The sequence below is a fragment of the Conger conger genome, chromosome 2, assembly GCF_963514075.1.
Source record: "Conger conger chromosome 2, fConCon1.1, whole genome shotgun sequence".
Lineage (NCBI taxonomy): Eukaryota > Metazoa > Chordata > Actinopteri > Anguilliformes > Congridae > Conger > Conger conger.
The window spans coordinates 50,174,466-50,397,469 of NC_083761.1; the positions used below are offsets into that span (position 1 = coordinate 50,174,466).

A 223,004-nucleotide genomic window follows, 5' to 3' on the forward strand; every position below is an offset into this window, starting at 1 on the left:
AAACTTGTTATGTCATGATTTACGTTGTTTCATGTTATGTTGTTCCGTTCATTGTTTAGCATACACTTTTTTGTGTCTTTCTGCAAACCTTGCATTCCTGCTTTCTCTCTCTCTCCCTTTCTGTCACTCACACCCTAATTGTTTCAATTTCCCTTGTCTTCTTACTTATCTACTAACTTTAGATCAGGATTGGGTAATACTAACATTCTAACCATGTGTTCATGTTACCGTACGTTTCTTGTGCATGTCATTTACTAATTTACTAACGCTAGGGCAGGATAAGTTTATTACTAATGATTACTAATTACCTCATTAACTTGTAAATCCTCCACACCTGATTTCCATTCTCATGCTAATTGTCTACACCTGTCTACACCTGCATATAAAGCTCAGTTTCATGTCTTGTCTTGGTGAAATTGTTTCCACCTGGTTGTCAGTGCACCTCTTTAGCGGGTTTTGTCAAGCCATTGTCTACCCGTTATGATCCAAGCCTGTTTATTGACCAAAGATTATTGAGTTCTGTTTTATTGTCCATTGCCTGCCTGTACCACGACTTTGCCTGCTGTCTTTGTGCTTTTGCCCCACGGAGCAGACTTCGGTCTTGACTTTTGTGCCGTCATCGACCCTGAGCCTGCCTACCATCTGCCTGTACTTCTGCCCCGCTGACAGCTTTCCTGGCTACTGGACCTTTTGCATGGTGTACCGATTACGAGACTGCCTTCTCCCTCGGTACTGTACTTTGGTTTTGGCTGGACGTGTATGAACATTGCTTGGTTTTTTGACTACGCTCACTGGACGTTCCCTGAATAAAGCCCTGATGGGACTTTATTACACCCCTGTTTCTGAGTCGTGCATTTTGGGTCCAACCCCCCACGCACCCGTCTCACCATCCCCTTTGGTGTGAGTGTGTGTATGAATGGGCAAATGAGAAGCATCAATTGTACAGCGCTTTGGATAAAGGACCAATATAGGACTATATAAATGCAGACCATTTACCATTTCCGAAAGTGTGTGGGATGTTTTGTGAACAAATATGCGCATACTTCTGCATCCTACACCCTGTGGTAAGGAAGGAAGCGGTAAGAGACCATGCGCATTAAGAAAAGCAACACAATGCTGCAGGCACTGCACAGAACTGCAGAACACAGAACAAACCACACAAACACAGTCACTTACATTTTATACAAGCTCTGTCTCTCTCCATATTCACAATATTGCAACATATACCATGTTCTTTTACCTGTGTGCAAAAGAATAATCCGCATATCATATATGACATATTGTCACTCTTATAAAACACACCAGCCATTGACAACAGAATAACAAAACAAAACTGTATGTAAAATGTAATGGCTTTAATGTGGAAGAAGTTTTGAAAAAAAAAAATATATATATATGCCGTTGAGTATGATACATGTATGTGTAAAAAAAGCTAGAAATATAATTCCAGAATTACAACTTTATTGCATCTTCATCTTTGTCTTAAGATTTATTTTTCTGGAAAATAAGAATATTGATAAATAAATAAATACATGTCTACAAATGTGTAGCCATCTTCAAGTTGAAATTATAATTTGATCATGACCAAGTGAACAGCAGGGGGTGCTGTAATGGTGATGAGATTTTCCATTATTCGCCTATATTCAAAAAGTACTTGCTGGTGTAAAATCATGACTCTTCCTGAGGTTCTGAAAGTATGAAAGTGAAAATATGTCTGGGTCAGAGATATGCATATATAGACATAAAACAGGGATACATTCACAACTCAGTTCTAGAAACAAGTTGAAACACACGTTTTAGTATTGCTTTACAGTGGTGCTCTGGAACATGCAAAAGAATGATATCAAACAATGTTATTACCTGTCCATGTTCGATATATAGGCAGAGCAAGGGCTGGGTGAGTGATTTCCACACTCACTCTTAAAGATTCATTTCCTCCTTTATCCTCCCTTCTGACATTCACTGTGTTTGTCATGGGAATATCGCTCTCTTTTCCTCTTTTTTTTTCATCCTCACTCTCTTCATCCTCCCCTTCTCTCCTCCTTTTTACTGCTGGTGTTCCAGGGCGTTTCTGCTCCATCTTAATCTCTCCATCATCTTTTTCATCAACAATTTCAATGCCATCTATCCCACAATTTGTTACTGCTTCTTCTGTCACTACAGAGGAATAAACAAATCATTCTTAGTACAATGATAAAAAAGAATACAACACGGCTATAAAGAAATAAAATGAATGAAGAAAAAAATCAAGAAATACATAAATGCTAACCACAATATTCTACTCATGGTACTTGCTATGTTTGTATCAGTTGCTTTGTATTGGTTTGCTGAAAACACTTTTTGTTCAGCAGAATGGAGTAAAAATATGATATAATAAACTTTGTAACTGAAAGGCTCTGGGGATTATTACATATTACTTTCATAATGTAAGGCCAGCCAGCTAATCCTACTTGCTACCAGCAGTGAGAAGTACACCTGCTCGTCCATTTTCAGCATACTGTTGATCAGCAGAACCCCCACACACAAGCGTGCTCCTCTACACACTTCCTAGCGAGTAAATTAAAACTCCAAAGCTCATGGCACATTTGCCTGTGCTTCACTATAATGAGCAGTAGAACAGACGTGGCAGACATCAGTACACCCAATAGAAGCCCTCACAGTGTGTATGCCTGTTCCGTTGGCTGTTGATGTATCTGTCAGTCTGTCCCCCTCTTCCTGAGGACCTCTGTATGGTGCACACACTCTTCAGCTCCCGGGTCCCATCTTCCCCTTCAACCTGACTCTCCGTGGAGACAAGGGGGGAAAGAGTGGCCCCTCCTGCTGCCCACAACAGTTTGGCTTTGGGATGACCCCCCAACAAAGTCAGAGAAAACACTCCAATCCCCCCTTTCTTCCACTGTACAGACAGAGAAGAGGGGATGGAGGGAGCATCTAAGAAAGTAGACAGAGATAAAGAGACAGAATGGAGTGTCAAAGGGGAGTGTGGTTATGGAATCAGATAGCCATGGACTCATCATAAATGGTATATTGAAATTATTACATTACATTACATTATTGGCATTTGGCAGACACTCTTATCCAGAGCAAGGCACATCTGAGTGCAAAGTGCATGCCCATAACCAGGGATAAGTGCGCTGAAAGACCCTAGAGGGAAGTACAATTTCAAGTGCTAACAGTACAACAAAGATAAGAACTAGGGGCTATTAATGAATTATATTTATATCTAAAAACTGTTTTTATACAGCACAATGCAATAGGTTACCTGAGTGGCTGTTTTGCCACTGTCTCTCAATCGGTTCCTGCAGGGAACAGTGCATCACTCTACAGGCAATTCTGGTCTTTTCCCTTTCCCTTTTCTCACTGCTTTCCACCCTCAGTGTGGCAGTTGCACGGTAAGTGCTGGGATGAGTCAGCAGGGGCCCCCAAATATCTCCACATTCCTCAATCTCCTCTTCATCCTGTTCCTCTATTATTCTCCACCAAGAAACTGAGATGTCAGGTGGGTAGAATCCTGTGACTTCACAGCCAAAGATCAATGGATCTTTAGGGGAGTGGCTGGATGCAGCAGGGTACGATATGATGTCAGACACATGAGGCCTCTTTATGAATCCTGTGGAGAACAAGTGTAAACACTTGACAATAAAGCATTTTCCTTCAGCTCTTCATTCCTGTACCCTTCGTGGTTTCTCTTTCTTCCTTACCTCTGGTCTCTCGTGTGATTGGTTGTTTGAGGGCCATGTGATGCACTGTTACCCACACTTTGGTCTCCCCTCTCTCGAGCTCGGTGCGGGGAAGTTTGCACTGGCTGATGGCTGAGAAGAAGCCCTGGGCATCAGGGCGGGGGGCAGAGAGGGGTGCTGGAGGTGCCACAGGGCTGAGTTCTCCACCCTGACAGAACCAGCGGAAGGTGATGATGTCAGGGTGGAAGCCAGAAGCTTGGGCTGTGAGAGTGACGATGCCTGGAGACGGCAGGGAGGTCAGAGGTCATATATATGCAGACACACTGCACTGCAGTAGGCGGTAATTGTGCTTTGTTCACGATATCCTTTGCTACATAAACACCATTCAATTTCACTGCTAAACTACTCTGAGCCTCAGCTCTGTGCAAATGCTTTAACGGACATAATCATATACTGTGAGTGGAGAAAATCGGTTGTTAAATACCGAGATAAACAAGATAATAATACCTGAGCTATCAGCTGGGTCTGTGAGTTGAATATCAGATACTTTGGGAGCAGCTGCAAAAGGAGAGTTCAGAAAACACGAGAAAATAAAATGAGCCAAAAGAATGATGGTAGACAGCAGATGCTGACAAATCATTTTCCCTGGATAGAGATTTTTTTAAAGACAAGATTCAATGTATGAAAATTATCAAAACAAAATATAATTAAAGTAAAATACATTATTTATGTAGTCTTCCTTTACCCAACAGTGTGAACTTGTCTGACACTCTCTCCACCACCACTTTGTCTTTGCCCATATATGAGACCTGGCATTTGAACACTGCTCCCTTGTGAATGGAAAGGTGAGGGATGAAAGAGAGAGAGGAAAGTAGCTGTTGAGTGCTGCCATTTCCTGAGAGAAGGGGGCGTTGCGTGTGAAGCTTGTAATATCCAACTTCTCCACCTGGTGGCAGCAGAGGACCTTTCTCTGTAACTAATGGAGGAAAAAAATGATGTTTACAGCAGGATATGGAACAGAAACAGACCCAACTATGAGTAATTATACTGATGAGGAGTTTGCAATAACATGGCAATAACGAACTATAATACGGTATATGCTATAATGTGAATGAACATGTGAATATTGCTATAGAACTATACCTGTTTGGGAAGTGTCTGAGATGAGCTTGTCATTGAGGAACCAAGTTGTCTGCACTCTGTCTACTCTCCTGCCCTCCACACTCACAGTAACTCTGCCTTTCTGACCAACAATTACCCGAGGGGGCAGGATTATTCCAGACACACTCAGGGACTTTTGCTTTTCTGGGTGAAGAGAAAGAGAGAGGGGGAGAGAGAGAAAGGTACAATAGGTCATTGCGGACTTCTAACAGTCAACAGAGGAATTGTAGCAACAAATACCCTCAAACCACAACACTGTTTGTCCCTCCCCATTCTCTGTGAACGCACTGACGTTGAAACCCCCCCCCCACGCCATTGGCTCTGGCAATTAGAACCAATTTTCAACCAATTCACTTGAATTATTGTGCAGCTATACAATGTTTTGTTATGGAGTGTCGGTCCTTCAACTGTGTATTTTCAAACCTGAAATTAAGGACTATAAACACAGGCAGAGTGTGAGTCAACATGTCAGTGGGCCTTTTTCAATGAAAGGAAGGGATTTACAATGGTCTTGAAACAATGTTTTAACACAAATATCTAACCAATTGTACCTTTAAGGTTAAACACTGCAACCCTGAGCTGTGACAGGCCCAGCTTAAATGATTAAATCTTGTTCTTCAAGCTGGCTGCTTTCCTGATATCTGGAATCAGGATCTTATTTCCCCAATTTACAAGAGAGGAGACAAATTTGACCCCAATAACTACCGAGGCATCTGTGTGAGCAGCAATCTGGGGAAGGTTTCTGCAGCATCATCAATACCAGAATGCTGACCTTCCTTATCAAACACTTCAGCAAAGGACAAATTGGCTTTCTACCAAAAAATCTAAATTTTGAATGCTTTATTGATTTAAAGGCTTTTGATTCTATTTGGCAAAAGGGATTATTTCACAAGATTTACCAAACTGGTGTTGGGGGGTAAAGCTTGTAACATAATCAAATTTATGTCAATAATATGTTTGGAGTAAAAACTGGCAATAACAGAACAGATTTCTTCAGTCAAGAACAGGGTGTTTTTCAGAGATGCAACTTTTCACCAACTCTCTTTAATATCTCTATTAATGAATTAGCGGTGCTGTTGGAACAATCTGTAATCCCTGGGCTCAACCTAAACAACAAGGAAGTTACATTCATTCTTGCTCTATGCAGATGACCTGGTGTTGCTGTCACCCACAGAACAATGGGTACAACATCTGGACCTGCTAGAGCAATACTGTCAAACCTGGGCACTGACAATAGACTTGAAAAAAATCTAAAATAATGATATTCCAAAAGAAACCGAGATTTCAGGAAACCAGGCACGTGTTCACTCTCAGAAACAGGATTTTAACTATTAAATAGGCATTGTGGTAGTTTTGTTTCAGGAATGATTACTAAAGTTAGTTTTATGGAAGTAGTAAAAAATAGAGAAAATAAATATCTGTTGTGTGTGTGTTGGGGGGGTGGGGGGTGGGCAACACTCACCATCCCTCTTCCTCCAGGAGAACCCAAAACACAGCAACAAAACCAAAACCAGAGAGATGATCATAAGAGCAACCGAGGCCTTGGCTGACTTGGTCAGTACTATGCCCTCCTCTGAAAGAGAAAGGTGGAGGAGAGGTGTTAGTATCTTTTTTCGACATCATGCTCTTCTATTGGGAGCAGGGGAGAAATTCATATACAATTGTTACAATGTGGTAAGAGACAAAAACATAATGAAAAAGTTCATAAAAAAATGAGCAATCAAAAATATTAACTAAGTCTACCTTAGCCTTCAGACAGCTCATACCATTGGTATCAGTAATGAAGAGATCCACAGTTGCAGAGATCGGCTCAGGAACAGAAGGCTGCCAGACGACACACTGGACCTCCCCAGACCTTTCCCTCTCCTCCTTGTTCAGAGTGCGAAAATGTCTGGTTCTGAAGGTGCCTCCTGGGCTGGGCAGGACTAAAGGAGGGTCAGGCAAAATGGAGCCATTCTGGACCCATTGAACAGTGATTTCCTTTGGGTAAAATTCTTCAATGTCACAGGAGAGGGTGAGAGGGGAGGAGGGTGAGTCAGCGGGGATTGTGGAGAGTGTGACAGTAGGGAGTTCTGAGAGGGAGAAAGATAAAAAGAGAGGCAACATTGAATCTCATCCTGCATGTTTCTTTGGAGGAAGACAATACACCTCTTAATGTTGTTGGCAGACATAAATGACAATTTAAAATGACAATTATTTATTATCATTGAGAAACATCAAAAAACATCAAAAATGTGAAACTGTTTCAACATACAAATTTAAGTTTAAACTTAAACTTACTAAATAGTTTCATAGGTCACGCTGTCTTACTATAAATCGGTATTGTAATCAACTGAAAAATGTTAACACAATGAAGGTGGAATTTATCAAAGAGGTATTGACAAAGCATTAAATTATATTGAATTGACAAGGAATTTATTTGAAATATCAAAGTGAGCTACTCATATTTCAAATCAAAGGTTTGAGCATCTGTCTTAAGACAACAAAACTTGAGTCTAGGCCTAAATCAGGGTTAAGGTCAAATATTAATCACATATTAATATCAAGTGAATATGTGAAGTGTTTGCATTTGCTGAAAGCCTAAAAAGACAGGAAATTAAATTGATCAGCCCTAATGGTAACATCAGCCTGCTCTCCATCAAGGTATCAGCACAGATATCAGACAACATACTACAGCCATGTACAATGTATACTGTACGTCAAGCAACATGTACTCACCACTGGGAAGATTGTTTAAGATTCAAACCAAAATGAATGATCTTACAGTGGTGCACTGTAACATTATTGGCAATTTTGCATATTATAGTCAGAGACAATATACTTATTTTGCACTTTTCTAAAGCATGCTTTATTTCCAACATGTCCAATGTGTCCTATTTGGGACCATATATCGTGTGTCGCTCTGTCAACATAGCTTGCTGACATACCGTGTCGGTACGTAGCATAACATTTTTAAACGAGTGATTGATCCTGCATTAAAGTGTATATTGTAAAGTATGGAGTGTATATTTCTATGATCTCGCTCATATACAGTAGGCCTACTTCTACTGGATAAAAGTGCAGAAGCAGATATATAGCATACAGTATAATTATTGGGCCTATATATAATGATTAATATTTGTCCAAAAGTCAGTTAATGATAGTGTCACTAGTCTGAGAAAATGCTTCTATTTTGCATTCTTTTTCATGACTAATTATATTATCAGCATAATAATTTGAGTGAAAAATTGAATCTACATCAATTTGTAGTATTTGGAATGTCTAACTTTTGCTTTAATGGCAACGTGCACTCAAACTGGCTCCACAAATTTGTGCAACACCTGATGATTCATGTTATCTCAGCATTATTTGTTATATTATACATGTTCCAAAGAGCATCTTTTGATGTTACTGAATGCTTGGCTTTTGTCAGTCTTCAAGTGCTCCCATAAATGTTCAATTGGGTTGAGGTCATGTGATTGTGGATTGTCCAGCACTCCTTGCTCTTCTTTGGTCTTCAAGCAAAGCTTTGAAGTAACTTTAATTTGTTTTTATTTATTTTTAAATCCTAAAACTTTCAGTTTATTTCCAGGATTACATGAAATGACATTGATTAAATTGAAAATCCCCAGATTTTCAATGTGGTCTCAGACTTTTGGATCCCAATGTATATTTCTGAATTACCCACAGAATGAGTGGTCTTGTGTCTGGATTTGTTGGATTTAAATGGAGTTATTCATGCACAAAAGTAAAAAAAAGTATTAATGTTTTAAGGGTATCCATAACACGGAAAAGGGCGCACCATAGCAATACCAAAATAGTAGTTGCCGAACAAGTTGCCATTGTAGTAGACCTGTGAAATGGCATTGAGATTGGTTTTGAAACGGGTAAGATATTAAGATTCAAAATGTGCTATTTTGAATGGACATGCAAACCAACGCAAACGTATAGTGTGCTCACTATAATCAATCATGCAGCATCCATAATAAAGAGAACCCAGGCATACGTTCATCAAACCTGCATGTGTGGATCACCTGATGTGGATACGGATGTAAATAACCTTAAATTAAAGGTGACATTCTGCACCTTATTTATTCAAATCCAATGTGCTGGATTACAGAGCCAAAAGAACAGAAACTGTAATTTAGAGAATCATTTTGGATTATGTTCTCATTAATGAGAATTCCCCAAAAGATCAAAAATATTGAATAAAATGATTATAACAAGTATGTTTTACTCTATGGGCAAACTGCAATAGTGTAATAGTAGCAGATATTCCATTCTGTATACGAGTCAAGATTTAGTGATGATGTTCTGTCTAGTTATTGTGTATTTTACAGCAATGATTTTAGCAGCTGCTGTACTTTCATTACTGTGAGGCAGGCAATAAGGAAGATAGGGAAAATCGTAAAAATAAATAAATAAAAAAAAGATGAGAGGAAAAAAAGGCAAGAAAAGAGGAAGAATGGATGATTAAAGACTCTCACGGGTAAAGTTGAGTGGAAGCTCTATGGCTAGAGGCTTCTGCAGGGCAGCATGGTTGACCACGCAGCTGAAGTTGATATATTTATCCTCGGCAGTGGGAGTGAGAGCCAGACTGCTCACAGCCCAGAAGTAGCCATCGCTGGTGTGGTTGACTGCTGTGAATGGACGGGGCGGGCGCACCTCTTCTCCTCCTTTCATCCAGGAGAAATAGATCAGAGGCGGAGTGAAGCCCTGAGCCAAACATTTGATCTCATTTTCTCTGTGGAGAACCACCATTGTCGATAGGCTTGTTAGGGAGGGTGGGGCTGGCAGAGACAGAGAACGAGATAAATCAATTATTGGTAATAATAATAATGATAACAATAATAATAGAAATCGTGATTATTTATTATTATTATGTTAGGAGGAATTGTGGACGTAGAGCTTGCCGCTGAAATGACATAATCAGTGAATGATGAATGGTTTCTGTATAGTATTTAAACAACGTTGTCGTAAATGGGTCAACATTCTGATAACGTTTCAGTCATCATTCACAAAGCTCCTAGTCTTTATCCATCACTGTTTATCTTACTCAATGTAAACACTACTCTCTGGGTCAAGATCAGAGGGTCTCCATTGTCTGAGAGTTCTGTGGCATGGTGGCTGTAAAAGACCAGCTTGTTTGAATAACAAAATCAGATGCATTTATCTGGGACCTGAATCCCAAAGCAAGATTAGCAAGTTAGCTGGATGACTGCACCGAGTAAAACCTGGAAGCCTCACAGATCCCGAAAATGGACTGAAGTAAAAAGAGCTGTTCAGTAAGTGCAGTTATCCAGCTAACTCAGTAATCCTGTTTCATGACACAAGCCAATCTCTCCCGCTCCAATCTATGATGCAATCTCCCCTGCACACAGAAAGAGTGCCCCTGCGGTGGGAAACAATCTTTTAGTTTTCAAGTCTGAAAGTAGACAATAACCATTTCTATCGACCATAACAATACCTACCTAAAATAATTACTGTTATGTTGCTGGAGTACAGCTCACTGTTGTTGTAGGCGATGCTGCATGTGTACTCCCCCTGTTGGCTGAGTGTGGTATTATGCACTGTCAGTGAGAAGGTCCCATTTGAAAATGCACTTTGATCCACACTGAAACCTTCTTTGATGTGGATAACATTGGTCCCAGCTATAACAGCGATACCTAATCCTTTGTGGAACCAGTTGACCTCTAAAAAGGAAGAGTTTATCTCCTCCTCAGAAAGAGAGCAGGGTAGAAGTGTTGAGAAGTAGGGCTTGGTCCAGATTTCTATTGGGGAGACTGACAGTGAGAGAGGCAAGATTAATAACTGCAATGGGAGTAAAATACAAATGCCATCTGTTCCAAGGTACAGCAAATACTTTTATTTTGGAGGAAGATAAAATTCCTTTGATATAGTCTTTAATAGATAATCCATGTATGTGTTTCACAATCTACACAATCATCTGCTGGTTGAATCATCTTACATTGAAATCAAAAGCAAATTCCCTGAATGTTCTAAATAATATTGCAACCACATTCTGGACGTCCAACCTCACCTGCTATACCCAGACCCTGCCACCCGTCACCTAAAACAAGTAATGTAATATTTTCTATAACACCCCGCCCCCTTCGTAAAGTCAGCCAATCACACTTAACCCATATTGAAAACAATTACTGCTTCTGAGAAATAGTTGGATGGTTTCTGAATGAACAAGAGATGGGGATATGAGTAAGAATGAACGCAGAACAGAAAGATAAAGGAGGTGAAGTTTCACTACTGCTTATAATGCGAGGTGTCCTCATGCCTTCAAATCAGTCTTACATATGTCAGGGAAATATTTTCAACAATGTACTGTGTAAATATTTGGATCTGAAGAGAATGTACAACTATAAGGTAAACTTGTCTGGCTGGCTTAATCTTATTTGGCTGGCTTAATCAATAACTAGCACAATAAATATTTGCCGCTTGGTATAAAGGCACTGATTACAAAGTGTTTATATTACTGCTATTAATCACCGTTATAGATGAAGCAATATGGTTGGAAGGAATAAGAGGGAAAGAAGTAAGGAGGGAGGAATGGGTGAGAAAGGGGTCACTATGAACAAGTGAGAGAGAGTGAGTGTGTGAGTGAATGAGAGAGAGAGAGAGAGAGTGAGAGAGAGAATACTGTCTATACATTGAGGAAACACAAATAATACAATAACCCTGGAATCCTGACCGAAATTCTGTACCTCTAAACCCGGAAACATTACCTGTAAATACTAAGTGGCTCTCCAATATCAAATCCAGGCATTCAACTTGAGCCCGTCCCTTACAAACACTATCTACATTTTTCACATAGCATTTATAAACCCAGAAACATTACCTTTAAATACTAAGTGGCTCACCAATATCAAATGCAGGTGTCCAAATCAAGCCTGTCCCTTACAGGTAAAATACTATTTTCACCTATTGTAAATACAATGCAGTTTTTACTATACATGCTATATACCACATATTAACAAGCCACATGTTTCTTCTGGGCAGATGCAAAGCAAAACATAATATATTATAGATTACCAAATAGTATCTCATACACATACAAAACTAGACAATGGTGAATGTCACTGTAATTCTCCAATATAATGACCATGATTAAATCAGTCCATAATTAAATCACAATTCGGACACAATAAATACCTCGTTATTATGTCATATGCCAGACATTTCCTCATTCAATAAGTTGAGCTCTCAAACTACACTTACAAAGTTAATTTAATTAATTTGTGATCTTATGGCATTTTGCAATCAATGTCTCATACATGAAGTGATTATTTCAGTTGTCAGTTATTTGCTGTCTGCCAATGAAGTTTGGTTTGTGATCATTGCTAAAAGAACAATAACACAATACTCACCATGTTTTATTACAATCAGGAGGCTGAAACAGAAAGGGACTTTAAACTTCATGGCAACTGACTTGTTCAGCACTAAGTTCTTATCTTCCCCCTGTCTTGCACTGGTATATATGGGGTATGGTGAGAGGGAGGGGTTAAGACGCAGAGACTCGCAGTGATTAAGAAACACTGGAAACAACAAAAAGGGTTGAGCAGGGTTCCAAGCAATATGTACAGCCTACAAACGGACCATCTCCTAGAGTGCACGTCACCATTACACGGGGGGGGAGAAACACGGGGATACAGACGGTGAATGTCAATTGAGATTTAACTTAGTCTTCTGAACCTTCCAAATATTTCTGTGTTGTATTATAACAGGCCCTGGATTGTAGACCAGTTCAATTTGTTAGACTACACTTTGTGGGGAGGAAGGGGGTGTTCTCCACCTTTCCTTGCTTTGTTCATGTTCTATCACTCTCCAGACATAAATGATAAGCCTTGCTTATTTAGTTTAAATAGTTAAATAGTAACTAGGCAATGTAATTGTAGTTTGAACTATAAAGTATTTACAACCCAAATGTTCATTATTCATTGGCAAGCTGCTTGAAAACAGTCAAAACTGCTGTAACACATTTCACACCATTTTTATCCATGGTATATCCTCTGTAATGAATTTATACCATACATCTGTATTCTTCTTGATGTGTGTTAATATGCTGTAGTGGCTATTCAGTACATATATACGAAAATAACTCTACCCACTGCCCTCTTTCACTCTGCCCTTTCTTTCAACTATGCATTCTTTTCTTTTTCCTTTGTGTTTTTGCCTTTCAATTACAACAAAATGAAAGAGTCACAGCTCTCTAAATTAAACAAATTAAATAAACACTCTCCATTGATTTTCTGTGTTTGTTATTTGAGGTTCACATTCTGCCCTTTTGAATGCACTCTCTCATTTCCTTTCTTTGCCTTCCCAGCCAGAATTGTACCTTTCATCATTGGAAGATTGAGTGTGTCTCTGTCAAGTGACCAGAACATGGAGATTGAGAAGGAGTGGTCAGACAAACGAGGTCAAACGAATCAGACTAGCACACATACTGTGTACATAATTCCCTATTGAAAGCTATGCACACAAATTCAATGTTTGTCTATAGTGGTCTTACAATACTGATGTAGCTTAGTCAGTTTCCATTTAATTACATCTTTAATATAAATGAAACAGAAAAAAAAACAGTAAGTATGGGATGAGGGGTTCAGAAACAGAATTTCAACTGTTGATCAAAACCAAAGCCTACCAAAGCTAGACTGTTCCTTTTCTCTCTTTTCTTGCAGAAGAAAACATAATGTACCCACACACTGTTAAAAGGCTGCAAGTAATTTAATACAGTTAAACATCATGTAGGTATGTTCAGACCATGTTTGCCAAAACTATGAACAGTCCGGTGGGCATTTTCCTAAACACCAGTACACTAAACACATGCATATAGGCTTATTTAGATGTCATTTCAGATTTGAGCATCCACACACCAGTCACATGCAAGTTGTATGTCTACCTAGCTGATGTATATCTACATACCGATCTAACACAAATGGAACAGCAAAGATGACTCCATTTTTCTTCTCTTTTTTTGTTCAAACTTGGCAAAAGCAACTGACCTGTGTCAAATATGTGGGAAAATGGAATTGGGATACTTTTAGCTGCAGTCTGAACATAGCCTTCAAGTGATTTGCTTTTCATCAGGATTAGGGGTTTCCCCTTTATTTTGCCCACTTTCTTTTATGATTCTTTTGTGACATTTTCCACTAGGAATTAGAGGCATTGGAATGAACGAGACCAAATGTCCAGGAATTATTGCCAGGAAGCTCATACTTGGGTAGCCAGTGTTTTTCCACTGAATTTTTCCACAGAATTAACAAAATACCATTTGGTCAATTCTATTTTGCCAATTTCAAGATGAGTTTGCAGTTTGTACTAGGACTTCCAGAGTGGAAATTCCAGGCATATGAATACCATTTGAGTCACAGGTTCATACACAGAAACAATCCATATACAAACAAAATAAGGATTTTACACAACCATTGGCATGCTGATGTGTCAATTGCCCAAGTAGCTGACTAATTACACCTTTATGAAACCACCTGCTCAATTTTGTATCCTAAATTCATGCAAGCGTTTCCTTTATTCTGGTAGTTACCTGTATACACAATGTTTAAATGTACTAGTTGGCCCATGAAGATCTGATACCAGATCGTTCAGATGTTTACATTCAGATCTGTGACTCCCTCCACATGATAAAATATTTTTTATGAATCCAATCCATATCTGATTTCTTGTAATTAGAGTACAATAATCAAATGGGAGATGTATCAAATTTGTCAAGATATTGGATATATCCCACAAAAATAGACGCATTGTGTATGGGGCCTTTATCAGTTGAAAGTAATCAGTAAAACTACGGGATCAAAGCCTCAGTCTGACAAATTCTTGGCATGAAAAATACCTTGCCGCACATAGATTCCAACAGAAACCTGTACTAAACAAAGATTAGAGCAGTGTTGCATGTATTTCCAGGCCTTGTTGCAAAAGTGATACCTCTATGGGACATTAAAATAGAAGGTTAAAAAGGTGGTTCTGTTTATTCTTGCACAATATTAAAAGGTGTATTGGGATCTTGTTTCTTGGCTCCCCTACTGAAAGTGTCTATTGGTTTTCCCTTTCCCAATATTTACAGATTTTAACATCACTTCATGAATACCATGAATTAGAACACACTTCACTAGGGCTCTCTGTATTTACTCTAGAGAAGGTAAAAGTAATCCATATCTCTGATGCCATATAGAAGGGTGATGACTTGTTTCTTTAAAGAGGGAATTTGCTGATACAATATGTACACTGTAAAAATCAACAGTCCTCTTTAGCCATGTCCACTCATTTATTATCTACAGTTAAACGTACAGACGGGTGACAAATTAAAGGGAAAACCTAAATAAATGAGTACCGAAACATAACAAAAGCAGATCCTTCCGTATCGGTGGACTTCATATAATTAAGCAGTTAATATCCTATCATGCTCTATGGTATATACAGCAATGCTGAGCAGGCCCAGTTGACCTTGATTTTGGATCAAGATGGCAAGAGGAAAATATCTAAGTGACTTTGAAAGAGTATTCATTATTGGGACATATTATTATTATTATTATTATTATTATTATTATTATTAGTCAGTTACAAAGACTGCTCAACTGGTTAGTGTTTCAATAGGAACAGTGACTACAGTAACATATGCCTTTACCGGAGATCTATAGGAAAGACATCACTAAATAGGGTCAGACATGTAACTCACCGTGTTCTGAACACCAAGTTGAGCTAACTAAATTTTTTCACATGGGTTGCAGTTTGCCATCACTGATTACACAAATGTATCCTATTTGTAACTCAAGTTTATAAATTAGAATCATGCCAGTCAGATTTTAACATTTCGAGACGATAAATGAATACAGACACACTGTTTTAGCCTATCCCGGCAATCTAAAAACCCAGAACATTACTTTTTACGCAAAGAAATCCCATCGTATTCAGTATATAAACCACGAAAAACATACTTTGAATCCAGACTTCAAGGTTATGTAGTTTTCTCAAATTCAGCTTTCACTGCTCTTGAATATTGAATCAGTATAGAGCTTTATATCGATTCCCGATACATCCGAAGTATCGTTCCGGATACACCCACTTTACCTCCCTATTAGAGAGACTTGAGTCTCAGATCTCGCGGCTTTCATCCGCCATTACGTGACAACTTTCTTGTCTTGACAGTTCGGAATTAATTCTGGGATATTTGTATATATAAGTCAGAGCCGTCAGAGCATGCAACACATCTTGAACAAACAGAGTTAAAATGCTGTAATTCGTTGCAGTGCAAGGTTAAAAATATGGTAATTCATGCAAGGTTAAAAGGTTATTGTAATTCATTGCTTTGTAAAAAGGATTGAGTTAAAAAATGCATTCTGATCTGCAGATCAGGTTATTGTAATCCATTGCTCTGGCCTTCGCCTACCAAGTAAAAGAGGTTAAAAATATGGAGGCTGACAAAAATATAGCCTATGTGTTTATAATGTACAGTCTAATTCGAATTTTCATTCCATAATGTTTTGGGAAAATGCACTTGAAGTTACGTTCCCTATTTCGTATAGTTTAGTTATCACTCTGTAATCTACTGATCTGTTGTGGATCGCTAATGCCTCGTTCAGACCTTGTAGGAAAACAACGTGTTGCTTGCGTTCGGTCATTACAACATTGGACTTGATCGCAGCAACATCGTGTCCGTGTTTTTATTCTTTCTATTTCCCCTTACAGGGGCGTAACATGTGCGCATCCTTTACTTCCACTTCCAGACTTTCGTTTGGACTCCAAGATGGATGCGTGCTCACTATGTGCACTCGGAGCAATTTGACACACAGCTAGTGAGTCAATGTTAGCTCGTTTGTTTAACTGCCAACTTGGAATTCTGAAGTGCGCTCAGAAATGGTGTTCTTTTATCGCCTTTTACCAGTATGTCCTCTTTACACAAGGATGTTTTCACCTTCACTCACAGATATCATTTTCTTCCTATTCCAGAATCCAAATTAAATAAATGCAGCTTTTAGCTAATCGGCTAACATTGATGTTACTGAAGACTTTCTCTAATTCGAATGGTTTTCGAATTAAAAAATGCTAGTCTAACCTGCGCACAATGACAAGCCAAACCTTTTTTATTGGTGCTAAATTCACACAGCCAAAAATGAATTATCAGTAGTTCATTAGCCAAGAGGGATTTATTTTATGAACTAGATGTTCATGTCAAATTATCAGGCCTTCCACTGGAAGCATGTACTGCAGTAAATTATCAGACCTTCCCCTGGAAGCATGTACTGCAGTAATTTATCAGGCCTTAAACTAGAACCATGTACTGCAGTAATTTATCAGGCCTTCCCCTGGAACCATGTTCTGCAGTAATTTATTAGGCCTTCCCCTGGAAGCACGTACTGCAGTAAATTATCAGGCCTTCCACTAGACACATGTACTGCAGTAAATTCTTAAGCCCCACCTGGGCTCTGGCTCCAGACACCAGACTTCCCAAAGGCAAACAAAGTCCAAGATTTATTCAGTATGCATGCTATTAGATTTGATAATTTACTTTTTTATATTTTACTATATGCATTAATGATGTTCAGTCAGATGTCAAATTATGTACAGTACTGTGCAAAGGTTTTAGGCAGGTGTTTAGGCAGAATGTTAATAGTTTATTTTGATCAATGAACAAAATGCATGAACAGAAGAAGTGAATGAACAGAAGAAAAATCGAAATCAAATCAATATTTGGTGTGACCACCCTTTGCCTTCAAAACAGCATCAATTCTTCTAGGTATACTTGCACACAGTTTTTGAAGGAATCTAGCAGGTAATTGTTCCACACATCTTGAAGAACTAGTCACAGGATTTAGGCAGCCTCAAATGCTTCTGATCAGGGCTCTGCTCATACCATCACTTCCAGGTTTCTTGTTCTTCTTTACGCTGAACATCTTCCGATTGTGAAGGGAAGTAAGCATGATGTGTCTTTCATCTACTGCACTAAGCACAGAGCTTGGACAGCACATCTGGAAACCCCTGTCTGCCTTGAAATTTCTGCCTGGGACAAACCTTGCTGATGCAGTATAACTACCTTGTGTCTTGTTGCTGTGCTCAGACTTGCCATGGTGTATGACTTCTGACATTATACTGTCTTCAGCAACCTCATCTTGGAAGCAGAGATTGGCTGTTCCTCACACAGTTTTAACCCTCCTACACAGCTGTTTTTGTTTCAGTTAATGATTGTGTTTCAACCAACATATTAAATTGATGATCATTAGCTCCTGATTGGTATAATTGGTTAATCACACACCTGACTATATGCCTACAAAATCCCTGACTTTGTGCAAGTGTACCTAGAAGAATTGATGCTGGTTTGAAGGCAAAGGGTGGTCACACCAAATATTGATTTGATTTAGATTTTTCTTCTGTTCACTCACTTTGCATTCTGTTAATTGATAAAAATAAATTATTAACATTTCTATGTTTGAAAGCATTCTTACTTTACAGCATTCTTCCACACCTGCCTAAAGCCTTTGCGCAGCACTGTAACACTTTTCACTCTCACCCTACTATCTTCAGCTCAGGCTTGTGTGCACGTGCTGCACTCTTTCTGCAGAAATAAATCATATTTCCTTTTGGATGCCTTGTCATGCCTGGTTATTATATGGAAATAATTTTCTCAACTCGACGATGACTGTAGATGAGAATTGTGCTTTATTGTGTTTTGTTGTTGTTCCCAGGACCTTCAGTGTGCATTTGGATAAAAGTATGATGGATCATGTCAGGCTCTGAGGCTAGACCTGAGAGTGAGGTTTGAAGAGATTAAATTTCAGTTGGCAACTTTGCTTCACGTAATTGCTTGGTGCATTCCTTGTATATGTGACTAGTAATGTGACCAAGGACATATCTTAGCATGACTATTGACTGTATCAGTTACACTTTCTGGATTGAGACATAATCACCATAGGTTTCTATTGGTGTCACTGTCTCCGGTTACAAATGAAATGCTGGCCCTGTGTCTTTTGTAAATTTCCATCTGTGGAGTATAAATCCTCTAGTTTTTTATGCTTGGTTTTTATGCATGAGAGATATTTTGTTGATTATATTTATATAAAAGCTCATTTTTAAATACTTGTTCATAAGCTTGACTCTACTAATCATGTTTAAAGTGTCATTAGTTATAAGAAATTTCAAATAAAGCAAGGCTGCCAGCCACAGTGGTGATTAAGAGGGTTCCATAACTAAAATATTACTGTTTCCTTAATGTGCAATGAACGTACAGTAATACATGTGTGTTCCAAGAGTGCATGTGTTCCTTGTAGCCCAGATGTAGGTCTGTTCATTTAGTTATGTTTTATTTTCATCCAAGCCGGTGGGAGATCCACCAAAATACGTTAGAATGTTGCACTTTACCTATGGTTCATGTTCTTTGTGTTCACACAGCGTTATTTAACTGCGGACCATAACTTGTAAGCAAATGGCATGTGCAAGCAAACTGTTCTCATTGGTCAGAATTTTGGTTCGGGAAATGCATCATCTTCCTTTGGGGAAAAAAAGCTAAGTACTTTCTGACCACATTCAGGATAAATTTACTATGTGCGATCTGCCTCCGGATCTGGACAAGCTAGTGGATCTACCTATCCATATCAACACTCGCCTACAAGAACATTGCGCTGACCGACGTCCTCCGCACCACCCTGTGTACCCCGCTCCTGTGCCCAGACGCCCCAGTGCTCCTGCTTTTACCACAGTTTCCACACCTTAACCCATGCAATAGACCAAACCCGCCTCAGTCCCCAAGAAGGACAACAACTCTTCACTGAACATCTCTGCCTGTACTGCTGGGGCCCAGGACATTTTGTGCCCAGCATAAGACAAAGCCTGTCTGTGAAAGAGGAGCTTCTGGCGAGCATTTCATTGACACCAGCCTCCTCCATTTCCCGCTCCATGTTGCATGTCCTGCTCTCTGTCCTGCTCCATTGTGGATTCTGGGGCTGACGCTAACTTCAACTGTCCATCCCTGGCTCAATGCATGGGAGTTCTGACCTCTCAGCTGGCTGTACTTCTGCAGACCAACGTGCTCACTGGTGCCCCCTTGGTCGAGATACAAAGAGTTACCTGCCCGATTGAAGTCTTGGTATCCGGCAATCCGGAACCACGGAGCCCCACTCCCCTTTTTCCCGCCCCTGGCCTTCCTTTTCCTTTCCCCCAGTTTTTTGTTTTAACCCTGCCCCAACCCCTGGCCCCCATTTTTCTAAAGGCCCTCCCTGTCCCACCAGACCCGTAGCCCATTAGACTCATTAGAGTGGAACACAAAAGGATCTCACTTTGTATTAGTCATAGTAGACTATGCCACTCAATATCCAGAGGCGATTCCCGTCCGCAATATACCTGCTAAGACTAATACAGAGGTGCTGTTTAATTTTTTCTCCCATGTGGGAATCCTGAAAGAGATTTTCACAGATCAAGGCACCTCTTTTATGTCACTGACACTGAAAGAGCTAAACAAATTGCTGGACCTCAGGTCTATTAGAACCAGCGTCTACCACGCTCAAACTGAGCATGGAGCGGTTCATTCTAATAGCGGAGGGGCACGTCATCATAACATTACATTATTGGCATTTAGCAGACGCTCTTATCCAGAGCCACGTACAGTTGATTAGACTAAGCAGGAGACAGTCCTCCCCTGGAGCAATGCAGGGTTAAGGGCCTTGCTCAAGGGCCTGACCTTGCTTATGACAACCATGTCTTGTCTGATCAGCTGGCATTGGAAATTCCCTGACTAAAACTCATCCAGTCCCACTTGACAGATTTTGCTGACATATTCTCACCCTGACCAAGAAGAAAAAACCTTATAGAACCCCAACTACACACCCATCAGGGCACTGTACAAGAAAAAACAGGTAAACACACGAAATTTGATGCATACTCTATGCCTTGGGTGGACGGGCTGCTGGATCGGTTTGGTACTACTCATGAGAGTCAGTGAGGATGTGTGTGGCAAGTGTGGCTCGGTTTGCGGGAAGGAGGCAGGGCAATACGATACACCAGCTTGTTAAGTAGGCACGCACCTTGACTACATTACGAATCAGCCCAGGACCTTCTTTCCACAGTAGGCGTTTGCGACTGGAGAACCACATCTGCGAGTGCTTGAGCCAAACCAGAGCTGACAAGCCACAGAGACCAAGCCTGCTGAAAAGCTCCCTGAGTCGGGTTAATTTTCTTTGCATTCCTTTTTATTTTATTTTATTGTTTTGGCCCGGATCCTGTGAGGATGATGGGTAAAGATTTTGGTTTATTTTACTTACGGGTGTGGGCTCCAGGTCCCATGAATTAATGAAATGCCAGTGAAAACCGGCAATCTTCCTCCCACCTTTTGGCTCTGTACTCCAGCACCTGATTAGCCAACTGTCCATTACTTTTGGTCCCCTAAAATGGAGGGATTATGTATGAAAAGACATTTAATTACTACATGGATCACCCAGTATAGCTATACATACCCTGAAATTACAGGTGACAGTCTGTACTTTAATCTCATATTCATTGTTTCATTTCTATGTGCTGGAGTACAGAGCCATATTAACAGATATTGTACCACTGTCCAAATACTTAACAGACTGCACTGAATGTTTTACATGACGATCCTGTTCTGAGTCTAAATTACATCTCAATTTCTTCACTGGTGAAAAGCACTCAACTGCTTCAGTTATATGGAGAGCAAATTTGTGACAGGTTCAAATTTAAATTCAACCATGTTAAGCTCCAGGAATGTATGCTTGGTCTTCTCATCTTTCACTAGGGAGAACCGGCTGTGTTGCATAACAGGACAGAGAATGAGGGAAGACACTACAAGCTTTTGGCTACTCCTGGATACTTGGGTCTTGGGTGACTCTGTAAGCTTTTTTGAACATACTCATACTCATACATTGAACATACTCATACTCATACATTTATGAGCAGTACATGGATGTGTTAAGAAAACTGATGGAGGCACACACCCCTGCTACTTGTGAAATCTTACAAACTGAACTGAAGGCAGAGGCTGCACTCTTGTTCCTTTTTAATTTCTATGTTGAAATAACACAAACATTGACTTGCAAAAGTTGGAGAAATACTTTATTTGCTTCCAGAATATTTGCTCCAAGTGTGGTAATACACACTTCTGTGATGTAAGTGGATCAGTGATGGCCCGTGTTGAAAACATGAAGTGATATCATAAAGGAAGACGTCTATGCATCTCAGAAAGGAATGGAGGCGGATTATTTATAATTTTCTTTTTGGCTGGAGGATGTTAAAAGGTGACATGAAATTCTCTCTCGCCGGAGTGATATCACAAATGGAACAAAAGGAAGGAAAGGAAAAGGAACACTGCAGGGGCTGTGGTCACCATTTCTGTGAGGAGGAGCAATAACAAGACTGTGGACATGCCCGTGTTTAAAAGGCATAGATAGCCTCAAAAAGAGATTCATCAGAAGCAGTGCCATGGTCTTCAGAGGAAACATATTTTCCAATGGAAGCCTCGCTATTGCTCTGTTGGAGAAAAGGAAGAGAAGGGAAGGGAGAGGGTTGATAAGTATTGATTTGTCTATGCAGTTGCATGAACAAGTAACAGTAACACGCAAATGCCCATGATGAACATGCATATATTTTTTATGTGTACTTCACTTATGGCAATCACAGTTACGCATATACATACCATTGCTGTCCTAATGTACTCTTCTTGGCAAGCCTTGCCGTTCTCCTTCCTGCCTCCCCAGGCCTTGAGTGCGGAGTCCTGCATGGCGCGACCATAGGAGAAGGTGAGCACCCAGGGCTTGTACAGGGGGAACCTATTCATGGCATTAAGATTAATAGTGGCATCCTCTTCACTCTGGGCTCCAGACAGGAAGGCAATACCTGAGTAGATACAAGAGCAGGGAGGAGTGTGAGCTCAACAAATCTGAAGAACACTGCATATTCTTGGTGTGTGGACAGGTGGAAAATGGGCTGGATTACGCTCATTATGTTATCAGTGGGTGTGGTGCATCTGGATTCATTCATATCCAATCAAATGAACTCTAATTACCATTAAGAGCCATGCCTATTACACAGATTGGATTGGCAATTTCTGTAGTCTCGCTGCAAAACACGTTATTCTATGAGTAAGAAATACTGATACGTTTTTCTCTTTTAGTTTTACTAGACAAAATCAAACCAGAGAAGATCATAACACAGGTTATCAAACTGTTCGCAGCAGTGAATGACTTGAACTGTTGCTCAAACGAAAGAAGACAATTGTAATGTACAATTAAATCATTAATTCACGCTCAGTAAACTGAAATGAGTGATTTAAGTTCAGAGTGGTAAATGGGCATTAGGTACATTAGTAGGTGTAATAATCATTGCTTTTTTTAAACAAACGGTAGGGGAGACCGGGGAACAATGAAACACCTTAATTAAAACATATATATACATATTACAGCAAATATTTGTCATTCAGAAAGAGGATACGATATGTCTTTGCTATGACTATAGACCACTGGTACAGTTCTATGACAGTTACAGTTCATAATTAAAATGAAAAAAATCTGCCATTCTTCTAGTTACAGAGGTGTAAGTAAAATAATGAAATACCATACCCGAGGGATCACAGTCTACAATGAGAATACCCAACAAATAATTAAAAACAGAAATAAATACAGGAATTTAAATTATAAAGAAAAAGAAAAGGTGAACAATAAATATCCATAAATAAACGTAACCGATGCATTTTCCTGCTTTTATATCAAAGACAAACAGCATACAGTATATCCACGAAAAATGTTAATTGGATTTTGAGTAGGCTGATCATACGGGCATTACATGACAATTGTGAAAGCCCAGAAATTAGAAAGAACAGAACAGACTGGGCTGTGACTTGGTGGGGAAAGGGTGAAACGCGGACCTGTCTGACTGGAAAATTGCAGTAAGCTAAACCAAAATGGCAATGATCTGATCTGCTTGAACTTGACTGACACACCATAAGCAGCAGCTCTCCCCCCAGCACGCAAGTCCCGAAATTAGGCATCTGTATCGTCCAGAAAATTTTCAATCAACAGCACGCCAACTCGCACCTCACCAGACGCCGGCCGGAAAATATGGCCCAATATGTCCCTCTCTCCCATACTGTGTATCTCAGTGTCTGTGTTAATTTCGGTGGCTCACCAGGAACTGCAGGGGGCACAGTGCGACGCAGTGCGCAGACAGTAGCCACAGCGATCTCCTGAGGAGAGTACTTGTGTGGGCAGGAGTGTCCAGCTGTCACCATGGTAGGTTTCAGCAGGGTGCCCTCCAGGTAGACATGGTGGTCGGACAGGGCCTTGTAGACAGCAGCCAGGACCTTCTCAGTGACATACTGGCAGTGTTTCAGATCATGATCTCCATCAGGCAGAATCTCAGGCTCAATGATGGGGACGAGGCCATTCTGAGGATTTTGGTTTATACATTTTTCAGTTATTAATTTTGTGTCAATTAATTTTTGTCCTACTTTTCAGGTTCTGATTTTTGTTAACAATTAAGCTTATATATGGTAATGATAACACACCATTTTCAATGAACTATTAAGCTGTGTGTAACGACAGAGTAAAATTATTCAAACCAAACAGGTAACTCCTGATTGCGCAGATGAAATTAGTCAATAAAATTGGATACAATATATATTTAAATCCTGTTTCACCCCTTTCTTACCATCTGGCAGACGCTGGCATATCTGGCCAAGACATTGGCATTCTCCATGATGGCCAGACGGGATGGAGTAGTGGGAGTAATCTTAATGACACAACGCCACTTGGCAAAGTCAGCCCCGTCCTTCTTGTACTGAGCACAGCGCTCATACAGCCCATCCAGACCTTGAAGGAGAACAACAGAATAATCCAATTAAGAGGAACAAGATGGGAGGACAAGAGTGAAAAAGAACAAATGAGAAGATAGCATGGTTAAACTTCAAACCCTGGGTAGTTGTCTCTCCATTTGTGCCAGCCAGGGGGACCACACCCTTGTCCACCTTGATTCCCACCACCATGCCTCTCTCCTTGATGAGATGGGGAAATGGTTTGCCATCATCAGTCTTCTGGTAGAGGGTCTCATGGTTGAAAATCACACCACCAATGCAAGAGTTGATATGCTCGTCAGCAGTGAACAGTAGCTGTCTGTACAACCTCCTGTTCTCCTCTGTGTTCTCAGCATCGATGCTCTGGAAGTGCTTTGCAACACTGTCTATAGATTGATAAAAGAAACAGCACTATTCATTTTGATTTCTACAATAATGATGGAAATGTCTCCAATGATGTGGCTGAATGACATCAATTTACTCTCCATATTGTAATACTGTGATCGCTATACTATCTAAAATATATTTAATGAATGGCCAGAGATGTTGCACATTGTAACAGCCATGCAGTTTGTGTTTTTTCTGACTGGTATTGGAACACCAGATGGATATATACTCACTGAACATGTAATTAGGTAGACCTGTACACCAGCTTATTAATACAAATTTAATCAGCCCATCATGTGGCAGCACTAAATGCATAAAAGCATGCATAGATGGTCAAGACCAAATGTCAGAATGCGGAAGAAATGTGATCTAAGTGACTTTGACCGTAGATTGATTGTTGGTGCCAGAAAGGGTGGTTTGCTGCTGACAAAGCTGACAGGAAGGTGACAGTAATGCAAATGACCACACATTACAACAGTGGTATGCAGAAGAACATCTCTGAAACACAATCCATCAAACCTCTTAGGTGGATAGGCTACCGCAGCGGAAGACCAAAAGTAAAGTGAGTATTTGTTGTGGATGCACAATTTTGTAAATATTTCAAATGTTACAATGTGATTTAGTTTCATCATCTCGTGTTCAAGATCCACCTATGGGGAATGACACCCGTCATGACCTCCACAGAAGCATCCAATTGCACCAAGTCTGTCTTAGACAAACAGAACAGTATCGCATCCAGTGGTACAGGAGGCACCTGCCCTCCTGTAAGAGCATATAGGACACTGCAGCGCTACTACTCCTAGTTGATATTCGCTTCTCGTGACCATTCAATGCTCACAGCCTCAACTTTGTATCACACAAGAGCATTTTCACTAACTGCACACAGGAGGATATATCCTCAAATCAGCCTCTGCTGGGTGTGAAAGCTTTGTGAACTCAAGTGCTGAGAAGTTATCAGGGCTCCTAGCCTTCAATAAAAACCTTTCCTGCTCAACCACCCATGGTAGCTACAGTGGGGCAAAAAAGTATTTAGTCAGCCACCATCAGCCACCAAGTATTTAGTCAGCCACCAAAAAAAGATGAGGCCTGTAATTTTCATCATAGGTACACTTCAACTATGAGAGACAGAATGGGGGGAAAGAATCCAGGAAATCACATTGTAGGATTTTTAATGAATTAATTGGTAAATTCCTTGGTAAAATAAGTATTTGGTCACCTACAAACAAGCAAGATTTCTTGCTCTCACAGACCTGTAACTTCTTCTTGAAGAGGCTCCTCTGTCCTCCACTCGTTACCTGTATTAATGGCACCCGTTTGAACTCGTTATCAGTATAAAAGACACCTGTCCACAACCTCAGTCACACTCCAAACTCCACTATGGCCAAGACCAAAGAGCTGTCAAAGGACACCAGAAACAAAATTGTAGACCTGCACCAGGCTGGGAAGCCTGAATCTGCAATAGGTAAGCAGCTTAGTGTGAAGAAATCAACTGTGGGCCAATTATTAGAAAATGGAAGACATACAAGATCACTGATAATCTCCCTCGATCTGGGGCTCCACGCAAGATCTCACCCCGTGGGGTCAAAATGATCACAAGAACGGTGAGGAAAAATCCCAGAACCACACGGGGGGAACCTAGTGAATGACCTGCAGAGAGCTGGGACCAAAGTAACAAAGGCTACCATCAGTAACACACTATGCCGCCAGGGACTCAAATCCTGCAGTGCCAGACGTGTCCAGGCCCGTCTGAAGTTTGCTAGAGAGCATTTGGATGATCCAGAAGAGGATTGGGAGAATGTCATATGGGCAGATGAAACCAAAATATAACTTTTTGGTAAAAACTCAACTTGTCGTGTTTGGAGGAGAAAGAATGCTGAGTTGCATCCAAAGAACACCATACCTACTGTGAAGCATGGGGGTGGAAACATCATGCTTTGGGGCTGTTTTTCTGCAAAGGGACCAGGACGACCGATCCGTGTAAAGGAAAGAATGAATGGGGCCATGTATTGTGAGATTTTGAGTGAAAACCTCCTTCCATCAGCAAGGGCATTGAAGATGAAACGTGGCTGGGTCTTTCAGCATGACAATGATCCCAAACACACCGCCCGGGCAACGAAGGAGTGGCTTCGTAAGAAGCATTTCAAGGTCCTGGAGTGGCCTAGCCAGTCTCCAGATCTCAACCCCATAGAAAATCTTTGGAGGGAGTTGAAAGTCCGTGTTGCCCAGCGACAGCCCCAAAACATCACTGCTCTAGAGGAGATCTGCATGGAGGAATGGGCCAAAATACCAGCAACAGTGTGTGAAAACCTTGTGAAGACTTACAGAAAACGTTTGACCTCTGTCATTGCCAACAAAGGGTATATAACAAAGTATTGACATGAACTTTTGTTATTGACCAAATACTTATTTTCCACCATAATTTGCAAATAAATTCTTTAAAAATCAGACAATGTGGATTTTTTTTTTTCTCATTTTGTCTCTCATAGTTGAGGTATACCTATGATGAAAATTACAGGCCTCTCATCTTTTTAAGTGGGAGAACTTGCACAATTGGTGGCTGACTAAATACTTTTTTGCCCCACTGTAGATGCCAATTTAGCCAGCCACCGATGCTGCTAAATTTCTTAGCTTAGTTGGCCTACGTTAGCTATCAGCTACATGGCTCTTCCTAAGCCTGTTTCCATGGACTTATCTGAGGAGCTACGCTCACAAGCCTGCCCTGCCACATGGTGTGCTCTCATCGTGGCCAGGGATAACCACCGTCTCTGTGTCATGTGTTTGTGTTTAAAACATGACCAGGGCCATTAACACTCCTGAGGGCTTCAGCCATTGCTTGGTGCTGCCCAGGAGTCTGTGGCAGCATAGACTGTGAGTTGCTGCTAAGCATGGTGCTCACATTGTTCCCAGACCCTGGCTGGGCAGTGGACTGCGTTTAGTTCTTCCTCACCAGGCAGCACCCTCCCTCCAGGGCGGAGGTATCCCGTGCTGGCCTGACAGCGTGTCACCTGTGAGCATAGGGCAATCTGGGAGTTGTCCATATCTCCTCACAGGTGGATCTCGAACACAAGATGATGAAAGGGAACATTTCGGTTACTGTCGTAACCCTGGTTCTCTGAAACATCGAGTGGAGAGATACACCAAGACTTCCCTGCTGTGAATATGTTCATTGAGGAGGAATAGCTTTGCAGTGTTCTATACAGTGGGGTACACAAATGTTGGCACCCCTGGTTTAAATGTCTGTTACAATGAATCTGTATGTGATCTAAAGCAAAACTCTAAATGGTACAGTTAAACATGATACCTTTCTGTAAATGTTAACCCTTTTGGATTAGTCTTTGTTACTTAAAATAAAAAGATTACCAAGGTCCAGACCCTTGGTAGGGCTTCATTGAGTCAGGTGAGTATAATTCCAGGGTTGAACCTTTTATTCTGAAGTAACTCCATGCCTACAAAATTATCCAACTGCAGTGGCTATTCTGTCTGGTGATAACTATGGGTTCATCTAAACAGTTGTCCAAGAATTTCAGAATGAAGATGGTTCAGTTCTGCCAAGGTGGCAAATACTGCCTATTTCCATTGTGTAATGTTCCTGTAAATCCGTCTGTTAGTTATATTCATTATTCTTGTAATTTATTATTTTTTAATTATTTCATATCTGGTCATTCATTCATAGTATTGCATCCATCTCCCCTGTGATGTCTGTGTCTGTATGTTTCTGAGCCCGAGTCACTCCCCTGTCTACGTGCTGCACTATTCAGGTGGTTTCAGAATTTTCCGGGTTTCAACGATTCCTTCTGAGCCTTGCGTTTTCTTACTTCCTGCTTTTTTGCTAGTTCATGTTGTATAGCTAACTTACTAACCTACTAATAACTTACTAATAACAACTAACATAGATATTGTACAGTACTAATTATATTAACTGTCTGTCTAACTAATTAACAGTCATTAGTTTTTGGTAATTTTGATTTAATCACTTAACTAACTTACTAATGTTATCTCCAGTTTCGATTCTGCTCTGTAACTCCGCCTCTCTATTCTGTCACTGATGTCTCGTTTTGTATCATAACCAAATTATGTTCTCACCTGTTGTTTATTTGTTAAGCCCTCCTCACTCCCGTGCCCCGCCTAGTATGTCATTTCCCCTCATGTATTTAAACCCCAGTCTCTGCTAGTAACTTTGTCAGAATGTTGATCATCATTTCAGTGCCGATTCTGTGTAAGCCTGTTATTCATTGAGATTCCTGAGACACACCTTTGCCCGAATCCGAGTTTACCCTTTTGATTTGTCGTTTCTCTGTGTTTTTGGTTTTGATCTTCGCTTTATGTTTTCGACTTCCCGCTTTCCTTACCCCTTTGTACTTTTGCATTTCTGCCTTCTGTTTTTTTTTTTTTTTTACTTTGGACTGTTTATTTACCATTCTTTTTGCAACTCGATTTGGCACTGTGTTTTTAGGATTACCTGGGATTTGACACTTAAATAAATATGATTCTTGATTATCCCTTGGTCTGCGCTTAGGTCTCTGAACATAACTCATTGTCAGAAACATTATTAGAAAATGGAAGATAAATGGTACAGTTCAAGTCAAGGCAATAACTGGAAGACCAAGAAAGGTTTCAGATAGAATAGCCTGAGACCTGGTGAGAAATGCTCAGAAGAACCCACATATTACTGCAAAAGAGCTGTAAAAAAGAGTAGCAAACAAAACAATACAACATACTTTAAACAACAGAGACCTACATGGCAGAGTTGCCAGAAAGAATGACCGCAACATAAAATTAAGCGTCTGAAGCATGCAAAAGAAAACAGTGAGAAGTGTGGAACAATCTGCTATGGACTGATGAAACCAAAATTTAACTTTTTGATGATCAATAGATTCTAGAGGCTAATGCTCAAGGTCAGTCCAGACATTGAAGTTGAGTTTGGGTTATCCAGCAAGACCATGATCCAAACCTTGATATCAACCATGAAGTAACTTGAAGTAACACAGTCCCCAGACTTGAATACTATTGAAAATAAAGATGCAAGGAGGCCATAGAATATTTCTGAGCAAGAGGTGTTCTGCCAGGAAGAATGGGGAAAAATTCCTTTAAAAAAGACTTAGCTGGCTACAGGAAATGTTTACATGCTGTTATAGTTGCCCGAGGAGGAGTTACAAAGTACTATCTGACAGGGTTCCCAAACTTTTGCACAGGGCCTTTTTTTCCCCCTTTTTTATTATTTTGAAATTATAGAAATAAAATCAAAGGTGATCTTGCTTTAAAATCTCTCCACTCTATGTTTCAGAAAACCATGGTTGCAACAGTTTTGTGTTACTTACCAGTTGACTCATCTGCAGCAAGGATTCCCTTGCCAGGAGCAATAATCAAATGAGCGATCTCACTGAGCTCCCTCTTCTGATCAGGAGTGAGGAAAGGGTAAGAGTGAGGCATTGTGACTCTGGAAAAAGGGAGACAAAGTTGTACCTTAAAGACAGCAACAGAGAAGAAATACAGATGTTATACCTTGTATGCTGTGTTCAAGTAATAGCTGGACAGGGCTGAGAAATAGCCTGGTTTTCAGTTGTCTTTGAATGTGATGGTGCATAAAGCACCAAGACAAATCCATTTTAATGATGATGCACAGCATGAGCAGCAACACAGTCATACTCCGGATGAAGAGAGCAGGCACATTCATTCATTCATTCATTCATTCATTCATTATCCTAACCCGCTTATCCTGAACAGGGTCGCAGGGTCGCAGGGTCGCAGCCCTTTCGCCCAGCATACATTGGGCGAAAGGCAGGAATACACCCTGGACAGGCCGCCAGTCCATCGCAGGGCACACACACCATTCACACACACTCATACCTATGGGCAATTTAGACTCTCCAATCAGCCTAACTTGCATGTCTTTGGACTGTGGGAGGAAACCTGAGTACCTGAGTGAAACCCACGCAAACACGGGGAGAACATGCAAACTCCGCACAGAGGAGCCCGGCCGACGGGGATTCGAACCCAGGACCTCCTTGCTGTGAGGCAGCAGTGCTACCCACTGCACCATCCGTGCCGCCAGAGCAGGCACAGCCAAAACAAATTCTAGAATGTTTGTGGAAATATATTGGCTGCCAAAAGGAAAGTTTTTAATCAGTAATCAGGCTATTCAATTACCTCCTTCAGCTATTTTAGGCTTAAGGCTTAATTCCCAATTTTTCATGTTACTTCTGTCCATGGACTTAACATGTATGACTTATTATTTGGATATGCATGCATTTTCTTCCTTTTTGCTTATACTTGTTACCATGCTATCACTTCAATTTGTTGAGTTTTGTGCATTGACAATGCCTCTAAGTAGAATTGATGGTGAGAGGCACTAGGGGCCTGTTTCGCAGACACAGATTAAGCCTAGATTTAGACTAGATTTAATTGTAATGGAGATTCTCCATACAAAACTCAAAAGGACTAAGCTTAATCTGTGCATGTGAAACTGGTCCTATATGTTTCAGAGTTAGGATAGTTTTCATCAGTTAGGGCAGTTAATGCATGTAGCTGTCACTTAAAGGAAACCAGAAACCCAGGTCAACTGCTTGGAAGGCAGGTGTGCTAAGCTGTACATTTTTGTATTCTTATCATATATTTATGATGGGCTTGTACGATGTGCCATGTCAGATTAAACAAACGCTCATTAATTCAGAAAACTGTTTGTAAATGATCGTGCTTTCATGGCAATTGTGAATTAACATAATTGACACCACAAAAATGCTATATATGGCAAGGTGTGATTTCAAATTTCAAAATAATAAGAAAATAAGAAGAATGACTTTGAGTTCCTGCTTTCTGAGACTGATAATGAAAGCATATAATTTTAGCAGTGTCATCAGTGGAAATGATGTGCCACTTTGCATAGATTGTAATTGTACCCAGATGCACTTTATAAGAAATTAGATTTAGATCTTATGATGGAAACTATTATTGTTACTTTAGCACTATTATTTGAAGCATAAAACAGATTAATTTACAACAGTGGGCAAAGTGTTACTCTGACTGAATTTTACTATCATATTACTATATATAATTTCTAATGGCAGTTTTATTTATGAATTCCATTCCTTCTGTAAAGCAAGTATCTTTCAAAATGTGTCTGTTGAACGTATACATGCATTCCTCCTCTTCAGTGGTCCGTATTTGAATGTGTGACTGCCGTTACATCTTTTTCAGACATGAGATACAGGCATTTGGCCTTCCCACTTTCTTATCTTTGACCTTTTCTGAACAACTGTCATACCTTCTAGCACGCTAACACTTTTCTGTCACTTCTCAAAAGGTCAGTCTAAATATAGACAACGTTTGTCACAGCTGTTTGCAATGCATACTATCCATCGTTATGTTGTGTTTGTTACAAATACAAGGGAGAATTAGTGTAAGCAGTGAAATGCTCATCGCTATTTGTAGTGAATCAGCAAGGTTAATCAGAAAATTGGGTCACATCTACTGTAAAGTCAAACAGCTGTGACTGTATCAAGCAGCCTCTGCCCTGTTTCTAACACTTTGCATCCAGCGTGTACATCAATAAAGTCCTCATGAATGCTCAGAAAAGCTCAATGTACTGTCATGGTCATTTTGGGTTTTTGAAATTCTATCAAAAATACTTTTGTTAAGATATATGCCAGTAACGCAACATGTGTCAGATTTTGCAATAATCTATTCAAAGAGTCTTGTGGTTGTACTCCTGCTTCTTCATGAATTGAAACTCATTCATCAGTACACAACCAATGTTGTTAAATTGACTTTCATAAAGAATACAATCTGAAGGATATACTGTACTGTTATTATAATTATATGCAAAAGTACTTAACACAAGCTCTGCAGGGTACAAACTAAGCATGACACATTTCTCCAATATCATCCACATTTTAATTTACGATTTATTTTCACAGAAAGAAACAGAAGTAATGTGGCATGTGCAAAGGATGTAAATGGAAGGCACCCTTCCATTTGATCTATTGGTACTTTTATACATGTGACTGACTTGTTGGGCTTTAAATGTTGCCATGTCAATTCCAGTGCTCAATAAATACCCTCCACTAAGCAACTGTTACAAAACCGGGTATTGGTATAAGAAGATATCTAAACATTTCTAGTTTGGAATTACATCTGTCAGAGACATCATTAAGAAAAGGAAGTTAAGGTGAACTGCTGAAAAATCTCTGATTTGAAGAACTGCTCATAGACTGGTCTGGTATGCAAAGCAAAGAGTTCTCTGCAGATATTGTTAACTTCTTTTCATTATTTGAAAAAGATTGGCCAAACTTTTGTATACCGCTGCAATAATAATGGCAACAACAACAATATACAGACAAATGCCCACTGTGCATACATACATGTGTATGTGTGTATGTGTGTATGCGTGTATGTGTGTGTGTGTGTGTGTGGGTGTGTGTGACTGTGTGTCTACCTTTGTTGAGGAAAGTAGAAACAGATGGGTGCACTGACTTCGGGAGAGAGAGGAGAAGATCCGGCCAAAGTCCGCGACACAAACCTTTCCACGGAGGCTAGTTTTTATCAGCTTGAAATGACCCTTCACATTTCATTGGCTTGGCTAAACATAGTGTTGTACGGCAACCGGAGAAGGGTGGTGACATTCACAAAAACCTATATGGGGTATGCATGTGATTTATGTTTGAGAGTTATGAAAGACAGAGGGTAGTTTGCATGAAAGAGAGGTTTGGTAGAAGACACACCAAGTGTGAAAGAATGAGAAGGAATATACAGTAAGAAACTAGGAATATGTGAGCTGAAAAGAAAGAATATGTGAGCTGAAAAGAATAAAATTCACAGAGGATGTAGGAACAACAGCAATGGCGACCAATTACAAACTGGATATGGGATGAAAACCAGAAAGACAGCCTCATATGAACAATAGAGCACAGACCTTGGTTCAATATACTCTTTATGTTTGTGCATTTGGGAGAAAATAGAGTTCCCCAGGTAATGACTTGAACAACAAACAAACAAATTGAACCTGGTTAAACAAAGTTGAAATAAAAAGACATTAACCTTGATTCATCTTTTGCTATCACTTTGTTGAAACTTTCGCTTTAATGAAAATAAATTAATGGGTTTACATTTAACATGACACAAATTCTCACAAAGCAGCTTTACAAAGTACCTAGGCATTTACTTTTAGTCATATTGAAAGGATATTATGTACTGTTACTCCCGCTGGAAACTCCATCAATGTACTTCAATGTCTTCTATAAGCCTCTGACCTTTTTCTTAACTCTATGGCCTTTAATACATGGGGGAAGGTTGAATTACAGTCTGAAATGTATACATGCTCAAATCCATAAGATCAATTCCTCCTGCCTTAACCACACATTTTATTTCAGTCATTCTCATCATTTCATCATCTTCCTTAGACTGACTTCAGCAACAACCAACCCTGGCCTTACAGGAAAAGACATGTATACATATTAGAACAGCAGAGGTCAGAACATAAATCGCACGATCTGAGATGGCCAAAAAGAGAGGCAAAAAGAGACCTTTCATTTCTGAATTTAAGTCGCCACCTTTTGGCCAACAATGGGTGATGCGATGGACTTTTGTTGCACATGGTTGAATAGACAAATTGGAACAGAGAAGTGAAACCAAGTCAGACATGAGATTTTAAGTTATTAAAATGGGTGTTTAGCGACAGGTGTTTGCTGCCCCACATCTACTTCCTGGTGGTATGTGAGTTTGTTTTCTATGGAAGATAGCTATGCATTATATTTTTTGCACCGGCATTTTAATTAAAGTCCATGTAGAATTTCAGCTTTTTATTTACAATTAGATGTGTTAAAGATGTGTTAACCTTTGGTATCAGACCACCCAATTTTTAGGTGAGCAAAAGTATTGGACCAGATAGTATTTAAGTTAATGAAAGTAAATAACACTTTTTTTATAGCCTCCAAGTTGTTGTTTCTTCTGGGGTTTTTTTCCATTGAACCCTCCTGTAGTGTTAAGGTCGAATTTGACCGATTTACAAGTTCTCTCTGTGAATAATGTACGTAATTTAATCTGATTGTCATAGAGTCCATAAAATTTGGGCGTTTTATTTAACTTTTGTACACCTTTGGTTTTCCCAGTCAAAAATGACTGGACATTTGAAATGAAAGGGTGAGACTATATTAATGTATAATATTGATTGAATTCAGGCACATGCCCATTCATCAAATGGACACACTTCCTCTCCCAGACCCCCACATGTGTGTGTTTAAGCACACACACACACACACACACACACACACACACACCTCACTCCCCTTTTTGGCTTCCATGGCAACCCCCAATGGGAACCTTTCCCCAATAGAATCTTTCCCTCACGGGAACCATACCTTTTGGCATTCTCACAATTCTCAACAATTGCAATTTAATAATATATAGATCTTTTCTTGCAGCTCTGGTATATAAAGCTTTTCTGAGGTCTTGCTCACAATTCATTCTGCGGCAACACAATGGCCACGTAATTAATTGAAATGATACACTGTATGTGAGGCTTTGATCATATTTTTGATCATGCCACTGATGAGAAGGAGCGAGGCCAGGAAACTGACAGTGAAGATACATTAGAGGAGGAAGTGTCAGAAGTTGAAGACAACACAGAATATGATCTAGACCAAGAGACAACCGATGTGGAACAATTCAGTGATGAAGCAGAGGGTCCAGCTGAGGTTGTTGTCACATTCTGGTCAAAGAATGGGCATTTGTCCTGGTCTTCATCCCCACCTGAGCGGAGAGGTTGGCTGTCGGCTGAAAATGATCAGGATGATCCCAGGGCCAATAAGACATGCCATATCCCAGGTTGATGACATAAAATCCTGCTTCGAACTGTTCCTGACAGAGTCAATTGAAACTATAGTGATAAACATGACCAACTTGGAACAAAAGGAAGCGGTGCACCAAGATGTAGGAACTACAACTTCCACATTCCCACAGGACAATTCCGCGACGTCCACCCCGCATGACGTCTAGCTTGGTTCAGCCAATCCCGTAGTGGCGGGAGCAATAAACTTTCCCGTATAAGAGCAAGACACGTAATTGGGATCTCTTCTGCTTCTTCTCTTCGACGCACCCTTTTTGGCCATTCGCTTCAGCTCATCAGCTCCGAGACTCGGACAGAGGCTGAATGCTGCACAGCGCACTACCAGGCCTACGGACACACCCAGTTACCTCGCAGTAACTTCGTGGCCTATAGCGAGTGGAAACTGGTGTACGCGGTACGCTACATCAGTTTAGCCCTGCAAAGCTCACCAAAGAACAACTGCAACGAACATCCTTCCAGCAACCGTGTGGACCAGACGACAACGCGCGGCTAAGACGCCCCAACCTGCGCATCTCTCCAAGACACGCATTCACAGCACCATCACGGCTCCTATAAGGACAGCACGTCTTTCCCAATGCGTATGGACTGTGTTTCAATATTTACCATCCTACCATTGTAATGTGTTTGGTTAGCTACATATATATGTACGTGAATTGATTCGCCGTCTTTTGCGCATATATAGAGTAAAACTACGCAAGTAGTCCCTTCTCACAGCTAACTTTAACTCATTACCACACCCAGAACTCTAGCTTACTCAAGCTAGCTACTCCCACCTTTCCTTTGTTGAAGCGACGCGCGCGCCCACACACACATACACGCCCCTACTAAATTTCCTTACTAACTTCCCGTTATTTTATCTGTTCTGTGTTTTACGTTTGTTTAATAAATATATTTTCTTAAACCCCGGTGTCCGTTTTGGAATCGCATAGACATGAGAGCCGAGTTAAAGCAGTCTTTCGAAGAACTTCCAACCTTCAAGTTATCGGTATGTTTAATAATTAATATTGGTTATTTTAATTATTCATTAAAATACTAAATTTGTGGTTAGATATTTCTGATAACAGTAATTTTATGAGTCTGATTACTTTTTGCAGTTATATTGCTACATAACATTAACTGGCGCCCGGGTTTCGTAGAGAGTAAAATCCCTACGTTATTTGGCGCCCCGTGCGAGGACCCCACATAATTTGGAGCCCCGTGCGAGGACCCTACATAATCTGGAGCCCCGTGCGAGGACCCCGACAAAGATATGTAAAAAACTAGCATTATGTGCCATAAATGCAGTGCATATATTTGCAAGGCACATGCAACAACCACCACGTATTGTCCAACATGTACTTGAGAACACACAAAATGTAACCACCATTGATTGACAGATTGTGAACATTTTTATGTTTTTGTTATTGTTAGTAATACTGTTATTGTTACTGTTGTTCTTCAATGTGTTCAGACATTAATTTGGTAATTTGGTAAAGTGTCCATTTGTAGTTTCTTTCATTTGTAGACTCATGTCCTTTCTTTAATGCTAAAATCATACCGTCAGTTTTGAAACTTTAACTCAATGTAGTCAGTTTGCTTTGTAACCACATGCATCCAACAGAAGGGAAGTGAGTGACAGGATCTAATATTAGGCAAGTATGAGAGCTGTGGTTTCTGCTAGCACAATGTCAACGTATGCAGAAACTGCAGTGTTGGTGTTTAAAATATAACTGTCTATGTTTCCTGGCTTGTTGTATTAACCATCATCTTTTTATTACACAAACTAACTTCTTAGACTGGATTACCCTTGTTGGTCCTGTAAAGTGTACAGTATAGTATAACAATCTAATGGTGTACATATAGGGATATGTTCCCTCTTTAAAGTATTAACATGGTGGTTGAATATGACACTTGCCAGTTGTCTTTAGGCAACAAAACAAAAAAAAATGTGTTCAGTAATTTCAATGTATTTGAAAAGATATAATATAAAAATATCAATATGAATTTACTCATGATCTCACAAACATTTTGACACACAAACACTAACATACAAATGTGGTTCCTGTCAATTCACATGCATTGAAGGAAAATCAGACTTTTCTAAAACTCTAAAATGCCTTAACCAATAACAGCTCATCAAAATGATGGTGATGCTATTTCTTCCAGTCAGCTAAGAATCTTTGTGAGACTCTAGATGACCATCTGAGCTCCTCTGAAACACCCCAGCCCTGTAAATTCTCTCTGCATAACACAAGCAGAGTTCACCTTTTCTCACCCAAGAGGCTACACAGCTAATTTTACAAGCCCTTTTAATATTTCTTCAGGACTACTGCAATGCCTTTCTGTCTGGCCTACTATCCTGGGCCATAAGACTTGTTCAGAATGCTGCTGCCTGCATGGTTTGCAGCCTGTGCAAATTCACACCTACTAGTAATGTGTGACTGGCTTCTGTTGGCTGCCCACATTCAATTCAAATCACTCGCACTACATTACATTACATTATTGGCATTTGGCAGATGCTCTTTTCCAGAGTGATGTACCGTTGATTAGAATAAGCAGGAGACAATCCTTCCCTGGAGCAATGCAGGGTTAAGGGCCTTGCTCAAGGGCCCAACGGCTGTGCGGATTTTATTGTGGCTACACCGGGATTAGAACCACCGACCTTGTGTGTCCCAGTCATTTGCCTTAACCACTACGCTACAGGCCGCCCTAGAATATTGTAGCAGGCTGCCTAATTGAGGGCACACTCTGTGGAGGGTGGGGAGTAGTGTAGTGATACATTCCTGAGGCTACATAACTGCTACCCTAACAGTTAATTAATCTTTAGTGCAGTGGTTTAATGCAGATAAAAAGATGAACATGAGACAAGAGTTCAGAATTTCAGCTTTTATTTCCTGGTATTGTGGTTTGTGCACAAATATAAAGTAGTTCTTGGTTGGTCCTTGATTTAGACATTTTGATATTCAGTGCTAAAGTATAGAAATGTAAGGCGTTTTGTAATTTTTGTTGCACTTTTGTGCACACTATGTGCATGCTGTGACATGAATTTGTTCAATGGTACAAGCCTCTTCTTTAATTAAAATCTTCAACCATGAAGTCCATCCATCCATCCATTATCTGAACCCACTTATCCTGAACAGGGTCGCAGGGGGGCTGGAGCCTATCCCAGCATACATTGGGCGAAAGGCAGGAATACACCCTGGACAGGTCGCCAGTCCATCGCAGGGCACACACACCATTCACTCACACACTCATACCTATGGGCAATTTAGACTCTCCAATCAGCCTAACCTGCATGTCTTTGGACTGTGGGAGGAAACCGGAGTACCCGGAGGAAACCCACGCAGACACGGGGAGAACATGCAAACTCCACACAGAGAGGCCTCGGCCGACGGGGATTCGAACCCAGGACCTCCTTGCTGTGAGGCGGCAGTGCTACCCACTGCACCATCCGTGCCGCCTCAACCATGAAGTGTGCAGCAAATAGTTTGAGATATTGACACTTTAATAGGACTAGTACCAAAAATAGGTGGAAATTTCGCTCTTGGGGGGCAGAGGGGAAAGGGTTAAAATTGAACCCCTGAAATAGATTTTTGATCTCAACCTGATTTTGTTAATTTTTCTTGATTATCAACATAGTGTGTAATTAAATGAATTAATTACAAAAACTGTTAATTAAAAACAACATTAATTAATTGCATTACACTATTCCATTAATTCATTGTCCCGCTCTTGTTTGCACTGTGAAATAATGAAATCTGTCAACATCACCAATCAAATCCAGTGGGCAGACCTAACATTTTGTTTGGTTGATCGATATGAGTCGATTGTGTTTGCCCTTTTGCCTATAGCCTTATTTGTGTTTGTATGACAGTCTGAACAGGATGTCCTGATGTGTTTTTTGTGATTATTGTGGCCCAAAATGATTGAAAGGAATGAGACTTCACACACGCACAAAAACCAAAGCTTATCTGGAACTAATTCTGATATCCTTTATATAGGTCTTTCGTTAGGCCACACCATGTGGTCACTAGATACAAATCTAGTAATAATGCACTGTTGGGGATGGTTGTCAAATTTTTTACTGAAAACTCTTTTTGTGACAACCAGCCCAAATATTGTGTGACAGCTCGTTTTCAAAAAGTGATAGGTTGTCTTTGTGAGTTTCTAACTTTTTCTTATATTAATGTAAGAAGATAAAAAGGTAACAGGTAACATACTATTACATAAGGTTGCACTTACTGAAATTACTCTTATATGACATGCTGAAATTGAATGAGTCACAAGTGAATAAAAAGTGTGACAACCATCCCTGGTCTCCCCTATATAGCAAAATAACATATCACTCTAACTTTACCTTACTTTAGGAGGGCACTGTATATATCAGAATACATTATTTTAAACAACCTTTACATTAATTACAGTAGTATTTCACTGCTCCAGTATTACATGTAAGCTTGTCCACACCCATTTGTGTATTTATGGAAGCAGAACTTGCATAATTCAAAGGAATTAAAAAGAATTGTGAGTCAGGGGAACTAAAATAATAAAATAATTTTTTTCTATTTCCCCATTTACTGTACTGCAATACATGTCCTTTTAAGCTAAAAGGAAGATGAAATCATTTCACTCAGTATTTTGAGACTGACTATGATGTCTATATCAGGAACCAACTGTACCATCTAACTGTTGTAGTGAACAGAAGACAATAGTATTTTGTGATTGAGATGTTATAATGGAATATATCCATATAATAAAAATGGATTTTCTATTACTATACCACCAGGCATTTTCTATTAATCCTAAATAATGTTTATCCCATTCTGGATATTGTTCAACTTTTATTTCTTGAACTGCATGAGGTTGGCTGCATAGGAATTGAAGTTATAATGCTTCAACAAATGTCTTGTTGATAAACTATTATCATAAGTATTTTTAATTCTAGATTTTGTTTGCCATTACATTTTGTCTGGGTGTCTTCCTTTGTCCCCTTACCAATAAATCCATGTTTAAAACTGTTTCCCTCTGGCGAGTATATTGGTACTGTTGGTTACTTCTGGAACCAGAAGTAGATCTTTCATGATAATGAATGCTTCTCGTGATGAAAAAGAGCACGGCAAGTACGTCAGTCCGCTGTGGATTAGTGTGCTGACATATGCCACCTGGTAGTGGTTGTTCTAACAACAAGTAACTACTGTGGAGAAAGCAAAAAATCTACCTGAAGCAGAAGCGCCAAATGAAACACGAAACCACTCTGACAGAAGTGATTACACTGCTTTCCCAAACTGAATTTTCTTACTGTTATTTAGTGAGAAGACCTCACGCCAGTTACAATGAAGAGGTCATGGAAGGTGCTGAAGGCAGGTGACTCTGAAGACGGTTACCTTATTCTATTATGATTGGTTTGTGGAGTGAGGATGACTATGCCTTTGCCGTGCAATAAATTAACAGGGCAGTAGGTCATCAATATATTTGTTAAGTACAGTAAAGAGGCCATATTTTTTATTTAATTCCTTTGCCCTGCTGCTTTATTTGTGCCCTTCAGTTCCTTCCTCCCTCTATTGCTCTGTCTCTGACTTTAAGTTCCTCCCTCTATCATTTCCTGTCCAGACTCAAATGCAATATCAGACAAAGCTGTGCACATTTTCTTTCATTCTTACACACCTCCCTCCATTTCTAACTGCAGCGCAATGGATTGGATGGTCATCATTCCTTTGTATCTATGTACAGGTAAGATGTGTTATAAGTCATGTTTTATAGTTAATGCCTTTACTATTTTTTTTACTTTACATATTATTACTACTTATTACAGATACTTGTGCTTTTCAGAACATCTGCAAGCCTAATACGTTAATTTTTTAAAAATTGCCTGAAATTTTAATCTATACATTTGAATATCACTGACTATAAAATACCAAAGGAATGCTGATATGCATTAGTATAAGAACAAAGTTGTAATAAGAGCTGTTGCTGAGGTTGTCTCCAGTGCTTTAAAAATAAACATAGAACAGGAAATGCTATGATAAGTATCTGTTCATCTGGTAGGTTGTGTGTGTATGTGTACATATTGAATATTGCAGTAAAAGAATAAATGTACACCTTTAACCAACTTCAGTAAGGCATGGGGCTTCTTGCATTGGAATGTATGTCCTTAGGTAGATGAAAACTGTCAGGGCTACTGAGAGATTTAAACCTGTTACACAAGGCATTTTCATTTCCTTTTTCTAACATGAATTTGTTGAGCAATTTTCAATGCATAGAAACAGAGTGGTTGCGAAATGTGTGTCTAACAGGACACCCTAAGTGACAGCTACACTCACTGAGCACTTTATTAGGTATTTATTACACTTATTTCGTTGTACAGGTCTACCTACTAAAGTGCTCACTGAGTGTATATTCTTTATAATATCAATATACCGTCTTAGAAGGGTTGCAGAGAACACACCCATAATAGAGTGTGAGGCTCAGTCAAAAGGGGGAAGTTCTTTCAAGTTTAGTGTAGATGTGTGCATGATGGTGACTGTTCCGAGCATGTTAATATGTTAGTCAGACAATATGGGTAGAGTGTTATGTGTCATAGATGAGGACCACTGTTAATGACAAAATGGAAAGTTTAACTGCTCATGATCCAAAGCACCTCCTCAGCATTGAAACTTGGTGGAGGTAGCGAGAACTGGCTCATTTGTCTTTTTTGATTATCGACTCTTGATGGCAGCAGGGTGAATTCTGAAGCAAAAAAATCTGTTCAGATTCAAAGTGCCCTTGAATGTTATGTGTAAAGGAATATGTAGCTAATATGATGGCTAAATTATTTTCTCTCAACGGCTGTCCAGAGCCTGTACTACCTATTCTAGCTGGTGATTCATTATTGGCTTTTAGTGGATGTATTTTGTCTGCCTTAACTGTGTTTTAACTCGTGGAATTTGAATGCCTGTTTTTATCTTTACCAAAATTTTACCGCTAGTTGACATCAAGTTTGTGCACAAATATAAAGTAGTTCTTGGTTGGTCCTTGATTTAGAAATAGATATTCAGTGCTAAACTATAGAAACATAAGGCGTTTTGTAATTTTAGTGTAACCTTTGTGTACACTAGAAATAGATATTCAGTGCTAAACTATAGAAACATAAGGCGTTTTGTAATTTTAGTGTAACCTTTGTGTACACTGTATGTGCATGCTCTGACATTAATTTTTTCTGAATGGTACAAGCCTCTTCTTTAATTAAAATCTTCAACCATGTGTGTGCAGCAAATAGTTTGAGATATTGACACTTATATATACTTAGATATACGACTAGTACAAAAATAGGTGGAAATTTCCCTCTTGTGGGGCAAAGGGGAAAGGGTTAAACTTGAACACCTTAAACAGATTTTTGGTCTCAACCTGTTTTCATAAATTTTCCTGGATTATCAACACAGTGTGTAATTAACAAATTAAAATGACAATTAATTAATTACAAAAACAGTTCATTAAAAACAACATTAATTAATTGCATTACAGTATTTCATTAATTAATTGTCCCGCTCTTGTTTGCTCTGTGAAATAATGAAATCTGTCAACAACACCCATCAAATCCAGTGGGCAGACCTAATGTTTTGATTGATTGATCGGTATGAGTCAATTGCTTTTGCCCTTTTGCCTACAGCCATATTTGTGTTTGTACAACAGTCCCAACAGGATATCCTGACATGTTTTTAGTGATTATTGTGGCCCAAAATGATTGAAAGGAATGAGATTTTACACACGCACAAAAACCAAAGCTGATCTGGAACTAATTCTATATTTTTTCGTCATGAAAGTTGCACTGTTCTGAACATTATGAGCTAAGTTGGCGTGAGTCAACATTACTAAGAAGGTGGTTACAAACTTGCAAATTGAAGATTGGCTTTGTTAACAAAGGTCTGTGCACATTCCCGTGAAAGTGGTAGCGTAGGCTATGCAGAAATGCCTATAGCAGTGCAGCTTGGGCTGTAGGCTACTCAAGCAGTATAGCCTACTTCTCATCTGAAGAAAGAACCCCACTGAATAATGGACAGATACGAAAAAGTTAGAGCATGAAACACACATAGGCGGACAGCAAAAAGTAACACCGACTCCAACAACAATGCCAGGGACAAGGTTTGGCGAAACCATTAGAATCATTAGTATTAGAATGACTGTCATTATTAGGCTTATGTTAGACCTATTTCTTGTATAGGCTGTGTCACTATGCGAATGTCATTAAATGTGCAGTTCCACAGTAGCTGCAACGTATACAATCTCCTGGAATGCATGCTATCAATGTTCCATTAACAAAGCCTATGGTTAAAAGAAGGGACCAATGTTTAAAATGTAACTAAAAAATTTATCCGGAAATATATTTTTATAATCAGTTTTTTTTTTAATGAAAATGAGCCTTAAATAGGGGAGACCAGGGCTGGTTGTTATATCTAGCTCCCTAGAAGGCGCTGTTCACAGATTTTGATATCAAAATGTTCAGTTTTGGGGTCAGAGTTCAGGAGGTCATTTCATGAATAAGCCACGTATCATTTAAGTGAGGGGGGTTTAATGTTTTTATGTCAAGTAAAATTTAAATTCATTGTTGTTTATCTTCTATACTTCTATGCTACTAACTCACCTTCAAACAATCAACATTGAAAACTGTGAAGGGAGGGCTATCATTTATATAGGTCTTTCGTTAGGCTACAACAAACTAGATACAATTCTAGTAACAATGCACTCTTGGGGATGGTTGTCACATTTACTTTGGTGTTGGTTGTCTAATTTTTTACTGAAACCTGTGTTTGTGACAACCAGCCCAAATATCTTGTGAGAGCTCATTGTCACAAAGTGACAGGTTGTCTTTGTGAGTTTCTAACTTTTTCTTATATTAACGCAAGAAGATAAAAGGTATACATACTATTACATAAGGTTGCACTTGAAATGACTCTTATATGACACCCTGAAATTGAATGAGTCGCAAGTGAATAAAAAGTGTGACAACCATCCCTGGTCTCCCCTATATAGCAAAATAACAGATAGGACTCTACCTTTACCATACAGGGCACTGTATATATCAGAATACATTATTCTAAACAACCGGTACAGTAATTATGGTAGTATTTCACTGCTCCAGTATTGCATGTATGCTTGTCCACACTTATTTGTGTATTTATGGAAGCAGAACTTGCATAATCGAAAGAAATTCAAAATAATTGTGAGTCAGGGGAACTAAAATAATCATTTCTATTTCCGCATTTACTGTACTGCAATACATGTCCTTTTAAGGTAAAAGGAAGATGCAATCATTCCACTCAGTATTTTGAGACTGACTAATCAACCAGAATTTCTATATTTTACTTTAAAATGTCACCAAAGCTACCATCTAACTGAACAGAAGACAATAGTATTTTGTGGTTGAGATGTTATAATGGAATATATCCATATAATACCATATGGATTTTCTATTACTATACCACCAGGTATTTTCTGTTAAATAATAATTTTCCTAAATAATGTTTATTCCATTGTGGATATTGTTCAACAGCTTTTTTTGAGTTGCATGAGATTGGCTTCATAGGAATTGTAGTTTTAATTCTTAAATTAAATTTCTTATTGATAAACTATTATTATAAGTATTTTTGATTCTAGTTTTTGTTTGCCATTGCATTTTGTCTCGGTCTCATCCTTTGTCAGTCTGTTCATGTATTTGCATAATACTAATCTTTTCCATATATTTCTGTCTCAGTTTTTCAGACAGCATATACTTTCAATGTGGACCCAACTGCTTGGAAGTCCTTCAGCAATGATGCCACTGCTTTTGGGTACAGGGTGATACAGGCAAACACAGAGAGGTGAGAGTGGCGAGAAACAAGAGGCCAGTAGGGAAGGCATGACAGACATCTAGCTGATACTCTTATCCAGAACAACTTACACATTTTCTCATTTTTGTTTAATATCCATTTATACAGATGAAAATACAGTATAACGGAAGCAATTTGGGTTAATGGGTAATGGGTAGGGTTAATGGGTTAAGAGTACAATGGTAGTGCCCTACTTTGAAACCTTTAGGTTCGCTAAACTTTACACCATGCTGCTACCCTGGAATAGAATGCTGGAGGGGCAAAAATTGTGGCTAGGAAACAGGAAGTAGGAAAGGAGGGAGGGGAAATGTAGTAATGTGCTGACAGATCAGGGGAGTTAGCTCAAAGTCAATGACACAGGCTGTGGGAGGGACAGAAGGTAACCTAAATGTGAAACTATGCAATGGAGATGGAAAGAGATGGGTGAAAATGTCAAAGCAAAATGGTAAAAACAGCATAAGTAATCCAAGAAAGAAAAGGATGGAGCTATCTTGTGTGTACTGTATGTATGTATGTATCAATGCCTGAACCAGACAGACAAATTGTTTTCTTTCCTCCCAACATAATCTCTCCTAGCTTGCTGATTAGTGCTCCTTTATACCGCAAACAAGACAGGAAAGGAATTGTTTACAATTGTAAGGTTGGGACATCAACATGCTCTGAAATATCAATACGAGGTGAGAAGCATCTTAGCCATGTTGCTTTCAGTTATACAGGCCATTGGTGCAATAGTAATACATTACTACACTGAGCACATCATTATAGTGGTGATCATTATCTATAACATACAGTACACCTTTATTCTTGCAACATTTTCTTTTTTCATTGTAACATTTTCTTTTGTATACTGTATATGCACTGTACATAGTGTATGGTTGCATATTTGTCATGATTGCTTTTGTATTTTATACAGTTCCCAGCCATGGAATAAATATGTCTCTTGGACTGTCAATGTCTAAAGACCATAAGTCACAAAACACAATGGTAAGTCTTTGCATGTGTATTCAATTTTACCTCTATTACATACATTCAGTAACCACTTTATTAGGTATTTATTAGACATTTTTTTGGACTTCTCCTGTTGTAGCCTATCCACTTCAAGGTTCAACATGCTGTGTTCTTAGATGCTCTTCTGCATACCACTGTCGCAACATGTGGTTATTTGAGTTACTGTCACCTTCTTGTCAGCCTGAGCCATTCTCCTCTGACCTTGCTCATTAACAAGCTGACAAGCCCACAGAAGTGCTGCTCACTGGATGTTTTTCGTTTTTTGCACCTTTCTCTGTAAAGTATAGGGACTGCTGTGTGTGAAAATCCCAGGAGATCAGCAGTTGAGATACTTATGCCAGCCTGTCTGGCACCATCAATTATTCCACAGTCGAAGTCACTTATATCACATTTCTTCTATATACACAGCATGGAATCAACCAAAGTCTTCCATTTTTCAAAGAAAAAATATATAATAAAAAACAGTTCTACAATTATTGACACCCCTTTGGGCAAACACCCCTGGCAAAGAGGACAGCCATGAGTCTTTTCCGATAATTTGTAATAAGGTTGGAGAACAGATTGTGGATTTTTTCACCATTCATTCATGCTTTCAGAATCAGTGATATCTTTGGGTTTGTGGTTATGAACCCCAACTTTTCAATCAATCAATTCAATCAATTTCTATTTGCATATATCAATTCAATACATTTTTATTCGCACAGCACTTTTGGCAATTGGGCTTTGTCGCAAAGCAACTTTACAGAGAACTGGCCCCCAAGAGTACACCTAGGGCAACAGTGGCAAGGAAAAGCTCCCTGGCTAACAGGGAGACACCTTGAGCAGAACCTGACTCAGAGGGGGAACCCATCTGCCACTGGTTGGCACCAGTGTGTTGCAAAAAATGGTATTACATATAAACAGATGTAAATGTCCAATCCAAATGAATTAAGTCCACACAAAGATAACTCCGGTCATGTCGTGTGATGGCAGGAACACAAATGGGTGGCACTGTCAGGCAAGGGGACAGGCTTGGTGCTACAGCTGGTCCTCTGGGCCAGGAGAGGGTGCTTAGGAAACTTGGGCTAGAGCTCTGGGCAGGTGCCCAGAGCAGGGAGAAGAGGAAATAAACATTTTTAGGAGGTTTGGATGGTAGTTTGTCCAGCAGAGTAGGAAACGAGATGTGCCTGCATGCAATAAGCACAACGCCAGCAGAATAAGGCTATGGCAGCAAAGCTAAGGGAAACAGAGGCAGGGGCCAACACAGCCATGAGGGCAGGCTTGAGACCATCAGACCATGACTGGTTCAGCTTAACACAGCACTACCAATAATGATCCAGTGACAGCACTGACCGATAAGTCCACCAGAGACTCTATTGCTCATGCCCCAGCCACCCAGCCCCTCAACTATAGGACAGACAGATAAGGTTAAAGCCTAGCTGTAAATAAGGTGATAGTGTCTGCACCCCAAACATAGCAAACAATTTGTTCCACAGGAGAGGAGCACCTTGTGGTCCATATCTAACCCTAGATTGATAAGATGAGTCATTGTTAAAATGTAGAAATTTATATCGGTCTGATAGGTCTGATCTAAACCAGGAGAGAACCTGTCCACAGAGGCCTACAAGATTTTCAAGTTTATCCAGAACGATGAGGTGATCAACTGTGTCAAATGCTGCACTTAAATCTAGAAGCAAGAGTACAGAGTATGTAGCCACTGTTGAAAGCGCGGAGTGTTGTGGGTTCCCAGGCCAACAAATTATCAGTCCAATTACAAATAACAATCCAATTTATAAAGTCAGGAGTCTTGTAGTAAAGTGTTGAATAATAGGCCTTTATTCCATCAGATGGAATCCAAGTACAAAAAAGCAGTGATCATCAGTAGGGCACAGAACAGCAAGCACACACACACACAGCGTGAGCAGAGCTGAACAAGCCAAGCAATCTGAGCGCACACACTTTGCAAAACAGTTTCTTATATCTAATTTTCATTGCCTTGGTCTCTCCCTCTGTCTGGGTACGGCTACATCTTCTCCAGTCACGCCATAGTTGTTTTCTTGGTTCTGATTGGCATTACATACAGCGCGATTGACACCTTCTCAACCATATCTCAGAAACTTAACACTTTACTTCAAGAAAACATTTTGTTTGACCCCCTTATACCTTTGACATACAGAAAACATTCCTTCCAGTGTTTTAAGGAGAAACATAAATAATACAATTCAGTGCAGTGTACTTCAGTGCTGGGAATATATAAAAAAATACAATACCGTGCAAATATCATAATTCAGTGTACTTCTTCAGTGTTGTGTTAGTGCAAATTAGTACAGATACTGATACATAGAATAACATAAGATAATCATACTGCTTCATAAGATAAACATAGAATAACTAGGAATAACAAGAGCTACGTACAGTTGATTAGACTAAGCAGGAGACAATCCTCCCCAGGAGCAATGCAGGGTTAAGGGCCTTGCTCAAGGGCCCAACCGCTGTTCGGATCTGATTGTGGCTACACAGGGGATTGAACCACTGACCTTGCAGGTCCCAGTCCTGTACCTTAACCACTACGCTACAGGCCGTCCCCTTATAAGGAGGGGAACAGCCTGGGTGGAAACCCATGAGCCACACGACAGGAAACTAAAAGCAGGTTTAATAAAGACAACAATAACAAAGGGACAAAATAAAAAGAGAGTAAACCTCTCGGCAGCGCCAACAGAAAACAACCCGCTGGAACTGGGTGAACTTGTGAGAATGAGGAAGAGAGAATAATCTCTCGGCAGTGCCAACTGAAAACAACCCAAAATAACTGGGCAAACTCGTAATGAACAAGGGAGAAAAGGAGAAAGAAAAGGACCAAGCTAAATTCCTAAGTTCCCTCAACCTATTGTGGAAACTAAGGGAGCTAAGCTGATGAAAGCCTCTAGTACTCACACTGAAGAGCTCAAAGGAAGCGAAAAACAATAAACAGAAAGAAATGACAACGAACCGCAGAGTTCCTGTCTGTTCTTGGTCACAGTAGGTAGCTAGGAGTAGGGATGTGTACCGAGAGCCGGTATTTTTTGGTACTGGTTCCTAATTGGTCGGTACCAGAGTACTGCTAAAGATTCTGGACAAACGATACTGTTTACGGTATTTTTTTAAGAGTCTACCTAACCGTCGCGTAATTATGACACTGGCGCCGTCGACAGGTTATGACGTAGCGCCCCGTTGTTTTCTCTAGTAGTCAATATGTCGGCCGTAAGACCTAAGCGCTCCAAGGTATGGGCTCACTTCATCAAACTCAATGAATCCTCAATGCCATATATGCAAGAAAGTAGTTGCGTCAAAGGGGGGTAACACCAGCAACATTGTGAAACACTTGCAGTCTACCCATAGCATAAAGCTGTGCAGGAGTGCGGCGTGTTTTACTGCCTAAACAACGCATCTAAAGTTAGCAACCCGGCAGACGCTAACAACAGCGTGCCCTCCGTGCAGGCAGACTCCGACAATGCTTCTTCATCAAGTCACGGTGAGTGTATGAATCATTAAAGGGGAAGTGAAATACTAGATTAAGTGAATAATTTACAAGATTGATTCCAAACACATACATCCTTAAAGGTTTTAGTAAAGCTGGATTAAAAATAATAAGTAATTAAATTACCCTTTTTTAAAACATGCGCAGCGCCATTTTATATGAGAGTATAGCGTGACGTCACTCTGTCCAGAGCGATCTCGGCTGCTGCCAGAGAAAGTAAATATGTTGCTTTTCCTGAACAAAAACGGTTAGGGCTAAATGCATCAGGAGAAGGGCCTCCCCTACACTGTTTTGTTTACATGTATGTGTCTGTTGGGTTGAACATGTAGGCAAGGGCTTTGGTCATCTCCCTAGGTTTTTTTTAAATTTCATCTATTCTGAGAAGCATTTGTAATTTTAAGTTAAGCTTCTGTTCTGTTGAAGCATTATCACATTGACAGTTACCTTTAAGGCTGTATGGAGCTGCCTGCTCGTTTTTTTGACATACCTCGCACTGCACATGTTGACTTGCCAAGGGCTTAAAAGGAAGGTGCTGTAAGTTGTTTAATGATGTTGCTGGTGTTACCCCCCTTGTGGTAATAAAAAAACGATTGAATCTTTTACCATCTTGTAACGTCTTTATTTTATACACTAAATTACACGCCATGGTATCGATAAATACCGGCACCGATAAGGAGTATCGGTATTGGTATCGGTTTCAATAAAATCCTAACGATACACATCCCTAGCTAGCAGTCTAACCAACTTCAGGTAGTGGCGGTGAAGACACTATAGCGCCGAGCTATGACTCGGAAGCGTATAAGTAGACCTCCCACAGCCAAAACAAATTACGGTAATCAGTGAGAGTTCGAGGTGAGAAATCTTCTTAGTCACTATTTTCCATCAGAGTCTTTTACGCAGTTTGCACTGGAAAGCTCAAAAGACTTGCTACTGCTGGCACAGGTGCAACAGGGAGAGATCAGGGAAGATTGCACATTAAAAATAAAAGAACCCAACAGTTTCAAGTAGCGGCATTGCAATTCTGCTACCCTTCTATACAATGTATTTGTGCGAACTGAACTTTTTGAGTCTAACTTACATCAAAAACAAGTACAGGGAGCGACTGAGGGCTGTGGACCAGGAGCTCTGTGTCAGCCTCTCATCCATCCCTGCCAGAATAGGGCGGTTGTGTGCATCGTCCCAGGCTGAGGTTTCCCATTATTGGATAAGCCAGTTGGTGTGGCTCAACCACTGTGGTAGGGTGGACCTCCAGCTGTTGCTCCTTTATCCAGTCCTGTTAAAGCATTGTTACAAGACAATTGTAAATCGCTTCCAATCATTGAAAAAGGTTCACTGACATGTTGACTCACCCTCTGCCTGTGTTTATAGTGCTTACATTCAAAATACGCAGTTGACAGGCCGAATGCAACAGTTTGGTGATGTCAATTGGATGCAAGCTTGATGCAGTTATTGCAATCAAGGAATATTCATTCATTCATTCATTCATTATCCTACCCCGCTTATCCTAAACAGGGTCGCAGGGGAGCTGGAGCCTATTCCAGCATACATTGGGCGAAAGGCAGGAATACACTCTGGACAGGTCGCCAGTCCATCGCAGGTCACACACACCATTCACTCACACACTCATACCTACTGTGAGGATGGGGTTGGGCGGAGAGCCAGTAGCGACTAAAGGGGAAACCCTTTTAAAGCGAGCACGCAAACGTGTTCGCCACTAACACTCAATATTAGGCGATAACCCCTACTCCCAGAACAGAGGGAGGAACAAAAACTAACCCGAAGGCGAATTAGAAGGATAACAGAAATTAAGCCAAAAGCGGCTGGGAAAATAAAACAACCCTCCAAAACAGGGCGAAACTCAAAACCCAAAATATGCTTGACACACAGCACTGACGGTATCAGACCGGGACCACCGAAAAGAAAATACAACCTAGCGTAAAAAACTAGGCACGAGAAAATAAAACCCTCGAGGCGCAGCTCGGGAAGAAAACACAAACCAAAAATACATACCAGGGGACAACGTCCCCCAACCACTGACTCACACGAGTCAAAAGAAAGAAAAACCAAAACCAAAAACCTTAGAGGAAGGCGCCAGCGAACACAATACCAGCGAAACGCCTTCCTTACCTTTTTTAAGCTTTTCTTTTTTGTTAGCAACCACCAGCACAGTACCTGACTCTACCTTGTGCTTACCGGCTTGGCGCAAGAGCGAACAGTTGACACACAAGCACTGAAGGAGAGTCAGTACTGAGCTTAAATATGCTTCCCGGGAGGTAATTCCCCTAACGCCAATGAGGAACAGGTGCGACCAATGATCCTCGGCCCTCTGCTGGTAACAGCGGGTATTACCTCCCACATGACAGGACCCCCCTGCTAAGGAGCGGCCCCAGACGCTCCTTCTGCCCTCTGCCTGCGAAACTCCCGGATCAGATCAGGGTCCAGAACGTCCCTCGAGGGGACCCAACAACGTTCCTCAGGACCAAACCCCTCCCAGTCAATGAGGTACTGTTTACCCCTGCCCACGCGACGTTCAGCCAGGATGCGGCGCACGGTGTAGACCGGACCCCCGTTAATTAGCCGTGGAGGTGGTGGCGGGACCTCCGCGGGCGCCAATACACTAGTTAACACTGGTTTAAGGCGGGATACGTGAAATGTGGGGTGTATCCTCATAGAACGGGGTAGTCGCAGGCGCACCGTAACGGGATTGATTTTTTAAATAATTTTGAACGGCCCTACGAATCGCGGTGCGAGCTTACACCACTCAACCCGCAAAGGGAGATCCCGCGCAGATAACCACACTCGTTGCCCCACCCTATAGCAGGGCGCCGACTGGCGATGCCTGTCGGCCCACCTTTTTTGGTTGGCAGCAGCCCTTACGAGGGCAGCCCGCACCTTGCTCCATGTAGTCTGGCACCGCCGCACAAAGGCCTCCGCAGAGGGCACTTCGCCCCCTCTCTCTAATTCCGGGAACAGTGGCGGGGGATACCCGGACTGCACCTCGAAAGGCGAGAGCCCTGTGGACGCATTCTGAAGCGAATTGTGGGCGTCTTCTGCCCACGTGAGTTGACGACTCCACGAAGTGGGGTTGTCAACCGCCAGACACCGTAGCGTGTTCTCGAGGGTCTGATTGGTGCGTTCCGTCTGCCCGTTGGTCTCAGGGTGAAAACCAGAGGACAGGCTAGCCGAAGCACCCAGTAGAGAACAGAACGCCGGCCAGAACCGGGAGGTGAACTGGGGTCCACGATCTGATACTACGTCTTGAGGCAGCCCGTGCAACCGGAACACGTGGTCAACCACCAACCGTGCGGTTTCCACTGCCGATGGTAATTTGGGCAGTGCCACGAAGTGGGCCGCCTTGGAAAACCGATCCACCACCAATAAAATGACCGTGTTCCCCTCGGATGGTGGCAACCCCGTGATAAAGTCCAGCACAATGTGACTCCAGGGGCGCCTCGGGACTGGTAGCGGACGTAGCCGCCCTGCTGGGGGACGGTGGGAGCTCTTACTGCGCGCACAGACTGGACATGCGCCCACAAACTCGTGGACGTCCTTTTCCTACCCCGGGATGCCCCGCCAGGCGTGAGGCGTGGCCCCACTGTAGCACCCGGGACCGGACCCCAGCGGGCACAAAAAGGCAGTGCGGCGGACCCCCTCCAGGATCCGGGTCACGGCGTAATGCTCTCCGCACCGCTGACTCAATCTCCCAAATGATAGACGCTACAATCCGAACCCCAGAGAGAACGGGTTCCGGATTGTGTTCCCGGTCCATTTTGTCGCAAACCTGAGAGAGAGCGTCTGGCTTAATGTTTTTAGATCCTGGACGATACGTTACAGTAAATGAAAAACGCGCAAAAAATAGCGCCCAGCGCGCCTGACGTGAGTTGCGCGTTTTAGCGGTCTGGATGTATTCCAGGTTCTTATGATCTGTCCACACAGTGAACGGATGTTCCACCCCCTCAAGCCAGTGCCGCCACTCTTCCAAGGCCAGTTTGACCGCAAGCAGTTCTTGATCCCCCACGTCATAGTTTCTCTCGGCCTGAGACAGTGACCGTGAGAAAAACGCGCAGGGATGCACCTTTTGATCTTGGGGAGACCGTTGCGAAAGAATAGCCCCCACCCCCAGCTCGGAGGCATCAACCTCCACAATAAACGGCAGGGACGGGTTAGGGGTTATCAAAATGGGTTCCGAACAGAACCTTTCTTTTAAACCCACGAATGCCGCCTCTGCCCGAGGTGTCTAAACAAAACGCGCCGGGGCACTCTTTCTAGTGAGTGCTGTGATGGGCGCGACTACCGTGCTAAAATTGCGGATGAACCGCCGATAAAAGTTGGCGAACCCTAGGAATCTCTGCACCTGTTTTACCGATTCCGGGGTTGGCCAATCCCTCACGGCAGCAATCTTTCTCGGGTCTATTTCGGTTTTGCCGGCGGAAACGATAAACCCGAGGAAAGACACTGAACTCGTGTGAAACACGCACTTCTCTGCCTTAACAAAAAGGCGAGCTTCTAATAAGCGTGTCAGTACTATTTTTACGTGCCGGATGTGCTCTGAGAGGGTGGCGGAGAAGATCAAAATATCGTCCAGGTAGACGAAAACGAACTTCTCCAGCATCTCTCGAAGCACATCATTGACGAACGCCTGGAACACCGCGGGGGCGTTGGTGAGGCCAAACGGCATAACCAGATATTCGTAATGACCAGTGTGTATTGAAGGCTGTTTTCCATTCGTCGCCTTCCCGTATGCGTACCAAATTGTACGCATTGCGGAGGTCTAATTTGGTGAATATTGATGCCGTTTGCAGGCGCTCAAATGCAGAGTTCATCAATGGAAGGGGGTACCTATTTTTTATGGTGATAGCATTCAAGCCTCTGTAATCGATACAGGGTCTTAGGCTCCCGTCCTTTTTTTTAACAAAAAAGAACCCCGCCCCCGCCGGTGATGAGGACGGTCTGATGAACCCATTGGCTAGGGTGTCCCGAATATACTCTTTCATGGCCCTGCTCTCCGGCACCGACAATGAATAGAGTGCACCCCTGGGAGGGATTGTACCCGGATGCAACTCTATTGCACAGTCGTACGAGCGGTGTGGAGGTAACGTGGTCGCCTGTTGCTTGCTAAACGCCTCAGCCAATTCACGATACGCCCTCGGGACATTTGATGGCAGCGAGAACCCAATAGCCCCCATTATCCGGTTCTCACTCCCACTGATAGAGGTTTGCAATAGGCTCTCGGCGTCCCAGTCTGTGACGTCACTACCCTCTCCCTCGTCAATAGGGAGATTCCAGTCACAGACTGGGTCCCACTCCAGGCTCCCTTCCTGCTCCTCCTCCTCCGGTATCCTAACCCCAGGACTTAGGAACTCCTTAGCCTCCTCCTCGTCCAATTCGGACCCTATGTCAGTATCAGTAGGAGGAGACGTGGAGGTATTCCCGCGATCTGAGTGGGCTGCGCATTGTGGACCCCACCGAGACACCGGGTGACTTCGGCTACCCCAGTTTATGTGAGGCTGGTGCTTGACTAGCCAGACATGCCCTAAAACTATCGGATATGCCGGGGACTCGACCAAATAAAAATATATGCGTTCCCAGTGCCCCCCAAACGGGCTTCGCATGACAACCCGCTCTGTCCGTTGGCGTACCACTCCAGACCCCAAAGGACGCCCGTCTAGCGCTGTAATCGACTGAGGCTGAGGCATAGATCGAACCGGCAGTCTCTTCTCTTTAGCCCACTGCCTGTCAATAAAATTGTCCACCGCCCCGGAATCAATAAAGGCTTCTGCCCCAACGACAACCCCTTTCCATGTCAGTTCGATCGGTAGGATGGTGCGAAAGCTAATACCCTCGAGCTGTCCCACTAGTGACTTTCGCTCCACTAGTGGGACTGCTCTTTTGCTTTCTTTAGGTCGGGGCAGTTTTTCTTTTGATGCCCTGGCTGATTACAAAGAAAACATAGCCCTCCTCTCCAGGGTTGTCTCCTCGAGTGTGCCATAGTAGTAACCCCCAGTTGCATCGGCTCTTCCCCTCTGTGTGCCTCCTGGTTCCCCTCGGTTCTTAGAACCCTACCTAGGGGGGACGGGACAGACCACTTAACCCCGCCCGTGCGGACCACCTTTTCTCTTTCTCGTTCCCGAATCCGGTTGTCAATACGGATGGCTATGGAAATTAGTGACCCTAAATTCTCCGGGGGGTCCACGGTAGCGAGGACGTCCCTAACAGGGTCTGATAGCGCACCCGTAAACAGAGTCATCAGTGGTTCGTCAGGCCACCCCGTCTCCCCGGCCAGAGCCTGAAACGCCACAGAGAATTCTGCTGCACTTTGGGTTCCCTGCCTCATCCACGTTAAGCGGGCCGCGGCCTCTTTGCCCGTAACATTGTGATCGAATACCCGTGTCATTTCTTGCATGAGGGGCTGAGAGGCACTCATTAGGGGCGACTGTGCTCGGATCAGCGGTTCCGCCCAGGCCAGAGCGGTTCCGGTCAGTAATGACAGGATAAAGGCTACCCGCGAATCCTCAGTCGAGAACCGGGAAGGCTGGGCTTAAAAAAAAAAAATCAGGCACTGGGAGAGGAACCCTCTACACTTGCCCGCCTCTCCCCCATACCGCAGCGGCAGCTGTAACTTGGGCTCCCTGACCATAGGTGTGGTAAATGAGTAAGAGGGAACCGCAAGTTGGGGAGGCGTGGGTGGTGGGGGATTGTCTGGGGATGATGCTTGTACCTGAGCTGAGCGAAACTCGCTCGCTAGTTGCCGAAAACTGTCGGCGAGACCCAGCAGCACGTCCTGCTGACTGCCTAGCCTGGCCAGGATCTCGTCCTGGCGTTGGAACACTAGGGTCTGCTGCTCAGTGGTGGCAGCTTGCTGTGCCTGTAGCGCATGCAGCGCCTGTTCCTGCCTATTTAGAGCAGCCTGCTGGGCAGCTACCACCGCTTCTAATGGGGAATCTCCCACCTCCATTCCCAAACTAGTCGCTGGTCTCTCCAAGGTGGCTTGTGTGTACTGTGAGGATGGGGTTGGGCGGAGAGCTAGTAGCGACTAAAGGGGAAACCCTTTTAAAGCGAGCACGCAAACGTGTTCGCCACTAACACTCAATATTAGGCGATAACCCCTACTCCCAGAACAGAGGGAGGAACAAAAACTAACCCGAAGGCGAATTAGAAGGATAACAGAAATTAAGCCAAAAGCGGCTGGGAAAATAAAACAACCCTCCAAAACAGGGCGAAACTCAAAACCCAAAATGTGCTTGACACACAGCACTGACGGTATCAGACCGGGACCGCCGAAAAGAAAATGCAACCTAGCGTAAAAAACTAGGCACGAGAAAATAAAACCCTTGAGGCGCAGCTCGGGAAGAAAACACAAACCAAAAATACATACCAGGGGACAACGTCCCCCAACCACTGACTCACACGAGTCAAAAGAAAGAAAAACCAAAACCAAAAACCTTAGAGGAAGGCGCCAGCGAACACAATACCAGCGAAACGCCTTCCTTACCTTTTTTAAGCTTTTCTTTTTTGTTAGCAACCACCAGCACAGTACCTGACTCCCAAAACTACTGATAGAGTCTACCTTGTGCTTACCGGCTTGGCGCAAGAGCGAACAGTTGACACACAAGCACTGAAGGAGAGTCAGTACTGAGCTTAAATATGCTTCTCGGGAGGTAATTCCCCTAACGCCAATGAGGAACAGGTGCGACCAATGATCCTCGGCCCTCTGCTGGTAACAGCGGGTATTACCTCCCACATGACACCTACGGGGAATTTCAACTCTCCAATCAGCCTAACCTGCATGTCTTTGGACTGTGGGAGGAAACCGGAGTACCCGGAGGAAACCCACGCAGACACGGGGAGAACATGCAAACTCCACACAGAGAGGCCCCGGCCGACGGGGATTCAAACCCAGGACCTGCTGTGAGGCAGCAGTGCTACCCACTGCACCATCCGTGCCGCCCAATCAAGGAATATGCTACCATATATTAATTGTTATTTACTTTTATTTACTTAAATACTCTCTGTTCCAATATGTCGCTCACCTAAAAATTGGGTGGTCTGATACCAAAGGTTTGAAGTAGTTTAACACATCTAGGTGTAAATACCAGAAATAAAAGCTCTCATGTTCATCTTTTTATCTCAACCCCAAATGTATTCAGTGTATTGCAAAAACAAAGGGATGGGCCTTGCTATTCCAATACTTTTGGAGGGGAATGTATTGTATGGGTTCTCTGGAACAAGAACAGCCCACATACAAACTTCTCTGACCAGTATTGGTAATCCCATTGTAAAAGTAAAAGCGTGATCCCTATCTGTGAGCAAAAAATACAGTATAACTTCAGCTGAACTTGGCTTGTGGTATGGTATCGAAGTAATGACTGAGAAGCATTTTAGCTAATGACATTACATTTCCAACAGTGTATAGTTTGTTAGGCTTTCATAAAACAACACAGAATTTTTTTTGCCTGCATAACGAAACTTTGGCTCCACAATAGAGGGTATTTTCATCATTGTGACCCGATTTTATATCAGTGTATCTTTGATTTAGTAATACTTAGAGCAATTTTGACTCTTGGAAACAAACTCTAAAGGATTACCTTTCAGAGATTATTCCTGTATTCAAAACAATACTAGACATTTCATTTTGGATATGTCCTTTTCAAGCTTGTGTTAAGAAAAGGGGTGATATTAAGTGGTTAATGATTGCTGAACTGATGCTTGATAAGGTGGCAATATTGGCATCTCGCTGTTGAAGGGCTGAAGTACAGGCAACTAAGCAAAATGTATTTCTTTTTTACCCTCAGGTTTGTGGACCCACTATATCCAGGCAGTGCGACTCTATTACCACTTACAATGGCATGTGCTTCAAGCTGAATACACGCCTTGAAGAGATGGATGGATTTGGACAACCTAAATTACTCAGAGGTTAGAGGAAACAGAGGGGATAGTCTCACATGCAGTGATATATGGCTTTTAAAAAGTCATTACAGTTACTTTTTAGTTTAGTTTATTCAGACCTATTGCTGTTACACTCGGCAATAGCTACACTTCCTGGGGTCCCCGTAGAACAGAAAATGCATACAAAACAAGCAATGAGGATAAAAATAAGATAAATTAACAAATTTAAAATCATCAGAGATAGGAGCTATGTAGCCTCTGTAGTACACAGTACACTTTGAGTGTACTTTTCTGTTATATAATGAAATTGAGCATACAATAAAAATCCGTAAATTTTAAGATACATAGTGGCTTCAGAAAGTTTTCAGACTCCTTCACTTTTTGCACACTTTATTGTGTTGTAGATTTAATTTTAAATTGACCATTGATGCAAAAATCTTTATTTATGAAAAAAAGGTTAAATATAAAATGCTATAAAACCATTTCTAAAGTTTTGAGTGTTCCCAGGAGCACAGTGGCCTCAATAATTGTGAAATGCAAGAAGTTTAGAACCACCAGGACTCTTCTTAGAGTTGGCTGTCCAGCCAAACTGAGTAACCGGGCAAGAAGGGCCTTGGTCAGAAAGGTGTACAAGAACCCAATGTTCCAGAAGGACAACCATCTCAGCAGCAGTCCATCAAACAGGTCTTTATGGTACAGTGGCTAGCTGGAAGCCACTCTTGAGTAAAAGGCATATGACAGCCCACAAAAAACATTTAAAGGATTCTGAGAGAAAAAAGATTCTGTGGTGTATAGTGGACTAAATGGAGGAGGCTGGAATCGCCGGTCAGAACCTCCTCTTTAAATGGTAAATGGCAGGCATTTATATAGCGCCTTTATCCAAAGCGCTGTACAATTGATGCTTCTCCATTCACCCATTCATACACACACTCAGACACTGACGGCGATTGGCTGCCATGCAAGGCCCCGACCAGCTCATCAGGAGCATGTGGGGGTTAGGTGTCTTGCTCAGGGACACTTCGACACAGCCCGGGTGGGGGATCGAACTGGCAACCCTCCAACTGCCAGACGACTGCTCTTACTGCCTGAGCCATGTCACCCTTTAATGGACAGGTGGGATCTTTGAACAGGCACTTAAAAATGCAATGCATCATAAAGTTCTTCTCCATTCCAGCTGGATGAAGCCACCAAAGGTCCAAAATGCAATGGAGTATTCAATGGAGAAACAGTGCTCTGTCCCATTCACATCCGGAGAATCCCTCAAGCAGCAGAGTGGCCCATGAAGGAGTGATTAAAGACCCTCCTCATCTCCTCAGTGAAGGACTAGAAAGACTGAGTGACCGGGTTCCCTGACTCCCAGACGGCAGTTCCCCAGGCGTGTGCCTGTCTTACTAGGAGGGTGATGATGTAAGACACCTTGGTTCTCTCAGTCGGGAAGGACAAAGGTTGCAACACTAATACCAGCAAGCACTGGGCCAAGACCGGATTATGTTTTTGGTGAGGGCAGATGGGGCTCCAGAATTCCCAGAGCACCAGACATGGATGCCATCTGGGCTATAGCAGTGCTGGCGGCTTGAGCATGACAGGACAGGAGGAGTCTCAGGCCAGGGTGGTCAGGGAAGCCATCTGGTCTGTCAGGTTAGTGCACCAGGCAGTCCAGGTTCAGAAGCCAGCAAACAGTAATAACACAGGATAAGTAGTCCGTAGTAAAGGCCTAGGCGAGGGTCGGAATCCAGGCAGATAGGGTAATGGAGAGTAGATGGAGAGAAGGGAGAAGGAGAAGGACCAAGGACCAAGGGCTGGGCAGAGGAACAGGGCGATGGAGCCAGGAGTGAGTAGGGAAGCAGGCAGGCAATGGGAACAGGAGTGGGCAGGTAACAGGAAAAGGGAAGTAAACGTGAGAGAGCAAGACACAAGCAGAAAGGCAAGGCACAAGACAATCTGGCAACGAACACAGAAAACAGGCAGGTATAGTTACATGACAATCAGCATTTGAAGTCTGTTGTTGTTGTCTCTCATCATGATGACCAAAGAAGTGTCAATGTCAGTAAAACAGACCATCATTAGGCTGAAAAATATGAATAAATCAGAGACATAGCCAACAAATGAGGTGTCAAAATCAACTCTTTGGTACATTTTTAAGAATCAAGAATGGTATGGTGGCAATGGTGAGTTCAGAAATAGCAAACAACCAGGTAGACCATGGAAGACCAGTGTAGTGGAAGACATCAAATTCTTCAAATGGTGAAGAAAAACCATTTAAAAGCCAATACCTTTGTAACTGTTCAACAGATCAAGAAAACTCTTCAGGATGTAGGCATAGATGTGCCAAAAAAGACCATCACAAGAAGACCATGCCAGCAAAACCTCAGAAGGTTCATCACAAGATGCAAACTCCTGGCAAGCCTCAAGAATGGAATGGCTAGGTTACAGTTTGCAAAAATGTACAGCACATTAAAAAACACATAGTGTTATAGGCAGATTATATGAAGATGAACCTGTGCCTGAGTGATGGAAAGATCAAAGTGTGGAGGCTAAAAGGTTCTGCCAAAGAACCAAAGTACCCCATCAAAGTACCCCCATCATCCTGCAATGTGGTCATTGCAGGATGAATGACGAAGTATACGGAAACATCTTGTCTGCTTGGATTCAAGCAAATCCATCAAAACTGATTGAAGAACACTTCATCATGCATCAAAATGTTCTTGACTGGCCAATTCAATCACTTGACTACAAGCCAACTGAGCATGCATTTCACTTGCTGAAGTGAAAGCAAATAGCCCCCGAATCAAAAATGAACCAAAGAGGGCAGTGGTACAGGCCTGGTAGAGATGCTGAATAAAAATCCTCTTATTAAAGCTGAAAGTCTGAACTTTGCATAAGCATAGAGTGATTTATTTCAACTGTTCAACTGCTTGCTGGAGTATAGAGTAAAAACAACAAAAAATGTGTCACTGTCCAAATATCTATGGACTGCACTGTTTGTATCAATATTATTCTCAAAACCACACTTTGCTTGATTAAAAAAAACTGTTGCAACAAGGATTTGCAATCAGGAGTGGTTAGGTATGGACCTTTTACAGGTGAAAGGTGAAAAGGAGACAAGACAATAGCATTCAAAACCACTTACATGTCTTTACTCTACTGTGTTCTTTGTTTCTTACAGATTGCCCAGTGCAGGGTGTAGATGTAGTATTTTTAATGGATGGTTCAGGCAGTGTAGGTTCTTCGGATTTTGGAAAAATGAAAACATTTGTGACAAAATTGATTGAAGGGCTTCTTGGACGCAACAGTAAGGTAAGCATGAGCTTTGTTTACATAGGTTCTGTTTGGATATTTTTCCTTTCTCCGTGGAATCAAATGCAGGACGAATGAAGAACATGCTGACAACTTCTCTTTGAATACAATGCACAACACAGAGACAAACACAGAGCATTTGGGCAGTCTGTTCTTAGAATATCTCTAAAGACTGCAGTGTATGGAGTGCTTAAGTACAGTCGGGTCATAACAAAGAGTTGGGAAGTGGTCTGATAGGAGCCGAATCAAGGGATAACAGTACATCTGAGCTTTCATTAATCTAATAATGAAAAATAATTAGCAATCAATACATATATTCTATAAAAGTATCTTTCATTTATCCTATTTATCTGTTTCTAATAACTTCAGTTTGAAAAACTATGTGATGTTACTATCACACAATATTTCTGGTGATCCCAACAGATTTGCATACAATGTGCACATTCTCTCAACACTTTCCTATGTCTACCTGACTCATGCTGCGAAGGCAGTGGCGTACCATGCGATGAAGAACATGGTATTCAGTAACCTTTCCATTTAATGTATGATGACTCTAAACCTGTTTCCATTTACTTTGCCTGATTAACAATCAAACAATTGATTCACTCAAGAACAAAGACCAATAGGCAAAATGATTACCAGTTTATTTTGAGATAAGCACATGCCACATTTTCCTATCCACATTTATAATTACATAAAATGTGAATATTAAATCAGATTCTGTCATTTAAATGCTCACCAAACAGCAGATTTTCCTAAATTTGTTTGCTAGCCTGAATTAAAGCAGTTTTGCACCAGTGTGAAACAGCTTTTATACATTGCACTGAACAGTAGTTCAATACACTTAATTCTGTTTATCCTTTCTCATGCTTAGTACATACTTCTGACTAAATTGAGTGCTGGCCTGAATCTAATTACATTCTGTAAGGTTGTGAGAAGAAAATGCTCCAATGGAAGATTTGCCACCATTGGTAATTTCCTAATCGTTGCAGGCTACACATTGGTATTGATTATTCAGAATATTAACTGTTAATATGGAAACAGATTGAGTAGCATACAGGGGTGAGTTTCCCAAAGCAATATTTGTGCTGCTCCCTACCCTTGCTTCAATGGGAGAATCCCAAAAATGGCAGGATGAAATATCGAGGACCAACCAAGTGGGGTTCCTCCCTCCTGCCAAGGGTATCAAATGTAAACTTTCAGCAAGAAGGGAAATCCAATAATGCAATCTTCAATGCATGAATCCATTTTTGTTCCATATTTGTAGGAGTGGGTGGTTTGGGAATAATCCATGAGTGCATGTTGAAGAATGGGAGGATGGGGGTTTAAGAACAGAGAATTTTGTCAGACTTTAGCCTACTTTAGCCAGACTTTAGACTTTTTTTTTGTGTGTTTTCAGTGAGGTTTAAGAAATCGTCACGACTGTCTGGTGTTTTTATTAGCATTAAAAATGATGCTGGTTGTTATGAATTATTAATGAACAAGTCATCCAACAGAAAAATAAAATACTTGCAAGGTTACTTCCTGTAGAGCCGTTCAGTTCTGTTGTGATTGTTCATTATCTGTCTTCCCTTGCAGAGCACCTGTTTGATTGTTGCACATCACAAATATAGTCAGGAAATTCATCCCTCAAGGGAAGACAGCAAGGGAAGGGAATGTTTAAAGTGTAATCAAACCCAGCCCCAATCTTGCCTTTGTGCAAGGAACTTTTGTGGAAATATGTGGAAGGCATAATGTATAAATGATCAACCTGTGGATCCACCTCGCATCATCTGGCACACATCTACCACACCTGTGACTTCCCTTCTTCACTTTTTTTTCTCTAGCCTCTCCTGATGGATGGGCCTAGGGCAGAGTTGCACAACAAGGGCCAATCTGTTTCAGGATTTTGTGCCAACTTCTGTTGTTAATGACTCTGACATTTGTATGAGCACCAGCTATAGCTGCAGAATGCAAGTGTATCCTAAAGCTTGTACTTGTGCTCAAGCACAAGAGTGAACCAGCATAGTTTATAGAATTGTCAGAAAACTAAAACTAAGGTGATTGGTTGGAATGAAAACCTGCATGCAGATTGGCCCTTCAGGACTGGCGTTGTGTACCCCTGACCTTGTCAGAGACCGGGACAGAGGAACCATCCGTGTCAAGGGATGACGAGAACAAGGCAGGCTTTATTAACAGAAAGCAGATCCAAAAGAAACAGGCAACGGTCGCAATCCAAGCAGACAGGTACAAGGGCAAGCAGAAGAGTAGTCAGATAACAGGCAGAGTTCAAGAACAGGAAGGCAGTCCACACAAGCAAAAGTACAAATACGAAATCCAAAAAACACACGGAGTCCAAAACCAGGCAGAGACAATAAATAAAAAAAAGGCGAAAGGGCACAGATGTGATAGACCTAGACAATAAAGGACAATAAAAATAAAAAAAGCGATTGGAATAAGCCCGGGGAAATTGAGAAAACATGAATTGGCGAATAGAATGTCCATGCGCTTTCAAATTTCAGTTCAAAGCTATATCAGTTATAGATACGGCAGATGCGTGGCAAATAGGGAGAGGTGGATCCACAGATCGATCATTTATATGCCAGGCGTTCCGAGAAAATACTGATACACCAAGGAAAGATGGAGAGTTCTTATCTTCTACTTCTATGGGTTGGAATGTCCTTAAAGATGGTGGTGTACTCTTGCACTTTGCAGGTTGAAGTGCTGACTGTCAGCTTTCATTTGAGGGTATCTTCATCCATATCAGATGAACCATTTAGAAATGACAGCATCTTTTGTACATGGCCCCCCATTTACTACAAGTATTTGTTGAAATGGCTTCACATATGTGTTTCATTAGGCAAGTGTATTTGTGTCCTTAGTGAATGTAGAAGAGTGCTGTTAATGTCTAGTCTTGATTCTAGACTTTGCAATTGCCTTTGGAGATTGTTGTTAGGGTATGACATCATGAGGAAGACAGCAGTGCCATCATAAGGCTCAGAAATCAATCAATCTGGAACATTGCAAAAACCCTGGGCATGCCCACGTCAACAGTTCGGTTCATTATTAACAAGAAAAGAACAGGCATCCTACTTTCATCTGACCCCAGTCCTAATCTCAAACTGGTTAGTAAATTGTCCTTTATGTATCACTCTGCAAGTAATTCCATCATAGCTATTCTTGATTAGGTTCACCAGCTTAGTGGGCACTCTGTGATGTCTGAAAAGCTTCCAAAGGGGGTCTCCCTGTTCACAGTGTCGAACACTTTTTCATAATTTTACAAAGTTTACATACAGTGAGGAATTCCACTCTAATGATTGTGCAATGATAATACGAAGGGTGGTAATCTCGTCAACACAAGATTGATTTTTTCTGAATCCCGCTTGCTAGTCTCTTAGCTGGGGGTCGAGTGCATCTTTCAAGATTACTCTATTGAACACTTTTCCTGGCACAGAGAGTAGGTTAATCCCCCTATAGTTGGAACGATTGCCAATATCTCCTTTCCTAGGGAGCTTGATGATAAAGAATGGGGATGTAACAGAATTAATTTTGGGGTTTAGGGGTCTGGTGGGACGGGATTCTCTGCTACTTCAATGTAATTAGCATTCACTTATTTCAAAGTGGTTCTATAAAAAATTCTCAGAAACCCATGGTAGTCTTCCCAAGTGAAAAACTCACCCGCTGCCTGTGTGTTAACTGAAGTGAAGGCTGTTATTCTTGGAGTAACACTTGAAACAATCTCTTCATGTCATCTTCACGAGTTGTCTTGAAATTGTGTGTGAAGTGTGTCATGCATTTCAAGACTATCGGGAAACTCACCCCTGCTCGGTTTTTAAAGTTAACACTTTACGCCCCCTTTTGCAGCTACCACTACATATCCTATATTTAAATGTTTTTGATTGATAATAAAATACTATCATTGATAATAAAAAAACTGGTAATAAAAAAATATGCTTGATTGATAATAAAAGGTAATGGAAGCCTGAGTGTAGCCCAAGGGTTACACTCAGGTACGGTTACTGAATACCTTGTTCCACATTGCATGGTACGCCACCGTGTGAAAGGGCATGTCTAGGAATTATGAATTTGTGATTACTAGATTATAGAAGTCTATCTTATGGGTATCACATTATTACATTATCTGTGGCTTTGAACTTTTTTTTTCATTCTCTTTCAGTTTTCAATCATGCAATATTCCAGCAGATTTGAAACAGTTTTTAACTTCAATAGTTTCAATTGGAATTGGAGAAAACAGGTAAATGATATTCGCCAACTAGGAGGAGGTACCCACACTCCAACAGCCATCTCCAAGGTTGTGTAAGTGTAAATTTCTGAAATCTTGAAGTAGCATCAAGGGCAAAGAAAAAAACTGTCTGTATACTACTTAAATAAGAGCTATTGCATATGAATTAACATGCAATTAATTAACAGCAGCCTGTGGCACCAGTATAATGTAAGTTTGATCGCAAGCTAGGGTGTAAAGTCTACATTAACTGTTATGTTGTAGCTAGGTAATTTAAAACTAAAGTTGTGTCTTTGTTTAGTTACACAATTCATACTTAGGCTACAGACCACAAGCCAAAACGTTGTTGCATATAGTGACTAGACAGGAGAGAGGCGAAGGTTGAAAACAGTTTGCGGGGATTAGAGGTGGCCGCGTTAATTTTAGAGTGAAAGAAGGAAGATTTAGCTAGAAAGACAGAGGAATAGAAAGATAATAGGAAGGCATGGAAGGAAGCCTTATCACTGGGGAGACAGGACCTTTTCCATTTTCTCTCCGCTGCCTGCAGTTCAGTTTGGACAGCTCGTAGAGCATCAGAAAGCCAAGGACTGGGGGGGAGGCCCGGGCTAATTTGGTGGTGAGGGGACACAGAGAGTCAAAGGAAGATGAGAGGGAGGACATGAGGGTTGTAGCAGCATCGTTGGGAGGCAGTCGAGAGAAAGACTCCGCAGATAGTAGGGAGGAGAGGATTGCAGACGAGAGGGTGGAGGTAGACAGGTGGCGTAGGATACGCCGACAGGTGACAGTGGATGGTGGGAGAGATGGATGGGTGTTAGAGGAGAGTGGAAGAGAAAAAGAGATGAAGGAGTGGTCAGATATATGGAGTGGTGTTACAGAGAGGTTGGTTGTCATGCAGCTCCTTGTGAAGACCAGGTCAACAAGGTTGCCTGCTTTGTGGGCGGGAGGGGAAAGTGTGAGGGTAAGGTCAAAGTGTGAGGGTAAGGTCAAAAGAAGAAAGGGGGGAGAGAAAGGTAGACTGGGTGCACTCTGAGTTCAGGTTGAAGTCACCCAGGAGGATCAACGGAGTGCCATTGTCTGGTGAGGAGCAACGGAGGATGTCTATCTCATCCAAGAAGCTCCCCAGAGAACCCAGGGGGCGATAAACAACAATAATAAAGAATTTGCATGGGAAAGTAACAGAAACCGCATGAAATTCAAAAGAGGAGAAGGAGAAGGATGAGGAGAAGACACTAGATCTCAGGGGTGGCTGTATTCTCTTGTGAGAGCCACATTCCTGTTAAGGCAAGAAAGTCAAGGTTGAGGTGGGAGGCATAGGCTGTTATGAAGTCTGCTTTCTGGACGGAGAACTGGCAGTTCCAGAGGCCACCAGCCACACTGAGATAAACACCAGCGGATCTGGGAGGGAAGATCAGGTTAGAGGTTGAGACGGGTGCGTGGGGGTTGGACCCAAAATGCACGACTCAGAAACAATAGTAAAATAAAGTCCCGTTAGGGCTTTATTCGGGACGAGTCCCAGGAGCGTAGTCAACACAAGCAAAGTCCATACATGAAGATCCAGCCAAACAAATACAAAACAAACAAAAAGCACGGTGCCGAGGGAAGAGGCAATCTCGTAGTCGGTAGGCGTGCAGGGAGGTCCGGTAGCAGGAGAGCTGTCAGCGGGGCAGATGAACAGGCGGACGGAAGGCAGAGGCGTAGTCGTGGGCGAAGCGGGAGTCGAAACCATGAAACAATCAGCGGGGCAAAAGTACAAAAACGGTAGGCGAGGACGTAGTCAAAAAACAAACGATGGTCACAAAACAGAAATCAATAAACTATGGTCGGTAAACAGGCTTGGATCGTAACGTGTAATCAAAACAGTAAATGCTCAAGAGTTGCGTGGAAAACAGAGGCAGACAATTTCGCAGTGAACAGTTGCGCGACTGGGCTATAAATGCAGGTGTAGACAGGTGTAGACAATTAGTTAGAGCGTAGCAAGGAAATGGAAAACAGGTGCGATGGATGACAAGTTTAACAAGGAGATTAGTAATCGTTAGTAATAAACCTATCCTGCCCTAGCATTAGTAAATTAGTAAATGACATGCACGAGAAACGTAAGGTAACATGAACACGATTAGTTTGTTAGTTTCTATCCAATCCTGATCTAGCGTTAGTAGTTTTAGTAAATAGACAAATAGAAACAATAGAGAGTGAATGACAGAAGGAGAGAGAGAGAAAAGGCGGAACGCAAGGTTTGCGGAAAAACATGTAAACGTGTATGCATAAACCGTGACCAGTTAACGTAACAATAAACATAAATCAAAACATGACACAAAGCGAAACTAAGACGATAATAACTCAACATAACCAGGTAATAAAATCGTACGAAAACATAACTAGACATGACAAGAAAATAAATCGTAACGAAACATAACTAAACAACATGACGAACCTAGACAACATAATACATGATAAGAAAATACAAGACTAATACAAAATGAATACACCTAAAACATGGTGAGACAGACCTGAAACGTGACAGAGGTATTCCGGCCATGTTGGCAAACCTCCTACCTGACTGGGACCTGGGGAGAGGAGAGAGGACAGGAATGGGAAGGAAACACATGGAGAGGAAACTAGGGTGGACAAGAGGAATCCTACACAGTGAAGTGAGAGCAGGCAGCAAAAACAATCATCAGGCGCTCAGACAGCCTCGATGGACACCCGTAGATAGACAACCTCAACTTTGTACGCCTGCGACTTCGTACACTGAGGCAAGTAGACGAGGCTGCCGCACCCAGCTGCCGCTGGTGCGCTACACAAATGCTTAAATAACTAGCCGACACTGAATCACAGAAAATGCTACAAACTCACTGGAGAACACTAATGCACACTGAAGTGTGCTCAGCTGTGCCAGTAATTATACCATCAACAGGGTGCAAACTATTGGCTCCTCCTACAATAAAAGCTGCGGCCTGCCAGCCAGTGGAGACTCAATAGCCTAGCTCACCGGAGAGAAATAAGCACACAACCCAGTTTCACTGCAATCGAAATAAACACCACTTGTACTAACTAACTAACTAACAAACAAACAAATAAATAAACAGCAGAATCACACTACAGGGAAAAATGCCCTTTATAACATTTCACAGGTGAGCATCTGATGAAACAGACCCTAGTAAGAACAACGATAGCTATACTTGAGTTAACTTAATTATAGTATTAATTATTAGTATTAGTATTAATTTGCAAAGAAATAACAGAAAGTAAGAAACATTCTCTTTATGTTAACAATTAAGAATCAATTAAGAAAATTACCCTTACACGGTTCACCTTTCAGCACGACAATGACCCAAAGCATACAGCCAAGACAATGCTGGAGTGGCTTCTGGACAAGTCTCTAACTGTCCTTGAGTGGCCCAACCAAAGCCAAATACTTACCTATGAAGACTCAAAGCTGTAATTGCTGCCACAGGGGATTCTACAAAGTATTGAATTAAGGGTCTGAATACTTATATAAATTAGAGTTTTAGATTTTTAATACATTTACAAAAATTTCCTAAAACACGTTTTCACTACTGATTATTGGGTATTGAGTTTAGATTGATGGGCAATTTTATTAATTTAAAATTAAATCTATAACACAATAAAGTGTACAAAATGTAAATAGTTTCTGAAGCCACTATATCTCGCTACTCTGCTTCTGTTTCCAGTGATTTATTTTTAAGGTTCTTTTCCTGCGTTGCAACTCTTCTGACAAAAAAAATACCTTTTATATTGTAATTACTATTGTTTGTTCATTTACATGCATTGTGAAATCTATTTTGTCTTAAAAAAAGATGAACATTTTTTTTTACCGAGCATGCTCATGCAGCTCTGTGTTTATTTTCATATTTTATGAAGGAAATAGCATCTATTAATAGTGGTAAAAAGTGTTGGGTAATTTTTTCATACACTAGATAAGTTTCTTATTGGTTGGATGAAACCCGTTTGGCTGGATACATCAATCAGCTGTTTCATTGAATATGAACATTAATCTGACGCTGTCATCCACAAAGCTATCTAAATCCCACAAACGCATTGAAACCATTACAAAAGATTACAAGAGCAATTGATTGATTGAGGTGAAATATGAGAAAGAAAAAAACCATGGTGATGTAAACATTCTCTAGATCATCACAATAATATAAAACGTGTTCATGAAGATTGATAACATGTTTATTAATAATGTAAATGCATGTTTATCTCTTTTTTTTCACTGCTTGCATAATTTTATTGGGGTTCCAAATTAAAATCTGTCCAACCCTTCTTCTTGATCGCTCCCTTCATTTGGAAAGAGCTCCCTTCATGTGTAGAGCTCCCTTCATTTGGAAAGAGCTCCCTTCATGTGTAGAGCTCCCTTAATTTGGAAAGAGCTCCCATCATTTGGAAAGAGCTCCATTCATGTGGAAAGAGCTCCCTTCATTTGGAAAGAGCTCCCTTCATTTGGAAAGAGCTCCCTTCACGTGGAAAGAGCTCCCTTCACGTGGAAAGAGCTCCCTTGCATAAACGTCATCTAATATGTTAATGGGGCACTCACTCCAAGCGAGGGGAGCATTTTCATTTCTATTGGACTCATATAGGTGCACATCTGAAGGCAGTACTGTGTATGCATATCATTGAAGTGATTATGTGACTGATAAAACAGACATTTGAATAACTTGTGAAAACAAGATTAATTTAAAGGCATACTATGCAGTATTTTCACCTCAAAAATAGCCATACTCAGTTATTACTATGATGCATTGGCAATCTGTGCATGTTTTCGTTTCTGGCCAATACCTTGTCTACCTTTATTTGTTATTCTACAAAGTGGGCAGGATGTTTCTGGGCAATAGAAGGATCACAGACTGTAGAATAAGTGCAGATTTTGGACACTGCCATGTTGGAGGCAGAAACTGAGCAGTTGTGAAATGGGGAGCCCTTATATAGGCATGTCCAGTAATTCTCACAATAAGGCACAATGTTATCAACCGTAAACATTGTACACTTATTTGATTGTGCATGACAAAATATATATTGAAACATATACATATATTGGGCTCCAGACTTATTGGCACCCTTAATAAAAATGATGAAAAAAGGCTGCATCTAATAAACAAAATGGATAATATATTTTATGTTCAAACATATGGGAAAACTATATACTTTCATTTAAATACATTTACTCTCATGTTTCTGTGGTTTTTATATAGTGATCAATTTTTTTCTGGAAAACACAGGTGCTAAAATTATTGGCACCTGTGAACATCAAACAAAGTGAAATTGACAATATACAGTGGTGTGAAAAAGTGTTTGCCCCCTTCCTGATTTCTTATTTTTTTGCATGTTTGTCACACTTAAATGTTTCAGATCATCAAACAAATTTAAATATTAGTCAAAGACAACACAAGTAAACACAAAATGCAGTTTTTAAATGAAGGTTTTTATTATTAAGGGAGAAAAAAAATCCAAACCTACATGGCCCTGTGTGAAAAAGTGATTGCCCCCCCTGTTAAAACATAACTTAACCGTGGTTTATCAAACCTGAGTTCAATTTCTCTAGCCACACCCAGGCCTGATTACTGCCATACCTGTTCTCAATCAAGAAATCACTTAAATAGGACCTGCCTGACAAAGTGAAGTAAACCAAATGATCCTCAAAAGCAAGACATCATGCCAAGATCTAAAGAAATTCAGGAACAAATGAGAAAGAAAGTAATTGAGATCTATCAGTCTGGAAAAGGTTATAAAGCCATTTCTAAAGCTTTGGGACTCCAGCGAACCACAGTGAGAGCCATTATCCACAAATGGCGAAAACATGGAACAGTGGTGAACCTTCCCAGGAGTGGCCGGCCGACCAAAATTACCCCAAGAGCGCAGCGACGACTCATCCAAGAGGTCACAAAAGACCCCACAACAATATCCAAAGAACTGCAGGCCTCACTTGCCTCAGTTAAGGTCAGTGTTCATGACTCCACCATAAGAAAGAGACTGGGCAAAAATGGCCAAGACAAAAAAGTTCCAAGACAAAACCACTGCTGAGCAAAAAGAACATTAAGGCTTGTCTCAATTTTGCCAGAAAACATCTTGATGATCCCCAAGACTTTTGGGAAAATACTCTGTGGTCTGACGGGACAAAAGTTGAACTTTTTGGAAGGTGTGTGTCCCATTACATCTGGCGGAAAAGTAACACCGTATTTCAGAAAAAGAACATCATACCAACAGTAAAATATGGTGGTGGTAGTGTGATGGTCTGGGGCTGTTTTGCTGCTTCAGGACCTGGAAGACTTGCTGTGATAAATGGAACCATGAATTCTGCTGTCTACCAAAAAATCCAGAAGGAGAATGTCTGGCCATCTGTTCGTGACCTCAAGCTGAAACGAACTTGGGTTCTGCAGCAGGACAATGATCCAAAACACACCAGCAAGTCCACCTCTGAATGGCTGAAGAAAAACAAAATGAAGACTTTGGAGTGGCCTAGTCAAATTCCTGACCTGAATCCAATTGAGATGCTGTGGCATGACCTTGAAAAGGCGGTTCATGCTCGAAAACCCTCCAATGTGGCTGAATTACAACAATTCTGCAAAGATGAGTGGGCCAAAATTCCTCCACAGCGCTGTAAGAGACTCATTGCAAGTTATCGCAAACGCTTGATTGCAGTTGTTGCTGCTAAGGGTGGCCCAACCAGTTATTAGGTTTAGGGGGCAATCACTTTTTCACACAGGGCCATGTAGGTTTGGATTTTTTTTTCTCCCTTAATAATAAAAACCTTCATTTAAAAACTGCATTTTGTGTTTACTTGTGTTGTCTTTGACTAATATTTAAATTTGTTTGATCTGAAACATTTAAGTGTGACAAACATGCAAAAAAATAAGAAATCAGGAAGGGGGCAAACACTTTTTCACACCACTGTAATTTGACTTAATTTAATTTTCATCAGAGTATAAAAATGACATAGCAAGCTTGCAAAATCCCTTTGTCAATTATCAGCATAGGAAAATCCAAAGAACTGTCAATTCAGAAGACACAGATGGTAATTAACAATGGGTACAAAAGACATACATAAATGGAATGGTTCCAAACTTGGCAGGAAGATGGTACAATTGTATATTACCCCCATGGCCAGGAAGATGGTGAGGGAGGCCATAAGTAACCCTAAAAGCAGAAGCACCTCATACATACCAGGGGTGCCAATAATTGTGGAACCTGTTTTTGGGGAAATGTATATACTTTTTTGTGAATAATTTGTTTGATTCCATTGAATCATTAAGAAAGAATACAGCTTTACTGGCATTGGAAAATAAAACCTATGTCAATAACTATTATTTTTAGTTTACAGCATTTTTAGTGCATATTGATCAAGGGTGCCAATAATTCTGGAACATATTGAAATATATGAACAACAAATTATGTTTTAAAAACCAAAAGAAGTTTTGACTCTTTGATTTTAGTGAGTGCAATGTTCCTCATTACATTGATGCATTCTTAATTTTTTGCATTCTCACAGCCATGAGCTGTTTAGCTCTGCAAGTGGATCTCGGCCAAAAGCTCCTAAAATCTTATTGGTGATCACGGATGGGGAGACTTCTGGAGACTATACATCGCTGAGCACTGTCATTTCTGATGCTGAGAGCAGAGGAATCATTCGATATGCTATTGGGGTATGTCACCTATCTGCATTCCAGGCTTTTTTTTTTTTTGGATTTAATATCATGAAGAGTAAAATAATGAAATAAAATGAAAAAAAAAGATCTATAGTTTCTAAATATTTATTGTGGTTGAATCTAGGCTCCAATCACAACTGGCTACTCTGTTTCTCTAGGCCAAGTAGCTTGCTTTTCACATATATCATTGTTTTGTGCTGATACTGTTCCCAAAGTTATCTAATGCAAACAATATGTTTTCGGTCTTTGTTAATGTGAATCCCTTAGGTGGGAAATGCTTTTAATCCCAGTTCACGAGGACTAAGCGAGCTGCAGACTATCGCCTCAAAACCTACTAGGGACCACCTGTTTAAAGTAGACAACTTTAATGCACTGGACAAACTCAGGGATACACTGCAAAAAAATATTTTTGCGATTGAAGGTATAGTTGTTTTTTATCTACTTTTGCCAATGTACTTATATTTCAGTTTCTTCTGGTGCTTTTTCCCTCAACATTTACTGCATGTCTGCCTCATGTATGTCTCAGATTTGTACGAGTGAACTAGTGTACTAGTTTACGAGTGTACTAGTGTACTAGTGTATGAGTGTACAAGTGTACGGGTGTACTGGTGTACGGGTGTACTGGTGTACGAGTGTACGGGTGTACTGGTGTACGAGTGTACGAGTGTACTAGTGTACTAGTCAGTCCAGTTAATTTTGCCCTGTATCCCCCCCACCATTCCCAGTGATTATGTGATCTGTTTTCCATACATTTCACCGCCTTATTTTTACTGTCAAAGTAAAAAAGTGAGTCGGGTGTCTCGGTGGCATAGCCTGTAGAGCACTGACCGCATGCTCATTGCGAGCCGCGACGTCGGCGGTTCGAATCGGACCGTCCGACATTTGTTGCATGTCTTCCCCTCTCTCTCGCTCCCATTCTTCCTGTCTCTCTATACTATATACTGTCCAATAAAGCTGAAAAAGGCCTAAAAAATATCTTAAAAAAAAAAAAAAAGTTAAAAAGTGAGATAGATCTGTAATGGCTCATCATTCATTTTCTCATAGGCACCACTGGTGAATCATTTCAGATGGAACTGGCTCAGGAAGGCTTCAGTTCAGCTTTGTTGCCCTCGGTATGCAAAAAGGACATTACTCCTGTCACATCACTTCTGCCCTTTTAACAATACAACTGATACTATTGGGCAACACCCACCAAAAATCTAACTGCAACTAATTTCTCAGATACATTTTTGTTCGATGTATTTCTGACACTCATTCCGTTACTGTGCACAGGGTGAGATGGTGATGGGTGCAGTGGGAGCATTGGACTGGAAAGGAGGTTACCAGAAATTCCAACCAGCAAATCAGAGCCCTGATATTCTCGGCAGCAAATATATATCATCGGACAGTTATCTTGGTATGACAGCACCCCTCCCTCCCCCCTCCCCGCGTTTACATTTTGCCGTATTTAGTTTGATTTAATCATTAATCAGATTAATCTGCAGCCAGGGATGGGTCAGGCAAATTTTGTCTAATTGATTAGATAGATGTATGTGATATCGTATTCATGTGCTGCCCTTGTTACGCATCACATACTTCATCTTGACCTTTGCACTGATAAGGCTTCCAACACACAATTAATTAATACCTGCTATGGGTACTGTAACTATAGTGGTCTACTTCAAACAACATGTACAACTGGGCAGGCTGCTCAGGATTCAATCAAATATTCTGTTTGAATCAACAACCAAACAGATTATTTTCAGAGGAACGCATATTTGGGTCATGCAAATAACCATGGAGAAAGTGCCTGTTGCATAGTGGTCAAGGTACATGACTGGGACATGTAAGGTCAGTGGTTTGATCCCTGGTGTAGCCATAATAAGATCTGCAAGGCCCTTAACCCTGCAATGCTCCAGGGGGGGATTGTCCTTGCTTAGTCTAATCAACTGAACGTTGCTCTTGATAAGAGTGTCTGCCAAATGCCATTAATGTTGTAATGTTTCTGTATCTGTCCTGTCTGTATTAGTGTTTATTCTTGTTATTTATTAATAATATATCCCTGGTTATTGTTTCTCATTACATTTCTCATTCGTGATCCCCTGTTATGTCTGAGTCTGAATGTTTACCAGCCAAGTCAGTCCCCTGTCTGCGTGTCATATTATCAGGGTGTTTTTACGGTAGTTTTTCGGAATTTCAACATTCCTTCCAATCTCGCAGTTCTTACTTCCTGCTTCTCTCGGTAGTTAAATGTTGTAAATCACTATTCTTACTAACTAATACTAATCCAGATATTGTACAGTACTAATCCGATTATTACACTTACTGTCTGTCTAACTACCTAACAGTCACTTTTATTGGGTAGTTTAGAATTATTCACGTAACTAATTCACTAACGCAATCTCTTAGTTTTTTCGCACTGTTCTATAACTCCGCCTCCCTATGCTATCCCTGATTACTTGCTTAGTTTCAGTGAAGTGTTCGCACCTGTCCCTGACTATCACTTCGTCTTCAATTTATGCAAATGTCTACTCCTTAATCCGGAGCCGTATGTTTTACATGTTTCTTAACATGCATCCAGTCCACGTTTTCATCTCCCCCCTGTTATGGTGTTATTACCCTATCATGTTTCCCCACCTGTTGTCTATTTCTTTAGCCCACCTTCTCCCCAGCCCTGCCTAGATTGTCATCTTCCCTCATGTATTTAAACCTCAGTCTCCGTTTCATCCTTTGTCAGAACGTTGATCATTGATAGTGATGAGGGGAGCCTTGCTCAAGGCCCGATGGCTGTGTGTGTGAATGACAGCATATATACAGTGCAGTCTGTATGTATTTGGACAGTTGATACAATTTCAATACAATTTGGCTCTATTGTCCAACACAATGGATTTGCAATGAAACAATAATTATGAGATTAAAGTGCAGATTGTCCCCTTTAATCCATACCAGGCGATGTGTGTAGGAATCCCTTTTTATACATAGCCCCCCCCATTTTAGAGGATTATTCTTTCTGATTAGTCAGGTGTATTAAATAGCTTCCATTGTGCAGGTACTGTGTAAAAAAAACTTTCAGTATTTAGACTTGATTCTAGGCTTTTGTTTGCCCTTGGAGTCTGTTATTGGCATTTGTCAGCATGAGGACCACTGTTATACCAATGACAATAAGGAAGCCATTATGAGAATGAGAAATAACATAGACATACACAATATGTCTTACCAAAATAAACTGTTTGGAACATTGTTAAGAATAAAGAGAGCACTGTTGTTTGGGATCATTGCCTTGCTGTGGGATGAAGCACCGTCCAATGAGTTAGAGGCATTTGATTTTACTTGAGCAGATAAGATGCTTCTGTACATTTCAGAATTAATTCTGCTGCTATTATCAGCAGTTAATTTATCAATGAAGGCTAGTAAGCCAGCCATACATGCCCACACTATAACACCCCCCAACCCCATGTTTCACAGATTAATGCTACCATAAGAAGTCCACTTCACAGAGGCTGCTATTTCAGTGGAGTGGACGTAATCAGGTTGTTTCAGTTATTTTTCTTCTCTGTAGTAGGCTATGCAACATTCAGAATTTAAATAAACAAAGTAATGTAGGCTAGAAGACTTTACACTTTAATCTGGCAAAAGTGTTTATTGTCAAAACCGTGTTTCAGCCCATGGGCGCCTTAATTGACAGGGATTTTACATTTTCAGCCATTGGATGACTACAATTTGGTGAGTCAACATTTTAATTTGACTATTAAGGCCTACCATTGGCTACTTTGATAGCCTATCTGCCTCGCTGCATTATTGCTTGCAGTAGCTAGGTTTCTCCAACAAAGTGTAATATGCAGACGTGCAAAAATACAAAAGTACAGGGTAATAGGGACCCCCCTAAACTGACTCTGCACCCCCTGTCCTTATACCCAAACTCCAGTACTGTGTGAAGGGTTTGGAGGAGAACTCCAGAGTGCAACAAATGGTCTTTGCAACTATTCTTCTAGGGGATGCAAGTAAAAACAAAAGGTTGCACTGGTGCAACCACAAAGTTAATGACTCGCTCTTTCATTGTCTATTCCCTTTGCAAATTACTTGGCAGAATGTGAATTTCAAAAACTTAACTTTCCAAACTTAACTTCCACTTGTGGTGCAGATTGCTGACCACTCACGGATATCAGGGAGTAGGAGAAAAATTCTGGGTGAGGATGTGTGTCTATTAATTTATATTGGCATCAAAATGCATTAAAAACTTCAGTACCCAGTAGCCTAGCTTAAATGATGCAACAGATGCAGACAGTTCTCATCTGAAGACTGCATGATACAAAAACAATGGATGAATAAATGAATCAATCAATCAATCAGTATGCAAGTTTTTGAACTGCATATAGCTTTGATAGCCTATTACCGTATGCTATATATAGTAAATTACAATGAATTTATCTGTATGATGTAGAATTATTTATTAGCCGTATTATGGGTTCCATCTGTAATCAAATGACTAAGAGAATCAACAAAGTCAATGAATACAAATAAAGAGGCCAAAAGGAATAAAACCACTACTGCTACTACTACCTATAATAATTAAAGAATAAAACCACAACTGCTACTACTACCTATAATAAATAAAGAATAAAGCCACTACTGCTACTACTACCTATAATAATTAAAGAATAAAACCACTACTGCTACTACTACCTATAATAATTAAAGAATAAAACCACTACTGCTACTACTACCTATAATAATTAAAGGAATAAAACCACTACTGCTACTACTACCTATAATAATTAAAGGAATAAAACCACTACTGCTACTACTACCTATAATAATGAAAGAATAAAACCACTACTGCTACTACTACCTATAAGAATTAAAGGAGAGGGAGAAAAGGGGGCAGTTGAATGCTGTAGTTTTTAAAATTATTTATTTTTCTTTGTTAGGATGCAATATGATGTTCTATTTTTCAATGTGATTTGTTTTGAATAGTTCAGTATACTTTTTGTGCCTATTGTGCAATTTATAAAAATGCCCTATTTTCAATGCACAATAGTGTAATGTAATAGTATCTATAGTAATAGTAATAGTAATAGTATCATTGTTATTAATTACTATATTTAGCTAAATAAATAACAAAGGAAGCAATTCATAGTATATGAGTAATTTAGTATATACAATTTAAACATTTTATTTTCTGTAGATGTTTTTAAAATCACCTTTATGCTTTATGGGGTTAAATGGTTTTATGCTTTTTTGGAGTTGAAAAAGTTAGAGGCACCAGTGCCACCAGTTGAAAAGGTTAGTGTGGAGTTTGGAGGAAGGAATATTTTATTGTGATTTCAAGAGTGAAACTTAATTAGTTTGAGTTATATATTAAAAGCAGGGCTTGAAATGAAGCACCCGAGGCAAGTGGTTTCGACAAAGGGCAAGTACCATAAAACAGAGCGCTAGCCCATTGGGCGAGTAGCAGTTAAAAAGTGCATTATGGATTACAAAACAAAAATCGTGTTAAATTGTGTATTAATTTTTCATGTTTCTATAAACCCATTTCTGCCTGTGGTGACACCTTAAATTCAGTGTGATGATGATGACCTGTCAGTCTCTCCCTGACCATATTCTGCCTGGGGATTGTCAGTCAGCCAATCAATTTGAATTTGGTAGTGTGAATGTTTTAACAGACTCACACAAAGTTTCATCTATTAGGTTCATACAATTCTATTTGTATAGCGCTTTTTCAGTACAAGATTGTCACAAAGCAGCTTTACAAAGAACCCAGGCCTGATACCTCCTCAGAGCAAGCCTAGGGTGACAGTGGCAAGGAAAATCTCCCTGACTAACAGGAAGAAACCTTGAGCAGAACCCAGCTCATCTGCTTCTGGCCAGCACTGAAATTGAGGAGATATATTTAGTAACAAGAATTATTTACACCTAATCTAAAGATGTGGTTCATCTACCTTAAAACAAGGTTACAGACTGGAACTGATAGGAAGGACAAGAGGCAGGGGACTGGCACGGACATGATGGGGCGACCCAAAGGTGATCAACACCAGACCACGGCTAGATACAAACAAAGAGGGTCCATGCCATGATATAGTGACAGCAATGACCACTTACTCCTCCAGAGACTCTATGATCCATGGCAACGCCAAACTGTGTCGCTCAACTAAAGGATTTGCTATATAGGTAAGATTTGAGCCTAGACTTAAATGTGGAAGAGAGTCGCTCAGTGAATTTCAGTGGGTAAATCGTTCCACAGTAAACACGCTCAATAGGAAAAGGCTCTACCGCCTACAGTACATCTAGCCACTCTCGGAATGAGAAGTCCTGCATTTTGGAAACAAAAGGTCCTTAAGATAGGGAGGGGCAAGCCCATTTAAGGCCTTAAATGTGAGTCGGAGTACTTTGAAATCAATGCGAATGGGTAGCCAATGGAGAGATGCTAATACTGGGGTAATGTGCTCTAATGTGCGTTTTGTTCTAATACGAGCAGCTGTAGGGGCTTAAAGTATCCTGACAAGAGGGTATTACAATAATCCGGCCTGTAGCGTAGTGGTTAAGGTAAATGACACGCAAGGTCGGTGGTTCTAATCCTGGTGTAGCCCTTGAGCAAGGCCCTTAACCCTGCATTGCTCCAGGGGAGGATTGTCTCCTGCTTAGTCTAATCAACTGTACGTTGCTCTGGATAAGAGCGTCTGCCAAATGACAATAATGTAAAAATCTGGATGTAACAAAAGCATGGTCTAACTTTTCGGCATCGAGTACTAACAGTATTTTCCGAATTTTGGCTATATTCCTCAAGTGAAAGAAAGCAATCCTATAAGTGTTTTTTAATATGTTTTTCAAAACAGAGCTTCGGGATCTAATGGACACATTAGATAGTTCATTTGGATCTAGATTGGGCTTGAGGATAGACTTGAAAACTGCTACTTTGAAGGACATGTCCAGATATTAGGAAGGCATTGATAAGATTAAGGTGTAGCAATTTCAGGAAGCAGCTGTTTTAAGAATCATGTCGGTAAAGACAGTAGCAGACAGTAGACAGGAGTTTTTAAATAATTAAGGAAGAGAATTCGATGGGAGTGAAAGAATCTTGGTATAAGCCTGGCCTAAAAGACAAATCCACTTTATCAAAGACTGGAAAGGCCATGCTGGGGGCAGAGGCAGAGGAAAGATTTTGTATTGTCTCTCTTGACTTTATGATTTTGGTGTCAAAAAGTTCATAAAGTCATCACTCCTGTAAATAGTCAGCAGATGCATGGCTCTTTGTTACTCTGGTGACAGTGTGGTACAGGTATCTGGGATTGTTTTTATGTTCCTCTATTAGGATAGACAACTATGAAGATCTAGCAGCTGTGAGGGCATGCTTATAGTTTGATCCATGATCCCTGAGTATATAGGCCAAATTTCGAGAAATAAGAGCCGCGCCCTCCCATGTGGGGTGGATGCCATCCCTTTTAATTAAGAAGGCCAGGCCTCTGTCAGTTGCCTATATAGCCCACACTGTTGGAGGGGCACCATGCCACAACCAACAATTAAGCGACCTTAACCTGCTGTAGATCTCGTCAACTCGCCACATGGATAGGATCAGAGAATGTTACAGACTGCCAGATCTGCTTTGCAAGCTTACTCACCGATTTAATAGTTAGCTTGGTTATATCTGATTATCTGAACCTGAAATAAATAAACATCATATAAATTAAAAAAATATTAAAAAATTTGTTATCAAAAATACAGTACTGTGCAGAAGTCTTTGGCACCCTAGACTTTATTATATATATGTTTATTTTTTGGAGTGTGTTAGTATAAAAGAACACATTTGAGATTTCCAAATATTAATTTTCCAAAAGATTTCATTTTACAGGGACATTTTTGTATTTAATTTTAAAAAAGTAACATATTGCTGTTAGGGCGGCACGGATGGTGCAGTGGGTAACACTGCCGCCTCACAGCAAGGAGGTCCTGGGTTCGAATCTCCGTCGGCCGGGGCCTCTCTGTGTGGAGTTTGCATGTTCTCCCCATGTCTGCGTGGGTTTCCTCCGGATACTCCGGTTTCCTCCCACAGTCCAAAGACATGCAGGTTAGGCTGATTGGAGAGTCTAAATTGCCAGTAGGTATGAGTGTGTGAGTGAATGGTATGTGTGCCCTGCGATGGACTGGCGACCTGTCCAGGGTGTATTCCTACCTTACATAAAAACTTGATCAAGGCTGTCTGAGATCAGAAGCAAGGAGCCAACCAAAGTCTGTGGCAAGTTCTCCAACATGCTTGGAACAACCTCCCTGCTGATTGTCTTAGCCAACGCTGTCCTGCAGTTCTATATTTCAGAGAAGTGATGCAGTTTTGACACCAAAGGGTGGTCACAAATTGATAGGATTAAATTTTTAACTATTCTGTCAAATTACTAAAAGTCTTTTGTACAGTACTGTATATTATACAAAAAAAATATTTTCAATAATCTTTTTATTTTGACAATTATATTGAGGTGAATTTCTGTACTGTTTGTTCTTTATGCTTTAAAATTAATTTGCGTATTGTGGGCTAGTGAAAATGTATCTTGGCTAGAAACATTTTACTGAACTAGCCCAGTTGGCTTAAGTTCCACCCCTGACTAGAAGCAAGGTAAGATGGATTAGCCCCTAAGGTTAAAATCTTTGTTGCCGTTAGGGAACATTTGTATTAGACGGAATACAAATGTTTAGTGGTGAAAAGTTCAAATGTATCCTTGACTTCATGCTCCGAGATAGTTGCAGATGAGACTGGGCATGGGGGTGCATGTTAACTGACTAGGGAACATATAGGCAATCAAAAGTCTAGAATCAAAACCAGGGCCATGTCCCAAACAGCTTACTTGATACCATTGTATACATAAATTGAGTATACTGGATGAGAAAGTTGTGAAGTAGGTGAAAAGTTTCTTGGCAGCTTTTGTTGCACCCACTGACGATGACAGTGCCTCTGTCCAAATTTGTGCTAAATTTTCACTCTTGCTTCTCGCTAACAAGTTTGAGAATAAATGTATCACAACAAGCCTGATAGCTACTTTCTACAAGATGTATGCTAGAATGTACTTCACTGTAAATTTAAAGGTTCAGAGTGCTTTGCACTCCTCATTGGTTGATTAAATTGAATGCCTTACTGTTTGACTAACATTTTACTGTGCACTTCATGATTTCAGGACAACATAACTGCAAGAATGTTTTAGTCAGTTTAGTAGATGCAGTGAATGTGTTTTGGATGTTTGGTGTTTGATGTGTTATACAGTGCATCCGGAAAGTATTCACAGTGCCTCACTTTTCCCACATTTTGTTATGTTACAGCCTTATTCCAAAATGGAATAAATTCCTTTTTTTCCTCAAAATTTATTCCAAATAAAAAACTAAGAAATCACATGTACATACGTATTCACAGCCTTTGCTCAATACTTTGTTGATGCACCTTTGGCAGCAATTACAGCCTCAAGTCTTTTTGAATATGATGCCACAAGCTTGGCACACCTATCTTTGGGCAGTTTCACCCATTCCTCTTTGCAGCACCTCTCAAGCTCCATCAGGTTGGATGGGGAGCGTCAGTGCACAGCCATTTTCAGATCTCTCCAGAGATGTTCAATCGGATTCAAGTCTGGGCTCTGGCTGGGCCACTCAAGGACATTCACAGAGCTGTCCTGAAGCCACTTCTTTGATATCTTGGCTGTGTGCTTAGGGTCGTTGTCCTGCTGAAAGATGAACCATCGCCCCAGTCTGAGGTCAAGAGCGCTCTGGAGCAGGTTTTCATCCAGGATGTCTCTGTACATTGCTGCATTCATCTTTCCCTCAATCCTGACTAGTCTCCCAGTTCCTGCCGCTGAAAAACATCCCCACAGCATGATGCTGCCACCACCATGCTTCACTGTAGGGATGGTATTGGCCAGGTGATGAGCGGTGCCTGGTTTCCTCCAAACATGACGCCTGACATTCACGTTCAATCTTCAATCTCATCAGACCAGAGAATTTTGTTTCTCATGGTCTGAGACTCCTTCAGGTGCCTTTTTGGCAAACTCCAGGCGGGCTGCCATGTGCCTTTTACTAAGGAGTGGCTTCCGTCTGGCCACTCTACCATACAGGCCTGATTGGTGGATTGCTGCAGAGATGGTTGTCCTTCTGGAAGGTTCTCCTCTCTCCACAGAGGAACGCTGGAGCTCTGACAGAGTGACCATCGGGTTCTTGGTCACCTCCCTGACTAAGGACCTTCTCCCCCGATTGCTCAGTTTAGACGGGCGGCCAACTCTAGGAAGAGCCCTGGTGGTTACGAACTTCTTCCATTTACGGATGATGGAGGCCACTGTGCTCATTGGGACCTTCAAAGCAGCAGAAATGTTTCTGAACCCTTCCCCAGATTTGTGCCTCGAGACAATCCTGTCTCGGAGGTCTACAGACAATTCCTTTGACTTCATGCTTGGCTTGTGCTCCGACATGCACTGTCAATTGTGGGACCTTATATAGACCGGTGTGTGCCTTTCCAAATCATGTCCAATCAACTGAATTTACCACAGGTGGACTCCAATTAAGCTGTAGAAACATCTGGTTGATCAGTGGAAACAGGATGCATCTGAGCTCAATTTTGAGCTTCATGGCAAAGGCTGTGAATACTTATGTACATGTGATTTCTTAGTTTTTTATTTTTAATAAATTTGCAAAAATCTCCAAAAAACTTTTTTCATGTTGTCATTATGGGGTATTGTGTGTAGAATTTGGAGGAAAAAAATGAATTTAATCAATTATGGATTAAGGCTGTAACATAACAAAATGTGGAAAAAATGAAGCGCTGTGAATACTTAACGGATGCACTGTACATCAGTGTTTGTCTGGATCCCTGACTGAGCTTTTGTTCCATTAGGCTATTCTATGGCTGTTGCTGAGATGAAAAATAAAGAGACATATATAATTTTGGGAGCCCCTAGGTATCAGCATGCTGGGCAAGTCATTGTTTTCTTCCCAGGTACTACCCAGAAAATAGAGAGCGAACAGGTAATGTTAATTTATCTACATTAGTTTCACTGTGAATAGAATTAATATTTTTTTGTAAGAAAATGTAATGCACTACAACATTGGCAATTCATTGGTATACCATAACGTTTTTATGGCATACATAATATGCATTGACAGTCTTCTTCAGTTTCCATAAGACTCAACTTATCTCTCATCCTCTCAGATTGGCTCATACTTTGGGGCCGAGGTGTGCACGGTAGATTTGAATTCAGACTCCATAACTGATCTGCTACTCATATCTGCCCCAACGTATTTGGACAAACAGAGAGACAGCGAGGGCAAGGTCTATATATGTACCTTCACAAAGGTAATGACCACTGCATTCAAATTGCATTTTATACCTTGATGCAAGAGTGCTACATGCCTATAATTAATTTCTCCATTCCAGAACACTGTATCATGCAGAAATATGGCCCTGGTGGGGGAGCAAGGGGTAAAGGGTAAATTTGGCACATCACTGGCTGCCATCTCTGATCTAAACGGGGATAAACTTTCTGAGGTAGCAGTGGGGGCGCCCCAGGAAGACAATGGTCAGGGCACTGTGTACATCTTCAGTGGTGCGAAAGGAGGGATCAAGACACCATACTCCCAGGTAAGAAAATGAGAATTGAATTGAAAGCAAAACAAAAGGAAAACCTGGGGTCTGAGTTAATCGTAATCAACTTCTGCATATTTCATGTTTATATCCAACAATTCGAGGGGTTCAAACCCAACGCCACCTATATACACACCCTTGGTTACATCCTTCTACTTTCTAGTGTGTAGTCAAACAAGTATAATGTCTGCTATAAAATATGCCCACATACTTTTAGCCAGTGACATTTATAAAACAAAAAGGGCTACATATTCCACTTTGAGGGTATGCTTTGTTTTAAAGGCATATGATTACTTTGAAAAATAAAACGAATTGATTTTAACTGAGTTTGGTTTTGTCAATTGATCTAGGTGAATTATTTTATTTTATAATGTGTAATTCTTCCAATATGAGCTGTAAATAGAATAATAGCAGGAATAGGGTTGTGAGGGCAGAGACATATACATGTTGGTTACCACTGAAATACAACTGCTATAGAGTATGTCTATAATTCCATAGCAAGAAGATTTGCAGGTGTTTGGTGGTTTATGTGGATGTACAAAAGCAAACATTCCTCTTTGTGTATGGTATACGGGGTGACATGGCTCAGGCAGTAAGAGCAGTCGTCTGGCAGTCGGAGGGTTGCCGGTTCGAGGTGTCCTTGAGCAAGACACCTAACCCCCAAATGCTCCTGACGAGCTGGTTGGGGCCTTGCATGGCAGCCAATCGCTGTCGGTGTGTGAGTGTGTGTATGAATGGGTGAATGGAGAAGCATCAATTGTACAGCGCTTTGGATAAAGGCGCTATATAAATGCCTGCCATTTGCCATTTTGCCATTTGGTATGTAAGCAGAGCTTGCATATGTCCCAAATCTGCATTGACATTTGTATCCTTGCAAATATTATGCAAAATACCTAACATAAACTGGGCTGTATAACCATGCAGTCATTTGCCTGGAGGACAAACACGTGGATCCATGATTGATAATGTGAGGTCGGGGCTGGGTGGAGAGCCAGAAGCGACTAAGGGTAAAACCCTTCTAAGCAAATACGCAAACGTGTTCACCATAAAATTCCGGGAGATAAAGGACAGGGATACACAGAAACAGAAAATAAGGCCTTCTCCCAAAACAGGGGGAGGAACAGAAACTAATCCGAAGGTGATTTTGAATGAAAACAGAAATAAAGCCCAAATGGCTGTTGAACATAAAACAACCCTTAGAAAACAGGGCGAAACACCAAACCAAACTTAGTGCTTAAAAGGAGAGCACTGACCAAATACATTACCGGGGACAACGTCCCTCTACCACCGACTCACACGAGCCCAAAATAAAAAGAAAGACACCAAGACCCTTTAGGAAGGCTTCAGTGTACAACCCTTAATACTGAACGCCTTCCTTACCTGTTTTGTTTTGTTTAGTAAAGTCACACACACCAGCACAGTACCTGACTCGTAACTGACAGAGTCTACCTTGTGCTTATACCGGCTTTGCACAAGAGCGAACAGTTGGACACAAAAGCGTTGAAAGACTGTCAGTACCGGCCTTAAATACTCTTCCGTGCGAGAATTCCCCTGGCACTAATGAAGCCCAGGTGAAAACAATGAGCCCCAGCCCTCTGGTGGTCACACTGGGTCATTACCTCCCACCATGACAGATATGTCCCTATCATGGCTCAGTTTTTTTTTTTTATCTCTATGAGTTGATTTGACAAAGCTAGTTCCTGTGGTGCTTCAAAACACAGCTTGAGCCAGTCAAACCATGTTTAGTATGGAGCTGGACTGCACTGGTTAAACAGCTACCAGCTCTTCCAAAACCATAATGTAGGTTACTTACCTACTTGTCGCAGGGGAGGGGACCTAAATGCAGACATGGCACAACAATCAGTCATAAACACCAGAAAATACAAGAACCTAAGAATAAAACAACAAACAGGAACAAACATTGAAGGAAACAACAAATTGGAGAACCAGAGAACATGAGAGGCTTGCAAACTAAGCTGCAGTGACTCAAACCAAGGGAAGACACAAGGGAAAGAAACTTACTGTAAATACACAAGGCAACCGATTCAATGGGCATCATGGAAGAACCACTTGTGCAAAAAGACTTGTTCTTAAATTGCATAGGTATCTTAACCCCTTAAGTATCGGCCCTTTTCTTGAGACAAGCTTGAAAATGACATACCAGAAATAAAATGGTTACTATTCTTGAACCCTTCTGACTACAAGCATGATCCTGGTCTCTTCTGAACCCCCAAAACATAGTAAAAGTGGATTATTTTTTTCCTCACTGAAAATATTTTCTGTTTTTTAGTGGATACTTGTGGATGGCTAGTGCACCACAGCCACAACACTGACAACATATCCCTTTTTAAGTTTGATGACAATATCACCAAAAATGAGCATGACATTTGGAGACACATAGAAACTAAATGATATTATGGGTCTTATGAGGTGTGAAATAATGTATTTTGCTTACTAAACAATATAACACTTTTTTATCCTGTTTTCATTGAGGACCATTGATGTAAGTTTTTGTCAAATAATGCAGAAAAGGCAAGGTCCCCCCATGCTTGTTTTGACACCCACGTTACTGCTGTCGCTAAAGCAATGGCATCTTAAAATAGATTATACAGAACCGTAAGTTTGTATATCCTGTTACAATAGTGATTAAAAGTTGCACCCTGAAAGAAGGAATGAATGCAAGAATTAAACCCCTCACAGGCCCAGTGAGACTTAAGGGGTTAAAACAAGTAATTTAAGAGACAATGGCATTGTTTTTAGATGTCTATAATGTATCCGGTTTTTCTTTATCTTTTATTTAATTTATTTAAATTATCATTGCCTTGTTAATTGTCTATTGTATGTTGCTTTGTAATCTTTTTCTGTCTGTATGAATCACATTGTGTGGCTTTCTGTAAAAGTATGGTATTATTATTATTATTATTATTATTATTATTATTATTATTATTGCCTGAACACTCTGTACAGATGCCAAAATTGATGGTTTCTAGGCCACCATAAAAATATGCAGTTTTGTTTGTCAGTATATGTCATATATCTCCTGCTGCTGTCCTTCTGTTTTTGCAGAGAATTCAGAGTGCATCTGTGCAGTCAGGGCTTCACTACTTCGGTCAGTCTATCAGTGGATCAATGGATCAGACTGCAGATGGACTGATAGACATAGCTGTGGGGTCCAAAGGGAAAGTCCTGCTTCTCAGGTATTGTCATACAAGTACATTTAATTGAGTACAAATGAATGTTTGAGAAGATGAATAGTGGTATGGTAGTCTGAAAACATATTTTAATGACCCCATGCAATCAATGTTAATATTGCAGTTATACATAAAGAATCATATAATGTCAAGCTTATTTTATTCAGTTAGGATTTTATATTCCTTTCATTTAATCAGAAAGCAAACATGGTTATTATTCTGTCCCTTACAAGATGACTTCATATTTTCATGAGCAAATTTATTCTCAGATCTCATATAAACCATATAATTCATATACAAGCACAAGCTTCAGACAAGCCACATAATAAAACCCCAAACTTGTAGTACATATGGAGTGTATCTACTTTTCTTCTTCTTCTTGTTATTATTATTATTATTTTTATTATTATTATTATTATTATTGCCTCTTCATTGTCTTCCTACCACCAGTACCGTTATTATTAATTCTCCCGATTGGTAACACTTCACCCATTCACATACACTCACCCAGCATTCACACAGCAACTTGGGACACAGCAAGACCAGTATATATGGAACTGATAACAAGCAAAAACAAGAATCAGGTGTGTGAACTGGGGAACAGATAAGGAACAGGTGAAATGACAAGAGACTTCCTGTAAGCACAGGAAGGGATGCAGAGACAACAAACTGAGCACAGGCAAAACAAATATAAACGAGAGGGAATGAAACCGAAAACAGACCACGATGGCCACCGAGGGAAACAAGAGGCGAGAATGCCTAGGACCCAGACTGAAACCAGGAAACAGAGAAACAGAAATAGCCAAAAGGGCCCAGACCTGACAAAATAAATTAATGCCCTGGGCTGTTGAGACTTGAGGGGTTAACCCTTTCAAGCGTAGCATCACAAATATGTGATCACTCCAGAACAGGCCCAAACGCATACAATCACAAATATGTGATGAGAATGTGTCCTTAAAACGCTCACTTCATAATGTTGTCACAATGGGTTTCTGCCATCTAACATGGCTTCTGAACACAGAGCTGTGCATTAAACCCTGTCAGCATATTCATCATGGCTAAAAAATTTCAGAAGTTGAAATGGCTGATAAATGACAATTGTTCTTACTGACAGCAACACTAGCAAAGCAATTTAGTAGTTCATGAACTTTTAAACATGGTCTACCAATGGGATCTTAACCCTCGTAATGTGTTAGAGAGCTGCACGCACCTTTTGTGTTAGCAGGTCAAATTTGGCACAAAACACAACAAAAAGATCTTCACCCAATATTGTTTTTTTACCTGTAAATAGCCATACTTATTATCCACTCATAATCATACTGTCACTTTTTCATGGTTCCCTAAACATTTACCTTACAATATATCACTCATTTTTAGTTATGTTAGCTGACTATTAAGGGCTAATATTAGAACACACTTTCCTAGAATAATTTTTTTTTTTTACTTTACATTATTAACCAGAGTGACATCTGCGGTGTTATGGGTCCAAATTGATCCATATAGATCTGTTAGAAAAAAGTTTAAAAGATAAAAGTTTTTTTTCCTGAAACGAAACTTTGTTTTGTTGAAAATAACACAACCAACAAGAGGGTTTCTCAAATCATATGGAGTCAAGGCAGTTCATAGGTACTACCATGAGTATCCATTTGTAATGCGAGCAATGTCCTGTTATTTGTTGGAATAATAATCCATACTCAAAGCTCAATTGAAGACTTAACCAAATATTTGACAACATCTTTTTGCCAAAGGTTGCACAAAGTTTGATTAAAGGCTCAAAATTATGAACTTCCTTACCAAAATCCAAAAAATTACCAAAAAATTACCTTATCAATATCAAAGCCAAATTGAAAAGCATACGATCCACAAAAACTGTTCATTGGATTTTGAGTGGGCTGATCATGCACTCATTGCATGTGAAAGCCCAGGGATTAGAAATATGCCATAAACTGGGCTGCAATTTGTACCTTAGACCTGGGTTGAGCAGGCAGGTGGCGATAAGGTTAAATGAGGATAAGGTCTGACTGGAAGATTGCAATAAAAAAGCTTAACCAAAATGGAAATGAGCTGCTCGCACTTGACTGACACACCCCTGGCAACGGCTCTCTTCCCACTTCCATGCTAGGCAAGTCTCGAAATTACCAAAGGCAGCTGGATTGTTGGGAAAATTAGAAATCGACAGCCCACCAGCTCACAGCAGGCCAGACGCCGACTTGAAAATAGGGCCCGAAGTGAGTTGAGTTTGACAAATGATATTGCCAGTTTTCTCAAGACAAATTGCTACAGACCTCACCATCAAAACAACCTCAAACAAATGGATACGGTTTTGTGCTTGAGTTGAATACCTAAATCAATTGTAAAATTAAATGCACGTTTTTTAACAATAGTAGGCCAGCATAAATGTAGAAAAACATGTTGCTTGTTACATTTCCATCCAAGTGACCAGATTGCTTAAGACCAGCCGAAAACTGCAAACATGTGACTTCCCTTTCTTTACTTTGGAAAAAACAAGCAAAGTCCCATAGCCCATTAGCGGGCAACTCTGTCTATCCTGTCTCTGCTCAGGTCAAGAGCCTTGGTGTCGTTCTAGATTCCATACTTTCCTTTGAACCGCACATAAAAACTTTGCCCAAAATTCTGCTGCTAGATTAACCCACACACATGACTACATTACTGCAGTTTTCCATAAGCTCCACTGGCTCCCTGTTGAATTCAGAATTCAATATAAAATCCTCCATATTACTTACAAAGCTCTCCACAACCAGGCCCCTACCTATCTCTCTGACCTCCTGCTGTCCTACTCACCCTCCTGCTCACTGTGCTCCTCCTCTTCTGGCCTACTCAGAGTCCCCACCTCACGCCTTTCCTCACTGGGTGATCGGGCATTCAGCTATGAATCTAAAACTCTGGAACTCCCTTCCACCTCATATTTGCACCTTCGACTCACTCTCTTCCTTCAAGAAACAGCTTATTCAGAATAGCCTACATATAAGCTAGAAATAATTCCCCCCCCCCCTGTGTGCTGTGTATCTCTGTATTTGGCTCTGATTCCCAGTACAGTGACCTTGGGTGTCTTGAAAGACGCTTTATAAATAAAATGTATTATTATTATTATTATTATTATTATTATTATCTGTGCCCTGCGATAGACTGGCGACCTGTCCAGGGTGTATTCCTGCCTTTCGCCCAATGTATGCTGGGATAGGCTCCAGCCCCCCTGCGACCCTGATCAGGATAAGCGGGTTCAGATAATGGATGGATGGATTATTATTATCTGTTGTTCAGTGCTGCTCATTACACTTTGAACCTTTAAACTCTGTTAATTTTTAACTGGTTTAATTGATTACATTTCACCAGCTAACCGAGACATGAAAATACTGAAAATGCCCATCCCTAGAAATTAACCCACCTGTGGAGACTCTTGTGACTCAGGTGACAGAGACAGCAGTGACACTCTGGCTTCTGCTTTTCTCTGGTATGGGGGCTGACCCAGAATCTCCAAAATAGTGCCTGTAGGTGAATGAACCAATTTTAAGCTTTGGAATCTTAATAGTATGACGTATGCCAACGTGAAGTTTGCTGGGTCACTCCCATTGACACACACACGAGGCATTTGCCAAGACAGGACCAAGAAAATGTCCCCTCTTGGTATCTATGTCCCCTCTTCATGGATGTCTAATGTCACCACAGTCCCCTGTTAGATAGGTAGACAAGTACACGCATGCACGCACGCACACACACAAATTTACTCCTCAAATGACTGAATCCCCAGTTTTTCCGCCTGCTCCTTATCTTACCTGCAGACCATTTTTAAGTTACCTATGGCCAAATGGTGAATTAGGAATTTGTTCTGTAACACAATATAATGTACAAAGCAGTACAAAAGATGATGATTAAATACAGAAGATCATTACTAGCTGGCAATAGCATCAAATGTGGATAAAGCAGGTTGACATTTTTAAATAATTTAATGTGACGACATACTTGACTACGGCTAATATGGCAAGGTTTTATTTGTGAAGGAATTGAACACCTCTTAGTCCAGACATTAGCAAATGCCACTGTCCAGTTTCTCAATTATTTCTCCAGACATGAAAGTATTATTATACATTATATGTATGTTCATCAATTGTGATAATGTAAAAACATAATTGATTTCAAGACTGATTGCTTGAATACTTTTAAGTTTAATTTAAGTTTTAATTTAAAAATACAATAATGCATTCTTAAGAATGTTCTTTATTTGAAATGTTTAATTTTTATAAAACATATTACTTCCTAAACTTATATTTCCTATTGCATATGTTATTGTGTATAGGTCCCGACCAGTGGTGTCAGTGGGCGTTACAATTTCCTACACGCCATCCGTAATCCCTGTTACTGACTGCACCGGAACCACACCCATCACTGCAAAAGTCTGCTTCTCAATGCAGAGAGGCACTCAGGACAAAATAGGTTTGCTGTATATTAAATTAATTTTGATTTTCACACCATATTTCATGTATTTCATTTTATTTGAAAATGTACTTTCACTGTGGTGCATGGATGTTCTTTTTTGTTTTTTAATAGAATTAATAGAATAGAATCTTTTGTTATAGAAATTAATCATTTTGAACATTGCTCTTCATAGAACATCATTATTAATTACTTACTAATATGTATTAACACATATATTGTGTTGTCTACAGCAAAGCTGGAAGCACAAGTTGCTTACACATTCAAACTGGATTCAACTCGACCTCGCTTTCGTGCCTATTTTACCTCTACCAATCAGACTCAGGAGAAAGTCTTCACCCTTACATTGGGTAGCCAATGTCATGATACTAAATTTCAAATTGCTGTAAGTTTAGCACCACCCCACAATCATGACAAACATTTAATTACTGTATATAAGAGAATGTTGGAATTGAAACCAGCCTTGAAATGTGTCTCTTGTTGTACTGTATCACCCAGGAGTGCCCAGAGGATGCCCTGAATCCCCTGCTCAATGAATTAGCGTTCAGGTTTGTCGAGCCATCTAAGCAGCCCCATAGTCAAAACCTTTCCCCAATCCTTGCTTCACCGTCTCAAACCGCAATATACCCAGTAAGTCTGTTTCTTTATCTCTCTCCTTTGAGTGTTTGCTTTAATCATTCTGATTAAAACATTTTTGTCAGTAAAAGTAGATTTTAATTTTTTTTAAACATATTTTTCCATTTATTATACAAATTTAATTCCCTAAAGGCACCTAAAGGATTTAATAAATGCAGAAATATGTAGTGCTTTTATACAATCCCCAAGCCTGGTAAAGAGCTTCAAGGTTCAAAGTGCAAATTAACTTTCCACTTTTTCCTGTAGTTAGACTTTGAAAGAAACTGCGGGCCAGATAACAAGTGCATTGATGACCTCAAAGTGGGTTTCAATTTCTCTGGGTAAGTCTGTTGACATAAATGCTGTCCTTAAATGCATGCCCTCAACCATCACTGAGATGAAGCAGTTTTGTAAGGAGAAGTAGGACAGAATTCCTCCAGTGCGATGTAAGAGACTGATAAACTAACACAGAAAAGCATTACTTTAGGTTATTGCTGCTAAAGGTGGTTCTACTACTTTGTGAATGATGGGTGCACATTGTTTCCCAGAATGAATCTGCATGGTGGCTTATTTTTGAAGGAATAAAGTATCACATGTTACATGAGGTTAGATTCATTGATCATTAGGAATTGGTAAGATGAAGGTTAGATGTAAAATAATAAAATGGAAAGAGGGTATGTTTTCTTTTTCACAGCACTGTACTGTATATCTGGATTAACTGCCCTCCACCACCACTCTCTCCTTTTCCCAGAGCATCAGTAATTGAAGTTGGCATTGCTTCTGGACTGGAAGTGACTGTATCAGTTGAGAACAGGGGGGAAGATTCCTACAACTCGCATGTGATTTTCACCTACCCGCCAGGGTTGTCATTCAGGAAGGTTACTGTGGTACAGGTAAGTGAGGAGGAGACAAAATTATTGTACAATGTAGAGAGAGAAACAGTGAGATAAAGACACAAAGTAGATGTAATTGCATAGACAGTGCTTCATACCATTAATATCATGGTTACATACATGCATTCTTGCAAAATGACATCTTTTGGCATTATATCCCAGCATTCATTGTGTGATGGTAGATGAGATGAGCCAAGCTCAAGTTTCATCATTTAGTCATCTCATTTCATCACATTTTTCTTTTCCCAATAAATCTTACTAAAATCTTTCTAAGAATTAAAAGGAGGTGAGAAATATGTGTTATAATTGCTGAATTTTATCTTGTTTTAAATATAGCTACAGTACATTGGCTCGGCTAACTCAATCATTGTCAGTTATTAGCCTGTGCTGTAATGGGGTGCCAATTCAAGTGCCCTTGTGGTCTGATCTGGTCGGTAATACGAAGAGGTCCAGTTCATTGGTTCCAAAAGTTTTGGAAGTTAAAATAAGCCTACAGACTTATTTACCATGAGGTAAGCTATGTCTGTGGTGCCTAGTTGCTGTGGGGAGCTTGGGCTCTGTCTGAGCAATAGGAGCAGGAGGGCAAGACATACTTGGAGAAGATAGTGAGAATTAAAATGGCATACTAGGTTTTATTCCATAGGTAGGTTTTATTGCTTCCACCAGATACAGTATTGAGTTACAGTCATGCTGGGGTCGGTGTAAAGTTACCTGTCGTGTGGTCAAAAGTATAATTCAAAAAATTAAGAAAAAAATTAAAATTCATTATTAATAATAATAATAATAATAATAATAATAATAATAATTCAAATACATTTGAAGAATGATTTTCAAAGATTATAATAATTATTAAGAAAATGGAAGAATAATTTAAAAAAAACATTTTTCCTTTAAATTATACTTTTTTCTTTTGAGTCTGTTTTGACTTTATATCTTTAGGAGGGTGAGTGCAATTTGTATATGCTGGGATTTTTGTTGATCCAAGATTGTTTGTAGGGATGGGTATTATTTAGATTTTAATGATACCTGCTAAAATTATTTTAAAATTATACCAGTGCCTTGCATTCCCAATTAAAAGAAAGAGCAAACAATGCCAGTAAAGAATGTATTTTGTATTGCAAATGCAAATACATTTAAAATGTCATTGTTTTATTTATTTGTTTAAATTATACATTATACTTATAATTTATAGCTACCTGCTGTCACTGACTTAGTCAACAAGTGCAACGTTAGCTATTGAAGGTGTGTGGCACCGGAATGAGGCACCAAAATCTGCGGTGCAATTTGGCCTGGTAGGTACTGGTCATATGGGAATCAGTGCCAAAGTGGTACCGAGTCTCAAACCGAGTTTTTGCCATAGTTTTCCTGCCCTCTTTCACAAACGTCCATCTTGTAATGAATGTGATGGTATTTCATTCTCTTGCCATTTACTGACAGGACCCATCCAAGAGAGACAGAGTGCAGTGCAGTGCCGTAGATAGTGAGGATGCAACAACTGCGGGAAAGAGTGTCTGCTTCGTGAACAAGCCAGTGTTCAAGACAAAAGCTCGGGTGAGTTTCCCTATCATTATGCCAGCAAGACTTGTCTAGTTCTATGAGTTCTCAAGTGCAGTATCTCACAAGGCATCTATTCTCATAGTCAAGGCCCAACTGTGAAACAGTGAAAATCTGGTCATTTTGGATGAGCAGCACAGTTATAAAAGAGGTTGGCTTCAGAGAAATAAATTACCTGTGGGTGTGGTATGGTGTTTTGGTTTTATTATGGCCAATTAGCTCAGCCTCTTTCTTGCCCCTTAATGCCATTGTATCAAGGCCAAGTGAACAAGCAGGTTGGGAGATGGAGAATAGTCACATGTTCAATTATGGTATCTCAAAAAGCCTCCTCAGGCAATTGATATAATTAAAGTAGCCTGCTATATAGATGCGGACAGCACCTGTTAGTGTGCATGTTCATATTTAGTGTTTACATAATATTTATGCTTAACACTATTTGCTTAAATTGTGACAGTAAGCAACTTGCTATAACACAGAAGAGAGAACCTCATTTTGGTGCAAACAGGTTTACTGCAGACCACAATATTGCCAAATACTGTAAAAATATTCAATTTGTTCATTAGCAATTCCTCTAGTGCCCAGTTATGTTTGTGCTCATATCACCAAAATATGTATTGTGTTTTAATATTTTGGTAGATATAATGTGCCTTCCATAATGTTTGGGACGAAGACCCATCATTTATTTATTTGCCTCTGTACAATTTGAGATTTGTAATAAAAAATGCATGCAAATTGTACATTGCCAGATCATAATAAAGGGATTTTTTCTACATTTCACCATGTAGAAATGACAGCAGTGTTTATACATTTCAGGGCACCATAATGTGGGGACACAGCAATGTTATGTAATTACGAAATTCATTCAATTACATGATGGGTCTTTGACCCAAACATTATAGAGAGCACTGTATTTGGTAGAATTGTATACCTCCAATCACCCCACAGACCCTCTCTTTATCTCGTGTCTAACTTTCTTCTGATATTTCTCTTTCACATTCTTTCAGGTTGTTTTCATAATTTTGCTTGGAATAGATGGCAGCAGTCAATTTGACCAAACGGTGACATTTACTGCCAATGCCACAAGGTAATTTTTTCCTCCTTGAATTTCTTCATTGTGAACCTCTTGTTCGGAAGATCTCTGTTGAAATATGCCATACCATATCTGCATATTCTCTGTCAGTGTATGTACAGACTAATGGAGTGCAGTGCTATTGAACTCCATGTCCTGTAGGCCACTGTATCGGCAGGTATTAGTTCTGCACCACCTGAAGTCTTTCTTGAAAAAATTAATGAAATACAGTTTAAAACCATCTGTGGTATAGAGGGAACCATGGATAGCATGAAAAGGGCAGGCTTTATTAACACAGGGTAGATTCAATATGTAACGGTCATTATCCAGGCCGACAGGTACAGACAGGGTAGACAGAGCATGATTAGAAAAAAAGGCAGCGATCAAAAAACCAAACAAGCAAAAGGTACAAAATCTAAATCCAAAAACAGTCAAACTAAGCAGGTGTCAAAAAAACAGAAAATCCAAAAATCAGGGCACAGAGCAACATACAGAAAAACGGGGTCACAGCTAGTAAAGCTAGAACCGGGGTAAATTAATAAAAGGGCAGACTCTGAAAACTGGGATGCCGAACTAGCACTGAACAAACAAAACAGATCAGTATATACAGTGGTGTGAAAAAGTGTTTCTGATTTCTTATTTTTTTGCATGTTTGTCACACTTAAATGTTTCAGATCATCAAACAAATTTAAATATTAGTCAAAGACAACACAAGTAAACACAAAATGCAGTTTTTAAATGAAGGTTTTTATTATTATGGGAGAAAAAAAATCCAAACCTACATGGCCCTGTGTGAAAAAGTGATTGCCCCCCCTGTTAAAACATAACTTAACTGTGGTTTATCAAACCTGAGTCTTCTTGGGTACGTCTCTACAAGCTTTGCACACCTCAATTTGTATCCCATTCTGGCAGTCCCCTCAACTGAATTAGCATCTTCAAGTCTCTCCACAGATGTTCTATGGGGTTTAAGTCTGGGCTTTGGTTGGGCCACTCAAGGACAGTGAGAGACTTATCCTGAAGCCACTCCAGTGCTGTCTTGGCTGTATGCTTCGGGTCATTGTCATACTGAATGGTGAACCATCACTTGAGTGTGAGGTCACGTGTACTCTGGGAGCAGGTTTTCTTCAAGGACCTCTCTGTATTTGGCTGCATTCATCCTTCCCTCAATGTTTGGAATGTTTGTCAGCCTCACTGTCCTTTGGCCCTGTTTTCTCCGGTGTAGCTGCAGGCTGTCCTTTGAGAAGCAACGTGGGATCCATGAATTGTAGTTCAGGGGAGATGCGCGTAAAGCTTGGGTCTTTCTGTTTGTGGTCTGATCTGGTCGGTAATACGAAGAGGTCCAGTTCATTGGTTCCAAAAGTTTTGGAAGTTAAAATAAGCCTACAGACTTATTTACCATGAGGTAAGCTATGTCTGTGGTGCCTAGTTGCTGTGGGGAGCTTGGGCTCTGTCTGAGCAATAGGAGCAGGAGGGCAAGACATACTTGGAGAAGATAGTGAGAATTAAAATGGCATACTAGGTTTTATTCCATAGGTAGGTTTTATTGCTTCCACCAGATACAGTATTGAGTTACAGTCATGCTGGGGTCGGTGTAAAGTTACCTGTCGTGTGGTCAAAAGTATAATTCAAAAAATTAAGAAAAAAATTTAAATTCATTATTAATAATAATAATAATAATAATAATAATAATAATAATAATAATTCAAATACATTTGAAGAATGATTTTCAAAGATTATAATAATTATTAAGAAAATGGAAGAATAATTTAAAAAAAACATTTTTCCTTTAAATGATACTTTTTTCTTTTGAGTCTGTTTTGACTTTATATCTTTAGGAGGGTGAGTGCACAGAGCAACATACAGAAAAACGGGGTCACAGCTAGTAAAGCTAGAACCGGGGTAAATGAATAAAAGGGCAGACTCTGAAAACTGGGATGCCGAACTAGCACTGAACAAACAAAACAGATCAGTATATACAGTGGTGTGAAAAAGTGTTTCTGATTTCTTATTTTTTTGCATGTTTGTCACACTTAAATGTTTCAGATCATCAAACAAATTTAAATATTAGTCAAAGACAACACAAGTAAACACAAAATGCAGTTTTTAAATGAAAGTTTTTATTATTATGGGAGAAAATAAATCCAAACCTACATGGCCCTGTGTGAAAAAGTGATTTAAATCACTTAAATAGGACCTGCCTGACAAAGTGAAGTAGACCAAATGATCCTCAAAAGCTAGACATCATGCCGAGATCTAAAGAAATTCAGGAACAAATGAGAAAGAAAGTAATTGAGATCTATCAGTCTGGAAAAGGTTATAAAGCCATTTCTAAAGCTTTGGGACTCCAGCGAACCACAGTGAGAGCCATTATCCACAAATGGCGAAAACATGGAACAGTGGTGAACCTTCCCAGGAGTGGCCGGCCGACCAAAATTACCCAAAGAGCGCAGCGACGACTCATCCAAGAGGTCACAAAAGACCCCACAACAACATCCAAAGAACTGCAGGCCTCACTTGCCTCAGTTAAGGTCAGTGTTCATGACTCCACCATAAGAAAGAGACTGGGCAAAAATGGCCTGCATGGCAGAGTTCCAAGACGAAAACCACTGCTGAGCAAAAAGAACATTAAGGCTCGTCTCAATTTTGCCAGAAAACATCTTGATGATCCCCAAGACTTTTGGGAAAATACTCTGTGGTCTGACAAGACAAAAGTTGAACTTTTTGGAAGGTGTGTGTCCCATTACATCTGGTGTAAAAGTAACACCGCATTTCAGAAAAAGAACATCATACCAACAGTAAAATATGGTGGTGGTAGTGTGATGGTCTGGGGCTGTTTTGCTGCTTCAGGACCTGGAAGACTTGCTGTGATAAATGGAACCATGAATTCTGCTGTCTACCAAAAAATCCTGAAGGAGAATGTCCGGCCATCTGTTCATGACCTCAAGCTGAAACGAACTTGGGTTCTGCAGCAGGACAATGATCCAAAACACACCAGCAAGTCTCTGAAAGGCTGAAGAAAAACAAAATGAAGACTTTGGAGTGGCCTAGTCCTGACCTGAATCCTATTGAGATGCTGTGGCATGACCTTAAAAAGGCGGTTCATGCTCGAAAACCCTCCAATGTGGTTGAATTACAACAATTCTGCAAAGATGAGTGGGCCAAAATTCCTCCACAGCGCTGTAAGAGATTCATTGCAAGTTATCGCAAACGCTTGATTGCAGTTGTTGCTGCTAAGGGTGGCCCAACTAGTTATTAGGTTTAGGGGGCAATCACTTTTTCACACAGGGCCATGTAGGTTTGGATTTTTTTTCTCCCTTAATAATAAAAACCTTCATTTAAAAATTGCATTTTGTGTTTACTTGTGTTGTCTTTGACTAATATTTAAATTTGTTTGATGATCTGAAACATTTAAGTCTGACAAACATGCAAAAAAATAAGAAATCAGGAAGGGGGCAAACACTTTTTCACACCACTGTAGATCCAACAGATAAAGGGAAAACAAGAATCGGGTGTGTGAACTGGGCAACAGATAATGAACTGGTGAAATTACTGACAAGAGACAGGAAGAGTGGGAGGCGGAGACAACAAATGGAGCACAGGTGAAACGAATGAGAGGGAATGAAACTGAAAAAAGACTACGGTGGTCAAAGAGGGAAAAAGAGGAGAAAACACTAGGGACTTAGACAGAAAACAGAAACGCAGATGGCCAAAAGGGCACAGATGTGACAGAAACTAAGCTCATTAATGAAATCAGGTCGTGTAGTGCCAGTGGCGGCAGCTAGTTATGATGGGCCCCGGTGCGAGATTTTTTTATGGGCCCTAACTCTATGACGCAGTCACGCACACACGCAAATGCATATAAACTATGCACGCACGCACACACACACGCACACACAGCAGCATTAGACATATATTTTACAGACAATACTTTGGCTGGACATTTTTGGATTTAACTTTGGTTATTGGAACACAAGCTACATCGTTTGTGATACTTTAGAACATTTGTATTAATCAAGCCAGAACCATCGACCAAGGAGGATGGTCATAGAATCAAATCAACAAGTCAACAAATCAACTAACAATAACTGGGATGTTTACATAACTAAAGCTTAGGCCTACTCATGTGTCAGTATCAGAGGAAAAGCACAACACAATACATTCACTGTTCACTGCGTTCTTATGCCTAATTCACTGAATGCATTTTTTTGAATAAAATATGAATTAATGTATGAAAATCAGTTAATGTCTTAGCTTTTGTTTTATCTTTCAACTTATTATTTTAAAAATTAACTGTATATTTGTATTTATTGTAGGTACTTATTCTTATTATGGACGTAACTCTTCCTGCAGTTGATAAAACTAAATGGACCAAACTTGCCAATAAAACACCTATTTGGTGGCTTCCTCTTAGTTAAGCGATGCAATTTATACTTTCTATATCATAAGGTTTTTAAAACAGCCCCCTGACTTAACATTGGTGGAATGCAGCAGAAAACCAATCCAGTAATTGAACAAACAAATCTAATTCTCTGAGACTGCTGGGAGAATTAGCAGCTTGCTTGGCTAATTTGAATGCGAGTTAAGTTAATCATTGCAAGATTAAGCAATGTTAGAATGAAGTTAGCTCACATTAATGTTACTGTGTTGAGCAAAACTGGAATCTAGGTGTCTCGGGGGGGGGGGGGGGGGATAAAGTTTGAGAGACGTTTCTACATATAGACAGACCTGGATATAGCATGGCTACGTCCTAGTTGCGAGAGAACTTTCACTTTTCAGCCAAATGTAGCCGAATTTTCTCCTGAGAAAGTACAGTAGGCTAACGTTATCTCTAGCTTGCTATCCTACCTGCAAGGTTTTGCCACCGCCAGGTGCAATGATTGCGACGGACAACTGTTACTGGGAACAGGGTAGCAGTTCAGTGATTATTTTTCCAAAAAGCCGTCCAGTTTAGATAGTTTTGCTACCTTTTCCTCCTGTTTCTTTTTTATCCTTTCTTTCTGTGACCCACTTTTGTCCTTGAAGGGCATTTTCACACTAGGCAGCTAAATGGCGCTCAATATTTTACGTGTTAGACTAGCTATCACCACACGATCAAGACGGTTCACATTGGAAAACAGCCAACATATTTCCTGGCAGCACTCTTTGCATATCAGACATAATACTAATACTAATAATACTAACAATTAGCCTGCCACAAGTTATTTAATTTAATAGTTTATGCATTATAGCCTTTTTTCTGTAAAATAGACACACGTTATAAATTTAGCATGATCACATATTGTAGTGTAGCTAATAACTATGATCAAGACGAGTTTGCTTATTTAAGGTTATATGAACACACATCACTAGTAAAGTAAACGTAGACTTTGTGAGTGGTTAGAATATAAGGACCTGTATAAAAACGGACTAACTGATATAAGACACAGAGAGTCATGGGCCCACCTAAATTGAAAATAATTGTAAATAATGGGGCGACATGGCTCAGGCATTAAGAGCAGTCGTCTGGCAGTTGGAGGGTTGCCGGTTCGATCCCCCGCCCGGGCTGTGTCGAAGTGTCCCTGAGCAAGACACCTAACCCCCAAATGCTCCTGACGAGCTGGTCGGCGCCTTGCATGGCAGCCAATCGCCATCGGTGTGTGAGTGTGAATGTGAGTGTGTGTGAATGTGAGTGTGTGTGAGTGTGAGTGTGTGTGAGTGTGTGTATGAATGGGTGAATGAGAAGCATCAATTGTACAGCGCTTTGGATAAAGGCGCTATATAAATGCCAACCACAGGCCCCTAGAAACCATGGGCCCCGGTGCCACAGCACCGCCTATATGACCGCCAGTGTGTAGGAGGAAATATCTGCCGAGTGCTGTAGTGCATCTGCTTGTCTGTTCTCAGTGTTTTCAACTTGCATTTCATTCCCTACCAGCGGAAATGATCAACACGCGGGCAATGAAAACTTTCAAGTGAAAAGGATTAAAGTGAAATTAAATATTTACATGTTGATAAAAGGGTAAGTGTTCTAACTCAATTCCATATTGTGTTTTATACCCGCCTGTGTGCGGGAAGCATTTAAGGATGTGTATATTTTTCTTTCATTTTTCATGTTCATATAGATGTGTCACTTGATATCATTATTTACAATTTACATTAACTTCTCTCATTTTTGAATGATTGAATTCCAGTTTGGAGGAAACAACTAGTTATATTAATTTCACAGCCGGTAAGAATGATTTAAAGAGACCTGTACTGCATTCATTTGAAGTAAGTGATATTATCTTTATGTTTTATCTTGCATTGCATTTAAATTTTCCACTTCCTTTTCATTGCTTTAGTTGCTTTCCTTAGGTTTTCTTGTATCGCATCATTGTATCCATAAATAACAGGCCCTTAATATTGGGAGAATCTGAAATGTCTAAATGTACTTCCCTAGTACTACTATAATAGTATGTTAATAACACAAATATTTGTTTACTATAGCAATGTTCGTTTAATTGATAGTGAAGTAAAATGGAATGGAAATAAAAGGTCCTCTGAGTTAAACGGTAAAATGTTTATGCTAATAAATAAGGGAACCAGGAATGTATCCAACCTAATAGTGGGAAATATATTAATTGTTTTCTTTAATTAAGTGGTTCCTGTTGCATATAAAAACGTTCTTTTCTTCAAAAACTCGTAATTACTTTACTGCTTACTTCTCCAATTTAATACAAACCTTTTCATGACAAATTATATTATAAGAATAATAATTTGAGTGAGAAGTTGAATCTTGATGTACATGAATTTCTGGCAATCAGGTAATCAATACCCAGTCATTTTATTGGTTGGCTAATTGCCGGGGAGTTATTTAATCCATTCTTGTTTACCCCTTCCTCCTCTGGGGTGTATCCTTTGTGTCTAGGGATGCCCCCTGAAAAAATCAGTGGTTCTCACGTCTTGTGTGTAATCTTTAGAACCCAACTCGGTCACGTTTGGTCCGCCGACCCCGCTCCCTCACATTTTGCTTTAATGGCAACTTGCGCTCAAACTGTTTTGGACTTTATGCCTGGATGGTCCATGTTATCCCAGCTTTATTTGACAATGTTCCAAAGAGCATCTTGTGATGTTACTGAATGCTTGGCTTTTGTCAGTCTTCAAGTGTCCCTATAAATGTGGTTGAGGCCAGGCGATGGTGGATTATGCAACAGTCCTTGCTCTTCTTTGGTCTTCAAAGCATGTTTTTCTTTCACAGATTGTGAATTATATCAGAGACCTTAATGCCTCAGCAATATTCAAGGTGCCAATTAAACTTGGAGAAAAATATATCTGGAGTAATGTCAGCAGTATTCAGGTGAGTGGATTCAAGTGAGAGAGGTCCACAAGGAATAAACAATGCTATGTGTGTGCACTCACACGCACATGCATGCACACACATAGTACAGTATGTATTTGGACAAATGTTTTGTTATTTTGTCTCTGTAATTCAGCAAACTTGATGTGAAATGAAACCATGAAAAAGATTATAAAGGGGAGACCGTCAGGTTTAAATTGCAAGTATACACTGGTACAATTTATCTCGGCTCTGAACTGGATCACACTGGATTTGAAATGAAACAATGAATAATTAGGTTAATGCAGACTGTTACCTTCAATTTGAGGGTATTTACATCCATGACAGGTATTTTATACATAGGCTGGGTTTGATTCCAGTTTAAATCTATCCCAGTTTAGATGCTTATCAGCTTCTTATTTGCAAAGCAGAGCAATAAAACGGCAGCCTCCCCTTGACACAATCACGGTTTACAACCCTGACCTCGCCACAGGCATATTCCAACAATCCTTGATACCATTTATCCATGTCAAAAAAATCATGTTCCAATATTAGAACAAAAATATACAATTCAGAAGTTGTATGAATAAACATTGCTGTTTAAAAAAATAAAATTAAATGTATTGCATGTCCGGCAGACATATTTCCAGTTTGGTAGAAATATAAGTTTGTTTTGTAAATTATTCGATACAGATATATTATGTGATGTGAAACCAAATATCCCACCTGGTTATGAAGCTACAACTGTTTTCTAACTAAAGTTGAAGTTTATTTCGTAATCTTCAGCCATTTTTGAAAAAACTATATTTTTGTTGGGGCTATACCTAAGCAAATGTTGTCTTGAACTGTTTCTTGCTGTTGCATAAATGCATTGCTAGGTCATTTCAGTACCAAACTAATGTAAAACATGGTAAGCTTTTTGTACAGGGTTTCCTACCCTTTCCAACAAGGTATAATGTGTCATATTCAGGCAATGGACAGTTTAAGACTGCACGGACGGACAATGCATTTGTATAGCAGAATGGATAAGCAGACGTGCGTGAACATGCAACTTGCTATAGATAAACCTGTAACATTACTGGCGGGGATAACGGGGCTCAGGTTAACCTAATTAAAAAAACTTTGAATGCAGCTTGGTCAGAAAGCATTAGGGTGAGTAATCATTTTTGAAGAGCTTTTTGGACACTTTGGGCATGCTTTATTAAAACATACAATACACTGAATACATTTGTAGTTGAGATAAAAAGATAAATACGAGACAACTGTTGCATTCTTCTTTTGTGATGCTTTTCCGTGTTTGTTTTATGGGGGGTTTCCCTTCAATATCCCTTTCAGGAGGTGAAATGCTGAATTGGGTTAAGGTCTTGTAATTGACTTGGCCAATCTAAAACCTTCCACTTTTTCTCCCTAAAGGTATAATTGGTAATTGTCTTGCTGCATGATGAAGTTCCTCCCAATTAGTTTGGACAAGTTTCTCCGTAAGAATGTTTGTGTGGGAAGTCGAATACGATCTTCCCAGATTGGTCTGTCTCCTTTGCTTTTATGCCAAATTATACGTTTGAAACCAGGCGGCAGTGCCATAAATCAATCTGGAGGGCTGGTCAAATCTGGAATTTAGACCTCCACCCTTGGGGGTTGTTAAGTAGGGAAAATGAGATGATTCCCAGAGAGGATGTGTAGGTTTTCCCTTGAGTTACTGAAACTATGGTTTATTAAACTCCATTTGCTATGAAATGTATCTCATCCGATTCCTTGATTTTACTGGATCACATCCATACCAAACAGATTACCCTTATGTTTTATTATGTTGCAGTTATCATGAAACTTCCCTCCTGATTTTCCATTTTTACATGCACTCCCCGTTACCATTACATAAGACTTAATGCAATAATACAAGGATCACATGGACAATGTTTTCAAGGTTTTACCAGGTCTATTTACGATCTAAACAGCAGTTTCGAATATTTAATCTCGGAGAGCAGTCACCGGTGTAATGACAGCAGTGCCCAAATGAGGGCACTGTGAGTGTGTCCTGAGCCTTTCCCAAAGGTGGTGGGTTACAGGCGCCTTCTCTTCTCATGACCCCTGTGACCTCTCAACTAAAACACAGCCACAGTCCGTCTTCCCCTTATCTCCTTCGGCGCCGATGGCCTGAAACTCCCCAAAGGTAGTCTAAACAGTTTGACACATAAACCCCAGCTCTCAGGCTCCTCACAAATGGCAGCCCTTCCTGACGTTAACCACTACGCTACAGGCCGCCCAATCATATCTATGAATGATGTAGTTGGGAGTCTCTAGGAATCCTTCCCTAGCTCTCCCCCACAGGCATGTGTGCCAAAAAGGTGGGGGCTAACAATGTATGCTCCGGGAGGGGGAAGTCAGCAAGCTGACCAGCGCATGAGACCAAATTATTTGTTAATTATTACTGGCTTACACTTTAATAACGAGCGAAACTAGTTTTTCATATGGTGAAACACATATACTACTTCACGGCAGCAGAAAGACCAGCAAGAGACCAAAAGAAAAACAAAACCCATTGACCAAATAAGCATGAATCCCTGTACACCACCAGGCATTTACATAGCCGCAGACAAACCCAAGAAAGTTCCCAGCAGTTAGCACGCTAAAAACGTAAAGGGGCGTGTCCAATACGGGGCTTAAGCAAGGTACAAAAGACAACGCTGCCTCTAAATGTACCTGGTCACACATTTTTAAAGCTCCATCATAGCCAAAGAAAATAGAAGGTGGACAACAGTCACTGGCTTTGTTAAGCAATGTGTTATTTTACTGCTGAGAATGTGAACAATATTGCATTCTCAGCTTGTTGTCCATGAATGACTGTATAGCAGCTAATCATAGTTTGATTTAGTGTTGCCTGCAGTAAACTGTAAAATGTGAAATCATCCTATCATTTTGAAGTAAAAGACGCATTCTACCTATTAGCTTATCCTAGCCTATTAATTCACATGGACACCGTTGGTTCTGTAGCTTACCAGTGAGAATGATTAGCTAGGTTTTAACCCGTTTTGAATAGACGACGAGAGTTACTGTGTCGCCTATTGGACGAGAAGCCTAGAAGTTCTGAAAAAATGAACTCCGTATGAAACTTGATCACATTGTAATGTCCCCCAAGTTTAAACATCTGAATGGAACATTATATTTTGAGTAGATTTTGGGATGGGAATGTGGCAAGACCTGGCAACCCTGGGAGCCTCTCTTCTTGGCGATGCACACTCATCAACGCAATAGCTCTAATGACTGCATCTACAAACACACATTTTCTAAATAAGTGCCGTTATTGTCCTACTTTTTATTTCGTAGTGTTACCCATATATGAGAGGCGGCACGGATGGTGCAGTGGGTAGCACTGCTGCTTCACAGCAAGGAGGTCCTGGGTTCGAATCCCCGTCAGCCAGGGCCTCTCTGTGTGGAGTTTGCATGTTCTCCCCGTGTTTGTGTGGGTTTCCTCCGGGTACTCCGGTTTCCTCCTACAGTCCAAAGACATGTTTAGGCTGATTGGAGAGTCTAAATTGCCCATAGGTATGAGTGTGTGCCCTGCGATGGACTGGTGACCTGTCCAGGGTGTATTCCTGCCTTTTGCCCAATGTATGCTGGGATAGGCTCCAGCCCCCCTGCGACCCTATTCAGGATAAGCGGGTTAGGCTGATGAATGAACCCACATATGAGTCACTGTAGACTAGGGGAAACACTGACCAATCAGCCAATCTCCTTGGTTTTTGTGTGCGTGCAAAGTCCAATTCCTTCCGTTTTCATTAAAACATGGTACGAGTCACATACCCGATCAATTTCAGCATACAGTGCAGACTAAGGGAAAAGCTGACTGATCAGCCCTTCTCTTTTACAGTAAATTCAGCCTTAATGCATTTAAAAGCAGGCTTTAAAATCTTCTTCTTTTTTGTATGGACAGGGTAACATGAACTTGGGATATGACATATAAAGTGAAATGATAACAAGCTATTTCTGACCATTGGAAAGTAGTATTACATTTCTGCATTTTCCGGTAAGCAGAACGCCACTAAGACTTGAACAGTGAGCTAGTAGTAGCTAACATTAGAACTAAACGTAAAATGGAAGGTGTTGGTCTCTGAAGTGAGCGTTGTCCAATGCATTGCATCGTCATATTAACTTACAGTAAATGTTACTGTGACTGTGTGGTGGGGAATGCTGTTGCTAACAATAGACTAGAAACCAGGCAAGCTAATAAAGCTCAGCCAAAAGTGTTCCTTTCATGTTCACACAGTGGGCCTCATTTATAAATATTTTCGGAAATCCGTGTGCAAATGTATGTGTGAAGAGTTTTCGTATCCACATGTGTATGTTGATAAATACCAAGTAATTGTACATGAAAAGCGATTGAACTTCTGTTAATAGAATTTTTCATTGTGAATATGTGTATATAAGTATATAAACTAGTACCATTGAGCAGAAGTTAACTTCTGGTGGAAGCGGCTAGCTGATCTGTTCGCTATGTTTTACCTGGATGTGCCACCTAAAATGCAACTGACAACCGAAAGTGAAGCATATTTCTGGAATGTGCTAAGTAGGCTACAATTACACAATATAACTAGGCAGCCTGAGCCAACTAGCTACCTAAAGCTAAAAGAGCCGTTTTGACATACACAGACTAACTTATAACCCTATACCCCAATATAGCTCAGGATTTGCCAGGATATAGCTTGAAGAAATGGTATCACACCATAGCATAGCCATTTGCTCCCGAAAATGCCAAAAACTTTATTGAATTTTTTCACTTTTTTTAACACATATTTAGGAAAAGCCATGGAAGGAGGAGGGTATTGCATTCAGTGTGTTGCAATCCATATAATTATATGCAATCCATATAATTTCTATAATAATTGAGTATTGGTATTGTAGCCTAAATATTTTTTGTCATGTAGGCTGCAGCCTAACTTAGACTCACTGTGTTCCGAACAGGACACAAGGAAGCGGCCACTTACAAAATAAACTGGCGAGTAGATGGGATAATTTACTTATTTTTTGAAAGCTAAAATATCATATAGTTGAATGCATGCCACCTTTAATGGCTTTCTAAGAGTGTATCCACTTTTAGAAAGACAGCGTCTTGTGGTCAAAACACATCCCCTGTGCTGGGCGACATCCGACTTATTTCACTTCCGACAAAAGAATTCTAAAAGTAATGAAAAAAATTCCCACCGCAGAATGAAGAGTTCAACAGTGTAATGTAAGGCTTGCTGTCGGCTTGAATGGTATCTGGTCTCCAGCAACAAACTATTATTTCTTGTGGTAGCTGACTTAATGATATGGGTAACATAAACTAACCATGTTCCTAACACCAAGTTAGCTCACTATGTACTTTCATGAAGAATAATTAAAAAAATTCTTCCTTGTCAGCTTTTTGTGTGGCCGTAAAGTCCTTCCATTTTCATAAAAACTTGGAAATGATAATGGTGATCCACTGTGACATTGTGGTGGGAAGCTGTTGCTTGCGAGAGACTATAAAATGGGCAGGCTTATACAGATCAACCTGCATAACAGTGAATAAAATAGAAAATACAGTCTTCTGAACAAAGGGACGTTGTGCAGTTATTTGTCAATATTGCTCCAATTCACATCAATCAAAGTGTTTTAGTGTCTTGGATAGTCAATAAGCAACAATAAACTACATTTGTCAGGAGAAAAACTACCATTGTACTGATGTTAACTTCTGGTGGAAGCGGCCACTTCCCAGTATCCTGTTCAGAACATGGTGAGTTTACATTTGCCCAATCTGGAAGGAATGTTTTGACAGAGGTCGCTTGAGTGGGCGGGACTTACGAACGGTCAATTAACATTTAATGTTATTTTCGTCACCACTTAATTTGCGAAGCTACAGCTGATACACCAGTATCAGCTGTGGAGGACCAACAGGAAATGCGACCGGACTATATTTTTACATTTGTTTCATATTTTCTTATTGTGACGCATAAGGGATTTATAGCTGAATGACAGAATTAGTATTATTTCCACCTATTTTGTACTTGTCCTATAAACGTGTCAATATCTCAAAAACTATTTACTGCACACACATGGTTGAAGACTTAAATCAAAGAGAGGATTTATACCATTCAGAGACTTGAGACAGAATAAATTTGTCAGAGCACGTACATACTTTGTACACAGAAGTTACACTAAAATACAAAAGAATGACAAAGTTTTTATACTTAAGAACTATGTTATATTTGTGCGCAAACTTGATGTCAACTTGTGTACAAATATGGTAAAGATATCAACCGGCATTCAAATTCCACATGAGTTTTCCCAAAACTGCAACCAGATGTCCTCAAGTGTCCCCAAATCTATCGAAATACAAAACATCTGCATATCTTTTTGTCCAGACATGAATGATCAGAAAAGCTTATTTTTCTTATTAAAACAGATGTTTCAATGTAAAGGAAATTAACCTTCATGTGTGTCGAATTCACATAAATGAGAGTATGTTTTTATAAAGCTCTCCAAAGTGTTAAAAAAGCTCTCTGTAAAGGATTACTTAACGTAATACTGTCTACCAAATCTACATCATATTAAAAATGGAACTTTATTTCAAAATTAGGTTAACCAGAGCCTTGTTAGCCAGTACAATTACAGCCTTACATCTATTTCAAGCCTAACTCCTGTAATTACGCACATCTTATATAACGGACTTAGGTCCGGTCTATTGTCTCTATTGGTCAGTTTGCATTCCAGCCATGCCAATATCCATGCACGGGTAAATGGAATGTTCACCAATCTTTGTATTGTAGATCACCGTTATCTACTTTCTTTTTTTAAAAGATATTTTTTAGGCCTTTTTCAGCTTTATTGGACAGTATGCAGTATAGAGAGACAGGAAGAATGGGAGCGAGAGAGAGGGGAAGACATGCGACAAATGTCAGACGGTCGGATCCGAACAATGAGCATGCGGTCAGTGCTCTACAGGCTGCGCCACCGAGACACCCACCGTTATCTACTTTCTAACCGAAATGAACGTAACTTAACATTATCATCATCATAGCCTACCAAAGTAAATCAAAATGAGTGATTTTAAGGTGTCCTTTGACCTTCTTGGGGATTTAGAAAGGAGTAGGAACTAAAAAAATAAAACTATGCCAACATCCTTGGATCGAAATACCAGCAAGACCACCAAACCCCGGCGAAGTAAATGATTCATAAGGACGCTATGAGTTATTTCAGTAACTACACGTTATATGGCAGTGTCCAGATAAGACAGGACAAACAACTTGTGTGTCAGTGTCGTCTGGTGTAACAAACATGCAAGCTAGCTAACGTTAGTGCAGTGGGGATACATTATTGGTAGTAAAGTTAGTACCGTTGCTTAAATAGTGGAGTGAAGAAACATTATTGTTGGCTAACGTTCTAAATAGCGTTGCTTAGCAACCAATAAACTACTGTGCAGCAGAAAAATACATTTAGCATAAAACATAGTTCCATTAAAAATACATTAAAAGTTTGTGTTCTCTTTTGTGAAAATTTGAAAGATAAATGTGGTAACCATTGTATAAAAGCGTTATGGAACTCTGCTTCGCGTCGTGCCTAACCACCCCGCTAGCTGTGCCAATATCCACGATATATCATGGGTTCCCGTTTCATAACGCTTAATTATACCTTGTTGGAAAGGATAGGAATACTGTACAAGAAGTGTGCCATGTTTTACATTAGCTCAGTATTGAACTGACCTAGCAATGCATTTACACAAAAAGCAAGTATTTCAAGACGGCATTTGCTTGGGTATAGTTCCGGCAAAAAAGGTTGAACGGATTTTGGAAGCCTATTGTTGGCTTTTGTCTTTTTTTCCCCTCAGCTTCATAATTGCTTCCTTGACTGTCATTGCCACAACTGTTGTTCTCATGTTGACAAATGTCAATAACAGACTCCAAAGGCAATCAAAAGCCTCGAATCAAGACTAGATACTGCAAGACACCTGCACTAAGAATGTAATTGAATACAACAAATTAATCAGAAACAACTGAGAAGCCAATTGTCCAATTACTTCTGGTCCCCTAAAATGGAGGGACTATGTACAGTATAAAAAGGGATGCAATTCCTACACGGATCACGATATATGGATGTAAATTAAAGGTGACAGTCTGACTTTAACCATTATAATTTTGTTGTATCATTTCAAATCCAATGAGCACAGAGCCAAAATAACAGAAATTGTACTACTGTCAAAACACTTACAAACAAGCTAACAAAAGGTTGAGAGTTCTTTGTGTGAAATTTGGAGTCTGTCGACTCTCACCATGAGGGACAAAGTATCAATGCCAGTAAAGCATACCATCATGAAGTGGAAAAAGATTAGAATAAATCGATCAGAGACATAGACAAAACATTGTTTGGGTGAGTCAAAATCAACTGTTAGGGCCTGTGTTCACTATGCTTAAGTTAGTTGAAGTGAGTTATGAATTGCTCAGAATAAAATCAACTCTGATAATATAGAGTATGGTCCACATGGACTAAGGTAAGCTTTGTTAATATGGATTTAACACTGATAACTGTTTATGTTTGCGATAATATGTTCACACTGATTGTCTTTCACAGATTCCAGGTTGCCTTACAAAACAAGATGAGAAACCTAATGTGACCAATTTCATAGAGAAGCTGAAGAAAGATCCCACTGTGGTGAACATCCTTCTCTCTTTCCAATGCTATTTTCCTTTTTTTCCCTCACAAGTATTTCAGAACAGATTGTTATGTATGGTCAGAGACCCAAGCGCAGACCAAGGGATAATCAGAAATGTGGTTTATTACAATCCAGAAGTCAAAGCCAGGAGATCCAACACACAACAGTTCCAAATCGAGTAGCCAAAAGAATAATAAATAAACAGTCCAAGCTCAAAATCCAAAAAGCAGAAGTGCAGAGGTGCAACAGGATAAGGCAGGCGGGAAGTCGAATATATAAAACGAATGTCAAAAACCAAGACTCAACAAAACAAAAGGGCAAAGGCAAACTGGAGGTCGGGCAAAGGTGTGTCCCCAGAATCTCATGCAAAACAGGCGTACTAGGAATCGGCAACTGCAATGATGATCAACGGTCTGACAAGGGTTCTATCAAAGACTGGGGTTTAAATACATGAAGGGAAGTGACATACTAGGCGGGGCACGGGAGTGAGGAGGGCTAAACAATTAAACAACAGGTGAGGAACATGACGGGCAATAATACAAGAACAACAGGGAAACGAAAACGCGAACTGGGTACACAAAGACCAACACGTGAAACATATGCCTCCAGATTAGGGAGTGGACATTTGCGTAGAGTTGGAGACGTATTGAAAGTAAGAAACAGGTGCGAACACTAAGCTGAAACTAAGGAAGGCGGAGCTATAGAACAGCATGGAAAATAGTAGATAATGTTACGTGATTAAATCTAAACTACACAAATTAAGTGAATGTTAGTTTATTAGTTAGACAGACAGTAATTGTATTAATATAGTTAGTACTATACAATAATTAATAAATAATATTAGTAATTGTTAGTAAGAATAGTGCTACACAACATTAACTAGCGAAAGAAGCCAGAAGTAAGGAATGCAACAATGGAAGAAAGGTTGAAACGCATAAACTACAAAAACCCCCCGAATAGTGAAGCACGCAGACAGGGGAGTGACTCGGGCTCGAAAACATACCGACACAGACATGACAGGGGATGACAAATGCAATGAATAGTACTGTAGGAATTAAACTGAAAATCAGACAAGATATGAAAAATAATAAGCTACAAGAATAACAATAATAAACAATCATAAACTAATAGACAAACTCAGGAACATAACACTGATTCAGTGTTAACATCCTTATATTGTATAACTACTGTGTGCTATTCACAGGATATGTTTACACACTTAAATTCTGATATTATTCCAAATAATCCTGAATAAGATATGGGTCATGTAAACAATAAATACCTCAAATCAGTCCTTATTTCAAATATGGCATATTCTGATTCAAGGGAATTTTCCAGGAAATGTACTGTGTATTGTGTGCATGTAAATGTAGTCACTGCAGGATGTAGCAAGGGTTCAAAGTTATTATTGGCAGTGATGCAAACTCAGCTGTTGCCCTCTATTCCATTCGTGGCAGCAAAGGATCTCCGTCTCGCTAGGCATGGGTTCACTGTTCCCACACTGACACCAATTTCTGTTCCCACTTCTCTGCTCTGTTAGCTTCGGATGCCTTGGCCTCTGCTGTCTGTCTCTCTCACTCGAAAAGCTTGTCTTCTAACTTGGCAAAGTCAGAGTCAGAAAGTGCCCGCCCATAAACCAGTCTCCGCATTCAAGGGTGGAGCCAAACATGACCAGACGATGCCCTTATATAGTACTGTGCAAAAGTTTTAGGCAGGTGTGAAAAAATCCTGTAAAGTTAGAATGCTTTCAAAAATAGACATGTTAATAGTTTATTTTGATCAAGTAACTAGTGAACAGAAAATTTTGTTGGCATATAGTCAGGTGTGTGATTAACCAATTATACCAAACAGGAGCTAATGATAATCAATTTAATATGTGGGTTGAAACACAATTATTAACTGAACCAGAAACAGCTGTGTAGGAGGGTTAAAACTGGATGACAAATAGCCAAACTCTGCTTCCAAGGTGAGGTTGCTGAAGACAGTTTAATGTCAGAAGTCATACACCATGGCAAGACTGAGCACAGCAACAAGACAGTTATGCTGCATCAGCAGGGTCTTTCCCAGGCAGAAATTCCAATGCAGACAGGGGTTCCAGATGTGCTGTCCCTGCTCTGTTGAAGAAGCACAAAGAAACGGGCAAGGTTGAGGACCGTAGACGCAGTGGTCGGCTAAGGAAACTTAGTGCTGCAGATGAAAGGCACATCATGCTTACTTCCCTTCACAATTGGAAGATGTCCAGCAGTGCCATCACCTTAGAATTGGCAGAAACCAGTGGGACCCAGGTACACCCATCTACTGTGCGGAGAAGTCTGGTCAGAAGTGGTCTTCATGGAAGAATTGCGGCCAAAAAGCCATACCTCTGACATGGAAACAAGGCCAAGCGACTCAACTATGCACGACAACACAGGAACTGGGGTGCAGAAAAATGGCAACAGGTTCTCTGGACTGATGAGTAAGAAATTTTAATATTTGGCATTTAGCAGAAGGTTTGTTCGCTGAAGGGCTGAGTGTCTGCAGGCAACAGTGAAGCATGGTGGAGGTTCCTTGCAAGTTTGGGGCTGCATTTCTGCAAATGGAGTTGGGGATTTGGTCAAAATGAATGGTCTCCTCAATGCTGAAAAGTACAGGCAGATACTCATCCATCATGCAATACCATCAGGGAGGCATCTGATTGGCCCCCCAAATTTATTCTGCAGCAGGACGACCCCAAACATACAGCCAATGTCATTAAGAACTATCTTCAGCCTAAAGAAGAACAAGGAGTCCAGTATGGCACCCACAGAGCCCTGATCTCAACATCATCGAGTCTGTCTGGGATTACATGAAGAGACAGAATAATTTGAGGCTGCCTAAATCCACAGAAGAACTGTGGCTAGTTCTCCAAAATGTTCGGAACAACCTACCTGCCGAGTTCCTTCAAAAACTGTGTGCAAGTATACCTAGAAGAATTGATGCTGTTATGAAGGCAAAGGGTGGTCACACCAAATATTGATTTGATTTAGATTTCTGTTCATTCACTTCTTCTGTTCATGCATTTTGTTAATTGATAAAAATAAACTTTTACAGCATTTTTTCACACCTGCCTAAAGCTTTTGCACAGTACTGTATGTTTTGGCCCATATTAAGGAAATGGCTACATTAACGGTGACTCACAGAATTTAAGCATTTAATAAAAATAATCTCAATTGAAACAAGCATGACAGTGCTCCTATAAGCATAAAGTGCAGCCCAGTGAGCTGCAAAGCGGTCAAACTGGGATCCTCATAGCTTAGAAGTTGGCTGATTAGTAAGTTAGGTTAGTTAAGTGTCAGAACTGCAGGTTGTGTGCTAGTGAGTCATTGGAAAAACAGTGTTAGAACTGGTGAGTGGCACAACGGGAATGTATGAATAAACATTAAAATCTCTCACGGTTGCTCAACGTTTACTAATGTTGCACAGGAACTACCTGGATTAACAGGGAACTAATTTCTTGAAAATTATTCTTGTAAATAATGGTATTCTTAATAAAAATTTTAAAAATGCTTTTAATTGGATTGTGTCTATATCTTCATATAATACTACAATTATTGGCACCCTTGATAAAAATGCAGAAAGAAGCATATGAAAACAACACATATAATAAACTACACTTAGTGAGCACTTTATTAGGTATTTATTAGACTTTGTTTTTGACTTAGTAAGTCTTCTGCTGCTAAAGCCTATCCACGTGGAGGTCAGAGATTCTCTTCTGCATACCACTATTGTAATGTGTGATTATTTGTTTTACTGTCACCTTCCTGTCAGCTTTGACCAGTCTGGCCATTCTCCTCTGACCTCCTCTGACCTCCTCTGCCCGCAGAACTGCTGCTCACTGGATGTTTTTAGTTTTTTGCACCATTCTCTGCAAACCAGAGATACTAGAGAAACAATCATTCAATGGTCAAAGTCACTTAGATCACATTTTTCCCTAATTTACTAATGGTTGATGTGAACATTAACTGAAAATGATTTAAGTTTCAGTGATTCCACACCAACTCGGATGATTTATAGAACATGAATCAGGGTGTGGTCAGCACAGCCGGTATGTCTTAAAGATTATCCATGTATAAGGACCATTGGGATCCTTCTCCGTAGCTACATATGGAATATGTCAGGTGGAGAGATGGTCTCTTCACTCAGAGAAGGTTTCACCTGTGACCAGAACGTTTTCATTCTTACTCTGAAACTGCTTTGTAATTTGAACGAGGTTGTCCCTGCATTAGTTCACTCTCCCATGTAACTGTAATGGTGGTGTTTCAGCAGCTTCTCCTTTCTTTCAGGACTGCAAAGTGTCATTATGTCGAGTGATAAGGTGCAATATGCACTTGCGGAAGGACCATAAATACACTTACAACATCTCTGGTGAGGTTAACTCGGATTGGATTGAACAGGTACTGTAAAAAGTTTTTTTAATCTTCTTTACATTTACATACCAGTCACATTTAGCAGGGCTATGAGACTGGTATACAGTACTGTGTAGAAGTCTTAGGCACCCTAGACTTTATTATATATATGATTATTTATTTTGTGTGTGTTAGTATAAAAGAACACATTTGAGATTTCCAAATATTCATTTTACAAAAGATTTCATTTTACAGAGACATTTTTGTATTTAATTTAAAAAGGTAACATATTACTGTGAACAATTGACAACTTTTTACATAAAAACTTGATCAAGGCTGTCTGAGATCAAAAGCAAGGAGCCAAGCAAATTCTGCAGAAGAACTGTGGCAAGTTCTCCAACATGCTTGGAACAACCTCCCTGCAGATTGTTTTATAGAACTGCAGGACACAAACAAGTGTAAACAGAAGACAACAGCCATAGTATAAGAAAAGTAATTGTGTGCTTGCAACAGCTGTGTAGTTCTCCAAAAGAACTCAAACTGTGCAGCTATCAGAGTGATCAGGCCTTCAGATTATGTCTCCTGGCCTTTTTTTATGATGCAATTTGGAGGCTTCTGGTGCATTTTAATATGTTAAATGGCTTTATTCTTAAGCATTGGGAGACCGGCAAAGGTGTATGTGTAGACGCTAGCAACAGGCGAAGGAGAATAAACTGGAACATGACACCACTGTATTTTGAATAAAAATTAGTTATTCGATTTTGTATTAGTCACAATAATTAATCCCAGCAATCATCTTTCAATAATCCATCAATCCATCCATCCATGATTTTAACCCGCTTATCCTGAACAGGGTCACAGGGGGGCTGGAGCCATTGGGCGAAAGGCAGGAATACACCCTAGTCGGCAGTCCATCGCAGGGCACACACACCATTCACTCACACACTTGTACCTTCATACCAACAGGCAATTTAGACTCTCCTATCAGCCTCACCTGCATGTCTTTGGAAGGACCCAGAGGAAAGCCACACGAACACAGGGAGAACATGTAAACTCCACACAGAGAGGCCTCAGCCGACTGGGATTCGAACCCAGGACCTCCTTGCTGTGAGGCGGCAGTGCTACCCACTGCACCATCCGTGCCGCCACTCTTTCAATAATGACAATTTTATTATTATTAATGTAAATACATGTTTGGATTGAATAGGCAACAGTACCTGCCTTAAAACAAAAATGCAATCGGTAGGGATGCAATAATATTCCGTTGTTCAACGCCGAATCCAACAGAGACAAACAGTGGATACAGTGATTTCTCCTGTTCGCTTATAGCTTAAAAAGCGAAGTGGCTTTACAACATCAATGCTTTTACTTTCATCAAGCCATTCAGTTTGTGACTGCTAATGAATCGAACCGAATTTCAAATTCATAAAATGGTAACGTTAGATAAGGCTTATATTAACGTTAACTCTATTTTACAATTGCTTAACTTTTACGATTTCCGAGTGCACAAAATCCGATTTTAAGAATTAATGAATTGATCGAGGATATCTATATCTTACACTAACTGTAACTAACTACGAAGCCTGTTATTGTCTGCTGTCTGGTTCCGGGATCTGCCCTCCTTTTTAGGAAGTCACTGTCCACTGTGCACGGTGGTGCAACAGGCTAAGATGCAGCGGACTTGCGGTTGCAGTTCATTGCAGTTGCACACCGAGGGCTGGGGTGCGACTCCCGGTCCTGCCGAAAGCCAAGTTTGGCCGGCTCTCTTGGAGCGGCATAATTGGCTCGCTCCAGAGGGAGGGACTTGGCAGGGTTAGCGTATTGCCATGCACAACAGCACCCCAAGCGCCTCGGAATCACGGTCACAAGCATGAGACGAAACAGCTTGAAGAAGGCCAGCTTGAAGAAGGCCTGTTGTTCTCCTTCGGGCCGCCGAGGGATGGGGTGTGGCCGGTGTATCCCCCAGTTAACACTAATTGGATTAGATAGGTTACACTTGGCTACCAAATTGGGAGAAAAATCTGAAAATCTGAAAAATTATTTTCAAAAGATCACATTATCCGAATCAGCAAACTGTTCAATAATGTGTCAGAGTAGCCAATTGTAAAGTTAGCTAGCCAATAGGCTATGAAATGGATCATGATATAGGATAGTAGGCCTACTAATGAACCTTAGGGATTGTGTTTACTTTATTCTTCTAATGTTACAACTATATTTACTGTGAAAATGTAGTTGGCAGCTTTTGATTGGTCCACCATGAGACATGAGATTTTGATTGTTTATGATTCCAATTGGCCGGCACGGATGGTGCTGGGGGTAGCACTGCCACCTCACAGAAAGGAGGTCCTGGGTCAGCCGGGGCCTCTCTGTGTGAAGTTTGCATGTTCTCCCCATGTTCGCGTGGGTTTCCTCCGGGTACTCCGGTTTCCTCCCACAGTCCAAAGACATGAAGGTTATGCTGATTGGAGAGTCTAAATTGCCTGTGGGTATGAGTGGGTGAGTGAATAGTGTGTGTGCCCTGGATGGATGATTCCAGGTGTTTATATACCTATTATACAGTCCTGAGGCAGAAATACATAGTACATATTATTATTATTTATATTATTATTATTATTATTATTATTATTATTATTCATTTTAATACAATTTTAATTTTAATACAAGAAAGGGTGATGGGCCTGTCTTTGTCTTTCAGACAAAACTCACATCATTGCAGTTGGACAGTGGAGCTGTTTTGGATTATGACCAAGACCAGTTTATTTATTTTGGAAGTTCTGGAAACAACCTCCCATCCACAAAGGTGATGCATTTAAAACTTTTTTTCACCAAAAATGCAGCAAGATTGCAACACTTACAATGATGTTGGTTATCTCTCCAATAGGTTGGTACTCTTGTAGAAGTGTACACTGAAGCTGACTTTACAAAGGAGATAACAGGAGGTGCTGTGGGAGGTCTGGTACTGCTCGCTTTGCTTTCAGCTGGGTTATACAAGGTAAATATCTGCCCTGTAACTTTGTGGAAGTAAAATAAAATAGACTACACTCGGTTGACCAGTTCTCTGTATTTAGATAGGCAGTTAGCCGATCACTTGTCTGGCGCACCGGTTACACATCAGAAACAAGTCAAAATGAGCTGCTTGCCTGTATGTTCACTTTTTATGTGGCTGATGAAATATGAAAGGCAAAATCTGTGGCTGTGCAAACTGATGAGACAACGGTGTAATTGTGCTTAGGTAGGCTACATTACTGACAGTTCAGTTATGGACATTTCTCTTTAATGCACTATAGCAAGGCTTGGTTTAATAGTTTTATTGCCTATATTGGGGACCTATATTGCAGGCATGTAGCTCCACTGATCAACTCTGCCAAGGTTATGGATTCAATTCCCACTCACTGATGCCAGCCATACTGAAAAATATATGTGCTCATGGTATTGTCAGGTGCATTCATGAAATGGCATATATTCGAATGGCATAACTTCAAATGCAATGCTGGAGTTTGAGCTATTGATAGGTATTAGACATTTCGTTTTAGCACTTCCATTCAGTATCACCACCAGCCGCCACTGGTTCCACAAGATTCTAACATTCATAACATTCTAACATGCTCGCCATTAAATTTGTTTATTATTATTTTTTATAACTAAGGGAGTAAAATTACAATTTCTGACTAGGAATGATTAATATCCAGTTACGTACACTCAGTGAGCACTTTATTAGGTATTTATCAGACTTTTTAGACTTATTAAATCTTTTGCTGCTGCAATCTGTAGAGGTTTGACACGTTGTGTTCAGAGGTGCTCTTCTGTATACTACTGTTGTAATGTGTGGTTATTTGACTGGTTGTCAGCTTCAACCAGTCTGGCTCTTCTCCTCTGACCTCTCTCATTAAAAATGCATTTCTGCCCACAGAACTGCTGCTCACTGGATGTTTTTTGTTTTTCGCACCATTCCCTGCAAACTCTAGAGAAGTTTGTCACTTAAATCGTATTTCTTCCCGATTCTGAAATTTGGTCTGAATAACAACTGAACCTCTTGAACATTTCTGTTTTATGCATTTAGTTGCTGCCACATGATTGGCTGATTAAATATTTGTATTACCAAGCTATTGTACAGGTCTACCTAATAAAGTGATCACTGAGTGTATATAGCACGCAAACACAGCAGCTACATTGTTCATTCTACCACTCTTGTAGTGTCCATCCTCTCCTTGGAGATGTGCTCCAGTCATCTAGTGAAAATTAGCAACCCACCTGGTACAAATCCATAATTTGGAAAAAGATAATATATATAAAAATATGATATATGCATATTGCAGTCACAGCCTGACCACTATCTACACATAGTCTGAAATTAGTGTTGTACCTTCCCTTCCATGAACATACAAAATAGCTTGTTAGCTTGCCCTGATCTAAAGAATTACAATGAACTACAATGTTTGTGTCTTTATGTTCAGTCACTTTTGGTGATCATTGTCTGTTGCCCTGTGCTGTACTTCAGTTCTGTACAGTCTGTCTGCCTAGAACTAACCACCACCCGCCTCTCTCCCTCAGGCGGGATTTTTCAAAAGTCAGTATAAACAAATGCTGGAGAATTCAGGACAAGCAGATGGGGAGGCAGATGAAGGTGTGGGGGAAACTGCCCCTGCAGAACCTGAATAGACCACAGGCCCCTACACAGCTTCACTGCACAACTTTTGGACAGCTGCCATGAACATCTAGTTTTATTCTAGCTTGTGATAACTGGTTCTCTGACTGAGTAACTAAAGCTTTATAACGACAAATGCTTAATTTTTAGTAACTAAATGCATACTGAACATGTGTGTTTTAGGAAATTATGTTTTTAAAGTGTATACTTAAAAATATCATAAAGTGGAGCAATTACAAAATGCAAGAATTTTGAATCAATATTGCAATATTGAATCAAAAATGCCATTATGAAAAACTATTTTAAAATATAAAAGTAATGAAGGATTGGCACTGATGTTTTTTTAATTTTTAAAATTTTGTTTGAAATGTGGAAAAAATTTGTTTAAAAGCAAACTACAGAATGCAATGGAAAACTGCAAAATATAGATATGACCATTTGGTTAATGTTTCACATTCCATAAACATCTGTAAATGCTTTAATGTTGATGCCCATGCTTTGCAACACACACATTTATTTTGCCATGTGTACTTAAAGTGCTTTAAGTGTTTCTTTTGATACTGATATGAGCAAGATCAGGTTAAGATGTAAATTCCAGTCTCAGTCAACTACAAACCTACCCTGTAAAAATAAACTTGATTTCAGAAAAGACAGTAAGAAACGAACCGTAGGAAAATATAATCTTAAGATTATATGTAATTGACTGCATTTAAGTTTATTATATCAATTTGTTTCTATTTTCTGCAGTGTATATACTGTTTGTTGTACAATGTAATATACATTAGTTCAGGCTGTTACTGTATCGGCGTGTGGATATCAGTTCATGACCCAGTTTTACTCTGCAACTCTGCCTTCCCAAACTACTGTACTGAAACACCATTCACTTATATTTGTATTAAAAGCTGCTTTGAGTATACCTTTGCAATTATTATTATTGATTTATTATTGATTTGTTAGTTGATTGATTTGTAACATCTTATTTTGTGGTAGGGTTTCTCATCTAAAAGGTATTTCATGTTATTTAATCTACTGTACAAAGATGTGTGTGCAAATTATTATTAATGCTTCAAAACTTTGTTGGGTTAGAATTTTTCCATAACACAGAAAAAAATGGCTGCTCCACAAATAATAGTGTATTTTATTTTGAGCTAAAGTATTTACCCCCTCTTTGATTTCCTCTATTATTGCATATTTGTCACACTGAATGAATTTGAAATATAAAATATATATATACAGTGGGAGCAATAATTATTTGATCCCTTGCTGATTTTGTAGGTTTGCCCACTTACAAAGAATGGAACTGTGTAGAATTTTAATCATAGGTACATTTTAACATTGAGAGACAGAATATCACAAAATAATCCACAATAACAGCATCATATTAATTTAATATCATATTTTCACATTAAATAAGTATTTGATCCATAGAACAATAGGACTTAATACTTGGTGGAGAAACTTTTGTTGGCAAGCACAGAGGTCAAACTTTTGTTGTAGTTTTTCACCAGGTTTGCACAGATCTTGGGAGGGAAGCTTCAGCTCCCTCCAGATTTTCGATGGGATTTAGGTCTGGAGACTGGCTAGGCCACTCCAGGACCTTAATATGCTTCTTTTTGAGCCACTCCTTTGTTACCTTGGCCGTATGCTTTGGGTCATTGTCATGTTGGAAAACCCATCCACAACCCATTTTCAGTGCTCTCACTGGGGGAAGGAGGTTGTCGCCCAACATTTCCTGGTACATGGCCCCATTCATCCTCCCCTCGATACGGTGAAGTCGTCCTGTCCCCTTAGCTGAGAAACACCCCCAAAGCATAAGGTTTCCACCTCCATGCTTCACAGTGGGGATGGTGTTCTTGGGGTTGTACTCAGCATTTCTCTTCCTCCAAACACGGGGAATTGAGTTGATGCCAAATAGCTCTATTTTGGTTTCATCTGACCACATCACCTTCTCCCAAGCCTCCTCTGGATCATCCAGGTGTTCTTTGGCAAACTTCAGACGGGCCTGTACATGTGCCTTCTTCAGCAGAGGAACCTTGCGCGCGCAGCAGGATTTTAATCCTTCACGGTGTAGTGTGTTACTGATGGTTCTCTTCATGACTGTGGTCCCAACTGCTCCTAACAAGCTCCTCCTGTGTAGTACTGGGCTGATCCCTGACCTTTCTCATGATCATTGATATCCCATGAGGCGAGATCCTGCGTGGAGCCCCAGACTGAGGGAGATTGGCGGTGACTTTGTGTTTCTTCCATTTTCTAATAATTGCTCCAACAGTTGTTAACTTCTCACTAAGCTGCTTATTTTTTTGTAGCCCATCCCAGCCTTGTGCAGGTCTACAATTTTGTCCCTGATGTCCTTAGAAATGTACCTATGATTAAAATTCTACACAGTTCCATTCTTTGTAAGTGGGCAAACCTACAAAATCAGCAAGGGATCAAATAATTATTGCGTCCACTGTATATGTGTACAAAAATACATTCAAACGGTAACACAGACAAATAGAAAAACACATTCACAATATCAGTCAAGACTAAGCTAAACACTGGCTATGCCTGAATGTTTGTTGTTGAGTCTTACTGAGTCCATACGCATTGCTGAATCCAAAAGACGTGCTGTCCTTGTAGAAGCGCCGATGGTGCTGTGAATGATGTCCTGAAGAGATGCGCAGAGCTGGGATGTTCCCGTGGGCTGTGCGTTGTCGTCTGGTCCGTTTGGTTCTGGAAAAATGTGTCCACTGGTTCTTTTTCCATGTGTAAAAGTTTGTTGGTGAGCTTTGCAGGAGTAAACTGATGTAGCGTTCCGCGTACACCAGTTTCCACTCGCTATAGGCCACTAAGTTACTGGGGCGAGGTAACTAGGTGTGTCCGTAGGCCTGGTAGTCCGCTGTGCAGCATTCAGCCTCTGTCCGAGTCTCGGAGCAGATGAGCTGAAGCAAATGGCCAAAAAGGGTGCGTTGAAAAGAAGGAATGGAAAGAAGGGAGAAGAAGAAGAAGAAGAGAGGGGGATCCCAAGAACATGTCTTGCTCTTATACGGGAAAGTTTATTGCTCCCGCCATTATGGGATTGGCTGAACCGAGCTAGACATCATGCGGGGTGGACGTCGCGGAATTGTCCTGTGGGATTGTGGGAAATGTTGGATCCTACACCCCTCTGCATACATCTGATCACCACTTCATCTCATTCTCCCTCCCCCTTTCTCTCCATCCTCCCCCTCCCTCCTCCCACCCCCACTTCCTCAGCCTGCTATAACCTGAACTCCCTCTCAGCCTCTTCCTTTGCCACCACTGTCACTGCCTCTCTCCCCCCACTGTGGATCACTACATCCCCCTCTCCTCCCTGTCAGCAACTGGGCTGGTACAGTATCGACACCTCGGCCCCTTGCCACAGGAGTTCCCCAGGGCTCAGTGTTAGGCCCCCTTCTTTTGTCTCTTTACACTCATTACCTTGGCCCAGTTATCACTGCTCATGGTCTATCCTATCACTGCTATGCGGACGATATCCAACTCTTGATCTCATTCCCATTATCTGACACACAGGTTTCAGCCCGTATCTCTGCTTGGCTGAGTGACATCCAGAGCTGGATGGACAACCACCATCTAAAGCTCAACCCAGGTAAGACTGAAATTATATGAATTCCTGCTATTATTTTGTCCTGCCTGGACTACTGCAGCTCTCTTTTGGCTGGCCTCCCAACGTCCCCCATCAGACCCCTCCAACTTATCCAGAATGCAGCAGCTCATCTGGTCTTCAATCTCCCCAAACACTCGCATGTCACCCCCCTGCTTACTTCCCTCCCCTGGCTGCCTGTCATGGCTTGCATCGTTAAAAAAATATATATAATAATAATAAATCCGATGATCAAATAGGCCCTGGTCCTTATCTTTGTTGTGCAGGTAGCAGTTGAAATTGTACTTCCCCCGGCACAGGTGGTGCAGTGGGTAGCACTGCCGCCTCACAGCAAGGAGGTCCTGGGTTCAAATACCCATCAGCCGCCTCTCTGTGTGGAGTTTGCGTGTTGCGTGGGTTTCCTCCGGGTACTCCGGTTTCCTTCCACAGTCCAAAGACATGCAGGTTAGGCTGATTGGAGAGTCTAAATTTCCTATAGGTATGAGTGTGTGAGTGAATGGTGTGTCTGCCCTGCGATGGACTGGCGACCTGTCCAAGGTGTGTTCCTGCCTTTTGCCCAATGTATGCTGGGATAGGCTCCAGCCCCCTTGCGACCCTGTTCAGGATAAGCGGGTTAGGATTGTAGGGACTACAACTTCCACATTCCCACAGGAAAATTCTGCAACGTCCACCACGAATGACGTTTAACTTGGTTCAGCCAATCCCGTAATGCAGGGAGCAATAAACTTTCCCGTATAAGAGCAAAACACGTTCTCGGGATTTCTCTTCTGCTTCTTCTCTTCTGCTTCTTCTCTTCGACGCACCCTTTTTGGCCATTCGCTTCAGCTCATCTGCTCCGAGACTCGGACAGAGGCTGAATTCTGCACAGCGCACTACCAGGCCTACGGACACACCCAGTTACCTTGCGGTAACTTTGTGGCCTATAGCGAGTGGAAACTGGTGTACCCGGAACGCTACATCAGTTTACCCCTGCAAAGCTCACCAAAGAACAACAGCAACCGAGTGGACCAGACGACAACGCGCGGCTAAGACGCCCCAGCCTGCGCATCTCTCCAGGACACGCATTCACAGCACCATCGCGGCTCCTATAAGGACAGCACGTCTTTTGGATCCAATGCGTATGGACTCAGTAAGAGAACAAACATTCAGGCATAGCCAGTGTTTAGTTTAGTCTCAACTGTTTTTGTGAATCTGTGTATCAATATTTACCATCCTACCATTGTAATGTGTTTGGTTAGCTATATATATATGTACGTGAATTGATTCGCCGTCTTTTGCGCATATATAGAGTAAAACTACGCAAGTAGTCCCTTCTCACAGCTAACTCTAACTCATTACCACACCCAGAACTCTAGCTTACTCAAGCTAGCTACTCCCACCTTTCCTTTGTTCAAGCGACACGCGCGCTCGCGCGCCCCACACACACACATACACGCCCTAACTTAACCTACTAATTTACCCAACTAAATTTCCGTTAGTTTATCTGTTATGTGTTTGTATGTTTGTTTAATAAATATATTTTATTAAACCCCGGTGTCCGTTTTGGAATCGCATAGACATGAGAGCCGAGTTAAAGCAGTCTTTCGAAGAACTTCCAACCTTCAGGTTATCGGTATGTTTAATCATTAATATTGGTTATTTTAATTATTCATTAAAATACTAAATTTGTGGTTAGATATTTCTGATAACAGTAATTTTATGAGACTGATTACTTTTTGCAGTTATACTGCAACACAACATTAACTGGCGCCCCGGTTTCGTAGAGAGTAAAATCCCTACGTTATTTGGCGGCCCGGGCGAGGACCCTACATAATTTGGAGCCCCGTGCGAGGACCCCTACAGGATAATGGATGCATGGTTGGATGGATAATAATAATAATAATAATAATAATATATAATATCATAATTATGTTATGTAGAGCGGCTAAATTATTTTAATAAGGCAACTGGATAATAATAAGGCAACTGGATTATAATTATTCATATCATATGAAAACACAATAGGATTCAACATTAAAATGGGTGATGTTTCATTCCGGTAATCAAAAAGGGTGATCGTCCCTTTCAAGAATCAGAAAAAGCCCAATCCACTGTGCCTGATTACATTTGGCATTACAGTCCAAAAGACAACACAATTTCTGCTTTGTTAACTAACTAACTGTTTCTACACCGCTCCGCTTCAGTCAGTTGAAGTAACGTTACTTTGTTCCATGGCTGAGTGGCCACCTGGAAATATCTTAGCGACCTTCGTTTACAAACATTCTGATTTCATCTATGTAAATTTCATTTCGCACAATGCTCCATGAATACTTATGCTCCCTCTTCTTGCAAGTATGTGAGTGAGCATTAGATAAGGGAAGAGAGGGCTGATTTACTGCTGTGGACCCAATGTACAGTGCTGCTTGAAAGTATGTGAACTCCTTGAGCAGTTTAGAGTTTATGCACCATGATTACCATGATCTTCTTATTTTATCTTCACCAGTTTTTTATATATGAAATGTCAGGATTATGTTTATCAATTGCATGTACTTGTACAGAGGGAATTTTGCGAGTAGGCAAAAAACTACTTGAAACATGGAATTAGTGTTTGTGCAAAAGTAAGTGAACCCCCAGCTGCATTGGTAAAGTCAAGTAGATAACAGATTCAGGTGAAACACATTTGGGTGCTTAATTAATCAATTAAGCAGACCAATCAATTGAGACATCCTTAGGAAATGGGTTGGGCAACACTGATTAGGTGGGTGGCCTGTAGCGTAGTGGTTAAGTAAATGACAGGGACACGTAAGGTTGGCGGTTCTAATCCTGGTGTAGCCTTTGAGCAAGGCCCTTAACCCTGCATTGCTCCAGGGGAGGACTGTCTCCTGCTTAGTCTAATCAACTGTACATCACTCTGGATAAGAGCGTCTGCCAAATGCCAATAATGTAATGTCATGATTAAAAGAGAGAGAGGTGGTGGAAATGTGAAGGTCAGGGGCTGCTTTTCTACCTCCGGACCTGGACAACTCCATATTATCCAGGGAAACATGAATTCTCAGGCCTATTAACAAAATCTTGATCAGAATCTCCTGCCATCAGTCAGGGAGTTGAAGCTGGGCAGAAAATGGGTTATGCAACAAGACAACGACCCAAAGCATTCCAGCAAAACTACCAAGGAATGGCTTAAAAGAAAGTATTCATACTCTGGATTGGCCTAGTCCAGACCTCAATCCAATAGAAATGTTGTGGCTAGACCTGAAGTACATGCCAGAGTTCTGCAAGGAGGACAAAAAAAGGATTCGGGCAAAAAGGCAGATGCGAGAGACTGGTCAGTGGTTACAGAAGACGTTTGGTTGAAGTAATGGCTGCAAAAGGAGGGGCCACAAATTTTCAGTTTTTGTAAGATAAACCACTTTTGTTGAATACATTATGAAAAAGTATATATTTTGGGGGGTTTGTGTCCATTATTTGGAAAGTCTACATTACAAATTGGGGTTTGGATGTACATTTAATAAGATTTATTTCTTTCTTTCTGACCATGTCTGGAGGATTCACAAAATTTCAAGCACCACTGTATATGGCAGTTTTGTTACAGCCAATCTCTTGGTCAATTAAGGTTTTTAAAATCATGCGCAATCATATCCTGGGGGATGAATTGGGACATTTCTTCCTCAAGGCATGCAATGATGTTTCTGATATAATGTAGCTTTAAAAAAGAGTAAACTTTTATCCAAAGTGCTTTACAATAGATAACTCTCATTCATTCATTCATTCACACAAGCACACACACACACACTAACGGTGTGCCATGCAAGGCACCGACAAACTCCAAATAATGGATTCACATTTATGCATAAGTATGCACAAAAACATGTAGCACACATTTGTTCACCCAACATTAACCTGTATATTTCAAGAATACTCTCGATTGCCATGCCACGTTGGTGTGTGCATCCGGAACATGGGCTGAAGTGAAAAGAGCTGTTCCGGGTTTTACTCAGTGGTTATCCAGCTAACTCAGTAATCCTACTTTGTGAAATACCTCACTGCTGTATGTAGCACTTTTCGCTGTGCTGGCAGAGGCTGGAACTCCAGAAGGCCAACGCATTTTTTCTATGTTCTTATGTTTTTTTAAGCTACAATCTCATTCAAGAGGCAGTGCTAGACCAATTTATTGATCATTTTATTAAGTAAATGGCACTGAGTCAATAAAGCACTTCACATTTCATTTAGAGCCTCTGTCACTTTATTCATATAAAATTATTCATTTGATGTTTCAGTAAAAGAAACACACTGCATCCTAAATATTGATCTAATGAGAGCATATTTGCCCCTTTATGTTTCAATGAGAACAATCTGTGTTGCACATCTTTTCAGTTTTTATCGTCATTATTTTTCATCAGTAACCTCATTCTTTGTAGCTACTGACGTGTTTCTGCAACTTACTTGGACATTCTGCATTTCAGCTTGGTATGTATATGTATATGATCCTTGTGTCTCAGTATTTTCTCAAAAAAGTATTAACTATCAGCCAGTCTTCTCCTTGCTCCTCTCCAGGCCCATCTTTCTCTTCAGATTAATGTACAGCAAGGCAAAGTTGACCAGGTAAGTTGAGACACATACCAGGCAGAAATCACCTAAAACAAACACCAGCACTGCAGCTAGATACAAAGAGCCAATCACAGACACCCAGGACGAAACAACCAGAAAAAATGCTGCTCTGCTGGACACTGAATGACCTGCAGACAAACAGAGGAGATGTATCCATAAGCTCACATATGCACATGCATACACAGCAGATCACATTTGATGGGAGAATATTACATATTGCAATGTGTAGCCAAGAGCAAGAACATACAGGGACACTGACTACATATTTACATACAGTAATTGTGACCAGACTTTACATATAATATATATAGACAGTATATAACATCCATTTTGTTCACAGCATGGGAACTGACCCAGTATCAACTGCAATGTGTAGAAGATGATGCCCAGGACACTGTTAGGCTGATTGAGGGCACTGTCCTTCGGTACAAAAAGTTGAACTAGACCGAATCCACGCCCCCATCTAGAAAAAGCGGCATATAAACGAATCACATAAACATAAAAAGCATCAATTCAAAACATAGCTGCAGACGTTACTGTTATTCAATAAAATTACGTGTGTTTTTGTGTACAATAACAATGTATGCTTGTGAAATTTCGCTAGACTACACTACAGTATATTCATATGCAGCCGTAGTTTCGGTGTTATAGTGAAGTAGACACGTGGCATTTTGACTGAGCAATCTGTAAACACCGCGCCTTTCCGGAGAAATTATCGGCAGGGGGGATGGACATAACTCGACCACATCCATTAAGGTACATGTAGTCTTAGTGCCACAACAGGCAAAACAATAAAATGGGTTAAAAACTACCAAAAGCATACATTTTATCTGCACAATACTTTTAAAAGCCCAAAGTCGATTCATATAGCTAGGCTACAGTAAACTAGACACGGGAAACTGTTTGGCATTGAGAATAATGTTAACTTTCGGTCCGTTTTCAATATATTTTCTACAATTTAAGGTCAGATCAGACTTTTCTAGACAGTGAAAAAGAGGACGATGAAATTGAGGAAAATGTTACCTTGAAGTGAAGACTTTGGAGCAACTGACCGACTGTGCGAGGTCGCACATCGCACGATAATCTGGGTCTCTCTCTCGTGAAACCTCAACATGCAAGGCATACACTGACAGTAGCAAACCGAATGTGCACAGTCCAAAGCGAGCTCCTCGCTCCCATTTAGGAACTCCTCCTCCGATAAAGCTACTCGATGCCATAACTGTGCACAGACACTATATCTTGAAATTTCCCTTGAAAATTATGTATTGTCTACTTCCGATAAATATTTTTTATTATTTCATGTTGACCATTTTATTAGCCTTGGCAAAACACATCAACTCCATGGAACCCAGCTCGACTACGTGTTAAAACCACGACTCTGTGCAATGATTGGACGTAGGCAAGACAGGACGGCCCACCCCATTGGTTCTTCCAATTGTGGTTGTTTCGCCCATGTGCCAGGTTTTTCTGTCAACAAAATTGTTTTTTTTTCTTTAGCTACTTTAACCTTTGATACTGAAAAAGGAGGACTGTGACTCACTCCACTTGTGGGAAGGTCACTGCAAATCAATTTAAAGTTTTTCTTAGATATCACCTTTATCCTGTGATGAAACATCTCTATGATGGGAGTGGTCTCTTGGTTGGCACTTCCAGGATGACAATGAATGTCCAAAATTACCTACTGAATGGTTTGACGAGTATGAAAATGATGTGAATTATATGCTATGGCCTTTGTGGTCGCCAGATCTCAACCCAATTTAGTTAGTCACACGTCTGTATAGTCTGTGCAGTCCGTAAACACTGGGACAGTGGTAAAAAATTCTGTCTTTTGGCTGCGTATTCCAGCACATTAGATTTCAAATAATGAATAATGAATATGCCAGCTGTTACCTTTAATTTGAGGGTATTTACATCCGACCAGCTTTAACCAGCTTTGATCAGCCACAGGCTAGCTATGAGCTACTAGAAGTGTAAAAAAAGCCCCAGCTTAATCCGTATTAGAATCCCAGATGTCTTTTGCTGAATGTTCAGCAACAATATTTGGCACAGACATCTAAATATCCAATGTTACATATTAGGCAGAACCATTTATTTTCGTAATATTTGATACTACTTGGTGATGTAAAAACACGTGAAATATTCACATAGATGTGGAAAACCAGTAATATGGAAAAATAATAAAAATGCAAAAAGAACAGCACATTGCAGATGTAATAATTTAATACATTTTCCAGAATTTGTTTTAATAAAAAAAAATATATAAGCCACATTTGGCAACCTGGTACGCAATCTGAACGTTACTGATTTTATGCAGAGTGGATAACTCTCTTTCCCATTGCTACACCTAACTGCCAGTCAAACTGACCACGGAAGAACACGAGGAAGTAAAAAGAGGCGTGAGACCCTGGCTATAAACGTAATGCACTGACAACATTATCGTAAGTTAAATGTCTTGAAATTATATTGTCAGTTTGTATTTGGGTAATCTGCTACCAAATATGTCGTTAAACTGGAGTTGTTAACGTTAATAAATCGTATCATATGTAAACTACATTCTTCCAGAAGATTAAATTCTACATCAATTTAGCAGTGCTAGCTAGCTAACGTTAGCTAGAGCTAACCTAACCGTCACACCCCATGCGAAATGAGGATTGCAGCAGTTGTAACAGTTAGCAAGGGAAGGTGCCGTTTAATATATGTACTACTTACCACAGGTAAACTAAAGCGCGTGTTTATGAATCATGTAATGTTATTATACAGTACTAGCTACGTTAGCCAACTACAGTACTCGAGATGTCCGTACGCTATAGCTAGCCTAGCTAACGTTAGCGGAGTATATCGTTGCTAGGCTATTTTGAACACCTAAAAACAAAGGTAAAAATAGTTCATCACAGTGTGAAAGTGACAGTCACGTCGCCGCGTTAACTAGAGCTAGGAACGTTTGCTAGTTAGCCAGAGTTAGCTTGTGAACTAGTTATCTAGTCGCAATGTTTTTCCTCAAGTGATGAATTGTGTGTGCAAGGGGGAGACCGACAACCTAACGAACATACTCTGCATGTAATCGTGTATCATGTAGCATAGGCCTATCACTTTGAAATGTTCATGTTAACTGTGAAATTAATTGTAAGGGTTTTGTAGCGATCAACATTGCTATAGAAGACATGTTCTTTCTTGGTAACCTGACTTAAAAATGACATGTTTCTACAAGCAAATGTTATTTAGGAGCATGGTATTACATCTTTGAAGTTATTACATCTTGTTATCCTAGAACAGGATGTCTGATAATTAAATGCACTTTACTTGAAAGAGGTTCACCATTGCAACTTAGCCCTGTTGACACAAGGAAAGTGGACTTGTGTATGTAAAAAAGAAAAGAAAAAGTATGTTAGTCAAACAGACTAAACAGACAGAAAACCCTGGATATACACGGGATATTCAACCCGGGATCAACTCGCGTTTGACCCAGTCACACCACACGATGGTCCTGGGAATGCCCCCAGCTCCTTGTCATTCACTTTCCCAGGTTTCGAAATCATAAAAAGTGGATGTTATGTTCCACTGAATTGATCTGTAGGTTAAATATTTGTTTGCAATAAAAATAAATACTTCAAAGAATAAAAGCGGACCATCGTGGACGGTTTCATTTATTGGAGATTCTTTATACCCAGTTCCAATTATTTTTTGTTGTTGCCTATATCCGATTTCTTGACCGCCTGTTTACATTTACATGTTTACACTTGCTTAAAGATACAATAGGTAATTTTTGACTTCTAACGGTCAAGAGAGGAATTGCAGCAACAAACAACCTCAAACCGCAACATTGTTTATCCTTCCCCCTTCTCTCTGAACTTTTTTTGTTCAAACACTGTTAAAAGATAATTGTAAATCACTTCTTATCATTGGAAAAGGCTCACTGACATGTTGACTCACCCTCTGCCTGTGTTTATAGTCCTTAAATTCAGGTTTCAAAATATACAGTTGACAGGACAGCACTCTGTACCAAAACATCGTATAGCTGTACAATAATTCAAGCTCATTGATTCTAATTGTTTCAATGTCAGTGCATTCACAGAGAAGGGGTGGGATAAACAGTGTTGTGGTTTGAGCGTGTTTGTTGCTGCAATTCCTCTCTTGACCATTAGAAGTCCAAAATTACCTATTTCACCTTTAAAACACGATTTAAAACTATAGTTTAAGAAGCACTGTTGCCGACATATGCAACTGGCGTGTCTCCGGTCATAGCCAATGAGGTTCCTTGATTGAATCCCAGGTCGAGTAACCTGGGATTCCACCTTTCATAACAAAGCCATGTCCATCCCAGGAAATCCCCAGGTCGTAAGCAAGGTCGCGGTCCCGGGACAAATATCCTGGGTTGACCCTTTCACACAAACGGCAAACACAGGACATTCCCGGGTCATTGCTTTCATGTGAAAGGGGTATAACTATTTCTCAGGGCAACAGTAAGTACAGAAGTTACTGTGTCTTCATCAGGAAACTGAGGGGGTATTGACACCCTGCCATCACTTAAGTGATTGCATAGAAATAGATACAGGCTGTACAAAAAGGCTGTGGTGCAGATCACAGAGGTTGTTCCTGGTACCAGCACATACAAGATATAAACGTAAAAATAGGAACAAAAAAGCAGTGAATAAACACGGATGAAGAAACGCCATAGAATGAGCCATAAGTGAACTAACAGCTAGAGATTTAAAACACACAGAAATTATTTGACAGCAATAGTACTTTTGCATTCAATTCCATGCGGTGTTTGCATTCTTAAACCTCTGAAATGGCCGCAGATTGCTTGCTTGTATGACCGTAGCTAGTGGATTGAATGTAAACAGCGTATTGTAATATTTCGTGCAACATTTGTGCAATGATGTATTGTCATGTATCAGTTTGCTGGTAGTTTGAATTCACGTGTCAATGAATAAACACGGATCTTCTGTGAACCTTAAGAAAGACACAACGTTACAATAAACCATAAGTCAACCAACAGCTACAGGAATTATTTGATAACTCTAATACTGTAGCATTGAATTCCCTATGGTGTTTGCATTTTAAACCCCTTGATTGCTTGCTCGAACTACTGAAGCTAGTCGATTGCTAGTTTAGAACCATAATAATATGCCTGGTGAAGAACGAGCATTTATTTTAAATTGAGCTTCCAATTTCAAAAAGAATATTGGTTATCGCTTATCCATTTTTTGTAACTGGTTACAAATCAGTTTTGTTTAACCGTTCACACCCCTAATGTTTATGAAAGTGGTTTGGTTTCATCATCTGGGGTGATACAACCAAACTTCAGAGGCCACGTGAAATTCTTCTGGGAAAATCCATCCTCCTTCACCTCTGTTATTTATTGGGTGATCATAAGATGGCCAGTTGGCAGTAAGGCTCCCCCGTGATTGACAAAAATACAGCACATGATCACATCAAAGCTTTATGACGTGCTGCCAGTGGGCTGTCTTATCCAATACTCAATAATGTCTTAAAGTTATATTTAAAAAAAAATAGAATTCTTTACAGTCAACTGTTTTGTGAAATGCATCATTTGGAGAAAGAGGCTGTGTAATTGTTTGCTCATGATCATACAGTTTTTATGTTTTTCTCTTTCCCAGCATTTCAAACCACTTTTTTTGCAGCCAGTTTCCAATCACTTTTGTGTTTCTCCACTTTTTTCTGGTAGCCTTTTTTTTTCACTTTTGCACAGTGTGTAATATTTCTAAGATGATAAAAAGCAGTTTTAAGTTTTAAAATAAAAAAATGTAAAATCTGAATTAAAAATAACCCCTAAATTCTTTACATGCGGGACCCAGAGAATTAAAATGAACAGAAAAATAATTAATTTCGGGTCTCTCACAGCTTATCCTTATTTGACTGTAGAAATGTAAACAATATCCATCCATTTATATCTTGTAAGTAATTAAGAAGTCCAAGAGCTTGGTTCATATGGTGCCAGAGAAATGAAAGGGAAATGGACAAAAAGAAAGGTAATACACCACATGGTGGGAATGACCAGTTAATTGTTGTGGTATATGCCCCAGCTTGATGTTTGGCCAACCAAGAGAACAGTGTGGGTTTTCATGACATACGGCATATGGTTGTACAATATTAAGGATGTTGCATTGCAGTGGCTGTAGTTTTGTTAATTTTTGCTTGAGTAATTATGTATGCAAAAAAGTACATTCCTGACCCAATGAAGGGTTAAAATCACTACCTTTCCCTGTGTTTACATTCTTCCTTCTTGTTTCTTGTTTTTTATGGTCACAGTTTTGCTTTTAGAGCCATGTCATCCAAAGAGAGGGTCAATGGTGAAATTGAAAAGACAGTAGCCATCGCAACTGAGACCTCATTGGAAACCAATATGGGGGAAAACATCAAGAACAATGAAGAACAGGTGGAATTTAACTCCAGCAATGGCATAACAACCACCGACACGAACAATGTAGCTGCAAGTAACCTAGCTCTGCTGAAAGCCCACTCTTTGGATGTTAAATTTGAAGTGGGGGAAGAATATGACATCATTGAAACAATTGGCACAGGGGCTTATGGTGTTGTCTCTTCAGCTAGGAGGCGGGACAATGGTAAGGCTTCTTTTGGTAATTCATGAGAATATATTTTATTAAAAAGTTTTTATCCCTTTAGTGAAACTAATACACTCATGATATCTCTTTAATATGTGCATTAGGACAGCGGGTGGCGATAAAGAAGATTCCAAATGCCTTTGACGTGGTGACTAATGCCAAACGCACGTTACGAGAACTTAAGATTCTCAAACATTTCAAACATGATAATATTATTGCCATTAAAGACATCCTTCAACCTGCTATGCCTCACACTGCATTCAAATCTGTGTAAGTCTGTGTAGTAATATATATATATATATATATGTAGATGTGCCATTTACTGCAGTGCATGAATGTATAAACACTACAAGATGGCAGTCGATCCTTTTTTACATGTCTTTCTCTTCTTCAGATATGTGGTTTTGGACCTGATGGAGAGTGACCTCCATCAGATCATCCACTCCCGTCAGCCACTCACAGCTGAGCACACCCGCTACTTCCTCTACCAACTGCTGCGGGGGCTCAAATACATCCACTCCGCTAATGTCATTCACCGTGACCTCAAGCCCTCGAACCTGCTTGTCAATGAGAACTGTGAGTTGAAGATTGGGGACTTTGGGATGGCTCGGGGGCTCAGCTCCCATCCGGAAGAGTCACGTTCTTTCATGACTGAATATGTGGCGACCCGGTGGTACAGGGCCCCGGAACTCATGCTGTTCTTGCATCACTATAGCTTAGCTATTGACATGTGGTCCGTGGGATGCATCTTTGCTGAGATGCTGGGGAGGAAGCAGCTGTTCCCTGGTAAGCATTATGTGCATCAGCTGCAACTCATTCTGCACGTTTTAGGCACTCCACCTGAGGGTGTGATTGGGGCCATTGGAGCAGACAGGGTGCGTTCCTATGTACAGAGCCTGCCATCCCGTAGTCCCATCCCCCTCAACTCTCTATACCCGCAGGCAGAACCATCTGCCCTGGACTTGCTGACAGCGATGCTGCGTTTTGACCCTCGTGAGAGAATCAGTGTGACCCAGGCACTGGCACACCCCTACCTCGCGAAATACCATGACCCTGAAGATGAGCCCATCTGTGTACCAGCCTTTGATTTTGAGTTTGACAAGCTGTCACTTAGCAGGGAGCAGATTAAAGAGGCAATTTTGGGGGAGATACAAGATTTTCACCAGAGGAAGCAAGGAAACAGGAGGAAGATTCAGTTCAAGCCACTTCAGAAGCAGAGTAACCAGTGCAGTTTGGCTAATAACATATTGGCTACAACACCAATTCAGCAATTACAGCTGCAGAAATTGCCAACTCAACAGAAGCTTGATGAGATTGATAAACCTCAAGCTGCCCCGATTGTCTTTGGGGTCCGACACCTTTGCAAACAAGACCCTCCATTGCCACTCCATACCCAGACAGAAAGCTGCCAAGATGTGGATATGCCTAGTGCCAACTCTGAAAATGGTCATCCTGAGACTATAGACTTGACAACTCCAGTCTCTTCACAAGTCACCCCACTACCTAATATTGAAGAAAGCTTAAAGATGGAGGGGCCGTCATCTAACCAGAGGCCCATCACACCAGTAACTCAAAGTCATTCCGTCACTCAAGCTTCCACTCTGGCCTCTACCTCATCTCAAACTCCATCCACTTTTTCCCTCTCTGGTCCCGCTCTTTCACTCTCTCAGTCACAAGCACAGTCTCTCTCTCAGTCCTTATCTCGTTCACTGGCTAAAGGGGGCCGAGTTGGAACAGGAGAAGGAACCCGGAAAGAAGGAGCCATTTCAGATGATACCAAAGCAGCCCTAAAAGCAGCCTTGCTGAAATCAGCTCTCAGACAAAGAGCAAGAGGCAAGTCTCGGTAGCATTCTGTGTCTCTTTGAATGTGTGTTGCTTGTACGTCGGTGCTGTACTGATCTTCTTGTCATGTCTTTTAGATGGAGGCGCTGCAGGGCTGAGCATGGAGATTGGGGGAGGAGAGGGGCTAGCATCCTCTCACCCTTCTTCTCTCCCACTTCCAGAACCGCGTCGTCCAGTCACAGCACAGGAACGACAGAGAGAAAGGGAAGAGAAGAGGAGGAGGAGACAGGAACGAGCTAGGGAGCGAGAGAGGAAGATGAAGGAGAAGGAAAAAAGAGAAGGGAAAGAGTCTCTTAGAGGTGTGGTGTTGAGTGATAATGACAAGTGCCTCCTGGAACGCTGGAGACGAATGATGGACAGCCAGGTTGATAAATCTCAGCAAGTTATTGATGACACTAGTACAACTAAAGACAGTAAAGCTGTGTCCCTTAATGTGAATTCCACCGGGCAGACCCAGGCAGTGATGGAAAAGGGACACCAATTGACAAATATTGAGGTCAGGATAATAAATAAGCAAGATAATAAAGAAGCTTGCAAGCAACAAGTAGATAAACAACAAAAAGGACAGCAAACAAAAGAACAACTGGTTACGCAGTCAAAGCAAAATCTGCCTGGATTCTATCAACAACCTAGTTCGCCTGTTTCACTCCCCTTTTCACTGACAATGGCACAGGAAGGGAGGAGGGACATAGTTAGTGGAGGACTGGACACATTGAATGGCCGTGCATTTGGCAAAAACAGTTGTCACAAGCAACAGGCTGAATTTGGAGGGAGGAACATGCACAGTACATCAGAGAATTGGAGTGGTCAGAGTAGGGTTGCACCAGTTTTGCCCCAACAAGTACATGTAGTATTGAGTAGTAGCGACATTGCCCCAACAAGTACAAGTACTGCGTACTCTTCTCAGTCAAGTTTTCCACAGCCTCAGCTTCTAGCACTGGGACCTTATGTCTGTAATTCCACAGTTTTCTCACAAGGGGAAGGCCTTGCAGTTGAAACTAATGGAAATGCAAGAATGGGTCACCAGAACAACAGTGACTCCCTCCCTGCCCCAGACTCTGCCTGTGAGGTCAGAAATATAGACAAGATCTTTCCCTCTTTAAGTGAGCAGCCCTGTGCTCTCCCAGAGAGTCCCCAGCCTGGGCCGTCGGTGGCCTCACAACCCAGCCAGGAGCTGCAGCCCGGGAGCAGCAGCATCCCTGACATTCACACAGTCACGCTGCAACTTTCCAAGTCACAGGTTTGTGTCTGATTATGTCTGTGTAGTGAAGCTCAATATATAAAGGATCATGTTGCAGATTTGTTGCCAAATGGAATATAACTAAGTTTATTTTGATTGCCTTCATGAGGAACCTGTGTGTTTTGTTAATCCTGTCTGAGAATTAAGATTATCAGGATATCAGTGAAGACATTATGTATGAAATTATATATGATACAGAAACAAGACCCTGTATAAACAGTATGGAACTAGCAGGGGTCATAGTCCTGACTTACACAACTCTCATATCACGGTACCTCAGCACCCTTTCATCTTTATACTGGGGGTGAAGTCACCATCTGGTGGACTCATCAACATAAAATGTATATCTGCACTCAAACTATCCATCTGTCAGGTGAGGTCATCATGTTTAAGTTAAAGTGACTGTGAAGGTAAATCTGTAAATAGTTCAGACTACGCTGTGTGGGGTTATTATGGTATGTATTAAGCATCAGCTGAAGCTAGTGCTTTTGTTTATTTCCCTATTGTAACATTATTCTCAGAGTGAATTCATAGACATTACACATTTTCAAAGTGATGCCCTCCATGCTAGGTGGAAGATGTATTGCCTCCGGTTTTCTCAATGACCCCCAAAGGAAGTGGGGCTGGATATGGGGTGGGGTTCGACCTGGATGATCTCCTCACTCAGTCCTTCACAGACCTCCAGCACTCAGACCTCAGGGACGGGTGAGCATGCATTACTCTTAAACCCAAAATATGTGAATTTAACTAGAATTCATTGTCGATGAATGGTTTGCATAAATTTTTTTTTCCCCCCCATTTAGTCACAGTGACTCTGCCCCCCTCTCAGCCTCTTTGCTTTCTGATTGGCTTGAAGTCCACCGAATGACCCCAGCAGATTTGGAATCACTTCAGCAGGAATTGCAGCTTGGCTCTCCCATGATCCTTTCGGATACACCCACCCCACCTGACACATAAGTCTGTGAAACAAAGGGCTATGAATCTCATTGATTATTATAATAACCAAGTTGCTTGATTAAAAACACTTAAGTTTAGTAATAGTCAAAATTGATTATTATTACTACTATTAGGTATTTGATTTCTGTACAATACAATGGAGATTTTGTTTTAAATAAAGATAATTAACTTGGTGTTGGAGGTTATGGGGAGGATGATGGCTGAATAACCAAGAGAAACCATAAGGCAGAAAAAACCATGACAATGAATGGATAGGTATAGTGTTTTGTCATTTAATATATTACCACACCATACCACCCTTCATCCACTGGCTTGGCACCAACTAGCACATATTCACACTGTGAAAATGGGTTGATGAAAATCACACTAATGAAAATATTTTCATGACAAAAAGTTAAACATTTATTCATACTTAAATTCACAACAAAACATTTAAAAAAAGGTAATATTGCTGTGCTTTTACGAGAGAAAAGGGAATGATATGACATTGGTTAGGTCTGTTAGACAAAGTCTACATATTGAAGTATAATGAATACATGGAAGCATATTAGTGACTCATCTAATGTCTAAAGGTGCACAAATTATTTGCACATTTATCTAGCATGTATTTGCAGGAATGTATTGTGAAACATATTTAACAGCCCAATGATAAATGGTGAACTAGTGAAATAACAGGACTAGAGAAAATTGCAATATCCAGTCATGTGATTGTTTCTGTGAAGGAAACTACAGACACCCAGAAAACTATAAGGCACTTCTTTGCATTTACATACTGTACTTTCACCTTCCTGGCAGTCATGGGTTTGTTCCCTGTATCAGCATCCCATCCAGTGAGGCCACAGAAAACACAAGCAGCAGAATGATGTCCAGTCCAACGTGGCACTCTTGTCTGTGTCACAGTGCAGTGCACATAACCTTGTGAGGGTGTGTAATGTGAGGATCTATCTCAGTGATAGTGCTATGAGTAGAGAGGCCAGGACATTGGTCAGCACTACAATATAATTTGCCCTGTCTTTAGGTGCCCGGCTAAATAGTTGAGCCTCTGGCACTGTAGTTCGGATGAGATCAATAAAAGCAGACACCTTCGCGTACACACCTGGCCGATTTTCCTGGGCACAACCCAGGCCAAAGCTCACAACTCCAGCTTGCACCCAAGTCCCATTCACCGTGGGACATACGAGGGGTCCCCCAGAGTCCCCCTGAGAGAGGAGGTGAAGAGTGAAAATTAGTATATTACGTACACCACTCAGGTGTATAAATGCCATTAATATAAATAACATTTAGAAGAGACAAGTGAAGAACCAATGAATGACAACATCTGTTTCAACTTTTACCCATTTAAATGCACAACTAATAATCACTTCATACATACAAGCTAGTTAAGGCACCACAATTGGTGCATGAATGAGACCCGTGTTTTTGGATCGAATTTGGACCATGCCAGTGCTGCCTGCAGCTGATGGCTCCATAGGGTGACATGCAATTTGGAGATAGCATCATCAGGGTATAGGAAGGTTAGTGGTTAGTGCTACGGAGCCCTTGGACTACAATGCCATAATGGACTACAATGCAACTCCCAACTCTTCCTCCAGACTGCAGCGTGAAAACAACAGCTGGTGACACCCATGTTTTTCAGAGAACCATGGATGTCTTCACTTTCCTGAATTTGCAGGAGATCATGCATGAACAAGGCTACAAATTGTCAATCGGATATTATAAATTTGGATGGGAATTGTTCAACCCCAAAATATATATATTTGGTGCAAGACCAATTCCTTTGTTTTTGCAATACATTGAATACATTTGGGGTTGAGATAAAGAGAAACACGAGACAAGCTTTTATTTCCTGGTATTTACACCTGATGTGTTCAACTACTTAGAACATAGCACCTTTGGTATCAGCCAACCCCATTTTTAGGTGAGCAAAAGTATTGGAAAAGACAGTATTTAAGTAAATCACACCATATATTTGGAGCTTATCCCTTTTCCCAGCTTTTAGTGCAGCTTCTTTCAGTTTTTTCACCATATCCAGGGCAGACAGTGTTTTTCATCCTGCTGCTACCATCATCATCAATAAAGATTAGTGAGCCCACTCCAGGAGCAGCCATGCAAGCCCATGCCCACATATGAACAGATCTTTCCCACACTTAGGCCTTTTCATCACTTTGCTAGAGGTTAGTCTTGGTCTCATCAGTCCGTAAAACTTTGTTCCAGAACTTTTGTGGCTCATCTCTGTACTTCTTTCCAAATTATATCTAGCCTTCCGATTCCTACTACTGATGAGTGGTATGCATCTTGTGGTATAGCCTCTATATTGCTGCTCTCTTAAGTCTTCTTCGAATGGTTGAGATACCGTCACCTCTGCCCTGTGGAGATTGTTTTTGATGTCACTGATTTGTTTTGTGGTTTTTCTTCACAGCTCTCACAATGTTTCAGTCAGCAACTGCTGTTGTTCTCTTTGGTCAACCTGTTCGATGTCTGTTGCTCAGTACAGCAGCAGTTTCTTTTTCAGGACATTCCAAGTTGTTGTACAAGCTCTATCCCTGATGCTTGTGCAATGGCTCTGGTCGATTTCCCCTCTTTTCTAAGTTTCAAAATGGCTTGCTTTTCTCTCAAAGACAGCTCTCTGTTCTTCATGTTTCTCTATCTTTTCTAACACAAATGCCGTCTTCACAGGCAAAACCCAAGACTAAAATCAAGACATTCATAACTATTTATTGTTTTCACCAATCAATCGATCAGGACACATCTTGGCAACAGGAAACACCTGTCAGTCACATGTTCCAATACTTTTGCTCACCAAAATTAGATGGTGTGATAAAAAAAGGTGTTATGTTCCAAGTTGTTTAAAAATCTCAATAAAAATACCAGGAAATAAAAGCTGAAATGTGGATCCCTCATCTCATGTTCATCTTTTGACCTCAAACTCAATTGTCTTCAGTGAATAGCAAAAACAAAGGAATTGACTTTCCTGTTCCAATTCTTTTGGAGGGGACTGTATGTCTACTACTTTTAACTCAACCTAAACAAAGAATGAGTGAAAGAATGATGTAGAGCGCAATACATTCAATAGGCATGCACAATATGCAGGTTGATGACATTACAGTGCAAGTAAGGTTGTTGATACCTGGCAAGAGTCCTTGCCACCTTCTTGCAAACCAGCACAGATCATATCAGGTAAAATGTCCACAGTTTCAGTAGATTGGACCTGGTACATCTCCTGACAGGATGCCTGCCCAATGATTGGTACTTCCAGTTGTTGAAGGGTGCCTATCCCTGGCAGAGAAACTAAAATAAAAACAAATGTACGAATGATTATACTAATGGAAGGAAATACAGTGCAGTGTCTGATTATTTTTACATTTTGGCTCATGCACATTGAAATTAAGCAATGAATAATGAGGTGAAAATGACACCTTTAATTTGAGGGTATTTGGCCTATTGGTGTAGGAATTACATCCTTTTTTTAAATATACAGTCTCTCCATTTCAGGGGACCAAAAGTAATTGGACAGTTGGCTTCTCAACAGTTTATGATTAGTCAAGTGCAGGTATAAGAAAGCTTTCATTATCTGGGCTTTTTATTGCCTGTGGAATCTGTTATTCACATTTCTCAATATGACTATGCCTATGACAGTCAAGGAAACAATTACAAGGTTGAGAAAAGAAAAAAAGTAAACTGGCAGAGATATAGGTCAAACAATAAGCTTACCAAAATAGACTGTTTGGACCATCAAAAAGAAGAAAGAGCATCGGTAGGCCAAGGAAGACCTCGTCATAAGATTCTCGTCATAATGAAGAAAACCCCCAAACACCTTTCAGACTGATGGCAAGAGCAAAGTGTGGAGGCTAAAATGAACTGCCCAAGAACCAAAGCACCCATTATTTGTGAAACGTGGTGGGGGTGTTCAGGCATGAATGGCTGCAACAGTTGCTGCCTCATTTGCCTTCATTGATAATGTAACGATAGCAAAAGCAGAATGAATTCTGAAGTGTACAGAAGCATATTTAATCAAATGCCTCCAATCTCATTGGATGGTGCTGGACACAGCAAGGCAATGATTCCAAACATGCACCAATGCCCTCTTCTTACAGTGGGGCAAAAAAGTATTTAGTCAGCCACCAATTGTGCAAGTTCTCCCACTTAAAAAGATGAGAGAGGCCTGTAATTTCCATCATAGGTACACTTCAACTGTGAGAGAATGGGTGGAAAGAATCCAGGAAATCACATTGTAGGATTTTTAATGAATTAATTGGTAAATTCCTCTGTAAAATAAGTATTTGGTCACCTACAAACAAGCAAGATTTCTGGCTCTCACAGACCTGTAACTTCTTCTTGAAGAGGCTCCTCTGTCCTCCACTCGTTACCTGTATTAATGGCACCTGTTTGAACTCGTTATCAGTATAAAAGACACCTGTCCACAACCTCAAACAGTCACACTCCAAACTCCACTATGGCCAAGACCAAAGAGCTGTCAAAGGACACCAGAAACAAAATTGTAGACCTGCACCAGACTAGGAAGCCTGAATCTGCAATAGGTAAGCAGCTTGGTGTGAAGAAATCAACTGTGGGAGCAATTATCAGAAAATGGAAGACATACAAGACCACTGATAATCTCCCTCAATCTTGGGCTCCACGCAAGATCTCACCCCGTGGGGTCAAAATGATCACAAGAACGGTGAGCAGAACCACACGGGGGGACCTAGTGAATGACCTGCAGAGAGCTGGGACCAAAGTAACAAAGGCTACCATCAGTAACACACTACGCGGCCAGGGACTCAAATCCTGCAGTGCCAGACGTGTCCCTCTGCTTAAGCCAGTACATGTCCAGGCCCGTTTGAAGTTTGCTAGAGAGCATTTGGATGATCCAGAAGAGGATTGGGAGAATGTCATATGGTCAGATGAAACCAAAATAGAACTTTTTGGTAAAAACTCAACTTGTTGTGTTTGGAGGAGAAAGAATGCTGAGTTGCATCCAAAGAACACCATACCTACTGTGAAGCATGGGGGTGGAAACATCATGCTTTGGGGCTGTTTTTCTGCAAAGGGACCAGGACGACTGATCCGTGTAAAGGAAAGAATGAATGGGGCCATGTATCGTGAGATTTTGAGTGAAAACCTCCTTCCATCAGCAAGGGCATTGAAGATGAAACGTGGCTGGGTCTTTCAGCATGACAATGATCCCAAACACACCGCCCGGGCAACGAAGGAGTGGCTTCGTAAGAAGCATTTCAAGGTCCTGGAGTGGCCTAGCCAGTCTCCAGATCTCAACCCCATAGAAAATCTTTGGAGGGAGTTGAAAGTCCGTGTTGCCCAGCAACAGCCCCAAAACATCACTGCTCTAGAGGAGATCTGCATGGAGGAATGGGCCAAAATAGCAGCAACAGTGTGTGAACCTTGTGAAGACTTACAGAGAACGTTTGACCTCTGTCATTGCCAACAAAGGGTATATAACAAAGTATTGAGATGAACTTTTGTTATTGACCAAATACTTATTTTCCACCATAATTTGCAAATAAATTCTTTAAAAATCAGACAATGTGATTTTCTGGATTTTTTTCTTCTCATTTTGTTTCTCATAGTTGAGGTATACCTATGATGAAAATTACAGGCCTCTCATCTTTTTAAGTGGGAGAACTTGCACAATTGGTGGCTGACTAAATACTTTTTTGCCCCACTGTATGTTTTTTTTGCCTTTGCCTATATCTGACTGTTTTTTTTATTTATTATTATTTTTCAGCCACATGATTTTGACTTTTATTGGACACAACACCAACACCAATCAAAAGCCTAGAATAAAACTAGATACTGAAAGCTCTTATACTTGCACTAAGGAAGTGTTGAATACATTTACTAATCAGAAACTGATGTAAAGGCCAACTGTCTAATGACTTTGAGGGACTGTGTAAAAAGGGATGCAATTCCTACACATGATCTGATATGTAAATACCTTCAAATTAAAAGTGGCAATCTGCATTTAGCCTTATTCACTGCTTCATTTCGAATCCAATGTGCTGTGGTACAGAGCCAGAAGAACAGAAATTGTACCCCAGCCCAAAACCTATGCATTGTACTGTCATTATATCCTCTGATGTGGTTCCTAAATTTAGGAACAATTTAAAGGAAACCTCTTCATATAATTTACATGTTTGTCCACTCAAGTTGAAAACAAAAAACAATAAAGGGGCTTCTCTAAAGAAAGCAGTGTAAACTGGTGGAATTTAAAAACATTACATCACAAATCTAGAAATTCAACAAGCTTGTTCACTCCTACATGGTTTTGAGAAAAAAATCATTCACTGAAAATCAGTGTAAATCATTGATCCAATACACACTTATATACACACACACTCACACTCACGGAGCACTTTATTAGGAATTAGGATTACGAATACTGGGTAGAGCCTTGATTTGCTCTCAAAACAAGCTCAGTTCTTTGTAGCATGGATTCCACAAGATGTTGAAAACATTCCTTTGAGATTCTGTTCCATGTTGACATGATTGCATCATGCAATTTCTGCAGATTTGTCAGCTCCACATTCATGCTGCAAAAATCGCTCCTGACCCGTATATACATCATTGTATGCATTGCACTGCTGCCACACAATTGGTTAATTAGATAATCACATGAATACGTAGGTGTAATAAAGTAAAAATCAATTTGTTCAAATTATATAATAACTTGGATGTTCCATACTGGTTTCATCTAATCTCAATCTCAATTTGCTTTCAATCAAACTCTTCACTCACCCCCATCCTGGATATGCCCCCAGCCAGTGACATAGCACCGCATGCCACTGGGGAAAAAGGTATCGACATCAGGAAGGCAAATGGGCAGGATGTGATCTGACCAGGTGACTGGGCTGGCTAGGCGAACCAGAGCCACATCACGGCCCTGCTGGGGATCTGAATAACCTGGCGGCACAACCACCTGACTCACACCACTGGAAACTTCAAACTGATTGAAGCCATTGAGCTGGTAGCGACCCATGTAGAGTATGTAGGAGGACACATCAGAGGGGCTATAGAAAAACAAGATTTTAGGTACAAATTAGTAAGGGATGTGCACAAAAAGCCTACACTGACATAGAAAGAAGAAAGATGCCTACTCTGGGAAGCAGTGAGCCGCAGAAAGCACCCACTCTTGAGTGAGGAGCGACCCTCCGCACACATGGCCATGCTTGATATCCTGAACATCCACCTGCCATGGCCAGGCTCCATCAATTGCATCAATTCCCCCAACAATTCGGTTCTCCAAGAGGGGTCGACCACACACTGCACACAAAAGTGAAATATTAGAATTACAAGATTATAATAAAACATTAAGAATTAATACTGTAATGATAATTACCTTGTGCAGCACATGTGTGCAGACCTATGAGAAAGATGAGGGAAAAAAAGGTTATGCATCATGACACATTACACTTTCAGTATCATTCTGAATAGAGTTGTTTGGAAACCTAACAGAATAAGGGTGTCTGGAAACCTAACAGAATTTCTATAGGGAAACAGGTGCTGGTTTGTATTATTTTATTGCGGTCTGCTTTGTTCCACCGGTCCTGTTCGTTCTGTAGGCCTTTTTTTCCCCCAAATTTTTTAATTAATAATTTTATTGAAAACTTCAATAAAAGTTTCAAGTTCCAGTAATAAAACTAATTTCTATTTCATTTCTGTTACATCCGTTGCCTATAGCCATTGAGCAGCGGACAATGCATAATTTGACCGGCGTTACGAGCAACACCTAACTCGAAGTTTGATGATGCGGTCATTTTACAAACTACGAAGTAAGCAGTAGACTCACCTAGACTTACTGCCCAGATAAGTATCATCCGTAAGCCCGGATCCAACATCCTTTTAAGAAAATAAGGACATGATTTACACCAGAAACCCGTAGCAAAGCTCAGCTAATGCATCATGACAGCCGCAATGGTGCTGTTGTTCTCAGAACCACAAGTCGGCTCATTATGAAAGCATATTCGAAACAATAGCGAACCTGTGGATAGCAAAACACCAAGCCGTTTCTTCCAAACACGAACTCCTCCCGTCAGCTCAACCGAATATAAATCTAGAAGTGTTTTACGTCATCAGATCAGGCATCTGCGCTGCACCTGTAACAGCCGTGTTTTTACAAACTTTACAAAATAATACTACAAAATGATTTTCAAGTTAAGCGTAGGCTATCTGACACTCACAATTTCGTGTATCTTTAAAAAAAATTTCCTTTTTTACATGAACTACTCAGAAAATGAGCGGAAAGTAGCAAAGGAATGTGGTTAGACCAGAAAAAAGAGTGGAAAACTACCTGAGAACACATATCAAACTTGTTTGACGGAAGCAGCCAATCAAAAGGGTTGCTCAGCTTACCTCATATCCGTGTTCTAAACAAATAATTTTCAAGTAATTCATTATTTTACAATTTCAGGACGCTCTCAATAAATAACGTCATTAACGCCTCTCTGCGGAGAATTAGAACTGGATAATAGGGACTATTTATTTACCGTACTGTGCAAAAGTGGGAGACTGCCCTTTGTTTATTTAAGTTCTAGTCAAATCAGCCATTCAGTGCATTTTCATTCAGTGTTAGAATGCAGTAAACATAGGCTATTGAACACATTTATTGCTATCTTAATTGATTAAAAGTTCAACGGGAAAGATCACATCTAATTAGTCTATAGAAAAGTTACAAAATCACTTGGTATCATCCGTAAAATACATCCTTTTGTTCACAGTTCTGTCTTTTAACTCTGTACTACAGCCTCATTGAACCTTATCTCCTATAATATGGTAATATGGGTCACCTCATACACCACCTCTCTTCACAGAATCTTAATTTTGCTTAAAAACTTGTAAGATTAATTACTCATTCTAACCGTTATGAGCAATCTTCTCCACTTTTTGCTAAACTGAATATACTGTACGGTCAATTTTTTATATTACCATTCATATAACATGCTCTTTCATCTACAAATACATGTATCACCCAGAATCCCTTCCAAAATCTCGCCAGGATCACACAAAATATGGCAACAATTTTCATCTCCCTCTTTCACTCCTCTCATTGTCAGTTTTCAATTCAGTGCAGAGGTGCAGTCATGGAATGAGTATACAACCATATTACAAACCGCCACATCTCTGACTTCAAACACAGGTTAAGGTCTAGCATAGTGTGCACAGAAGATATTTTTGCCAGGAAAGTTGGTCACCTATACCAGCCTAGCCCAGAGGCTGAAAATAGCTAATGCAGAGATATATATAATTATACATTACATACATTTGCTATTGCCTAAAAAGTCACAATGATAAAAAGGTATCAGAAAGAAAATGTATTAATAGTACTGTGCAAAAGTCTTAGGCACCTGTATAACATTCTGTACAGATAAGATTCCTTCAATTAAATCAATGAAAGGTCCTAAATAAACATACTATACATTTTACATTACATTTTAGCAATCTGGCAGAATAGTTAAAAACTGAATCAAATCAATTTGTGACCACCCTTCGGCATTAAAACTGCATCACTTCTCTGAGATAGCCAACACTATCCTGCAGTTCTATAAGACAATCAGCAGGAAGGTTGTTCCAAGCATGTTGAAGAACTTGCCACAGTTCTTCTGGTTGGCTCCTTGCTTCTGATCTCAGATAGCCTTGATCAAGTTTTTATGTAAAAATTAGTCAATTGCTTACAGCGATATGTTACTTTTTTAAATTAAATACAAAAATGTCTCTGTAAAATTACATATTTTGGAAAATGAATATTTGGAAATCTCAAATGTGTTTTTATACTAACACACACAAAAAGATAAACATATATATAATAAAGTCTAGGGTGCCAAAGACTTTTTTTTTTTTTACATTACGTGGCATTTAGCAGATGCTCTTATCCAGAGCAACATACAACAAAGTGCAAATCAAACACAAGAACAAGTGCAAAAGTGGACCTGAGAGGACAGTACAGTTCCGAGTCCTAGTGTAAACATACAGAAATTCAGAACCCTTGAAGAGTACAATCAACTTTCAAACTAGCATACCACAGTTGGCAGCTAGAATACAACAATACAACAGCCAATAAAAACAACAATACCTATACAAGTAACGATATCTATACATAAGTGCCATTACGGTCTAAGGCTAATCACGGTGATTGTGAGTTGGGGAGGGAAAGGTTTAGCCTGAAGAGATGGGTCTTCAGTCTGCGCTTGAAGGTGGTCAGAGACTCTGCCGTTCTGACATCCACCGGGAGGTCATTCCACCACTGTGGGACCAGGACAGCGTGAGCGTGAAGTGCAGGTGTGGCGAGGGGGAGGCGCCAGACGGCACGAAGTGGCAGAACGGAGGGGTCTTGTTGGTGTATAGGTCTTGGTAAGGGATTGAATATATACAGGGGCTGATCCTTTAACTGCCTGGTATGCGAGCACCAAAGTTTTAAATTTGATGCGAGCCATAACAGGCAGCCAGTGGAGGTTGCTGAGTAGGGGGGTGACATGTGAATGTCTGGGAACATTGAATACCAGACGGGCTGCAGCATTCTGGATGAGTTGTAGGGGTCTGATGGCAGATGCTGGAATTCTCCGGATGTTGTACAGGAAGAACCTGCACGCCCGGGTCACCGTAGCGATGTTCTTGGAGAAGGATAGCCTGTTGTCCATCACCACTCCAAGGTTTCTTGCACTAGGGGATGAGGTCACTGTGGTATCCCCTAGTGAGATGGAGAAATCAGAGAAGGGAGAGGTTAAAGCAGGGATGAAAATCACCTCCGTCTTATCTGGGTTGAGCTTTAGATGGTGGTTGCCCATCCAGCTCTGGATGTCTCTCAGGCAGGCGGAAATATGGGTAGAGACCTGTGTGTCTGATGGGGGAAAGGAGAGAAAGAGTTGGGTGTCATCGGCATAACAATGATAGGAGAGAGGAAGGAAGAGAGTTGGTTGGGGGCGGCTCGTTCAATGGATTTGGATAGAAAAGGAAGGAGAGATACCGGACGGTAGTTTTGAATGCAGGAGGGGTCTAGAGTGGGTTTCTTTAGGAGTGGGGTGATGTAGGCCCTCTTGAATGATGAGGGAAAGCAGCCAGAGGACAGAGAGGAGTTAACAAGGGAGGTGACAAACGGGAGGATGTCAGGCGTGATTGCCTGAAAGAGGTTTGAGGGGATAGGGTCCAGGGCACAAGTAGTAGGGCGGTGGGAGAGCAGGAGGTGAGACACATCAGCATCTGTAAGGGGACAGAAAGAGGAGAAACAGGGGGCAGACACAGAAATGGAGGCAGGCATAGAAGTGGTGGTGGTCGCGAAGGTGCTGCGAATATCTGCAACCTTCTTGTCAAAAAATACTGCAAAGTCATCAGCAGTGAGTGAGGACTGAGATGGTGGGGGAGGTGTGCTGAGGAGAGAGGAGAAAATGGAGAACAGTTGACGAGGGTTAGAAGTGGAGTTCTGGATTTTTGTTTGGAAGTAATTTCTTTTGGCAGTGGTGATAGCGGAGGAGAATTCCGCCAGGAGAGACTGGTAGGAAGACAGGTCCGATGGGTCTTTTGATTTCCTCCACTTCCTGCACGTAGGCTGGGCCTGGAGGAACGTAGAAGGTCAGAAACCCATGGGCTGGGAGGGGAGGATCGAGCAGGCCGGGAGACAAGAGGACAGAGAGAGTCAAGGGCTGAGGAGAGAGAGGAAAGCAGCACGGAAGATGCGGAATCAGTGGGTAGTTTGGAGAAGGGTTCAAGAGGAGGGAGGGAAGCGGTGACTCTGGGGGCAAGGGAGGAGGGTGATAGAGAGCGGAGGTTACATCGGACAGAAACAGTGGGGGTGAGAGAAGGGGAGGGAGGCAGAGGGGCTAGGGGGATGGAGAAGGAAATGAAGTGGTGATCGGACTTGTGTAAAGGGGTAACAGTGGGGTTAGAAGAGGAGCAGTTCCTCAGAAAGATCAGGTCGAGAAGGTTTCCAGCCTTGTGAGTTGGGGGAGAGTGCTGCAGAGAGGTCAAAGGAGTGAAGGAGTGGTAAGAAGGCAGCAGACTGGGAGGCTTCCAGGTGGATGTTGAAATCTCCCAGGAGGATAAGTGGGGTGCCATCCTCAGGGAATGAGCTGAGTAGAGTGTCAAGCTCATCAAGGAAACTTCCCAGAGCACCCGGAGGACGATAAACAACGACAATATAAAGTTTAACAGGGTGAGTAATTGAGACAGCGTGGCATTCAAAGGTGGATAGGGATAGGTCAGTGAGGGAAATCGCAGAGAATTCCCACGAAGGGGAGATCAGCAAGCCAGTGCCACCTCCACGGCCAGAGGGCCGGGGGGTGTGTGAGAAGGAGAAGGAGGATGAGAGGGCAGCGGGGGTGGCGGTGTTCTCTGGTGTAATCCAGGTCTCGGTGAGGGCAAGGAACTGTAGGGACAGGAGGGAGGCATAACCAGTAAACCAGACTTCTGCACCTTAAAAGGTACAATAGGTAAGATTTTTGGGCTAAAACATTGTAAATCTATTCCTATCATTGAAAAAGGCTCACTCACATGTTCACTCACCCTCTCACCTGTATTTATTCGGGTTTCAAAATATAGTTGGCAGCCCAACACTTTGTATAACTGTACAATAATTCAAGCTCATTGGTTGAAAATTTGTTCTAATTGCCACAGCCAATGGCATTTCAACATCAGCATGTTTACAGAGAAGGGGGAGGGATAAAGAGTGTTGCAGTTTGAAGGCGTTTGTTGCTACTATTCCTCTCTGGACCGTTAGAAGTCCGAAATTACCGATTGTACCTTTAAGGCATTTAATGTGATTTCTCAACAAAAAGAAATGGCATACACCTTTGCTGTGGACCAATTTAGGTTAAAACTGCAGTGCTGTAGTTCATTTATTCAATTCACTATGCACAGTTCCATTTGCCATTTGTATCTTTCACGTCTTCAGATCCTCTCTACACTGGATATACCACTCACCGAGCACTGTATTAGAAACATTTTTTACTAAAATTTTTAAACCTACTTATTCATGCAATTATCTAATCAGCCAATTGTGTGGCAGCAGTGCAATTAATACAATAATGTTGATACAGGTCAGGAGCTTCAGTTAATGCTCACGTCAACCATCAGAATGGGGAAAAAATTAGATTTTTTGAAAAAAGTGATTGACCGTGGAATCATTGTTGGTGGCAGACAGGTTGGTTTGAGTATCTCAGAAACGCCCTGTTAATGAGAGACATCAGAGGAGAATGGCCAGACTGGTCAAAGCTGACAGGAAGGTGACAGTAACGGAAATAACCACACATTACAACAGTGGTATGCAGAAGACCATCTCTGAACACACAACGCATCATAACTCTAAGTAGATAGGCTACAGCAAAAGTAAAGTCGAAAAAATAAGTCTCATAAATACCTAATAAAGTGCTCACTGAGTGTATAAGAACATAACAAAAAAGGAACAAACCAACCGTAAATAATAGCACGATTACTTTCATTTATCAATTTGGATTAAATGACAGTATTTATTTGCATAGCAGCAGTCAAGTTCGGATTTAGATTTTGAGGTAAGCTTGGGATCAATTTCTTCCTGAAATGCGCCAATAGCCTAAGCCTCCTCTGCCAAACTGCAGATGGTTGGTTTTGTTGCCTGCTCTCAAGTGGACGTTTCTGTTGGCATGGAGGTAATACCTGAGGGTAAATTTGGAAACTTTGTGTCACCAAGATGCAACCAAATCTTACTGATCTTCAACTGTGACCCTTGAATTCTTCTGCCTCATTCTGTATGGGGGCAAGATGTACTTGTCGTCACCCAAGCAGTTTACAACTATTCCTGTGGTTTAACCTTCTTATTTATCTACAAGTGTTATCTTTTCTTGTTTGTTTGAAACCAGCTTGTGAAAGTCAATAACCCTTTGTCTCATTATTTCCCTATCCCAGAGGTACAAGATAATGCATGAGCAATTTGTGTCTCATCCATTACATCGTTCTATACCCAAGTCAAGTAAGAATATATGGGAGGCCACTGTGCTGTATTCAAATGCTTTAGGGTTCAGAAATGTAGTGGATGAGTCCCAAACCAACCCTAGTGTGCACCTAATGTTGTCGCACACCGCACGACTGAGCACAAAAAAAACAAACATTGTTTCTTTTTAAAACGCATGCAATTTTGAACATTCCTATACACCTTTATTTACAAACACGAACCAATAGAAATTCACAAACATTTTTAAACATTGAATTTAACCACAACGGAAAGCATGAGAAATGGAAAGTCAGCATTGCTTCTGTTCATCTCTCCCACTTCTCCCCTCCTCCTGTCCCTTCATTTCTTGGAGAACTTGGGCTGTTTATGTTTGGGTGGTGCCCACTTCAGGCACACTGTGTCCACTAAAAAGGGAGTAATAAAAGAATTTTTTATTAATTATCATTTAGAAAAATTAAGATTAATTATAAATAGCATATAAATGAGCAGACAGGGCCCAAAAATGAATGAATTTCAAGGATGAACAAATGTTTATGTTGAATTCACAAGCATGTAGGTAGATCCAATGAATAACCTGTGATTGGTGGTTTCTTGTACTGGGCACTTTTGAGGTGTTCCTCCACCAGTTTGGGTGTCACACAGATGACATGTTGTCCCTTCCAGTACTTCACCATATTCAGGGACTGTAGAGTGCTGATGATGTCACTTTGGGTGATACTGGTCATCTGACTACAAGGGGGGGAATACACAGTGGTTAGAGTAAGATCAATGCTTAAAAGCAGGCATACGCCTGCTGCATCACAGAAATATACTTGAGAGGTCAGTGGAGAAGGGCCAGACTGTAACGCAAATAACCACACTTTACAAGAGTGGTATGCAGAAGAATAGGGTTGTTAAATCATCCCCAAACCTCTATAGTCCAATCACCGCTGCCTCCCTCCACTCCCCAGATGTGTCCTGTTAAGGCCCGGACACACCAAACCGATGGTCGGCCGCCGGACGTCGGTGGCGCCCGGTCGGCCGAGTCTTTCCGGTGTGTCCCGCACGCCGACACTCCGTCGGCGTGTTTTGGAGGGCTCCGACGGAGATAAGATAAGATATGCGGAGCCCCCGGAGCCGTCGATGAGAGAGAGCTCTCCGATTGGCTGTCCAGCTAGCGAATCAGTGCACGAGAAGAGAAAGGAAGCGACGAAAGCAAGCAAATGAGGACACAGACAAGTTACTATCACTACCAGAAATTGCTGCAAACTGTTTGTTGTGAGCGAGACAATGGCTGCTTCTAGGTCCAACGCAATGCAAACGCATTCCCTGGTCTTCCGGTTTCCAACTCTCCTGGTGTGGAGAGTTATTACCTCTCACGCAGGCGCAGAACGTACGTGCAACTCGGCCGTCGGCGGACCGTCGTTGCGGTGTGTTCGGCACAGCCAACATTAACGACGCGTATCAACGCGAGGCGATCTTTGTCGGCGCTCCGCGGCCAACCGTCGTTTTGGTGTGTCCAGGCCTTTAGATTGATTGGGTAAACAATCAATAGTTCTGAATGTCTACTCTTGGTTTTAGCCTTGGGTTTTGCCTGTGAAGACCAACAGTTGCTCTGTTCCTGTTTTTATCCTATGCTGATCCTGTTTATGCAGTAAATGGTGCACATCTGAACATTAGGAATTGTTTTTGCAATTCCAAATGCTGCAGTCTTATTCTGGCCATTGTAATGCACTGATTCCTATACAAAAAAAACAAACTGTTACTTATTGTTATTGTTATTATTCTAGACTCCTGTAATTCTACCTGAGGTCTTTGATGGAGAGTGTACCCCGAAAGTCCCGCAGAATCTCCAGCAGTACCCATGACCAGTAACTGCGGTAGCTCAGCTTCCCAAGGTCTGAGAGAGGCTTCTCTGGAGACCCGACTGTGCTCTCCAGCTTTGACAACTCATAACCTGGGAAGAAGAAACAGAGTAGTAGAAGTTGGGGTTTATAAAATTGTCTTTGCAAACCACTTAACTTCCAAACCTTAAACAACACAGTGAAAAATTGAAAATATTTAGCACCAAATGCGCAATTGTCCCAACTCGCATTGTTTACTTGTAAAATCACATCTCGGTACTCGATTGAGTTACTCACTGAAAGCAATGAGGAATTTGCCATATCCTCTCCGCTGGTATGGTGGGAGGGTGAGGATACAGGCAACATTGTTGCCATCTGGAGACTCTTTCTCCTGCACACAAGCAGACACATAAAATGAAAAATGGAAATAATCTTATCACAGACATTGGGTCATGAGAAAGCATGTTCCTTGTCTGACAGGATATATTGTGCAACTCCGATTATAGCAATGTCTTGAAATTAGTACTTAGTACAGAAGCTAACTTAAAAACTTCAGGAGGTTTTGCTTGCAAATAACTCAGAAACAACAATGTAAAATATGCAAATGTGTATTTAAATGTTCCAACTATATCATGTAGCACAATGCTGTTATTTTTATACAGACATTACTTTAGAGAAATATCCCACGATGTGTGCCCCTTGTCTATCAACTTCAGTCAGGATATAGAAGACAAAAGGTTCCACGTCGAAGTACAAGGTCTTGTGATCCAGAAAGAGTTTTGCAAGTAAACACAGGTTCTGACAGTAGATCTGCAGACAAGAGGGAAAAAGATATGATACAGTAAATTCAGATGGGAATCTATTGCTAGAGTTCAGGGTAGGGTTGCACCAGCTTTTTGTAAGTTCTCCCTTAAGTTGGAATGTAAAGCTCACATATACCTTTAAGGTATATGGATTCATATAAATAAAAATGTGCTCAATTAAGTAAATAACAAAACTTTATTAAGCCTCCCCCATAGGGGGTCACTTATACCAGTTGTTTGGTTTCTTTCTACATTGATGACACATATAATTCCAGTCCAAAACCACTCAAAAATATATATTTTTGTATTTTCTAAAAAACTGCAAGGCCCTGGAACTAGTCCCTTTCTCAAGACAAATAAGGGACCTCGATATCAAAACAAGCCCAAACAACAGGATTGGATTACGCGATTGCGGACCGTGGCAGGGAGTTGAATACATAAATCAATTGTAATACTAAAATGCAAGCGTTTCCTTGAATGACAGTAGACTAGCCATTAATGAGGAAAAACTGGTTGCTTGTTTCAGTTCCATGCAAACGAGAAACGAGATTTCTTAAAACCAGCCACTTTGGAAAAGTTGTGTATTAGCAGGCAACTCCATGCTATTCCACAGGTAGTTACAATATCTGTTGTTCAGCAAGTAGCCCATTCTCAATATCATGGTATTGATGTTTAGAGTTGCCATTTTCATGCATTCACCCCTAGTCTCATATCTTCAAAATATTAGGAGTTTGGAGTTTGATACACTGCTATAGACATGTTGTCTTTTGTGCAACCATTTTCCTGAAATGATGCCCTTGTTGTGCAGTAACATATATAAATAAAGTGCTTATACTGACTTGTATTTGTATTTTGGCTGTGGGCCAGCCTGTTGGAGCATGCTTGTACAGCCTATTACAGGACTTCTAAAGGACTTCTAATCGGTTAGCCGATTAAATGTTGGCAGTTAACCGAACCATGAAAACACTGACCATCCCTATTATTTAATAAACAGAGCAGAGAGATAGAAATGCTAAATATGACCTTGTGGTCTCGGCCATCCACTTCATACACTGAGATGTTGCACTTTCTGTAGATCTCCTTTCCTGGAGGCTGTCTCCATTGACACTGAGACTGAGTAGACAGAGAAGCAGTATTACCATCAACAAGCGTCTGTACTTGAAATATGGTACTTGCACTTCTGAATCATAAGTGAGAGGTTATTCATATATATATATTCATATATATATACAAGTAATATACAGGAAACATGACTTTCTTTACAATATGGGCTTGGTAATACTAAAATGTTAAACTTAAAATAGTGATTTATTCATTATAGAACTTACCAGGTGGTACCTGAAAGTTTTCTCATACTTCATGTATTTGAGGCAGTACTCGCAAATCCACAGCTTGGGCTGTTTGCCATAGTCCTCAGGAAATGGTGAGAAGTACCAGGCGTCAATCTCAAAATTGCCTATCTGGATTTTATCCACATATTTAACTTTGGTAATCTAGAGAACAAAGGCGAGAAAAACAGAGCATTTTTATGAACTGAACTGACAATAAAATAATTGATGAGCGGGTCCAATACAGCCCAGTACTGCAACTGAAAGTGTCAATGTCCCTCCTCCCTCAATGTTACAGCACTTTATTCAAAGCCAGTACCACTTTTCTCTTTTCAAATCCACTTACCGCCTCATGCTCCTTTTCAAGAGCAGCTGTGGTTGGGTCCATCTCTGCATATGTCTGAGGATTTAAAAATTACAAGAGAATATCAATAAAGATCACACACTGAATAGTGTGCATGATTGCAGGCACTGCTAAAATTTTGATGCCAATTAGAAAACAAAAAAATCTAACAACAGGGCATACACACTGCTCATTTTAAAATATAATGAAGTCTATTTGAACTGCAATTCTTTTCAATACCGTCTCTGAACTAGTAGGCACAAAACCAGTTTAGGGAGAGCTCCTCAATACCCAAAGCAGACAATTTATGTACTAAAATTCTATGGTTAACAGTATCAAATGCATTTGAAAGATTAACAAAAAGTAAAAAGAAAGTTGGTCAGGTGTTTGGGGATTTTGCTTCATTATAGTGAGAATTCTTCATCCGTCAATGGTCTTCCTTGGCCTACCAAGTAATTTGCGATTACAGAGATCACGAGCACTCTTTTTTCTAAATGATGTTTCAGACCATTTATTTTGGTAAGCCTATTTGGTGGACATCTCAGACAGTTTTTTTTCTTATTTCTCAGCCTCATAATTGCTTCTTTGACTCTCATTGACACAACTCTGGTCCTCATGTTGACAGACTCCAGGCAATCAAAAGCCTAGAATTAAGACTATGTACTGAAAGCCATGAAAACAAATATTATAATAAAGTGACATTTTAATCTCTCACTGCAAGGTTTATGACTTCATTTATCAACTTAAACTACTTTAAGAAATATCATGAAATATGCTACCTTAATTTTTAACCAGTAGGGGTGCAGCGGAACACAAAAATCCGGCATGTACCTCTGTTTTGACTTCATGGTTTGGTACATTTTCGGTACAGCAGAAAAAGATTTGGATCATCAACCAGCTTTTATTTATAATGAAAACGTAAGAAGCGGCTAGCTGGCCATAATTTCATGCTGAAAATAATGAGGCACATTGTGCAAATGGGTGAATGAGAGGCATTAATTGTAAAGCGCTATATAAATGCAGTCCATTTAGCACAAAGTCATCAAGGGGAACTCAGATTTTGTCATTCAAGTTCCACACGTGGGTTAAAGCAAGACTGTAATTGTTCGGCATGAAGCAACAGTAGCCTACCTGACTTATTACATTTTTTATAATTACGAACAACAGACTTCTATAACTTTCTGTATGTCAACATTGGCTTGATAGAAAACAATTGTTCTAGCTACCTGGGTTTGTATAAACACCTGTCCCGTTTTGAAAGCTACATCCTATTACATAAGTAATGTCTTAAGTATTAGGATCTAAAGCAACATTTGTGGAGCCAAGATATCCTTGTACAGCCTGTTGGATTGGAAGTGGTTGGAATAATGGAATTATACACAACATTTCTTAGTTTTAAACTAAATACTGGGTGTCATATGTATTTTTATATCTGAATTGAAATAAAAATGTAATTTAATACAATCTGCTACTGGATAAGATAACCATGCATGCTATGGACTATATTTATGTTTAAAATTGATGTTATGTTCATAGCGGTGCTGTGTTCTAAGTAGTTAAACACATCTCAGTGTAAATACCAGGAAATAAAAGGTGAACCTCAAATATGTATTCAGTGTATAGCAAAAAAACTAAGTAATTGGCCTTGCTGTCCCAATACTTTAGGAGGGGACTGTATAGTGAGAGTGGTATAGAAAGACTTTAAAAACAGAACCTTCTGGACGTGGTTGATCTCATCGTGTTTACGCTTCTGGTTTCGGGTGATTTTCCTTTCAGGCTGCTCTCCCAACTCTCCTCCCCCGCCTCCCTCCACACTCTTCCTCACAGCATCTTTCACTGTCTTGGTCAGAGCCAGGCGTGCTTTGCCCACCCATTCATCCAGTCGTCGGTTAACTGAGGAAATATTAGAGGAATGAAAATCATATTGCACCAAGTGGACCATGTGTCATCCATTTCTGAATGGATGGATCACTGAAATAAGCGACTACACAGCCTCAGTGCTGTAACACTCACAGCCCACATAGTGGATGTAGAACTCCTCTCGTCCCTCCTGTTCATTCAGTCTGGACTGGATAACTTCCGCAGAATCTAGGACATGAATAGCAACAGTACCGTAAATTCACCATGGTTCGAAGAGAGCAACTTTCATCACAAATAACTTCACTTAAAAAAAATAAAAAATAAAAATAATAATAATAATAGAAAGAAAAAGAAAAAACACTTCCAGATCACCTTTAGTTTGTGTGTGTGTGTGTGTGTAAAGTGCCTTTCATAAACGCTTGTTACAAGTCACATGTGCAATCCATTTCAACATATAGTAACATGGTAATAGTAGTGGGGAAGCTGTTAACGAGAGACTACGAACCGGGCAGGCTTACACGGCTCAGCCTGCATAACAGAGTGAATAGGTGTTCGGACCACCGTGAGCTAAAACGTTGTGCAGTTATTTGTCGTTTCCTCTATAATTGTTGGTCCAATTCAAGTGTTTTTAGTGTTTGAGTCAATAAGCAACCATAATCATAAACCACATTTCCTCACGAGAAAAACTACCATTGAACAGACGTTAACTTCTGGTGTAAGCGGACGCTTCCCCGTGTTCTGTCTGACATTCATGACGACGATAACACGCTTACTAAAACAGAAGTACGAGATACACTTCTAAAACAAATTTTCACTTCTGCCACAGAACGCATAAAATAAATGATAAATAGATGATAGCAAAACAATGAGCTCACAAACTAGCTAATGTTGTATTGCTAAAACGGCTGATCGTGTGGCCACATGTATTTGCTGTAAGTTACTATATAGCCAACTATACAGTATTTAGAATTAGAGGCTATCTAGCTAACTTAGCTTGGTATGAGGTACGTGTTAAAGTAACTAAAGTTAACGAACTTGTCAAACATCGATAAGCGTCACTTATCTCACGTAACGTTAGTCTACCTATAGATTATTTCTTTGCTTTGTTGTTGCTGCCTGTTTTTTGTCAACCGTACTCAACAGGGGATAAACATGAACCGTAACTTACGCCAAGTTTTGTCGGCTCGCTGACAGAGATACGTCTCGCCTATTTCAACCGAGACCTCCTGCTCCCTCCCACCGGCAAGCCCCGTTCCCTCCAAAGCTCGCTGTGTACTCGAGCCCCCGGCTCCTCCCTCCCTATCGGCCTCCGACTCTTCATCCTCCCCGCCACTACCATTCGACGAACAGGCTGCCCGAGTTCCAGACTCCAAATCTGCCTGGTCCGCTGAGGAGTGTCTTGACAATTCAGCGTCTACAGCCATTGGATCTGCAGTGGCGCAGTTTTCATAAGCTGTTCGACAATCCGACGAAACAGACATTGCTACAGCAGTCATCTTTGTTTTTTTTTTTTAAATTTAGCTGCGTTCACAACACACGCTCTGCGGTTGACGCAGAGAGCTCCCACCCAGAGGCTAAATTGTTCCACGCTGAAATCTGCTTATGCAAACGTCAGCGCTGTTTCTACAATGAGTCTTGCGCTGAACTGTTGATTCGTTGATTCGTTTTAGAGTCCGTATTGGGTTCGCACAAGTCGTTGGATAGCCTAGATCTTTAAGTACGAAACAGAAGGTTTATTTGGTCGAAATATGGCGTCAACGCAGATAAAAAGCTTCGTAGTTGTTCACCGTCGCACATGCGCAGTGTCTTGGAATTGAGTTTTTCTCTGGCTTTTCCATTGAACAGCTCAGGGAGGCACGGTGGACTTACGTAGCTAACTACGCATGCTCATGGCACTTAACGTACGGCTAGGATAAGGCGGGGGTCTGATTGTTGAGATTATCATTCTTTCCCTTAACCATCTTTGGTTGAACCTAACCTGAATCTGCGCCTAGGTCACAGTTTCACAGACGACGTGTTTTTGTCGGCCAACTAGTATGTATGGAAAGTCGTTGGGGCCAAAACCGCCTGGGAAAATACGCCCTAACAAGGCAAAATAGACCACGTAAAAAATAAACGCGTTCAAAATACCCGCGTTAACACGGAAGTAATGGCCGTTACATTATATTAGTAATGTTACATTACATTACATTACTGGCATTTGGCAGACGCTCTTATCCAGAGCGACGTACAACAAAGTGCATACCCATAACCAGGGATAAGTTCGCTGAAAGACCCTAGAGGTAAGTACAATTTCAACTGCTACCTGTACAACAAAGATAAGGAACAGGGCCATTTTTTTTTTTTTTTTTTTTTTTTTTTTTGAACAAACAAACAAACAGAGCAAAAGTCACCAAAGTTAACTATCCAAACACTGCTTACCTAGCCAACTAAAATACTGATACACAAGTCACAGAGACAACAATTAAGGTTCACAGGGAGGTAGGGAGGGATGGGGAGAGGTGCTGTTTGAAGAGGTGTGTCTTCAGCTTGCGCTTGAAGGTGGGGAGGGATTCTATAGTTCTGACCTCAACGGGGAGTTCGTTCCACCACCGTGGAGCCAGAACAGACAGTAGTCGTGAGCGTGAGGTGGAGGTTCTGAGAGGGGGAGGTGCCAAGCGGCCTGTGGAGGCTGAACGAAGAGGTCTGGCAGGGGTGTAGGGTGTTAGTGTTGAACCTTGAAGTCAAGGCTGTCACCTTTGAGATACTATACACTACACACCAGTCAGATCTTGGTCTTTGTATGTAGCATAATAAGCAGTAAAGCCATATAAGTCAGTGCATGTGTTTGGCTGAAAACAAGGTACAGGGTTCCCGCGGATCCTTAAAAGGCATTGAATTAATCTAAAGGCTTTAATTGGTATTAAAATGTCTTACAATCTTTCAAGTCTTAAAAATGTTAAAGACATGGGAAGTAGGATTTTGTGAATAGTTTTTTTTGACATTGCAAATTAAAATGTCATTGGTAACATCTATTTTTTAAATTTACCGTATGCCTCTCGCATTAACGTCACGCAGATCAGGATAGCGGAACCAACAACACATTGTTTACGGCCGGGATGCTCAGAGAAGATGCACTGTCTCTGCTAGCTAGCGACAACCTGGGCAAATTGGCTTCAAACTCTGCATGATGGGTTTCAAGGCAGTGAGAAACACAAAACTGCGAAGTCAACCCGCCAACAAACGCCAGGTATTCCCAGTTCTGTTCTACCCTCGTCTCCACCACCCCAATCTCTGATACAAGTATTATTGGCTGTGTAAGTAGGCGTTCATTTTGGCCGTCTAAACGCGGCCATTACTTCCGTGTTAACGTGGGTATTTTGAACGCGTTTATTTTTAACGTGGTCTATTTTGCCTTGTTAGGGCGTATTTTCCCAGACGGTTTTGGCCCCAACGGCTTTCCATAAGTATGGAACGGCAACGGTGCCAAAACATCTTGCAAAATACGCCTAATCGCGGTCGTTTTTGGCCAGTTAACATGGAACCTCTTTAAACGCATGAAATGAACCTGCCAAGACGTCAAATTCTGACGTGTTGTATTTTGACCTCTTGAGACATTCATTTTTTACTTGTTATAATTTTACCTCATGACAAGGCAAAATGCTGTGTTAACTTGGCAAACTGCAGTTCTTACATTACATTACATTAATGGCATTCTTATCCAGAGTGATGTACAGTTGATTGGACTAAGGAGGAGACAATCCTCCCCTGGAGCAATGCAGGGTTAAGGGCTGAGCGGATCTCATTGTGGCTACACCGGGGATCAAACCACCAACCTTGCGTGTCCCAGTCCCAGTCACGTACCTTAACCACTACGCTACAGGCGGCCCCTACAGCTCTTTAGATGAAGAAAATAAACCTGTCAAGGTGTCAAATTCTGATGTGTTGAAATCTGACGTCTTGAGACATTTTTAACGTCTGACCCCACAAGTGAAATGACAAATACCTGCCATCTCTTCTCTGCAGTCTGATGACGGTTGACATTCTTAAAGGTACAATAGGTAATTTCGGACTCCTAACGGTCGAGATAGGAATTGCAGCAACAAACACCCTCAAACCACATCATGCACTGTTTAGGAAAGTTAACAGTGACAAAGGTGACAGAGCCTGCCGTCTTTTCGTAGTGTTCTAGCAAGAAAATGTTTGAACAGGTGACTTTATGAAATGTTGACTTTAGTGTGCAGCTACATATTCCTTTTATTTCGTTGTGTTGAATCAGCTGTGCAATGTTTTCGTACAGTGACGGCCCGTCAACTGTATATTTTGAAACCAGAATTTAAGGCCTATAAACACAGGCAGAGGATGAGTCAACATGTCAGTGAGCCTTTTTCAATGATATAGGAAGGGATTTTCAATGGTCTTATAACAACGCTTTAACACAAAAATCTTACCTATTGTCCTTTTAAGGTGCATTAGCCAACCTTCTGTTAATTACACTCTCATAGCCTATAATCCAGTAAACCCAGGGGTCCAGGGTTTGGCATTCTCTGAGAAGCTCATAAGCTCCAGTAGTTTTTCAAGGTATTGCAGTTTTATAAGCCTCCAGTGCCAAAAACCTAATTTCCCCACTGAAGTCCATTTAAAACTATGAATTTACCCTGGCCGAATTATATTATTTTGGACTGTGCAAAAATTTCTTCACACTGAACTAATTACTCTCCAGCAACCTTTTTCTGAGCCCCACATAAGATCTAGGATTTATTTCATGTTCAACGATCAGTGTGAACACTCAATGCCGAGTAAGCTTTGTATTGTACAGGCAAACTAAAGTCCGGTTCATGCATACATCTCCTTCATTCATTTTACATTAATCATTTGTTACACTGTTCTCTGCAGGATTCTAGTTAGCTATCAAGCAGGTATTACATTACATTAATGGCATTTGGCAGATCCTCTTAGCCATAGCAAAGTACAGTTGATTAGACTAAGCAGGAGACAATCCTCCCCTGGAGCAATGCAGGGTTAAGGGCCTTGCTCAACGGCCCAATTGCTGTGCAGATCTTTTTGTGGCTGCACCAGGGATCAAACCACTGACCCCAGTCACGTACCTTAACCACTATGCTACAGGCTGCCCCAAAGGTTTATTCTTAAACTCAAAGAATTTTATAATTAAGGGAAGTAGATAGTAGATAGAACCTTGCATTATGTTGGCTATTGTAGTCTCTCCATGGATAATCTAGTTTACATTTTCTGTGTAGTGTAACTTTAACCATGATTAAGCCAGCCGATTAATTTGGTCTTTGCCCAGTGAGAAAACCCCCAAGCTCTTCGGGAGTGTCCAGGAGAGATCATTTCCAAGGAGTTGATTAATCAAAGGGCTGTGCTTTTATACGTTTCAAGCCAATAGCCTGAGTGTTATGCCGGGGGGAACAGAGGAACCAAAAGCAGACAGGGGTGCAGAAAAATGGCAGGTTTAATTCCAAAAGGGGCAGACAGAGCGGAGTCAAAAAAACAGGCCAGGGTCAAAAACCAGGGGGTCAGTCCAACAAAGCAGAGGTACAGATATCCACAAAGCAAAGAGTTCAGAGAAGCAGGCAGGGGTCAGAACTGGAAATCCAGATAAACAAGGACAAGGGCAAGGACTCAGGAACAAGGGCAAGGAAACAAGGCGGCTAGAACTGGGGGGGGGGGGGGGGGGAGGAATCAAGGCGGCGTGCAACTGACAGGTATAAATATACAGGGGAATGAGACAAACTAGGCGGGGCATGGGAGTGAGGGCGGTCTAAAATCAACATCAGGTGAGACCCATGAAAGGGTGATAGGACAATAACGAGGGGGAAACGAAAACAGACTGGATTCACAAAGACTTGTATTACAAACAGCTCCAGACTAGAGAGTAGATAATTGTAGAGAATCAGGAGATGCAGAGATAAGGAGAGACAGGTGCAAATACTTTGCTGAAACTAAGCAAGTAATCAGTGATAGAATAGGGAGGCGGAGTTACAGAACAGAACTGAAACTGGAGATGCGTTAAGTTAAATCTAAATTACAAACCCAAAACTAGTGAATGTTAGTTTGTCAGTTTGACAAACATTAGTGTGTTAGTATAATTAGTACTGTACAATTTCTAAGTTAGTTGAGATTAGTACATTAGTGCCATGTACAAACATGATGGAGAGAAAGCAGGAAGTAAGGAATGCAAGATTGGAAGGAAGGTTGAACCCCAGAACTACTGTAAACACCTGAATAATGGACCACAGACAATGGAGTGACTGGGCTAGTAAACATTCAGACTCAGATATCACAGGGGAAGATAAGTGCAAAGACGAATGACTATAAACAGAACACCAGACATGAATATGAAAATAAACAATGATAAACTAACAGACAGAACACAGGAACATAACCCTGAGAATAACCTGCCAGTGACCTGGGGTTGCATTGTCTTAGTATGTTTTAACCCATGCGCCGCTGCTGGAAGAAAATCGTAGGGCAGGGGTCAGCAACCCTGGTCCTGGAGAGCCGCAGGGTGTGCTGGCTTTCGTCTCCACCTTAAAATAAGCAACCGATTCAGACCCAAGAAACCAGGTGAGGTGAGTTAACTAATCAACGGCTTTCATTGATCAATTAATGCCAAGTAACAACGAAAGCCAGCACACCCTGCGGCTCTCCAGGACTAGGGTTGCCGACCCCTGTCGTAGGGGAAAAACTGTATTCCATGTCCTTTAAATTAAATTATAGGTTACAAAGCGTGCAGACATTGATGCGATAATGCTAGACATTATATCGCCAATAGGAGGTTTTAAAGAAAACACTGCATTCTTAAGCCACATAACTCTTATACCTACCAGCTAAAGCTCATGCAGACATTATGCAGCTCGTTGACACCCCCAGACCTATTGTTCTGCCAACTACAACTACTCAAACCTCTTAACAGCGGCGGATGGGCCAGTTCTTACACCTAGATCACTTCTAGGTGAGAATCTGCAACAAAAGCCCACAACATTCTCAAAACCACTTCTGTCAGATACACATATTTAACAGGTTGGTCAATCCCAACAGAATTTTGTAGCTCTGATCTTTTAGTTTCATATGAAATATAAGTCGTTACCACTTCGTTGCCACATTCTGCTTTTATTTATTTTTTTACTAAAACTGTCAGATATGCAGTAGATACAAGAATTGTTTCTCCTTAATATTTTTTCCATGAATTTGTCAGGAGATATAATTATTGTAGCATCTACTGCATATCTGGCAACATCATGATGGTTTGAGCTCATTTGATACCTTGGACAAAAATGCTAAATTTACCCCTGCAAAGCTCACCAAACAGCAACAAACTTTTCCTGCCGGAAAAGGGACCAACGAACATCCTTCCAGCAACCGTGCGGACCAGACAACGCGCGGCTAAGACGGGAACGCCCCAGCCGCACCTCTCCAGGACACGCATTCACAGCACCATCGCGGCTCCTATAAGGACAGCACATCTTTTGGATCCAGCAATGCGTATGGACTCAGTAAGACTAAACAAGCAGCAGGCATAGCCAGTGTTAGCTTAGTCTTAACTTATTTTGAATCGGTGTTTCTATATTCGCTTTGATAAAGTACCGTCAGGGCTTATTTCGGGACGAATCCCAGGAGCGTAGTCAAAACAAGCAAAGTCCATACACGTAGATCCAGCCAGACAAACAATAAACAAACAAAAAGCACGGTGCCGAGGGAAGAGGCAAACTCGTAGTCGGTAGACGTGCAGGGAGGTCAGCGGGGCAGAAGTACAGGCGGACGGCAGGCAGGGTCGTAGTCGAGGGCGATGCAGAAGTCGGAACCATAAAACAAACTGCGAAGCAAAGGTACAAAATCAGTAGGCGAGGATGTGGTCAAAAACAAGCGATGGTCAACAAAACAGAAATCAATAATCGATTGTCGGTAAACAGGCATGGATCGTAACGTGTAATCTATGACAGTAATGCTCAAGCGTTGCTTTGACGTACAAGAGGCAGACAATTTCGCGAAGAATAGTAGTGCGACTGGGCTATAAATGCAGGTGTAGACAGGTGTAGACAATTAGTTAGAGAGCAGCAAGGAAGTGAAAAACAGGTGCAATGGATGACAAGTTTAACAAGGTAATTAGTAATCGTTAGTAATAAACCTATCCTGCCCTAGCATTAGTAAATTAGTAAATGACATGCACGAGAAACGTAAGGTAACATGAACACATGATTCGTTTGTTAGTTCTACCCAATCTTGATCTAGCGTTAGTAGGGTAATTAGGGTGTGAATGACAGAAAGAGAGAGAGAGAAAGGCGGAACGCAAGGTTTGCGGAAAGACATGTAAAAGTGTATGTTTAAACAATGACCAGTCAGCGTAACAATAAACATAAATCAAAACATCACACTAAACGAACTAAGACGATAACCACTCAACATAACAAGGTAAAATAATCGTAACGAAACATATCTAGACATGACGAAAAAAAAATCGTAACAAGAAACAAACTAAACAACATGACGAACCTAGACTAACATAATACATGATAAGACAATACGTGACTAAGACAAAATTAATAAATATAAAACATGGCAAGACAGACCTGAAACGTACGACGGCGTATTAGGGCCATTGTCGGTAAAAAAAAAAAAATACGGAGTGGGGGGAGGGGGGTAATATTCTGAGATTAAACTCAGAATTCTCGGAGTTTAAAGTAGCAAATTTGCCACTTTATAAAGTCGCAAATTTGCCACTTTATAAAGTCACAAATTTGCCACTTTATAATCTCGCAAATTTACGAGGAAAAAAAGAAATTGTGCTTTTTAACCACATCCCTTCACTTTGCAACTTGGATCACACCGCCACCGCTTCCACTTGCAATGGATGACCTAATCAAGTTATACTTTGCAATCTGATTTAGCAATAAGGAAATACTCTTGATCTTAGCCCAGAATCACCATATTATCATAAGCATCCGGATTTTGAAGAGACATTGCCGTAAACTGGGTCTATTCAGAAGAAAACAACACAATGGACAGATGCAAGGATATCGCTGGTTACATCTACGGGCAATTCAAATGGGATTTGTGGTACAGCAGGACACAATACGACAGATCATCAAATTAATTGATCCTCAAGGTGTGGATCTTAGAAGAGCGCAGCGTCTTAGGCGCAGGCAGTACAACAATAAAGGGCCTAATGCTCTTTGGCACATGGACTCCTATGACAAATTGAAGCCATATGGTATAGGGATTAACGGATGCATAGATGGTTTCAGTCTTTTTGTTGTTTGGATGGAAGCTTACACAACAAACAACGACCCCAAGGTTATAGCTGACTATTATATGAAATGCGTTACGCGCTTGGGTGGGTGTCCAGAGAGGATTCGTGCGGACAATGGCACTGAAAATGGACATGTCGCTAACATGCAGGTGTTTCTGAGGAGAAACCACACCGACACCTTCGCCAAAGAGAATAGTTTTATTTATGGACGCAGTACGGGCAATCAACGTATTGAATCCTGGTGGGGAATACTGCGCAAACAAAGCGTTCAGTTCAGAATCATGTTCAAAGCTCACCAAGACAATGGCCACTTCTCTGGAGACTTTTTGGATAAAAGCCTAATCCAGTTCTGTTTCCTCAACCTCGTTCAGGTAAGACATCATTACATTAATGACACTATTAATATGAATATTCATTTTGCACAAAAATAGAAAGTAAAAGAAACACTGAACGTTTGTTTTCCTTCTCTCTCTCTTTCTCTCAGCATACACGTGTGTTAATATAGGCCTATGTAAATAATACATTTAAAGTTCGTGACACCTGCATCGGGTTTGAAGGTCACAGTTATGAACGCACTTACAGTCTATGGAACGCGCTCATTTATGGAGAAAGAACATCATGATTGATAATATGACACACAGTGCGCCTGATGTAGCTGATACAATTAACGATTGGAGCTTTCCAGCTGCGTATTACGCACACAGTCAATTCCATGCAGGTAGTCAGTGAATTTCACGCGCAGGCTGTACACACAAAAAACAAAGTACAGCATAATCAGACTGTAGCTCAAAACAGCACGCGCACACACTGTACACTGTATGCAGTCTCCACATCATCAGCGCATCAGAGAACGATCCAGATGAAAACTGTACAAACGACCTATTATTAATAATAGGATCAGATAATGTCACACAGAACACTTAATTTTATTCAGTGAAAATGAAATGTTTAGTATTAGTCTAACCAGTCCTAGCCTATATGGGCTAGGACTGTAAGTCAAGCGCAATATTAAAGTAACCTATGGCCTGATCTATAAGTGAGTGACAATAATGCAATACCTAGGCTATACACCACCTCAAGTGTAATTGTCCTGTAATGTATATTCTTGCAGAAAGAAGTGGATGAAGTGGTGCGAACATGGAACACCCACAAGATCAGAGCCAGGCCAGGTCAAGATGTGCATGGAGGTCGTCCAGTCATCATGTACACAGTCCCACAGGTGTACGGTGCTGAGGACAAGCTCAAAACAGTGGACCTTGAGGAGGTGGTTGTGTGCAAGGACGAGTGCACACCCAAGAGTCAGCTCCCTTGTGATGAGACTGTTTTCGAGCTCTGTGTACTACTAATGCAGGAGAATGGATGGGATGCTCCTACAGATGCATTTGATGCTGCAGAACTGTACACCTCACTTAGAACAGTGATACTGCAAAATATTTAAAGATGGATGTTACGGTCAGGGTTTGTTTGGGTGTGTCCTGTTGTTTTGTCTGTTGTCCCTCTCCTCTGTCACTCTCCCAGGTCCCTGATTCATGCCAGCTGTCGGACCTTGCCAATCAGCCCACAACCAATCAGAGGGTGTTCCAAAATCCTCAAGAGCCCTGCTGTTCAACCACACCTCAGTTATTTTCACCTTTCTGTTTTTGCAAGAGAGCATGCTGAAAATGTTTGCTCTTCAGACCTGCTTTTTGTTTGCTCTTTGTATAGTTTTTGTTATGGGAAAAGTTAGCAGGAGAAAAGGGGTATAGGTAAGAGCTGCCCATGGGCGTACATACTTACATGTAGGGGTTTTCCTTGTCAACACACACTAGCTAAATTGGGGACATGCCATCACTGTAGTTTTTGGCTAGTTTAGCTAGCTAGCATTACGGCTATGGTCCAGATTTTGGTAGATTAAGTTAGGGAATGTTTATAATTGTTTATTTTCTTTGGCACTGTTCTCCCCCTTTTCTCCTTAGTCTGGTAACTTTGTAGCCAAATAAACACCCATCATTTTATTTTGTGGTCATTGTCATTTGTTCACACCGTTTCACTATTGTCAACACATTGGTATACTGTAATATGTTGCGCTTCCCACCTGTCTGTCCCCTAGACTATACAGCCAAGGGTTCGTAATAATGGACTTTACTCTGTTGCATTCCTATTATTACATTGTGTTACTGGTGACATAAAGCAGTGGTTCTCAAACTTTCTTTACTAGTGTACCGCCGCTACAACATTCGTTAGTAGTAGTCCTCCCCCCCGCCCTGCTGAGAGAGGGGGGGTTAGTCTGCAGTGTAAAGAGGCTGTTGCTGTGGTCAAGGAGCCAGGAGGAGACCAGTCGTGACTCTTCTGGGATGTAAATTACATTTGAACATAGAATTTTCTCGTCATCACACCATAGACAGTCTAAAGCTGAAGGCACACATGACTGTTAAGCTGTGTTGTGTTCAACAATGTTATTTGGTTTAAATGTGTATGTATGTGTTGCTGAGGAGCAAGGGTGACAACACAATGCACAGCTAAGCAAAACTGCACTTCAATGTTTCTACACATTTGTTCGAGGAAAGTGTTGTATATTCAGTTGCAAAATGAATGTCACTAACACAACTGAACTGACAAGTGTGGATGTGTTTGACTTTGTGACTCACTCAGGCATGTCCATGTGTGTGTGTTTTAAGGAGTAGACAGGGTTCAGTTGTTGAGGTGGAATAAGGAAAATGCTAAATTTCTAGGGAGATAATATCTAAACTACATGACCAAAATTAGTTAACTATTGAAAAATATACTGGGATTTGAATGTAGTTAAACTAGTCAAGTCACGTTTATTTGTATATCCCTTAATCACACTACAGTCTCAAAGGGCTCACAAACCCACATTTCACAGAGAAACCTAGTCTGAACCCTCACCCGGGCAAGGAACAACTCCCTGAACAACAACCCCTTGGGGGAAAAAACAGGAAGAAACCTTGAGAAGGGACCACAGATGACGGAGTCCCCCTTCCAGGACAACCAGGCTGCAATGGATGCTGAGTGGGCAACATAATATAATATGACAATCATAGGATATTTTATTTCTATACTATGCAATGTAGCTAGACAATCATAGGTTAATGTAAGTCTATACTATGCAATCTAAGATAGAGAATCATAGGTTAATGTATGTCTATACTATGCATTGTAGGCCAGACAGTATGAGAGTCTATTTGCTGGTGCAGCGCGCCGAAGGTAGACGCCTCCAGGGAAGTGCTCCGGTGTGATACATCCCAGAAGAGTCATTACATTACATTATTGGCATTTGGCAGACGCTCTTATCCAGAGCGACGTACAACAAAGTGCATACCCATAACCAGGGATAAGTTCGCTGAAAGACCCTAGAGGTAAGTAGAATTTCAACTGCTACCTGTACAACAAAGATAAGGACAAGGGCCATTTTTTTTTTTTTTTTTTTTTTTTTTTTTGAACAAACAAACAAACAGAGCAAAAGTCACCAAAGTTAACTATCCAAACACTGCTTACCTAGCCAACTAAAATACTGATACACAAGTCACAGAGACAACAATTAAGGTTCACAGGGAGGTAGGGAGGGATGGGGAGAGGTGCTGTTTGAAGAGGTGTGTCTTCAGCTTGCGCTTGAAGGTGGGGAGGGATTCTATAGTTCTGACCTCAACGGGGAGTTCGTTCCACCACCGTGGAGCCAGAACAGACAGTAGTCGTGAGCGTGAGGTGGAGGTTCTGAGAGGGGGAGGTGCCAAGCGGCCTGTGGAGGCTGAACGAAGAGGTCTGGCAGGGGTGTAGGGTCTGATGATTTTTTGCAGATAAGCTGGGGAAGACCCTTTAACTGCTTGGAAGGCTAGCACCAATGTTTTGAATTTGATGCGAGCCATGACAGGCAGCCAGTGGAGGGAAGTAAGCAGGGGGGTGACGTGTGAGTATTTGGGAAGGTTGAAGACCAGACGAGCTGCTGCATTCTGGATGAGTTGGAGGGGTCTGATGGCAGACGCTGGGAGGCCAGCCAAGAGGGAATTGCAGTAGTCCAGGCGGGACAGAACCATCGCTTGGACCAGGAGCTGGGTCGAGTAGGGGGTGAGAAAGGGGCGGATTCTCCGTATGTTGTATAGGAAGAACCTGCAAGACCGGGTCACCGCCGCAATGTTCTCGGAAAGGGACAGTCTGCTGTCCATCACCACGCCGAGGTTCCTTGCACTGGGTGACGGCGTGAGTGTGGTATCCCCGAGGGAAATGGAGAGATCCAGATGGGGAGAGGTATTAGCAGGGATGAATATCATTTCAGTTTTACCTGGGTTGAGCTTTAGATGGTGGTTGTCCATCCAGCTCTGGATGTCCCTCAGGCAAGCAGAGATACGGGCTGAAACCTGCGTATCAGACGGCGGGAACGAGACGAAGAGTTGGGTATCGTCCGCATAGCAGTGGTAGGATAGCCCATGTGCAGTGATCACAGGGCCAAGGGAGCGAGTGTAGAGAGAAAAAAGAAGCGGGCCAAGGACTGAGCCCTGGGGAACTCCTGTGGCGAGGGGCCGAGGTGTCGATACCGAACCAGCCCAGGCAACCTGGAAGGAGCGACCAGAGAGGTAGGACTCAATCCAGTCCAGGGCTGTGCCACAGATGCCCGTTGCTGACAGGGCAGACAGGAGGATGGAGTGATCCACAGTATCGAAGGCAGCAGAGAGATCTAGAAGAATGAGGACAGAGGAGAGGGAGGCTGCTCGTGCGGCATGAAGTGACTCACTGACGGAGAGGAGCGCAGTCTCTGTCGAGTGGCCCGATCTGAAGCCAGACTGATGGGGGTCTAGCAGGTTGTTGTTAGAAAAGAAGGAAGAAAGTTGAGTAGAAGCGGCTCGTTCTATAGTTTTAGAAAGGAAAGGAAGAAGAGATACCGGGCGGTAGTTCTGGATGATGGAGGGATCCAGGGTAGGCTTTTTTAGTCACGACTGGTCTCCTCCTGGCTCCTTGACCACAGCAACAGCCTCTTTTACACAGCAAACCAAACAAAAGTAAACTTAACCAAACTAAAGAAAATAACACAGCACACCCATGCAAATAAGGGAAATAAAACACCACTCGAGGGGGGATAAGTCCCGCCACCAGCAAAGGGAAGCCAGCAAGCAAAAAGGCCACCAACAATTACTTACAGCCACGCACTAATAAACAAAAGAACATAGCGATGGCTAGTAGCCACTTCCAGCTATCTGAGTTACGGCTAACAGGCAGGAAGGGGAGATGCAACCTCTAGCCAGCGAGGAGAGCGGGCCACACAGCGGACAATAGGAACAGAACAGCAACAGCCACAAACGCCACACAGACTGCAAAGAGTGCATAATCAGTACAACAATAGTAATTGACTGAATTGACGGAACACCGACCGTGCGACAGCTAGAGAGACGCCAGGAACCCAGACAGAGGACCACTGCGTTACGAATACTATAAACAACAATGTAATTTTAAGTCGAGTTACCTTGCCAATTAACCCGTGTACGGTAGAAAGGAGGAAAAGGTAAACAGCCTACCTGAATGCAAGATTGTCGAGCATACAAGCAACAAAGTTGACGAGCACGAAAGTAACGAGGCAACCCAGCAATAGGATCCAGGAAATGCAGCACGCCACGGTGGCTAGAATATAAACAGGACATTCTAAATTATCCGACTCAGAGAACCAAAAGCGTAACAAGATGGATAAATGTGCATACCTGTAACCCGATGGCAACCGGTACGGAAGATTGAAAAGAGGGACAAGAGGTCGCGACAAAGCCGTCCCGGAAAAAGGCAGATGTCTCCCGTGCAACCCTGCGCCCTATTTATGGAATAGGCGGGGCAGGGAAGAGAGATTCAAGCCACCAGTGCAGGTGAGAACTGTTACAATTTTCCACCTCATTTTGTGTCATCGTCCGACGACCGATCGCTGATAATGGAATTTACAGGCAGCCAAAGAGCATTTACTGAAACCTTGAAACCATCTACAAGGTCTGAGAGGGCAAGGTTTCCTCCACTCTCCCGACAATGACACGTGGGAGTCGGTGAAGGTTTGAATGTTGATCAGCTCCCACTCGTCTACTGCTGGCATGCTCAAACCCTGTGGCGGTTCAGGGACTAGGGCCAGCAAGTCCTCGTCCTCAGATTCACCACTGTTTGAAGGAGGGACAGTGAAAGTCTGTGAATGACTGGGAGGGCTGGCAGCTGGAGGTGCCATCTCCACACAAGCCTTTAGCAGTGTCCGATGGACATGTTTTACTTGCTGTAGATCTTTCACCGGTGCTATAGCATAAACCTAGCCTCCATCTGGGGGTGCTCTCACTACCTGATATACCACTGGACTCCACAGGTCATGGATCTTATGCCTGCCCCGCACCGTTAGATCCCGGAGATAGACCCCTTGACCCTCCCCCAGTGGTGCGTCACGCACGTTCATGTCATGCTGGGCCTTACGACGGTCAGCTGCTACCTGTAGGCGTTCACGTACCCCTTCATTAGCTACTCGCAGCCGAGTTTGGTGTTCCAGGACCCAATCGTGTACATTCCCAAAAGTTGGTTCTGTTACACGGCCAAGCAGAAAATCGATAGGGAGTCTCGGTTCCTGGCCGAACATAAAGAAGTGTGGGGATTCCCCGGGATACCTGGTAGGGGTACTGTTATAGCAAAACAAGACCTGAGGGAGCCATGTTGCCCAATCCCGTTTTGCAGTCACCGGCAGAGTTCGCAGCAGATTATGGAGGGTGCGATTGAAGCGCTCGCACTGGCCGTTACCGGCCGGATGGTACGGAGTGGGGCGAGACTTTTGCACTCCGTAAAGACTACAGAATTGTTGGATGAGTAATGATTCAAAGCTCCTTCCCTGGTCTGAATGAATCCGATGAGGCACCCCAAACTTGCAGAACCATTCCCCTACGATAACCCTCGCAACCGTAGCAGCCCACTGGTCCCTAGTTGGTACAGCCAAGGTGTACTTAGTGAACACGTCAGTCATTACCAAGATGTTCTCATGACCTGACACCGAAGGCTCCAATACTGTAAAATCAACAGCCAAAATCTCATTTGGGCGAGCAGCCAACAAATGGCCCATGAAACTCTGTGTTGCTGGCCGTGTATCCTTGCGATACACCTGCCGGTAGAGCACTCCATCCTGCTCAGTCAACCGGTTCCATTGGCCAAGCAGTGTCAAGGCCTCTTTAGGAAGCTGGCGACGCTCCTCTGGACCAGGCCGCACTTGCCGTCTCCAAAACACAAGGGCCTTGCTTACAGCAGGGTCAGATTGCTGCAGGGAACGCATGTCTGCAGGAGTGTGACTGGGGAGGACTGATATAAGATCTTGAGTCACCAACATGGTAGAGTGCTGCGCTATAACCTGTGTTAGGGAGGCTGGAATTGTAGTAGCCGGAATCAAGCTGTTCACCCCAAAATCTGCTGGGTTCTGTCGTGAAAGGGCATCGGCATTTCGGTTGCTCCTTCCTGACCGGTATCGGAGCTCGAAGTCAAAAGACGCCAGTTCTGCTGCCCATCGGTGCTCGGTAGCCCCTAGCTTGGCTGATGTGAGATGGCTGAGGGGGTTGTTGTCAGTGTACACTACACACCTATTTCCCCACAAATACTCCCTACATTTCTCAGTCACGGCCCACTTGAGCGCCAAAAATTCCAATTTCATTGAACTGTAATTGGTCATATTGCGCTCAGTGGGCCGGAGACCACGGCTTGCATAAGCAATTGGCTGAACCTTACCTCTTTGTTCCTGCGAAAGGACGGCCCCCAGTCCCCCGTGGCTGGCGTCCACCTCCAGGATAAAAGGCAGGGAGAAATCTGCGTTGGCGAGTACAGGAGCAGCAACTAGCTTACCTTTCAAGGCCTCCAAGCTTGCCTGACAAACATCGGTCCAGGACCTGGCAAAGTTGCGGTCAGCCTGTCCTGTCCTTATAGGTCTTCCCTTAGGGCCTGTGTGTTCAGCCACTAGTTTGTGTAAAGGGGCTGCCAATTTGGCAAATCCCTCCACAAACCGTCGATAATAACTGGCAAACCTGAGAAATGATCGCAGCTCTGAGACAGTGTTAGGATGACGCCACTGAGCCACCACCTCAATCTTACTTGGGTCCGTGGCAACACCCTGATCAGGCACAATGTGGCCAAGGTACTTCACCCTTCTTTGAAAGAAGGTACACTTGCTCCAGTGGAGGCTGGTGACTTCCAGAATTGAGGAGGCCATTTTTTTCCGCTTGCTCACTTCACTCGCGATGGAATGTTCCCTGTTCTCTTATCTGTCTTTGTGCTGGCCAAAGGCATACTATTTGGAGTGTAAGCTACAGTCAGAAAGTTCTGGCTGGTGAAATTCATTGTGCAGAGCTTAGCCTTGTGCCTTCCTGAAGAAATGACATTGCTGTAAGTCTATGAGCCTGCCTGATAATTAAGCTGAGAAATGACATTTGGATGTAATATAAATGCCAAGTGAACATGTGTAAAAGGCAGGAATTTTAATTATGTAGTTAAAAACAATTTTGTTTAGCTTACATTTTTCATTCTTCTACAGCTTCAACATGTAATCACCAATTTAATCAAGTTTAGCATATAAAAAAGATAAGATAACACTTTCTTTATCATATGTAGTTTTATTCAATATATTTAATATAAAATATGTAAAAATATGGTTCCAGTTGGCTTTATCTAACGTTAACGTTATCCACTAGAGGGCAGCACTCTATTCGTATTTAGAGTGAATTTCCTCACAGAGCAACAATTCAGTAATTTGATATGGAAGATTATTAAATTGACTTGTAATAAAACGAAATGGACTACATTAAAAATAAAACTGTTCAATAAATCCCAAATGGTGTCTAACATGACCTATTGAATGTCATTCTCACTCCCTAGTATCTGGAATCTGCATATCTCCAGCCCAAGATCTCAAATTGCGCTAGAATCTCGCCGACTTCCGAGGTAGTTTTAAGCAAAAGTGTTTGATGAGCTATAAACTCCAGGGATGATAGCCAGGGGTGTTCTCTAAATTTCCTGAAAAGCACAAGTTGATAGGACACTCGTAGCCACTATGGCGAGTGTTTGTTTGACAGAAGTGACTAGCGAATTCTCAAAATGGCTTCTGTGTTGAATAGGAAAGGAAAGGATAGTTGATTCCAAATGAACCAGTAGCATGTGATTGGACGAACAAAATGTCAATCTTTCAGCCCTGGACACAATGCATGGTGAGGCCAGGCCTCCGTTGCCCACCCATTTTCAGTGATCTGGCCAATCACATATTGGCATGAAAAAAAATGCATTACATTGACTTCTATGAAAAGCTAATTTCCTAGGGGAGGCCTGGCCTCCCTTAATACAAACTGATAGGGAAATCTGGCCTGTTGCTTTACAATTGCAATATTGGGTTTTAGCCATGGGAAAATTTAGATTTATGAACAAAACTAAAATAATATGAATATAAAAAATAAAAAATATGTTTTTTGTTAAAATAAATAAATAAAAGAAATATATTTATTGTTTTTTTTAAATCTCTCTCTTCTCTCAAATTATTGGGGAGGCCAGGCCTCCTCCACCTCTATGGAGGAGCCTCCACTGACTTGCTCAGTTTGGCTTTAAGGCCCTCATTCTGCAGCCGACTCAACACCAGGTCCAATCGCTCTACATGTTGTTGCACCGTGGTGGAAAATATGACAATATCGTCCAGATACAGCAATAAAGACTGGCACTGCTGATCCCCAAAAAGCCGTTGCATAAGATGCAGAATGTTGGGGGAGCATTGCAGCGCCCAAATGGCATTCGGTTCCACTCGAACAAACCAAATGGGGTGCAAAAGGCGGTCTTAGCCTTGTCCCTCTCCATGACTGGTACTTGGTTATATCCACTGGTCAAGTCCATAGTGGAAAACCAACTGGCCCCAGTCAAGGCATCCAGTGACTCCTCGATGCGAGGTGTGGGAAACGCATCCTTCCGTGTCTTAGAATTAAGTTGACGATAATCAACACATAGCCGTAAAGAGCCATCTTTCTTTCTAACTAAGACGATCGGTGACACATATAGGCTGCAGCTTTCCCTGATGACTTGGGATTCAAGTAATTGATTAATATGAGACTTTACCATCTCATAGTCGGACGGTGGTATCCAACGATACCTCTGTCTGACCGGCACCTCATCCAACAAAGGAATGTCATGAGACAACAGGCTAGTGCAGCCCAGGTCTCCCTCATGGGCTGAGAACACTGTATGATATCTCCCAAGCAGATCCTGAACCTGTTCCTGCTCTGCCTTAGCCAACAAAGGTAACTCGATTACATCAATCTGCTGTTGGATGGTAGGTTTGGCTACTTGGGCTGCATGGGATGCAACCGTAGCGGTAACCAGCAGGACTTCTTTCACTCCAGCAGGCAAACTGACTACATGGACACACTGCAATGTACCCAGTGAAGTGTGTGGATACAGCAAAACATCCGTGTTGCCTACATTAACTACTGGGATGGCTGTACCATTGACAACCTTAATCAAGGACGGTGAGGCCAGAAGCCCCGGAGGCAGGCCCGACTCTGAGGGCTCAAACAGAACAATGCCACTGGCATACTGAGCAGAACAGGTCGATGGAACCAATATCATTGAACCCCCAGGGACACGCCAGGCTCTCCTGCCTCTTACCTTCACCAGGCCCAGGTTAGAAGAGCGCTGGGTCTCCACTTGATGGCAGCGTTGGAAAGCCTGCAGGAGGGATGTAGGGGGTTGAGTGAGTGATGGCACTTCAAACAATGACTGGCCGTATTGTTCAAAAAATTCCCGGTAGCACTTACTGAAGACATTCATTCCCAGCACCCCAGGGACCTTCAAACTCAACCCACTAGGGGGATCCTTAACGATTAAGATTGGCATAAGCTTACCACAAAGCTCCACGTCAGACCAACATAGGGGATAGCCAGCCCATTGGCCACCCGTAACTGAAGCCAGTGGCATGGCTGAATGCCGTTGCGCCCGAGTGGCTGAAATTGCTCATTAAAAAATGTCTCCGTGATCGTGGACACCATAGACCCGGTGTCTATCAAACAAGGGACACGGACGCCCCCAATACATACATTCAAGTGAGGACATGAGGACATCAAGCTGGAAATCGCCCCGGACCTACAACCAGACTCTTCTGAGCCGAAAGATTTCCCTCCCAAACTGTGGATCTGCAGTTTGGTGGGAGCTAGTTTTCTGCCGCGGCAGAAGACTGTTGGCTGTCGCTGGATGCTCGGGCAGTAGGAGCAACTGGCTGAGGTTGAAACTGGACACGCTCTCCATCGCATTCCCGTGCAAAATGCCCAGGGCGTTGGCACCTGCGACAAATCAAAGTCTAGCTGCGGTAAGGACAGAGAGACTGCGGAGCTCCTTGCATCAAATAAATGCCCTGAGTTAATTGGTTTAACTGCTCTTGCTGTCATTTTAAGATCTCTTTCAGCTCACCAAATTCAGGATCTTGTGCTCGACTGGCCCCTCTAGGACATGCTCTGTGAATTTGTCCCGCAATAAAACCTCTGCATTTGGAACAGCGTCAGGGGCCGACTGCTTAACCTTGTCCATTAAGCTCATTAGCGCCAGAGAGAATTCCTGGAGGGTCTCTCCCTCCTGCTGTTTCCTAGAGCAAAATGCCTCTTGCAGGGTGACATATGATTTCAAACACCCGTATAACTCTCTCAAAATAGCAATGATTTTGTCTGGGTCCTTACGCTCTACACTAGTACGAAATTTAATCTCATCTCTTGCCTCCCCCACTAGATGATCAAATAGGAAAAAGGCCTGGTCAACGGTGGTCAGGTGCCGGGCACGCATACATGCCTGTGCTTCCTCCACCCACTCATCTACACTGATGCCAGACTTCCCACTGAAGGGAGAACACTTGCGGTCTCTTGGCACAAACACAAGCCTCTCTGTGACCGGGGGATTGACAGTTGGTGGCTGTAGGTTGCCACTAGGCGGATTTACAGGAGAAGGCCCTGCGGGTGAACATTCTTGACGCAGCTTTTCATTATCGGCCTTTAGTTGTACAATCATTACATTACATTACATTATTGGCATTTGGCAGACGCTCTTATCCAGAGCGACGTACAGTTGATTAGACTAAGCAGGAGACGATCCTCCCCTGGAGCAGGGTTAAGGGCCTTGCTCAAGGGCCCAACGGCTGTGCGGACCTTATTGTGGCTACACCGGGATTAGAACCACCAACCTTGTGTGTCCCAGTCATTTACCTTAACCACTACGCTACAGGCCGCCCAATCAATTCTCTGAGCTGTTGCAATTCCTCCTCCATAATGTACAAGGAAAATACACTTACCAAAGAATAATCATTAGAGGCCTAGGTTCCGACCAGAGGTAGACTGTGTAGCCTTCAACCCAATAGCAGCCATTGCTGTTCTGTTCCCAGAAAAGACACCTGCAACCAGGACAACCAAACCAACATAGACTCATGCACACACAGTTTTACAGACCACTGCTACTTTCCCAAAAAGATTTTAAAAAATATGAAAAATAAGCAAAAAATAAATAAATAAATCCAATGATGAAATGTATTATATATGCATAACACACCTCACGTCTCTGTTCCAGTTCAGACACCCTGCTTGCAGGGCCGATATATTTCTACCAAACTGGAAATATGGTGGCCAGATGTGGAATAAAAGTGTGCCAAGAAAAAATGCAGTACTGTGCAAAAGTTTTAGACAGGTGTGGAAAAAATGCTGTAAAATAAAAATGCTTTCAAAAATAGAAATGTTAATAGTTTCTTTTTATCAATTACCAAAATGCATGAACAGAAGAAGTGAATGAAAAGAAGAAAAATCTAAATCCAATCAATATTTGGTGTGACCACCCTTTGCCTTGAAAACAGCATCAATTCTTCTAGGTATACTTGCAGTTTTTGAAGGAACTCGGCAGGTAGGTTATTCCAAACATCTTGAAAAATTAGCCACAGTTCTTCTGTGGATTTAGGCAGCCTCAAATGCTTCGGTCTCTTCATTTAATCCCAGACAGACTCGATGATGTTGAGAACAGGGCTCTGTGGGGGCTATACCATCACTTCCAGGACTCCTTGTTCTTCTTGACGCTGAAGATAGTTCTTAATGACATTGGCCGTATGTTTGAGGTTGTTGTCCTGTTGCAGAATAAATTTGGGGCCAATTAGATGCCTCCCTGATGGCATTGCATGATGGATAAATCTCTGCATGTACTTCTCAGCATTGAGGAGACGATTAATTCTGACCAAATCCCCAACTGCGTTTGCAGAAATGCAGCCCCAAACATGCAAGGAACCTCCACCATGCTTCACTGTTGCCTGTAGACACACATTCTTGTACCGCTCTCCAGCCCTTCAGTGAACAAACTGCCTACAGCCAAATATTTCAATATTCTCTTCAATATTTCAAATTTCATTTTGACTCATCAGGCCAGAGAACCTGCTGCCATTTTTCTGCACCCCAGTTCCTGTGTTTTCGTGCACAGTTAACTAGCTGTAAAATAAAAATGCTTTCAAAAATACTTATCCATCATGCAATACCATCAGGGAGGCATTCTTATTTTGCAGCATTTCTTCACTTTTGCTTTTGCACAGTACTATAAGTGCCGGCTGTGTCTTTCCATCAGACATTAAGGCTGAAAAGGGGTCAGATTTTTTGCAGCTGATTACAATGAACTGATTTGAGAATCAGTAGAATGCCAGAATTTTCAGCCTCTGGACACTGTTGGTACCTATGCAGTGAATGTCAAAGGCACAGCCTATAGAAAGAATATGTTTTTTCTAGTCAGTAAAAATGGTAAAATCAAACTGGTTCTCATCCACAGTTGTATTTGTAACATATTGTGTTTAATCGCACTAGTTCATATAGTGCTTCGCTTTTCGTAACTGCAATCTGTTATGTACCTTGGGTGTGCCCGTAGCTCTATTAACTGCGTAGCACAATAAACAGGATGATTCCAAACTGAGTTGTGTAGTCACTGTCCGGTACATTATACGGTGTCAGAAGACTGTCAAGAACAATGGCATTGTAATAATGGCATTTTCGCAATTTGAACACCCCAAGATCGACTGGGATGCTCCAGATTTATATGAGGAGTTTGAGAGATTCCGAAGTCATATCACGTTCGTCTTCGATGGCCCTCTCTTGGAGCTAACGGCTAAACAACGAGCAGGTTGGCTCGGTACATGGATCGGCGAGCAAGGTAGAGAAATGTATAAGACATTAGACTGGGCTGAGGGAAAAAAGAAGATCCTTCTAAAGTACTGAATACGTTTTCCAGCTACATCAGGCCTAGGAAAAATAAGCGAATATCCAGGCATTGTTTCAAACAAAGGGCCAAGTGTCAGTTTTGATAAATTTGTGAAGGGTGAGCTAAATCAGGATTCTCCAGATGATGAAATTCTGAATATGAATCTGACACAGACTGATCCTACAGATGATAAGTGGACAGTAAACTTGGAAATTCTGTCTCAGATTTTCTACATGCAGGTGAGCTAAAACGCTCCAGTATAATACTCCGCAGCTATTCCAACCACAAGCTAAAACCTGTCGCTGCAGTAGACCTTCAGATAAAAAGCACTTATCCCTGGTTATGGGTATGCACTTTGCAATTTGTTGTACGTCGCTCTGGATAAGAGCATCTGCCAAATGCCATTAATGTAATGTAATGTAATGAAATGACTGCAGAGTTTGAAATAGTGTACATTGCACAGGAGAATGTGCTCAGTGGTCCTTCAGCTTTAGGCCTTAGGCCTGATTGTTCGTCTTGACTCACTGCAACATTCTGCTGAAAAAAGCAGTACTGGTGATGTCACTCAAGCACAGAGTGTGCCATGCGCCACTGGAACACTGCCAGGTGCATACACGATTAAAATGGATCCAGATGCCAAGGGTGTGGTCCATCCTGTCTGCTGTCAACCAGCCGCACTTAAAGAGAAAATTGTGGAAAAGCTACAGGTGATGGAAAAAGAAGGTTACATCTCCAAAGTTGAACAGCCTACAGAGTGGGTGAGTTCTATGGTAGCTGCAGTGCGTAATGGCAAGATAGGAATCTACATAGATCCAAGTGACTTAAATAAAGTCATAAAAAGGGAGCACCATCCAATGTGCACCATAGAGGAGGTTGTTTCCACAATGCCTGGTGCCAAAGTATATTCAATCCTGGATGTGAAGTCAGGGTTTCTACAGATTGAGTTGGATGAAGCATCATCCTTTTTCATGACTTTCAAAACTCAGAATGGAAGGTACAAGTGGCAGAGACTCCCATTTGGATTAAAGTGAGCACCGGAAATCGTATAATGGATAAAATGCTTGAGGGCATTGCAGGAGCAATAAGTGTAATGGATGATATCCTCGTAGTGGCCCCCACGGTGGAGGAGCACGATGCAATCCAGAGTAGTCGAGAGAGCAACAAGCTACAATTTGAGGCTCAACTTCAACAAATGTCACATTCGTCAAGCAACAGTGCAATGCGTGGGACATCTAATAACAGCTGATGGTTTGAAACCAGATCCAGCGAAAGTTGAAGCAATAAAGTGCATGTTGCAGCCATCAGACAAAGATGGCGTCTGTTGCTTTTTAGGCTTCGTAACTTACCTGTCGAAGTTCACACCAAACCTCAGTGAAGTGGATGCTCCGTTGCGTCAGCTCCTTAAGTGTGATGCAGAGTTTGTGTGGCAGCCTGCACAACACCAAGCTTTTGTAAGCATTCTGCACGCATCCTCCAGTGCTGAAATTTTTTGATCCTGCAAAGCTTGTTGAGATATTCGGCGATGCAAGCAGCAGTGGGCTAGGAGCTGTCCTGCTGTAGGATAGTCAGCCTGTTGCCTTCTCGTCAAGATCACTGACTGATGCAGAAACGTGCTATGCGCAAATAGAGAAGGAGATGCTCTCCATTGTGCATGCCTGCATCAAGTTTCATAACTACATATTTGGAGCGCATGTCACAATATACAATGACCAAAAGTCCCTATTCCTGTTCAGCCATAATGGGGTTCGAGAAGCCAGCTCATTTTATCAGATGGAATTGTCTACAAAGGACTTTGCATAGTAGTACCCCCCACCATGCGAAAGCACATGCTAAGGCTTATACACCAATCCCACTTATGGATTGTGAAAAGCAAACAGCGAGCCTGTGAAGCAGTGGCAGCAGCTATTTAGGATGGGCCCTGGTGCATTTTTTTTTTTATGGGCCCTTCCTCTGACAAAAAATTTGACAGATATTTTAAAGACAATACTTTGGATTTTATTTGGCTCATGAGTAACTTTGGTTATTGGGACACATCGTTTGCTATACTTCAGAACATTTGTATTAATCAAGTCAGATCAACTAATGATGTTTACATAACTAAAGCGTAGGCCTATGCTACTCGTATGAGTATCAGAGGAAAAGTACAACACAATAAATTAACTGAATGTGTATTTTGCATATTTCTTATGCCTAAGTCTCTGAATTTATAAATGAAAATCATTTATTTACTTAGCTTTTGTTTCATCTTTCAACTTGTCATTATTATTTTAAAAATTAACAGTATATTTATATTTATTGCAGGTACTTATTCTTATTATGGACATAACTCCTCCAGTTGATAAAACTAAATGAACCTATTTGGTCGCTTCCTCTTTGTAAAGCAATACAATTTATACTTTCTATACCATGGAGCAATGCAGGGATAAGGGCCTTGCTCAAGGGCCCAACGGCTATGTGGATCTTATTATGGCTACACCGGGATTGGAACCACCAACCTTGTGCATGCCAGTCATTTACCTTAACCACTACGCTACAGGCCGCCCTGCCAATACAGCTCAGGGTTTACCTGGATAAAGCATGGCTGCGTCCAAGTTGCTAGAAAACTTTAACTTTTCAGCCAAATGTAGCCAAATTTTCTCCTGAAAAAGTACAGTCGGCTAACGTAATATCTAGCTTGCTATCCAACCTGCTAGGTTTTGCCACCGCCGGGTGCAGTGATTGCGATGGGCAACTGCTACTGGGAACAGGGTAGCAGTTCAGCGATTATTTTTCCAGGTAGTTTTGCTACCTTTTCCTTTTGGTCCTTTTTCATCCTTTCTTTTCTGGGACCAACGTTTGTGCTTCAAGGGAATTTTCACACCAGCCAGCTAAATGGCGCTCAATATTTTACGCACTAGACTAATATCAACACATGTTCAAGACCATTCATATTGGAAAACTCTTGGCATATCAGAAAATAACACCAAATGAATTAGCCTGCCACAAGTTTCATTGAATAGTTTATACATTATAGCCTTTTTTTCTCTCAAATAGACTCATGGTATGAATTTAGCATGATCACATATTGTACAAGGAAATATCCATGTAATTGTAATAACCATAACGGAGACGAGTTTGCTTATTTAAGGATATATAAACTCACACATAAAGCATATGTAGTCGTGTTATTTTCCGGTGAGTGGTTAAAATGGACGTACTGATATAAGACACGTAGAGACATGGGCCCTCCTAGATCAGGGGCCCCATGGGCTGGGCCCGCCAAAACCAGGGGCCCAGGTGCAACTGCACCTGCTGCACCACCTTTTTGACCATCACTGCCGTGAAGTCCTATGCTGGCCAGGTATGAGTGCAGACATTGAATAATTGGTCAGAAACTTTAGCAAGTGTGCTGATTTCAAAAACACGCTGCCCAGACAACCTCCCAGGCCTACAGAAACGCCAGAGCTACCATTTGAAGACGTGGCATCCGATCTGTTTGAGTTTGAAGGTCCTACTTGTGGATTACTACTCAAAATTAATCAAAGGAGATGAACTGAAAGAAAGATCTGATGACACCTCTTCAAATGGTAGCTCTGGCGTTTATGTAGGCTTGAGTGGTTGTCTAGGCAGCTTGTTTTGGAAATCTGTGTCTATTTTTCCTTCCTTCTAGCCAAGAATTGTACCGATATCTTATCCATAGAGCTTCTTAGAGTTTAAGCATTTGTGTTTTCATTGTTATATTTTTTTTTAGACAGGAATTTAATTATTATTAAGTTATGGTCTTTAGATTTTGTGCCAGACAGGTTTATTTCTCTCTTTTTTGGCTTTTGCCAAATTATTATGATGATTATGATTATCTCTCAATTTAAACATATTTTTTGGGTTGAATGTCCAGACTTTGTAATCATATTTATAAAAAACGGTGGTTGCCCTGACCGATGATATCGTTTTCAGAAAGTAAACCATTTCCAAATCTGCGTTTTACAATATTCCACTTTCTTTCTGAATAAACTCTGCTAATTCTGCCATAATAACTTTAATAATGACTAATATAATTTGTATTTGACCATCTATAAGCAAAAGAGAACGGAGTCTAAAATGAAATAGTTGAAGGTAATTGTCCGGAAACATTGCGATGGCTGATTTAGCAAAACTTTCAGCTACTGTTTGGCTTGTGCCATTGCAAGTGGATTTTTTTTTTGGTTTGTTTTAAAGTTACTAGTTAGCTAGGTCACTGAGCTGGCACAAAAAGAGAAGAGATGAAACAGATGCATGCACTTTACTTTCTATAACTTGCTACCCAGGACAATGTAAATATTATGATACTAACTACAACACATGCAAGCTGCTGAAAGCTGATCGGCTTAGAAACACATTCAGGTATGTCCACAGGGTCAGTCTGTGTGTGTGTATATGTGTCTGGGAGCAATTATTTCCACAGGGTCAGTCGCAGTTGCTGTAGCTTCTCAAATCAGCACCTTTTAATACGACAAAGTTATCCTCAAAATATCTGCTTGTTTGGAACACAAGATAAATTTGAATCTGCATTTTTTTTTTCACCTGCGTATATAATGCAGAATACTGCATTATTGTGACCACTGATTTGGGTCATTCTACAGAACTGGTGGCAGTTGGAATTGCAAATGTCTTGAAATGTATTTCATTTTACTTAATCAAACCATATTGCACAATATTAATTAACTTCTTACCTTTAACAAACCACAAAAATGAAAGCTTACTGTATTTTAATTATTTTCATACACTCAAAGATTGCTTGTGCTATCTTGGGATGTTAGAAAATGGATGAAGGGGCAGACAGAATGTAATCAAGAACAGGCAAAGTTAAAAAACCGGGAGGTCAGTCCAAACAAGGCAGAGGTCCAAAAGCGTGATCCAACGAGAATAGTCAAAAGAGCAGGCAGGGGTCATAAACAAGAAATTCAGAAACAAAACAAAAACCAACAGGAAAAACCAGGACAGAATGAGGAGAATGAGGAGGCTAGAACAAGGGCTCGGAACTCAAACACATGACAAGACGAAATAGCAAGGTGCAACTGAAAAGGACAGGTATAAATACACAGGGGAATGAGTCAAGGCATGGGAGTGAGGGCGGTCTAACAAATAAACATCAGGTAAGACACATGAAATGGTAATAATACAATAACGAGGGGGAAATGAAAATGCGGACTGGATTCACAAAGACACACGTGTAATACAAACGGCTCTGGACAAGGGAGTTGACGATTGCACAGAATCAGGAGATGTAGTGGTACAAGAGACAGATGCAAATACTTCGCTGAAACTTAGCAAGTAATCAGTGATAGAATAGGGAGGCGGAGTTACAAAACAGAATTGAAACTGGAGATGCGTTAGTAAGTTAGTTAAATCTAAACTACCCAAATTAAGTGACTGTTAGTTTGTTAGTTAGACAGACAGTAAGTGTATTAATATGATTAGTACTGTACAATATTTAAAATAGTAGTTGTTAGTAAAGGCCCTTCCACACCAAGGCGGATTTTCCGCATGGAATTTTGCAGATTAACGAACACGTGTTCTAATGAGTCTGTGCACGGAATTTGCATCGGATCAGTCCGTTTTGATGCGAAATTTTGCATGCGGAAAAATGTGCCTGACCAATCAGATATGGATTTAATTGTGTTCTGCTATGATATTATAGAACGCAAAGCAGAGGGGAAAAAACTCGGCAAAAATGGGTGAGCAGCCAATACCCGGCCTTATACGACAATAGTCGGCAAGATTATATCGACACCGAGCTGAAGGACAATATATGGGCTGGGATAGCTCGACAACTCCGGAAAAGTGGTAATGGTTGCATAGCTGCCAACTCTCACGCTTTCGGCGTGAGACACACGCATTTGCATGTGCGTGTGAAAACAGGCAAATGCGTGTCTCACGCCGAAAGCGTGAGAGTTGGCAGCTATGGTTAAAGTGTGTATATAGGGGGGGCGAAACAACTAGCATACTGTAGGCTAATTTTGCATTCTGTGTTCAGTGACTACAGTGCAGGGCCAGTGGAAGAATCTGAAGGACACTTACATCAAGTGTAAAAAGGAGAGTCAGGGGACAAGTGGACAGGCAGGAGGACGAAGGAAGAAGAAGTGGAAGTTCATGGATGCCATGTCCTTCATTGATCACACACGCAAACACAGGAGGTAGCCTAATCTAATATGTAATACGTGCTCGCCTATTTTCATTAACGACCACTAGGTGGCAGGCAGTTTATCAAAATGAATGGGATTGTATGCCATTAGTGCACAACTAATACATTTTGGTCTGTGTAATTGAAGGAAAACTGATAAAACCACATAAACTATATATTTTCTTAACTCATATTAAATGACATCTAGAGGGCGTATGCTTTCAGGAAATATATCAGGAAACATATAGTTTTGGTGGTTTTGGTTTCCCTTCAACAATGCAGACCAAAATGTATTAGTTGTGCACTTCTTTCATTTGAATCCGTACAATCCCATTCATTTTGAATGGGAGGGCTACTTGAGGCGCTGTTAAAATCACAAAGCGACAAGATCCAACTTGCTATCATACAACATGGCTGTGCCATCACGAGGTGAATGACGAGAGGTATGTTTTCAGCTGAACTGTATGTAACTGTTGACACAGGGTTTCAAGTAATATTAACAATGAAGAGGGAGCAGATGAAGTAGTTGGGGGTGATGAGGAAGAAGAGGGAGACAGGGCAGAGAGCCAGGAGATCCAGCCTCCTAACCCTCCTAAGCATAGGCATGTAACCCCCGCTAGAAACACATTCCTAGAAAATTACCTTCAGAGGAAGGAGGAAAGAGAGCGAGAGAGGGAGAGGGAGTGTCAGGAGGAGCGTCGGGAGGAGAGGGATAATATACAGTGGTGTGAAAAACTGTTTGCCCCCTTCCTGATTTCTTATTTTTTTGCATGTTTGTCACACTTAAATGTTTCAGATCAAACAAATTTAAATAAGGCAGTGTGCCTTACTCGAACACCTTCCTAGGGATTGAGTTTCTTGGTTTACTTTTATTTTTCGGCTCGTGTGAGTCTGTGGGTACGGGACGGTGTCCCGGGTATGTACTTTTATTTCTAAGTTTTTCCGGAGCTGCGACTCTGTGCCTAGTATTTTACACTAGGTTGTACGTTTATTTTGGGTTCCCTGCCCCCCGTTTCGGGGGTTGAGTGCGCACGTTTATGCACTCTGTTTTTTGTTATTTCTTCGCCTTGGTTTTAATGGGTAGCTTTAATTTTTGAGCTGTTATTTGGGGCTCTTATTTGTGCGGAGCTGTCTCCGATTGTACCCCGGTCTCTGCTATTTCCCCGGGGTCTGGGTGGCAGACACTTTTGTGCGTTCACTCATTTAGGATCACCCTTAGTCGCGCTTGGCTCTCCGCACCTCCTCGTTACAGAACACCGAAGCCAACATGGAGAGACCAGCGACTAGTGCAATAGGGGATTCTCCGCTGGAGGCGGTCGTAGCCGCCCAGCAGGCTGCTCTGGTCAGGCAGGAGCAGGAGTTGCAGGTATTGCGGGTACAACAGACTGCCGCTGCCGAGAGACAGACCCTGGTATTTCAGCGCCTGGACGAAATCCTGTCCAGGTTAGATCAGCAGCAGAATGTGTTGTTAGGGCTCGCCGAGACGTTCCGGCAACTAGCTAGTGAGTTTCATTCGTCCCAAGCACAAGCCACTGACACCTCTCCACCGCCCATCCCTCTCCAAACAGTCACTCACCAACTTACTACGCCGATGGTTAGGGAGCCCAAGCTACAGCTTCCCCTACGGTATGGAGGAGAGGCAGGGAAATGTAGGGAGTTTCTAGCTCAGTGCCTCATTTTTTTTAAGTCCCAACCCTCACGTTTCGCTACGGAGGATTCGCGAGTCGCTTTTATTTTATCCCTGCTGACTGGGACAGCTCTGACCTGGGCGGAACCACTGATCCGAGGGCAGGCTCCCCTTATGAACAACTCGCAGCTCCTCATGCAAGAAATGACGCGAGTGTTCGACCATGATGTCACTGGCAGGGAGGCGGCTTCTCGTTTAACTTGGATCAAACAGGGTACTCGGAGTGTTGCCGAGTTCTCTGTGGAGTTCCAGGCCCTGGCAGGGGAGACTGGCTGGGTGGACGAACCGCTTATTACACTGTTCTCGAGCGCGTTATCAGACCCGGTCAGGGATGCTCTGGCCACCATGGAGTCACCGGGGAGTTTAGGCTCTCTGATATCGGCGGCTATCCGCATAGATAACCGGGTCCGGGAACGAGAGAGGGAGAGAGCGGGCGTTTCTTCCCGTCCACCTAATGTGGAGGGGAGGTGGGGCTAGGGCAGACGCTTTTATTGATTCCGGGGCGGTTGATAATTTCATTGACCGTCAGTGGGTTCAACAGCAGAGACTGCCGGTCCGGGCCCTGCCACAGCCCCAGGCCATCACGGCGCTTGACGGGCGTCCGCTGGGGTCCGGGGTTGTTCGTCAGATGACTGAGTGGGTGGTTATGCGGATTCCGTTTCGGGGGCACCGGGAACGCATTTTTTTTTTTTTTGGTGGAGTCTCCAGCGTACCCGATCATCTTAGGCCACAGGTGGTTAGCTAAACACCAACCCTGTATAAACTGGGGAGACTGGAGTCATCCGGTGTCCCGGTGGGGTCCGTATTGCACCAACCACTCAGAACAAACGCACACCCCCGCAGGTCCCCCTGTAGAGACTGACATAGGCTCCGAGGTAGACGAGGGGGAGGCTAGGGGGTTCCCCAGCTCTCAGATTAGTCCTCGGGACACGGCGGAGCAGGTGGAGAGTCTGGAATGGGATTCTACCTGCGATTGGTACCCGCCCGTGGACGAGGAGGATGGCAGTGATGTCACTGACCGGGACTCCGAAAGATACGTTTCCGACAGTGGGGATGAGGGTCGGATGATAGGGGCCATTACATTTCCACTTCCCTCTAACGTACCCAGGGAATATAGGGAGGTAGCGGAGGTATTTAGTAAGCAACGGGCCACTACATTACCTCCGCACCGCTCATATGACTGCGCCATTGAGCTATTCCCTGGTACCACTCCGCCTAGGGGGTCGCTATATTCGTTGTCGGCGCCTGAGAGCGAGACCATGAATGAGTATATTCGCGACGCTTTGGCTAACGGGTTTATTACACCATCTACGTCACCGGCAGGGGCAGGATTCTTTTTTGTGAAAAAGAAGGACGGGGGTCTTAGACCCTGCATTGATTATAGGGGTCTAAATGCGATAACCATCAAGAATAGATACCCCCTGCCGCTGATGAACTCCGCATTTGAGCGCCTGCAGTCTGCATCCGTGTTTACCAAACTCGACCTCCGTAATGCGTACAATCTTGTTCGCATACGTGAGGCCGATGAATGGAAAACGGCATTTAATACTCACACCGGGCATTATGAATATCGGGTCATGCCGTTTGGTCTCACTAATGCCCCTGCAGTATTTCAGGCGCTGGTAAATGACGTACTCAGGGAAATGTTGGAGAAATTTGTGTTCCTATATCTGGATGATATTTTAATATTCTCCAACAATCTCTCTGAACACATGCGGCACGTTAACCTAGTCCTCACGCGTCTGTTAGGAGCCCGCCTGTTTGTCAAGGCGGAGAAATGTGTTTTTCACGCAGACACGGTTTCGTTCCTCGGATTCATTGTGTCTCGGGGAAGAGTTGAGATGGACCCTGCGAAAGTAGCGGCCGTCAGGGATTGGCCTACTCCTGCATCTATAAAACAGGTGCAGAGGTTCTTAGGATTCGCTAATTTGTACCGCCGGTTCATTCGAAATTTTAGCACGGTGGTCGCGCCCATCACTGTGCTGACCAAGAAGACTGCTTCAGCGCGTTTTGGGTGGAATCCCCGGGCAGAGGCGGCGTTCATGGAGTTAAAAAGAAGGTTCTGTATGGAACCTATCTTAATAAACCCCAACCCCTCGCTGCCGTTTATTGTGGAGGTCGATGCCTCTGAGCTGGGAGTAGGTGCTGTTTTGTCTCGACGGTCCCCCCTAGATCAAAAGGTACATCCCTGTGCATTTTTTTCTCGGTCACTGTCCCCGGCCGAGAGAAATTACGATGTGGGAGACAGGGAACTGCTGGCAGTTAAGTTAGCTCTAGAGGAGTGGCGTCACTGGTTGGAGGGGGCGGAGCATCCGTTCACCGTGTGGACGGACCACAAAAATCTCGAGTATATACAGACTGCCAAAACACAACTCACGCCAAGCCTGCTGGGCACTGTTTTTTACTTGCTTTTCTTTTATCATGACCTACCGTCCCAGGTCGAAAAACACCAAACCTGATGCCCTTTCTCGGATATTTGACAACACTGACGGGGAGCACATTCCCCAACCTATCATTCCGAGGGAACAAATAGTAGCACCCGTGATCTGGGAGGTGGAGTCAGCGGTCCGGAGGGCTTTGCTTCTTGAGCCGAACCCAGGGGGGGTCCACCGCATCGTCTCTTCGTGCCAGCAGGGGTTCGGTCCCAGGTGTTGCAGTGGGGACATGCATCCCGGGGTTCACCGCACCAAGGATTTCCTGTCCAGACGGTTCTGGTGGCCCGGGATGGAAAGAGACGTCCGCGAGTTTGTGGCTGCCTGTCCGGTCTGCGCACGCAGCAAGGGTTCACACCAGCCTCCCTCAGGGCTATTACAGCCATTGCCTGTTCTGAGACGCCCTTGGAGTGACGTGGCCCTGGATTTTATTACGGGGTTGCCGCCGTCGGAGGGCAACACAGTGATCTTGGTGGTGGTCGACCGGTTTTCAAAGGCAGCTCATTTTATGGCACTACCCAAATTACCGTCGGCAGTTGAGACCGCACGGTTGGTGGTCGATCATGTTTTCACCTTCCACGTTTCTCACCTGAAACCGGTACTCACTAGCGTGCTGGCCCCGGCGGAGACCCCTCCGCCACCTCCATGACTAGTTGACGGGGGGCCAGCCTATACGGTGCATCGCATCTTGGCTGAGCGCCGTGTGGGCAGGGGCAAACAGTACCTCGTGGACTGGGAGGGCTATGGCCCTGAGGAGCGTTGCTGGGTCCCCTCTAGGGACATTTTGGACCCGGAGCTCATTCACGAGTTCCGCAGGCGGGGGGCTAAAGGTGCGTCTGGGGCCGCCCCTTAGTAGGGGGGTCCTGTCAGGGTTGGGAAGGAGTACCGGCTGTGACCACCAAGGGGGTGCTTGATTACCTTCACCTGGTAGTCATTAGTATCAGCCAGGTACCTACCTCTGGAGAGTATTTAAGCTCTCATTCCCCTTCAGTCGTTGCTTCGGTGTACACTTACGCTCTGTCACCCAAGCTGGTATACGCACACGGTAGACTCTGGTAATTGAGTCAGGTATTGTGTTGGGTTTTGGTTCTTTCTGAGCCTGGTTCTATTCGTAAAAAGAGAATTATTAATATAGGTAAGGAAGGGGTTCTGCTCGCTGGCAGTGTGCCTTACTCAAACACCTTCCTAGGGATTGAGTTTCTTGGTTTACTTTTATTTTTCGGCTCGTGTGAGTCTGTGGGTACGGGACGGTGTCCCGGGTATGTACTTTTATTTCTAAGTTTTTCCGGAGCTGCGACTCCTGGTGTTTTATTTTCTGTGCCTAGTATTTTACACTAGGTTGTACGTTTATTTTGGGCCCCCCCCCCCCCCCCCCGTTTCGGGGGTTGAGTGCGCACGTTTATGCACTCTGTTTTTCGTTATTTCTTCGCCCTGGTTTTAATGGGTAGCTTTAATTTTTGAGCCGTTATTTGGGGCTCTTATTTGTGCGGAGCTGTCTCCGATTGTACCCTGGTCTCTGCTATTTCCCCGGGGTCTGGGTGGCGGACACTTTTGTGTGTTCGCTCATTTAGGATCACCCTTAGTCGCGCTTGGCTCTCCGCACCTCCTCGTTACAGGTATGTGTAAAGTTATAATGTGACATTATTTTAATTTACGCCATCATGTTTTTGCTATAATATCAACAATAACTGAAGGACAGTCATCAAAATGTAATGATACTATCCTTAAAATGCCAACTCATGAATAAAGCAACAATCGACAAACACAAAATTATTATGAAGTCAAAAATGATACCTTTAATATCATATCACCGAACAAACATGCAGTAACACCAGTGACACAATATAATACCATTGACTTCACTATTTCAAACAACTCAATGATATTATTACCTTTCCACTGACTATTATTGCCATTTTATTATTGAACTAATTTAAATAAAGTGTAATTTCATATAATTCATATAATTTCAGTAATAATGGTACAAAATTTGCCAAACCAAAGAGGGGCACATTAAAGAGCACATTCAACACCAACAGCTTGTAGTCACACATCCAGCTGACCCTGTGTAGTTTTCGATTAAATCTATGTGTATAAGGCAGTCCCTGGAGGTCAGGTTCTCTTTTATATTTCTGTAAGCATTGTGGTGGGAATTTTAATTTATTCCTGTAAGAAAACGCTCAGAGACAGAGACAGTAAATAAAATCCAATCTTTACTATGCGCATAGGGTCCAAGTTACATGCCAAAACAAGGACAAAGGTTCCAGGACCTTTGTCTGGATATATGTAGGCACAGAGCGCAACAAATGTACGCCCCTTTATTAGTATTCATTAATATTTCTGATAATCAATATTCAAAGACAATCCACCGCTCTTCTCCTTACTATAGATTGTTTATTCATATCTCCCCCTTCAATGTACGTCATGCAGATGCATGTTCTCAAAAACATTGAAGCATGACGTGTACGCAGGGGCCTGTGCAATTAACTGCGCGTCTGAGAATAATCTATCTTATCTTGTTTTAACTCCCTACTTCTAGGAAGATAATCTCCATAGTAGCTTCCGTCATGAGGTATTATGTTTTTGGTTCTGCAGGCTCTCAGGCACCAAGACAAGATAATTCAGTACACACAGTTAATGGCCGTGGCCTTGGAGGCCCATGGTACAGACAGGGAGAGACATCTCCACTCACACAGTTACAGAAAATAATATTGAGTAGCACAAAGCAAGTTATGATACTTTAATAAGTGTGTATACTCTGGATCATTCCAGCATAAGCAACCAATAATAGTATAAGAAATTAATAATATGATAAGTAATTAATAATGAAATAATCACATGAATATATCATTTCAACAACAAGCATTGTACTGCCACCGGATGTTGAGGATATCTCTGCAAAATTTTAAGCCTATCTTGAACCTGGGTAGCAAGCTCATCCTCTGTTAGTGGCACATTTTTCTTGACAGTGATTGTGCTTGTCTTCGCAAACTCTTCTCCTGTTTTGGAATGGTCAGTCTTCTCTAGACACCAGTGGGTTTTAAATCTACCGCACCATTTGATGGTGAATCGGTGAGGGGATACGTGGTGAGTTTACATTCTTGGCATTCACCATACGCACATGACTTTGCAACGCTGTTGTGGACAGTGCTGTCAGACATTTCATCCAGGTGTTTTGACTCTTGAGAGCCCATGTCTGTACAGTGTATCTGCCATAAACTGCAGATTTTCATGATTCTTACACTGACATGTCTCTCTGTCCCGCTCATTTGGTGTCACAACCCAAAAGGGTCTCTGCCTGCAGAAGAAGGCATAAGAAATCTGTTCTCCATGCTCAGCTAAAGCAATTAACTTATGTAACGTTACATAGCTAGCTAACGCAATTAGCTAGTAAAGTTAACATTACTTTACCACCAAGCCAATATAGACTAGCTAGCTAAGCATAGAAGCATAGAGCAAGCTAGCTATCCCAACAAGACACACCGATAGACATTCGATGGCTAGAATAGCTATAGACTAACCAGAGATGCTGTTTTCTGTGGTGTAAAGTATGTTACCCATTGAGGGTCAGATATAATGTTCTTTAGTTATTTTAGGAAAACAGATCTGAAAGCAAGCCTGAAGTAGCTATGGATAGATAGATAGATAAATAGATAGACAGATAGATGTATAGATAGATAGATAGATACGTAGCTAGGTAAGTAAAATATTAGTTGGGGTAACACATGCATATTTATACACATGCAAGTTGACTAGCTTAATTATAGCTTTGTACAGTTGTATCACTAGCTACTATTAACTAACAAGCTAGCTAGCTATCAATAGCTAATGTTAGCTGGGCTAACTGCTATTTTGAAAGTGGGCAGAAATAGACTGTCATTACAACGGGTGCATAAGTGCATACTCTAACTCCACTACCACCCTTCTCCACTCTGTGCCCTGGAAACCGATCTTTGTGGACTCCCTCCCTCCACTGTCCTATTTTTCGATGTGTAGGAACGAAACGGCTAAAACTCCGCACTCCTCCACTCCCCCAGCATTGTGTACAATGATGTATCTTTCAGCGGAAGTCTTTTCATATTCCTGAGTGACTTCATCATACTCACACCCACATAGGCTACTATGAAAACCCAACCCACGAAATCTAGCAATTTAAAACAGGGAAGTGGGTTTATGTATTTGGTTGTAGCCTCTGGCGTAGCGGACACCCTGTCAGCAACCTGCTGTGCAATTATTTTCTTTTTTCTACCTTTATTTACCGAGGAATATCCAATTGAGGTCGAAATCTCTTTTGCAAGGGGGCGTGAAAACGGGTCAATTTGAAAATTCAAGCACTTGTTAGCCTACTGTTGCTACAGTTATGCAAGTTGTTATTGTTAATTACACACATGAGATCTGATCATTTTATTCTCTTTCAAAAACGTCTTTGCGTGACTACTCCGCCACTTTAGCGAGCACTTTCAGCTATATATAACACCCAGCATTAATGATCAGTAATCTCACTAACCCATCATATTTTCCCCTTAAAATTGACCAGAAATGCTGTTCTTTTAAAAATTATGCCACTGGTTGTAGCCTACATAAAACCAGTGTGACTGTTAACAAGCAGGGCAGCTACAGTTATTGAAGTAGCCCACATAAAACCAGTGTGACTGTTAACAAGCAGGGCAGCTACAGTTATTGAAGTAGCCCACATAAAACCAGTGTGACTGTTAACAAGCAGGGCAGCTACAGTTATTGAAGTAGCCCACATAAAACCAGTGTGACTGTTAACAAGCAGGGCAGCTACAGTTATTGAAGTAGCCCACATAAAACCAGTGTGACTTAACAAGCAGGGCAGCTACAGTTATTGAAGTAGCCCACATAAAACCAGTGTGACTGTTAACAAGCAGGGCAGCTACAGTTATTGAAGTAGCCCACATAAACATGCACGAATGCATTTATTCAACCAACCATTTACAAACAGCATATTTATTACCAATACATTTGTTACGGATGTTACAGTGGGAAATAACTGACATATGATGCGTCATATAGCAGAGGCTACATTTCACTAATCTACAGCGTGTATGAGATGCAGGCAAATAAAGACAAAATAAAAAAACTTGGAGAGTGAAGTGCTATTAATGGAAGTACCAGCCAAAAACATCTTTTATTCCGTAAAGCATGCCGAGATATAGCTGTGTCTCAGGTTAACTCTGGTAAACTCTGTCTCAGGTTACACACATTATACAACAGGTAAGATAAAAATGGTTTGACATTATACGGGAGGCAAAGAAAACCCGTACATAAATGAAGCACATCACGCTGGAGCAAAGCATTGGCCAAATTTTAGGAGAAATGTCTGAAATCCCCCCGAGGGTGACAGCAATTATTTTCCCTTCCCTTGCCCAGAGCCAGAAGGTGGTGTCACTAGCCTCAAATAAAATGTGCCTGTAAATGTAATGTAAAGAGGGGTCAGCCATAGCAACGAAGCCTGAGCTATGACTTCCAATTTTCAGCAAACCTCGTTTACGTGTTTGGCAGCTCTGCTCGGTTTGTGGGAAGGAAGCAGGGCAATACGAGGACCACACCTACTGGTTAAGTAGCACACACCTGGACTGCGATACGAATCAGTCCAGGATTTAATGTGTGCTTCCTTCCACAGAAACAAACCATCTGAAAAGCTGTGCGAGTTGTTATTTTCTTTAAATTTCTTATTTTAGTTTATTATTTTCAGCCCAAATCCTGTGAGAGTGGAGGGTAAAGACGTCAGTTGAAGACTGAAGACTTCAGTTTGTTCTTTTCAGTTTGTTGCTCTCTCTGTAGCTTCCACTATTAAAATAACATGTTTTATGGAATTTATATTCAACTCCAATTAAGCATTAATTAATCAGGATTACCTGAATGAAGCATGACACATTTTAATGTTTAATCCAGATTTATATATGATAGAAACATTTTGACATAATAAATGTATCATTTTGCTACTTTTTAAAATCAAAATAAAATATGAATGAAATAATAAAAACACAAAACTAAATATGTTTAATGTCACGTTTCAGGTCTGTGTCGCCATGTTTTATGTTTATTCATTTTGTCTTAGTCTTGTATTGTCTTATGTATTATGTTAGTCTAGGTTCGTCATGTTGTTTAGTTTATTTCTTGTTACGATTTATTTTCTCGTCATGTCTAGTTATGTTTCGTTACGATTATATTACCTTGTTATGTTGAATGGTTATCGTCTTAGTTTCGTTTTGTGTTATGTTTAGATTTATGTTTATTGTTACGTAGACTGGTTACTGTTTAAACATTAACTTTTACATGTCTTTCCGCAAACCTTGCGTTCCGCCTTTTCTCTCTCTCTCTTTCTGTCATTCACTCCCTAATTGTTTCCATTTGTCTATTTACTAAAACTACTAATGCTAGATCAGGATTGGGTAGAAACTAACAAACTAATCATGTGTTCATGTTACCTTGCGTTTCTCGTGCATGTCATTTACTAATTTACTAATGCTAGGGCAGGATAGGTTTATTACTAACGATTACTAATTACCTTGTTAAACTTGTCATCCATCGCACCTGTTTTCCATTTCCTTGCTACGCTCTAACTAATTGTCTACACCTGTCTACACCTGCATTTATATCCCAGTCGCACTACTGTTCACTGCGAAATTGTTTGCCTCGAGTTTGCTACGCAACTCTTGAGCATTATTACTGATTGATTCACGTTAAGATCCAAGCCTGTTTTACCGACCATCGTTTATTGATTTCTGTTTCGTTGACCATTGTTTGTTTTTTTGACCACGTCTTCGCCTACCGTTTTTGTACCTTTGCCTCGCTGATTGTTTCATGGTTTCGACTTCGACTACGACCCTGCCTGCCGTCCGCCTGTACTTCTGCCCCGCTGACAGCTCTCCTGCTACCGGACCTTCCTGCACGTCTACCGACTACGAGTTTGCCTCTTCCCTCAGCACCGTGCTTTTTGTTTGTTTTGTGTTTGTTTGGCTGGATCTACGTGTATGGACATTGCTTGTTTTGACTACGCTCCTGGGATTCGTCCCAAATAAAGCCCTGACGGGACTTTATCTAACCATTGTTTCTGAGTCGTGCATTTTGGGTCCAACTCCCACGCACCCATCTCAGAACAATTTCGCCACAATGGACCCTGCTGACTCTACTGCCATGTTCCACGCCCTCCAGGAACAAGGAGCCATCGTCCGGCAGCATTCACAAGGAATCTCCGAGCTTCACCTGGAGATTTGTGAACTGTGTGCAGAGATGAAGAGGCTCGCCGTCGCGGTTCTGCCACAACCACGGGAGGAGCCTACCCACCCACCCGCATCCCCGGCGTTCAACCCCACGGGAACCTGGCAATTCCGGGAGCCCCAACAACCCCCTCCGGAGAGGTTCGATGGAGAACCCGAGAGATGCAAGGCGTTCCTACTCCAATGCGACTTTGTGTTTAAGCAACAGCCCCAGACCTACAACAGCGACGACCGTCAGATTGGCTATGTGATGGGGCTACTCAAGGGGAGGGCGTTGGACTGAGCTACGGCGGTGTGGTCCGGGGATTCTTCCAAAGAGATCCGGAAAGTCTTCCAACACATATCCAGCGACCAGGAGCCATCCCAGAGACTGATTGCTCTGCGCCAGGGGCGGAAGACTGCGGCAGACCACTCCATCAACTTCCGCACCCTCGCGGCGGCTACTAGTTGGAACGATGCGGCGTTGGCTAATCTCTTCCTGGCCAGCCTGAGCGAGACGCTCCAGGACGAGTTGGCGCGACTGGTCCCTATCACCCAGTTCGACCAACTCGTGCGCACCACAATCCGCCTGGACAACCGTGCCAGACAACGTCGGTCGGAGAGACCGATCCTTCCCGGCAACCCGTACCCAAAGCAGGGGCCAAGTCCTCGACTAGAGGAGTAACAATCTGAGGGATCTGAACCCATGGATCTGTCCCAGACCGGGACGAGGGTCTCTACCGAGAAACGAGCACGCCGCAGAACCACCGGCTCGTGCTACTACTGTGGGAGGCCGGGTCACACCCAGGATCGGTGCCCCTTCAGGACCAGGCGACCAGTGGAGGTGAGAGCAGTCGACAGAGATGAGGGTTCTAACGGAGACAACCATCGCCCCATGCTCACCACGCTATTAATTCTTCCCGACAGAACAACCCGGATTAACGCGTTGGTGGATTCTGGAGCGGACGCCAATCTCATCGATGAAGTTTAGGTGTCCGAACTGAACATTCCCACCCTCCCTCTACCCCACCCTGTGAACGCACGGTCGCTGGATGGAAGGACCTTCTGCCGCATGACACAAATCACCATTCCCATACAACTGGTCATTTCTGGAAACCATCGGGAGGTGATCCAGTTCCGCGTCATCCAGTCCCCCAATGACCAACTCATTTTAGGATTACCCTGGCTCCAGAAACACAACCCCACGATCAACTGGAGTTCTAACCAGGTGCAAGCATGGGATCCAAAATGCCATCTCTCCTGCTTGCGTTCCGCTCCACCACCAGCAGAGGGAGTACCAGCTCTACCTCAGACCCCCAAGCCCTCCCTGGAGAGTGTTCCCACTCCTTACCATGACCTGGGCACGGTGTTCTCCAAGACACAGGCTCAGTCACTACCGCCTCATCGACCCTACGACTGCGCCATTGAGCTCCTTCCCGGTTCGTCACTCCCCTCAAGTCGCCTATACAACGTCTCCAGACCAGAAAGGGAGGCTATGGAGAAATACATCCGTGACTGCCTGGCTAACGGACTAATTCACCCATCTTCCTCTCCCGTCGGTGCGGGATTCTTCTTCGTACAGAAGAAGGATGGCTCCCTATGCCCGTGCATCGACTACAGGGAGCTGAACAACATCACGGTGAGGAACAAGTATCCTCTGCCCTTGATGGACTCCGCGTTCCACCCTCTTCACGAGGCCACCATCTTCACCAAGTTTGATCTCCGCAACGCCTACCACCTGGTCCGTATCCGTGAGGGCGATGAATGGAAGACCACTTTCAACACCTCCCTCGGACACTTCGGATACCTGGTCATGCCATTCGGCCTCACCAATGTTCCTGCTGTGTTCCAGGCCCTGGTGAATGATGTTCTTCGGGACCTGTTGGGCCGCCATGTGTTCGTCTACCTGCATTCTAATCTACTCGACTAATGCCAAGGATCATGAGAAACACGTCAGGCAAGTGCTACAGAGACTCCTGGAGAACAGACCATTCGTCAAGGCGGAGAAGTGCGTCTTCCACTACGACACAGTTGAGTTCCTTGGGTTCATTCTTGAGAGAGGACGGATCAGGGCGGATCCCAAGAAGATTCTGGCGGTCACCGACTGGCCCACACCCACCTCATGTAAGCAACTCCAGCGCTTCTTGGGATTCGCCAACTTTTACCGAAGATTCATCCGTTCCTATAGTCAAGTGGTCTCCCCTCTAACCAAGCTCACGTCCCTTGCGGTGCCATTCCGGTGGGGCCCCGAAGCTGAGACGGCCTTCACCAAGGTCAAGAGACTGTTCTTTTCCGCACCCATCCTGGTACACCCCGACCCCACCCGCCAGTTTGTGGTTGAGACGGATGCTTCCGACACGGGGGTGGGAGCTGTGCTCTCTCAGGTGGCGGCCGCAGACAACCGACTACACCCCTGCGCCTTCTTCTCCAAGAAGCTATCCCCGGCGGAGAACTATGACGTTGGTAATCGAGAACTGCTGGCAATCAAACTGGCGTTGGAGGAGTGGAGACATTGGCTGGAGGGGGCAGAGAAGCCGTTCATTGTTTGGACTGACCACAAAAACCTGGCATACCTCCAGACAGCCAAGAGGCTGAACTCCCGACAGGCCAGATGGGCACTGTTCTTCGGGAGGTTCAACTTTTCTCTCACCTACCATCCTGGTTCCAAGAACGTTAAACCTGACGCCCTTTCTCGCCAATTTAACACCTGTGTTGAGCGTGAGGTTCCGGAGACCATCCTGCCGGCCTCCTGCACCATGGGGTCCGTCACTTGGAGGATCGAGTCGGTGATCCAGAGGGCTCTACGGGAGGAACCCGATCCCAGATCCAACCCCAGATTACGCCTATACGTACCTTCAGCCGCTCGGACACAGGTGCTGCAATGGGCCCATTCATCCCTCCTTTCTTGCCATCCCGGCTTTACCCGCACCTTGGCGGTGCTGAAGAGGAAATTCTGGTGGGTTTCCATGATCCCCGACACCAGACGCTTTATCAAGGCTTGCACCACATGCGCCAGAAGCAAAGCATCTCACCAGGCCCCTGCTGGACTGCTTCAACCATTGCCGGTGCCCAGCCGACCCTGGAGCCACATCGGAGTGGACTTCGTGACCGGACTTCCCCTTTCCGAGGGCGGCACACTTCATCCCCCTGGCTGGATTGCCCACTGCCCAAGAAACCGCTGATGTTCTTGTGAGAGGTTTTCCGAATCCACGGACTTCCCTCGGACATCGTTTCCGACTGCGGCCCCCAATTCATCTCCCAAGTGTGGAAGGCATTCTGCGTGGCCCTCAGGGCCACAGCTAGCCTCTCTTCAGGCTACCACCCTCAATCCAATGGCCAAACGGACCTGGGGGCCACTCTACGCTGCGTATCAGCCAAGAATCCTGCCGCATGGAGCAAGATGCTTACCTGGGTGGAGTACGCACACAACACCTTAGCCTGCGCCGCCACCGGGAAATCGCCGTTTGAGGTCTCCCTGGGCTACCAACCTCCACTGTTCCCTGACCAGGAGGCCGAGATCGCTGTTCCCTCCCTCGCCATCCACATGAAACGGTGCACCAAGGTTTGGAGGGATGCCAGGGCCGCGCTGTTAAGCACGGCAGGCCGTAATCGGCGTTTTGCTGATCGCCACCGCACTCCAGCTCCGGCCTACAAACCAGGTGACTCCGTCTGGCTGTCCACTAAGGACAGTCCCCTCCAAGCCACTTCCCACAAACTGCAACCCCGCTTTATTGGTCCCTTTAAGATTCACAGTATCATCAAACCTTCCTCTGTAAAATTGTCACTCCCTGCTTCACTTAAGATTCACCCCACATTTCATGTTTCTTGTATTAAGCCTGTATCCTCTCACCCCATATGTCCCCCGGATCCCCCACCACCTCCCCCCCGCATTATTGACAACCACCCTGCTTTCACTGTTAAAAAACTCTTGAACATTCGTAAGAGGGGCCGTGGGGTGCAATACTTGGTTGACTGGGGGGGCTATGGTCCTGAGGAGCGTTCCTGGGTTGCTCCCAGTCTCATTCTGGACAATTCGCTCATCAGAGACTTCCATCGTGACCACCCTGACAAATTCAAAGGACCGCCAGGAGTCGGTCGTTAAGGGGGTCGTCCTGTCACGTTTCAGGTCTGTCTCGCCATGTTTTATGTTTATTTATTTTGTCTTAATACATGATAAGACAATACAAGACTATGTTAGTCTTGGTTCGTCATGTTGTTTAATTTATTTCTTGTTACGATTTATTTTCTCGTCATGTCTAGTTATGTTTCGTTACGATTATATTACCTTGTTATGTTGAATGGTTATCGTCTTAGTTTCGTTTTGTGTTATGTTTTGATTTATGTTTATTGTTACGTAGACTGGTTACTGTTTAAACATACACTTTTACATGTCTTTCCGCAAACCTTGCGTTCCGCCTTTTCTCTCTCTCTCTTTCTGTCATTCACTCCCTAATTGTTTCCATTTGTCTATTTACTAAAACTACTAACGCTAGTTAGTAGATCAGGATTGGGCAGAAACTAACAAACTAATCATGTGTTCATGTTACCTTACGTTTCTCGTGAATGTCATTTACTAATTTACTAATGCTAGGGCAGGATAGGTTTATTACTAACGATTACTAATTACCTTGTTAAACTTGTCATCCATCGCACCTGTTTTGTATTTCCTTGCTACGCTCTAACTAATTGTCTACACCTGTCTACACCTGCATTTATATCCCAGTCGCGCTACTGTTCACTGCGAAATTGTCTGCCTCTAGTTTACTACGCAACTCTTGAGCATTATTTTTTTTTGGTCGGTTTTACCGACCATCGTTTATTGATTTCTGTTTCGTTGACCATTGTTTGTTTTTTGACCACGTCTTCGCCTACCGTTTTTGTACCTTTGCCTCGCTGATTGTTTCATGGTTTCGACTTCCGCATCGCCCTCGACTACGACCCTGCCTGCCGTCCGCCTGTACTTCTGCCCCGCTGACAGCTCTCCTGCTACCGGACCTTCCTGCACGTCTACCGACTACGAGTTTGCCTCTTCCCTCGGCACCGTGCTTTTTGTTTGTTTTGTGTTTGTTTGGCTGGATCTACGTGTATGGACATTGCTTGTTTTGACTACACTCCTGGGATTCGTCCCGAATAAAGCCCTGACGGGACTTTATCTAACCATTGTTTCTGAGTCATGCATTTTGGGTCCAACTCCCACGCACCCGTCTCATTTAATTTATATTAAATAAATGTCTATATAACTCATCTCCCTCAGCACGATATTTCAGAAGCGCCTGAATATTACTACACTCATCTGTGTGGCCCCGAATGGGTATGTTTTGCTGTCCGCAAACGGCAATTAGATTGACACTACAGGCGAGACCTTAACCCAATATTTCATTTGCTCATTTCTAGGCTACTTATTTGCTTGCTAACACACAAGATACTGGTAAGCTAAATCCAACATTGCCAACTTCACGATTAAGCACCAGAAATGTTGATCCTACAATGACATATGACATTAACACCAGCTCGAGTGTTCCTTGGCTTAGGGTAACTTTAGAGAGTGGACGCAGCCAAAAATGCATCTCACGCACATTATTCAATAAAAAAGAATCCAAAGACAGGATCTGCTGTTGTCACAATTTTATTTTCAAGATAGAATGGGGAAAAAAGAAACAAAAAAAACCAAACAGAATCATTTTTTCAAATATACGCATGGTGCTTACAGGATTACGGCTGCCGGCGCCACTGTTGTGCCCAAAGGCTTGATTTATGCTTGACACTGCGAGGGTCTGCACAGCCTTCTGCTGTGGACTAGAGACAGCTATAAATGCTCCAAATGCATGTTCATTGCGGTTTGACATCAAAATCTATCCATGCGGAAAGTATAACCCAGGCTTAATTAGGTGCGTGCAGTGTGATGTAAAACCATGCAGACCAAATTGGAATTAAATAAATCCTATATCTTCTTTTGTGGGGCTCAGAAAAGAATAGGTTTCTACCACAGTCTGAAGACTCACCTTCATGCTGTACCTAGACTACTCTGCAGGAGTCCCCTAATCTATTGTGACTTGTTTTTCACCTGTCTCTATCTTTAGCCCCTTGTTGTATTTTGTGCTTTAAATGTTGTATTTTTAGGTCCAAAAGATTATTATCCACTGTGGTTGCTTCCCTTCACTGTTCTCACTATTACATACAGGGCTTTACATGGAGAAGCTCCCGACTACAGTATATAGCCAAGCTGCTGTCTCCTTACACCCATATGAGGTCCCTGAGGACCTCCAACCAAGGGAGACTGCGCTTTCACTGTTCTTGCAGTTAGACTGTGGAATAGTCTCCCTCTTACCATGAAACTGTCTGACACCACTGGCACTTTTAAGAGACTTTTAAAAACTCATTTTTACTCCCTTGCTTTCCCTGATTATTGATTATTGGACCATTCTTTGTTATTCCTTTATCTGTATGTGTTATTATTATGTTTTGATTATCTTTGTATTTCATCTTACTTTATCTTGTTTTTATTGTGTTTGCTGATGTTTGTTTTTTGTTTTTTTTTTCATTGTGAGGCACTTTGTAACCAAAGCTTTAGATAAAATATTGCTTACTTACTTACATACTTACTTTAAGTAAGTAAGGACCTTTAAATTTGTTTTTGTCTCGGTACTCTAGTTTCTGACCTTATTACTTACAGACTTGGCCTGTCTACCTAGACTTTTGTTCATGGCTTTACAACTGATCCTATGTGAATCCAACCTATGTTCTATGACCTTAACCCCCCCCCCCCCCCCCCAGGTCAAGGTCTGTCAAAGGTCTATGAGTCCCTGATTTGCTTAAAGTGCTGTTCCATGTTTCCCATGAATGCTTACTTCCAGCTGACAGTTGGGAGATTTATGGTTATGGTACCTGTATAGTTATGGTGGGATATTTATGTATAGTGCTACAGAAATATAAACATCACGACTGGGACACCTCCACAGTCCTACAGGTGTGTTTCAAATGGCAATTAAATGTCCAGTAACAGACTGTTGTGTAAACACACTTGCACTCATGATTTGAAGCTTGATATTGTGAAATCAAACTTTGGGTTTATATAATAAACACTTTTGTCATGGGTTTGGGGTCAGCACCAATGACAAAGTCTCTGGCTAAACAGAGAAAGAGATTATCAGGTCGAAACAGTTTTGGTATTTTAGAAATTATTACAAAGAACGCATGATGAAATAAAATTCCATCAAAATGGAAACTATAAGAGAAGCATTTTGGAAAGTCTATATTTCCAGACAGGGTGCTGAATATAAAAATATAGGCATACAATTAAAATGCAATATTAAAGCAATATAAAGCACAAAAAAACGAATTCAACTCATATTAATGGAACACAATATAAAAACTGGGTTAAAACACAACATGGTTTCAAAAATGAGAGAGAGGGAGAGAAAAACACTAAATCAACAATCATATTCTATTGTGCAGTATTTGTACAATGGTACAATTTATTTTATTTTGGCTATGTACTCCAGCATATTTGACAATGTCAACAAATGAAACAAATATGAAGTTAAAGTGCAGACTGTCACCTTTAGTTTGAGGGTAATTACATCCATATTGGTTCCGTGTTGGAATTACATCCCTTTTTATTCATAGTCCCTCCATTCTAGTGGACCAAAAATAATTGGACAGTGGGCTTCTCAGCTGTTTCTGGACGATGTTTCATCAGATATCAGTAGCGTCTTTAGGTATAAGAGACCTGTCAGAAGTCTTGATTCTTGGCTTTTGATTGTCCTTGGAGCCTGTTGTTGGTGTTTCTCAACATAAAGACTAGACTTTTGTCAATGACGCCTAGCAAGCAATTATGAGGCTCATGGGCTTACCCAAATAAACTATTTGGATTGGAATGATGGAACATCATTAACCCCTTTGTGCAACCCGCAAGATCCAGCAACCCTCACTCATTTTGCAGTGTTCTACTTTGAGGCTTTTTAACTCTAGAGATGAGCATCACAGAGACTTGATAAAGACTTGGCTTAAATTATAAAGACACTTGTGCCATTTACAATACCAAATGAATGTACTTTATTTTCATAATTTAGATATAAAATGATACAAATACAATACAATGTTGAACAGTAGAAGGTAAACCTATACATTACCTGAATTAACTAATTCATTAATTAATTCCTTAACTACAAGTTTGGCTAATCTGAAGGTGAAAAATATAACTATTAAAGATCTATGAAGCAAAATGTAAGCAGTGTACCTTGGTGTCCCTTAGTCTCTCCAAATCTATACAACTGGATAAATTGTACATTGCAGTAAATCATAAAATAAACATATTTTCCGACAATCTTTTACAAAAATATCAACCACATAGGCTCTTAAAATATTCTATGGGTTCAAAAGACCTGCCCAAAAGCTCCCCAAACATGAAGAAAATGTTTTTTTGTTCAATATTTCACCAGAGCCCTGTTAGCAAGCAAGGTTACTCATCAAATAAGTATTTGAGATTAACAAAAGAGAATGCCACTATAATATCAACCTGTAAGAAGACACTCCTATGGTGTGGACAAGGGGTTGGACTTGGAGGAATAAAACAGTAAAAGGTAAAATAAATACTCTAAAATGTGAAAACTACTTACATAAGACACTGGGCTGCATTCACAGTGCCTGTCTCCTGTGAAGGTCATGCCACTTTGTGAAGCAGATGCAGTCTGTCACACTGCAGAGAGGGACATCACAAGAACGACACCATTGCCCCCTCATCATTTCCCCCCTGCTAATGAACAAACAAAGTGAAATGTTAGAACAGTAACAAATGACATTATTCAAAAAGCATAACACACCTTGCCAAACACACCAAAATAAGTAAACATGCACTCCGGTACTTCAATAAAACACTTTTGTTCTGTATGGTGGTTTCCTGTTTCATTTGGTGCTTCTGCCTCGGGAGATCCGCCGGTGAACAGGAGATTTTTTTTTCACAGTAATGACTTGTTGTTTGCACAACCACCACTAGGTGGCATATGTTAGTTTACTAATCCACAGCTGTCTGACGTACCTGCAGGTTCTTACAGTAGGGGGACAGCAGTGCCCTTTTTCTTCACTGAAGCATTCATTATCATGAAAGATATGAAAAGTAACCAACAGTATCAAAATACTCACCAGAGGGAAACAGACATTTGAAACATGGTTATGTTTTGTTTCTATTTATACACAACTCAGATAAAAAAAATTTTGAACATGGATTTATTTGTTAAGGGTGTCTCTTTTTCTCAGAATGCGGACAACACTGGTGGAAAATAGACGGGCTTGCTGCTGGGACAACAGTGCAAACCCGTCTACAAACCTGCAAAAACCTAGGTTTAAGGTTAATTTCAGAGGATAACATGTTCATAGTCTATATAAATTACCTGGTGAAATGACACTCAGACAGCAGTAATTAGCTCAGCTGTTAAGCCAACTTCTTGTTGACAAACAAACCATCTTTGTAAGGAGAGCATTTAGAAGGGAATATGTTATTTTCGCCAAGACCTTTTAATGCTTATGAGCACCTCCGATTTAGTGGTGAGGGAATAAGTTACCTCCAGCGATTAAAACAATAAACTTTATTTGTCCTCTCTTTGCATACATAAATACAGAAATTTCAATCATGTCAATGTGGACAAGAATTAGCACATGGTTATGCCAGCTTCTAAAAAGCTGTACCGAAGCTCAAATGGTAGTTACTGTACTCTAGTCGATGACCTACGTGTCATTCAAATAAATTGTAATTAATTGGAATGCCCCACAACACACTAAACAGTAGGGGTGAGGGAGTACGGCATTATCTGTATCTGTATCCGTATCCGTTCAACCTACGAAATGATGATGTGGGGACGTTTAAACAGTCCCCCGTACTACATTGCGAAGTACATTGTAAAGACTTTCACCTGAAACACAACTACTACAGTTTTGCACTCTGTTACCCAGGTAAATCTATTCAACCTTTATCTGGTTAATCTTAATATTAATTCAAAATCAAAACCGTCTATATGAAACAATGTGTGTACGTGCATCAACAATTTTAGAAGGATAAGCATGCCCATTCGTATCAGCACCACTATCCACATTGCCGTTGAATTTCAAATATCAGTCTTGGTGGTAATAATAGCCTTACAGTTTCATAATTGAGAATTTGGTTGTGATTACCTCTTTTAGTTTATTTTACAGAGCACTAATTACTAGAAAGCAACAAGACACATAATTGGTACATTTTAAGTACATATAGCAATGAAATACTTACCTAATTGATTTCTAGAAATTAATCAACTCCTGCATTCCTAGAAAATAATCTATTTGGTTGTTGATTCAAAGAGAATATTTGATTGAATCCTCAGCAGCTTGCCCAACGGTATGTTGTTTGACGTAGACCACCATAGCTGCAGAACCCATAGCAGGTATTAATGCATTGTGTGTTGGAAGCCTTGTCAGTGCATAGGTCAAGATAATGTTCTCGGTGCTTCTGTGAATTTCTTGAACATCTTTTTCGGCTTTTGCCAACCATTATGACATTATCTCTTACTTTAAACATAGTTTTTGGGTTGAATTTCCAGACTTTTTTTACTTGTGTTTCCAGAAGATTTAGCCCTTTCAAAATCTGTCCACTTGCATTCTGAATAAACTCGGCAAATTTTGCCATAATAACTTGAACTATTAATGACTAATATAATTTGTATTTGACCATTTAAAAATAAAATACCGGGTGTCTTGGTGGCGTAGCCTGTAGAGCACTGACCGCATGCTCATTGCGAGCTGCGACGTCGGCGGTTCGAATCCGACCGTCTGACATTTGTCGCATGTCTTTCCCTCTCTCTCGCTCCCATTCTTCCTGTCTCTCTATACTATACTGTCCAATAAAGATGAAAAAGGCCTAAAAAATATCTTTAAAAAAAATAAAAATAAAATAAAATACCGTAAATCCTCAAATTGTGTCCGGGATTCTATTTGATGCCAGGCCTCGGATAATAGCCGGGGGCGTGGTCGATTCGGACAAATAAAGGCCGGCCCCCAAATACAAGCCGGGGTAATATCGCCTACCAGTTGGGCTATCAGTCCGTGAGCACTAGAAGATATTGTTTCGATTTAACTCAATGGAAAAGCTCTTCTTAATATTTTATATTGTTGGTTGGTTTAATACAGTTGCCAATGAAAAGTCGTTGTCCTACACCATGCGTCTCCAACACGTTGCTCTCAAGCTACCAGTCGCTTGCCGCCCCCTTCTGAGTAGCTTGCCAAAGGCTGAAGCAGTATACATTTACACACAATTGTTGCCGCGAGGCATTCCAGCCTATGGATTTAATAAAAAGTAAATCAGGCAAAATGAAAAATTAACTCAATTTAGGCTACTTGGCTACGCAATAAGGTTTCCATGTATTTACAGCACAGCGCACGTTCAATGAATGAATGAAAGCGGCTGCCTTGGCTCGCAATAAACAGACGGGTGGAAATCCTGACACTCTTTCAACTACATAAAACTTAACAGTGAACCATCAAATACCCCCCAGATTTCAGTGCCCATCAGTCCCAACATTTAGCAATAGAATCAAACAGTCCAAAAGTAAATTAAATCCCTAACCAAAGCGAAAATCTTTTGATAGCCTATAATCTATGCTGCTCCAAAAGAAACGCATGTCTCACAATAAAACGCATGTCTCACAATAAAAAAAGATCCTTAACTTGCTGTTATCTACGCTAATTTGTTATTGTTCATGAAGGCGTGTCTGGCAAGTTGTTATTTTATGGATTCTGGACTTGCATGTGATTTATTGTGTTTGAGAATATTTGCAATAAACTAAGTCTATTAAGACTGACACTATGACTTACCAAACAGTGTTCCTGATTAGCCTACACTAATTGATTTCTGAATGGTTACAGGAAGTGTTGAACAGTGTTGGCCCACTTTAAGTGTAGCCTTTTACTTTATTTCTAAGAATAAAATTCTACAACAGAAGCCTAATAAGAAATAAAGGCCTGCCTCAAATACAAGCCTGCCCCAAATAAAGGCCTGTGCTTTATGCAGCCTAAGTAAATAAAAGACCCCGGCCACAATTTGAGGATTTACGGTAGAACCGTAAATAGATTAAGACTGTTACCTATCAACTACATAATGGCCCTTACATGTGAACGTCACAGCAGCAAGAGCTTCAATGAAGTAGCCAACGAGCCCTTGAACCATTGTTTTCCTCCTTTTCCGGACCAAGTCAAAAATGAAATAGTTGAAATAGTTTTCGATGGCTGATTTTGCAAAACTTTCAGCTACTATTTGGTTTTTGCCATTGGAAGTGGATTTTTGTAACGTTTATTTTAAACAAACTAGTTAGCTAGGTCACTAAGCAAGTACAAAAACAGAAGAGATGAAAGAGATGCATGTGCTTTACTTTCTAAAATTTGCTACCCAGGACCATGTAAATATTATGATACCAACTACATCACATGTTAGCTGCCGGAAGCTGATCGGCTTAGAAACACATTCACTTATTTCCACAGGGTCAATCTGTATGTGTGGCAGCAATTATTTTCACAGGGTCAGTCACAGTTGCTGTAGCTTCTCAAACCAGCACCTTTTAATACGGCAAAGTTATCCTCGAAATATCTGCTTGTTTGGAACAGAAGATAAATTTGAATCTGCAATTTAAATTTTTACCCTGTGTATATAATGCAGAATACTGCATTAGTGTGACCACTCATATAAAGATGTCTGTAATCAGTAAATATAGTGTGTTACATATACCAATCAGCCAACATTAAACCCACCTGCTTAAACCAGTTTTTCATCATTAAAAATGCTTTAAACTGTATAAACTTGTTTATAAACACTTGAATATTTCATTATATGATATGTGTACTTATATAAGCAGATAATCGTAAGTGAATTGCATTCAAAAGTAAAATCTTTACATGAAAATGGAAATCTTGTAAGCTCATTGGGCCGGGGGGTGCATTGTTTTGTTATTGAAATATCTTGGTACGTAGTGGTGTTCATGATCACGTCTTAACAGGTGCTCCAGGACATGTAGAATTTGGAAAAAATAAAGACCACCTGCCATATTTTAAAATGCATCCATCTAATCCTACATAAGTTTCACCCTTCTTTCGTCCATTGGAATTATATGGCACGCACTGCATGTGGTGAAATGTCTGTAGGGTTAGGTGAGAATATTAAGTTTTTTTGTTTTCAGCTAAAAATAGGATAAAGGATAAAAACAAGAAAGTCTGACTTCTTTTCGTTGTGATCGAGTGTCTGTTGTTTTTTTAAAATTTACTAATGGTTAAGGTTAGGATTTGGGAATTTGGGGATCTCAAGATCATTTCAATAGCTGCTGACTACAAACGTGGTCAAATTTGTTTCTCTGAAATAACTTGAAACTGACAAAAGTAATTGGCATCCACAATTGTTTATTCCATATTTAATAGAAATCAGACATTGCTTTCGATTTTTTATTCAACATAATATTGTAAAGAATAGAACAAATGAAAATGGCTTGGACAAAAATGATGGGACCCATAACCTTATATTTTGTTGCACAACCTTTAGAGGCAATCTGAAGGATTCAGATCAGGACTCATAGAAGATTTCAGAATAGTCTAATGTTTTCGGTGTGTGTTTTGGGTCATTATCCTGTTGGAGGACCCATGATCTGCGACTGAGACAGAGCTTTCTGACACTGGGCAGTATGTTTGGCTCCAGAATGCCTTGATAGTCCTGAGATTTCATTGTGCCATGCACAGATTCAAGACACCCTGTGCCAGGTGCAGCAAAGCAGCCCCAAAACATAACCAAGCCTCCTCCACGTTTCACTGTAGGTATGGTGTTCTTTTCTTTGAAAGCTTCATTTTTTCGTCTGTGAACATAGAACTGATGTGACTTGCCAAAAAGCTCCAGTTGAGACTCATCTGCCCAAAGGAAATTCTCCCAGAAGGATTGTGGCTTGTCAATATGCATTTTAACACATTCCAGTCTGGCTTTTTAATGTTTTTCTTTCAAAAGTGGTGTCCTCCTGGGTCTTCTTCCATGGAGCTCACTTTCAGAAATGCTCAGAAACTGACATACCTTCACCTTGGTGTTCAGCTTGTACAGTACTGTGGCACCTGTATAACATTCTGTACAGATAAGATTCTTTCAAACATAATTAAATGAAAGGTCCTAAATAAACGTACTATACATTTTACATTACATTTTAGTAATTTGACAGAATAGTTAAAAACTGAATCAAATCAATTTGTGACCACCCTTCGGCGTTAGAACTGCATCACTTCTCTGAGATGGCCAACGCTGTCCTGCAGTTCTATAAGACAATCAGCAGGGAGGTTGTTCCAAGCATGTCGGAGAACAGTTTTCTGCAGAATTTGGTTGGCTTCTTGCTTCTGATCTCAGACAGCCATGATCAATTTTTTATGTAAAAAGTAGTCACAGTTGCTTACAGTCATATGTTACTTTTTAAAATTAAAGACTGAGTTAGTGATTGGTTCCTCTGTCCCCCATTCCTTACAATTGAGGTTGAAATGTCTTGAATTTATTCAACCAACCATTTCCAAATTATTACCAACACATTTGTTACAGTTGTTACAGTGGGAAATAACTGTTAATCAATGCGAACACTTGCGATAACTGATATAGGAAGCGCCATATAGCATGTACAGAAATGTTTCTAAATTAGCCTATGTGAAATGCAACTCACAATGGCCAAGAACATAAAACTGTTACAGTAGGCCTTGTTCAGATTAGACACATTGGGATTCTGGCATTAGCCTATGGAGCTGGTCTAACTGGTCAACCAGGTGTTTCAAAACCTAGCTCAAGGTGTTTTTTTCAGCAGGGGTTCATATTCACTTGCAAAGTTGGACAGGGATGTAACCTTACGAGTGACAAGAAAACAATGATATGGACCGGGTCTCGTTTGGTTGTAGCCTATCGAGATAGCAAAGTATGCCTTTGAGTTACACACAAGCTAAATGACACAGAAAACACTGTCTGCTATTCACATTCCTGGACATCAGGAGGCAGCAGAGCCGCAGGAGGCAGTGGTTTGGACATTATCTATGGACAGAATTCTAACAATAGTTAAAAGGAAGCCCCTGAAACATACGCATCCATGTTACAAATGTATTGAGCCTATAGTTAACTCCATTACTTTTGTTAAAGCAAGTTATTCAGAAACCCACCAAAATCAAAGGTGCAAAGAGTAGAGAATAGAGAAAATTGCTTACCTTAGTTACTACATGATGGCACTAGCAACTAGAAGAAATTATATGCAAGTTGATTTACAGCTGTGATATAATAGTAAGTCATTAATAACTCATTATAGACAAAAACCTATAAAACCTATTCACATTCAAAGCTGCACTAGCACTGTTGGAAAACGAAAGGAGCAATACACCTTCAGTGCATTTTTAGGGACCACACAGATTTCCTTGCATATGAGGATTAGTCCATACCTTTACCCAGAGCCAACCTGTCACAGCTTGCCAAGCAAGATATTTTGTTTTGCTGGATACCATAGCTACTATTGATGGGACCAAACAATAGTTGTGCTCTTACCTGCACCGTTAACAGCAATTCAATGTTGCATTCAGATAATACATTTTTGACTAACTGCTATTTTTTAAGATTCTGCCATTATGTTACCTTATGTTTTACTACAATTACAAAAGCATTATTTGGCATAGTTTTACTGACATTTGAAAGCGACTGATGCACTAAACCACCATATAAGGATACTTGATTGATTTAGTTGAAGTGGTTGTATGATAAAATACAGGATGAATGCCAATTCTATGCATGAAGCCCCCAGTTCCTGTTGGGACTGATTGCAGGGGAAGGGGAGGGGGTTCTTACTCAAGAACTGCAAAAACACATGAGGTGTCACCCAGCACACACTGTATCTTTTGGCTGATGAGTAAGGAGACCCGCGAGCTGGACCTGGAATTTTGGGGTAGAGATAGGTTGATGATTTCAGGCCTCATGCGGTTCTGTCCCTAACCAAAGAGCTAGGGAGATGGAAAAAGGAGGTGTGGGCAGAAATGAGGCTGGAGCTTCATGACTAGGTGGCCGCTCAATGAAATATCTAACTGACTGAGCTCCGACAGCAATAGTTGCTGGCTTCAGGTGGAGGGAGGAGGTACACATCAGGGGCATGCTTGACACAGCTATACTGAGCTGGGGCTGGGCAGGGAGGCAGCTCAGTTTCAGTGGGTACTTGTGGCAAATTTAATTGATTGAACATAGTTTAAAGGCACAATTCACACTGCATGTCAGGACAAAAATCAAGCTACAAAGTCCAGGGAACTCTCTAGATCAGGGCAAGGGTATGAAACCATTTCTAAAGATTTTGAGTGTTCCCAGGAGCCCAAGCCTCTTCCAAGAGTTGGCTGTCCGGTCAAACTGAGTAGGCACGTAAGAATGGCCTTGGTCAGGGAGATGACCAAGAACCGAATGGTCACTCTAACAGAGCTTCAGAAGTCCTCTGCAGAGATGGGAGAACCTGCCAGAAGGATGACCATCTCAGCAGCACTCCATCAATCAGGCCTTTATGGTAGAGTGGCTAGACGGAAACCATTCTTGAGTAAAAGGTATATGACAGCCTGCTTGGAGTTTGTGTAACAGCATTTAAAGGACTCTGGGAGCATGAAGAAAAATATTTACAGTGGTGTGAAAAAGTGTTTGCCCCCTTCCTGATTTCTTTTTTTTTTTTTTTGCATGTTTGTCACACTTAAATGTTTCAGATCATTAAACTAATTTAAATATTAGTCAAAGACAACACAAGTAAACACAAAATGCAGTTTTTAAATGAAGGTTTTTATTATTAAGGGAGAAAAAAAATCCAAACCTACATGGCCCTGTGTGAAAAAGTGATTGCCCCCTAAACCTAATAACTGGTTGGGCCACCCTTAGCAGCAACAACTGCAATCAAGCGTTTGCGATAACTTGCAATGAGTCTCTCACAGCGCTGTGGAGGAATTTTGGCCCACTCATCTTTGCAGAATTGTTGCAATTCAGCCAGATTGGAGGGTTTTCGAGCATCAACCGCCTTTTTAAGGTCATGCCACAACACCTCAATAGGATTCAGGTCAGGACTTTGACTAGGCCACTCCAAAGTCTTCATTTTGTTTTTCTTCAGCCATTCAGAGGTGGACTTGCTGGTGTGTTTTGGATCATTGTCCTGCTGCAGAACCCAAGTTCGTTTCAGCTGGAGGTCACAAACAGATGGCCGGATATTCTCCTTCAGGATTTTTTGGTAGACAGCAGAATTCATGGTTCCATATATCACAGCAAGTCTTCCAGGTCCTGAAGCAGCAAAACAGCCCCAGACCATCACACTACCACCAACATATTTTACTGTTGGTATGATGTTCTTTTTCTGAAATGCGGTGTTACTTTTACGCCAGATGTAATGGGACACACACCTTCCAAAAGGTTCAACTTTTGTCTCGTCAGACCACAGAGTATTTTCCCAAAAGTCTTGGGGATCATCAAGATGTTTTCTGGCAAAATTGAGACGAGCCTTAATGTTCTTTTTGCTCAGCAGTGGTTTTCGTCTTGGAACTCTGCCATGCAGGCCATTTTTGCCCAGTCTCTTTCTTATGGTGGAGTCATGAACACTGACCTTAACTGAGGCAAGTGAGGCCTGCAGTTCTTTGGATGTTGTTGTGGGGTCTTTTGTGACCTCTTGGATGAGTCGTCGCTGCGCTCTTGGGGTAATTTTGGTCGGCCGGCCACTCCTGGGAAGGTTCACCACTGTTCCATGTTTTCACCATTTGTGGATAATGGCTCTCACTGTGGTTCGCTGGAGTCCCAAAGCTTTAGAAATGGCTTCATAACCTTTTCCAGACTGATAGATCTCAATTATTTTCTTTCTCATTTGTTCCTGAATTTCTTTAGATCTCGGCATGATGTCTAGCTTTTGAGGATCATTCGGTCTACTTCACTTTGTCAGGCAGGTCCTATTTAAGTGATTTCTTGATTGAGAACAGGTGTGGCAGTAATCAGGCCTGGGTGTGGCTAGAGAAATTGAACTCAGGTTTGATAAACCACAGTTAAGTTATGTTTTAACAGGGGAGGCAATCACTTTTTCACACAGGGCCATGTAGGTTTGGATTTTTTTTCTCCCTTAATAATAAAAACCTTAATTTAAAAACTGCATTTTGTGTTTACTTGTGTTGTCTTTGACTAATATTTAAATTTGTTTGATGATCTGAAACATTTAAGTGTGACAAACATGCAAACAAATAAGAAATCAGGAAGGGGGCAAACACTTTTTCACACCACTGTATATGGTCTGATGAGATGTAACTCTTTGGGCAGAACTCCAAGCACTTAATCTGGCAAACACCAGGCACTGTTCATCTCCTTGCTAATACCATCCCTAAGCAACGTGGTGCTGTGAATCAATGTCCTGTGTGCTGTCGTCTGGTTCATTCCGTCACTGAAAGATGTGTGGAAAAGTTTGTTAGCTGCATTTGGAAGTTTGCACTACATTTCCGTGTGGTCAGCTGAGGCAGCAACATGAGTGCACCAGTTTGCACCTAATATAGGCCTTGACTTTAAGTTAGTGCAAGGTAAGCTATGTGTGTCTGTGAGGTCTAGTCGCTGTGGGGGAATTGGCCTCTGTCTGTCTGGAGCAGGCCAAGACGTAGTTGTAGAAGCCAGAACCAAGAGCAAGAGCAGAGGCAAGAGGCATCATTCTGAGTAAGTGCATCATTCTGACCAGGTGTGTAGGTGTGTAGTATCGCTGCGGACTTTCCTCTAGACGCGGTAACGTTGATTTTTAAATTGCTCATTTGAACAGCAAGGGTTAGGGCTTGAGCCAGTTTGTTTGTCTGTTACCTGTTAATCACTTCTACTGGTTGCATACCTATAAAGTGATTGAACATTTGTCTTAAATAGCTTAAAAAGCTGTGGAATTTATCAGTAGATTAGCTTTGATTTGATATTGCTTGTGAGCAATTGTAGGCCATTTAAATAGGCGTGTGAGAGTGACGCTAGCGTCGCTCCGTCCCAGTTTGTGATGTTATGTTTCACCCCATCCCAGTCTGCTCTCTCCCTCGAAGACCCCCCCTGCGACGTGGGCCTCCATGGCGTCGGAACCCCTTGAACCTCAGCTACCCCCCGCTGACCCCTTGTGAGGACTTTGCTGTCACAGGGGGACTATGGAACTGCCAGTCTGACTATGGAACTGCCAGTCTGCCACTAGGAAGGCTGACTTCATCCCTGCGTATGCCTCCCTCCAGTCCCTACAATTCCTTGCCCTCACGGAGACCTGGATCACACCTGACAACACTGCCACTCCCGCTGCCCTCTCATCCTCCTTCTCCTTCTCGCACACTCCCCGGCCTTCCGGCCATGGCGGTGGTACTGGTCTTTTAATTTCCCCCTCGTGGAAATTCTCTGTTCTCCCCCTCTCTGACCTGTCCATATCCACTTTTGAATTCCATTCTGTTGCAGTATCCTACCCTACTAACCTTTTCATTACAGTTATCTACCGCCCTCCAGGGCCCCTGGGAAACTTCCTTGATGAGCTAGACACCCTTCTCAGCTCCTTCCCTGAGGATGGCACCCACTGATTCTCCTTGGAGACTTCAACATCCACCTAGAAGCCTCCCAGGCTGCTGCCTTCCTACCGCTAATCCACTCCTTCGGCCTCTCCGTGCAACACTCTCCTCCAACCCACAAGGCGGGCAATGTCCTAGACCTTGTCTTTGTGAGGAACTGCTCATGCTCCGATTTCACGGTTACCCCTCTGCACACATCTGATCACCACTTCATCTCATTCTCCCTCCCTCTTCCTCCCCATCCTCCTCCCCCTCCTCCCACCCACACTTCCTCAGCCCGCCGTAACCTCCGCTCCCTCTCACCCTCTTCCTTCGCCAGCACCGTCATCGCCTCACGCCCCCCTCTTGAATCCTTCTTCAAACTCCCCACTAACTCTGCATCTGCCACCCTCCTTTCATCTCTCTCCTCCGCCTTTGACTCTCTCTGTCCGCCTGTCTCAAAGCCACCTCGCACATCCCCTCCCAGTCCTTGGATATCTGACACTCTCCGTACCTCCAGGGCCAGCCTCCGCGCAGTGGAGAGGAAGTGGGGGAAATCCAGAGACGCTTCAGACCTCACGACTTACCAGTCTCTCCTGGCGGCATTCTCTTCCGCTATCACTGCCGCCAAAGCAAAATACTTTCAAACACAAATTCAGAACTCCGGTTCTAACCCCCAGAAACTTTTCTCTATTTTCTCCTCTCTCATCAATGCACCGCCTCCTCCTCCTCAGTCCTCCTTTGCTGCTGATGACTTTGCTGATTTCTTCGATGAGAAGGTCACAGTCATCCGTAGATCCTTTACAACCACCGCCCCCCTCACTGTGCCCTTCCCCCCCTCTAGGCCCATCCCTTCCTTTTCCACTTTCTCCCCCCTTACAGACTCTGATGTTTCTCAACTCCTGCTCTGCCACCGCCCTACAACCTGTGCCCTTGACCCTATCCCCTCTTCTCTTCTCCAAACTATCACACCTGACATTCTCCCATTTGTCACCTCCCTTGTCAACTCCTCCCTGTCTTCTGG

At 41.6% G+C, this 223,004-nt stretch overlaps 8 protein-coding genes across 14 annotated transcripts; 3 read left to right on the forward strand and 5 right to left on the reverse strand.

Annotated features, from left to right (window-relative positions):
- Positions 1 to 1,340: 1,340 nt before the first annotated feature.
- si:ch211-180a12.2 (uncharacterized) lies at positions 1,341 to 15,896 on the reverse strand. 4 transcript variants are annotated; one of them, XM_061232511.1, is made up of 14 exons: positions 15,782 to 15,876; positions 12,200 to 12,222; positions 10,292 to 10,603; positions 9,308 to 9,610; positions 6,608 to 6,913; positions 6,304 to 6,414; positions 4,824 to 4,985; positions 4,426 to 4,656; positions 4,188 to 4,238; positions 3,702 to 3,959; positions 3,263 to 3,610; positions 2,659 to 2,931; positions 1,861 to 2,157; positions 1,341 to 1,688 (listed from the first exon to the last, which is right to left on the reverse strand). In XM_061232511.1, exons 4-14 carry the CDS (start codon positions 9,579 to 9,581, stop codon positions 1,669 to 1,671), a joined length of 2,331 nt encoding a protein of 776 aa, XP_061088495.1. In that variant the 5' UTR covers positions 9,582 to 9,610; positions 10,292 to 10,603; positions 12,200 to 12,222; positions 15,782 to 15,876; the 3' UTR covers positions 1,341 to 1,668. The 4 variants fall into 4 exon arrangements, with proteins under 4 accessions (XP_061088495.1, XP_061088494.1, XP_061088496.1 ...); XM_061232510.1 differs by lacking the exon at positions 12,200 to 12,222 and having other exon boundaries at positions 15,782 to 15,896; XM_061232512.1 differs by lacking the exon at positions 12,200 to 12,222 and having other exon boundaries at positions 10,292 to 10,591; positions 15,782 to 15,863.
- A 6,089-nt stretch (positions 15,897 to 21,985) lies between these two features.
- On the reverse strand, positions 21,986 to 33,519 carry aldoab (aldolase a, fructose-bisphosphate, b). The gene is made up of 7 exons (XM_061231393.1): positions 33,452 to 33,519; positions 30,339 to 30,457; positions 24,753 to 25,019; positions 24,492 to 24,652; positions 23,970 to 24,228; positions 22,483 to 22,682; positions 21,986 to 22,316 (listed from the first exon to the last, which is right to left on the reverse strand). The coding sequence occupies exons 2-7, from the start codon at positions 30,448 to 30,450 to the stop codon at positions 22,221 to 22,223; spliced, it is 1,095 nt and encodes a 364-aa protein (XP_061087377.1). The 5' UTR covers positions 30,451 to 30,457; positions 33,452 to 33,519; the 3' UTR covers positions 21,986 to 22,220.
- A 7,934-nt stretch (positions 33,520 to 41,453) lies between these two features.
- LOC133114051 (integrin alpha-M-like) lies at positions 41,454 to 123,490 on the forward strand. The gene is made up of 30 exons (XM_061223248.1): positions 41,454 to 41,569; positions 45,567 to 45,672; positions 46,258 to 46,358; positions 46,595 to 46,665; positions 58,978 to 59,098; positions 62,238 to 62,368; positions 66,525 to 66,664; positions 74,098 to 74,251; positions 74,522 to 74,675; positions 75,299 to 75,366; positions 75,527 to 75,650; positions 85,089 to 85,219; positions 85,404 to 85,547; positions 85,629 to 85,832; positions 88,902 to 89,032; positions 93,342 to 93,478; positions 93,712 to 93,863; positions 93,977 to 94,108; positions 94,361 to 94,434; positions 94,845 to 94,986; positions 96,424 to 96,537; positions 97,545 to 97,624; positions 103,524 to 103,607; positions 103,780 to 103,858; positions 104,826 to 104,924; positions 113,484 to 113,564; positions 117,867 to 117,977; positions 120,625 to 120,729; positions 120,811 to 120,921; positions 122,481 to 123,490. The coding sequence occupies exons 1-30, from the start codon at positions 41,530 to 41,532 to the stop codon at positions 122,586 to 122,588; spliced, it is 3,429 nt and encodes a 1,142-aa protein (XP_061079232.1). The 5' UTR covers positions 41,454 to 41,529; the 3' UTR covers positions 122,589 to 123,490.
- A 6,905-nt stretch (positions 123,491 to 130,395) lies between these two features.
- On the reverse strand, positions 130,396 to 132,160 carry vkorc1 (vitamin K epoxide reductase complex, subunit 1). Its single transcript, XM_061223321.1, has 3 exons — positions 131,807 to 132,160; positions 131,137 to 131,246; positions 130,396 to 130,911 (listed from the first exon to the last, which is right to left on the reverse strand). The coding sequence occupies exons 1-3, from the start codon at positions 131,998 to 132,000 to the stop codon at positions 130,700 to 130,702; spliced, it is 516 nt and encodes a 171-aa protein (XP_061079305.1). The 5' UTR covers positions 132,001 to 132,160; the 3' UTR covers positions 130,396 to 130,699.
- A 966-nt stretch (positions 132,161 to 133,126) lies between these two features.
- mapk7 (mitogen-activated protein kinase 7) lies at positions 133,127 to 141,582 on the forward strand. Its single transcript, XM_061223261.1, has 7 exons — positions 133,127 to 133,221; positions 137,057 to 137,370; positions 137,475 to 137,640; positions 137,765 to 139,203; positions 139,290 to 140,452; positions 141,024 to 141,157; positions 141,256 to 141,582. The coding sequence occupies exons 2-7, from the start codon at positions 137,073 to 137,075 to the stop codon at positions 141,407 to 141,409; spliced, it is 3,354 nt and encodes a 1,117-aa protein (XP_061079245.1). The 5' UTR covers positions 133,127 to 133,221; positions 137,057 to 137,072; the 3' UTR covers positions 141,410 to 141,582.
- A 205-nt stretch (positions 141,583 to 141,787) lies between these two features.
- LOC133114095 (serine protease 27-like) lies at positions 141,788 to 149,742 on the reverse strand. Of its 4 annotated transcripts, XM_061223310.1 has the most exons (9): positions 149,602 to 149,742; positions 149,403 to 149,517; positions 149,211 to 149,260; positions 148,761 to 148,784; positions 148,519 to 148,684; positions 148,160 to 148,431; positions 144,537 to 144,697; positions 142,506 to 142,608; positions 141,788 to 142,298 (listed from the first exon to the last, which is right to left on the reverse strand). In XM_061223310.1, the coding sequence occupies exons 3-9, from the start codon at positions 149,257 to 149,259 to the stop codon at positions 142,225 to 142,227; spliced, it is 849 nt and encodes a 282-aa protein (XP_061079294.1). In that variant the 5' UTR covers position 149,260; positions 149,403 to 149,517; positions 149,602 to 149,742; the 3' UTR covers positions 141,788 to 142,224. The 4 variants fall into 4 exon arrangements, with proteins under 4 accessions (XP_061079294.1, XP_061079273.1, XP_061079278.1 ...); XM_061223289.1 differs by having other exon boundaries at positions 141,788 to 142,608; XM_061223294.1 differs by lacking the exon at positions 149,602 to 149,742 and having other exon boundaries at positions 141,788 to 142,608; positions 149,403 to 149,575.
- Positions 149,743 to 155,517: 5,775 nt separating this feature from the next.
- kat8 (K(lysine) acetyltransferase 8) lies at positions 155,518 to 163,555 on the reverse strand. The gene is made up of 11 exons (XM_061223272.1): positions 162,662 to 163,555; positions 161,647 to 161,721; positions 161,348 to 161,526; positions 159,637 to 159,690; positions 159,291 to 159,455; positions 158,986 to 159,075; positions 157,829 to 157,969; positions 157,457 to 157,550; positions 157,122 to 157,272; positions 155,911 to 156,065; positions 155,518 to 155,740 (listed from the first exon to the last, which is right to left on the reverse strand). Exons 1-11 carry the CDS (start codon positions 162,987 to 162,989, stop codon positions 155,676 to 155,678), a joined length of 1,497 nt encoding a protein of 498 aa, XP_061079256.1. The 5' UTR covers positions 162,990 to 163,555; the 3' UTR covers positions 155,518 to 155,675.
- A 5,366-nt stretch (positions 163,556 to 168,921) lies between these two features.
- LOC133114084 (uncharacterized) lies at positions 168,922 to 172,725 on the forward strand. Its single transcript, XM_061223281.1, has 2 exons — positions 168,922 to 171,114; positions 171,855 to 172,725. The coding sequence occupies exons 1-2, from the start codon at positions 170,500 to 170,502 to the stop codon at positions 172,179 to 172,181; spliced, it is 942 nt and encodes a 313-aa protein (XP_061079265.1). The 5' UTR covers positions 168,922 to 170,499; the 3' UTR covers positions 172,182 to 172,725.
- Positions 172,726 to 223,004: the final 50,279 nt, after the last annotated feature.

What these genes read in the sequence shown, in the direction of transcription:
- si:ch211-180a12.2 (XM_061232510.1), bottom strand. Translation starts at nt 9,581, where the DNA reads ATGGTGGTTCTCCACAGAGAAAATGAGATCAAATGTTTGGCTCAGGGC. An exon ending in AGACCCAGCTGATAGCTCAG is followed by an intron (nt 3,960 to 4,187) that starts GTATTATTATCT and finishes TGCCGTCTCCAG; the next exon opens with GCATCGTCACTCTCACAGCC. An exon ending in AATCACACGAGAGACCAGAG is followed by an intron (nt 3,611 to 3,701) that starts GTAAGGAAGAAA and finishes TGTTCTCCACAG; the next exon opens with GATTCATAAAGAGGCCTCAT.
- aldoab (XM_061231393.1), bottom strand. Translation starts at nt 30,450, where the DNA reads ATGCCTCACTCTTACCCTTTCCTCACTCCTGATCAGAAGAGGGAGCTC. An exon ending in TGCTGCAGATGAGTCAACTG is followed by an intron (nt 25,020 to 30,338) that starts GTAAGTAACACA and finishes ATCAATCTATAG; the next exon opens with ACAGTGTTGCAAAGCACTTC. An exon ending in ATGCCAGCGTCTGCCAGATG is followed by an intron (nt 24,229 to 24,491) that starts GTAAGAAAGGGG and finishes CAAAATCCTCAG; the next exon opens with AATGGCCTCGTCCCCATCAT.
- LOC133114051 (XM_061223248.1), top strand. Translation starts at nt 41,530, where the DNA reads ATGGATTGGATGGTCATCATTCCTTTGTATCTATGTACAG. An exon ending in GTGGGTTTCAATTTCTCTGG is followed by an intron (nt 94,435 to 94,844) that starts GTAAGTCTGTTG and finishes TCCTTTTCCCAG; the next exon opens with AGCATCAGTAATTGAAGTTG. An exon ending in TGAAGAAAGATCCCACTGTG is followed by an intron (nt 113,565 to 117,866) that starts GTGAACATCCTT and finishes CCTTTCTTTCAG; the next exon opens with GACTGCAAAGTGTCATTATG.
- vkorc1 (XM_061223321.1), bottom strand. Translation starts at nt 132,000, where the DNA reads ATGGCATCGAGTAGCTTTATCGGAGGAGGAGTTCCTAAATGGGAGCGA. An exon ending in TCCAAAGTCTTCACTTCAAG is followed by an intron (nt 131,247 to 131,806) that starts GTAACATTTTCC and finishes CGCTTTTTCTAG; the next exon opens with ATGGGGGCGTGGATTCGGTC. An exon ending in CACATTGCAGTTGATACTGG is followed by an intron (nt 130,912 to 131,136) that starts GTCAGTTCCCAT and finishes GTTTGTCTGCAG; the next exon opens with GTCATTCAGTGTCCAGCAGA.
- mapk7 (XM_061223261.1), top strand. Translation starts at nt 137,073, where the DNA reads ATGTCATCCAAAGAGAGGGTCAATGGTGAAATTGAAAAGACAGTAGCC. An exon ending in AGCTAGGAGGCGGGACAATG is followed by an intron (nt 137,371 to 137,474) that starts GTAAGGCTTCTT and finishes TATGTGCATTAG; the next exon opens with GACAGCGGGTGGCGATAAAG. An exon ending in TGCAACTTTCCAAGTCACAG is followed by an intron (nt 140,453 to 141,023) that starts GTTTGTGTCTGA and finishes CCTCCATGCTAG; the next exon opens with GTGGAAGATGTATTGCCTCC.
- LOC133114095 (XM_061223289.1), bottom strand. Translation starts at nt 149,259, where the DNA reads ATGTTGGATCCGGGCTTACGGATGATACTTATCTGGGCAGTAAGTCTA. An exon ending in GCACACATGTGCTGCACAAG is followed by an intron (nt 148,685 to 148,760) that starts GTAATTATCATT and finishes TTTTGTGTGCAG; the next exon opens with TGTGTGGTCGACCCCTCTTG. An exon ending in GTGGCAAGGACTCTTGCCAG is followed by an intron (nt 142,609 to 144,536) that starts GTATCAACAACC and finishes CTCCTCTCTCAG; the next exon opens with GGGGACTCTGGGGGACCCCT.
- kat8 (XM_061223272.1), bottom strand. Translation starts at nt 162,989, where the DNA reads ATGACTGCTGTAGCAATGTCTGTTTCGTCGGATTGTCGAACAGCTTAT. An exon ending in GCGAGCCGACAAAACTTGGC is followed by an intron (nt 161,722 to 162,661) that starts GTAAGTTACGGT and finishes TTCATGTCCTAG; the next exon opens with ATTCTGCGGAAGTTATCCAG. An exon ending in TTGAAAAGGAGCATGAGGCG is followed by an intron (nt 159,456 to 159,636) that starts GTAAGTGGATTT and finishes TTTGTTCTCTAG; the next exon opens with ATTACCAAAGTTAAATATGT.
- LOC133114084 (XM_061223281.1), top strand. Translation starts at nt 170,500, where the DNA reads ATGCAAGGATATCGCTGGTTACATCTACGGGCAATTCAAATGGGATTT. An exon ending in GTTTCCTCAACCTCGTTCAG is followed by an intron (nt 171,115 to 171,854) that starts GTAAGACATCAT and finishes ATATTCTTGCAG; the next exon opens with AAAGAAGTGGATGAAGTGGT.